The sequence below is a fragment of the Gracilinanus agilis genome, chromosome 5, assembly GCF_016433145.1.
Source record: "Gracilinanus agilis isolate LMUSP501 chromosome 5, AgileGrace, whole genome shotgun sequence".
Classification (NCBI taxonomy): domain Eukaryota; kingdom Metazoa; phylum Chordata; class Mammalia; order Didelphimorphia; family Didelphidae; genus Gracilinanus; species Gracilinanus agilis.
The window spans coordinates 81,337,413-81,565,237 of NC_058134.1; the positions used below are offsets into that span (position 1 = coordinate 81,337,413).

At 35.4% G+C, this 227,825-nt stretch overlaps 1 protein-coding gene across 1 annotated transcript; it reads left to right on the forward strand.

Moving 5' to 3' along the window:
* Positions 1-18,917: 18,917 nt before the first annotated feature.
* On the forward strand, positions 18,918-175,359 carry LOC123249840 (snRNA-activating protein complex subunit 5-like). The gene is given in 2 exon segments (XM_044678948.1): positions 18,918-19,110; positions 175,055-175,359. Coding segments are annotated over 2 exon segments (498 nt in total).
* The last annotated feature ends 52,466 nt before the right edge of the window (positions 175,360-227,825 follow it).

Sequence of the window (227,825 nt, forward strand, 5' to 3'; positions counted from 1 at the left end):
CTCTCTCTCTCTCTCTCTCTCTCTTCTCTTCTCTTCTCTTCTCTTCTCTCTCTCTCTGTCTCTCTGTCTCTGTCTGTCTGTCTGGCTCTCTGTCTCTGTCTGTCTGTCTGTCTGTCTGTCTGTCTGTCTGTCTGTCTGTCTCTCTCTCTCTCTCTCTCTCTCTCTCTCTCTCTCTCTCCCCCCTCTACCCACCCTGGTAGAATGGCTGTGACTGCTCAGTCTTTTTGAGGAGCAGGGATTCACCAAATATAAAACTTAGAAAATGAGGAACCACCTGGCCTTTCTATCTTCTCTGCCTGTACGACCTAATGCCTTGCTAGGTGTCTTTTGACTAAACCTCCCAACCTTTGGGCGTTGCCATTTCACCTGCTAACATACCCTAAAATCTTCTGGGTCCCCCTAAATTTTCAAAGACAAAAGGCAAGTGTAGTGTCTGCCTTGCCACTGAAGCCTTAGGAAATCAGGGCCATTCTATTTGCCTTGCACTTGACCCCACCTATATGGACCAGCTTTTTCCTATTAGAGATCCTTGAGAGCAGGAAATTTAGAAGTGTTTGGTACATAGTAAGTGTTAAATAAATGCTTTGATATTCAAACTTATCGCCAGAACATATCAGAGCTAAAATGTTTATAAGAAGAGCAAAATGATAAAACTATGGGAACATAACCTGTCATATTTGAACACATTTTTTTAGGATATGTAATTAGCCTGATTTCCTGATCACTAGTTAGATTTTTATAAATGAATGCATTCAAGGCAGCTAGGTAGCTCAGTGGAAAGAGAGCCAGACCAGGATATAGGAGGACCTGGGTTCAAATGTAATCTCAGACACTTCCTAGCTGTGGACAAGCCACTTAACTGATTCATTTGCTTTCTCTTATCACTCTTCTGCCTTGGAACCAATACTGAAGTATTGCTTCTAAGCAGAAGGTAAAGGTTAAAAAAATAAATGAATGGGTTCATATATGGCGGGTTATATCTGACCTAAATGTTCTGAATTTATTTCAGTCAATTCAACAAGTCTTTATTGAATACCTACTATGTGCCAGGCATTGTGCCAAGTGCTAGAGATACAAAGAAAGGAAAATCTGTTCCTGCTCTCAAGGAGCTCCCTGTAAATAAGGGAGACAACATGGAAGTGGCCATGAATAAATGAGTTGTTTGCAGGATAAACTGAAGATACTCCCAGAAGCAAGGAACTAAAATTCAGGAGGACTTAGGAAGACTTCTTTAGAAGGCAGGGCTTGAAGGAAGTCAGGATGATATAAGGGAAGAGAGAGGTCTAGAAAAGGGGATAGTTAATGAAATACCTAGGGGATAGAGTATCTTGTGTGAAGAAAAAAAATCATTGTCAGTGGATGGAAGGTAGAGTTCATTCAGGGAAGTAAGAAGAAGCATGAAAAAGTAGTGAGGGATAAGGTTATGAAAATATTTAAAAGCAAAACAGAAGATCTTATAGTTGATTCTAGAGATAAAAGGGAACTCCCAGAGTTCATAGAATGAAGGCAAGTGGGGTGACATGATTAGACCTACATTTTATGGAGATCCCTTTGACACAGGCAAGTGGAGAATGGATTGGAGTTGGAAGGGAAAGAGGCCAACCAGGAGACAGTTGGGATAGTCCAAGTATGAGATGATAAGAGTTTGACCTAGCATGGTGGCTTTGTCAGAGGAGAGAAAGGGGTATATACAAAATATGTTAAAGTTAAAAATGGCACAAAAACTCAAAGAGATGAGAGTACAGGAGAAAAAGTTATTATTCATATTGCTCAAAGCCAAAGAAAGTTTAATAAAGATGAAAATTGAGAAAAGGCCATCAGATCTGGCAATTAAGAAATCAGTGGTGACTTTGAAAAGAAGAATTTCAGTGGTATGATGATTCCAGAAACTAGACTGAAGATATTTAAGAAGAGAATGAGATTAAAAATGTGGGTGCACTTATTATAGATGGCCTTCTCAAGAAGTTTAGTCATTAAAGGAAAGAGATATGATGATAGGTAGTGGGGATGGATAAATCAAGTGAATCTAAGCGTGAAAAAGCAGATAGTAGAAGTAATTTAAGTGATATGTAAAGAGAATGAGGAGAGAAGGAGTCCTCAACTAATGACTTCCATCTTCTCCTCCTATGAAATAGGGGATGGAGATCTCATTTCAGAGGGTCAGGTGAGAGCAAGTCTTAGGAGGTTTAAGAACAGATGAAAATGACTGGAAATGCCTCCATGGTGAGTGGAAAAGTGATTCAAATGGGAAAATATAAAAGATTGCTTAGCCATAATAAGGACACAATTGAAACTCTGTAACATAAATTTGTAGTGAATCTAGTCAATTTAGTCTTTTGATTTTCACCAATTTCATTTAGTAGCATGTGAGGAGGAACAAAGGCAGCAGATGATGAGAATAACTGAAGACTGAGGCTTAGAAAGGCAAGGTCTTCAATAGCATTGGGGCAGAGGATGGAAAAAAGAGGACAATATGGAGTTGAACTGGTTCATTACAGTGTTAATATAGGGAAGAAAGGAGAGTATAGCCAATGGAAGAGTGGTGACCTGGGAGAATAGTAAAAGGTGAAGAGATTAGAGGTTACTGTCAGAAGAAAAAACAGAATCAGGCCATGCAAAGCCCCTGGAGAGGTAGAATGGCAATCTATTTAATATATATATATATATATTTTTTTTTTTTCCTCACCCATCACTTGTAGTAATAAATTTCCACACAAGTTTTCCTAAGTTATATGATTGAACTCATTTCCTTCTGTCCCTTCCCTTCCCCCTGCAGGTGCTGGCAGATGATTCAATCTGTGTTATAAATGTATTATCATGCATAACATATTTCCATAATGTTCATTTTTATGAGTAATATTAAAAACCAAAAGATATAAACCCAAATAAACAATTTAAAAATTATATGCTTTCATCTGCATTTTAACTCCAACAGTTCTTTCTTTGGAGTTGGATAGCATTCTTTGTCATAAGCCCTGTAGGGCCATCTTGGTTCATTGTATTGCTGATAACAGCTAAGTCTACCACAGCTGATCATTCCATAATATTGCTGTTACTGTGTACAATGTTTTTCTGGTTCTGCTTACTTCATTCTGCATCAGTCCATGTAGGTTTTTCCAATTCTTTCTGGAATCATCCTGTTCCTCATTCCTTACAGTATTTCATCATCATCATATACCACAATTTGTTCAGTTGCAATGGCAATCTATTATGACCAGAAAAAGGAATTTCAGAATTCATGGAAGCAGAAAATTCATGGGTGATTGGAAGATTAAGGGTATGATCACCTCTATCTATAGCCAATAAAATGATGATACCTTATCATTTAGAACTTTAAGGTTTGAAAAATGCTTTACAAATATTATCTGATTTCATTTCACAATAACCATAGGAGATAGGTGCTATTATAATCCACATTTTACAGATGAGAAAACCGAGGCTTTCTCAGGGTCATGCAGCAAGGAATTTTCTTTGGATAGATTTGCACTCTTGTCTTCCTGACTCTATATTCACTTCAGGCCATGGCAAATGATTAAGTTGAGGAATTGAGTGGTTCAAGAAGCATTAACATGTATGTTGAAATCCACTATTATGAAGACTGTAGTTGAAGAGGAAAGAAAGACCATGAGTTGGACACAATTCATTTGGGAAAAAGGAGAAAGTCCTGATGATCAGCAGACAATATCCAGCTAGGTGATAAGTATGGATTGAATTAATTTCAAAGGAGAGATTCCTGAGTGATAGTGGTAGGGGAAAAACTTGGAAGTGGCAATGGAGAGCTAGGAATATTCTAGTTCTCACACCTTAATCAGTGAATCAGGGAATATAAATAAAAGTGTAACCCATTCTAGAAAGGGAGACCAGGAAAAATTTGTCATTGGAAGGGTACCAAATCTCTGTGAGTGAATGAAGACAGAGGGAGAAAGACAGGAAAATATTTAAGATGAAAGCTATATTCCTAATCACTTCCCTGGAGGCAGATTGTGGGAAGGGAAACACTTGGGAAGTTGTATTAAAGTAGTCCCAGAACTGAAAAAAGACCTAGCAGGCCAACTAGTCCAAATTATATTTTTTGAACCAAGGATATTAAGTCAGCTGTCCAGACGTATATTTGCCCAGAGGTAGCAAATATTAGAAGTGATATTTAAATCCATGTTCTCTGTCTCTAGAGACTCCAAGTCCCTAAATTTTAGCTTGCTATGATACTGTAAAAACCTCATACTGTTATACACATTCCATGCCAGACTTCTAACCTTAAAATATTTGCTAGAATAAGAGTGATAGGAAGTTGGGTGCTCCATGTGAATTATTAAAACTATAGCTTAGAGGAGAAACATCCTATACATTTTATCTGTAGAGGATATCAAAGCTTTTATCATGCATTGGATTCTTTTAATGTAGACTTCTTTGGGGTAAAGGGAAGGATGGAGAAGGAAACTCTTAGATCTTGTAAAGATGTTGAGGAGATTAGTTTTACCTATCTTCCTTCCTCACTAGTAGAAGGAATAAATTTACTTTTTCTCTTACATGACTATAGAGGTTATTTTTGTTTTCCTCTACAGAATTGGAAGAGGAAATTGAGGCTGTATTCTTATTTACTGGAGATTAATTTCCCTATGAAAAAACTACTGAGCTAAGGGACTTATATAGATTAGTTAAAAAACAAATATATAGTTACATAAGGAACTTGTATAGATAGTTAAAGAACAAGTACAGATAGATTTAATGTGAACTTTTCAAGTCTAGATTGCAAGTATACCATAACCATTCTATGAAAATTTAAAGAATTAACCTAACATCTTGTATTAAAATAATATAACATGTAGGCATAAATATTTTATTTTATTTTTATTTTAAATCCCTTACCTTCCATTTTAGGATCAATATTATGTATTGGTTCTATGGCAGAAGAATAATGAGGGATAGGCAATGGGGGTTAAGTGACTTGTCCAGGGTCACACAGCTGGGGAATATCTGAGGCCAGATTTGAATCTAGGTACCTCCCATCTCTGAGCCTGACTCTCAGTTGACTGAGTCACCTAGCTGCCCCCAACATAATGTGGGCGGTTTGAGTCCATATAAAGGGCATAAATGACAACTCAATAAAGTTCATCTTATTGAATCTTGGTATGCGATTAAGGCTCCTTGTAGAAATACACAAATAACTTGAATATTTCTTTGACATTTTTTCCTCTTGTACCACACATATGCTATTGACCAATCTGTCTTGGGAGAAAAGATTACAGCTGAGTCCACACCTCAGACTCCTTCAGATTGTTTCTATTTTTGTGTAGTATTTATCCTTTGGCAATAAATCCTAGAGATGACTCACTGCACACATTACTAGTTGGCTGCTGTTCAGGTTTCTTAGTCTAAGTCTGCTGGTTTGGGAATGGAAATAATGCATTATTAACAAATGTGTCTTCATGTTTAACAATAGATAGATCTTTGGTTAACTAGAGAACCTATCAACGATAAACAAAAATGATACTTTAATCATGTTTTACATCACACAATTTCCCCCTGAAAGTTGAATCCGTGAAAGGAATATTCTGGACTTATTGAAAACAGGTTGCCTATGCATGCAAAATAAAATTGTCAATTGAAGCAATTAACTGGATAAGTTCATCCCTTTGCCACTTTCCTTCCCAAATGACTTTCTTTTAATTATCTCAAAACTTCAGAAAAAAGATATAGTTTTCATCTCTGGCTTTGCATAGAGAGTCAGTATGTAGTGGTGGGGAGGGGCATAGCACTCAGTCTGGGGGGGTGGAGGCACTCCATCTCTAAAAGGTTTGCCATTACTGTACTAGGATGACTGTACCTGGCTTGGCTTTGTTTTGCTTTGATATCTTCTGCTGTGTAATTTTATTGCCTCTTTGAGAGTGTGGGATCTGGTTATCTCTCACTTGACTATTTATTCTCAGTGATGCAGCTTTGTTTCTACTGCAGCATGACATAAACCTTAGTGAAAATTCTGAAAAATGACATTTGGCATAATCCCTCATTCACTATAAATTCTGAATATTTGATAAGAACAAAGCTAGATATTTCATTATTGCCCTGCTATATGAAAGTCACTCTATTATATATAATAGGAAAAAATAAACACAAGATAGGATTTCTTCTCATAAGGGGCTTCTATCCTTTTTGGGGATATAATGCTTACTGCACTTGTGAAATATCATCATAATTCTTTAAATGGTTGGGCAAAGCAGAAAGTAGTCAAGACATTAAATATTTCAAGGTTTTCATGAAAGGAACTGTTATTTTGGTGCTGGGATGGTCATGGAAATCTTTCACAGAGGGAGGATAATTTGTGCTGGAATTTAAGGGGTAGATTACCATTATATAAGCAAAAAAAAGAAGAAGGACAGGTATTCTAGATGCATGTGAAAACATCTCTCATGTAGTACAGAGAGGGGGGGACATAACAGTTTTGCAGGCTTTGGATGTCCCCCCTCTCTGTACTACACTCATGATATTCATATCTTGAGGGCTATCTCATCTTGGGAGAAGTTTTCTGGGATTCTATTTTCCCATGACCCCATGGGCTTGTGATATAGGTCAGTTGCTTTAAAAGGCAAAGACTGTATTTTTTTAAACCCTTAATTTCTGTGCATTGGCTCTTAGGTGGAAGAATGGTAAGGGTGGGCAATGGGGGTTAAGTGACTTGCCAAGGGTCACACAGCTGGGAAGTGTCTGAGGCCGGATTTGAACCTAGGACCTCCCATCTCTAAGCCTGGCTCTCAATCCACCAAGCTATCCAGCTGCCCCTAAAGGCAAAGGCTCTAAATGGAATATTTTTCTTTCTTGCCTACTCCCCCCTTAGTTGAAGATGCAATATTGAATTATCATTTTGCTTGAGATTTTGGGGTCCAGTCCAATGGTGTACTGGAAATTTGGCATGATACTAGTTATTTCCTTAATTCAAGGAAAGTTTGTATATAAGAGAAAAAAGGGCTATGACAGTTTGATAGACTTTCCTATCTCTGATTTTTCATTTTAAGATTAGATTAAACTATTTCTAAATCATTCTAACCTAAATGGTATTTAAATTAATACCATTTTTTTCACCTAAAATATATTCAGAATGGAAGAAGAAGTGTGATAGTCATGCTGTATTTTATTATTATCATGGATGAACTGGGTTCCTATGATTCTTATAGAAGGTACGATTATACCTGCAACTTGAAGGAAGGCAAGAGAGCTAGTAGGTAGCATTGAAGAGGGCAAGAATTTCAGGGCTTGGAAACAGTTAGTGAAAACTGTCAGAGTGGGAGATGAAGTGTCTTGTGTGAGGAATAGCAAGGAGGTCAGTGTTACTGAGTTGAAGGATACATGGGTGGGCAATAAGGTATCAAAAAGACTAATAAGGTAGAGGGTGCTGGGAGATAAAAATATTTTTAACACCAAGCAGGACTTTATATTTGATCCTGGACCTAATAGGGAGTCACCTGAGTTTGTTAAATACAGAGGTGACAGAGTCAGGCCTGTGCTCTAGGAAGACCATTTTACAAGGTAAATGGAAGAACTGGAGAAGGGAGACTTTAGTTAGAGAATTTAGGCAAAGGATTATTGTGGTAGTCCATGTTTGAGGTGTGGAGGGTCTGTACTAGACTGATGACAATGTCAGAGAAGAGAAGAGGGAAAAGATGAGAGATGTTATGCAGGTAGAAGTGATAGAACTTGGCAAGAGATTGGATATGGGGTTGAAAATGAGGAGTTGAGGACAGCTAAATATGGTTAAATATAAAATCACCAAAATCTTAAAATTACAAATCTGGGTAACTGATAGGATGTCCTTTTAGTTGTTCCATCCCAAGGTGCTCATAGTTTCCACATTACAGATCTGGTTAGTTTTACATATGTTTTCTCCAGAAACTTACTTTAAAGTAGATTTTAAAAGAGCAGATTATACTGTTATGCATATAGAGGTGAGAAGAAATTTTGAGACTGAATTCAGCTTTTTCATTTTATAGGCAAGGGAATAGGGACAGGTTAAATGACTTCCCCAGGGTTATCACAACAGTGAGCATCACAGCCCGGATTCAAACTGCATGTTCCTGACTCCTGAACCAATTCTTTTTTCAGTATATCATAATGTCTCAAAAATGGTAATCCTAACATCAGAACTTCTAATGTAAATGGGACAACAGTATAAGAAAAACACGAGAATCGGATTTCCTAGAATATTTCAAATCACACCCAACAGAGGACTGCTTCTTCTACCTTTCATAAAGCTGCCTCTGCTCAGCAATAAGCAGTTCTTCCTGTCTTCTGAATTTCCTGATTTTTGTTAAAGAGAAAGAGTCTTTTGTGTCTTCTAAACCATTAGCATGGGAAGGAATAAACTGGTACAGATATTCATGAATGAGAACCTCTTCAAGATACAGTTGGGAACATATACATTCTGAAAATTGTTGCCATGCTGCCTTCAAGTAGTTATCTATTCTTTATTATTATTTTTTCCTGCAGAATTCTTACAAATACCATTTTGTAGTCATTCCAATTTTGATTTGTCAATAAAAGTCCGATTTTTTAGAATCTAAGTTTAGGGCTATTCTGTTACTTAGGTCTGCATTGTCCCTTTCTTAAAATGTTCAACAGCTCTTCTTTTATGGACTTTTTCATTTCTCCTGTTTCCTTAACTGAGAAGAATAACTGATCTAATGCCTCTGAGGAGATTGTGAATTAGGTATCAAGAAAGAATATAAGCTCTCAGAGGACAACAAGTCACTCAATTTATTACTCAGAGGCACGCAAGCATGTTGCTCCTCAGCACCAGCTCCCTCATCCTCCCTTATTGATCATAACGGCATTATAGTTAGGGAAGTTTGCTACCATAGCATCATATAGTAGAAAAATGTTTTCTAAACTCAAAGTTTGATAACATTGTATTCCTTGCTTAAATGTAGCTGACAAAGTCAGCATGATGTAAATACATGTCATACATAAGACCAATCAGTGGTTAAATATGAAATCACTTCTATTAACTAGGGTTTGGCAAAAGGGCGATCCTTGCAGTGTCTTAGATAGAGACTTCATGAAATTTAATGGTCTGCCCCTATGTTTCAGGGACACTTTTACCTTGAGCACATTATTATATGTTCTACTTCTGTATTAGTTAGTGTTTCATTTAAAGCCTTCCCATCTCCCTCTATCAGTAGCATTTTAGGGGAGACCTGGAAAATGTTCGCCACTTTTTGTACACTTTCCTTTTCCCTGAATAGATCTGAGGAAAAATTCCTTCTTATGAATTATAACTTTTCTTTTGATCTTATCTTAGCTTGTTCAATTTTCACTTTCAAAGCTGTAACATGATGCCCTTTTCTCCATTTTCTGGTGTATTCTAGTATGTTTAAAGGTAATGTTACATTTACCATCAATTTTTATCTTTTCTTTTCATAGATCATAGTTTTGAAGTTGTAAGGACTCTTTGAATCCAATTCTCATTTCTTATAAATTAGGAAGCTGAAGCTCGTAGAGATTTAGATGATTTTCTCAAGGTCACATATAGTTAGTTAGTGACAGAGCTGGGATTAGAACTCAAATCTCCTACCTATTAGACCAGTGTGCTATTACATCATGAGATTTGGGATGGTTTGAACAAATAAACTTCCCTTTCTCCGATATTAAATGGTTTACATTCATCACAGCATTTCATAGTTGAAAAAAGAACCTTTTCAAAATAATTGAGCTATTTCATTTTACAGATGAGGAAATAGAGTAAGGAGGGAGACTAATCCAAGGCTCCCAAACTCATGCTTTCTATATACAGTTACTATGCATATTTCATTTTTATTCTCTCTGTGATTCACTTTAACTCCTCTTTACTCTCAGAGGTAATTCTGCCTCTATTTTGCTATAATTGTCTCCCAAGTATATGGATTTAAGCTGTTCCCTTTGTATAATCACTGTATTTTGTTAACTCCTCAGAAACTCTGATTAATCTCATCTTCTGACTCCACAGGCCAACATATTGTATTCTATAATGTAACAACCATTTAGTTGACATGTGGCTCTATGTTATGTGGTTCTACATTGAGGACCTTACTCACATTAGAAACCCTTATGATAATTATTTATATATATATTTTTTCTTATCACACAAATAATAAGTAATTTTCACTCAGAAGGAGGCAATATGGTACAAGGGAACAAGCACCGAGTATAGAATAAGAAGAAGAATCCTACCTACAATATCAACAATTTGTGAAATCTTGAGTAAATCTCTAATTATCCTTTGATTTCAATGTCTTCATTTGTAAAACAAGAACTAGATGGCATAGGATGTCCCTCCTAGCATCAAAGTATGGATCTTTTCTATATCCTGGCTTCCTCTGAAACTTTAATTTTCAAAGGGAATACTTACATAATTGATTAAAAGCATCGATGAAGTTCTAAAATTCATGGCATATGAATCATTGAGAAAAAGAAAAATCACACAGACTCATTTTTTAGCCTATTGGAGATTCCTGTCTGAAATTAAAAACCAAAACCAAACCACAAGCACTATAATAAAAAATTAATACTTAAATGATAACAGACAACTGAGAGAAGGTGAGGTGATTCAATGCTTATTTTGCTACTATTTTCCCTGCTGAGGTAAATGATCTTTGAAATGGAAATGGACTAAATGATTAATAGGGAGGTGGGACCCCAAGATAAGTGAGGAGATGGCAAGAAGGTATCTAACTGCCCTAATGTGGTTTAAATCATCAGACCAGGAAAAGCTTTATTTTATGGCATGAAATTACTGGTAGATGTAATTGTTGAGGCACTGTTAATGAACTTGAAAAATCTTACGGCCTCTTGAAACACTGCCTTGTCATGGCGGAGGGGCTTGTGTATCTCAATGAAACTGTGAACTATTCTGTGCTAGGCTATCCAAGGACAGGTCATAGTGGAGAGTTCTGAGAAAGGGTGAACCACTGGAGAAGGAAATGGCAAGCCAAACCAGGACCTTTGCCAAGAATACCTCATGGACAATATTAAAATGACCACAAGATGAGCCCCTCAGATTGGAAGGCATCCAATATACTACTGGGAAAGAGTGGAGAACAATTATAGATAGCTCCATTACTAATGAAGTGGCTGGGCTTAGCTGAAAGGAAGCTCAGCTGTAGATGTGTCTGGTGATGAAAGGAAAAGTCAGATACTATAAAAATCAATATTGGATAGGAGGTGATAGCTAGGTAGCTTAGTGAATAGAGAACTAGGCTTGGTGACAGGAAGTCCTGGGTTCAAATGTGGCTTCAGATACTTCCTAGCTTTGCGACCCTGAGAAAGATACTTAACCCTAGTTGCCTAGACCTTACCTCTCTCCTGCTTTGGGAGTGACACTTAGTATTGATTCTAAAATGGAAGGCAAAGGTTTTAAAATATTGCATAGGAATTTGGAATGTAAGAGTTATGAACCAAGATAAGCTAGCTATGGTCAAACAGGACGTGAAAAGATTAAACATTGACATCTTGGATATCAGTGAACTTAAATGGAAGGGAGAGGGTAAATTTAATTCAGGTGATCACTTAATACACTCCTGTTGGCAAGAATTTCGTTTAAAAAGTAGAGTAGTCCTCACTGTCAAGAAATGGATGAGAAAAGCCATACTGGAATAAAATCTGAATAACATTTTTATTTAAACCTTTACCTTCCATCTTAGAATCAATACTGTGTATTGGTTCTAAGGCAGAAGAGTGGTAAGGGCTTGGTCAAGTGACTTTCCCAGAGGCACACAGCTAGGAAGTGTCTGAGACCAGATTTGAATACCTAGGACCTCCTATCTCTAGGCATGGTTCTCAATCTACTGAGATACCCAACTGGTCCTGAATAATATCTCATCGAAGAAACTATTCAACATCACAGTGATACAAGCGTATGCTCCAATCCTCGATGCTGGAGAGGCCAAAATTGATCAGTTCTATAAAGACCTACAACATCTTCTAAAAATAATCACATCCTCCTTTTCCCCCAACCCTCAATATCACGTTTGTCACAGGGGAGTAGAATATCAAAGTAGGAAAATAAGATAAAATTGAAATAACAGGAAAATTTGACTTTGGAGTCTAAAATGAAACAGGACAGAGACTAATGGAGTTTTGTCAAGGAAAGTCTCTACTCATAGCAAACACTCTTTTTCAACAGTTGGAAAAGTGACTCTATAAAATGATATCACCACATGGTCAATATCAAAATCAGATTGATTATATACTTTGCAGCCAAAAGTAGAGAAGCTCTATATATTCAGTTAAAATAAGACTAGAAGCTGATTGTGGTTCAGATCATGTGCTTCTTATAGCAAAATTCAGTGCTAAAATGAAGAAAGAAGAGGATACCATCAGACTGTGTAGGTATGACCTAAATAGCATTTCTTATGAATATGAAGTGAAAGTGATGAATGAATTTAAAGGATTACATCTGTTAGAGTGCCTGAAGAACTATGGACAGAGGTTTGCAATATTGTACAGGAAGAAGTAACAAAAACATTCCAAAGAAAAAGAAGAGCAAGAAAGCCAGATGACTGTTTGATGATTATAAATAGTTAAGGAAAGAAGGAAAGCAAAATGTAAGAGATGAAAGAAAAGATATCCAAATGAATGCAGAATTCTAGAGAATAGCAAGGAGAGAGAAAAGATGTTTGTAAATGGTCAATGCAAAGAATTAGATGAAAATAATATACTTGGAAAGACAAGAGATCTCTTCAAGAAAATTAGAGATATCAAAGAAACAGTTCTACAAAAATGGACATCTTAAAAGACAAAAAATGGTAGGGACTTAATAGAAATAGAAGAAATTAAGAAGATGTGGTAAGAATATACAGAAAAACTATACAAGAAAGATCTTAATATCACTGATAACCATAATGGTGTGGTTACTAGAGTAACAACATCCTGGATCATAAAGTCAAGTGGACCTGAGGAAGCATCACTAACAATAAGGCTAGTGGAAATGACAGAATTTCAGCTAAGCTATTTAAAAACCTAAAAGATGATGCTGTTTAAGTACTACACTCAATATACCAGCAAATTTGGAAAGTTCAACAGTGGCTAATAGATTGGAAAGGATCAGTTTACCTCTTAATTATAAAGGAGAGCAATGTCAAAGAATGTACAAATTACCAACCAGTTGCACTTATTTCATGTGACAGCATGATAATGCTGAAGATTCTGCAAGTTAGGCTTCAGCAATATGTGAACTGAGAATTAGCAGAAGAGCAGCATGGTTTTCAGTTAGAATAACTAGAGACCAAGCTGTCAATGTTTGCTGGATTATAGATAAAGCAAGGGAGTTCAGAAAAAAACAACAGAACATCTATTGTTTCATTAACTATGCTAAAGCCTTTGACTTTGTGGATAACAACAAAATGTGCCAAATCCTAGAGATGATAGTACCTGATCATATTCTTGTCTCCGGAAGAACTTCTATGCTGGACAAGAAGCAACAGTTACAACTAAACATGAAGTATGACAAAGCTGCACATTGTTACCTTATTTATTTAACTAATATGGAGAGTATATCATGTAAAATGCCATTGTTGAAAATATCAACAATTTCACATATACAGACATTCCCACTCTGATAGCAAAATGTAAAGAATTAACAAACCTCTTGATGAGGGTGAAAGAGAAAGTATAAAAGCTTGCTTGAAGTTTAATATAAAAAAAACACCCGAAGATCCTGGCAACTGATCCCATCACTTCCTGGCATATATACAGAGAAGAAATGAAAGCAGTATCATATATTATATTCTTGGATTCAAAAATAACTGTAGACAGCAACCACAGCCATGAAATTAAAAGGTTCTCCTTGGAAGGAAAACTATGGTAAATTAGGACAGAATATTAAAAAGCAGACATCAGCTTGCTGAAAAAGAATCCACATAGTCAAAGCAATGATCTTTCCCAAGTGACTTGCCCAGGGTCACACACCTGGGAAGTGGCTGAGGCCGGGTTTGAGAAGGGATTGTCTTTTGCCTTTTTTTTTGTATTCTCAGTATTTAATATAGTGCCTGGCTAGTAGATGCTTAATAGATTGTCTTGGTGGCATAGGACCCTGTGTAAGTGTTTCAGGTCAAACAGAAAGCGGGAAAATTCCTTTTCTTCCTTGCATTCTTGTTAATACTGAGGAAAAGGTGACTTTGGGCATCAGAGACTCATGATAAGGAAAGACTCCTGAGAGAAATATTCCTCTTAGATTCTTCCCTAGATTTTGAGATGGACACAGATATACATCTTCTGGTTATACTCTGATACCAACAGACTATAATCTAGGACATCTACTTGTCTCCTAAACTATTCCTGGTCACCCCTTGTGTCTTCGGGACACAAAACATCACTTTAGCCCCAGTCAGATAACACCCCCACCTCTGCCCAACGTTATTCCATTCACATAGCCCTTGTTGTCAAATGGGTATATAAAGCTCAGAATCCATCCCCTCTAGGAGGCAGGGCTCCACTCATGCTGTCCTTCCTGCTAAATTCAACATGAATACCAAATTAATATATTTCTCTTTTTATTTCTCAGCTAAGTTATAGAGTCTTGCATTCTTGCAACCTCAAACTTGGGGTTCACCTCAAGTCCCCTCACAACATTGGGACAATGAAATACCCATTAATGAGCCAAAATATTTATCTGTAATTCCTGTAATGATCTTTTTAAAACAGTCACAATTCTGTATCCCAGAGTGTAGTTTGGGTAGGACAATTGCCATCGAGTGGTAAGAAATTCATATCATATGTGACTTTTACAAATTTATTACTTTCAAATGGAATAATCAGTGTACTTCTAAGAATTTTATTTTGAATTAATGACTGAAATTGGTACATCTTAAATTAATGAATGGGAGATAAAATTAAGATCCAGTTTCAAAATTTGCTCTAAAATAATGATATTTTTTTTCTTTTTTTTTCTTTTTTTTTAACATTTATTAATATTCATTTTTAACATGGTTACATGATTCATGCTCCACCTTTCCCCTTCAACCACCCCCCCTGCACCCCCCCCCACCCATGGCCGATGCGCATTTCCACTAGTTTTGTCATGTGTCCTTGATCAAGACCAATTTCCAAATTGTTGGTAGTTGCATTGGTGTGGTAGTTTCGAGTCCACACCCTCAATCATGTCCACCCCGACCCATGCGTTCAAGCAGTTGTTTTTCTTATATGTTTCCTCTCCTGCAGTCCTTCCTCTGAATGTGGGTAGCATCTTTACCATAAATCCCTCAGAATTGTCCTGGGTCATTGTATTGCTGCTGGTACAGAGGTCCATTACATTCAATTTTACCACAGTATATCAGTCTCTGTGTATAGAGTTCTTCTGGCTCTGCTCCTTTCGCTCTGCATCAGTTCCCGGAGGTCTCTCCAGTTCGCCTGGAATTCCTCCAGTTTATTATTCCTTTTAGCACAATAGTATTCCATCACCCGCATATACCACAGTTTGTTCAGCCATTCCCCAATTGAAGGATATCCCCTCCTTTTCCAATTTGTTGCCACCACAAAAAGCGCAGCTATGAATATTTTCGTACAAGTCTGTTTATCTATGATCTCTTTGGGGTACAAACCCAGCAATGGTATGGCTGGATCAAAGGGCAGGCATTCTTTTATAGCCCTTTGAGCATGATTCCAAATTGCCAGCCAGAATGGCTGGATCAGTTCACAGCTCCACCAGCAATGCATTAATGTCCCAATTTTGCCACATCCCCTCCAACATTCATTACTCTCCCCTTCTTTCATTTTAGCCAATCTGCTAGGTGTGAGGTGATACCTCAGAGTTGTTTTGATTTGCATTTCTCTAATTATTAGAGATTTGGAACACTTTCTCATGTGCTTATTGATACTTTTGATTTCTTTACCTGAAAATTGCCTATTCATGTCTCTTGCCCATTTAAAATAATGATATTTTTAATAGTTTACATTCATCAAAAGATTATAAAGTGAATATATGATGTTCCCATATGCTTTTCATAATATATAATCTATTTTGTATTTCTTTAAAGCATTTGAGTTTTCTTTCTCTCCTTAGTAGTTTTCAAAGTAACTTTGGGTCTGTCTTGCTATTGTGTAGGTTATCCCTTTATCCTTTCAATGAGATATCATTTTAATTTTCTTTCTTTTCCCTCAAAGGACTGGAAGTTAGTTTCTCTCTACCAGTTGAAATGTCCCTGAGTCCCTGTCTCTTTCTGATTGTACCATCTCCATTTCTATAGGCTTTGTATAATAAGGTAACCATAAATGGACCCAGTGTTCCAAATGAGATCTCGTACAGAGCAGGAATTATTTTCTCTGGCTAATTTGTGAGATCTCCATTTATGCTTGACTGGAAGGCATTTTGTCCTGTCTTTTCAAGATGCTCCTCAGTATTATACTAAAGCATCTGGAATTTTATCTTCCTCTCCCCACCTCCTTCAACACTTTAAAGAATATCATTTGCTATTGAGGAAAATGTATATGATTCTTTATATGAACATGGAAATATTCTCTTGTATACCAAATATACAGAAAGAGCACAAACACATTCTCTTTGGCCAGATATCTTCCTTTAAGAAATGGACCCTTTTAAAGACATTTCTTATTTTAAGGAAGCAAACCCCATGAAGATGCATTTAAATTAATGAGCCACCACGATATAAAAGAAAGAAGCCCGAACAAAAGGGTTTCGCAGCTGGAAATTTATGCCAGTAAATACCAATTCAGATCCCTAAACTACTGTCAATTGCTTCCTGGAGAACACTAGGCAGGCCATTTAAATGGACCTTGCACATGTACATGTGTAATTAATCCATTGTTCAACATTATTGAAATGCATCCTAGTGACTTTTTCTCTGGCAAACATTTCCATTGAGAGGGCAGGTGGGGGTGCTTTTTAGAATTTCTGGTCAGTTTCTATCACATAATTGCATTAGGATAATTTCATTTTGAGGGTGCTTGGAAAGTACAGAAGGATTCTGGAGCTAAATTTAATGCAGTGCTTCCAAAATGAAAAATTCAGATTTATTCTGATAGGAATGTATCAGTCTCTATTTCCTTAAAAAACAACTAATGAAAGCATTCAAAGGTAGGTTAAAAATCATAGATACAAAACAAAAAGGAAATAAATTGCTTTCCCTAAACGACCAATAAATGTCTTCTATTAGTTATACTGAAGGAATTCTCAAAATGAGATTTGCTTGTCACCATTTATACTTTTCGCAGTTTTTCTGAGCATCTTTTCTCATCTAGGAGAATGGCAGTGTACTGATGGTAGTCAATTTTATGTCCTGATTTGTATGCTCTATTGTATATCAGATTTTGGGCTTCAAAGACTGCAAGAATAATTCAAATACAAAGCAAAAATTATTTTAATTTCATGGAAACCTTCCTTCAACTTAACTATAATTCTCATTACTAACTTGAATGATCATTTATTCATTCTACAGACTTGGATTAAAGGTATTAACCTCATCCTTGAACTGGCTAAAGAGACACTTGTTTGTTTTAAGTATTAGCTTTAAGAAAGAAAAAAATATCAAAGTCTGATCTCTACAGTACAGTTTACAGTTTTTCTGATGGGGAAAGAAAAGCCCTCCATCTCTCCATGAACCTCTAACAAGGACATTGCATAGAATAGGGATTTTAAATTATTTTTTTTTTGTGTTATGGATCCTTTTGTCAGTCTCATGAAACCTATAGACCAGTTCTTAGAAGAATGTTTCAAATGCATAAAATAAAATCCATAGGATTATGAAAGAAATATTCAAATATAATTATTAACAACCTAAAAATATTTATAGATTCTACATTGGTTAAGAATACATGAACAGGGCAATATTAGGTCTCACTGTTTTTAGTCAATGGTGTAGGAGATTTAGGTTGGCTTCTTATCACATTTGACTCATCCCTGAGGTCTTTGCCCAATGAGACGATGAAGAATCCTCTAATTGGCTCTTGATCTGATGACTCAGGAGATGAACAAACAGACTCAATCTGCACTGTATTCCTTTCCAGCTACGAACTGTATAGGCTTCCCAAATTGGTCTCTATGTGACTATGGAGGCTAAAGCATGTTTCTCATCCTGGCAAACTTGAGCAGAGACTTAGGCTGCCCCATTTGTGTTTTCTTTCTTGAGCAGGCAACAGAGCTACAACTTTTATGTGAATGCACCCAGTCCTGTGGGTGACCTGATGAATAGCAAAGATCTAGAGATCTAAATGTTTGTGGTTGGTCATAGCCACCTGATTGTGGCAGCAGCAGAACTGCTTAATTTTCCAAGAACTTGGTTGAGTATTGAGTTCAGAGGAAGTTCAGCTTTGGAGTGGAGTGATAGGGCAGAGATGAGGTAGAAAGGGAAGTTCTTAATTAGCTTGCTGCTAACTGCTTCATCTTTTGACGAACCTTTAGTATTATCCCAGACATGTTGAAAGTAGCTTCTCTAGTGATTGCTGTTTGAAGTTGGCATTCTGTTCATGACTTCATGCCTGTATCTTGTTTGGCATTTTTTAGATATATAGGAGTAAATTACCTGCACAGTACCTGATTCATGTTGTGTCTTTGAATACCTCTCTTACTTCCATCTTTAAGGAGACTTAGAAAAACCCATTGCATATATTTCAAGGAACTTTTCTCTGAGCTGCCAGAGCTGGGGGGAATTATTGAGTCAGTGAACGTCAGAAAGAGAAGTGCTCCCTTTCACCAGAAACCAGACTCCTCAAAAGGGAATCTAATTGGTCTCCTACTTCTGGGAACAAAGATGGCAGAGAAAGGAGTGCTTGGAGCTTGCCAAACCCACCTCCAAACAATCACCCAAACCCCCAAACTCCTCAGAATGAATACTGGAGCCATAGAACCAACAGAAGATAACTGGAAGCAGTGCTCCAACATAGGACAGTATTGAAGGACAGCATGGAAGGTGTATCTTGCTTGGACGAGAAAGGACAATATGCTTCAGCATGCCAGGGCAGAGCTCAGGAGAGACCCAAAACAAGCAGGAGGGGAAGCAGCCCCGTTCAGTCCAATTTCAGCCAGGGAGACTAAAAACCAACTCAATACAGTGCAGGCAGCAGCTGAAGGAGCAAGACCCAGCAAATGGACTAAACAAGGTTGTGGAGTAACTAATAGACCTCAAATTGATGGTGAGTTAGGGGAATGTGCACCCCAAGCATGTGAAGATTTTGCCCAGTGGAATGGGTGGATGAGAATTATTTGTTCCAATAGCCAGGATGGCAGCTGTAATTGGAGCTATGGGATCCTTAGAAATCTGTCAGACGTGGAAGATGCCAAAGATCATGCATTGTATCCCAGGCTATCCACGGTCATCCTGAATTCTGTCTTGCTACTGGACTTAAATGACTGTGGAATAGAGAGTCAGGCTGAAGACTTTGTGCAACTCTGCCTCACCTAAATCTAATTCATGCACAAGACAAGACATCATCCTCTGGTGTTATTGGTCTTCTTTGAAATGAAGGACAAAGAATCCTCTAGTGTCAACCTTACTAGATTTCTTTGTCTGCTCAAGAGGCATATGCCAGTTCCAACTGGTATATTTTTTCTCTGGATTTATTTTTTTCTAGGCATGAATTTTAGGATTATTGTTTCTTTGTTTGAGATCCAATAACTTGATCTTTGAATTAAATTTTAGTGCTGATTTCTCAGAAATTTTCATAATTCAAAGAACTTTTAATTCTTTCCCTTTTTGACTTTCATTATATATGCAATGCTTATCACATCCAATCAGAGATCATTTTGATAGCTTACCTAGCAGCTGATGTTGATCCTTGCCTATTGATTGCAGTTTTGCTGAATTTTTTAAAGCCCTTACTGTATGTGATAAGGGATAGGCAATGGGGGTTAAATGACTATCTAGTGAGCCACCTTGCTGCCTTTAAAAATTATTTTTTAAAACCCTTACCTCCTGTCTTAGAATCAATACTATGTATTGGTTCTAAGGCAGAAGAGTGGTAAGGGATAGGTTATGGGAGTTAACTGATTTGCCCAGGATCACACAGCTAGGAAGTGTTTCAGGTCAGATTTGAACCGAGGACCTCCCACCTCTGGGCCTGACTCTCAATCTACTGAGCCACCCGCTGCACCCAACCTTTTTTTTTTTTGGCTGAAATTTTTTTAAGAAAACAGGATGGAATTGGGCTAAATGTTATATCTATATCTATATCAATAAAATATGCATGCATATGAACATATATACAGATATATTAATATATCTATATAGATATATACTAATCTTTACTCAGAATCAATACTAAATATTGGTTCCAAGGCTGAAGAGCTGTAAGGGTTAGACAACTGAGGTTAAATGACTTGCCCAGGGTCACACAAACAGTAAACCTGGCTCTCTAACTCCTGAGCCACGAAGTTGCTATTATATATTATTTTAGTATCATGTTCAGCCCTAAAATAGGTTATTCTCTTCCTGTTTGATGGAACTTTCATCTTGAACAGAATCTCATTCAAAGGTACTGTTTCAATATTTTTTCTCTTACACTTAAAGAAGCTCCTCAAAGGGATTAGTTGCCTACAAAATAAAGAGAACTTTAATTTACAATTTGGAAGTTCATGTGGTTTCTGCATGGTGTTATGGGTAAAAACCCTGGACTTGGAAGACCTCAATTCACTTCTCAACTTTGATTATTTACTCTCTGATTTTGTTATTTAACTTCCTTAGCCCCATTTTTTTCTCTGTATTATGATGGAGTTATATTAAGTCATCTCCTCTAAGCTTCCTTTTGGGTACAAAACTTCTGATCCTATTAGAAGATCAATGTTTTAGGGCCAAACCTTAGAGCATCCAGTTCAACCCTTTCTTTTTATAGAAAAATAAACATTTCTCTCCATAATTTATGCTGAACTTGCCTAGTGCCCTAGACCTTCATTAGCCCTAAAATTCACATAATGGGAAAAACCATAGATCCCAACTTTTTCTGATCGGATGGCTCCTCTAAGAACTTTCATTAAAGTGTGCCCAGAGTAGCTATGTCTCATTCTTCTCTAGTTTGCCCTCCTGACTGGCTTTCTGTGATATGATCTGTGTCCTCATTTTCCTCCCTCTTTTCAGACTTGAGGGCAGAGATCATCTTTCTATTTTTATTTGTCGTTTTAGCTCTCATAACTCTAAGCTTAGCACTTAAAAATGCTTGTTCACTAACTGAGGAAATTGAAGCCCAGAGAGTTTAAGTTAAACTGCTCAACATCACATATCCAAGAGTGGAGAACCAGGATTTGAAGCCATTTTCTCCATCTCCAAAGGCAGGAAATACATTGCTAGTTTGCATTTTTTGTATAAATATTTACTATCTGTATATAAAATCCTAAGGCTTCTAAATTTTATTTCCCATAGTGGTCAAGCCTACCAGCTTGTACATATCTATTAGAAAACCTGATGAAACTCCAGAGAATTGCTAACGCATGTTCTCATGAGCCATCATGATTCACCAAACTGAGATGCTTAATGTTGAAACTCTGATGGTGAGTTACATCAGAGACTGATAGCTAGGGACAATAAGTCTCTGTTTTTATAAGAGGGAGGAGAATTTCCATACTCTCCCCCTAAATTTTCTTCCTCCCATGAATTTTTTTTTAAATTCTTACCTTTTTTTGGTTTTACTTTCTGTCTTAGAACTGATACTGAGTATTGGTTCCAAGGCAGAGGGGTGGTAAGGGCTAGACAATGGGGATTAGGTGACTTGCCCAGGGTCACGAAGCTAGGAAGTATCTGAGGCTGAATTTGAACTCAGGACCTCCTGTCTCTAGGCCTGGCTTCTTCTCCACTGAACCACCTACGGTGTTTTTTAAGGAACTTTGAGATTTGATATTGTGCAATTCCCACACAGACACCACTGAATTGTTATTTGGGGATGGTGATTAGCCATTGATGAAGAGGATCTGAAATAAAGAGAATGAATCTAACTCAGTAACTGTTTATAATTGATTGGTGTGCTATGACAGTTGAAACAAATAACACCCACTAACCACTTTTGTTTTCTGCACCTGTGCAATTAGAAAAACGTTTAAATGTAGTCAGTACAAATTACTACAAGAATAGAGAAGCTCTAGTGGATCTGAAGTCTTTCCCCTGAAAGCCCTGTTTTTATTCAAGGTTGTGAGACAAAATATCCTGTAATACAACTTTTGGAAGGAGAAGAGGACTTGGGAGATAGGGCATGCTTAAGGGTTCAACTTCAGTTTCAACTAGTACAAAGAATCAATGTGTATACTTGGAGTCATGACACCAGCATATCAGTTGAAAAACAGAAAAAAATTCAGACAAACAAAACCATCCTATACAGCACTAATGAAACCAAATTGTTTGATTCTCCCCAATACTTAGTTGATTGGTTGATTTGATAGATGAGTTATTTTGCTGTTAGGTAGACAGAATCTTAGTTTTTAAATATAATATCATCAGCAAAAATTGTGGATTAGTATTTATTTTTAAATCTATTTCATATATAATTGACCAATTACATATTGAGACTTGCAGTAGAATATAAGCTCCTTGAAGGCATGGGATATTTTCATATTTGTCTTTGTAGCTTTAATACCTAGAACAGTGCTTGGTACTGCCTAAGTGCTCAATATTTACTTATTGATAGATTGATTAGTAGGTAGGATACCCATCACTAGCATTCTTACACCTAGAAGGACCCTCTTAACCATATTTACATTCATATGTGGATGAGATATGATGAAAAAGTTAATGTGGACAAATATTTTCTATAAATGTCTTCCATGATCTAAGTGTAGCTCCCTTCATAAACTTGTCCTCTTATAAGCAACCTGTGAGTTCTTTAAAAATTATTTTGGATTTTCAAACAACAAATATTTATTCTTTCTCTTTATCTCCCACCTGCTTCTAATTTAAAAGGAAAAAATGCATAGTTAGTTTTAAAAAAATGACTTCTTCCATGTTCAAAAATGTCTATCTTATTTTGCATCCTGGATCTTCTCTATGAGGAGGTGGGCAGCACAAATAATTATAAGTTCTCTTATGATTGGTTATTGCATTGATCAGGCATCTTAGGTCTTTCAAATGTTTGTCTTTACAGAGTTATGATTTGTTCTCCTGATCTTGCTTACATCTTTCTGCATCAGTTCATATAAATCTTCCCAGGTTTTTCTGAATCTATCCCTTCTGTCAATTTTTTAGCTCAAAATTTTATTTTATTATGTTCAAATATGTTCAAATTTCATTATGTTTAAATCACAAATTCCTCAGTCATTCCCAGATTGATAGACCACCCTTCTTTTCCAGTACTTTGTTTACTACAAAACAAAACAAAACTGCTATAAATATTTTTGTACACGGGGCTTCATTTTTTCTTTCTTTGTTCTTTGGGATACTGGCCTAGTTTCTTTCAAACTGTTACTTTCTGTCTTTGAATTAATACTAAGTATAGGTTCCAAAGTAGAAGAGTGATGATAAAGGCTAAAAAACTAGTGTTAAGTGACTTTCCCAGGGTCATTTTGCTAGTAATATTGACCTAATTTCACTAGTTCAAAGAGTACACTCAGTTTAATACTTTTGGAAGCATAGTTTTGAATTGCCTAGTAGAGGTATCACTGGGTATAAAGAGTAGGGACACCAGTAAATTTTGGGGCATAGTTCCAAATTGATATCAAGTATGGCAGAACCAACCCAGAACCAACAACCGATATTTGTAATTTTCCTTTTTGTCATTTTGCCAGACTGAGTTATGTTTTCTCATGTTTGGGGGCTATAGTAGATTTCACATTTCTCTAATGCTCTAAGAGTACAACCAAAGCCCCAGAAAGTAATAGAATTGTAAATTTAAAGCACCTAGAGAGGCCACCTGGTCCAGGCTCCTTGAGGCAGACAAATTTCTCAATGTTGAAGAAGTGGCAGGCCATTTCTCTTTAAAGGATAATCCTTACCAAATATTGCACTTGCTTGCACCTTGTTAGTCAGAGTTTGACTATTCTCATCTTAATAACATTAAGATGTAAAATACTTTTTAAATGATCTGTCAATTAACAGTGAAGGTTAATTCACAAGTGCTTCATGAGTCAAGGAGAAACGGAAAAGAAGTGAGGGCCAATCTGTTTCCACAATTTGTACATTTAAATCTTAAGAGCTGCCATGATTAAAGCTAATCTTCTGAGGAACTTTCATATTCAGAAAACCTCTTGAGATTCTGTAATTTTGACCTATGCTGCCATTGGGTTTTAATGATTCATAATTTCTCAGTGAACAAACAAATCAGCTAGGTCTTGATAATTAAAAGTTGGCAACTTTTCTCCTTTTTCTTCACAAATTGAAATGATTTGGTTTCAGGGAGGAGAAAGAATTTCATTTTATTTTGGGAGGCAGCCATGCCACTGCATTGATTAGCTGTCTTCAAATATATGAAAAGCTATCAGATTGAGGAGGCATTAGACTGGTTATTCTTTGCCCCAGAAAGGGGGAAAATGGGATATCAGTAGGTGAAAGTTACAAAACGGAGCGGCTTTAAATTTTATGGAAGAAAATCCATTTTCACAATTAGAACTGTCCAAAAGTGGAACGGCTGGCTTATAAGATGTCCATTTTCCCTCCACGCGAAGTCTTTGAAGTCTGGTTAGAAGACCAGTTGTCACATATGAGGTAGAGGGTAAAATTTTTAAGTTGGATGAATTGGCCAGTGAAAGTCTTTCTCTGTGCTCTTTTCTTGACTGACAGAAAACTAAACAGATGGCTCCTCATTGTCATGTTTTCTCCTAATTCCAAGTGTATGCTCTATTCCAATACAACGCTAGTGTGAGGTTTGGCAAGATTTTCAGAAACCAGCATTGATTCACAGCATTTCTTGTGCCTTCTCTGAAATCTCTTAAATTTGGAAATAAAAATAATGTTATTCATAATGTTTCCATAAGAGGGTGCTCAGGACACATTTAAAGATTGCCTCTAGAGCTTGTAGCTATCAGACTTTGATGAGGGGTTGTAGTGATGGGGGTGGGGGGCTGAAAAGGAGATATTTTTCCCTTGATATTCTTTACTTTGCCTCCCCACCATTATAATTATTGGCTGAGTTCTTTTCTAAGTAGTAGAATCCTTTTTCCCCCCCTTTTTCCTTAAACCTTTACCTTCTGTCTAGAATGATTATTAAGCATCAATTCCAAGACAGAAGAGTAGTAAAGACTAGGCAATCAGAGTTGAGTGACTTGCCCAGGGTCATACAGGATGTGTCTGAGTCCAGATTTGAATTCAGGACCTCCAGTCTCTAGGCCTGTCTCTCTATCCACAGAGCCACCTTGCTGCCTACTAATGCTGCCCTTTTCAAATATATTTTCTGTTTTTAAAACTTTTCTTCAGTTTGTATTTTGCCAACCCAGAAATAAAGACTATCTCTTGAATGCAGTATTTCCTTCATTTGTAATACCGTGGCAGAAATAACAGGTGCACAGTGAAGCAATTCAATGGTTCCTTAATCTCTGAAAGAGATACTTATATTAAGTAAAGGTGAGGAGGTAGGTGGACGAATTTTCAATCATACTTCTGACACTTTCTTGTCAGAGATATGGTCATTGAGAAATCCAAGAATGAATTAATGGCTTGCTGATTGGATTGCTGAGTTTCTCCATCAGCATATTATGTCCTCAGCATCCAAAAGGCTCCGTTATACCTCCTGACTTCTGTGTTGCTGAAATTTATTGTGTTAGGGTTTTTGGGGACTTTAAATTTTGTTCATACTAAGGTTCTTAATACTCAAAATGATTAAGATTTTTGTCCACTAGATTTGGATCTGTATTTTTTTTTGAGCCACAGGGTTGAATTATTTAGTGGGGAAGAGCAGGTGTCAGTCTTCTATGTCACACACCCTCAACATAGTCAACCCAACTGGAGTTTCTAGAAATAGCAGAGAAGGTTTGGAGTGCCCTGAAAGAAGGGGCCGGAGATAAATTACCCTCACTTGAGCAGGAAGGCTTGGTTTAAGAAATAATGGGAGAAATGACTACCCTCTATACATCACCTTGGAAAGTTTGGGGCTAAAACACAATGCCATACTCACAGCAAGTTTCCATGGGTGATATTTGTTCCTAGGGGAGAGACTCCTCTATATCACTAAAAGGCTAAAACACACACTTTTACATACAACTAGTTCCCATTAACCCATAATTATTCTTAGTGGAAAGAAATAGAAGAGGATTATCTTTGGTGTGGAAGAAGGAAAGGTGTCTTTCTTTCTCTGGCTGCTCCTCTAGGTCACTTTACTGTTGCCGATTCAGAGAGGGGGTCAGACTGCCAGCATGTGTGTGGCTAGGCTGATTCCAAGTAATTCAGGTTCCTGTAGGCTGATGGGAGCACGAGGTACATGAGAGCCACTCCTGGGGCTAGTGGGGGTGGTTAGACTGTTTGAATTCTGACTCTCAGAGTTTGGAGGGACTGCAGGAAGACCAGCTAGCCAGAGACAGATGTGGAAGAGGTTCTGTGATTCTGTACTGTTTTGCTAGAAAGCTTCTGGGTACTGTTCTCAGGTTTTGGCTCACTGAAGTTGGTTGTTGTAGTTGCTCTTGAGTTGTTTCTGTAGTGTGACTCTTTGTGACTCTATTTGGGGTTTCTTGGCAGAGATACTGGAGTGGTTTGCCCTTCCTTCTCCAGCTTGTTTTACAGATGAGGAAACTGAAACAAGCAGGTTTAAGTGACTTGTCCAGGATAACATAACTAGTAAGCATCTGAGACTGAATTTGAACTCAAATCTTCCTAATTCCAGGTCCAGATCTCTATTTACTGAGCCACCTATGAGCCCCTTTTTGAATTTGGGGATCTCAGGAAAAGCCATATGGAATAATAGATTCTTCTGAAGATTATTGTTATAGCAGATGTAGTGTCAAAAACCATTTAAGAACTGAATCATATCCATTGGTGATTTCAACAATATACCAAACTGGATTGAATTATCATCCCATCAGTATCATCCCAAAGAGATATATTCATTGCCTGTTTTGTCTGTTACTTTGCAGGTCCTCACCTCACGTCCATTTTTTATCTTGGCCATTTAGCCTGTTTCTATTAAAATGAAGATGAGGTTCAGGTTCTTGGGTTTTGGCTTCATATATTTTACGTGTCTCTGCAGTATGCATTGTGGGCTTCAACTCCCCAGCAGGACCATAGTGCAGGCAGATTGGCCACCCTCAAGGAGAGCCAGAGTCTTGGCTGCAGCTGGGTGCAGCTCGCTCAGTAGGACATTGAATGTTATATAGCCAAGAAATATCTGGATCTGTAATTTTATTGGTGAGGAGAACTCTTGGTAAGGAAACTCCCTTTACCAAAGTACTATTATAGATCAGCAACTGTCCTGCAACTTAATGTCTCAGCTGTTTGGTGGCACTAATAGGTCTGGAGACCTTGCCCAGAGTCATACAGCCAGTATTCTTCAGAGATGGGACTTGAACCCATCAGCCTACCCCAAAGACTTTGTTCATTATTTCAGGTTATCTTTTACAACATATAATAGGATACTTTAAAATATTAGATGGCACAGTAGATAGAGTACCAGACCTGGAGTCAAGAAGACCCGAGATCAAATTTGCCTTTAGATGCTCACTAGCAGCTATATGCCCCTGGGCAAGTCACGTAACTGTGTTTGCCTCACTCTCCTCATCTGTAAAACCTTAGCTGGAGAAGGAAGGACAAACCACTCCAGTAACTCTGCCAAGAAATAATCCAAATGGTTTGCAAAGAGTCAGACATAACTGAAACAACTAGACAACAATAGCCAAAATATCAGGTAGGAAGAGGGCAAGTTTGACTCTACTTAATTGTATGTTTAACTGCAAGAACTCTGACTGCTTTGTGTCCTCTGACTGTTAGAATTAAGCAGCCTTGACCTGTTTGAGAATTCTTATTACTTGCCCTTATAAATACAAGGTCTCGTTGTGTTCCCCTGGGAGTGAATTTAAGGTAAAGAGGAAACTGATGCTATTTGTCCTGCTCTCTTCCCCACCCCATTTAAAAATGGAAGACTCAGAAGAAATTTTCCTTTATTTTTTCTGCAGTTTTCTTTCTGTATATTCTGTTTAGTACCTCATCTGTAAATGTTGTTTGTCCTTCCCTTTGAGGATGACTTTGAGCTCTTTCACCATTTACAAACCAGAATTCCTCACCACGAGTGGTATATCTCCAATAGGTCATTCTAGTGACCTTTTAAATAGACAATAAAAAAAAAAAAGATTTCCTCATTTTTTTCTCTAGAGTCTATTTAACTACTTCTGGTCTATCGTCATCATGGTAGTACTACTGGTTGAGGTAGTTTTTCCATTGTATATGGAAGTATCTTAGATGCAACCACCTTGATCCAGTTTTAAAAAAAATTTAAGTGATGAATTATTGATTGTAACTGAAATATTTGGGCTCTTTGAGGGAGGAACATGCAAATATGGCTTCCTCTGACGGAATGAAAGTTTGAACTGTACTCAGCAAATATTTATTGAACACCTACCATGTTCATAGCACAGTATTATGTGCTGCATGGGATATGAAAGTAGCAGAAAGCATAATGTTGGTCCTCAAAAACCTTATTGTTCCATTTGTGAGAGAATAATTAACTATTAAAAAAGAATAACATGGAAACATAGATGATTAAGGGTAGAAATTGTGTGATAGAGACTTGAAAATGTTATAGGTATCTAGGGGTCAATGAAGAGATTAGCCAGTTTGGATTAGCCAGAAGGAAGGATTCCAGAGAAGGGAAGACTAGAACTACAGCTCAAAAAATAAGCAAAATTAAAGGATGCCACAATTCTAGGAGAAAGGGTTCAACATGAACATAGGCAAGATCTCTATGTTTATATAAAAAACAATAGGGGGCAGCGAGATGGCTCATTGGATTGAAAACAAGGTCCAGAGAAAGGAGATCCTGGGTTCAAATCTAACCTCTGACACTTCCCAGAAGTATGACTCTGGATAAGTCACTTAATCTCCATTGCCTCACCCTTTTCCCTCTTCTGCCTTGGAACCAATGCACAGTATTTATTCTAAGACAGAAAGTGAAGGTTTTTTAAAAAATCCCAAACAACAAACCAGGGTCCTGTTAACACACTATTTGAAAAGAATTTCCAAAAGGTCCTTAGTGGATCTTTTAATGTGGTTCTTAACCTCCTTATGGACTTGGAAGGAGCTGAATTTCCAAAGGAGAGGTCCTTTGTACTGTGTAATCTACCAGCTTTAATGTGGCATTTTTAAGATGTGCACTTTACCAGTCTGAAAAGAGTAAAAGATAACAAAGAAGAGTTGGACTGAAAAATGCTTATACCAAACAATGTGAAATTTGATAACTGTAATTCAGAGTAAAAAGAAAAGTTTTTTATATAGTAAGAGGCTAGATAAAGTATTGTGCCATCAATCAAAATAAAGCCAGTGAAACAAATGAATACACTGTCAGTCGGAAGAAATTTCAGCTCTTCCCTGAGCATAGGCAGAAGGCAGCAACCCAGAGGCTATTTTACTGTCTACAACCTACTGATATGTCCTTTTGGAGTTCCCTTAGAAAGATGCAAGTAGGTGTGATCTTGTACATATATCTTGCAGTTCATCTTGTTTTCTTTGAAATGTAACTCCTTTTCCTTAATGTACAACTGTCGCATTTTGAATGGCAAGAGGGAAGTCATCAAGTTTTTTGCTCAGTTAGACTCAGTTCAGTTGGACAAAAGACTGAGACTTCCCAAAGCATTTTCCATTACTTCCTTGAAACATTCTTTAGATAGTTATATAATAATTCCAAAGATATGTCATTTTGTTTACTTTTTTCCTTTAGATAATTTTCTCATGGTAGATTTATCAGAAGGTTCCTCTTTTTTTTTTACAATTTAATTTAATTCAAATCCCCCCTAATTATACGTAAAAACAGTTTTCAACATTTAAAAAATAATTTTGGTCTCGATTTTTCTTCCTCTCTTCCTTTTTCCCTATTGCCACCAAGATGCCAAGATGGTAAGCAATCTGACACTTTTCCATGCTAATCTTTTCCTGGAAGGAAATGAAACAAAAAAAATTAAGAAAGAAAGTGAAAAAAGTTTGCTTTGGTTTGGATTTAGATGCCATCAATTCTTTCTCTGTAAGCATATGGCACTTCGATTATTTATTATTTATTTATTCTATTAAACAAAAACAACAACAACCCTTTCCTTCTGCCTTAGAGTCAATACTATGTATTGGTTCCAAGACAGAAGATTGATAAGGACTAAATAATTGTAATTAAGTGGCTTGATCAGGGTCAAACAGCTAGGAAATGTCTGAGGCCTGATTTGAAACCAGACCTCCTGTCTCTAGGCCTGGTCCTACCCAATGACATTTTAAAACATGAATCTTTTGATATTTTGGATCATTGTATTGCTGAGATTATCTAATTTATTCAGTTGTTCATTGTACAGTACTGCTGTCCCTGTATACAGTGTCCTGGTTCTGCTTACTTCACTCTGCCTCAGTTCAAGGAAGTCTTTCCATGATTTTCTGTGTACCTCTTGCTCATCATTTATTACAGCACAATATTACTCAGCCTTTCTCCAATTGATGTGTATCTCTTCGCTTTCTAATTCTTTGCTCCACAAAAAAGAGCTTCTTTAATATTTGTGCACATATAGGTCCTTTCCCTTTTAATTTTTTATCTCTTTGGAATACAAACCTTGTAATGGTATCACTGATTTATAGGGTAGGTACTGTTTTATAGTCCTTTGGGCATAGGCCTAAATTGCTTTCCACAGTGGTAGAATCAGTTTACAACTTCCCCAATGTGCATTAATGTCTTGCTTTTCCCGCATCCCCTCCAAGTTTTGTCATTTTCCTTTTCTGTCATAATGGTCAATCTAATAGGTTTGAAGTGGTACCTCACCTCAGAGTTGTTTTAATTTGCATTTCTCTAATTAATAGTGATTAAGAGCATTTTTTACTTGACTACTGAGATCTTTAATTGCTTCAAGAACTGTCTGTTCCTATCCTTTGACCATTTATCACCTGGGGAATGATTTGCTTTCTTATACATTCAACTCATTACAATTACTTTATATTACTCTCCAACTTATTTCCCCTTCCCCACTCATTTATCCTTTTCTCTCTCCTTTCATTATGCCTATCCAACAATGTTTAGCTTCCAACTACCACATCCCCCATTTTTTCCTCTTTTATATCAGCCCCTCCCTTCTCTTTTCCCCTTCCCCTCCTACTTTCCTGTAGGCTAAGATAAATTTCTGTACCCAACTGATTGTGGATGTTCTACCCTCTTTGAACCAATTCTGATGAGAGTAAGTTTAAGTGCTGCCCTCCCCACCTCCCTCATTTCCCCTTCCACTGTAAAAGCTTTTTCATGCTTCTTTATGTGAATTAATTTATCCCATTCTATTTTTCCTCCTCCTTTCTCCCAATGCATTCCTCTTTTTCATGCCTTGATTTTATTTTTTACATATCGTCCCATTATATGCAACTCACACTCTTGCCCTCTATGAATACTCCTTCCAACTGCTCTAGTAATTATAAAGTTCTTGTGAGTTACAAGAATCATCTTTACATATAGATATGTAAACAGTTTAACTTTGTTGAATGCTTTTTGAGTTCTCTTTCCTCTTTACTTTTTTATGCCTCTTTTGAGTCTTGCACTTGAAAGTCAGATTTTCCATTCAATGCTAGTCCTTTCATCAAGAATGTTTGAAAGTTCTCTATTTCATTGGCTATTCATTTTTTTCCACTGAAGAATTATATTCAGTTTTGCTTTATAAGTGATTCTTGGTTGAAGTACCAGCTCCTTTGACCTGCAGTCCTTTGATGTAGAAGCTGCTAAATATTGTGTTGTAAGGACTGTGGCTCCACTATATTTGAATTGTTTCTTTTTGGCTGTTTGTAATATTTCATCCTTGACCGAGAAGTTTTGGAATTTGCCTGTGATATTCCTGGGAGCTGTATTTTGGGGATCTCTTTCAGGAAGTGATTGGTAGATACTTTCAATTTCTACTTTACCCTCTGATTCTAAAATGTCTGGGCAGTTTTCCTTGATAATTTCAAGAAAGATGATATCTAAACTCTTTTTCTGATGATGGCTTTTAGGTAGTCCAATCATTTTTAGATTGCTTCTTCTAGATTCATTTTCCAAAAGAATGATTTTTTTCGAATGAGACATTTCACATTTTCTTCAATCTTTTGAGTGAATTTTTGTACCTTAATTTCTATTGGGCCAATTCTACTTTGTAAAGAGTTGTTTTTTTTTCTCAGTGAATTTTTGTACTTCTTTTCCCATATGGCCAGTTCTGCCTTTTATTGACTTCTTTTATTCAGTGTATTTTTGTATCTCTTTCACTGATTGGCTTACTCCAATTTTTTAAGGTATTTTTGTCAGCATTTTTTTGTCTCCTTTTTCATATTTTCCTGTTATCACTTTTATTTTTTACCCCAAATTTTCTTCTCCCTCTCTTTTCTGATTTAAAAAAATCCTTTCTGAGCTCTTCAATTAAGTCTTTTTTGGCTTGAGACCAATTCATAATTTTTTGGGAGGCTTGGGATACATTAATGTTGACTTTGTTTTCTTCTGAGTTTTTGTTTTGGTCTCACCAAATTAACTTTTTCATGTTGAATTTTTTTCTTCTTGTTTGTTCATTTTCCAGCCTTTTTTTCCTTTTAACTTAAAAAAATGTTAAAGTTGGATTCTGTTCCTGTAGTGAAGGAGGCACTGTTCCAAGGTTCAGGTTCTTTGTGCAGCTGCCGTCAGAACTAGCTCTTGAGATCTGTAACTTTTCAGTTCTTCCAAGGTGGTTATGATGCGAGGAGATGTGTGTTTCTTTTTCAGTCTGTGCTCTAGTCTATAAATAACCTCAAGCACTCATTTCCCCATTGAAACAGTGTCCAGGGGCCTCTGCTCCCCTATGGCCACAATACTTGTGTGTGTGTGCTGGTACTCTCCCTCACCCTGAGCCCACATCCCCAGACTGTGACCTGGTTCTGAGTACCTGTACTCAGGGTCTTGTACCAGGAGCCAGCACAGGGATTCCTTAAATCTCTTTCTGACTAGTTGTCCAAATTCCCACCTCTCCCCCTGTACTATCTGTGGCTTAGAGATCAGGTAGTCTTTGCTGCTGATTTAGCTGCCCTTAAGGCCTTTTGTCACACTGGGGTCAGCCTTGCCTTTTTGCTTTGTACTCCTGCTACAAATAGATCTTTTGTGCCAGCTTTTAAGTTGTTTTTGGCTAAAAAATTATTTCATCCCAACTTTCTGTGAGTTATGCTGCTCTAGAATTCATCATGAGGCATAATATCATAGTCGTTTGGAAGGTAATTTGGTAGAGATTAGATGGATCTGTGTTCCTCCTTCAGAAGGTTACTTTTTATTGTTCCACTTGTTCTCATCCTCACTCTTTGCCTTATAAACTCTAATAGTGGTATATGAGAAAGTGTTTTCTCTAAGCCAGACAGAAAAAATATTTTATAGAATCACAAATTAAAAAAAATTGTCATAATAATCCACATCTTTTTAATAAAATTGATTGCATCAGGGACTGAGGAAGCCAAGATGATTTTGCTAGCATTTAGAAAACATCTGTGAAACGACCAGGGAATGAAAAGGTAAAATCTTCATGTCACTGTGGTACCTGAGGTAAAGTTTCTTACCCAGGAGTACAATGGTGGGATACCTCTATTTCATCCAGAAACTCTTTAACTGAAGGCTCCCAAGACATGTTCATTGGCAGGCATGCCTAGACTATGCAAGCTTTATATTACCACTATCTCTATGCCTAGATGCTCCAGTGTTCCCTACAGGGAGTACAGTAAAACTACTTCAGTCAGTAGTCTACCTTGCTGACCTATTGGGAAATGGGTCTTCTCTGAACATCTATTTCTGCGTTGTGCTATCTGACAATTATGATTTGCTTTTTAATCTTTTGATTGGACCTGAAGGCTTAGGGAATATAGTATTGCACCTTATTTATTTTGCTGTTTTACTTTAAGCACTTTAAATAGCTTCCTCAGGATAAGAAGAACTTTATTGACCAAACCTGCTAACAGGATAAGATCTCAGTGAAAATTCACAGCACAGTTGGTCTTCTCTTTTCCATTTCAACCATCCAAAAGTTTAAATATTTCTTATCATAGGAAGTTCAGGTCAGTTCATGGAAATATTGCTGCAGTCAAATAACTGCTTTGCAAGGGAAAATGCTAATTTTGTCGGGCTTTTGCTTGCAATGGTAATAGAGAAAAATATTTGGTACTTGTTCCTCTTCCTGGTTGAAGATACACATTCTATTGTACCTACTATATGCCCACTCCCCAAATATAGCCTTCCAGAGGAAAAAAATCTTGAGGTTTTTCCCTCAATGGATTCTTGCATTTGTTGTTTAAGGAGATAAAAGCAGGGTGTTTGAGTTACCATAAAAATAATATAATCTTTTGAATATGAACATGAAACTAGCTACCCACTGTCACTAGGGCTAATGCTTTCGAGTTCTCTTTGCAGTAGTGTTGGAGAGATTAGTGTTGTATATACTTTTATCTAGTCTTCCTAATAACCAGCATTGCATGGTTAATACCTGTGTCTAGTTTGGGTGTGTAGTCTGGGTATGGTGGAAAGGAACTGAGATCAGAGATCAAGTTGAGGACTTTGACTTCTCCAAGCTGAGGACTTACTAACCCATTGACTGTGCCAAAGTATAACTCGTAGTTTCCCCTGAGGGAAATTTCTAATGGATGGGAAATTTATCTTGTTTCCAATGGTAGAAGAGGGTGGTGGCAAAAGAGGCAGTGATATTCACTACTGATATGTGCTATGAAGGGCAGAAATGAACTTATTCTCCACTCCAGCCTCCCAGCCTCACTTTCATCACACCCAGTTCAGTTACTTCTTATTCTTATTTTATCACTGAAAAAAAGCATCATCTTCTCTCTTATCTGTCTGAATTGGATTTGCTGCTGAATTTCCTGCTAGCAATGCTATTCCTTCTTGCTTGTGAGTGGATGTGAGGGATCATAGGTTTAGAGGACATTGATAAACTGGAAATGTGCAGATGGGGGCACTTAAGATAGTAGAAGACCTAAAGATTATGTCACCTGAGGGCTGGCTGATGGAATTGAGTACGTTGTCCTGGAGAAGGGAAGATTTTGTTAGCTCCCTTGAAATATTTGAAGGTCTCACATTTTGGCTGGTTTTATTTGGCTCCAGAGAACAGAGTCAGGAGCAATAAGGAGAAAGAAGTTGTGGAGGCAAATGTAGGTTGGATATAAAGAAAAACTGCCCTTAAATGAGAGTGATCTAAAAGTGAAATGGCTTGAATCGGGAGGTGATTCTCATACCTTCTCCAATCAGGAATCTTTAAGCAGAGACTGGGGAATTACTTATTGAAGATGTTGTAGAAGTCAAGCATGAGTTAGACTAGATGACTTTTGAGACTCAATCTACTTCTAAGTTTCTTTGATTCTATAATTAGCGAAGAGCCATCACTTTCAAATAAAAAAACAACAGATGCATGTGGGGGGAGGCTATGTGGCTCAGTGGATTTAGAGACAGGAGGTCCTGGGTTCAAATCTGGCCTTAGACACTTCCTACTGTGCGCCCCTGGGCAAGTCACTTAACCCACATTGCCTATCCCTTACCATTCTTCTTCTGCCTTGGAACCAATATGGACTTTTTATTTTAAGATGGATGGTAAGAGTTTTTTTGTTTGTTTGCTTGTTTTCCCAGATGCTTCAAAAAAGATCTATAGGTTATGTAAATAACCCAGGCTAGAGATGATAAAGGTGACAATAGAAATATTTCACCAATCATAAGACTTAATAGAATTTAGTGATATGAGTAAGGGTTCCACTTTGTTGCAGGAGAGAAATGGCAACAGACATGATTTAATTCAATTCAATAAACATTCATTAAGTTCTTACTATATATGTCCCAGGAACTGTGTTAAGTGCAGGAGATATAAAAAAGAGATAAAAGACCATCCCTGCTTTCAAGAAGTTTACAATCTAATAGGAAAGAAAACCAGCAAACAAATAGAAAACAAGCTACACAGGACAAGTGGGGTATAATAGAGAGAAGGAAGGGATTCGAGACAGAGCCTTGTTTCAGCAATTCAAGAAAGAAGGATTTCTCTAGTCCTTTGGAAACCTATTGTGTGATTTCAGGGCTATCAGCACACACAAAAGCACACAGGCACATACACTCATTCCTATATGGCTCAGTGCTAGAGAGCTGGTCCCCAGGGAAGACAGACAAGTGCACCCCATTGTATGAGAACGGACTTCATGGATTCTACTGCAAGTGAGTGCTAGTGATGAATGACAGCTCCTGGGAGTTGAGGAGAACTGCAGTGGGATGATAGATGATGATGGGGAACACCTAACAGGAAGCAGCAGCAAGGAATATCTACTGAGACTGGCAAGCAAGAACTGTTGTTAGTAATTAGTCCCATGTAGACAGAGAAGCGATGCAAGAAACTTTGATTCACCCCAACTTCTCTTAACTCCAACTAACTCTAGGGTACCACCCAAATCCTTGGAGACTCAGTCTCTAGAGGAAGAATGTTCACTGGAGGCTGATAGAAGTCTTTCCTATTGTCTCATAGATGACCCCTTTCTGTTTATGTTGCTTTGCAAAAAAAAAAAAAAAAAAAAAAAAAAAAAAAAAAAAGATTGACCATGTTTGGAATGCTTTGAGCCTCTCTGCTTATAAACAGAGCTGGTGACAGGCTACACTAGAGTGAATGTCACTTAATGAAGTTCCTAGATTGTCTGAGTAAGGGCAATAAGCCAGAGAGGCTCCAAAACTCATGTTATCCCTCAGTGCCAGGATGGTATCTCTGACATAGCTAGAAGTGAAAAAAAGTACAATTTTTATAACATTTAGTACATATTATAATTCAAAGAAGACTTATAAAGTATTACTCAGTAGAAGCTGTTAGAAACACAATTATAATAAACAGAGAGGTTGATTTATAATGGGCATATCAATTATATAAAGCTCATGTTTTTTGTTTTTTCACCATGGGCAAAAATTGTAGCCGTGCTTAAAAATTCTTCCCTCTTAACTGCTGTAGACTTCCTCTCCAACATGTATTTACACTGTAGCTTTGCACTAAGAAGAAAGGTTTTGCTATAGCTAGATAAACTTCATCCTCAAATTCCTTTAAATTGCCAATAACTTCAAGTCAAGAGAGTATGAAGGGATGAGGTTTTGCCATATTTCCCCTTCCCGAATAAATAAGGTCACCAAGTTTAAGCAAGTGAGATAAGTCCCAGAAATGGAATATGATTGAATGTTCTTATAGTAATAAAAGCCAGAATATATGATTCCAAGTCTCATCTACAGTAGATATGAAGATAGGAGAAACTAGAAATTTTGGCTTTCCCAGAAGATCAGGTAATCTTGGCTGCATGGGTCCTTTCTTATACATCTTCTAGATGTCAGCATTCTGGGTACCAGAGTAATTTTCTTTCCAAACAACTTCATTATCATTGAAATATTAACATAGTTATTTTTTAAAAATATTTATTCACAAAACACATTACTTTCTCTTGAGAATTATGGTAAGCATAATGCAGTTATTAGTAATGGCTAATATTTGTTTCTTATATGGCATTTTGTTAGAGGTTAAAAGGAACCAACATAATGAAGGGTTTAGTTCAATTCAGTTGAGTTCAGTGTAATAATTGTGCAAATTTTTATGCTTCCCATACCACTGGTGATCAAAAGATAATAAAAGAACAAGATCCCTAACCTCAAGGAGTTCACATTCTAATAGAGTAGTCTTGGGGGATGATGGAGACATGATGTGTACACAGATAAATATAGGAGGTTTAATGCAATGAAAACAGAGGACAGATTAGTTTAAAGTGGTCTGTGAAATTTTGAGGATGGTGAGAACATTTTTATCCTGTAAATCAGTGAATAGCAAATAATTCAGTTTGTCTAAAGTACAATAGTGGGAGATAGCTTCTGGTCTCAGTGGAGAGAGCAATAGACGTGAAGTTGGGAGGTTCTGGGTTCAAATTTGTAGCTTTGTGACCCCAGGAGAGCCACCAATTTCCTTGCCACTCTTCTGTTTTAGCATTGATACCAAGATGGAAGGTAAGGTTGTTTTTTAAAATTTTTATAGAAAGATGTGAAATGTTATGAAATGTGGAACTGATGAGGCATTTTTGTCCTTACAGTAAGGATGGCTGTTATTAATACAGAGAGGCAGTGCTCAGCTCAGGAAGCTGCACTCTAGTTTAATGGCAAAGTAGAGTTCATGAAAGAGCGTCAGATGAAACAGGATTTTTAAGTTTTAGTTGATTTTTGAAAACTCTAAGTTGCAGAACAGATGACAACACACATTTAGAAGGAGAGAATTCCCTTTAATTAATGAAATCAATCACAGGTCCATTGTTATTACTCTTGTGTTTTGAGTTGTTTTTATTTTGCATTTTTTGAAGGTAGGTACCAGAAAGAAAGAATGTGAAAAGAAGATTAGGATCATAGAGTCAGAGATTTAATAATTATAATAGTAAGCATTTACGTAGCTCTTGAAAGCTGAGAAAGTACTTCACATAGATATTTTGTTTGATCCTCACAGTAGTTTTGCCATGTAGGTGGTATTGTTATTCTTATTTTACAGTTGGTGAAATTAAGACTACAGTTTAGCAATTTGTCCATGGTCACATAATAAATGACTAAGGCAAGTTTTGAACTCTTGTTTTCCTTACTCTTAAGACTAGCACTCTGTCTATCATGTCTTCACCAACATTTTGATTTTGATTAATCAGGTCTTATTAAGGATGAAAATTTTAACTTTCCTGGAATAACCAAGGTCTGGATTCTCCATTATCACATGCAAAAATAACTAGGACCAGTTTAAATCACTGAGTCCAAAGAAAAGATTCTCCATTATTTTCCCATCAAGTAACCAGGGCCAGAATTTTTAACTATATCCAGAAATGGCCAGATCAAGGATTTCCCTTCAATGTCCCAGTAATGACCAGCTCCTGGATAGCCCCAACACTATCTTCCAGACAAAATTTATTGCTAGGATTCTTCCATAACCAGGTTTAGGAATGACCAGTATCCCTATCACTATTCCTGAGAACTGGGGCAAGACTCCTCACAAATTCTCCCTTGGATTACCACATTTTGAATCTTTGTCCAAGGGAGCAAGCATTTAGGGTTAATATTTCATCATTTTATTACAGAATGAGCAAGGTCGGTATCCCCTTAAATATTATTGTCATAAGTAGTCAAGACTAGTATTTTCTATTATCCCAAAGTGATCAAAATTGAGAACCTTAGTTGTTTTAGTTTCCAGTTCATAACTCTTCTTCCCATAGTCAGATGGATATTTATCCCTGATTACCCCCATTTAGTTTCCAGAGGGCAATTCCTCATCTATATTTTAAATCTTATATGCATGCTAATCTTATGATAGTTGTAAGCTTTTGTGGAGTATGTATTTAAGGGTGGACAAAATGGTATTGATTTTTAATTTCCTTTACTTTTACTTACCTAAAGCTCTAAGGCTCCCAAAAGAAATGGGTCTCATTGTTCTGCAGAGCCAGATTTCCTTCCTCCCCAGAAAGTAGATTGAAAATTAATTCATGGGAAATATTTCGAGAAAATTCCCAGCAGGATCTTTATCCTGATTCTCCTTTTGGCTTACCTTACTGATTCTGTTTTTAGTGTTTCCACTTATCACACTCATTATCAAGGGCTAGCCCATGTGTATGTAGGGAGGGACTGCCATGGTCCTCCCCAGCATCTTCTTTATCTCAATCCTGCAAAGTTTTGGGTTCTAACAATAATCTCCACCACTGAAGTGGGTAAGTGGCAGAGAAGGAGAAGAGATTCAGGGAAAAGAGAATAAGCTTAGTTTGCCTGTGAGTACTATAGATAGTTGGGGCAGAAGTTCTGTGTATCTTTGGACTCAGAAGGAGAGCTGTATTATTCCCTAAAGCTTCTGGCTTAGGGAGATGTTTCAGGGGAGTCCAATCCAGAGCCAGTCTCTTCACAGAAAATAGTCTCAGCCTAGAGTCCAGGGAGAGAAATGGAAAAAATAGCCCTCAAATTACACAGGTCAACTGCCTAGGAATTATCTATTGTATAAAGTAAAGCTTTTCAGACTGTGTTTTTCTTCTTCTTTCCTCAGGATCCAGTACAAAATGGCTCTGGGGACAATGGCCTGCCCCACATAAGAACATTTATCTCTTGTTCTATTCCCAGGGCACATATTGTAGCATATATAGCTTGAAGTTTCCTAGTAAAAAGAAAATAGAGGAGTCCTGAAGTTCCAGGGAAGTCAGAGAAAGGAAGATGATGTAGACTGTTTGCCCTCACATAGTACCAAGACAAACCACCCCAAGTCTTCTGGGCTGTGCTGCTCTGTACTTTATTCAGTAGATCTTGGGGTTCTCTTTTCTAGGTCCATGAGGGTGTGATTATTGCTCCAATGTGGTAAGACCAGTGGAAGGAGAGGGCTTCCCTTATATTCAATCACTGTCATTTTGGCTGGATCCTTGCAGGCTACAGAATGACTCACTTTGAAAAACAATGTTGTTTACATTTTATTGTGCTTTAAAAATTCTTATTTTGTTAAATATTCCCCAACTACATTTTAATCTGGTTCAGGCTGTATTTGGAAGTGCAAAAGGTCCCATGTGGGATGTGTGTTTGATCCCTCTGTCCCAGGGCAGTGCTATTTGAAGTTAGCTCATGGGCCACTATTATCCAATAGAAGATTTTGGTGAACCATTCCCTTTATGCTGCTCATGGCTCCATTTCTTTCTTCCACCTTTGCTTCTTTCTAGCTTATATTTAATAAATGGACAAAAGGGACAAGATAATAGAACATTGGGAAATGGCAATACACACCATCACACTTCTTTCCTTGCTTGTCATTGAGAGGGCACCAAAGAAATGCTTGTTGAATGAATAAGGATGACTGCTTTTCCAAAGCCTTCCCTGCTTCCTGATCACATTCTTCTCCTTCATAGGTTAGTAAAGAGAATGAGCAACATGATTCTAATCTGTATGTTGTAACCATCATAAAAATGTGAAATACTGTTGGTAGAAATAATATCCTACAGTAAGTTGGGTTAGTACAGAAACTTAGCTATGCCTAATGAGTCAGATCTTTGGGATGTCCAGTTTAGTTTTCTGTGATGGGAAAGAGATAATAATTAAAAGGCAAAATAATGGATTTCAAATCCATTATTTCAAAATAGTGAAGATGGTGGTAGACATGGAATTAGATAAATCTGCATAAAAATGTTACCTTAGATACTTACTAGTCATGGGATCATGGGCAAATTAAAGGAATGTTTTCTACCTCAGTTTTTATATTGGACTTTATAGCCCTGAAGTTCTCTCTGAGGTCTACCTAGAGGTGTGAATCACATGTTGTTGTTCAGTAATTTTAAGCATGTCCAACTCTTCATGGCCCTATTTGAGGTTTTCTTGGTAAAGATACTGGAGTTGTTCATCCTTTCCTTCTCCAGCTTATTTTATGGTTGAGGGAATTGAGGCAAATGGGATTAAAATGCTTTTCCAGGGTCACATGGCTAACAAGTATTTGAGACCAAATTTGATCTCAGGTCTTCCTGGCTCTCGGCGCTCCATGCACTGTGCTACCTAACTCTCATGCGGTGACAGTTTTCATATTTTACAGCAGAGGATTTGAGGACTAAAAGGCAGAGGGGATATCTTCAGACAGGCAATATTGGCTATTAAGAACTATTTTCTAAGCCAGAGTACATTTGAAATGGACATTACTGTCAAGATCTTCATCTTTTATAACATGCTACTCAGTAGTTTAACTTTTAGCTTTATCAGTATTCATATAGATAGCATAGCATTCCCTTACTCTCAAACACTTCAATAGCTCCCTATTGTCTATAGGAAAAAAAATACAAATTTCCCACATTGGCATTTAATGCCTTCCACAGCCTGGATCTATGCCCCCTTTCTGACCTCAAGTTTCTCATGCATAAAATAAGGGAGCTATGCTCAATAATTTTAAATTTAGGCCATAATAGTAAATATTTCAAAGTTTCAAAAAACACTTGAACTTTTTGTAAGAAGAATGTCATGCAATAAGAAAAATGTAATTTTATTAAGATATACAGTGGCTTGTAAATTTTACATTGTCAGTTGAGTCATTTTTGCCTAGGATAGAATCTCATAAATTTGTCATTTCCCAGTAAATGTTGTTTCAGGATATGATTTGTGAATTGATGCAGAATGTATCAAAAGGCATCATAAATCAGAGAAAAAAATTTCAGTGACAAAGAGAAGTATTCAGAACACATTTAGGCTAGCTTATTCAGATGGTTATTTACATCAAAGATACTAGAATGCTGTGTCTCATCAACTTGCTCAATATAAGGGCTTTGTAGGACAAATGCTAGCAAGTGTACACAGTTGCTGTTTTCTGATTGTTCTGGGCCATTAACCAATGAATTTCTGTTGATGAGTGAAGTTAGAGCATGTATGCATTGATGCTTCTATTCTCAACCTGATAATGTTTTTGATATTATCTTACTTTATCAAGATATTTTGAAAAAAAAATCCCAACAGTCTTAAAAAGGAAAGAAAAAACAGGACTAATACTTATCTCATTCCTTGTCATTTGGGTGAATTTGAAAGAGAGTTGAGCTTTGAGTCAGAAAGATTTAGGTTCAAATCATACCTTTGACCCGTGCTGGCTCTACGACTATGGGCAATAGTCACAAACTGTCACATGGGACAGAATTATCTGCAATTCTAAATTACAGATGGTTTGCTGAAATTTTAGTGAAGGAATTCTTTCCATGAATAAAATCATAGTTCAACCCTCCAAAGCACAAATGCTATTTTAATTATATTTATTACAAGCACAAATGTTATTTTAATTATAGAATGTACTGATCGATGTTATTTTTTTATTATATTATAGTTAATGTAAATATTTTTTCTGAGGTTTTGAACACTTCAGTCTACATCAGTTTATATTTATCTTCCCAAGTTTCTCTGAAGTTATCTTCAGTATCAATTCTTATGGCACAGTGCAGTATTAATCTGCAAAATCCAGCAATACAGCAAAAATTCCATGATACAGAATTAGACATTTAAAAAAAAACCCATGATACAGTGAAGCCGTGATAAATGAACTGTGATATAGTGAGGGATGACTGTACATATAAAAGAATGACTTCTTTTTTAAATTTAAAAAAATAAAAAAATTTTAAGATAATTTTTTCCCAATTACATGTAATGATAATTTTGCACATACATTTTACAAAGTTATAAAATCCAAATTGTCTGCCTTCCTCCCTACATTTCCCCTTCTAGGAGATGATAAGGGATTTGATCTTGGTTATGGAGAAAGAGAGAAAGGAAGAAGTAAATGAGTTTGCAAACTGATGGGTTTGCAAAGAGAAACTGGTCACATGCACAGAACTTTTTAGACCCCATTCTAGAATGTGGAGACTTCTTAAAAGGTGACACACGTAGACAATTGAGATCCGTTGTTCCTGCCCTTCAGGAGGAACTGAGAGAGAACTTCCTGTGGGCTGATCTGTCTTTGCTTAAGAGAAGTTTACTGACCTGTCCTGGAGAGCTGGAAGTTCCTGTGTCCCAGCTAGCCAAAGATCCAGAGATCCTGTCCATCCCTGTCTCCAATTCCCATCTCCCTGTGTTCCTGTGAACTCCTGGTTCCTGAGAGTTTCCTGACTGCCGTGTGTGAGAGAGCAGCCGGTAGTACCCAGTGAAACCTGTCTGTGAGGGAAAGGCTTGCAGCCATCTTGGGCCTCTGCCTAAGAGGTTGAGTTCATCAAGAGTTCAAACCCTTTCTATTCTGATGAACTTTTAAATTGTCTATCATTAATTTGAGGACCAGTAGGTCAGGATAGATTAAATAGTGTGGGAATTTTAGATAGTGAGGATAGACTTAAGCAGCTTGAAGACTTTGAAAATGGTTCCTTGTGGAGCCTGTAGGAGTTGGGTGGAGAATCTAGATTTTTAAACTTAGGGACTCCTTATTACTGGTCCTCTTTCATTCCTCTTTTATTAGATATAAATAAAACATAATTTCTGTTTTTAGCAAGCTGTCAAATAATCAGATAGCATTTTTGGCCTATAAACTGACACTCAGGCCTACACAGACCTATAGAGTCTATTCTCTCAGTGATAAGTCTACAAACCTTTCCATCTATATTATCAACATATTTCATTATACACGTATGATCATGCAAAATATATTTCTATATTGTTCATTTTTGTAAGAGATTATTCTTATAAAACCAAAACCCCCAAATAAGAATACAAATTAATGTGAAAAATAGTATGCTTTGATCTGCAGACAGGAATGACTTCTTAATCATATATTTTGTTCTGTTGAGGAAACTAAGGAAAGAAAAGTTAAATAATTTGCTTAAGTTTGCATAGCTAATTAGTCTAGATATCAGGAAACCATAAAACTTCATCATATTCTTCTTACCTTATCTTTTCTGGGCAAGAACTCTAAGTAACATGTAATGTTGAAAACCATCCTTTACTAGAATTTTCTAGAAGGTCTGAAGACATAATTGAACATTCAGTACTTGGTGGAAATATTACATTAATTAATAAATAAAGAAACCGGAATATATTTGCTCAGTCTTATATGGAGCCAATGAATATTGAAAGCTGGATATCCTGATACAGTTTTAATTTAAAATAACAATAATAACCAGGGAATTCATGATAGACAAGGTACACATTTTTGCTCAAAGTCTGCTTAAAATGGGAAGAGTAGAGAGGCTGCAGGTATAGTAGATAGAAAGTAAATTTTAAGAGTCAGGAAAAAATGGATTCAGCCACTTCCTTTGACATATAACCAACTATGTGACTTAGAGAAAGTCACTTATCTTTTGAATAATTATGGATAACTCTCTAAGAATATAAGTTATAGAAATTTTTCAAGAATGGGATTGGAGGAACACAATTAAATGGCAATTTGTCTGAATAAGATCAGGATTTTAGCATATTGCAAGCTCAATGTGAATTAGCAGTTTGATTGGCAACCAAACACACATATCTACACATCCATACTCGCCTACACCCATCTAACCCTTATTCTGGTATTGGACTCTATTAACATAGGTTTCCAGGAATAAGTAGGCAATAGTCCTTTTGCATTCTGCCTTAGTTAGACCATACCAGGAGCATTGTATTCAGGTGTAGCTAGGGTCTGATTTAGGAAAACCTGAGTTCAAATACATCCTTAGACACTTGTTATTTATGTAGCTTTGGGAAATCACTTGATCTCTCTCTGCTTCAATTTCCTCATTTATAAAATGTAGATAGCAGTCATTGTGAGGATAAAATGTAAAGTGTCTAGCAGCACAGAGCTTAAGACATAACAGATATTAATACATGCTTATTCCTTTCCCCATTCTCTTTGGGATATTATTTTAATATGGACATTATTTTTTCACATATTTAATATATTTTACTTTTTCCAGTTATATATAATAGCAAATTTTAACATTCATTTTTCTAAAAACTGGAGTCTCCAATCCTCCCCCCTCTTCCTGAGACAATAAGCAATTTCATCTAGATTATACATGTAAAATCATGTAAAACATATTTCCATATTGGTTATGTTGTGGAGGAAGGCTCATATAAAGCAAAACAAAATAAAACATAACACACACACACAAAAGTGAAAAATAGTATGCTTCAATCTGAACTCAGATTTAATCAGTACTTTCTCTAGGTGTGGATAAAATTTTTTTTGTCACAATGCTTTTGGAATTGTCTTGGATCATTGTATTACTAAGACTAGGTAACCCACTTGTAGTTGATCATAGTACAATATCATTGTTACTGTGCACAATGTTCATGAGGTTCTGCTTATTTCCCTTTGCATCAGTTCACATAGGTCTTTTCAGATTTTTCTGAGAGTATCTAGTTCATCATTTCTCATATAAAAATAATATTCCATTACTTTTGTATACCACAACTTCTCCAGCCATTCCTGAACTGATGGATATCCATACATTTTTCGAATTCTTTTCCACCACTAAAAGACCTGCTATACGTATTTTTATACAAATACGTCATTTTTCCCTTAAATTTTTTTTTATATACAGACTTAGTTGTGTTATTGCTGGATGGAAGGGCATGTACAATTTATAGCCCTTTGAGAATAGTTCTAAAATCTCCTCCAGAATGGTTGGGTCAGTTCACAACTTCGCCAATAATGCATTAGTTTCCTGATTTTCCCACATTCCATTCAATATTTATCATTTTCCTTTTCTGTCATATTAGCCAATCTTATGTGTGTGAAGTGGTAGCTCATAGTTATTTTAATTTGCTTTTCTCTAATCAATAATGATTCAGAATATTTTTATGTAGAATAATTTCAGCTGTAGATAGCTTTAATTTATTCATAAGATGGTCATTAATACTCTGTAAAGTGTCTAGAGGTAAGCAACCAGGTTAGTAAGTACCCTGAGTCCATGTCATATGAAGATTGATTGAAAGAGCTAGCCATGATTAGCCAGGGAAAAAGAAGACTTAGGCAAGATACGATCACTATCTTCAAACATTTGAAGGACTGTTATTTATAAAAGGGATCAAACTTGTTCTATTTGTTTCAGAAAATAGAACCAAAAGTAAAAGGTGGAATCTGTATGCAAAGAGGCAAATTTAGGCTTAATATCTTAAAAAAAAACTTACAATGAAAGCTATTTGAAAGGAGAATGGGCTGCTTTGGAAGGTTCTCCATCATTGAAGGTCTTCATGTAGAAATGAGATGAATAGTTAAATGTATTATAAAAGGTGCACAAAGGAACAAGCTGGACTAGATTGCTGCTGATGTCCTCTTTAGCTCTCAATTCTGTTATATTTTTAAGTGACATATTGCTGATAAACATTTATTGAAGGAATTTCCACATACAGAGTTCCCCAAGCAGATAAAATCACATGTTCAAATTTAAAAAAAAAAAGTTAGAGTAAGGCGTTTTTTTTCTGTAAGGGAACTAGAATTCTTTAGGGGAAAAAAGACAAATCCGAATTTTTAATATATCTCAAATTTCATAGTCTTCAACTGAGAAAAAGCATCAACTTTTATAAGAAATAAAAATTATTTCTTATGCTGTTGTATGTGCTTACTGTAGCTCACTATTGGAATGGAAGTGCTCTCTCTTTGAATTTGTGTGTGTGTGTGTGTGTGTGTGTGTGTGTGTGTGTGTGTTCATTTGACATCATCAGATCTTCATATAAATAATATGAGCCTTACTAAAAGCTAAGCATCAGGCACTTCTGTGTTTCATATCTTCTTAAATTCAACCACATGACAGCCTTCTGCAGAGTCTTATCTCTCAAGTCAAAAAGAAAAGCAGGATCACAATGGCCAAGATGACTTTTTTCTTTTCCGGATGTGTGCTCAGAGTAGAGAAAGTTCAGACATCATTGAACTTCAAATAGAGGCTTTCAAAGGCTAAAGGAAAAAAGCAAAGCAAAAAAGGGAAACAAATATTGAGTTATTACAAAGACATTTTAAGCAAGGCATGTTTATTAAGCTTACTTTATTCTCTCTCACATAGTCAAAGGCATCTGATTAAACCATCTCTGGGAAAGTGACAAAGCTTTATTCTGCCTGTTCTATGTAGATAAACATATTTTTGGCAGATTTTTATCATTTTTCTAGGCTTTTCATGGACTTGGTATTCTTGTTATGTGAGGTAAATGTGCCAAAAAAAAGAATTGAGCTTGAGATATATTTATATGGTATCAAGGCAGTTACCAAGATGGAGTTCAAGTTGGTAGAGATTCCAATGGCATACATGGTAGAAAAGTTTCAGATCATTCAATCATTTAACAAGTATAGATTGAGGACCTTTAATACACAGTCAACTAATGAATGAACGCTGAAACTTTGATCTGTGCTGCTGTTATATGCAATTAACATGGGATTTGAAGGGCCATCTTCCTCTCTATACAAATGATCATTTAGTAGTATATCTTCACTGCTTCTGTTTGTCTTTATTTTTCTCATCATTAAACATTTATTAAGTGCTGAATGAGATTGCCAAAAATATTTTGTTCAATGAGAAATGACAAATGAAAAAATTTTTTAGAGACTCCTTAATACCTATCAGCTTAAGCATATGCTTTCTTATCCCAGGATTTAAGGCTTCCCACAGTGATGCCACTCTACCATTTCAGCTTTTTCTCATATTAATCCTCTTTCTCTCCTCAACATTTTAGTGAAACTAAACAATGGGACTCTTCTTCCTGTGGCCTTCAACTTCTTTCTTTCAACTATTCCCCATTAATGGAATATGCTTCCTTCTCTTTTATATAACATACATTCATTACTTCCTACCCTTTAAATTCCAAGTCAAACACCATTTTCTCTATGAAACCATACTGTGTCCTCCCACAAAACTTGGTACTTCCTCCTTATATCTCATATAATAATTGGTTTTGTCCCTCTCTGATGCATTTACATGCTACTTTTTATTATAATTGTGTAAATAAATAATATCTCAAATTTTACTTTCAGCTCCATGGAAGCAAAGACCATATCTTATTTAGATTATATTCCTTTTGCCGTTACTTCATTGATCTGCACATAATAAGAACCTAAGACATTTATACTGAATTCAATGTAATGATATTTATCATATGTTTTGACCTCAAAACCTTTCTCTAACATTCTAATGATAATACATTATTCTCACATAGATTTAGTCATATATCTTAGATTTAGTCATATATCTTCCTGGATGTTTAAACTAAAAAATAAATTTAAAAAATATTTAAATAATGAATTTCTTTTAAAAATGAAAATTCTTTGTTAACAAAACTTCCTTGTGTTACTGTTGTATTCATCATAAATTTTTCAATGATATCACACATTCATGTTTCAAGGGAAAAACACTATCAACAGAGTTACTGAAATATTTATTTCCACAATTCCTGGTGTATTCATGCTTGGGCTATGAAGCCTAGAGAACTGAAGAGAGGATAACTTCATTCACTCATCAGTCCAGATAGTTTAGTTTAGGAGTATATACATGTACAGCTTGTTCCTGAAGCTGATTGTTAAGTTTTTAGTATGAGCTTTTATTATTTCAAAAAATTGGCAAACAGTCCAAATCAGAGATTGATTTATTATTTTATTGATTTCTAGAATGAAGAAATTAATAGAAAATATGCTAAAAATGCAAATTAAACTTAAATCCACTCTCCTAGATGCTCTACCTCTCTCCCTCTTATTAGTCATGTAATCTGATATCTGCTTTCTTTCCCAGTTTTCTCTACAAAAAATGTTCCCCTCCTTCCTTAAATGTTTTTGATTTCTCATTGATTTTGATATGGTTTAACTCTACCTAATTTTAAAAGATAATAACTAATCAGATTATCTTTGTGACTGTTGTTTTAATCTGTAGTTCATTGTTTTATCTTTACCCCATTTTCCTAAATCCTGTAGTTATTTTTTTTAAACCCTTAATTTCTGTGTATTGGCTCCTTGGTGGAAGAGTGGTAAGGGTGGGCAATGGGGTCAAGTGACTTGTCCAAGGTCATACAGTTGGGAAGTGTCCTGTAGTTATTTTTTGAGCACCTAATTTTATTCTAGCTATCTGATAAGAACTATAGCTTTACAAGAGATTTATATGACCTCACTTAACTCATAAATTTGTTGGAGTGATGATTTATTCATTTAAAAAAGTAGAAAGCAATAGTAAATAAAGTTATTTAAAGTAATAACAAGATGAGGAAAGCAAAGTAGACAGAGGTCAAGTGGATTGACCAATGCAGACAGTAAGTGCCTGAGATCAGATTTGAACTTGTCTTCCTGACTCTAGGACCAGCACTCTGCTCATTGTACTAACTAGCTGACTCTACTATTAGTGGAAAGATCACTACAACTAGAAGTCAGAGGACATGTACTCCATCCCTGCCTCTGCTATTTAATAGGTTATGTGACTCTGAACAAGTCATTTTCTTGCATAGGCTTCAGTTTCCTCATCTATATAAAAAGATATTCAAAGTAAATATTCTTTAAGGTTCCTTCTAGTTATAAATTTTTAATTATGTGTGCTCCAAATGTGCTATTACACATCAAGCATCTCTCTCTCTTTCTCTCTCTCTCATAAAAGACTTACCAAAGTTACTATAGTTAAGTTATAATCACAGATTAAAATCTAATCTCTTGACTCCAAAAACAGTTTGTTTTTCCTTATAATACACTTTCACTATTACTATCCTCTCTATCTTTCCAATCTTACTCCTGTCACAAACTGGGAATGGGTGAGAATAGTCTAGTAGAATAAAGACATGTATTGGTCATGTGAAAAATGTATATATTTTATTAAGTTTATTTAATTAATTAATTAAGAATTTTTTTTCCCCATAGTTGAATGATTCATGTTCTTTCCCTGCCTTCCTACCACCCCCTTCCAGTAGCCAATGAGCAATTCCACTGAGTTTTACATGTATCATTGATAAAGACCTATTTCCATATTATTAATATTTGCACTAGGGTGATCATTTAGAGTCTATATCCTCAATCATATCCCCATCGAACCATGTGATCAAGCAATTGTTTTTTTTTTCTGTATTTCTACTCCCACAGTTCTTTCGCTGGATGTGGATAGTGTTCTTTCTCATAAGTCCTTCAGAATTGTCCTGAAACATTTCATTGCCGCTAGTAGAGAAGAAGTCCATTATATTTGATTGTGCCATAGAGTATCTGTCTCTGTGGATAATGTTCTCTGGTTCTGCTCCTTTCACTTTGCATCAATTCCTAGAAGTCATTCCAGTTCACATGGGATTCCTCCAGTTCTTTATCCCTTTTAGTACAATAGTATTCTATCACCAACAGATACCACAGTTTGTTCAGCCATTCCCCAACTGAAGGGCATCCCCTCACAAAAATGTTTATTTTAACCTGTAGAGGAGTACCTTTATCATCAGTCCTTTGAAGTCAGTTGGTTATTATATTGACTCAGGTTCTTAAATTGTTCAAAATTGGTTTTCTTTGTAATTTTGTTATTAAAGTAGAAATTATCCACCTGGTTTCCCTCACTTCATGTTGTATCAGTTCATAAAAATCTCTCAAATTTTCTCTGAATCTAATCTTACTGCTAAATAATACATATTGCATTTATTTATAATATGTTGTTCAGTCAAACCCTAATTGATGGGCATCTCCTTAGTTTTTAGTTCTTTGCTGCAACAAATTGTTGCCTTAGACATTTTCATACCTATAGGTATTTTCCTTTTTCATCTGTTGAAGGGTTGTGGTTGTTGGTTCTTTATTTTTGAAGAAGACCAATGACATCAATAATGTTGGAGTCAGCATATGGTGTATTTGGCTATGGCTGATCAAAGCAATATGACTTTGGAAGGAACTACTACATATCAGCACAAGTGACTTTTGTTTTGACTTCAGGGTGGGATTTTTGCCTGCCTTGGTAAGCAAGCCAGGGTTGAGTGAATCAGATGATTTTCAGGGGACCTTTTCTAGCCTCCTCCTTACACCAGAAGGTGGGCAGTAAGATCCCTAAAAAGGCTCTTATCAGATACCACTGGTATTGCTTAATCCTACTGCTGCTTTACAGTCCAGTGAGAAGCCAACCCAATGTCCTGAGCCACCTATGTATAGGATTTTGGCTATCGCTTTCAATGTAGTCACCTGTGGCTTCATCACTTACCTGTCACCATAGGACTTCAAAGTAGATGAAGTATTGGATAGGATATGTCTTGACTTGTATGTGAATTTTATTTAAGTGAGCACAAGTGAGGCACCAAGTAGTCACTTTGTTCCATGGTCATCAAATTCAAGTGGCAAGATGGAAGTCAATATGGCCTGGGATTCAGTGGATCATCTTGACATCTTCTATGTCTGACCAAGCCCTGAGAGCTCCACAGTGCCTATTTCAACTGCCTTCATAATTGGTGGGAAAAACATTCTTATCTGTTTATTCACCAGGACAAATCTTCATACACTTGGATAGGCATCCCCTTGACTCATGAAAGGATTTCTAGCACTTTGGTTTCAACCCATTTATCCTGGGATGTGGGCTCTGTGCATGCATAAGCTTCTTGGAGCCACAAGAGAGAGTTGGGTGAAAGGTAGGACATCATAGGTGGATGGACAGCCCTGAAAGGGCTCAACAAGCCCTCTTACAGAGGTAGTGGTTCTCTCCAAACATCCCATATACTTCTCTATTGGGGGTATATAATTTGTGTAGTAATATCACTTGGTCAAAAATATGAAGAGTTTAATAACTTTATTCATGTGGTTTAAGGTTCCTTTTTCAGAATGGCTGGAATAACTCCATTAACAGTACATTAGTATGCCTATCCTCTCACTTCACTCTAACAGCTGTGATTTTCCCTTTTTTAGTCATCTTTGCATTATGGTGGATATTTGATAGAACATCACAGTGACTTTAATTGTAAGATAATTTTTATATTGAATATTGATTGATTTTTCTTCAAACTCTTTCTTCAATATCTTATAGTAGGATTGTAGCATTGGATTGAATTGAACTCTCTTTAGTTATGTTGCTTTTTCTTAGAATCTTGTAGAAACTAGTAAACTTTAGAAATGAACAGGAGGAGTTAGGCAAAACCAGGGAGAAAATACAGTGGAGACAACGATTTCAAATGAAAGACAGTTTCCATTTTTAGATGTCATGGGATCTCACAAGTAGCTTTGTATGATGGGAAATTCAGATGGTACTTCTTTTGTTCACTATTTTTAGAAATGTTGCTGTCTTCCTCTACAGATTCAACATCAACAGAAATTTTCAAAAAAGTGAGTAGAGGGGGCAGCTGGGTAGCTCAGAGGAGTGAGAGTCAGGCCTAGAGACGGGAGGTCCTAGGTTCAAACCCGGCCTCAGCCACTTCCCAGCTGTGTGACCCTGGGCAAGTCACTTGACCCCATTGCCCACCCTTACCAATTTTCCACCTATGAGACAATACACTGAAGTACAAGGGTTTAAAAAAATTAAAAAAAAGTGAGTAGAAGTAACAGGGAGTTAAGTACAGTTTTCATTAGGTAGCATCATTCTTGTGAGAAAAAAAGAGAAATTCTTCGAAAAAATACAGAATTCACCTCAAATAAGAGGGGTCTGAATCTTCCCTAAGAGTTTTGTCTTTTGGCGAGTTTCGATATGATAAGCCCTGATCTATTCCCTCCAAATAAGGATCAAAGATTCCCCTCTCAGAATTCCATACCTGAAATGTCATCTCATCTCAATAGGTAAGGGGAAAACTTCAGTCAGTTGGTGAAAACACATTTGTTAAGTGGCACTGTATACAAAAGGAGAAAAAAAGATGTCTCCTGCCCTCAAGAGCTCACAATCTAACTTTCATGTGAAGAGAAAATTGTTTTATGATGTTCATAAAATAAGGTTGGAATTTGCAGTTGCAAAAATCCTAAATAGCATATGTTAGTACAATTTTAGGGATTATTCCTTATGAAAAGCATTTTAACATTTAGAGTTTTGCTGGCTCTTCCAAAAATCTGATCAAATCCTCTTGTCCCCAAGAGCAATTTGGGAAATAAGTTCTGCTAAAATTTCCACCAATTTTACAAAGTCACATTTCATTCTCTGCAACTGGAATGAAGGAGTGAAAGCCTTCACTATAAACAGCTTTGATTTTAGTGTGTGATGAAAACTACTTTTGATCTCTGCCCTGTGAACTACCCTGTGCTGGGGCTCAAAGTCTAGTCTCAGACTTGGATGGGGGATTTTGGTTTCACCCACGCTTGATCAGATAAGGCACACTGTGGACCGCCTTGCCTTGATGCTCCACTTTGAGCTTTGGTAAGGGCTAGCTAGAACTGGGCTCCTACAGCCAACACCTGGGAACTCTCTTCCCTGGGGATCTGAGGGCATAGCTCTAGGTTTACACTGACCCTTAGTACAGCATAACTGCCTCAAACTGGGATTCAGTAAGCTCTGCTTACATAGATCAGGCACACAGCACAGACTGCTTCGAACTGATATTCTCAACCTTACTGCAGAGTTGCTTGGAACTTTAAGGGGTGGGCACTGCTGTTGGCTTAGGGAGGATCTCAGGGTCTGAATGTTGGCTTGGGCCAGAACCTGGAACACAAGATGTGGGGTAAAGGGGCTTGTTGTTGGCTTGTACCTTATTCTTTGTTGTAGCCTCCTACTGCCTGCACTCACCTCTCACCACATTGAACCAGATGCTCTGTGTCTACCTTTCAAGTTGTTCTCTGCATGAAAGTTGCTTCACTCTATCTCTTTGTTGGTTCTTTCACTCCAGTATTTCTTTTGTGGCATTCTTTTAAGAAAAATAAGAGGATTCTCATGGCTGTTTGAAGCTTTCCCTTCTTCTATTCTACCTTCTTGTTTCAATCCAAATTTCCCTAATTTATGTAATACAAATTCATGTTTCTCTATACCAAGTTCATTGTTTATATCTCCATATATAACTAATCTGATAATACCTCTATCTGTGGTATTATGTGATTGAATTTCTAAAATTGGCATCCAATAAGAATCAAAGAATTTTAGACATGGAATAGGCTTTGGACATCATACTAGCTCATCATTTTATAGATGAAGCAATTGAAAGTGAGAAAAATTAAATCAGTATTACATAGATAATTTGAAGTAAAGCCAAGATTAGTTCCCAGGTCTCCAGACTCCTGGTTTAGTGCTTTTTCCATTATACTATATTTTCCTTTCTATTTCCAGGACTTAAGAAAGGGGTTCAGGTATACTTACTATAATACATTAAACATCAGGATTGTCATTAGTTGTCCTCTGAGGATATAAGGATGATCCTGATGATTAATCAAGGGAATGATACTTTAAATGATTTCATGATTTGCCTTCTACTGCTAAGAGGAGTAAACATTTTTTTTACTCCTCTGGCACAATGATGACATAATGATGTTATCTAATTTTTATTTTATGAGCAGAGCAGCATAGGAAAGTCTTGAATAAATTCTCTGTAGGGGATAGGCACTATGGAGTACAAATTTATGTGGTACTAGTGTCTGCTTTAGGTGGCTTGGAATAAGAAGGGAATTTTAGGAAAGGATAGTATATTCATGTCATAGTTGATTGACTGGCACTTAACCTGGCTATTCTGCCTGGGTAGGACTTAGTGGGAAAGTAGATCTAGTCATGAGAGTCTCAACATAGAGAATTCCCAATGTCTTGGATCAGAGCAAATTTAGAGGAATGCATATTCTCTTGTTTTCCTGCTTATAGGTGATGCTACATGTACCTATTCCTTTAAGCTTAGTTAAAAATATTTTATTGAGTTTTGTGTTTATAAATCTGATCTTAGCACTCAAAAAAACCTCAAAGACTCTATAGTCTAGCCCAGTGATGGGCAAACTACAGCCTGCTGGCCAGATATGATCCCCTGAAATGTTCGATCTGGCCGTGCGGCATTATTTCTAATCTGATGAATACGAGTAGGATACAATACAATGAAACTTTGAAAGAGTTGCCTTAGAAAAACTGACAGATGAGAATTTCCTTTTCTTTGGCTCCACTTTTAAAAAGTTTACCTATCACTGGTCTAATCTTTAACATATAATGCATTTGTCAAATGATTATTGAGTCTTTTCTTGAAGACATAATAAAGTAGATCCCACTACTTCCCAAGGTAGTCTAGTATACAGTTTAGTCATTTTAGTCATGTCTTCTTGAAACTATTCCTTTCTTTTGAAGCAATTTAGTATTGTGGAAAGATCTCTGTTGCTAGAATCTTGAGTTAAAGTTCCAGTTATGAGGCTTACTAGCTAGCTATATAATTCTAGGTAGGTCCTTTGAATTCTCTTGAGTTTCATTTCCTCATCCACATTATTTCCATTCTTTGTGAATATCCCACAATGGACCCCTCTTTTCTTTTCATTTTATACTCTCTTGTTTGGGGAATCTCATCAGTTACAGTGATTTAAACTGGTCATGTCTCTGTAGATGATTCCTAGATAAAATAGTCAGCTCTACTCATTCCCCTGAGCTCCAATCCTTCACCACTAATTGCCTTTTAGACATCACATATTAGATGAGTGCCACTGTCCTCCCATTCATCTTAGCTTCAGACCCTGATGCCATTTTAGACTTCTCATTTACATATACATAGCTAATCTAGTTTCTAATATTGTCATTTCTCTACCTTCACAGCGCCCCCCTCATAAACATCCACTTGACCACCACCCTAGTTCAGGTCCTCATCATCTCTTGCTTGGATGATTCTGATAATGTTCTAATTGTTTCAACTGCTTCAGGTCTCTCCTCACTGAAACCCATCTTCAATTCATCTGCCAAAGGAATTTTCTAAAAGTTCAGCTCTGACTATGTTACCTCTCTATTAATAATATCCAATGGTTCCCTATTATCTCAGGATCAAATATCAACTCCTCTGTTTAGCACTTAAAGCCCTTCACAACCTGGCCTCTTCCCATCTTTCCAGTTTTCTTTCTCTTTATTCTCCTTTATACTCTGTGATCTAACTTCACTGACCTACTTAAAATTCTTTCTCCCTATTTTACCTCTCCACGCATTTGTCCTAGCTGTTCTTCATCCCTGGAATGTTCTCCCTACAGATGCCTACCACCTGTCTTCCTTGGATTTCAAGGATCTCGAATCTAAGTTTCTGCAGGTACCCTACTCACTTCCATTCCACCTCAAGTCTTGGCTCCAATTACTTTCCATTTACACTATGTACAATTGTATGTATATGGTTATTTACATTTTGTTTCTTCTGCTAGAATGAGCTTCTTGAGCTCAAAGGTAGGAATGACTAGTGCCTTTGTCTCTCTAGTGCATAGCATAATACTGGCATGTAATGCCTAATAAAAGTTTGTTAGCTAACAAACTGACTTAAGAACAGAGATAATAACACCTTACTACTTAACTTTGGGGGGTTTGTCAGATAAACAAGGCACTATATACAAGTGACTTATTGCTACAAATGGTGGCTGGATTAAAACTGAGACACTAGTCAACCATGTCTCAGGGTAGAATTAAGAGACAGAAGAAAGAATGACATAATCCATTTACTGTTATAGCATGACCTGTGTTTTATTGCAGGGATACAAAGGAACTAGTGGGCATACTGAGAGTGCCTTCATTAGTGAGTACAACCATTTCGGGCTTCAGATTTGAGGCTCAACAGCAATGCTGTAGTATAGCTCCCAGGTTCCCAATTACTCAGGGCATGGTGGGCTCCATCAATATATAATTGGGAATTTGTGGTGGCAGTCAGGACCAATACCTTAAGTGCTGAATGACTGAGGGGCCCCCCTTTAGGGAAGAGATTTTTATATTCCTCAGAGACTAAGTGGAAAAGTACTGAAACAGCTTTCTGTACTTTTTTTAAAGATCCATTGAGACTAATTCCTACAGGTTGGAAGGAAATAACCAAGGTTTATGACTCTGGCTGGAGGCTTTAATCTCTATTTCAAGGTAAAATCTTTCCTCACTGACCTTGTGCAAGACATATATAAAGAGAAGAAGTAGGATTTGGGAGATGTTGGTTCCTGGGATAAAGAACTTTAAGGTTCTAGAAACTTAAGGAGAAAAGAAAAACTTAAGAAATGGTTGATTTATCTCTACTGAGGTGGAAGAAGGGGAAGGAGCCCAGGATGAATAGTGCATACCTCTCATACTAGTGGCTATGAAGTCAATGGGACAATCCTTTTGTCTTCCTCAGAATGCATATTGTTTTTTTTAATTGAGTCATTATGAAATACGAATTGGCTATCACTATTATTGCAAAGTATTTAAAAAGTTGATCATTGCCTGACATTGAGTCAGTGACAAAACCAAAACTAGAAAACATTGTCCAAGTCTCAAAATTCAATTATATGACCATTTAAATCATCTACATACATTCAGGAATACATACATATTAGTGCTCTTAAACATCCCCTAATTTGAAGTTTAGGTCTTCTGCAAGCAAGTGATTACTCCAGGTTCAAGGTACTATATTGTATCATTCCACTAAAACTAGTTCATGAGTAATATGATATAATATGATGTCATATTATATCATGTTATATAATATGATATAATAATAGTTCAATGAGTAATATGTTTATCTTTAATAACATGCCAGAAGATAGGATTAATTTAATGCAAAGGCTTTAATGAAATAGCAAGGCAACAAAAGTAACACCCCGTTCCCCCCGTATATCCAGGGTATACTTTTCCACAAATACACTTAGCATCAGTGGAAAGAGAGGATACATGCATGGACTCCATGGATGAGGCACATATATAGGAAACATGTGTGACTTGGTCCAGTGTGGAAGGCCACCTAATATTTCCTGGATACTTATGTCTTTCTATGATGCCAAAGAGTTGTTCTCACTGAAATTACTCCTTATTAATTTTTTCCCAAAATTGTTTCTATTTATCTTGGAATTGATATTGAGTATCATTTCCAAGGTAGAAGAGCAGTAAAGGCTAGGCAATTGGGGTTAACGGAATTGCTATTCATATAGCTAGGAAGTGTCTTAGATGATATTTGAACCCAGGACCTCCTGTCCCTAGGTCTGACTCTATCCACTGAGCCACCCAGTTCCCCATAACCCCATTAGTTTTTATAATTTCTGCAGAACACTGTTCAGTTGTGTGTGTGTGTAGTTGCTTTTGGCCTTTTTGTCTCTGTGAGATGCTTCTAGATTCCCACTGTCTCTACCACTGACTTGTTAAAATCTTGGGCACTTTTTTCCCTGAGTTCAGAGCCAGTGTTCCCACACCATTTAAGAATAAAGATTATAAGGTCTTCCTAAATATTTTAGAAAAAAGGCATAAATATTTGAAAACCAGGAATAAAACTTCCCCCTCCATTATTCTCTAATAGTTTTGGTTACTGGTGCTCATCTTATTTACCAGGAGTAGTAAGTAGTTTCTCAACCCCAGAGGCCAAGTTGTTTCAACATAAATCAGCAGCCTCCTAGTCAACTAACACATTTAAGATTAGTATTTTCTTTAGAACCCCCTTCTTCATGAGAGTTTTGCTTCCTCCACCCCCATTAAACTGTCATTTTCTTGAGAGCAAGGTCTGTTTTTTTTTTGTTTGTTTGTTTGTTGGCTTTTTCTCTCTTTGTATCCCCTGAGCCTGGCACAGTGCCTGGAATATAACAAAGCCCTCATAAATCCAACTGGTGCTTTAACTTTAAATCCAATGATCTTTTCATTATAACACACTGATTTTTTATTTTTTTTAAATAGCAAAACCAATCATGAATTTCATTTTATTTTATTTTATTTTTATTTTTATTTTTTAAATTTAAATTTTGAATATTTTCCCATAGTTACATATTTCATGTTCTTTCTTTAGCTGATGCACAATTCCATTGGGTTTTACATGTATCATTGATCAAGACCTAATTCCACATTATTGATAGTTGGACTAGAGTTATTATTTAATGTCTACATCCCCAATGATATCCCCATCAGCCCATGTGTTCAAGCAGTTGTTTTTCATCTGTGTTTCTCCTCCCACAGTTCTTCCTCTGAATGTGGTTAGTTTTCTTTCTCATAAGTCCCTCAGCCTTGCTCTGGATCCTTGCATTGTTGGTAGTAGAGAAGTTCGTTATGTTTGATTGTGCCACTGATTTTTTAAACCATTCCCTTCCAATCTTGTGATATTTCTTTTCATTATTGAGTTACCTGGCGAGAGATTTCTATTCTGATCATTTAATTATTACATTGTTTATTTTAGGAGGTAAAAGTGCTCTTCTTTATCATATACAACTATCTATCCACTTATCTACTCATCCATCCATCTACCTATCTCATTGTATAGCAGCTTTGACTAGAGAAGGCAGTACCCATAAGGTTGTTGTTCAGTCACATCCAACTCTTCATGATCCCATAGACCCCAGCATGTCAAACCCTTCTGTCCTCCACTATCTCTCCAAGTCTGTCCAAGTTCATGTTTATTGTTTCCTTGATATTATCTATCCATCTCCTTTTCTGCCTTCTCCTTTTCCTTTTACATTCAATCTTTCCCAACATGAGGGTCTTTTCTAGTGAGTCCTGTCTTCTCATTATTTGGCCATAGTTTCAGCTTCAGTTTTTGATCTTCCAATGCATAGTCTGAACTAATTTTTTTAAGTATTGACAGATTTGACCTCCTTTCTGGAGAAAGAACTCTCAAAAGTCTTCAGTACCACAATTCAAAAGAGTAGATTGTACAGCACTCAGCTTTCCTTATAGTCTAATTCTCACAGTCATACATCGCTCCTAGGAAAACCATACAGACTTTCACCAACAAGATTATCTTGTCTCTGCTTTTTAGTACATTGTCTAGATTTGCCATAGATTTCCTTTAAAAGAGCATATATCTTTTAATTTCATGGCTATAGTCACCATCTGCTATAATATAAAATCTGATATTTCTTCTTCTCTCTTTATTTGTCAGGAAGTGAGGGGAACAGTTACCAAGATCTTTGTTGTTGTTGTTGTTTGTTTGTTGTTGTTGTTGTTGTTGTGTGTGTGTTTTAATGTTAAGCTTCAAATCAGTTTTTACAATCTCCTCTTTCACCCTTATCAATATCAGAAGGTCAACCATTAGTATGAATTATTTGCAGATGTGGCAAGCCAGTTATTTAGAAAGAATATAAATAGTGGAGTTTGATTTTGGCTAAAGATAAAATTCAGGCAAAGAAGATACTCGCTTTTTGCTTCTTCCCAATGATCATACATATGTAAAGACTAGGCTGAAATATGTTTCTTTTTGATTAAAGGAGTGGAGAGTTATGTAGTTCTTTACCTGCACAATATGCTGCAGAAAAATTAAAAGGTCCTTCAAATTTTCTTAGAAAGGCTAGACAAGAAATAAAGTTGAACATTTCATGAATACAAAACCACTATGGAATCACTAAATAATGTGGCATTTGACAGTGTAATAATCAAGTTTTCATATGATAACTATATCTGTCAGCTAGTACAGATAGTTATATCTGTCTGCTAGTGTGTAAAGTGACACAAAGGTATTGCTGATTGGGTTTCTGGATCTTTACATTTTAGTGAGGCTACATTAACATTGCCAGAGTACAAATTCTAGACAAATACTAAGCAATAATAATTAGACCTGCAAACTCAGGGTTATTGTTTAATAATTAAAGAAACCTTTCCAGTAGAACAAGACAAAACTATTTAATACCCCCAAGCCTAAAAGTTGAAGTAATAAAAATTTATAAAATCTTTAAAGCATTAAAATTTTTTTACATATGATTTTTCTTCCTGACCTCCCATAATAGTTATTGCATAAGTCTCAAATATTACCCTTTATTGTTCTTAATCTGTTTATATAATTTCTTTCATCTTTCTCCATTTGATTATGATCTCTTGAGGGCAGAGAAAGTGTCTTTTACTTACAAGGAGAATCAAGGAGCACCTGATAGGCTTAACAGGTTTCTCAATCAACTAATGAGGTTAGAGGGACCTTTGTCTGAAGGGGATAGATAGACATATGCCCCCAATCCTTCCTGTAGCAATTTTGAGAACTCCTATGATTGGTTATAAGTGATGGGAATTGCCCCCAAGATTACTAATAACTCAAAGTAAAGGGAGACTATTATCAGAAGTTATCATTTTTTCAGTTGCATATAACTGATCTGAAATTTCGATTTGCTATTTTTCCCTATCTTTTTTCTAACCCTTGAACTTTCACACCAAAATTCAGTGAAATAGATATTCATTTTTTAGTGGAGGGAAGAGAGAATCTTCTTCTCCTTCACTCTAGTAGTAATGGGAATTTATATCAGAAGCTTATGGCAATGAGGAGGCATATGCCTTCATGTACTTTGAAAGGGGGCGTTCGGGATCATTGTTCTGGAATTCTTATCTCCTGTGAAGTAGAGGGATGAGGTATATTTGGATTTCCTTTGGCAGTATAATCTTAAAATCTAGACTTCTTGTCATAGAAGGGAGGTTTCCTGGGCAGCACTAATTTGGGTATTGCCTTGTGGGTAACCTCAAGTTTAAGAGTTTACCTGTTCATTTTCCAGTCCCCAGAGGAAGATTTCCATAACGGCATGCTTTTTTAGAGAAGGGAAGATATTTCTAAAAGAGAATTACTGTGAACCAAAAAAATTAGGACCACATAATGGAGATAGTGCAAGGAAACCTGAACCTAGTCCACCCTCATAGTTATTGCTATGCGTTGCTTGGACAGTGCTGTTTTTATGTGAAGGAAAGTGCTTCTTTAGAAATCCTAAATGTGGTTTACCTCCTTCTGGAGATTCGAATTGTTTCTATGAATGTTTTATTTTTCTGAATTGGCTTACAGATTCCTGTGGGTCCTCTTACATTCTCTGTGGGATAAAATAAAGATTATTCCAAACCCCAACTCTAATATCCAAATTATATATTGGATGTCTATGTGGAAGTTGGGGACCTGGTTACTCACATTTGGACAAAATCTAGACACTTCTTGTGTTCTCAATGAGAAAATTGGAGTAGAATATAAGGTTAGCATTAGGATAACAATAGATTTTTGATGGCTTAATATCTTTACATTCCCAGGGGTATTTGTATTTTAATAGAAAAATAAAATTTTCTCCTATTAAGAAATGAATTTTTAGTAGCGGAATTTGTTGCATTAGTGCGGACATTTTTGGACAGAAAATTTTCTTGACATGTTTTAAATCATATTCTACAGGGAGAAAGGGGATATAAGACAAGGTACATTTTGTTTGAGTGAAGGGTAAGAAGAATCAGCATCTGCATAGAGTCCTTTCTGGCACCTCTTAAGGCAGTGATGGGCAAACTTTTTTAAAGAGGGGCCAAAGGAAAGGAAATGCTCATCTGTCAGTCTGTTTCTAAGACAACTCTTTCGAAGTTTCATTGTATTATATCCTATTCATTGTATTAGTCAGATTAGGAACAATGTCCATGGCCAGATAGAACATTTCAGGGGGCCGCATCTGGCCCATGGGCCATAGTTTGCCCATCACTGTTTAAGGCACAGTAGAAAGAATACTGAGCTGACCCATGAGGCTTAAGTTCTGGACATGCCAAAATTACCTTGTCATACTGAGTAAGTTACTTCACTTCTCTTACTGTAAAGGGGCTCTGGGCAGTCTAGGGTTAGCAGGAAGGCACTGGGCCCAAGAGATCAGTAATTGGGTCAATTGGGAGAAGAGAAGACTTAAGATTAGACCTATCTTCCAGATTTGGAGGAAAATGTTGGTATTGCTTAGCCCCAGAAGGAAGAACTAGGAATAATTGGTGGAAATTTAGCCAGTGAGCCAAATTTACTTACTGTAGGAAACAGTTTTCTAACATTTAGCTTATTTCATTAGAATGTGCTGTTTCTGGGAGTAGTGGGAAGTCTTGGAGCAAAAATCGAATGATTATTTCCTGGGTACACTGTAGAGACCATCTTTACTCAGGCATGGATTAGCATAGATAGTTCCTTCTAATTCTTTGAGTCTATTAATCTGTGTTTTTTGGAAGGAACAGTGGAGGTTGATCCTACTTCACTTTTTTAGCTTCGGCAAGTTTTTTTGTTTTGTTTTTTGCCTTTTGCTCTTAGTATTTGGTCCTGAATCATGAGACAGGAGTAGCAAAGGGGAGGTTTAAATACTCATTGGGACAGAAGAGAGGATGATAAACTTTTAGACTAGAGGAAATAGTGGGGTTCCATAATACTAGACTGGATATAGAAAAGACTATTCCTAGCAAAAGTTGTCAAGACAAATATGCTCAAAGGAAGATTCAAGAGTAAAGGCAAGAAGACAAGAAGGCCATATTGCTGAATTCCAAAAGTTGAGTTCCAAGGGTTAATAGCTTCCCATTGTTTAATACATTATTTGTCCCAGGGTTATTTGAATCTTAGTGAGGACATCTTAAAAGTTAGAGGGCATACACTTAGCTGTCAGACTCATTGATTTCATTGTCTTCAACTTGGTTACAGAAGCTATTTATCTAGGCAGGAGTTCTTAATTATTTTTTGTGATGTAGACTCCATTGTGTAGAATAGAATAAGAGGGAATAGGCATTTGCACAGAGTTAAAAATGCAAGAACTTTGGAAAAACTGTTTGAAGGAGCAGTTTGCCACATGCATGGAAACCTTATTCCTGTTCTGGAATGTTTGGAACAGATAAGAGGAGACACTGAGATTCCAAGGGGGTCCTTTAATTTTTGGACACCTAGGAGAGCAGACCTTACTTCCTGTGGCCATCTTGGGATTGAGCTATGGGAGAAAGCTGAGGCTCCTGATTCACCTTGGAGATTCCCAAGTCTCAAGAAGTTTTTCCTGATCCTAAATCCTGATTCTGAGACCAGATTCTCATCTTTATCATCATTATCACCAATTCTGTGTGAGCTGCCAAGGACCCGATCTCTATCTTGCCTAACCGAGCCAGACCAATTCTAGCCAGCCTATCTGACTTTACTGGTCCTGTTTTATTTCAGTGGACCAGTTAGTGCAGGAAGTTAGCTAGAAGGGACTTAGGCAGACAGAGTAAATAGATTAGCCCAATTTATTGGGACTGAAGCTACCCTTGCAAGTCAGGAAGGCGGGGAGGAGCTAGAACCAATAAGAGTCAGGGATATTCGTCTCCCTGGTCCATAACACCATCCTGAGGTTTTCAAATAAATCAAGATTTTTTTTTACATCCTTCTGAGCAATCAGATTGTGTCATCAACTCAAAGAACTAAGACATAGCTTGAGGCTTCAGCCTGTGTCCACCTGACATCAAATACTATACTGGCCAAACTTTCAAACATACATCTAGAAACTCTTAACCTGTTCTCCCATTTACTTATTTCAGTTGGCAAGCAAGGTAAGGTAGGTAGTAGTCTTACTAGATTTTATTTACATTGTTTAAGTTATTTTGTTTTGCAACTGTTGTGTTGAGTTAAAACTTTGTAACAATTTTCTGTAACTCCCTTCCCTTCCCTTCCTTTCCTTTGTTCAGATCCCTAGAATAGGAAAGGTAAGTTAGGACATAGTTAAATAAGTGTAGCTGTTTGTTATTTTGGGGTTAGACTATAGAATAAATAGGTCTAAGGACTCAAGGTAAGTTATTGGTGTGGAGAAGACAAAACTAATTTTTTCCAAAATTTGAGTTTGGCTTTCCAAAAACAGGGGGAACGTAGAATAGAATAAGAAGGAATAGGCATTTATATATATATATATGTATATATATATATATATACACATAATATATATCAAAACCTTTGATCTCAGAATAATGTTTTTTTAAAATCATTACCTTCTATCTTAATATTGATATTAAATGTTAGTTCCAAGGCAGAAAATCAGTAAGGGCTAAGCAATGTGGGTTAAGTGATTTGTCCAGGGTCATACAGTGAAGTGTCTGTACCATCCAGTTGCCTCAAAGAAATAACTATAAGATGATTTAAGGAGGAAGAGAAAGGAAGGGGATCATGAAAAATTTCTCCTAATTAATGGCACCTGCATGATGTCTTTAAGGAAGCAAAATTACTCTAACAGACAGAGCTAAGGGAAGGAGTTTATTCTAGACATGTCAAGGCAGACAGGTGGGAAGAATAAGACCAGTAAATAGTTAGGATTTCCTCTCTCTAGTCTTGGCTCTCAGTTCACTAGAACCATCTAGCTGTCTCCAAGAGTAACGTTTTTATAATAAATAAAACAAAACTCAGAGGATTACAAAGGAAACCAATTATATTGAAATAGTCAATGAAATATTTTTTAAGAACTTCTGTCTGAAAAGTAGAATGTGTCACCACATTCTGTTCTGACACAAAGCATCATGGCATTTGATATGGACTTGCCTTATACTAAACCATGCTTTTAAGAGAAGAAAATGGCCACTGCCATGGCAAGATTAGAAAGATTAGAGAGATCCATGAGGGAAAGTTGTGAATGGCCAAATTGTAAAATGATGATCTTTGTTGCATCAAATTTCATTATTTTCCTTTTAAAATAGTGATGAAATAATGGATGACTTGTCTTTATATTCCTTTAGTTAAAGAAATTCATGTATAGTCATCTAAACAGCCGTCTCCTCCCCTACTTGCAATTCTACTATTCCTACTGTCAAAGGGCCAGATGAACAAATAAGGGCACAGAAAAAATTTGGTCTCTACAACAGCTCAACAGCATTCTTCACATAGCTGCCAGTATTGACTTTTTAAATCCCAGATCTGACTTTATTATTCCACCATCAAGAATTGCTTCATTTGCTTTTAAGTTAAAATGTGAACTCCTCAGCTATATAATGTTGCAATTTGGTTCTGGCCTGCTTTTCTGAGATTATTTCATGTTACACCACACTTCATGTATTTGACATTCCAGCAAATCTGGATATTCACTGGGCTCCTTTTTCCAACATGTATGTTTTGGCATAGGAAGTACCCATGTCTAGAATGAACACCTTTTCTTACTTTTGCTAGTTAGCCTAATTTTGTTTCCTTAAAGACACAAGGTGATGTCACTAGTTAGGGAAAATCTTTCACGATCTCTTTAGTTTCTCTCCCTCCTTGAGTTATCTTATAGTAATTTCTTTGAGGCAGCCAGGTGGCGGGGTGAATAGAACACTGAACCTAGTTAAGAAGACCTCAGACATTTATTAGCTCTGTGCCCCCAGGCAAGTCACTTAACTTCTTTGCCTCAATTTCTTTGGTATAAATGTAGATAATAATAGTTGTTGTGATATGAGATAGTATTCTTAAGTGCTCTGCAAACTTTAATGCTATTATTATTATTATTTACATTCTACCCCATCAGGAGAATATAAGCTCCTTAAGGACAGCCACATTTTTGTCTTTGTATCCCAACATTTGATATAGTGTCATGCATATAGAAGACATATTTAATAGATGTTGAACACTGATCATGAAAAATAAAAAGACTGAGACGCTGATGGCAATTATTAGATGTTTACAAACCAAATCTATCAATTATGTACAGGGAAAAAAAAAGGAAAAATGTGAGTACTAGAGGTACGCAGAGTAGAAGCATGGTATAAACACTTTTATAGATGGAAAACAACAGGAATAGATGGATCACCCTGATGTGCAGCAGTTAGTAACAAGGTGATGTGCTTTAATCAAAAGTGATGTGCCACCTGGGTAGTTAAACGACAGGGCTGCAGCAAAAGGTCCTGTAAGTAGGAGCTGTCACTTACTGAAGGAAATCTCAGCATGGAAGTGGTGGAGTAATTCTGTTTCACAAAGGTAGAGGTTTTTCATCTCAACAATGATGCCTGAATAAAAGGCCCAGAAATGGAGGATAAAAATTTCAGATTATTAGCACAAGTCCTAATGTACTAATCCATGCAATGTGTATAGGGAAACAAGAATTGGTACAAATTGTAAGGCATTGCTTCCTCTTGCCTATTGGGAGTGCTACAAAACAGGTATTTAGCCTTTTCTTTTCTGTTTATAGAAACAAAATATTAAAGTTAGGAGGAATTCTGAGGAAATCTAGTCCAGTCCCCTCTGGAATGCTATGATCCCTAGCATTGTGTCATGATAGATGAATGCTATTCGATATTACTTGATAATGAATTCAGCATCATCATAGATTCATTTCTTTCTTTATTGTCCTAGTTCCTTTATGTATTTTTGAATCTTGAGGCAAAAAAGAGACCTGGAGATATATGGCATGTTGCTAATAGGGTAATCTATGTGATTCAGTCTGTCATTAGAATATATAATTTATTATTATTACAATGTATAGCATTATGATAATTATACAAATGGAAAAATATCTTTTCATAGGTGCAGAGAATGATGTCCACAGATTTGTTTCTTTTGAATCTATCATAATTGTACATGTTTTCAAAATGTTTACCCCTCATAACATGGTTCTGTTGTTTTTAGAAATGAATACAAGCATGTCAAATATTTAAAAATATGTGAAAACAAATATAGTAGCATAGGATGCTGCCCTTTGAAGTAGAGGGGAGGTGCCATCACCTAACTTCCTCTTGATTTAGGATTTGAGGATGTTATAAAGAAAGGAAATTTAAAAGTACATGATGGGCAGAAGTAGGAGACTGGTGTAGGAGACATTGTAGATACTGGCAGTTCCAAGTGGAACTTTATAGATTGACTCTGAACTTAATTGACTCAGGAGAAAAATAGGAATTAAACTCAAGAGATCATCTGTTTCTGGAATGAATTCTTCATGGCTATTTTAAAAATCATTACTCATCAGTCTTCAACAACAAGGTAATGAGAGGCAGAAACAACCAACAAAATAGTCCAATGATAAAACTGTGGGCTCTGACACCAAGCCCAAGAGGCAGGTATAAACCTCAAACCTGGAGCTAGGTGTGAACCCAGGAGCTGTGAAAATTGCTTTGCAATAGATACGTTCCCCATTGATAACATATTTTTAAAGTGTATTTCAATGTACAACATTCAACAACCCTTTAAAATTTTACGGGGGGATTCAATCCATTTACATTCAAGGTTATACATGTTCCTCCCTCGGAAATGTTTGTATGGCCTTGTTTTTAACCAGGAAGCCTGGGTTTAATTCTCACCTCTGTCAAATATTAATTATGTGACCTGGACAAGTCATTTAACTTCTCAGTTCTCTAGGAAAATCTCTTAAGACTTTTAAGTTGAAGAAAAAAATGCTATCCTGTATTGGTAAAGGGAGTTTCCTATATCATTGAGAACATGGATTCAATCCTCATCTTCATCCTAATTCTTACATTTATATAGTGATTTCATTTTTGCCAAGTCCTTTTCATGTATGTTATCTCATTGGAGCTTACTTAAATATAGGTACTATGGGCATTGCCATCTTCATTTTCTTGATGAGAAAACTGGCATTCAGAGAGTTCAAGTAACTTTTCTATCATCACACAAGCAGGAAATCTCAGTGGTGAATATGGATCCAAGTTGTACTAACATCAGGTTCAGATTCTGTCTAAACCCTGTTTCCAATAATTGTTCACATAATGCTTTCATCTAGAAGGTAATTATTATTTTGAATCCTTTATTATAGTTCTTCCAGAAAGATAACATAATTCAAGAGATATATTTTCCTTGCATATTTGGGAAATGCATGGTTCATTTTAGAGTGGAATCAGCAGTTTTGTTTCTTATATGTATGGTATTAATAGTGAAAACAAAGTAATTCATGAAACACCTCATTGAGAATGCCTTGGGTGCATGATTAAGAAATGTAAAAATATAGGAGTTGATGGTCATTTTTTTTCTCTGTACTCCTTACACCTCGCATAGTGACTTATATAAAATAGGTACTTAATAAATGTTTGTTGAATGGAATTATGAAGTTACCTAATTATACAAAGTATTATAAAAGAAACAATGGCTGCAGTGTTTATTACTTATATTCCTGATAGAGAATAGTTGGACATAATTTCATAGCTATGTATCTTTTTAAATGGTGCCTTCGTTAGTGCTAAGAGGGAGGGGAGGGAGATAACTTGGGAACTTTAAAGTACAAGCAACATAAAAGAGAAAGAGCTGTTCCTAAAAATCTCAGATTAGCAGAGGGCAATAATTACCCCTATTATGATTTATGCCTCATTTGTACCTTCTCTTTTCCAACTACACTGACTTTAGCTTTGTCCAGGGAGCTTGACATCTGCCCACCTGCATCCAGATTGTCCCCCAATATCATCATCAGACAGTGTCTATAGTTAACACATATAAGTGGACTACCATTGTAGTGTATACCATGTCCACATTGTGTGGCTAAAGACTAATTTGATTATAATAAGTATATATGTATAAATTGTACTCCAGTGCCTGGGATCTGGTGATGAAATTAACTGCGTAGTCTTTCAAGACAGTATAGAAAACTTTGGATTCTCATTTGTATATCCCAAGAAAGCAAATGACTTGTCCAAAGTCACACAGGTAGTAAATGATAGGATCATTATTAGAACCAAGCTCTACTGACTTCAAATCCAGCAGTTTTTCTTTCATTATGTTGCTTCTCCAACAGAGAAAAGAATTTCTATCAGTTCTTCCTTTGATATGCTTTTTATTAAGAATATCTTTAGTTTCATATAGCAAACCAGGTTCACTTTAACTCTGAAACAGAAGGATAGCTTGAGAATTAAGAGAGGGGAATTGAATTTCTCCATAATTCTTACTTCTTCCTCCCACCAACCAAATGACTGAATAGGCAGGTGAAACACTTAAAAGAATATTAAAAAAAGTTCTCAGCTTGTGACTCGAACATCTGCTCCCATTGATTCCTGCAGCTAAATTATCAAGTTCTAACAATGGGGGTTAATAAAGGAAATGCAGACACTCTCTGAACTGAGTCAGTTTTGAATGGTGCCACTATAATATGGGATATCACAGAGAAGGTCCCAATCAGTCAGAACAGTGAAATCCATTGAGAAGTCATGATCAAGTAGCTATTAGGCCAAGCCTTATTGTCAGAGTTCCTCAATTTATGCAGCTTTTCTTCAGAGTCCTAAATCTTGAAGCTTCCAAATATCAAAAGGGTTCAATATCTCGCCGAAGAGGTATTTAAAGAAAATTGGCCCCCAAATTACTGCACTATTGTCATATGTTCTTATCCAGTTCATATAAAAGCTAAGTGGAAGCTATTTTTAAAGTCTTATATCCAGGGGGAGAGAGTAGAGAATAAGCCACAACTCTTCAAAGTTTTCTTATCAAAAGTGGGGATTTAACTGTTTTTTTTTTTTTTTTTTTTTTTTTTGGCAAGGTAATTGGAATGACTGGAGTTTGAATATAGTCGTTTGGTTTCTACATATAAAGTAAAATTTTTGTTATCCTGCAAACTGGGAAATTTGTATCATGAGTGCTATTAGCATTTTAAAAAATATGACTAATAGTGAATTCAGCGTGCTTTACATGGTTACCTTTTAATTGCTTTTCTTGCTAACCTGTTTAAGACTTAGTTAAAAAGCCTTTCTACTTGAAAACCCAGTCCTCAAAAATTAACACAAATTATCCTTAGCATCCAAGGCTTTTCCCAATCTTACCTTGCCTAAACTTTGCAACTATTTCTTACTCTTTAGGAAAAAAGGAATATTATACTGCATCCATTCAGTGTCTTCCCTCTCCCTCAGATATGAATTTTTTTCTTTTTTTCATTTTTCTTTTTTTACTGCTTTTGGTACTCTCCCCCTAGAATCCTTTCCCTGCCCACTGTTTTCTACTGATTGATACATTTAAAACCTTATCAGAAAATATTTGCTTTACCTCTAAAAAAGTCCCCCTTTGATCTTACTGTGGAGGTGGCCCTGCATTTTTTAAATTTTTTTAAAATTTTTAAAATTTTTAATTTTTTAAAACATTTATTAATATTCATTTTTAACATGGTTACATGATTCATGCTCCTACTTTCCCCTTCACCCCCCGCACTCCCCCCACCCATGGCCGATGCATATTTCCACTAGTTTTGTCATGTGTCCTTGATCAAGACCAATTTCCAAATTGTTGGTAGTTGCATTGGTGTGGTAGTTTCGAGTCCAAACCCTCGATCATGTCCACCCCGACCCATGCGTTCAAGCTGTTGTTTTTCTTATATGTTTCCTCCCCTGCAGTCCTTCCTCTGAATGTGGGCAGCATCTTTACCATAAATCCCTCAGAATTGTCCTGGGTCATTGCAGTGCTGCTGGTACAGGAGCCCATTACATTCAATTTTACCATAGTATATCAGTCTCTGTGTACAATGTTCTTCTGGCTCTGCTCCTTTCACTCTGCATCAGTTCCCGGAGGTCTCTCCAGTTCGCCTGGAACTCCTCCAGTTTATTATTCCTTTTAGCACAATAGTATTCCATCACCCGCATATACCACAATTTGTTCAGCCATTCCCCAATTGAAGGACATCCCCTCCTTTTCCAATTTGTTGCCACCACAAAAAGCGCAGCTATAAATATTTTCGTACAAGTCTGTTTATCTATGATCTCTTTGGGGTACAAACCCAATGGCCCTGCATTTTAAAAAACCCTTGCCTTCTGTCTTAGAATCAAAACTGGGTATTGGTTCTAAGGCAGAAGATTGGTAAGGGTAGGCAATGGGGATTAAGTGACTTGCTTAGGGTCACACAGCTGGGAAGTGTCTGAGGCTGGATTTGAACCCAGGATCTCCTGTCTCTGGGCCTGGTTCTCAATCCACTGAGCTACCCAGCTGCCCCTCTCTGCGTTCTTGAAGACTATATCAGCAGGTTTCCAATTCTAGTAGATCCTACCAAGTTGGAAAGGCTTTGAGAATGGGTCTAGTGATTGTACTTATATGGATTTCATCCAAGAATCAACCTTGCCTGGTTTATATTGGCTCAATATCAGGGTATCTTTGGGTGTTGATTTAATAACAAATCCAAAGGATTCTCACATGATTATTCTTATGAGAAAGACAGAGAAAGATAGACTAGATGACAGTATGTGTAGATGGATTCCTACCTGATGGAATGACCATATCCAAAAGTTATTGAATATACAATTGAAGGGAGATAGCTATGCCATAACAGTATGCTATAAAGGATTTGTTTTCAGTCTTGATGTTGCTCTTGAAGAGTTTGTGAAGAAAGCAATTGAGTTTAATTTTGAATACATTGAATTTAAGAAGTCTACTGGACATTATAACTAGAATTGGACTAAATGTCTGAAAGGCAGTTGGAGATCTAAAACTGGAGGTAGGGGACAGCTGGGTAGCTCAGTGGATTGAGAGTCAGGCCTAAAGACAGGAGGTCCTAGGTTCAAATCTGACCTCAGACACTTCCCAGATGTGTGACCCTGGGCAAGTCACTTGACCCCCATTGTCCACCCTTACCATTCTTCCACCTAGGAGCCAATACACAGAAGTTAAGGGTTAAAAAAAACAACAAAAAACTAGAGGTAAGGAGAGAGGTTATGACTAGATAAAGAGATCTGAGAATTATCTGAAGAGAAATAAATGAATCCATGGGAGTTGAAGGGCCCACTTAACTAATTAATATAGGCAAAGAGAAGATAGCCCAGAACAGAGCTTTGGGGGCTCCCTATGTTCAATGTGCCTTGTCTAAAGGAAAATTCAGCAAAGGAGTCATAGAAGGAGTGGTCATATGGATAAGAGGAGAGACAAGAGATAGAAGTGTCACAAAAACCTAGAGAAAAGAGTATCAAGGAGAAAAAGATTGATAAATAGTTACAGAGAGGCCATTAAAGATGATAATTGGAAAAAAGGAACATTAGATTATATAATTAAGAGATTATTAGCAACTTTGGAGAGTGAAAATTTTTGTCAAAGGATGAGGTCAAAAGCCAGATTACAGAAATATAAGAAAATAATGAGAGAAAAAAGGGAGGAAAAATATAGATTGTAGATGGTTTTGAAGGGATGTCCACCAATTGGCTGAACAAATTGAGGTATATGCTTGTGATGGACTATAGTGTCATAAGAAAAGACAGGGAAGATGATCACAAAATTTTCTGACAAGACTTATATGAAGTGATACAAAGTGAAGTGAGCAGAACCAGGAGATGATATGGAACCTTTAGAGTTAGGGAGTGAACTGACATGTTGAGACTTATGCTTTAGGAAGATCATTTTGAGCACTGGAGGATAGACTGTAATAGGGAAAGATTTGTTGCAGGATTAGAATAGATGATTTATAAGATATATTTCAAGTCCTTAGTACTACATATTTCAATGTCTTTGATGTGCTATAAACAAATGCTATTCCTATATATTCAGAAACTATTTGAAAGAAGCTATCTGATGAGGTAGAGTCAAGGTTGCTGTTGGGGAAGGAGGTGGGCTATAATAAAAGAGATTACAAAATTCCTTCAACTTTTACTATCCACTGTTGTATTCTAATGATAAAATTATCTCTATAATTATATACCAATTCCACCACTTCTTATCTCTATTTATAATTAAAAGATCACTGACCACATTACTCTTTTTTTTAGTCTCACATTTCAAATTTCAACTAGAAGAATTTAGATATTAATACCAAATGGAAATTTTGGTGGTTATTTGGTATCATGTGAATCTTTTAGCACTAGAATTATGAAACCTTCAAATAGTGGTCATTACCTGAATATTTTCTTCTGCCTCTTCTTCAAAACCTTGGGAAAGTTAAGCAACCTCTCCATGCCTCAGATCTCAGGTAACTCTCTAAGATACTAAGCTAGTGATTCCCAAAGTGGGCACCACCGCCCCCTGGTGGGTGCTGCAGTAATCAGGAGGGCAGTGATGGCCACAGGTACATTTATCTTTCCTATTAATTGCTATTAAAATAAAAAAAATTAATTTCCAGGGGGCTAAGTAATATTTTTTCTGGAAAGGGGGTGGTAGGCCAAACTAGCTTGGGAACCACTGTTCTAAGCCATAGATAAGGGTGCTGACCTCTATTGGTAGATGGAATTTCCTCACTTGGGAACTCCCCATACCAATGAAGTCATAAGTTTGGTGCAAGAAAAATAAAATCCTCTATGTCAGAATACTCAGTCAGCATATTATAATTCACAAGTGGATCTTGAGACATAACATGATAGACTCCCTGCCTTTTTGCTAACAACTGACTTTTATTCTCTTGACTTTTAAGGATTTCCAGAGGGAAGTAGACCACAGCTGGTATCTCCCTGTTTCATGGTCGATGACTTAATACTTTCTTCAGTCAGCTCTCTACCCTTAGCCCAAACCATACTCAATCTTGATATTCATGACTTACATTTTTAAAAGCTCAGTATTATCATTATTATTAAGAAACCCTTACCTTCCATCTTAGAACCAATATGGAATATTGATTCTAAAAGAGAAGAGTGATAAGGGCTGGCCAATGGGGATTAAGTGATTTGCCCAGTTTTACACAGCTGGGAAGCACCTCAGGCTAGATTTGAATCCAGGATCTCCATCTCCTGGGCTGGTTCTCTATCCACTGAGCCACCTAGATGCCCCTATTCATACTTTGAAGAAATTAAATTTAGATTTTCAGCAACAAGAGCTTAGAGACCCCTTGATGTGCATGTGTAATGGAGAGAAAGAGAAATACCCTCTAAACGAATTCCTGTGAGACAGCACAGTGTTCTCCCCATGATGAGTACTATTTTTTGACTGACTGTCAGAATGACTAATCATATCTCTTTGCTCTCCTCTCTACCTCATTTTCAAGTGACTTCTTTTTTCTGTAATTCATAAATCCTGGCTTTCATATGAGCCTTCTATATGATACTTTATCAAATGCCTGTTCAAAGCTTGAGCAGAAAATATAACCTGTGTCTTTGAGTTCCTTTTCTCAGCTATTTCTTTAGAAATGGAATCTATTTTTTAAAAAGGAGACATGCACTCATGGCAGTAATAGTAGATATACAATGTTTCATCCAAGGATCTCTAAGTATTTTTCCCAAAATATTAATACTTGTTCCAGGAAGTAAGACTAAGAGATATACATTTTTCTAGCTTTTTGTTTTACCTCTGTGCATTTGTGTATTTTGTCTATCTTCTTAGATGAATTGTGTGAACCAAAAAAGTTTGTTTTGAGTTGACTAATGATAAAATGGAAGCTCAATAGGTAAATGGAAAAGGAAAAATGGGCCTCTGGTCATTCCTATCACCACTCTTCATCCATTTCTCCTCTTGTGACCTGGACCTTGGAATCACTAACATGGCCACATACATTTTGTGGAGTGTATTCATGCTCATCAGGAATTAGAATTACTTTACTGTAGTATGAGGACATTCTGGAATAAGAATTCTGTATATATAATTAACAAGTATGGAGGTTAGATGTTGAATCCAGATGAACTCATTTTACAATGAATTATCATTTATTATTCTAATATTTTTGTGGGTGGCAGTGGTAGTGGTAAAGGTGATTAGACCTCTTCCTTGCAAGTTTTTTTTTCAATTCAGCTCAAGAAGTGTTTTTTTAGAAGTCTATTACCTTCATATGCTAGGCACTTTGTAAAATAAAAGGGCAGTAGAATATTGCTTGCACTAGAGAAAAATTCATGGAAGAAATTGATATATTTCAGTTTGCATTCAGACTCTGTTCCTTCTATGATGATGGATATCCTTTTTTTTTGTCATACATTTCTTGGAGTTGTCCTGGATTTTGTCTTGTTGATAATAGTTGTCATTCATAGTTGATCATCATACATTATTTTTGAAGCTGTGTACAATGTTCTCCTGGGTCTGCTCACTTCACTTTGTATCCCTGTATATAAGTCTTTCCAGACATTTTTGTGATCATCTTGTCTGTCATTTCTTATGTCACTATAGTATTTCATCACAAGTATATACCACAACTTGTTCAGCCATTCTGCAATTGATGGGCATCCCTTCAATTTTCAGTTCTTTGCACCCAAAAAAAGAGCTGCTATAAATATTTTTGTACAGGTAGATTATTCTTTTTCCCTATCTTTAATCTCTCGTCCTAGTAGTGCTATTGCTTGATCAAATGATATGTACAGTTTTATTGCACTTTGGGCATAGTTCCAGATTGTTCTCAAGAATGGTTGCATCAGTTCCTAGCCCCGCCAGCATGTATTAGTGTCTTGATTTTTCCACAATCCTTCCAGCATTTATCATTTTCCTTTTTTGTCATGCTATTCAGTCTGATGGGTATGAGACGATACCTCAGAATTCTTTTAATTTGTATTTCTCTAATTAATAGTGACTTGGAACAATTTTTTATGACTAATAATAGTTTTAATTTAAAAAATATTAATCTTGAACTTATGAATAAGTAAAGAAAGTGACGAGACTTACAGAGAGATAGTTTGCCATTGTAACTATCTTGCTAGTCTAATGGCCTTTTTTCAGACCTAATTTTCTGTACCTTTGGTATAGCATTCAACACAATCTCCTGATTGAAATTTCCTCTTTTTTTCTTTTCTTGAAAAAGGAAAGTTTTTGCATTCATTTAAAATCTTGGAGGATTCCCTAACCATTCCTACTCAATCCCATTGTCTTCTTTCTTTCTACCTGCAACATGTGGACATACTCCAAATTTCAGTTCTTGGCTTTTGTAAAAGATAATCTAATTAAGCAACTTTAGTTTATAGTCACTTTTTTATGTCTCTGTATAACTATGTATTCTCTGCTGTATTATTACTATATTTATTATATCATATATTATATACTATTTTATATTAATTACTAAATATTATATAATATATTGTATAGACTTATTAGTTGATATGTTGATATCAATACCAATATATTATAACATATTAATATTAATTATATTGTATAAATAATATATTATGTTATATATTAGTAATAGATTATTTCAATATTAGATACTACATATAGATATATTATTATATTAGATAACTAGTATTTTAGTGATGTTATAAGGAATAATTCCAATTATTGATTGATTGAATAATGGTATCTGAGAATCAATAATCAATAGCTTTATTAAGAGAAAATCTTTTGAAATGCCTTTGTAAATTTTTTTTGTCAGTGATGAATTGACTCACGCCTTTAGCATTTTGAAATATATTCAGACTCCTTAAGACTTAAGGCTTTGAAATTGAACAATTTTGGCCATTACTATATTGGGACTGGGAATTACATGATTTCCCCCTTCATAAGAAGATAAGGAAACAACCCAATGTTCTAGAAGAAAGAAATCTAAATGGGAACACTTTGGTTTTTCCCTTCTGAAAAAAAATATTCAGTTGACTACCCCTCACTATCTTTTGGGGGAAGTTTGTGCAATCTGACTCTTTTGCATAAAGTACATAAGCAAATCGGGGCAGGGTTGTAGATGAGCAATGGGCGACTCTTTGCCTGGATACTGTGATTATTAGTTGAACAATAAAGGTCAGTTTTTGACTCAGAAGATTGTTTCCCCAGTATTTTATTTCATTTTTAACACCTTGCCTTTCTCCCTATGCATTCAAAAACTGATAAAGGTATAATCTACACCTGTCTCATTTATGTGGATGGTTTCCAAATTTCTATTTCGACTTCTGACTTCTCAAGGCAATTCTAATCCTATGTTTTTGATGACTAATTGAATATTTCTACTTATAGGTCTTGATATCTCTATCCTGTACACATCTCATTAGCAGATGAGTTGGCCTTCTGCACTGATCATTACTTTTTCAAAGGCAACATGGTATACTGGAAAAATCATGGGAATCAGAATACTTAGATTCAGGTCCAGGCTTTGATATTCAGTAGTTATGTGACCTTAGACAAGTAACTCTCTGCCTTGAATCTCAGTTTCCTCATCTATAAAACAGGAGTACTCACAATTCCTACTTATAGTGCTCTTGTGAGGAAAAGGCACTTCTTTAGCCTAAAAGTGCTATAGAAATAGAAGCTAGTGGCAATCCTGTTAATACAGTCATTTTGGCTCATCATTCTGAATTTATCTTTGAGTCATTCCTTCATTGCCTACATTCAGATAGTTGGCTCTTGCTTTGAAATATCATTGATTTTTTAAATACATGTTTCAAAGGAAGACTTGATTATTTGAAAGTAGAAATGAAGCAATAACTCAAAGATGAATCCAAAATGATAAGCCCAACTCCCTGTGTTAATTTAAATATATTGCCTATAAATGAGGTCCTTTAGTCATGTATAATATTATTGAAGATCAAATACTTTGAGTTTCATGTTTAAAGAAAACTAGGTCTGTGATATCATTAATGTAGGGAACTCTGAAGGGAAACTTCCATTACTAATGTAGCTTAGAGTTTCAGTCTTTTTCTATGATTTCTGTATAGCAATTTGACACAATCTCCTGTTTGAAACTTCCTCCTTTTCTTGGAAAGAGGAAAGTTTCTTGCATCCAACTGAAATCTTGATGGATTCCCTAACCACTTCTCTGTTTCTTTGTCTGGATATCCATTATGTTTAACACATCTCAAACTGAACTTATCTTCCCCTCAACTAAGGCTTTCTCCAGAAACTTCCATTCTTTGAGGGCAGTCTGGGGCCCTGAGAGGTTAAGTGTTTTGCCTAGGGTCATACACCCAGTATCAGAGGCTTGATACTAATGCTTGAATCCAAGACTTCCTGAATCTGAGGCAGACTGTATTTATCGGGAGAAATTACCTCAGGAGCATCTAGGTAGCTCAGTGAATTGAGAGCCAAATCTAGAAACAGAAAATCCTGGATTCAAGCTTGAAGTCAGACACTTCCTAGCTGGATGACCTGGGAAAATCATTTAACCCCCATTGTCTATCCCTGACTATACTCTTCTGCCTTGAAATCAATACACAGTTTTGATTCTTAGAGGAAAGATAAGGTTTAAAGAAAAGAAAGATTACATATCATTAACAGAAATGTATAGTCTTTTAAATAATTATTTTTATGTTCATAGATATTCATGGTAATTCTTTGGGCTATTTTAGCTGTTTGCCTCATTTTCTCAGGGCAATCTATGCTAGGCAACACTTTTACTAAACTCATTTAGCCCAGCTACTTCAGCAAAAGTAACCCCCCAGGAATGTCAGGTTTCTTCATCAGCAATTTTGTTATTTCTTGTTAGAAAAAATTGCATGTTGCTAAATGAACTATCGCTAGTGTAATACTCCCATAATTTGAATCCACTACTCTTAGAACCACTAATATTGAGAAATGGAAAAAATAACAATAGAAACAACAGGTAATTATATAAATGAAAGGATGTTATAAGTAACTTAAAGGAATTGGGATTCTTGTTCCTGTTACTAAGGACAGTCAGAAGAGATAGATAATGTGATAGTAGGCTTCATTCGGAAAAAGAAAGTTGTAGGAAAGCATCATTATAGTTCTGTTCTCTGACATGGACAGACTGTCTCTACAGCATTCTGGAGAGTGTCCAGATGGAAGCAATCTGAATGCTGAAGGACCTCATAGTCAAGCCACTTGAGATTGCATCAAAGACCTTGGGACAATTACTCTGGAGAAAAGGAGATTTAAAGTAGACATGCTAGCTATCTTTGAATGTTGTCACTTGGAATTGGACTTAGACCTCTTCTGCTTGTCCCTAGGAGGCAAGAAAACAAGTGAGAGGTAAGAATTGCAGAGGAAGGTTTCAGTTTATCATCAAGGAGAAATCTTCCCAGTGCTTGCAACCACTTTGACCACTTTTGGCACATGATGCAGAGCAGATTCTTTCACAGGAATGAGTTGGAATAGATGGACTCTGAGATCATTTTAAATACCTAATGAGAATAATACATGCAGTTTAAATGTCGAATCATGCTTTACATACATTTTCTCATTTGAATTTCACAACAGCCCTGCAAGAAAAGTATTGATTTTTTTACTTCCTTTCTCTCTCCTCATATAGGAGTCAGAAGCCCTCAATGCCTTAGATTATGTTCTCTCCTTCAGGTGCAGTGAGCTGACTTTGAGTTAAAATATAGCTATAACACCTGTAATATAACACCCAAACCACTCTTTACTACTCCCCCTGGAGCCTTATAACCTCTCTATCTATTTGGAATATTCTGAGACTTAAATCTTGGAGCTTAACTAGGAAATGCTAGTTTTGCTTAGTGGACTAACAATTTATCTTTTTAATTGTGGATTTTTTGGATAATTTTAGATAGATTCATAGATAGGGTCACAAGTTGTTGTGGTCACAAATAAAATCATCTCCTGGTGGTTAAGTTTTATATTAGAAATTTCTCCAAATTTAGGTTTCTCAGGGAATAATGAGCCCATAGATGAAGTCCTTTCACTATAGAAAGGCCAGCCGGTAATTATATTCTGCTACTAGAGCTTTCAAGAATACAAGCTCTTCATACACTGATGAGGCATTGAAATAATACTTCATTGGAGGCAAATATATGGGAAAGGAAAGAATTTAAGACCAAGAAAGAGATAGAGAATAATTTTAAATATATTAAATTAAAAAGGTTTTGTAAAAACAAAACCGATACAAACAAAATTAGAAGGAAAGTAACAAATTGGGGGAAAATCTTTATTTTTTCCCTCTGACAAAGATCTAATTTCTCAAATTTATAAGGAGCTAAGTCAATTGCAAAATTGGGACACTGATGCCTTGCTGGTGGAGTTGTGAATTGATCCAACCATTCTGGAGGGCAATTTGGAACTATGCCCAAAGGGCTTTGAAAGAATGTCTGCCCTTTGATCCAGCCATGCCACTGATTGGTTTGTACTAAAAAGAGATAATAAGGAAAAATGCGTGTACAAAAATATTCATAGCCACATTCTTTGTGGTAGCAAAAAATTGGAAAATGAGGGGGTTTCCATCAATTGGGGAATTGCTGAACAAATTGTAGTATCTGATGGTGATAGAATACTTTTTAAAGTTCATTTATTTATTTATTTTAGAATATTTTTCCATAGTTACATGAACCATGTTCTTTCCCTCCCTCTCTCCCAGAGCCAACAAGCAATTCCACTGGATTTTACATGTGTCATTGATCAAGACCAATTTCTATATTATTAGCATTGGCACTAGGGTGATTATTTAGAGCAGTGATGGGCAAACTACGGCCTGTGGGCCAGATGTGGGGGAGGACCCTCTGAAATGTTCTATCCCCTTGCGGGACATTATTCCAAATCTGATGAATATAATGAGTAGGATACAATACAATGAAACTTTGAAAGAGTTGCCTTAGAAACAGACTGACAGAGGAGCATTTCCTTTCCTTTGGCCCCCTCTTTAAAAAGTTTGCCCATCACTGGTTTAGAGTCTACATCCCCAATTATATCCCATTGAACCATGTGATCAGCCAGTTGTTTTTCTTCTGTGTTTCTACTCCCACAGTTCTTTCTCTGGATGTGGATAGTTTTCTTTCTCATAAGTCCCTCAGAATTGTCCTGGATCATTGCATTGATATTAGTAGAGAAGTCTGTTTTGTTTGATTGTACCACAGTATATCAGTCTCTCTGTACAATGTTCTCCTGGTTCTGCTCCTTTCACTCTGCATCAATTCCTGGAGGTCTTTCCAGTTCACACGGAATTCCTCCAGTTTATTATTCCTTTGAGCACAATAGTATTACATCATCATCAGATACCACAATTTGTTCAGCCATTCCCCAATCTAAGGAAATTCCCTCGTTTTCCAATTTTTTACCACCACAAAGAAAGCGGCTATGAATATTTTTGTACATGTCTTTTCCCCTGTGATCTCTTTGGGGTACAAACCCAGCAGTGCTATGGCTGGATCAAAGGGCAGGCATTCTTTTAGCACTCTTTGGGCATAGTTCCAAATTGCCATCCAGAATGGTTGAATCAATTCACAACTGGTGATGTAATACTATTGTGCTGAAACAAACAATGAACTGGAGGAATTCCATGTGAACTGGAATGACCTCCAGGAATTGATGCAGAGTGAAAGGAGCAGAGCCAGAAGAACATTGTACACAGAGTCTGATACACTGTGGTACAATTGAGTGCAATGGACTTTTCTACCAGCTGCATGTAATGACCCAAGACAATCCAGAGAAGCTCATGAGAAAGAACATTATCCATATCCAGAGAAAGAACAGTGGGAGTAGAAATGCAGAAGAAAAACATAGGATTGATCACATGGTTTGATGAGGATATGATTGGGGATGTTGACTTTAAATGATCTCTCTATTGCAAATATTAATAATATGGAAATAGGTTTTGAACAATGCCACATGTATAACCCAGTAGAAATGCTCGTCAGCTCAGGAAGGGGTAAGGGAAGAGGAGAAAGAAAGAACATGAATCATGGAATCATGGAAAAATATTCTTTTTTTATTTTAAACATTTGTTAATATTCATTTTTAACCTGTTTATATACTTTATGCCCCTACTTTCCCCTTCACCCCCCACTCTCCCCCCACCCATGGCCGATGCACATTTCCACTGGTTGTAACATGTGTCCTTGTTCAGGGCCTATTTCCATATTGTTGGTAGTTGCAATGGTTGGTCATTTTGAGTCTACATCCCCAATCATTTCCGCCTCAGCCCCTGCATTCAAGCAATTGTTTATCTTCTATGTTTCCTCTCCTGCAGTTCTTCCTCTGAATGTGGGTAGCATCTTTACCATAAATCCCTCAGAGCTGTCTTGTGTCATTGCATTGTTGCTGGTACAGAAGTCCATTACATTCGCTTTTACCTTAATATATCAGTCTCTGTGTACAATGTTCTTCTGGCTCTGCTCCTTTCACTCTGCATTAATTCCTGGAGGTCGTTCCAGTTCACATGGAACTCCTCCAGTTTGTTATTCCTTTTAGCACAATAGTATTCCATCACCAGCATATACCACAGTTTGTTCAGCCATTCCCAATTGAAGGACATCCCCTCCTTTTCCAGTTCTTTGCCACTACAAAAAGCGCAGCTATAAATATTTTCGTACAAGTCTGTTTATGATCTCTTTGGGGTACAAACCCAACAATGGTATGGCTGGATCAAAGGGCAGGCATTCTTTTATAGCCCTTTGAGCATGATTCCAAATTGCCAGCCAGAATGGCCGGATCAGTTCACAGCTCCACCAGCAATGCATCAATGTCCCAATTTTGCCACATCCCCTCCAACATTCATTACTCTCCCCTTCTTTCATTTTAGCCAATCTGCTAGGTGTGAGGTGATACCTCAGAGTTGTTTTGATTTGCATTTCTCTAATTATTAGAGATTTAGAGCACTTTCTCATGTGCTTATTGATACTTTTGATTTCTTTACCTGAAAATTGCCTATTCATGTCTCTTGCCCATTTTTCAATTGGGGAATGGCTTGATTTTTTATACAATTGATTTAACTCTTTGTATATTTGAGTGATTAGACCCCTGTCAGAGTTTTTTGTTATAAAGATTTTTTCCCAATTTGTTGTTTCCCTTCTGATTTTGACTACATTGTTTTTGTTTGTACAAAAGCTTTTTAGTTTAATATAATCAAACCCATTTAATTTACATTTTGTAATTTTCTCTAACTTTTGCTTGGTTTTAAAATCTTTCCTTTCCCAGAGATCTGACAGGTATACTATTTTGTGTTCACTTAACTTATTTATAGTTTCCCTCTTTATATTCAGGTCATTCACCCATTCTGAATTTATCTTGGTGTAGGGTGTGAGATGTTGATCTAGACCTAATCTCTCCCATATTGTTTTCCAGATTTTCCAGCAGTTTTTGTCAAATAGTGGATTCATGTCCCAAAAGTTGGGCTCTTTGGGTTTATCATACACTGTCTTGCTGATGTCATTTACCCCAAGTCTATTCCATTGATCCTCCTCTCTGTCTCTTAGCCAGTACCATATTGTTTTGATGACTGCTGCTTTATAGTATAGTTTAATATCTGGTACTGCTAGGCTCCCTTCCTTCACATTTTTTTTCATTATTTCCCTTGATATTCTTGATCTTTTATTATTCCAAATGAAATTTGTTATAGTTTTTCCTAATTCAGTAAAGCAGTTTTTTGGTAATTTGATAGGTATGGCGCTAAATAGGTAAATTAATTTGGGTAGAATGTTCACTTTTATTATATTAGCTCGTCCTACCCATGAACAATTAATGGCTTTCCAATTGTTGAGATCCACTTTTATTTGTCTGGAAAGTGTTTTGTAGTTGTTTTCGTATAATTGATGTGTTTGTTTTGGTAGATAGATTCCCAAGTGTTTTATATTGTCTAGGGTGATTTTAAATGGTGTTTCTCTTTCTACCTCTTGCTGCTCTAATGTGTTGGAAATATATAGAAATGCTGATGATTTATGTGCATTTATTTTGTATCCTGCCACTTTGCCAAAGTTGTCGATTATTTCTACAAGCTTCTTAGTTGATTCTCTAGGATTTTTTAAGTATACCATCATATCATCTGCAAAGAGTGATAGCTTGGTCTCCTCATTGCCTATTTTAATACCTTCCATTTCTTTTTCTTCTCTAGTTTCTTCTGCTAGTGTTTCTAGAACAATGTTAAATAATAGAGGTGGTAATGGGCATCCTTGTTTCACTCCTGATCTTATTGGGAAGGCTTCTAATTTATCCCCATTGCATATAATGCTTGTTGATGGTTTTAGGTATATACTGTTTATTATTTTTAGGAAGGGTCCTTCTATTCCTATACTTTTCAATGTTTTCAATAGGAATGGATGCTGTATTTTGTCAAAGGCTTTTTCAGCATCTATTGAGATAATCATGTGATTTTTGTTTGTTAGACTGTTGATATGGTCAATTATGTGGATGGTTTTCCTAATGTTGAACCATCCTTGCATTCCTGGTACAAATCCCACCTGATCATGGTGGATGATCTTCTTAATTACTTGCTGGAGTCTCTTTGCTAATATTCTATTTAAGATTTTTGCATCTATGTTCATTAGGGAGATTGGTCTATAGTTTTCTTCTCTATTTTTGGTCTACCTGGCTTTGGGATCAGTACCATATTGTGTCATAAAAGGAATTTGGTAGGACTCCTTCTTTGCTTATCATATCAAATAATTTGTATAGTATTGGGATTAGTTGCTCTTTGAATGTCTGATAGAATTCACTTGTGAATCCATCAGGTCCTGGTGATTTTTTCTTAGGGAGTTCTTTGATGGCTTGTTCAATTTCTATTTCTGATATGGGATTATTTAAGTATTCTATTTCTTCTGCTGTTAATCGAGGTAATTTATATTTTTGTAAATATTCATCCATATCTCCTAAATTGTTATATTTGTTGCCATATAATTGGGCGAAATAGTTCTTAATGATTGCCTTAATTTCCCCTTCCTTAGAGGTGAGGTCTCCCTTTTCATCTTTAATACTGTCAATTTGGTTTTCTTCTTTCTTTTTTCTTATTAGATTGACCAGTACTTTGTCTATTTTATCTGTTTTTTCAAAATACCAGCATCTAGTCTTATTTATTAATTCAATAGTTCTTTTACTTTTGATTTTATTAATTTCTCCCTTAATTTTTAGTGTTTCTAATTTAGTTTTCATCTGGGGGTTTTTAATTTGCATGCTTTCTAATTTTTTGAGTTGCATACCCAATTCATTAATCTCTGCCCTCCTTAATTTGTTAATATATGCACTCAAGGATATAAATTTCCCCCTGAGTACTGCCTTGGCTGCATCCCACAGAGTTTGGTAGGATGTCTCATCATTGTCATTCTCTTCAATGAAATTGTTGATTGTTTCTATGATTTCTTCTTTGACAAATTGATTTTGGAGAATCATATTGTTTAATTTCCAATTGGTTTTTGATTTGCCTGTCCAGGTGCCCTTACTAATTATTATTTTTATTGCATTATGATATGAGAAGGTTACATTTATTATATCTGCTCTTTTGCATTTGTTTGCAATGATTCTATGCCCTATTACATGGTCAATCTTTGTGAATGTACCATGTGCTGCTGAAAAGAAGGTGTATTCCTTTTTGTCCCTATTTATTTTTCTCCACATATCAATTAAATCTAATTTTTCTAGGACTTCATTCATCTCTCTTACCTCTTTCTTATTTATTTTTCAGTTTGATTTATCTAGATCTGAAAGAGGAATATTTAGATCTCCCACTATTATGGTTTTACTATCTATTTCCTTCTTGAGCTCTGCCAGTTTCTCCTTTATGAATCTGGATACTATACCACTTGGTGCATATATATTGAGCAGTGTTATTTCCTCATTGTTTATACTGCCTTTAATCAGGATGTAATGACCTTCCCTGTCTTTTTTAATCATATCTATTTTTACTTTGGCTTTGTCAGAGATCATGATTGTCACTCCTGCCTTCTTTTTCTCATTTGAAGCTCAAAAGATTTTGCTCAAGCCCTTAACCTTAAACTTGTGTGTGTCTGCCCGCCTCATATGTGTTTTTTGTAGACAACATATGGTAGGATTTTGGTTTCTGATCCACTCTGCTATTTGCTTCCATTTTATGAGCGAGTTCATCCCATTCACATTCAGAGATACAATTATCAGTTGTGCATTCACTGACATTTTTGTATCCTCCCCTGGACCTACCCCTTCTTCTTACACTATTTTCTTTTAAACCAGTGGTTTGATTTGAGCTGGTATCCCTTATCCCCTCCCTTGAGTGATTTGCCTTTCTGCCCCCTCCCTTGTTATTCCCCTCTTTTTGTTTTTTAAATGCCTAATGAATTCTCTCCCCCTTCTTCTCCCCTCCCTTTTTTGACCTCCCCACTCCCCTGCTCCCTTTTGTTTATCCCTTCTGACTTTCTCAGTAGGGTTAGATAGAGTTTTTTATCCGAATGGATAATAAAGCTACTCTTCCCTCTCCAGGTTGATTACACTGAGAGTAAAGTTTGATTATTACCTCTTAATGCTCTCTTCCTCTCCTTCTTATAATAGTATTTATCCCCTCCCCTTCCCATGCCCTCTTTGTGTGTAATAGAATATCCTATTTTTCTTATTTACTCAGATTTTTTTTGGTGTCCCCTACTATTCCCCCCTCTTTCCCAACCCCATGTCATCTTAGACCATTTAGTATCCTGTTTTCTCCCTATGAATTATTCTTCTGGTTGCTATAATAGTGAATATTTTAATAGTGAGTAGAGTTCACTACAGAGAATTATACATAGCATTTCTCCACATAGTAATACACATAATTAGATCTTATTTAAGCCCTTAAAGAGTCAAGTTTAAAAAATTATGAGTTTTCTTTCTTTTCCCTCTGTTTCTTATTTACCTTTTAATGTTTCTCTTAATTTTTGTGGTTGGGTATCAAACTTTCCATTTAGTCCTGGTCTCTTTTGTGCAAAAACTTGGAAATCTTCAATTTTGTTGAATGCCCATACTTTCCCCTGGAAGTATATAGTCAGTTTCGATGGGTAGTTGATCCGTGGCTGAAGGCCCAGCTCTCTTGCCTTTCTGAATATCATGTTCCAAGCTTTGCGGTCTTTTAGTGTGGAGGCTGCCAGATCCTGTGTGATCCTGATTGGTGCTCCTTGATATTTGAGTTTTCTCTTTCTGGCTTCTTGTAAGATTTTTTCTTTTACTTGGAAGCTCTTGAATTTGGCTATTATATTCCTGGGCATTGTCTTATCTGGATCAAGTGTCAAGGGTGATCTATGGATCCTTTCAATGTCTACATTGCCCTCTTGTTGTAGAACTTCAGGGCAATTTTGCTGAATAATTTCTTTTAGTATGGAGTCCAAATTTCTATTAATTTCTCCCTTTTCAGGGAGACTAATCATTCTCAAATTGTCTCTTCTAGACTGGTTTTCTTGGTTTGTCAATTTCACATTGAGATATTTCATGTTTCCTTCTATTTTTTTCAGTCTTTTGATTTTGTTTTATTTGTTCTTGTTGTCTTGAGAGATCCTTATCTTCTAATTGTTCAATTCTAGTCTTTAAGGACTGGTTTTCCACTATAATCTTTTGGTTTTCGGCTATAATCTTTTGGTTTTTCTTTTCAATCTAGTCATTTCTGATCTTTAGTTGACTTGCCTCACTTTCCAATTGCGAAATTCTGCCTTTTAAACTGTCATTTTCTTGCCAGATCTCTTCCATCTTCTTAAACATCTCATTTTTGAACTCTTCAATAGCTTGTGACCAGCTTTCATTATTTTGGGAAGGTTTGGATTTTTGTTTGCCCTCCTCTGTTGTCTGGATTTTCTCTGCGTAGAAGTTGTTGAGTGTTCCAGAGTTTTTCATGATAATCTTTTTCTTCTGGGCTTCCCTATGGCTTGCCATTGTTAGCCCCGCTGTTTTCAGCTTTGTCTTCACACTCAGGGTCTGCCTGTGCTTTCTAAGCTCTGGAGGGCTCTGGTCTCCTTGTCCTTGGGGTCAAGCCTCCTGGTTGTCCCCAGTCTGCCCCTCTGCCTGAGGCTCCTTCAGCGGTCTGGGGGGGGGCCTGCTTCCACAGCTGCGCTCCCATCTGCACCAGGTCCTAGCTTGATGACCTAGCTTGAGCTGGAGATCTTTATTCGCATCAAGGGCACTGCCTTCACCTGCGCAGAAACTTGGGAAAGTCCCTGCGTTAGGGATCTTTGTCCGGCCCGGGGCAATATCTTCACCCAGGCAGACTCTCGGGAACATTCGTGCATGCCTCCCCCCTCCCCCCAGCCACTTGGGGTCTCACGTCTTGCAGCTCACAGGTACAAGCCCTGGGGCTGCTAGTGATTTACTGGTTGCCCCAATCCTGTTTTCACTCTTGTGTGTTGGCCTTAGCGCTGTGTGTGGTGTGTGTGAGGGTGTGGAGGGGCTTCTTCCTCTCGCATTTTAGTGAGAGCTGTTTCACCCCTTTATAGAGTAGAAATGCCCTGATTCTGTGTATCTTCAATGCTGCGCCCTGTTGTGGGGTTCCTTCATTCGTCTGGGTTCGTTTTTATGTCCCCTTGAGGAGACCTGTATGCTTCGGTTAGGGGAGATCCAGCAGCTGCTCCTTACTCTGCCGCCATCTTAACCGGAAGTCCCGGAAAACCACCGGAAAAATATTCTTCATAAATAAATTAATTAATAAAAAGTAGTGCCTCCTCTGATTGCTGTCTCCTCCAATGGAAACCTTTAAACAAAGCCTGAAAGGTCACTTTTTGGGTAGAGGGATTCTTGGTTCAGTATGTTTTGGAATAGTACTGAGATCCCTTCAAACTCTGAGATTCCATAATTTGTGGCTAATTGTCATTCATATAATTAAACCCAGGTCAAATTAACTTTACTATAAGTTTTATTTAGCTATAACACTCTACTTTATTCATATATGCGGACTCTTCAAAATTAGACATCCTTTCTCAGTGTCAAACAAACTTAGGAGATACAATGGTTACACCTGGAATCTTGTTGTTACCTTACTCTTAGTGCCTTGTTACCGTGGTGGTGGGTAGAGAGGTCCTCCACATCGACTTCCAAAGCATAAACAGGTATCACAATGACAAGATTTTGCAAACTTAGGTACAGTTGAAACAAATGATCATTCAACAAACATTCATTGTTGAGTTCTTTTTCAATCCCTACCTTTTATTTCATAGCTTGGCACATCTCTGTTGAGTAGTTTCTCTGTCCTCTAAGCTAGACTTTTTCTTTCCCTTAAGTATTTCTAGAACATTTCATCTAAATCTTATTTTGCATACAACATACCTCATTTTATTTTTACCTTGGTATGTTTTACATCACTGCTCCTGCTCAGCCTAAAGTAAAATAAACTCCTCGAGTGTAGGGACCATGTCATTTCCCTTAATTTTTGTATTCTCAGATGCTAGCATGGTACTTTGCATTATAAATGTATGTTTGGATGCCTGTTGAATGACCAACTGAATGAGTGCCTATTCTATGAGAAATGCTTGGCAGTGATATTTTTTAAAACTAAACTATATCCCTCTTTTCTTACAATTTATAGAAATTATGAGTTACCTAACCTCATTTCAATTTTAACTAATAATTTGATCCATATCAGGAAAAATCTGTAGCTAGAAGCCATTACATTGCTTCATCCAATATCTTATTGAGCTTTAGCATCATTTCAACTGGCACAATTCATTCTGATTTCCTTCTCCTGAAGCCCCCGGCTTCAACATCAATAGTGACTTCTCATTCTTCAGAGCACCAACAGGGATTAGACTTCCACTTACCATACAGAGTTTTCTTCCCATCAAAACCTGGTCATAATAGTTTTGTATTTCTACTTAAAAGCTCTTTGGATTGCAACTGGCTTCTTTATAAAAATCTCTGTGGAAAAAAATATGCTTCCAAATTAATGTCCCTGAATATAAGCAAATGCATAATGAGGATTTTAGATCTGGGATTCATTTTCCATTTGCTACTCTCTCACATCCTCGCTGGGCACAATCCTAAATTCTACCACAAAATATAATTTGTAGTATTCCACTCCTGAGACACAGAGGCTGAAATATTATAACAGAATCTGTCTTGTGAAACATTCCTTGCTGGCATTAGGGTAACAGGGTAGCATCTAGGGGGAGAGAATATTTAAAATGAGTCATCTTACACCATTTACATCAGTACCAGGGCTGAACGGAAACAGAATTCAGAGTAAGTTACCTCTGGGCTAACTCATAGATTTTCCATCTTGCCTTCTTTCTTTAAAACAGGGAGTGCTTTGAATTATGAGGGTGAGAAACTTGTGAGACTTTTGCACAAAGCAAATGAAGGGTACAGAAAAATAAATGTCAATCTGAAAAAAGCATCAGAAATGATGTTAAAAATACTAAAATTAAAAATAACTCCTTTCTTATATTTTGTCTTCTAAATGAACTATTTTACTCTAATTGTGTCCTACCCTCTCCATCCACGGTGGCTTGGTACACATCAACATGTCCACCTACTGATAATCTTTATCTCCTCAAAGATCAGCTTGGGTTGGTAACATCCATGGAAACTCACCTATTCTGCAATTCATCCTTGCACCACGAAAAAGAGAGGACTCTTCTCTTCCCAAATCCCTCCTGCCACTGTGTTGACTTCTTGTATGCCTAATGATTTCTAATTTGTTCTATAATTTTTGATATGACTCATTGTCCTCCTTCTCCCACTGCACCAGCTATATTATAAGCTCCGGAAGGGTAGGGATTGCTTTAGTTTTTTACCCTAAATACCTAGAATCTAGAATAGTGCCTTGTGCTGTGCTTAATAAATGTTCCTTGAAGTTAACTGGTAAAACAAAAGTGAATGTTTATGGTTGGCTAAAAATATTATTTTATCTTTGCCAAAGCCTTCCAATGAATAAGAAATTATCTAAAAGACTTCTTGGAAAATACAATGTCAGCACCAGAATTTGGACATGAAATTAGATTTATGCTCTCATTCTTCTTTTAGTCTCATATACATAGTTTCTTCCCACCTTCCATACATGTGTAAATTATCTCTTTATTCTGAAATGAAGCAAGTTACTGAAGTCAAGTTGTTTTTCTTCTTCAAAACATTCTTAAACTATACTCCTTAGATAAAGCATTATGAGAAAATTTAAGAAGGAACAAAATATGTTTGCAACTGATATATGATCACCTCATTCTCCCATAAGACTTTGAGCTCACAGGAATTGGGTTTAATACTGTGGGCCTTAATCCAAGATGAACATTTTTTTTCCTTTTGCTTGTTGCTTTTACTTGGAACATCCTTGAAGTCACTAATTATGCTCATGGTAGCTATTTCTTCATCTAAGGGCAGAGTTCTTAGCTCCAGGATAGGAGCTTAAGGTACTAAATCATGTTGGGCATAAAATAGCTTTGATTTCACCCCACAGAAAATTCAAATGACACAAAGTTTCAGAATAACCTATAAAATATAGGAAAGATAGATCATGTACGGTCCTTTGGTTGTCTCCTGGAAAGTACCTCTGACCTTGGGGTTGTATATCAAATATGTAATTTGATACAATTCACATTCAATTGAAGTCCCTCTCCCACAAAGTTCTTTTTTGACTTCTAGTGACACTCTCCTCAGAAGATAAATAAAATTGGTGTTTATTTTCCCTTTTGTCAGACCTACTAACTCATTGGTGCTTGACTCTTCAAGTAGGAAAAAGGAAAATGTAGGTTGTCTTTTCCCTTATACTGTAGAGTGATGGAACAACTGAATTAAAATCCAGTCTCAGATACTTCCTGTGTGACCTTAAGTGAATCTGAAAAAAAGCCTCCAACTGACTCAGTTTCCTCAACTATAAAATGTAGATAATAATAGTGCCTAATTCACAGGGTTTTTATGAGGATCAAATGAAATTATTCCTGTAAAGCAGTTGTTTAATAAAACCTTGTATCCTTGCCATCTTCAAAGAGCCATGTTACATCAGGGAATTTTCATCTCTCTCCTTCTAAAAGATCTAGCTCCTAAACCCTGAGAACTTAGAATCTCTCAGCTTCATGAAGGTACTTCCAATGTTAGGACTTCGAGCTTAGGCTAAGTGTGCACCTACACATCTGCTTCTGCTGGAAACCTCTCAGGATCCCCAACTGTTAGCATGTGTTATTATAGTAGAGCTGCTTTTCTGGTGTGTTCTCTGAAGCTACATAAAAACATGTCTCCCACTGTCGTGTTCCTTAAGTCACAATCAAATGTTCCTCTCTCCCCCTATCCTGACTTGTTGCTATTTTTCTGGAAGAAAAGGAAAAGAGGCTTACCTGCTTACTTTTATATACAACCAATAGGCATGGCTATTTCTCTGTGTCTTCCATTATAAGATAGCCTTAGAGTCTGTCTCTCTATTGCCTTTGAGTGATGGCCCCTGTTTTACCATCTCCACAGCTTGGGGAACTCCACAAATTGATCAATAACTCCTCTGATAATCCCCCTTAACACTTTTAAGTGAAGTGAATAAAGGGAAGGTTACTAGAGAAGATGAATCCTGAATTAGTCCTCAAAGGAAGGATTTCACCAGGGAGAGAGCATAGAAGGAGCATGTTGGAGGGGAAAATACATGAGCAAACATATGAAAAATGGGAGACTCCAAGTTAACATCAGGGAATTGTCTAACTGGTTTACAAAAAAGAGATAAAATGAAAATACTTTTTTTTGGCCTCAGTTATCTTTTATATCAGGTAATGTTCATTAGCAGACAAGAAAGTTGATGAGAAAGATGGTGTTGTGATCTAATTTGAAGGAGGAGTTGTTACTCTAGAGCTCAATATAGGGAATTGTTGCCAAGGACAGACATTTTTAAAAAAGTAACCCATGGCTCCAAAATATGGAAAAGTCAAGGGCATGAAGGTAGGGATTCTAGTGAAGTTTTTATTTAATTTAATTTGTTATGTGTGTTCAAAATCATAATCTTTTTGAAATGTACATTTGTGAGAACATTTCAGATGCATGTTATAGAACATGGGTGTTCTTGAAAAGTAATTCTGTAATCAAATTGCTATAAATTCAACATATTCTAATGAGGAAGTTCAAGAAATTTCTCAGATGAAGACATTCTGTTGGGAATCCATTTGCAGCGGGACATATCACTTCTAAATTTTTGTATAATACTAGAACGTTTACTTATCTACTGATTTTGACTATGCAAACTTCACTTAGATACTGTGAGGTCTACTAGTCCAAGGGAAATAAAATCATGCCAGAGATGGGATTGATTCAAAATGAAATGTTTGACTTATCACATAATAGATAACCAGAGAATCTCCTCTCAGATGGACTGGAAATGATATTTATAAGTGAACCAGTTCCTATAATAACTGTAATTTTAGCATACTAAAAAGGATGAGCATTTTCTAAATACCTTTAGTGAGTTCTTAAGACATTTCTACTTAGCATCAAAGGAACATTTAGGCAGTGAGGGAGGGTGTGAGGATTGGTGTTTGCTCAGGAACCCATTTTTAGCTTGGTCATATTTTATTACAAAAACCTTGTTTTGATTTTGCTTTGCTTCCTGGTTAGCTATTTGTCAGGTTTTGGCCTGACCAACAATATGGTATCTTTGGAAAGGTTTGGCTTTTGAAGCTACAGTTTCAAAAAAGGGTGAGGGTAGTTATGTAAAACCCCACTAATTTGAATACCTTTAGAGAAAGGTCAGTTCAACTAGAATAAGTAGAAAAATCTTCTATTCTATTTGTTATATTTGTTAAAAAATAAATCTATAATATTGTTACTTCTAGAAGGATTCCAAATTTGGATCTTGAATTTTGAATGTGTAGTACTCTAGAATATCTGTAATTATCAAAGTATGTAGAAGAAAGGGCGTAAACCAGCATTTATTATGTGCCAGCCACTAAGTCCTGAGGTTAAAAATATAAGAAAAAAGTAATAGAGTCTTTGGCCTCAAGGAGATAACATTAGGTCATTGAAGACAGGCTGTCTTGGGCCCTTCCACAAAAATGGAGCCTCCAGGAGGCTCCCATGAGCGATGGCTTACCTGTGAGAGAAGAGGGGAAGACCTTGCAGAAGAATATCCCAGGGTTATTAAGCTGCCACTAGAAAATAGGCTGTTTCAGAGCAGAGACCATAGACATTGAGGTAAGTTTCACTAAGAACCAGCAGTGGAGTTCTTCATGGCTTTAAAGTCCAGAAAATTAGGGACAAGACTGAAAGGAGAATATCGTAAAATTCAAATGAGTGTTATAACATTTAAAAACTTCTCCATACAAAAATATCATTTTAAAGCCCCATCTATATTTTTAGCCTCCTTCTACAATGAAGGTTCCATCTACCATCAGGGAGTAGCAAGTCCTCTCTACTTTTGTCTTAGAGAGTTTCTTGGAGCACTAAGAAGTTATCCATGGTTACACAGCTAGTAGAACAGGTAAGACTCAAATCCATCTTCCTGACTCTAAGGCTGGCCCTATATTTTCTATGCCAGACTTGCTCTCAATTTAATTTTAATTAACTTTAAAATATATTTATACATATATTTTATCATGGGATATATATATATATATATAAAGGATTGAGGAGTAAGGTGTCAGTGGAAAGTGATCTGTACCTCCTCAATTTTTGTCAAAATCAATCATTGTCTGGATCTTTCCTGTGCCCTTGCTACATACATCCTGCCTTGTATCATATTTATTTACATACATGTTTTATTTCCTCCTAATAGATATTAAACTTGTGGAGCTCCAGGACAGAGTATGGTTTTCTATTTTTATGTGTTTGGTCAAAGGTCTTTTGTAATTGGTGAGTACCTAACAAATACTTGATGAATTAGAAAAAATGAAACAAAAAAGGCATTCCTAAATGAAACAAACAATAAAGTAGAAGTCAGTACGAGCCAGATTAGCCAGGGAGAAAAAAATAGTCAACCTGTGGACAAGTGAACACATACTTTAGGAAAACAGCCCTGGACAAGGTGATTTTTCAGCGTTTTTCCAGAAATTTGAATTTATATTTCTATGAATATTATTTATATTTCTATGAATAGAAAAGAATCTTTAATTGTTGGAATGGGGCTGGTTGTTTAGATCCCTCTAATTTTCTTTAAAATGTCTATCCCAAGTATTTAATTTTTTCTCTTGGAGATTATTTTTTATAATTAATTTATTGAGCCTCTTATTCAATTTTTTTCTTAAAACCAATAATTTCTGTCTTAGATTCAATACTCTGTGTTATTTCCAAGATAGCATATTGGTAAGAGCTGGACAAAGGGGATTAAATGTCTTGTCCAGGGTAACACAGCTAGGAAGGCTGAGGGCAAATTTGAACCTAGGACTTCCCTTTTTTAGGCCTGGTAATCTATCTACTAAGCCACCTAACTGTCCTGTTCAATTTGTTTTTAAAGGTCAACTTCCCAGAATTTCTTGTCATAATGTTTATGAATTCCAAATCACCAGGGGGTGCATTAATGAGATTTTATCATACATTAAGCCATCTAAGTATATATGTGCTATCAATTTGTTTTATTGAGAAATATCCAAAGAGCCCTGAAATGTTCGTTTATCTGGAAACACAAATTCATAACAAGTCCTGATTTGGTTTTAAACAGTCTATTTTGAGCATTTGTATTCTTAGTGGTGTTAAATAATGCACAAGAATCTAAAAGGTGGTTTATGAAAACTAGGTGGCTTTAGAAAGAATAATATTCTCCAAGGAGCACCCTAATCTGAGATTTGTGATATTAGACATGACTTAGACTATATTTTTAATAAAGATGCATTGGTATATAAGAACATAATCAACATAAAAGAATATGATATATGGATCTTACTTGAAAAGATCTCCCTAGGACAGGTACATTCAAAGATCTCAAATCTCCATTGAAATGGCCAAGGCAACTCCTCTGTGAATAGACAGCAATACCAGGCACAGTAGCACATCTTTGACATGTCAGGTAAATGTTCTTATGCAGTGAATGAAATCTCTTGGGAAGGTCATAAATCCTATGCAACAAATTATACACTAACAGGTTCTTAGGGGAATTCATATAAATCCTCACAACCGCTTAGCGGGTAATCTCCAGATCAGATTCCCATTTTTCTTAAGAGCAAAATAATATATAGCTTCTTATACTCTCTGCCAGTGAAATGCTATATATCAAAGATATGAATTTAGTCGAAATATTGATCTTGAGCCAAAGTGAAACTAAGGGAAAGTTTAATACATTCCATGATAAAGGAAGGGAAGTGTATATAAAATGAATGTGTCTCAAGAACTGAAGCAAACTGGGTTGGAAAGAATCAAGAAGTCCAGAACCTTAAAGTCTTCTCCTTGATGTCTTGGGATTAAGAGAGAACAATGAAGTCAAGTTGAGACTTCATGAAGTCTCAACTGTAATGAACAAGTGTCCTTATTATTAAAGGGCACAAAGTACATTGTGAAGGAGGGAAATCTCTTACTGCTATGTGAATCACTGCAAATGAGAAATTCATTACACTGTTAGTGCAACAATTCAGGAGAAATGGAGCTCCAATCACTGTCAGTTGACAGATATTGCTGTTGTGGTGAAACAATTTGGTGGAATGTTGAAGGTCATGTTTAGAAAATATCTGTACAAAGTGAAGTGAGGAACTGAATGATCATCTAATATATTTTAAACCTCCATGGATAATTTAGAGGAGACTCTTCTTCAATACTAGAACTTTGGGGGCATAGAAGGGATTCTTTGCTGTATAGAGACCATGTTTACTTGAGCTACGTTGTGGGGTTGTCTTAGCCATTCTAATGAAAATTTGAGATCTTTGATTTGACATGTCCCAGAAATAGCTTTCAAGGTATGAATAACATGTTCCTTGCCCATTCAATATCCTTCCATCTATTAATGCATCTTTATGACATACATAGTCTAAGTCATGGTTATTATCATTGCCTCAATGGTTCAAAGGCATATCAGGGATAAATGATAATGAAGATGCTACTCAAGATAACAAGTAGCTTCACCTTGTCAATTTAGGTTTATTCATCTATCTATAATTAGACTACATCTTCAGAAGAGATAAATGTGACCAAATAAAGGATTTGTATTACATATGATGGCTATACCCACTTTTTTACCTATCAGTGCTTGGGCAATCAATTCCCCATTTCATTTCTTTCTTCATCTCTCCCTTCTTTGTTCCCTTCCTCCCTATTTCCTCCCTTTATTCATTCCTTGTCTTTGAAAAAATTTACTTTAAAAATTTAGCATTTAATAACCACCCTCCCCCCAATTTCTTTATACATGGAAGAATAGGAAAAATCTAATTATTTATCGCCCATTGCACAACTTTCACATTTTTTCTTAAAATTAAATGATAAATTTGCCATGTTACTTTCAAAACCATCTTGCTTGTTTGTCATTCTTTCTTAACTTATTCTTCTTTTTTTGATGTAATTTTTTTCCCTTTGGCAACATTACTGCCACCTGCCCCAACCCCAACTTACCCTCCAGTTTAAAAAAATAAGAAAAGCAAAAACCCTTGTGACAAATACATATATATATATACACACATAAACATATGTGCTACACATACATATATATATTCAAGCAAGAACAATTCACATATTATCAATGTTTGAAAATGTTCATTGTGCCCATTATGTATTTGAGTTTTATCATCTTTTTTTAGGAGGGAGATATCTTGTTTCATCAAAAGAATTATTATTTTTTAAACCTTATCTTCTATCTTAGAATCAATACTATTTATTGGTTTCATGGCAGAAGAGCAAGTAAGGGCTAGGCAATGGGGATTAAGTGACTTGCCAGGGTCACACAGCCAGGAAGTGTCTGAGATGAGATTTGAACCTATTTCCCATCTCAAGGCCTGGCTCTCTATGCATTGAGCCACCTAGCTGCCTCCGTCACAAGTACCATTGAGATGGGTTGGATCACTGAATTGATCAGCTTTCTTAAATTTTACAAAATTATTTTTCTTAAAAAGTTGTGGTTATTGAATAAATTAATCCCACTTCACTCTTCATGAGTTCATGCAAATCTCCCCTTTTTCCTTCAAAGAGACTCTTTTATCTTTTCTTATGGAATAATAATATTGCCTAACATTCATCTTTCACAACTTTTGGGCATCCTTTTAGAATCCTTCTTCTTATTCTTTCTTTACTTCTCTAGAATTTTGTTTGTCCCTAGATAGGAACAGGTTAACTCATTCACACTATGCTTTAATGACTGCTAGGATTTATTTCTTCCAGAGGTATTTATATATTATCAGAGATCAAAGATATCTCCACATTGAACTTTCCATGGAATTTACCGAACTTACCTTATACCTTAGTAATCATGCTATATCCTTTCTTTTGGAATAGATTTCATAGATCAAGCATAAAATTTTAGAGCTGGAAAGTCTAACTTCTTAATTGTACATTTGGGAAAACTTAATTGAGAGTGGTTAAAAGTGAAATATACATATGTATATATTTTATGTATACATGTATATATCTGTGTTCATAAACATGTATACATAAATCAATACATATATATACATTCCACACAAGCATATTTTCTCTTCTGGTGTTTACAAGCAAATAGCCCTAGATATTAGTCATTTTAGATGGATACATATTTGATAGTTAATAGGTAGTGTAGAAACTGGCAGATGAAGTGGGAAGAAATAGTTAATCAAATGGGTAAAATAATTAAGCAGAAAGGGCTGAATCGAATAAAGCAAGGTTTAATAGTAAGAAATAACAACAACAAACCCTCAAACTCCAACTTGTAAAAGTATGGGACAGAGGAGACATGGTTACAGAACAATGAAAATGAAAACTGATTAACAAACAAACAGATGTTTTCTTAGAGAACAAACTCAATATGAGTTAGGATAATGTGTAGGGGTAGGCTGGAGACAACTTGAACCAACTCACAAGGGCAGGTTGTTCATTTTCAGTTTGAGCATTTTGATAGTTGCTATCACTCAGGGCTTGATTTATTATTTTGTTGACTGTTTACACTTGAGAAAGTGAGGAAGAATATCTTAATAATGAAGATGAAACATAAACATATGTCCTACATAACCCCCCACACCCAGAGAGCTGATTGGAAAATGTTTCTCAGCACAGCCCCTTGGTAATGTGGCAGTCAGCAAGCTACTAATCTTGTATATAGATGGAGATAATAGGCTTATGGAGTTCCACCCTAGTAAAGTTTGGCCTCCTGTACTGTGTCTACTTCTTAGTGACACATTTTAAGAGGTACGTTGATAAAATGCTGCGGTCATCATATAAGGACAGTTTGTAGATATTAGCAATATTTAATGTGGCAAAGTTATTATTACCATCTTCATGTATCCTATAAGAGGGTTTACATTAGTTTTCTCCTCAGGGAACAACTAGGGTCAATGGATTCACTTTGCAAGGGAATAATATTTTGGATTCTTATAAAGGAAAATTTCATAATCAGCAGAGCTGCCTCTAACTGAAATGATTTGCTTTTGGGAGTCCTGAGTTTTTCATCATTGGAGGTCTTCAAGTGGTTGGATAAATACTTGTTGAATTGTTATAGATATAATTTATGTTCTGTATAAGTTTGGACTAGATGACCTCTGAGGGCCCTTCTAGCTCTGCAATTCTAAGACTTCATGACTATTGGAGCTCTTCTTTTTATTTTTATCATTTACAGCATACTCAGTGACATTGAAATCGCATGTTTTTTAGCTGGCACAGCTGAATGGGACTTATCAGACACTAGCAGCCAAATTCTTGGGTAAACCAAAGTAGCTGTTCTGAAGAGGGTATTACTTATTTATTTGGGGGATTTATAAAAATGTGGCCATCACACAGAGCCTCTGGGTGCATGAATAATGTAAAAGTACAAAGCATTAAGAAACAGAAACAAACACAAGCCAGACTTGTAGTTCCATTTCTCTCAACAGACAGAAACCACTTTTTTGACCAATACATTGAATTACAAAGAGGAACTGCTAAAAATGCAAATCTGAATTTGATAGGAGCTAAAAGATTTAGTCATCCAACAGATGCATTGCTGCCTTCTCACTAAGTATGATGATATAGATTAGTATTTAGGGAATGCAGTCTACTATTTGAAAAGATGACAAAATAATTATCTCAAGGTAAATGTAATATCTTGGCAGATTTTTAGCTTTTGATGACGCCATGGGAAGATTATCCATATCTTTAAATTCCAGTGATTTCTGAATTTTAACCAAGGGAAGATGTCCAAGGGATAGGAGAGAAAACTCAACCAATTATATGACCTTGTAAATGTGATCTTATAAATGGAAGTGATGGAGTTGCCATTTAATGGTTCCAATGAGGAAATATGTTGAAATTAGAGATTAATGTGTCAGGGTTCCAAGCCTAGGTGCAGCAACACTATGAGAATTTAAACAGAAGAGGACATTGTTGATTGAGACTGGCTGGGGGCAGTTCAGAAGGCAGAATGTTTCATTTCCCTCAGAATGCTCTTAACACTCAGCAGAGATAAATTTTGTGCCAACCTGTGTAATACATATGAATATATTTTAAATGTTCCTCTATTTTTAACTCAGTTGTTTTGTTTCAAAGTACTTACTTTTCTTCCTCAAGGAGTCATGCTTTTGTTGGTTGGATATTCCTCTAGAACTTGAGAGGCTGTGGATGTGGAATTAAGACCTGAATTCAAATCCCAGCTCTGCCATTTCAATCCTGCCTGACCTTCATCTTTTGGAGGTATAATGTCCTCATCTCAAAGTGACTGTTTGCTATATGCCCTATTCAATTCTTTTCATCTTTAAATCTCAATCATGGATCATGATTTCATGATCCAGAGGTGATGAGTAAAAAAAAAATTCAACATCCTGTGAATGACAAAGTGATGTATCCCTTGAAATTCAGCCAGAGCATTTCTTAGACAATAATATACAGTTTGCTTTATGGCTCATGCTTGATGTTTTTCTATCTTGTTAGGAGGTATCACACATTATGCTCTTTTGGAAATTAATGGAGACTGTTCTAAATTCAAGTCAATAGTCAGTTGTTTATTTTGTTTAAAACCCTTACCTTCTGTCTTAGTTTTAATTTGAAGACAGAATTGATACAAGGATTGGGTAAATGGGGATCAGTGACTTGTCCAGGTTCAGCTTCAAAAGGCTAGGAAGTGTCAAAGGCTAGATTTGAACTCATGTCCTTCTAACTCTAGATCTGGACTCTATTCATTTTGCTACCTAGCTGTCCCTCAACAAACATTTGTTAAATGCCTCCTGTATACAAGATACTATTCCAGGCACTAGACATATGAAAACAAAAGGAAATAAGCACACCCTTATTGGAGTTTGTGTTCTACTTGGGAGATAACAATGTGATTTAATAAGCCTTTATAACACTAAGTTTTGTGAAGAGCATTATAAATAGCATCTCATAAGTTAATATAAAGTAACTTAATGAGGAGGCAGAATGCTTAAGAAATAGGAGGAATAATGAAAGGATTTTTTTCTAAAGTAGCATTTGGGCTGATTCTTGAAGGAAGTTGGGAATTTTAAAGGGAGAAATTGAGATGAGAATATATTACAATCCTAGAACACAAGTGATGCAAAAACACAGAGGCAAAAGAAGCAGACTTGACTGGAGCTTAGATTGTGCAAATAGGAGAAATAAGAAATGTCTTGAATGGTAGATGAAAGGACTTGAGGACTACATGGCAGGCAGGCTAAGGAGTTTCTATCTTATCTTAGATACAAAAAATAGTCTCTAAAAGTTTTTGGGAGAAAGAGGAGATGGAGAAAAAGATCAGATTTGTATATGGAATATTAATTTCATATCTGTGTAGAGAATGGATTCAAAAGAATAGAGAGAGGGGTAATAGGGAGACCAATTAGAAAAGTGAGAGGTGATGAAGACATTCACTAAGGGAAAGAAGATGCATGTGAGACATAATGCTGAAGCACAATCAACTAGACTTGTCAAATGACAAATAGTGATTTTTAAGAAGGAAGATCAAAGAGTAGTTCGAAAGTTATGGACTTGGTTGACAGGAAGGATTGTCATTCCCTTGACAGAAATAAGGAAATTAGGAAGATATTAAATGAGAAAGGAGGATGATTTTAATATTCGACATGTTGAGCTTAAGATGTCAAAGAAACATTCAGATGAAGATATTCAGCAGGCTGATGGTGATATGAAAGTAGAATTGAAAGAGATTACGGCTATATATGTTTATTTTGGATTTATATAAACCCAGCTGATAATTGAATCCAGGGTAAATACTAATAATACCAAAAGAGACAATCTGTAATGAGAAAAGACTAAAACCCAGGGCAAAGCATTGGGGTACATCAATGCCAAGTGGAAGGGATATGGATTAATTAGAAAAAGGAAATTGAGGAGGAATAGAAATGTGGGTGAAAAAACCAGAAGAGAGCTTTCCTATGGGGAACCAAGAGATGGGGGAGGTGGGTATCCTAGAAGAGACAATGAATAACACCTTCAGAAGCTGCAAAGAGATGAGGTTGTATTGGATTTGAGAAGTGACCACTTGCTTTTTCTGTTAAGAAATAATTTATAATCTTGAAGAAGGTAGTGAATGTCAAAGGGTTGAGAAATGAGTAGAAAATAAGAAAGTGTATCTTTTTTTTAGGATTTTGCTTTTTGAAAGGAATAAGAGAGATAGGATAATAGTTTGAAAAGTGGTGGAAGGGCCAAGTGTTTTTAAAATGAAGGCAAATTTAGGAATATTTGGTAGATAAAGAGAAATGGAAGATTATCAAGTGAAAAGGGATGATTAAAGGGGACAATTCCTGGAAGAGATGAGAAGTAATAGGCTATAAAGCACAAGAAGAAGGTTTGTCCTTAGTGAAGAGAAGGAACACTTCTTTTTCAAAGATTAAAGAAAGGGGAGAAAATGTATGATTTCATGGAATTATTTTGATGTATAAAATAGGGAACAAAATAAAGCACTTAAGGTGGGTTGCCTCTATTTTTCAGTAAAGTAGAAGAAAAGGTTATCTTCTGAAAAGTAGGAGAAAGATATTATCAAGGGAGCTTGATTAAAAAAATAGGTTTCAAAAACCTTCTTCAAAGGGTATGACAGAGAGTCAGTATGGAAAAGAATAAAAGATTACTTTTTTTTAGCAATGAGGACCCAATTGAGATCAAATAGCATAAATTTATATTTGACTTGACATAGTTTTGTGTCTTACTCCATTAGTGTCCCACAATATTTAAGTAGACCCCTTAACTTCTGTGTATTGACTTATAGGTGGAAGAGTGGTAAGGGTAGGCAATGGGGGTCAAGAGACTTGCCCAGGGTCACACAGCTGGGAAGTGTCTGAGGCTGGATTTGAATCTAGGACCTCCTTTCTCTAGGCCTGACTCTCAATCCACTGAGCTACTCAGCTGCCCTCTTTAAGTAGAGACAGAGACAGCAAATGGTGATAATAATTTACAGTTTGAGTTTTTGGATCATTGAGTTTTTGTATCTTCTTTCCCAATTTTCTTGGTTTTCTTGCATTTTTTTTAAAATTTTCCCTCAACTTCTTTGGTGTGTGAAGATAAGGGAGAGAGGGAGATTATCTGGAAATTTTAATTTAACAAAAACTTTTTAAAAATTAAAAATCTGTGATGATAAAATAAAGAATAAACTTATGAGGGATCAGGCAAGAGGTAAGAAATGGAAAGATAGAATATTCTGATGAGAAGAATTTTAAAGTTCATTATCATTAAGGTAGGTGGGTTATGAGTCTTGGTGAGACCCATAATGTATAATCATACTTTGTATGGCTGAAGTGGAATAAATATGTAGTTCATGGAAGTTGAGGTGACAGTGAGTGGAATGAAAGTGAATTGTAGGTCATGGGATTTAAGTTTTAACTGGGATTCCAACATGTTTGAGGTTATATCAGTTTGTTTGATGAAATTTTCAGGTATAAGATCAGTGTTATGGATAGAGAGAAAGGTTGCAAATTAAATACTGAAATTCTTGAGAAAAGTGTAAGATCTGAAAGCTGATGATCTATGAGAAGGACTGAGACTGAATAACATAAATGTAGTAAACCTCAAAAGATGAGAGATTGCTGAGTGATGGTGACAATGGGATGATGTGAAAGTGGCAGTGGGAATGAAGCAGGGATAGGTATATACCTCTTTTATGTACTTTCACATATGAGGACATAAGAAAAAATAACTATCCTTTCTTAAAACCTAAGCTGGTTGGGGATGATACCATGTTATATCCTAAATGGAGAAAAGTTAGTAGGATAGAGGAAAAATACTAGAGGACACCATCAAGCCAAATACTTGGACTTTGAAGTAAAAAAAATAGAGTTGTGATCAACCAAGAGAAGGGAATAGAGTAGGGATGCCCTCACCCATCCCTGGTGTCACAAACTTTAAACACCAACAGGTTATATAAGCTATGATTATGGCTATTAGCCAGTGGATTTTTACTCAATGTGGTAAGAACTGCAAGTCCCTTATTGATTTTCTTTTAGTTCTCCTGCTGGGTGTTTATTATATTGAAAACTGACTGTATATTGGGGTTGGTCGGCTCTAGCATCCCAATGAAATTGAAACTACTAACAGAGTGAAAAGATTGATGTTAGATATCCTTCACAACAGGAGGTCTTTCTAAGGGAAAAAACAAAAAACAAAAACAGAAACATGATTTAAAAAAAACAGAGAAAAATGAATCCTTGGCTATCTCTTCCATTGATAGATGGTCTCTTGTGTTGGTTTCATAGCTGATGAAGACTCAAAAGAAGTGTTTTAAAGAACATTAAATCCTGTTTAATAAGGACTGGAGGAATCAGTAAAGGCTATATAATCCCCCTTACTTATAATACCTTTTTTCTTCTATCCCTTTATAAGGTCCCTTTCCCTCAAGGTGTAGTTCAGATCCAAACCTCCTCTATGAAATTTTTCTAGATCACCCCAACCATGATGACATTCTTCTCTTCTGATTGTCCACAGAAGTAATTGTCTTCATTACTTACTTGGAACTTAGCATCTCCTACCTTCCTGTAAAAAAACTCACAAAATGTTTATTTTATATATATTTATTTTTATCACCCCTGCTAGAATATACACTTATTGAGAGGAATTGTTTCATTTTCTCCTACCATGGTATTTGGTAGCAGAAAAGGAATAAGCATTTATATAGTGCCTATTGTGTATTAGGCACTGTGCTAAGTGCTTAAACAAACAAATATTATCTAATTTATGACTCACAACAACCCTGGTAGTTGGGTACTGTTTTTATCCTCATTTTACAGGTGAGGAAACTGAGACAAATTGAGTCAGTGACTTCCCAGGATTACACATTTAGTAAGTATCTGAGGCTGAATTTGAACATATCCTCTTTAGCCCTTCCCTTTATAGCACCAGCCATCTCTGACATATAGTAGAACATATTAAATTAAAGTAAGTACATATTAAATACTTTTTGATTCATTGATAAGTATATATTGCCTTGCAATACTATTTATTTTCTTATGTATATCTTGTCTTTCTCACTATATTAGATAGCTAGATTCCTTAGAGGATAAAGTGTTTAGCCTTGCGTCTAGAAGAAATGAGTTCAGATCCAGACTTTAACAAGTATTTTCTTAATTAACCAGGACAAGTAATTTAATCTTGAACTGCCTCAATTTCTTCAACTGCAAAATTGGGATAACTGCAGTGGCCTCACAGGGATCAAAGATTATAATTATAAAATGCTTAGCGTTTTAGCTGGCACATTTGGCATTGACTTAATGCTTCTTCCTTTCCCCTCTTCCTTGCATTGTATTGATTGAGGGGCAAAAGGCAGAAATGACAAGTGTTATGTCTCTCTGCATCCGTGGCTCCAAACACAGTGCCTTGTTCAAAGCAGTCACTCAATTAATATTTGTTTCTAATGCTGTTAATAATGGAAACATTTAAAAAATACAGATATGGAGGAAAAAAGCAAAGTTAACTGTGGATGAACCTTGCTTCATAACAATGATATATAGTTCTAAAAATATCATAGTTAAAATTCATTGAAAATGTAACCAGGATAGTGCAATAATGGCTTTTGCCCCAAAGTGAGAAATTAATATAGTCCAATAGCATTTTCAAAGGATAGACATTTTCTTATTTTTTAAAATCTTTAACTTCCATCTTAGTATTTATACAAAGTATTATACTAAGGAAGAAGAGGAGTAAGGGCTAAATGATTGGGGATATCACTTGCCCAGAGTCACACAACTAGGAAGTATCTGAAGACAGATTTGGACCCAGGACTTCCCATCTCCACACCTTCCTCTCTATCCATGGAGCTACCTAGCTGCCTTGACACATTTCTCTTGATTAGTCCCATCCTTGGTAGCAGAACTGGCAGCCTTATATCCTTCCAGAGCATATTTCTTCCCAGCCAAAGTCCTATTCACAGAGGCATTCTTTCTTTTCCTTCAGAACCACAGAAACTTCTGGGTTTACTTTCTTGTCCTGTAGTCATGTTCCCCATTTTACCTCTCCCTATCAGTTGTGGCAGCACAACACTTCCATGGTTTCTTGGTGGTAGGTGTCTCCTCCCCAGGGCATAATTCAAGAAAACTCTGCAATCCTCCCTTATTCCATTTGCAAGAATTCCTAGAGGTAGCTCTGATTTATCAAATCCCTTATATCAGTTGTTGAATTAGACCTGTCTCAGTGATCCACCGATGGATTAAAATAGGATATAGCTTATGGTCCTTCTGAAATGTAAACCAAAGTAAAGATAGTTTTGAAACTCCACACAGGCAGCAGCAGCTAAAAAGCCTGTAATGAAGGTATCACTTGAACAAGCCAATAGTTTTTGTCTTTACTGTGATAATCACTCCCATAATTTCACTTAGAATTTTAAAAGAAATAACTGAAAAGAATTTTCCAGGTAAATTTTTGATTTACCTCCTTCTTAATTATTATACTATTTACTAGGATTAACCCCAAACCGTTTATCTATGTATAGCAAAATTCATACTCAAACTGGTAAAACCAATAGTTTCTTTTCTCAGGGGAATGAATTATTAGGACTAGAAACCCCACAACAATGAATATGGGGCCTTTAATTCAAGGTGAAAATCTTTGGCTAAAACAACATCATATTATATAACAGTGTGTTTCAGAGTAACATGTAGCTCTGCTTAGCACATGGACATCTGGATGATTGATTGCAATATTTAGTAACTATTACTATGGATGAGTCAAACATCATAATCTCCCTTCTGAACTCCTTCCTGTGGCATTTTTGTCTTTATCATTTATTTGGCAATTAATCATGTACTATCTTGTAGTATCTTCTGTATTGAGCTGTTTATTTCTCATATTGTTTTTAACTTTTCTTATGTTTTATTTTGTTACCCCAACTAGTCTGTAATCTCCATGAAGTCCTCTGGGATTGTTTCTTCTATTTCTTTGTACGACTCTTTATTGTCCAGTGCCCAGTACCATTCAAGTAGACAGCTATGAATAAGCATTTGTTTATAGATCAATAATTGGTCATCTATCATTGCTTCAACTAGGTATAAGATGGATAGATTATAGAAACAGCAAGGAATATGAAATAGGTTAAACTTGTCTCTGTGGAGAGGGAAGATAAAGTAGATTACAAGTTGAGAATTTGGTTTATCCTAAGCTGACCCAATCAGTTTTATTCTTTGAATGATACTGCTTATTTTCATTTAAGAGAGTCAACTGTAGTCTTTGACCATAGTTTTCAACATGTCATCCAAAAAGTTTTGTTCCTTGCATTGGCCCAATCTCTTATTTATTCCTAGAAGAAAAAATGACAGGAAGAAACAGAAGAGAAAAAATGGCACAAACTATGGTATCATGCAGTTTGTGAGGTTATTAAACAATTTAATTTGATGGTTCTATTTTGATTTCTTAATGATTGAATCTTCATTACCTAACTGGCCTCTTTTTTCTTTTTTTGTGGATTACTAGTAATCCATAATTAGGTCACCAATAAAACCCAGCATTTCCTAATCAATTACTATGATTCATGTCTGATTTTTCAAAGCAGGTAGAGCACTCACTTATGTACGGGATGGGGCGGGAGAAGAAAACAGTAGCAAAAAAGCATAAATCTGATATCAAAATTACATGTTTTAGTTCAAAGGCAGCTCATTCTTTCTGAGTGAAGAAAAACATCCAATTCTAGAAATTAAAATAAGAACTTTTGATTCAAATGAGAATTGGTGTTGTCTCAAGGTTTAATCAAGGCATTTAAATTATGTTACTGGAGTTGTCATTGAGTTTGGAAATTTCTTTTTGACATCTACATGTATTTTAATGTTTTCAAGATTTTTTGCTACATTTAGAATGGCATAACTGATTATTCTCTAAAAATGTGCTTTTTATACCAACATTTTATGTTTTACTTTATGAAGCAAGTAAAACTCGAGGTCATTGCTTTGAACACATTTTAAGTTAAGAAAACCATAATCTTTAGAGTATAACCAGAACAAGATGAGGGAAAGGAGGATAGGGCTCATTGAAGAGAGACCAGAGTTCAAATTTCTATACTTATTGGCCATCTGATCTTTACTCAGTTATCAGAACTTGGTTTAAAATCCACTATGCTTCAGGCCCTGTGCTAAGCTTTGCAAATCATTCAGTCTCCAAGAAATCATGGAAATATTGTCCTGCCACAATTTAAAGGGAAAAGTGAACAGGGAACATGACTACAGGAAAAAAAGTGGACCCAGAAGTTTTAAAAAGTGGACCCAGAAGTTTCTCTGGTCCTGAAGGAAAAGGAAGAATGCCAATGTGAATAGGACTTAGCCTGGGAGGAAATATGCTCCAGGTTGAGACAAGATTGTCAATTCTTCTAACACGGATGGAACCAAGCAAGGTTTCCTTAACTGTAAAAGAGAATAACAGTTGTCGTTATTTCAAGGATTATCATAAGATTAAATGAGACAGTGTTTGCACATGACTTTGCAAAATTTAAACCTTGAATGATGGAGATTTCATGTAAAATCTCACCTTGAACAGTTACTAGAAGTGTCATCCTGAGCAGGCCACTTAATCTTTATGTTCATTATATAACTTCCTCAGACTTGGTGAAAGCCAGTGTGATATAGTGTAAAGAATATTTATTTGGAGTAAAATAACCTTAGTTCAAACCTAGCTCTTCCTTTTATCTTCACTGGCTCTGTTTTCTAATCTGTAAAATGAGGTGGTTGAATTAACTGATCTCTGAGTTCCCTTCCAACTCAAAATCTATGATTTCTTGGTCTACTACTCTGTGGGCAAATTATGATCTGTGCAGATGTAGAGAATTCCTACATTGGAAGCCCTCAGATTCTTATAGAATTTCAAAATCACAAATCCTTAGGCTATTCACATCTTGGCATTTTATAGTCAATTAACCACTGATCACATTGAATTAATTAGATTGTCATATTGGAAGTGAAAGAGAAACCTGATTTTTGCAACTGAATTTAATGCCACTAGATATGATGTTTCTTTTTATTTAAGGTTTACAAGATGAAGAAACTTCTACTGATATTGAAACAGAAAATGATGTTTTCCCTCTGAATGAAATGAATGAACAAGAGAAAGAAATCACATTAAATTAATTGTCACATTAAAGAGCCTGGAATGAATTATATTTATGATGGCATCAATCATGATATGGTTGACCAAAGAGATATACTTCTGAAAGGCTGGGTCTAGGACTATTATGAATAGTTACACACTTATGTTGGTATGTCAAAGACTACTCATCTCAACAGCTTTGGGAACTCTCTACTGCCACAGATCAAGATTATGACTGGCATATAATTTATACTTTTAGAGAATTGCCTAAACTCAGATTGATTATGTGAGTTGTCAATAGTCACCAAAAAGATGTGAACCCAGGTACAGGACTTCCAACTCACTATGACACACTTTTTCTCATTATGTGACTGTTCTTTTCAGACATGGACAGTTTTGTTCTTGGAAGAGGAATATAAAAAATAACAGTTGAGAAAGAAGTATTGATACAAGTAGTCCCACAGATGATCATAGAATTTGAGAATTAGAAGGGAAATCAATAATCATCTGGTCTAATATTTACACTAAAGTTATCCCATTATACCATATCTACAGGTGATCATCTAGTACTGCTGAAAAATCCATTGTCGCATAGATAACTCATTCTACTTCTAGATATTTATAATTATCAGAAAGCTTTTCCTCAGAGCAACCCTAAATTATCCTCTTTGCAAATTTTATTCATTGCTTCTGGTTTGGCTTCTGATGTCTCCTTCTTTAACAATACAGTCCTTTATATGTTTAAAGTTTCCCCCATGTTTCCACTGATTCCCCCCGAAATCTACTTTTATTCAGATTATAAATGCCTGATTCCTTCAACTTACACTAGAATATCTTTGACTAGATGACATTTATCATTTTAGATGTCCTCCTCTGGACAAAATGAAGAGATAGAGACTACATAAAAATTATCTGATTTAAGCCTTTTGAAGGGTAGGATGCAAAAAGAAGTGATTAATGGGTTGATAATTAACCTAAAAGAAGGCCTCAAGTTTCCAAGGCATCTCTACTTTACCTTATTCTCTTCAAAATTCTTATCTTTGATTTGGATAGAGGCCCGAATTCCCTGCTTTTCAAAATTATAGGTGACACAAATATGGAAAGAATAATAAACATACTAGAAGGAAGAATCAAGCCTCAAAAGGATCCTGATAAGCTAAATTAATGAGCTAAATATATTTTGATGAGTGACATTTAATGGGGATAAATGTGAAGACATACATTTGAGTTAGAAAAAATCAAATATACAAGTCTAGGATATTGAGGAAGAATTAGAAAATAGTTCATGTGAAGATGACCTTGGTATTTTAATGGTTTGCAAACTCAGTATGAATAAGTAGTTGGATAATAAAAAATCCCTACAGAACAACTGTAATTCAGCCTTAGATTGTTGAGTGGCATAGTGTCCAGAATAAGGGAAGTAATTTCCTCCACTACATTTAAGAATTGGTCCAATTCCATTCTGATCCAATCCCATTTGAATTTATATACTATTTTGGATAACATTTGGAGGCATTTGGAACATATCCAAAAAAGGACCACTAGAATATGAAAGAATTGGAAACCCTGATCAATCAGGATCAGTTGAAGTATAAATGGAGTGCTGTTTGATTGAGTCAATCAAGCTCCATCCTATAGAAGGAACTTTCAATGCTTATTATAAAGAAGAGAAGGTTCAAGAGAGACATGACAGCAGTCTCAAAATGTATGAAGGTTTCTCATGATCAAACTTGTACTACTTTGACCATATTGACCTGAATTCAGGAGCAAGGAAGGCACCTATAGAGAAACAAATTTAGTTTTGGTGGAAGGAATTCTTTTTGAAAGGAAGCATTTCTCAAGTGGAATTTGCCTGCTTTGGAAGATAGTGGGTACACCTGAAATTTGCCTATAGGGTTAATGATAGGGGAATTATTGTCTGGGTTCAATTAGCTAGTCTCTGAGTTTCCTTTCAAGTATAATATTCTGGGATACCATGATACTTCTAAGGTAAGGCCCATTTTTTTGAGTTGACTTCACTATTCAGCATACATTTTTTTCTTGGGAGAATGTTCTCCAAATAGACTTAGAGGCATTTATATGGTGCTCTACAATTTCCAGAGCACTATCTTAGACTCACTTTTCAGTGGCTATGACAGAGGCAGTGTGTAGGGCTGACCTCACTAATAAGCAAATGTGGATTTTTTTGCTTTGCTCTATTGCATGACCTTGTCATGATAGGTAGGAACATTGGTAGCAGTTAATTATTATAATAATTATACTCATTATCATGATGAATATAATAATAACTAGAGTTTATATTTATTTAAACATTTTAAGTATACAAACTGCCTTACATACATTATTTCATTTGAGCCTCATAACAACCTCTAAAGTAGATAATACAGGTATTGCTGTCTCCACTTCAGGAGGAAATTGAAGATCAGTTAAATGAAGTGATTCAAGGTCACATTTCTTAATCCATAGCCCACCCTCCTACTACCTGCTTTAAGAAGGAAACAATAATAGAATATTATTAATAATAATAGCTTATAAAAGTCATATCATAAAATAATTAAAGGAAAAAAGAGGTAGTACCTTTCACAACTATAGCTAGGGAAGAATTCTTAACCAAAAAAAGGTAATCATAGAAGGATAAAAAATAGGCTACATTTTTGTGTAAAAAATTAAAAAACTTTCATATGAATAAAATTAATGTAGATAGAATAAGAAGAATAACTCTTTGGAAAAGAAAAACATGAATGAAACATAAAAAACAGTTTGATATCCAAGATATATAACACAGATATGTAGCTAAGCATTATTTTTATAATAGCTAAATAATCAAAGAATGGGAACAATTTTCATAACAATTTTAAAGTATATTTGACCTTTAAAAACACATTTCAAAACACTAATAGGAAAAAATACAAATTAAAACAAAACTATTTCTCCTTACATCTGAAAATTAGCAACAATGGAAAAAGTAGGAATAGTCAATGTTAAAGGGTTCAAGTGGGTCTGAATTCCCCATTAGTTTGGTTTTGAATTGGTCTATTTATTTTTTTATATTGGTTGGAATTATAGAAGAAAAGCTACTCAGCTATTCTTTGGGTCAAAAAAATGATCCTGTGATTGAGTATATACCTGTAGGAGGGAGGGAATTTGCAGAATGCTTTATAGAGAGATAAGGTGAATTTGCTTTTAGCTGAAATAATCATTTCTGAACCTGGCCGGCAGAACTCCTTATATATAACACTTGATCATCAAGGAGTGACTGCTGCTTAATACTAGTTAACGAAATTACTTAAAGGAAAAAGGTATAGATTGCATCCTTAAGGAATCTCTAAGTAAAATAGGTTATCTTAACTGATTCATTGAAGACTTCAACTATATCAAGTTAGTGATACAAGAAGATTCCTTTAACTATTTTGCAAGGTATTTCTAGGGGCTTCCCTTTCCCACATTGCTGGAAATATAAATCTCTCAGCTTTGGTAAAAGTTATTTTTGCAACATTTTGATTCATTTTGTCCGGGTGACTTCGTGAATGAAACCTAGTTCCTATGGAGGAAATATGTTCCAAGGAGGATAAAAATAAACTAAAACCAGAAACAAGGTTTTTATTCATATCAAAATATCTATAGCAACCTTCTTTGAGGTAGCAGAAACTGGAAACACAGTGGGTATCCATCAATTAATTGAGTGAGGGTTGAAAAATATACGAATATAATGAATTATTATTCAATAAAAAACGAAGAATGAAAATAGAAAAATACGAAGATATGTATGAACTCATAAAGAACTTACTATGAAAAATCAAAAGAGCAACTTTTTATATAAAACACATTGTCATTCTGCTTCTGATCTTAGAATTGGACAACCGTAAAGGTCATTTAACCCTGGCTTCTTATTTTAGTAAAGAGGAAAACTAGGCCTAGGGAGGTTTAGTAAGTAGTCCATAATCAGACATTATATGACTAATTTATGACAGAGCTGACACTGGAACCCAAGTTCCTTGATTAAGTTGGAACAAAATAACTTCAGTATAGAAGACAGGAAAGTAAGACAGATACAAGAAGATTTATGTTTACCAGCAGTGGGAAAAATAAATGAACAAAGTTATGGAAAGTAATATAATAGCATAGAAAAAATGTAGAATACATATTTACTGATTTGATTCAATAGAAATATATAATTTAAGGTGGGATGAAGAGGGAACAACTATCTGAAAGTAGATTGTTTTAAGTAATATTGGTTTAAGCAAGAGTATGGGGAAGGGTTTTGGTGAGGGATTTAATAACAGGTTTTATAGATTCATTGTGATGATGGTAGACAGTGTCAGGAAGAATCAAGTGATAGAGTGTTCACCTAGCTCCTGCCAAAGGATAAGAGAAATATGCTATTGTAGGTAATGTCTCGACAGTGATATGTGAAAAGTGCTGCAACCCTAGACATGATCTGATACTGTTTATGGCATTTTAAATGGCTATGTGGGAAAGGATATGATGGACATGAGGTTGAAGCTACTCAGGGAGACAAGCTGAAATCTATTGTGAAGTGAATGTATATCACCACACTAGTTAAGTATGATAGTTTGGAGGACTGAGAGAAAATCATTTTTCCCCTACATTTCAAGTGTGATAATGAAAGGAGAAAGGCAAAGCATGCAATTTTCACTAGCTAAAAAGATATGTATAAATGATCAGAAAAGGAAAAATTAAGGTCTTTGTGTTAACAGTAGTCATAATACCTTGGAGGTGAAAAAATCTTTCCCATATGTAATCATCTACCTTTCTATGGAGTCATGAAGGAATTTTCAGACTGAATATAATAAAAAATAATAATTGTAATGTAATTGGAACTTGGGTTCCTAAATTCTGGACTACATTGGTTATCAATCATTCGGTTGAATCAGTAATAGAGCATTTATTTAGCCCTAATTATGTCACTTACCTAGTCTCTGACAAAAATGGAAGAGTTCCTGATCTCAAGGAACTTAAATTAGATTTGGAAAATGGAATAGACACATATAAGAAATTTAAAATATTCACAAAGTAAATATAAGATACTTTTAGAGAATGGAAGAGGGGGGTTATAAAAGGTTTCATATAGAAGGTGGTGTGTAAACTGATTTTTAAAGGAAGCTAAAAATTCTTAGAGGAGCAAATGAAGAGGGAATGTGTTTCTGGTATTAGGTACAGCCTATACAAAGACTTGGACATAGATGGGAGATGGGATATTGAGGATGAAGAACATTAGATAGACAAGGAGGCTGGAGCTAATTTATTTTTAAAGTGCCAGATAGAGAAATCTATGTACTTTTCTAGAGGCATTAAGGAGGTATTAGGAACTGTGAGTAATCTGGGGGCTTGAGCAAGAGAGTGCTTTGTACACAAAGAGAGTCACTTTGGCACCTGGAAGAAAGTTAGAGACAGTAACAGACTTTAGGCGGGAAAACACATTTGGATTTTGTAGTAGTCTAGGCAAGAAGTAATGAGGGTCTGAGTTATTGTTGTAGTTAGTATCCATTGATTAGTAAATGTTAATAACTTAAACTAATACAGCAGATAATTCCATTGGTTCCATAATGGATAAAGTGGCAAAGTTGGAATCAGAAAGACTTGGATTTGAATACTAATTTGCAAACTTATAAGTTGTATCACCCAGTGTTAATCATATAAGTTCTGCGAGAACTACTTTCCTTATCTGTAAAATGGGGATAATACCACCTGTCTGACAGTAATAAGGATCAGATGAGATAATGTATGTAAAATGCTTTGCAATTATTATGTACTATATAATTTTGTACTCTATTTGTAAAATTATATGTATATAAATGTATACCATATAAACTATTATAAATTATAACTATACCATTATGTACTATGTAGATTTTATTTTCCTAATTTAATATAGCAAAGATTCAGTTATCTCACATCTAGTTTCTGAGCCTACAGGTGGTTTGCCTTAAGCTGAGTTTCAGTAGGCAGAACTAGCATGAAGTCACCATAAAAAGATGGTGCTTCACCTAAAATTGTTAGAAGCAAATTTTCTTTGTGGACACTGTGTGGAATTTCCTTTGCTTTGGAAATATTTCTCTTGATGTTAGGTCATATTTTCCAACCTCTGTCCCTGGATTTATTATCTTTATGGGTTTCTTCCTTTGTCTGAAATCACTCATCAGGAGCGTCAGAATGGATCATTGTGTATGAACAATATCATTTCTCCTTTTCATTAATTAACTTATTAATTATCTGTCAGTCTTCAGCATACATCATTGAAGTACTTTTAGTAGGCAAACATGATATCTGATTTTCTACAATGGTCAAATATAAGAATTAAGGGTTGGGAGTTTTACACTAAGCAAAATATGGGTCATAACTTTCTCTAATATTAGTTATGACTCCTTGAGATATAGGAGAAATATTTAGACCCTCAGACTGGAATAGATCTAGTTTGGAGTTGACTTTGGGTCTTGTGATAGATTTGCTAAAATAAAAGTTGAGTGTATGGAATCATATGAAATGTGTTGAAGATCAACATTAATTGCATTAATTGTTGTGGACCATATCACCTATAAATCTATATTTGCATCCTACCTTACATAGCCACATCTATATGATAATAAATATGCCCATCATGATAACTATGTCTTTAAGAAAGAGAATAAATTATGTTGAAAGTTGGTGTAATTTAGTACAGGAAGAGTTGGACTGGGTGTTTGTTCACACCCTAACATTTCAACTTCCCTGTTTGATACTTCTCATATGGAGAAGTTATTGATTGAGTCTCTCTGAGCTATAAAAACTGTCTAAAATTATATCTTGAGTGGGAAAAGTTCCCACATCTAAGAAATCAGACATCCCAGATGTGTGTCAATTCAACAGTTCAAAGAATAGGCAAATGCTTTAGTAGGTACTCTGTGTCAAAGCATGTTAAATTCTCATTTTATTTTAAAGAAAACTCTTGAATGTAAAAGTGCCCAGTCCTTAGATATCCAGAATATCTACCTGTTCAGTATTGCCTGTACTCAGAATTTGCCAGATGGCTATGGTTTGATTATACCAGTAATTAAGCTATTTAATTATCCTTATTAAAAGATCTGATAAGTTTTAAAAGGGTATTAAGTACAACCCAGAAATTTGCCTCAGAGACAAAATAGCAAATATAGGCTCAGTTTATCACTTTGCCAGGTTGTGTAAACATACTTCAAATGTGCTAAGTGTACCTAATGAAAATAGAAGCTGGGAGTTAAATAAACAAACTTTCCAGTTGAGATAAGAAGTGTCAACAAGATACCAAAAAGCCATTTCTCTGGGAAAATACAGACCCTAACACATCTGAGGAAACAGTTAATAGATGTGAAAACCTTATTCTTATAAGAGATATTCATTGAGGCAATTTCAACTGAGGAAATTGTGTGCAATGTGAACGATTAACAGTCAAAATTTTTTAAATTAAATTCTATTTTTTCAATTGTCAAGCATTTCTTTTTCTGTCTGTCGCCTTTCCCAACATCCCCTAATAGGAAAAACAAAGCCCTTTGTAACAAATGACCATAGTCAAGTGAAACAAACCCATATTGATCATGTTGAAACACTTTAATTTCATTCTGCATATTAGTCTATTAACTCTATAAATGGCTATTTCCAAAGGTACAATAAAAAAGCAACTATGAAGAGCTTACTATAAACCAACCATTATGCAAATGGTTGAATTGTAATGCCTGTAAGCTTGCCTTCACATCCTATATTATTATTATACAAAATTATATTTTATTTACTGAATCAAATTCTTTAGAATTACTAAAAATGGGAATAGATATATCTTATATTCTATAAACTTCTTTTAACCTTATGACCATGATAAAATTTTTTAAAATACTGGATAAAATTACTTCTCATATTTTCAGCAAAGTTTTCATCAATATACTCAAGCCTTTCTTTTTTAAAAAAATTATTTATTTTTAAAATTCCTTTTTAAGATTTTGAGTAAAAAATTCAAAAGACAACAAAAAAGTTTGAATTCAAAATTATTTCTCCCTCTTGGCCCTCCCATATTCATTAATAAGGCAAATAATATTATAATCGGCATTGCGGTAAAGTCATACAAAATATATTTGCATATTAGCCATGTTATAAAACATATATCAAGAAAAATAAAGTGGAAAAACATGCTTCAATTTCCACAATTATCTGTTCTGTTTTTTTAGATGAATAGTATTTTTTTATTATGAGCCCTTTGGAATTGTCTTGGATCATTATATTAATCAGAATAGCTAAGTCTTTCCTGGTTGATTATCATTACAATTATGCTGTTACTGCGTACAGTGTTGTATTCTGCCTACTTTACTTTGTATTTGTTCACACATCTTCCTAGGTTTTTCTGAAACCATCCCACTCATCATTTCTTAGAGCATAATAGCATTCTATCACAATCATATACAACAACTTGTTCAGACATTCTAAAAACGATGGTTATCCCTTCAATTTATAATTCTTTGCTAAAATAAAAAGAGCTACCACAAATATTTTTGTAAATGCATGTCCTTTTCCCTTTTCATTGATCTTTGTGATATAGATGTAGTGGTATTTCTGGGTCAAGGAATATGCAATTTTATAGCCCTTTGGGCATTGTTTCATATAATTCTCAAGAATGATTGAATCATTCCACAACTCCACGAACAGTGCATTAATGTCCCTATTTTTCTGCATATCCTCCAGCCAAAATTTATCATTTTTCTTGTCTGTTATGTTAGCCAATTTGATGGGTATAAGGTGGTATCTCAGAGTTGTTTTAATTTGCATTTCTCTAATCAATACTGCTTTAGAGTATTTTTTTAAATGTGACTATTGGTCATTTCTTTTTACCATTTAACAACTGGATAATAACTTTTACTTTTATGCATTTTCTCTTTTTTCTTGTTTTCTTTCTAACTTTGGCTGCGTGGTTTTGTTTGAATAAAATCTTTTTAACTTCAGATAAGTAAAGGTTTCCATTTTACTTTCTGTAATCCTTTCTATCTCTTGTTTTTTCACAAGTTCTTCCTTTATCCATAGATATCAAAGGTACATTTTCCCATGATTCCAAAATTTACTTATGATATCTTATGATTCTTTTTTTGTCTAAATCATTTTGATCTTCTCTTGATATAAATCTGAGATGTTGGTCTATATCTAGTTTCTGCCAAACTGCTTTCCAAATTTCCCAGGAATTTTTGTCAGATGATGAGTTCTTGCTCCATAGTTTGGATACTTGAGTTTCTCAAACACTAGATTACTATGGTCATGGACTATTGTGTACCTAATTTATTCTACTCCTCTATTTCTTAGCCAGTACTAGATTTTTTTCATGACTGCCACTTTGCAATATGAGTTCAAATCTGACCTCAAACACTTATGTACTATGTGACCCTAGGCAAGTCACCTAACCCTCTATTCTTCAGTTCTTCATCTGTGGAATGATCTAGAGAAGGAAATGGCAAACTGCATCAATATCTTTGCCAAGAAAACCCCAAATAGGTTTGTAAAGAGTCAGACATGAGTGAAATGACTAAAGAACAATAACTGTGAAATTTGGTACTTTTAGGCTTCCCTCTTTCACATTTTTTTCCATCAATTCCCTTGATACATACTTCACCCCTTATTTTTCCAGATGAATGTTATTATTTTTTTCTAGTTCTACAAAAAGTTTCTTTGATCATTCAATTGTTATGGCACTGAATAAATAAATTAAGTTATGTAGATTTGTCATTTATATTTTATTGGCTTGCCTTACCCATGAACAATGGATATTTTTCCATTTGTTTAGAGCTGTCTTTTTTTGTGTGAAAAATGTTTTGTAATTTTGTTCTTATAGTCTCTGGATTTATTTTGGTAGTTAGACTCTTAAGTATTTCATATTGTCTATAGTTATTTTAAATGGAATTTATCTTTCCATCCCTTCCTGATGGTCTTTGTTGGTAATATGTAGAATGTGGATGATTTATGTGAGTTTATTTTCTTTCCCGCAATTTTGCTTAAGTTGTTAGTTATTCCAACTAGTCTTTTAGTTGATCCTCTTAGGTTTTCTAAGCATGACATTATATAATTAGCAAAGAGTAATGCTTTTGTTCCCCCATTGCCTATTTATACTCCTTCAATTTCTTTTTATTATTACTATATTTAGCATTTCTATTGAGTAATGCTTATTGGTTAAAATGGACATCCTTGTTTTATGACTGGTCTTATTGTGAAGACTTCTAGTTTTTCCTCATTACAGATAATATTTTGTCTTGTCTTTAAATAGATACTATTTATCATTTTGAGAAAAGCTCAATTCATTTTTGTTTTCTAATATTTTAAATTGGAATGGATGTTGCCAAAAGACTTTTTCAGCATCTATTGAAAAAAAATCATATGATTTTTGTTCTTGTTTTTATTGATAAGGTCAATTATGCTTGTGTTTTCTCTTAATATTGAACCAATCCTGAATTCCCACTATAAATCCCTCGGTCACAGTGTATGATCTTTATAATATATTAGTAGAATTTCCTTGATAGCATTTTATTTAAAATTTTTGCATTGATATTCATTAGGGAGATTGACCTTTAGGTTTTGCTCTGCCTGGTTTAGGTATCAAAAACATATTTGTGTCAAAGGAGGAAATTAGTAGAATTCTTTCTTTGCTTATTTTTTTCAAATACTTTACATAGTATTGGAATTGTTCCTTAAATCTATGTTAGAATTCACTTGTAAATTCATCTGCTTCTAGATTTTTTTCTGAAGATGCTCATCTGTGTCTCGTTCAATTAAATTTTCTAAAATAAACTTATTTAAGTATTCTATATTCTCTGCTGTTAAATTGGAAGTTAATATTTTTATTAATGGTCATCCATTTCACCTAGAAAGTCAATTATGATGACATATAAATGAAATAAAATAATTCCTAATAATTGGTTTAATTTTATCTTCACAGGTGGTACATTTAACATTTTCATTTTTGATACTCGCAATTTGCTTTTCTGTTTCATTTAGAAAATAAAATTAGCCAATGGTTTATCAATTTTATTTTACTTTTTAAAATAAAACAACTCGGTTTTAATGATTAGTTCAATGAGTTTTTTTACCTTCAATTTTATTGATCTTTCAATTGATTTCCATATTGGTGTTTAATTAGGGATTTTTAATTTATCCTTTATAAGATTTTTAGTTGCACCCACAAATCTTTGGTCTTTCCTTTCTCTCTTTTTGAGATTTACTTAGAACTTATATAAATTTTATTGAGATTTGTTTAGAGCTTATATAAATTTCCTCTAAATGCTACTTTGACTACATTCCACAAATTTTGGTATATTGTCTCATTGTTATCATTATCTTGAATGTCACCACTAATTTAATCTTAATCATCAATACATGCTAAGGCCCTTTGTGTAAGTTGAAAATTGTGCAGAAGAACCTTATTGTTCTTTCTAAATTTTTAAATTTTTAAATATTTCTCCCCTCCCCATTCCCAGAACTGATAAGCAATTCCACTGGGTTGTACAAATGTTATCACTTGATACCTGTTTCTGTATTATTAATTTTTGCCATAAAGCAATCTTTTAAAACCCCAAATCATATACCCATATCATAAGTGATATCATATGTTCTTCTTTTGCATTTCTACTCACATAGTTCTTTCTCTCAATGTGGTTAGCATTTTTTTTTTCATAAGTCCTTCAGGAGTGTCCTGGTTTTAAGAACCCTATTGTTGATCAATATTTCTTATATGAACATACCTCGGCATTTTATAACTTTTATTAGGCTTATTAGAGCTACCAGCATCACTATTCTTGTACTTTGAGGTAATTATTAATTATTAATTATTGAAGCAATCATTGAGTATTTGAGACAATTACTAATAACTGTTACTGGAAAAAAGAGAAGCACTGCTCTGACAAGACAGGAGTTGTTACAAATGAGAGATCAGGACAAATACTGTAGGAGTTATTATTTGGCACACAACAATGTAATGACACACTAATGCTGCTCAGAGTGTGATTAGGTATACAGCTCTCAGATTTTATACTGCCTGGGAAAATAACATAGATTATTGTGAAATTATATTTTTTATTTTATGCATTTTTATAACTTAATTTTAATTGTAGGCACAAATACCTGAATTCTTGTGTGTTGAGCTCACATAAAATGAGATCCTACTTTATTGATAATTTCTATGATATATCCTTTGATTTACTCATCTTTTTAATATTTGACTAGTTTCCTATTAATTTTTAACTTATGCTTCAATGGTCCTTTTTTGCACGTATTTTTAATTACATTATGACACGAAAGAGTGCATTTAATATTTCTGCATCTCTTCATCTGTTTTTGAGGTCTTATGCCCTAATACTTGGTCAGTTTTTGTAAAGGTGCCATGTAGGATATCAGTATTCCTGAAACATTGGTTTCCCAAATTTAACAATGTAAGAAAAAAAGTAGAAATACAACAACTTCCACAATATCATATATTTGAAACATGAAACAAATATTATTATTAATAAGATGACATAAATTTGGTAGAATTCATTTCCAAATTTTCTTATATAGAAAATTATTCATTTAATCACTTTTGGCATTCTAATGCCAAATTCAATTAACATTCAAGAACAACATGTGAAAATTGTATTTACTAATATTTGTATAGAACTTACCATGTGCTAGGTAATGCTATTTTTGACCTTTACAACAATCCTTGGAGATGAATGTTATTATTATCCATTTTACAGATAGGAATGGGTAGCTAGATGGTACAGAAGAATTCCAGCCCTGGAGTCAGGAAGTCTAGTTATATGTTCAAATCTGGTTTCAGACTCTTATTGTGTGACCCTGAACAAGTCACTTAGTCTCGTTTGTCTCATGTTCCTAATATGTGAAATAAGCTGCAGAAGGAAATGGCAAATGGGTCCAGTATCTTTGCCAAAAAAACCCTAAAAGCAGTCATGAAAAACTAGACATGACAATGACAACAGATTAAGAAACTGAGATAAATAGAGAAGTAACTTGCTTAAAGTCATCCACCTTACTAGCTGTATCTGAGACCAGATCTAAACATAAGTTTTCCTAATCCACACATTTCCCTTAGCATCTTGCCTTAATGCCAAACAGCAAATGTATTTTGCATCAAGTTCTTATTTACCACAATTATCTTAATAAGAAAATATGTCTCAATGTAAATGAGATCACAGTATAATTTAGTTTAAGAACAACTTCAAACAAATCAAGTATGAATTTTTAATCACTAATGGTAATATAAAAAAATCTCTGTTTTTCCAGGGGCCATTAGCTGCCATCACCTCAAATTTTAGGACCTACTGTTTTCAGTTACGACATGTTAAAAAAATCATGGTGGCACTCTCACCTTTCCATAACCTTTGTATGTGTGTGTGTGTGTGTGTGTGTGTGTGTGTGTGTTCCTTTAAAATCACATAATATCTCAGCTAGGTGGCACAGGGGATAGAGCATCAGGCCTGAAATCAGGAAGACCTGGGTTCAAATCTGAATTTGGACACTTTCTGCTTTGTACCTCTGGATAGGTCACTTGCTGCTCATCAGTTAAAAAATAACCATGAACCAAATCAATTCCTTTGTGTTCTTAGCCTAGCCCCATCCACAAATATTTTGAGGATAGATAAAGTTCAGGAGACAATTTCACTTTTCCTAGGCTTTTTATTTTTAACCTCAGAAAGCCCTGAAGGGATGGGAAAAGAGGCTCCTCAAGGCAATCTCACATTCCCATTCTTCCTCCTTTGGAGCTCCTGATATTTAAAAGATTTGGGAACTGGGATATATCCTAGTAATGGTCCTTAAAGGACAGATGTTTTGTATGTTATACCCAAATAATTTAAAGTTGCAAATTTACTTCTGTGTTTCCATTCCATTAATGTTATACCTTGATAGAATACTGTGTCATAAACTGCTAACAGTTGTTTCTCTCAAAGTTCAATCTTTATCTCAACTGAATCAACCCTCCTCAGATTTCTTTCCTCACTCCAAGCCCTTTACTTTCAGACCCTCCATTCACGTGTTCAATGTAATCAGACCCCAGTTTTTCTTAGCTTCCTATTCATTCTCCTCTTATCCTTACTTAAACTTTCTCTTTTCCTTTTCCTTTTCTATTCCTCCAGTGGAAGTTGATTAAAGTATACCACCTTTGAAAGTATCCTTTTATTTTACACACTGGTTCTCTATTTCTCTTTACCTTCACTATTTTCTTCAGGATAGCTCATCTTATTTCTCAATCATCTTCTAGTTTAATATTTTTCTAAAGTACTATTATATAGATTTCCTTATACAATACTAACTTTTACTTCTGGAGTTGAGTAGTCTATTTAAAGTTAGATGAATCAGCTACTACTTTATATAAACAATTAATTTTTGTTGAATCATTTCAAACTAGTTTCAGTTATGCTTATTCTCTAGTATTTATAAGCAACTTTTACTAGAATGATTCTCTACTGCCCTCCAGGAAGGGGAGAAAGATTTTCTTACTTAATTTTAATCCTAGATGCAGACCTACAAAATATATAGTAAGAGGTTTTAGCAGTTTTAAAAAATGTCTAAACATTAAATTGGAAATTTATAGTAAAGATATACTTCAGCTAGGAGCATAAGGATGATCTCAGCCCTGAGAAGCTATAGGAACCTCAAAGGTAACAGTTGCAGCTAGTGACTAGGGAGTTTTTGCTTTTTGTTTTTTTTCAGATGAGGAGGAGGCAAAGGAGGATGCCCCCACTTCATTAATCTAGGAAATGTGTACATTTGCTAAATGACCAGATCATTTACCACTTTAGAGAAATTTTGAAACATAGACAAAAACAAACACCATTGGATAGGTTTCTTGTGAAGCTTATATCTGGTGAATCTCAAAGAGGGTTCAGTGATGATAAAGGGCTGAAAAGAGAAAGAGAAAGAACTCCAGAAGGGTAACTTTCCTCAGATATCATGGAAGAGGTCTTCTAACTTCTAGCCAACAATATTTCTTCTACCCACCATCCCCTTAGACCATGATCTCCTCTCAATAAAAGTAAAGTTTAAATTATTTTATTTAATCTAATTATGCCTATGTATTATTAATGTTTATTTAGTAAAATACATTTTCATTAATGAATATAATGCCCTGCAAAGGCTGGGATTTCTGGGTGTCTGGAATGGGTTAATTCAATTTACATTACTCCTAATGGGAAAAATTCATTTGGTAGACAGCCTTTTTGGTATTCAACCTGCCTTCTGGAACAAATTAATGGCAAGTATCAAGGTACCAGTGTAATTTTAATTTGGGGATGCTTTTTGGGAGGTGATGGTTGGATTTTTTTCAATATTTAGTTTACTCTTTGGTTCTAGTATGTCAAGGAAGTTTTGGTTTATAATTTCTTGAAAATGTTATTTAGATTCTTTGAACATGGTTTTCAATAGTCAATAATTCTTCAATTATCTCTCTTTGATTTATTTTCCAGGCCAATTTTCTCCCTGATATTTCAAAATTTTCTTCCATTTTTTTGTTATTTAGACTTTGTTTTATAGCTTCTTAATGTTTCATGGAGTAATTAGCTTTCATTTGACTAATTCATTTAAAAAATTATTTTCTTAAGTGAGCTTCTATACCTTTTTTTTCATTTGAACAATTGTTTTTTAAAAAAATATTTTAACAACAAATCCTGTGTTTTGTTCTTTGCAGATAAAAAAATATAAAAATACAACCATTCCAAGTCTATGTAATAGTCCCACTATCCTACCCTTCAATTAATTTAAAATTATTGAATGAAAGAAATGATCAGTGAGCTATTTATTTTTAACTCCTGAATTTTATCTAATGATAAAGTTTTTTGTCTGAAAAAGGAAGAAAGTAGAAAATATCACTTCATTTAAAGTTTATGGTAATGTGTGCTACTTTATTTTTTAAATTTACATTTATTTATTTGTTACATTAAAATGCCTCATTGATTCCCTCCCCTCCCCCATTAGAGAAGGCATTATTTGACAAAAAATATACTTGTATATAAAACTACATCTTATTTTTTTCTATTTATCAGTTCTGTCTCTAGAAGTGGACATAAACAAGTCAATCTTCAAACAATATTTTTCTTATTGTATCCTATGTTCTCTTGCTTTTGCTTGTTTCAATTGTCATAATTTCATGTAGGTCTTTCCATGTATTCCAAAATTAGCTTGATCATAATTTTTTTTATAGAAAAGTATATTTAATCAGAATCATATGCCACAACTTGTTCAGGTACTCTCCAATTGATCGCCATCTTTTCAGTTTCCAGTTCTTTCACAACACAAAGAGGACTACTCTAAATATTTTAGAATATATATATTCTTTGCCTTTTTCCCTGATTATCTTTGGAAATAAACTTAATCATGTTATTTCGGGGTCAAAAGATATGCAAAGATTATAACTATGAACATAATTCCAGATTGCCCTTCAAAATGATTGGATTAGTTCACTAGAATGTATTGGTGTCCCAATCTTGTCCTTATCATTTCCAACATTTGGAGTTTTGCCCTTGAATGATTTTAGCTAATCTGATAAGTGTGAGATGATATCTCATAGTTGTTTTGATTTGTATTTCTTTAATCAATAATGACTTAGAGTACTTTATCTTATAATTATATATAACTTTTGATTTATTTATCCAAAAACTACCTGTTCCGATCTTTTGACTACCAATTGGTGAATAGCTTATAGTATTACATATTTGACAAAGTTATCAATTTATTTTATCTTTATCTTTATCTTTATCTGAGATATTCATCTGAGAAATTATAAAAATTATATAATATATTATGTATTATATAAATTATAAAATTTTTCCTTATTTATTATTCTCCTAATCTTGGATACATTAGTTTTATTTATATAAAACCCTTTAATTTTATGTATTCATAATTATCCATTTTACATCTCTTATACTATCTCTTGTTTATTCATAAATTTATCTGTCATTCATATATTTGATATGTTATGTTTGCTTATTATTCTTACTTTATGACTATATCATATATCCATTTTGATCTTAACGTGGTAAAAGGTGTAAGATATTGGTTTACATCTAGTTTCTGTCAGACTTATTTATTGCTTTCCCAACAATTTTTTATAAAATAGTGAATTTTTATTGCAAAAACTTATATTTTTACTTTTGTCAAACACAAGATTACTACAATCATTTATTGTTGTTTATTGTATATCTATTTTGTTCAACTGATCAACCTTTCAATTTCTTAGTCAATCTCAAATGGTTTTGATAATTGCTGTTTTATAATAAAGTTCATATTATGATCCTGCTAGGCCTCCTTATTTTTCATTTCTTTTCATTAATTCCTTGGATATTATTGACCTTTTGTTTTTCCACATACAATTTCTCATTATTTTTTCTAGTTCAATATTTTTTTGGTAATTTAATTGGGATGGCAATGAGTTATTTTCATCAATTTTTAAAATCTCCTTTGTCTACCATTTCACCAATTCTCTTTCTGAAGATTTTCCCCCCAGTATGTTTGTGCTTCTTTTACCAAACCACTAATTAAAAATATCACTCTCATTTTCTTTTCAAATTTTTCCCTCTGACACTCTTATTTGACTTTTCAAATTATTTTTTCATTTTTTTTCAGGAATTCTTATTGGACTCAAGTCCTCTTCACATTTTTTCTTTGAAGTTTTGTTTTGGTATCATTTTATTCCTCTGAATTTATGCTTTGGTCTTCCCTCTAACCATGTTAGATTTTTATAATCAGATTCCTTTCTTCTCATTCTTGTTCTTATTCTTGTTCTTCCTCTTCCTCTTCTTCCTCTTCTTCTTTCTCCTTCTTTCTTCTTTTGTCTTGTTCTTGTTCTTCTTGTTGTTGTTGTCTTTCTCATTCTCTTTCTTCTTCTGTTTGGTCATTTTTCTAGCCTATTTTTCGACTTTGAACTTTGGGATAGATACACTGTCCTAAACTTTAGGCTTTTTGTGCTTCTGTTCCCCAAACTAATTCTAGGGGGTTAGAAGTTTTCCATACATCCAAGGTAGTTTGATCTTGGGACTGATATGGTTACTGCTTTCCTGGTCTTCACTCTGGTCCTTATCTGGTAGGGTAACTGATTCTTTATAGCCAAAAGGGATAATGTTATTCTGGGCTCATTCTCCATCATAACCACAAGTGATATTGATCATCAAGGCTTTTAGTCTCTTTTTAGTAGAGACACTCTTCTCCACCCTTGAACCATCTGACTTGGAAGTGAATATAGGCAATGGAGATGCCAAGTAGCACACAGTTCTGTGCCCAATGATAGCACAAGTTGCCCTGCAATCTCTTTCTAACCAGTTGCCAGATACTCTTATTGTCTGTGGATTGAATGCTTCTAAAACTGCTACTCCTGCTATTACTAAAAACGATTCTGAAGTTCATTTAAAAATTGTATTCTTCAAGCACTGATTCTTCTGAATGTATTAGCAAAGTTTAGGGAAATCCTAATTTATTGAGTTTCATTGCTCATTTTTAATATAATTCACATTCCATAAAGGGGATTGATTGAGGTTTAGAGGTGACTTTCAGAATAGCCCTGAGTCATAGAAGGTTTGCATATCTTAATTGAAACTTTATGTAAGCACTTCTACTCAAGAACTCTAATTTAGAAATTTTATAAATACTTTTACTTATAATACTTTATTCCACCCATAATTTTAATAACGCTTTGCTATGTCAAAGATGGTAATGAAGGCAAAAACCACCTTTTAGAGAGATTCTTCCAGTTGAGGTAAAAGATATTTATAGGTGGAAATATCAATAAAACTTTTATTTGGTTGGCATCATTACTGATATTTTCTGAGAAGACTCTATTGTATAAAAGAGAAGTTTTGTTAAAGTCCTACATACCTAGAGATGATCCTACAAGCAACTATAACCAATTAAAAAATATTCCAGAGCAACGAGAAAAAGACAAGGAAAAGGAAAGTAACCAATGTTCTTTCCAGTCACAATGCTTCAAGACCAAAAGAAGAGATAGAAAAACAAGGAACATAGATGGAAATTAATGAAGGTAGATGAAAGGAAGAAAGGTAGACAACTAAAACACAGCTGTAGCTCTTCAAACAGTCACAGTGCCTGGGGTGTTATTGATAGACCCTCTGGCATTTAATAGGTAGCCAAAGGAATCATTGTTTTACTTTTATAGAATCTAGATCAACCAATTTTGGAATATACACTCACATGTAAATACACACATATGTAAAAACATACACATATATTGTATCACTGAATAAAAATGTAACCAATAATACTTAAGTATGTGAGATTTATTATTTCTTTGTGAAGGAAAAATGCCCAAGTGCATCATTTTGCTGTAAATCTTAAAGATAGCAAGAACCGATTATTTTATCTTAGAAAAATCTGACAGAGTGCTTTTCTACAGTAAAGATGCTGTGAAAATTTCATTACAACATTAATAGATCTGTACCATTCACATCTATTTGTTTACTTCCTTTCTAGTTTCATCAATGAATTTTCTCAATATGATTATGAATTTAGAATGCATTACATTAAGCTCTCCTCCCCCCAGCTGCTTTTTGCTGCATTGTAAGTCAATAATATTTTGTATTCTTCCACCATATAGTTGGAAAATTAGTCTATATTAGAAACTGGTGCTGCTCTTGGCTACCATGCTTTCTAATGGTCAAGGAATCCATTATTTTCTGTCAGAGATTTTTTTTACTCTTTTTCCTCCTATGATGTGATGGGTCCTTTATATTGGTTAAACATCTCAAAGAAATTGATGTATTATGAAGATAAAAATCTTTAATTTTTTGAATTTCTTATGTTTTTGGTGTAAATATCTTGTTTAAACTACAACTATTTTTATGGCTGACTGGTTATGCTCTTTTGAGTACTGCAGTGTGATAGCAAATATTGTTTTAATATTTCTTGTTGACTTTGGAACACAATGAAATAATAAATGAAAAAGTATTAATTAATAGCTAACCTTATTCCTTACACAATACTAAGCACAGTATACAGATATAAAAGATGGATAGATAGCCTCTGTAAGGAGATTGCAATCTAATAGAAAATAATACATATAGGGAAGTTGGTACTACAATAGGATACTTAGCTAGAGTAAATTATAACCAAAGATCTGAGTCCAGTTGACTCTAATGGGATCTCAATAATCAGAATAGGACATACCCAGTTTTAGAAAAATAACATAGTGGCTTGGTACTATTTATGGAAGACAGATATAGAGAAACATGGTCAAGAAACTTAGGAGAACTAGAATTCTGCCAACAGAATGTCCTTCTTCAAGGAGAATATGCAATGTCTTCCACTTAGTTGCAGCTTTTCTGCCTTTTGGTTTCATTGATAGGAAGTATGTTTGTGTAGATGTGTTTCATATCCTCAAATGCTATATTAGCTGAACTCATATTTGAAATGAAGTAAGTAAATGTACAATTTTCAAACCACTGTTTGGTATTTTAGGTTTTCTGCATAATTAAATTGAGAAATTTGATTTTTTATTAAAGAAAGAATGTAAATAAGCATATTTGTTCATGAATTGGCTAAATTTGGAAACTGGTTGTACTTCCCCTCTATGTATTTAGATTTACTGTGAGACCCCAAATTAGATCCCAAGAAAATGAATGAAAAATGGCAGCCTCATATTATAATATAGCTTCTGCCAGGCATTTTGGGAAGAGTTTGCCATATTTACATTTTAATTTTCAGCACTTATCTTCCCTCTTCTTACAAGTCATTAGAAGTTGAAATATTTATTCTGCCTTTAGACTGATACTTCTCAGTCTTCATAAACAGAGTTTTCTCTGTATGCACTGGACTAAAACTGACTCAACAACTTTCTATTCAAACTCTAGTTTTGAGTCTAGTTTCAGTCTAATGATCATGACACCCTCTGTCTTTTTCTCCCAGTCTATTTATATCTAACATCTCTGCCTGTCCCTAATATCTGGAATTCCAAGTTAACACTCCCCTACCCCACTATATCCCCCAAATGCCCATTTTTCCAACCCAGCTCATACAAAATTTTTTTCTTTTAATTATGGCAAGCTAAGAATCAGAGACGGGATGTAGTGGTTCATCACCAGTTCATCACCAGATTGACCCAGAGGGTGGTGTTTTTGTTTATGTCTCCTGTTTCTCTTTCTTTTCATATATGTCTACATGAATTGTCATGCAGCCAAGTTAAAATTACATGGCATATACATGCAATGGTAAAAGCAGCAAAATGTTCTTTGGTTCTTTGTGATCCCATCCCTCGCCTGCAGTGTTGGCACTCAAGTAGGAGGAAGGGAAACACTGAAAGAGGACTCTCCCTGACAGTAACATTGTTCGTACTTTTTATTTCATTATTCTTAAATTGCTCCCTCAAAAAGAGGTGAAATGGGATTGGATTGACATGAATCAGGAAAGGCAGGGGGAGAGAGGGACTGCTAACCTGGAATGCTAGATAAGAGTGACAGGGGTGGCACGAGAAAAGGAAAGCTATTATTGTTTAGCATCAATTATCTCAGGAAATCTCAGACAGTACAGAAGGCAACCCTCTGATATGCCTCAGTTAAGGCAACAGAAGGGAAACTACAGACCATTTATCTTTTCCAGTGTAGTGAAGGCAACAGTTAACATAATAAAGTTATTCATCTTTGTCATCATAGTCCAGATTAAATAGCCATATGAACACTGAAACAGCACTTTTGTGATTAGACTGATGGGTATTTATAGTCCTTAATGAGACATAATACAGTCATTTGTGCAAAGCAGGAGCATATTGTCTGCCCAAATTGTCATGTGGCCAAGTTAGAATTACATGCAATATAGATCACATTGTAATACTTTGTAACTTTTCTTGCTATAGCAGGAATTAAATATCTTCCGGAATTCTAATGTTTTCATTCATAAATTTTGCCATTTCATTTTGTGATCTTGGAAAAAAACCTTCAATTATTTTTTAAAATGCTTTTTTCTGTCTTTTGAAACCTAAAAGGATTGATCATACAGACTTCATTATAACTGAGGTCTCCATTCCCTCTGGATGTGTCAGTTCAAGAAGCAACTTTTTATTTATTGACATATAAAGAGAATTACCAAGTACAGCTAACATTAAAAAACAAACAAACTTTAAATGGCTGAACAAATTGTAGTATATGATGGTGATGGAATACAATTGAGCTCAAAGGAATAATAAACTGGAGGAGTTCCATGTGAACTGGAGAGACCTCCAGGAATTGATGCAGAGCGAAAGGAGCAGAACCAGGAGAACATTGTACACAGAGACTGATATATTATGGCACAATTGAATGTAATAGACTTTTCTACTAGAAACATTGCAATGATCCAGGACAATCCAGAGGAACTTATGAGAAAGAACATTATCCACATACAGAGAAAGAACTGTGGGAGCAGAAACACAGAAGAAAAACATGATTGATCACATGGTTCGATGGGGACATGATTGGGGATTTGGACTTTAAAAGATCACTCTATTGCAAATATGAATAACATGGAAATAGATTTTGAATAATGACACATATATAACCCAGTAAAATTGCTCATCAGTTCCAGGAAGGGGGGAGAAAATAAGGGAGAGGAAAATCATGAATCAAATATCCAAGGAAAAATATTCTGAATAAATTAATTAATTATAAACTCATTAAATATTTATTGGGGACCTATTTTGTGCTAAGTATTAATTCATAGTGCTTTAGATCAGCTCAACCTTCAATTTTCAAAATAGTTCAGTTGTTCTAACACCAGTATTGAATATCACTTGAAAATAGAATTCAATAAAATAATATTACTATATCTTTTAGCTTGTGTCTATTATTTTGTTATTATTAATTCAAATTGGGTTTAATATTTTAATTCAAATAGGCTCAGCTTTGTGCCAGGAACATTCTTCATTTCTATGTGCATATATTTGACTTTGTGGGACAGTGGGAAGACTCTCAAACTTGGTATTGTTGAATCTGAGTTCACATCTCTGCTCTCTCACTTACTACATGAATTACCTTGGAAACATCATTTAACTTTCCTGGGCCTCATTTTCATCATCTTTTAAAACATGAAAAATCAGGAAATATGTCCTTTAAGATGTTTTCCAACTCTAGTTTTTATCATCTATTAATAGATGAAACTAACCAGATGAATTATATGCTGAAGCTGAAAAAATTTTTTTAAATAAAAGACTGGCCACTGTGGGCTCTAGTACACTTTGAATTCATTGAAAATGGAAGAATAAAAATTATTAAACTTGTAGAAATATTTCAATCATTTGACTTTTTATGATATAAGATTATCATATATATTATATAAAATAATATAAATTGTTTTTATGATATAATTTTTATTTAAAAGTGTGACCAAAAGTGTACCTAACATTCTTTTGGTAATCCCACATCCTCATTGCAGATATTTCTTGTGAATTATCAATAGGCACAAAGGTCTGAGAGATTCACAGAATAAAATCATCCACTTATTCTTCTGCTGAATATTTCTCTTGATAAAGCTCAATAGTAACATTTAGCCAAGAATTGCTCATTGATTTAGGTTGAAAAATTCTGATGAAATTGTCTTTTATGATGATGTCATTATTAGGTGGTGAATTTCATAGTCTATAAATGAGTTCTTTCATTATACAAACTGTCTTAAACCACAGATAACATGAACATTCATCAGCTCCTTCCCTTAAGTAACAGGCAGTATTCTTTAGCAACCATTTTTTTTTGAGGTAAGAGTGCATCATTGTTGATCAATTACATTTTTTTACTCTGAGTGGGGTGGTATAGCTTTGTTTTAGCATTTTTTCTTCTCCTTTAAACCCCACTGTTACAATTACTCTCAATTCTTGACTAATTGGTTTTTGGCAATTTCACGAGGAATTCAATGTGAGAGCTTTGCCAAACACACAGTTGTGTAAGCACATCAGAGACAAATTAAACCAACTGCCACTTTGTAGTGAGAGTGCTTCAAAAGCTGCACTTTATGACTTGAACTTGAACTGCCTGCTTAATGGGCTGTGATAGCCCTGCTATTTGCTCTACAATAAAATACATTAAAAAAAGAAAGAAAAAGAAATCTTGATGTTAAAAATTATCCGTGAAACTAAATAAATCTTAAAAACAAAAATGGTCAAATGGAAAATTTAAAAATAAAGAAAAATATTTATTTTTTATTTCTATTTAGATTAGAGATGACCAATTACTTTAATATAATAGTTGTGAATATTAATTTTAGATTCCATACTCTAATGTTATTTTAACTGCTCTACATCTGTAAAGCCAGTTATGCTACCAGATCTTCATGGGTCAACTTGGTTAAAAAGAATCATGGAATAGCACTGATTCCCAAAAAACATCTGTAGGTGCCAACTGACTTTTTTTGTGAGCTCTGTGAACATTCTCTTTTGTTTTCCATTTCTGTCTTTTATTCATTAGGTTTATTACTTCTATGCTACGGACTTTACCTGACATTGATTTTTCAAGAAGGGACTTTTCTTTCCCAGATTCAAAATTTTGGAGTCATTCTTGACTCTTCCTTTTCTTTACTCAAACCTTACAATCTAATCAATTTTTAAGACTTGTCAATTACATCTATCCAACATCTTTTACTTTTCACCTTTTTTATTCTCAAAATTACCACCAAGGTTTATTTCCTCTTCATCTTTCTTTTGGGCATCTGCAATAAGTTCCTATATCATCTCTATATATTGATTTTCTCCTTTCTTCTATTTATCTTCTTTCTGAAGTTCCAAGTATGATTGTCTTATCTCTCTATAAACACACACACACACACACACACACACACACACACACACACACACACACACACACACACAAACAACAAAACCTAAATAAACCCTTATAATTCTGGGATTAAATACAGACTTCTCAGCTTGCCACTTAAAAATCTTCCTACTTCAGATCAAATTCTGTCTCTTTCACTGTACCTTCTTTTTCTGAATATGAGCTCTCCTTTCTCTGAATATTATACTTGCTTTTGCTTTAGTTTTATCTTTTATGGTACTAATCTTATTCTTCTGTGTACTTATCTTTTTATTAGAATGTATGCAGTTTGAGACCTTTAGTTTGGCATATCTGTCTGCCGAACTACTTAGCACTGAATATGTATTTATATATTTTAAATAGATATTTTAATTTATATTTATTACATATATTTACATACAATATGTATATACACATATATATTTAAGCCCTCTCTCTGTGTCTTAATATCAATTCTAAGACAAAAGAAAGGCAAGGGCTAGCCAATCAAGGTTAAGAGACTTGCCCAGGAAGGATCACAGAAGTAGGAAGCATTTGAGCCCAGATTTGAACCGAGATCTTCCTGAATCCAAGGAAGTACACTCTGTGCACTGTGCTATCTAGCTACCTTAATATCTTCTTGAATATACACATATTGATGGCTTACACCAGTGATTCCAAAAGTGGGCACTACCGCCCCTGGTGGGTGCTGCAGCGATCCAGGGGAGGCGGTGATGGCCACAGGTGCATTTGGGGGCAGTGAATAACTGTAAGGAGGTGGTGATAGTATAAAAGTAATTAAGCTAAGTAATATTTTTTCTGGAAAGGGGGTTGTAGGCCAAAAAAGTTTGGGAACCATTAGCTTACACCATGCCTATTTCCCAGTATACTCTATCCAGAGTCCTCCTCATAATAAAGAAAAAAGTTAAGAATAACATCTACATATCAATCCTGTTTGACAGTGCATGTACTTTCCTTAGCTCTAATCCCTTGAGGACCTCTCTATCAGAAAAAGAGAAGTGTGTTTTAGTATCATTCTCTGGGGCAAAGATAAATCCTGTGACTATTTTGCTCATAATAGATATTTAGTAATTATTGAATGAATCAGTGTTACCTGTCAGAAACAGTGTCAAGCTTATAGGTAGTGCCATGTTATGTCATCTTTGTGTTTTTTTAGCATAAAGTTAGAGAAATAGGAGTCATCTAGCACCATGATTTAAGATTCAAAGGATCTTTCTTGAAAGAAACCATATTATTCTAGCTCTTTTATTTACAGTTTGATAAACTTTCTTGCCATGTTGAAGTTGAGTTCACCTTTTAAGAAAATTAATGTATTTAAAAATATTTGATATTTTCCTAATTACATATAAAAACAATTAACATTCATTTAAACTTTTTTGAGTTCCAAATTCTCTTCTTTCCTCTTTTCCTTCCTGTTCTCCTCCCTCCCTGAAGTGGCCAGCATTCTGATATAGATTTTACATGTATAATCATGTAAAACATTTTCCCCTAATAGTCATTTTGTGAAAGAGATCTTGGATAAAATAATAAAGGAAGTGAAACATACTATATTTTAGTCTATCTTCAATCTCCATCAGTTCTTTCTCTGGAGGCAGATGGCATTTTTCCTTTCTTAATATGCTCATCTTTTGTCTTCGAATTGATATTAAGTATTGGTTCTAAGGCAGAAGAGAGGTAAGGACTAGGCAATTGGAATCAAGCTTCTTGCCTAGGATCATACAGCTAGGAAATGCCTGAGGTCATATTTGAACCCAGGACCTCCTGTCTCTAGGCCTGGAACCCTATCTCCTGAAGCACCTGTCCCAACAGATGCTATTTTTCATTTTGAGTCTTTCAGATTATCTTAGGTTACCACATGATTGAGAATAGCTAGGTCACGCACACCATTCATTATACAACAATGATATTATTGTGTACAATATTCTGGTTCTTTTTTCCCTTCATAGAAGTCTTTCCAGATAAAAAATGTATTTTTTAAATCAAGAAAACTTTACACTGTCTTTATACATTTACCAGTAGAATTCTCACCTCCCCATCTTCTCCAACAGACATCAAACCCTCAGTTGTGATGAAGGAAAACAGTTATCCTGACTAATAGATAAAACAATTTAAGGACAGAGCATCCTAAATGATGTTTCATGGTAGCCTCATATTGTCTGTAACATGAAGATGATTTCTTTGAGAAAGTGACCCCAGTTATTGGATTTCCTTAATCTAATTGAAGTCTCAGGTCCATTCTGAATATTATTTGTACTAGGAAGCTGGAGACAACAGAAAACATCCATGCTTGCTGTTTTCCCACCATGTAAATTATTCTATTCCTGTTTATTGCTCATGTGACCTCTATATTTAAAAAAAAGGTAAGAGAAAGAGGTACTATAAGACTTGATCTAGGAATAACATCGTGTCAAAAGGGAGGTGACTGGATTCTTATGAGGTCAAATGAGATATTGTATAGGAATTGCTTTGCAAGCTATCTTTATGTCAAATTGCAATATTTATACAAACTATTACTGTTATAAAATCAGTGATTCTAAGGAAAACTGACTGGATGCGACTACATCTGTTAATGAAATATTTAGAAATATAGAGGGGAATGTTTAGAAGCTTTGGAAGATCTTCGTGAATGCTCCACTGTTGAACTCTTAAATATCTTGGTAGACTCTTTATGTGCTTTTGTGGCCAAAAATAAAATAAAATTTTGTAAATTATAAATATTTAAAAATAAATATATAATAAATGAACATGAAATAAAAAATAAATAATTTGGTTCAGATGATGAATGCCTTGGAGATGGACCAATACTTGGAGAAGAGATGCACAGTTTTTCAGTGGTTTCATACTAAAAGTAGTTTGAATAGGACCTGATAGAGGTCCCAATCTGTTGAGATTTCGGAATAAGACATAAGTGGGAGCATTAGCAGTGGTTACATATGAACATCCTAACTTTATATGCATTTCTGAAGAGAAAAAGTTACTAAAATGGCTCTCAAATTCACAAGATTTTATTTGCAGAATTTTACAGAAGCTACTAAGTATGAAATCCCATACATGGACAAAAATTATTATGAGGCTTTGAAAATGTCTTCTTTGCAATGATCTTTTCCTAAAGAACAGAGAACCATCACTAATATTGTCTAAGAAGAGTTGAAAAGGTTTAGGGAGACCACAATCTAAAAAATTTTATCTTTTCCTAGGAATTTTTATTCAAAAAGTTTCTATAGTTATCCTTCCTTTTAAAAAAATCAGTAAAAAAGTATTAACATACTGAGACATATCATTTGCCTTTTCTGTGATAAAGGATTCCATTGAAGTTATAAAATAACCTGCAGAGAATTTATCAGAGGTTTTCCCCCCCAGAGAGTATTGAGCTCTGAGGAACTTCCAATATAACTGACTTTAGGTGTAGGCTGAATAGAACATTTAAAAATAAATAAATGTAACCCCTAGAATCAAGATAAGGTTGATATCATAGAGTAAGCTATATCAGCATGACTTTTTCAATTTCTGAATTCTCATTTTATTGAGAATCAGGTTTTTAATTGATTGAAGTCTGGACAAAAGGAAAAGAAGAAAAATAGAGTAGGAAACATACACTGTCTGGGAAGTATTAGCATTCTGAAGGCACTGAGAAAGTTTTGGTTGGTTACTAACTAATAAAATTTCTCAACTATATTCCCAAGTATATCTATATATCTATACATAATATATACATATATATGTGATATTTGCCAAATTATTAGAGTAAGAAGAGTTGGCATAAAATATTCCCCTCAAAGTCTGGGGTACATCATTCAACAAATATATACAAGTACATGGGAAATTAGGCTGTAAAGTTAGAAAGCATATGTGGTGAAAAGGTAAAATCACAATCCTTAGTTATTGGAAATACTTTTATGGGTCCTTAGTTGGCTTTAATTTCTGGTTCAGTCACACTTCTGGAAAGTTGTTTCCTCCCTCAAGTGGTTATCTTTATGTACTCCTCTATAATAATGCTTGTGTTTGTCTTTAAGTATGTCCTCTGGATGCTTTGTCTGATTCTGGGCTAGTCTCCAATAGCATGGTTTATTGGTTGATAACTATAGGGAGATGAGAGGGAGAGAGGGAAGTAAAGGGAGAAGGAAAGAAAGGGGGAGAGAAGAAAAAGAGGAGAAAAATATTTCTCCCTCGAACCAAGAAAGCTAATGATTTGGCAAGAAACATCTGAACTAGAGCTCTTCTACCATCAGATTGGTTTACAACTTGACAGTGTTACTGAGTTCCTTGAGGCTATTATCTTCCAATCAAATTGCAGGCTACTTTCCCAGAGGATGGCTGACTATTTTGAATCTCAGGGTTACAGAGGTCTTTCTGAGGTTTTGGATTAAAAAAGATATTCTTTTGTGATTCTTCATTCCTGTCTTTGCTAGCAATGCCAGTTAACCAGGCTTCATTTAGGTTCTAGAAGAGATGGTATGAAATATCTTACTAAAGGACTAATCCTAGCTCTCCCCCAATATGCATACACACACACACACACACACACACACACACACACACACACATATTCCAGGGGAATAGTGGGGCTTAAACTTAGTGTACAATGATAATGATGCAACTATATAGAAAACATTTAAGGCAAAGCAGGAGACTCACAATGGTGGTTATAAAGTCCTTTCTAGGAATTCTGCGAAGATGGCGATGTAGAAGCAGCAAGACTCCAGACCTCCATAAAGGCCTTCACCACCAATCAAGGACAAAGGGCTCCAAAGGAACAGAAAACCAAATCTGACAACATAACAGAGCTGGGGGATCCTCCAGGTGAACCGAACTTAAAAGGTACATGGGAAAAAAGAGAAAAAAGCCTGAATTCTTGGAATTCTCCGGTGGGAGGGGAAAGAAAGGAGGAAGATCCCATATCCCCTCCTCCACCTAATGTGCTGAGTCTCCAGCAGCTCCTGGAATGTCTGCATGGGCTGAGATACTAGTCCAAGGGAGTGCCTCGCTGGCACAGCTGTGCCAAATTCAAGGCACTGATCACAGACAGCAGGGAGGCTGCTGGGGGAGAAACCCAGAGCGGATGAATATACCTTCCATCTTGTGCTACCCCCCTTTCTCTCGAGGTTTTGACCTCAGGACACTCCAAGCTGTGCAGATCAACTATACCAGGGCTTAATCCTTTCAATGCAGCAGACAAGAAGTCTTCAGAGGGCAGGAAAGCTCCAACAACCCTCCCCCACAGACTACAGTGAAAGATGTTGAATTCACTTCTTTAGCTTTTACCACCAGTTGGGGAAAATCTGGCCTCAGGTCCCACTAACCAAATTAATCAACAAAACAGAGAAGAAGCCCTCCGAGGGCAGAATAGCCCAAACCCACAGATAAAAAAAATGATCAGAGGATCAAGACTACAGCCAATTACAGGGGAGAAAGAAGGAAAAAAATGAGTAAACAACTGAAAAAGAAAAAAGAAACCACAATCAACAGCTTCTATCCAGAAACTGAACAAAAAACAAATGGATCAGAACAGGGGTTGGCAACATATGGCTCTCGAGCCATATCTGGCTCTTTTGAGGGCCAGATATGGCTCTTTCTGCAGGAGCCATAAAGTCAATTTTTTTTTCAGGTGCTGTTACAGGAGTGCGCACTGTGAGCACTGTATGGCTCTCATGAAATTACATTTTTAAAAATGTGGAGTTTATGGCTCTCACAGCCAAAAAGGTTGCTGACCCCTGTACTAGAAGAAGATAAAGGAACACCAAGAAAAAAACATAGAAACTTCAGTGAAATGGGCACAGGCTTTGGAAGAACTTAAAATTCAATTAACTCAAGAACTCAAAATTTAAATAACTCAGGAATTCAGAAAACAATAAACAGAGGCTGAAGACAATTGGGAAAAGTAAATACATGATCTAAAACAAGAAAATAATGTCTTAAAAGCCCAAATTGACTAGTTGAAAAATGAAGCAAAGAAGGTGAAAGATGATCTACAAAGAAAATCAGAGCAGAAGGAGAAGGATGAGGAAAAAGCCAAGGATGAAATTCAGCCTTTAAAAATTAGAATTCGACAACTAGAAGCAAATGACTTCACAAGGCAGCAAGAATATATAAAACAAAATTTAAAAAAAGGAAAAATTTTGTGGAAAATATGAAACACCTCATTGATACAACCACAGATCTGAAAGACAGATATTGAAGAGACAATTTAAGAATTATTGATCTGCTGGAACATCATGATAAAAGAAAAAGTTTAGACATCATCCTACAGGAAATTATATAAGAGAACTGTCCTGACATTCTCGAACAAAGGGAAAAATGGAAATTGAAAGAATCCACTGATCACCTCCTGCATTTAATCCACAACTGACAACTTCCAGGAATATTATAGCCAAATTAAAAAACTACCAGACCAAGTAAAAATATTACAAGCTGCTTAAAAGAAGTTATTCAGATACCAGCATCTGTCTGCATCATCATTGAAGGACAGGAAGGCATGGAATATAATATTCTGGAAAGCACGAGAGCTAGGTCTACAACCAAGAATTAACTTTCCAGAAAAACTGACTATATTCTTACAGGGGAGAGTATGGCCTTTCAACACAATTGAAGACTTCCAAGCATTCATAAAGAAAAAAAGCAGACCTAAACAGGGAGTTTGCTGCTCAATCACAGAACTCAAGAGAATCACCATAAGGTAATTAAGAGAGTAGGGAAAAAACAAAAAACAAAAAAAACCCTTCTTTAAGGGACCAAAAAAGTTCAATTGACTTATAGCCCTATAATAAAAGAAGATATTGGTAACTCTTAAAAATTGTTATTATCAACAGAGTAGATAGACGAAGTATACTTAGAGGGAACAGGGGCAAACTGTATAAGATGAAATGTCAAAATATATGTATGTATATATTGTTGTTCATAAATAGGAGTCAGATTGGTGATAAGACAGGGCTGCTAAGCTTCACTTGGACCTGATAGGCTCTGTTGGCTGAGTCTGTCAAGCTGGCTCTGAATCCACAGATAATAGATGGATCTGAGTTAGTGAGTGATGTGTTTGCTTAGATGGTTACCTCAAAGTGCTGTTAACTCCAGGTCTTATGAAGCTCAGCTTAGCTGAGCCTCTGCCTTTACAACAGGATCCAAGCTAAGAGTCTAATGGGAGTTGTATATGTGTTTAAGAACTCCTCTAGCCCCTGGCTTGGGGTTGGATTTGATGGTAAAAGGTTGGTTTGGGCTGATATAGATGTGCCCTATGGACAAATGCTATTCTGATTGAGGTTTAAATAAATCCCTTCCCTAGTTAGCTGTAGATGATTCACCAATTAAGAAAGGAACACCAATCCTCTTTGGAATGAACTACAAAAGGATCTAAAGGGTTAGGAAAAAGGAAGTAAGGATAGAAATTTGGGGAATGCTAAGCTAAATCCAAATGAATAAAGGTGATATAAATCAAATGGATGATGAATTTGGAAGTAGGCTGGAGCTTTCTTCTCCCTCTCTCAAACCATGGCTTGACCCAGCCATGGCACAAGCCAAAGGATAAGGAGAGTTAGTGATGTTCTCCTTGTTGGCTATGGTGTTGTCTCTCTCAGCTCTATTTGTAGTAGGTAAATAATTTCCTATGGCACTCAAGTATGGATGCTGGATTATGAGTCTATAGCCTATCCTCCTTCCAATTCACCCTCTTCCCAAGATTCTCAAAAATGAGACCAAGTGTGCTGTTATCCCAGGGTATTTATAGGGGTGGTTCCAACTGTCTCCTGGCCTGGCTCATGCCACCTGGGCACATTCCAAAGTCTTTAACTAATGTTACTGTCACTCAAGATATCCTCCATCTTGTCCCAGAAGTTCCCTATTACATATATACATACATACATACATACATACATACATATATATATATGTGTCTGTGTAACTAGAGGTAAAAAGGAGATAATATTAAAAGAAATGGGAAAACATACAAAATGGAGTAAATTTATATTTCATAAAGAAGCACATGGGGCAAACAGGGGAAAAGACCAATACAATGGAAGAGTAAAGAGGTTGGATAAAGGAAATACTTAATTCTTAAGTGCATTGAAATTAACTTAAAGAGGGAAAAACAATCAGATCCATTGGGGCAGAAAATTGATTTATGCCCTATAGAAAAGTAGAAGGGTAACAAATGGACTGGTGGGGAGGAAAACAATACTAGGGAGGGAGAGGGAGAGGGGGCATAGCTTTAAAGAACAATAAGAGGGGAATAAGAAGGGGGGGAAGAAAGGGAAGTACAATAAGGAAGGGGATTAGGGGAACCAATTAAAAGCAAAACACTGATATAGAAGGAAATAGTGAAAGAAGAAAGGGCATGACAACAAGAGGGAAGCAAAATTTCTGGGAATACATAGTTGATAATTATAACTATGAATGTTAATGGGATGAACTCACCCATAAAATGGAAGCAAATAGTAGAGTGCATTAGAAACCCAAATCCTACCTTATGTTGTCTACAAGAAACACACATGAGACAGGTAAACATACATAGAGTAAAAATGAAAGACTGGAGCAAGATCTATTGGGCTTCAACTGAGAAAAAGAAGGCAGGAGTTACAATCATGGTTTATGACAAAGCCAAAGTCAAAATAGATCTGGTTAAAAGAGATAGGGAAGGTAATTATATCCTGATAAAAGGCAGTATAGACAATGAAGATATAGCAGTACTCAACATGTATGCACCAAATAGTATAGCATCTAAATTTCTAAAGAGAACCTGGCAGTGGTCAAGGAGGAAATAGATAATAAAACTATACGAGTAGGAGACCTGAACCTTCCCCTATAAGATCTAGATAAATCAAACCAAAAAATAAATAAGAGATAAGAGAGGTAAATGAAATCTTAGAAAAATTAGGGTTAGTAGATATATGGAGAAAAATAAATAGGGACAAAAAGGAATACACCTTCTTTTCAGCAGCACATGGAACATTCACAAAGATTGACCATGTACTAGGGCATAGAAACACGGCAAAGAAATGCAAAAACACAGAAATAATAAATGCAACCTTATCAGATCACAATGCAATAAAAATAGTTATTAGTAAGAATCATGGAGAGGCAAAACAAAAACTAATTGGAAATTAAATAATATGATTCTCCAAAATAAATTAGTGAAATAACAAATCATTTAAACAATAATTTCACTGAAGAGAATCACAATGATGAGACTTCTTACCAAAACCTATGGGATACAGCCAAAGTAGTTCTAAGGGGGAAAATTATATAACTGAGTGAATATATTCACAAATTAGGGAGGGCAGAGATTAATGAATTGGGCATGCAACTTAAAAAAACTAGAAAGTGAAAAAATTAAAAATCCTCAAATGAAAACTAAATTAGAAATACTAAAAATCAAGGGAGAAATTAATAAAATCAAAAGTAAAAGAACTATTGAATTAATAAATAAGACTAGAAGCTGGTATTTTGAAAAAACAGATAAAATAGACAAAGTATTGGTCAATCTAATTTTAAAAAGGAAAGAAGAAAACCAATTAACAGTATCAAAGATGAAAAGGGAGACCTCACTTCTAATGAAGAGGAAATTAAGGCAATCATTAAAAATTATTTTGCCCAATTATATGGCAATAAATATAGCAGTCTAGGTGATATGGATGAATATTTACAAAAATATAAATTGCCTCGATTAACAGCAGAAGAAATACAATACTTAAATAACCCATAATCAGAAAAAGCCATCAAAGAACTCCCCAAGAAAAAATTGCCATGGCCTGATGGATTCACAAGTGAATTCTATCAAACATTCAAAGAACAACCAATCCCAATACTATATAAATTATTTGATATAATAAGCAAAGAAGGAGTCCTAACAAATTATTTTTATGACACAAATATGGTACTGATTCCAAAGCCAGGTAGATCAAAAACAGAAAGAAAATTACAGACCAATCTACTTAATGAACATAGATGCAAAAATCTTAAATAGAATAATAGCAAAAAGACTCCAGCAAGTGATCAAAAGGGTTGACCATCATGATCAGGTAGGATTTATACCAGGAATGCAAGGATGGTTCAACATTAGGAAAACCATCCCCATAATTGACCATATCAACAAGCTAACAAGCAAAAATCACATTATTATCTCAATAGATGCTGAAAAAGTCTTTGACAAAATACAGCACCCATTCCTATTGAAAACACTAGAAAGTATAGGAATACAAGGACCTTTCCTAAAAATAATTAGCAGTACATATCTAAAACCATAAACAAACATCATCTACAATGGGGATAAATTAGAAGCCTTCCCAATAAGATCAGGAGTGAAACAAGGATGCCCATTACCACCTCTATTATTTAACATTGTTCTAGAAACACTAGCAGTAGCAACTAGAGAAGAAAAAGAAATGGAAGTTATTAAAATAGGCAATGAGGAGACCAAGCTATCACTCTTTGCAAATAATGTGATGGTATACTTAAAAAAATCCTAGAGAATCAACTAAAAGGCTAGTGGAAATAATCAATGAATTTAGGAAAGTGACAGGATGCAAAGTAAATGCACATAAATCATCAGCATTTCTATATATTTTCAACATATCTCAACAGCAAGAGTTAGAAAGAGAAACACCCTTTAAAATCATCTTGGACAATATAAAATTCTTACGAATCTAACTATGAAAACAAACACAGGAATTATATGTACAGAACTACAAAAAACTTTCCAAACAATTAGAAAAACATTAACTGCTCATGGGTAGGATGAGCTACCATAATAAAAATGACCATTCTAGGGGGCAGCTGGGTAGCTCAGTGGCTTGAGAACCAGGCCTAGAGATGGGAGGTCCTAGGTTCAAATCTGGCCTCAGACACTTCCCAGCTGTGTGACCCTGGGTAAGTCACTTGACCCCCATTGCCTACCCTTACCACTCTTCTGCCTTGGAGTCAATACACAGTATTGTCTCTAAGATGGAAGGTAAGGGTTTTTTTTTAAAAAGACCATTCTGTCCAAATTAATTTACTTATTTAGTGCCATACCCATCAAACTACCAAGAAACTTTTTTAATGAATTAGAAAAAAATTTTTACAAAGTTCATTAGGACGAACAAAAGATCAAGAATATCAAGGGAAATAATGAAAAAAATGTGAAGGAAGGTGGCCTAGCAGTACCAGATATCTAGCTGTACTATAAAGCAGTGGTCATCAAAACAATATGGTACTGGCTAAGAAGGGTGGATCAGTCGAATAGATTGGGGGTAAGTGACGTCAGCAAGACAGTATATGATAAACCCAAAGGACCCAACTTTTGGGACAAACATCCACTATTTGAAAAAAACTGCTGTGGAAACTGGAAAACAGTATGGGAGAGATTAGGTTTAGATCAACATCTTATACCCTACGCCAAGATAAATTCAGAATGGGTGAATGACTTGAATATAAAGAAGAAAACTATAAGTAAATTAGGTGAACACAGAATAGTATACTTGTCAGATCTCTGTGAAAGGAAAGATTTTAAAACCAAGCAAGAGTTAGAAAAAAATTACAAGATGTAAAATAAATAATTTCAATTGCATTAAATTAAAAAAGTTTTTGTACAAACAAAAACAATGCAACCAAAATCAGAAGGGAAACAAACTGGGAAAAATCTTTATAATAAAAAACTCTGACAGGGGTCTAATTACTCAAATATACAAGGAGCTAAATCAATTGTATAAAAAATCAAGCCATTCCCCAATGGATAAATGGGCAAAGGACATGAATAGGCAATTTTCAGATAAAGAAATCAAAACTATCAATAAGCACATGAGAAAGTGTTATAAATATCTAATAGAGAAATGCAAATCAAAACAATTCTGAGGTACCACCTCACACCTAGCCAATTGTCTAAAATGACAGCAGGGGAGAATAATGAATGTTGGAGAGGATGTGGCAAAATTGGGACATTAATGCATGGCTGGTGGATTTGCGAACTGATCCAACCATTCTGGATGGCAATTTGGAATTATGCCGAAAGAGGAATAAAAGAATGCCTGCCCTTTGATCCAGCCATACCATTGCTGGGGTTGTACCCCAAAGAGATCTTAGGGAAAAAGACTTGTACAAAAATATTTATAGCTGTGCTCTTTGTGTTGGCAAAAACCTGGAAAATGAGGGTATGCCCTTCAGTTGAGGAATGGCTGAAAAAATTGTGGCATATTCTGGTGGTGGAATACTATTGTGCTCTAAGGAATAATGAACTGGAGGAATTCCATGTAAATTGGAATGACCTTCAGGAACTGATTCAGAGTGAAAGGAGCAGAACCAGGAGAACATTGAACACAGAGACTGATACACTGTGGTAAAATCGAAAGTAATGAACTTCTGTACTAGCAGCAATGCAATGATCCAGGACATTTCTGAGGGATTTTTGGAAAAGAATGCTGCCCTCATTCAGAGGAAGAACTACAGGCATGTAAACACAGAAGAAAAACAACTGCTTGACCACATGGGTTGATGAGGATATGATTGGGAATGTAGACTCAAAACGACCACACCAATGCAAATATCAATAATATGGAAATAGGTCTTGATCAATGACATATGTTAAAACTAGTGGAATTGCGCATTGGCTATGGGGGGCGATTGGGGTAGGTGAAGGGGAAAGTAAGAAAATGAATCATGTAACCATGGAAAATTTTTCTAAAAAATAAAAAAAGTCCTTCCTAGAATCCCACACATCCTCAAGCTGTTTCCTATTTGGTTGAGGTGGCTATCTTTCTGTATCCAACTATGTGTTTGTCCATATTTGTATTCTGTTTGTTTTCTAGTGACATTGTAATTTGTTGACCCACTTCTTCAACATGGCCAGTTGGAGAGAACAACTCACTTCCTCTCAAGAGGAAGAGAAGGGGGAAGAGAAAGAAAATGAGAAGGAAGAGAAAGAGAAGAGAAAAGGAGAGAGGGGGGATGGAGTGAATGAGAGAGAGAGAGAGAGAGAGAGAGAGAGAGAGAGAGAGAGAGAGAGAGAGAGCTATAGAATAACAGTGTTTAGAAGAAGAATGGCACTTAGAGATAATAAATCAGTGTCCTCATTTCACAGATGAAGAAACTGAGGCCCCCAAAGGTTAACTGATTTGCCAAAGTTAATAGTAAATAGTAGAACGATAATTGAAAATGAGATTGAATGAAGTATAATACTTTGTTTACAATCAGCAGTAGGAATAATGTGTTAAATATATTTAAGATATTTTAAAAATATGGCAAACATTTTAATGTAAAACTGGAGATATCTGCACACCTTAACGTGCTATATAAACGCAATAATAATTACATTATTTCAGAAGTCTCTCTGAACTCTAAAATTCATTACATGCAAGTTTGATCAGCCCTCTACCCCATATCTGTTTTCTTTATTTTTCTACCTCACTACTAGATTTATTGGGTGTTTGCCAGACAAAAGTGTCCCCTACAGCCAATAAAACCTTAGAACAGCAACTTTGATGATACCAAAGTGTTTCTCAGAATTGTTTTCTTGGTAGCTGAGATGACATGAAGTACTTGTCCTTATTGCCAGTGCTTGAAATCAGAGAATGAAAGGAAGTGGTTATGGTTTATCTTCAAGTATAGCAGGATGGATTTGAATTACCTGAAAAAGCTTATATGATGGTTTTTACCACCTCACTTCAAGCACTGACTGAGAATCCTTATATTCAAACTTCTTTGGATAATTTGATCTTAATTTGTATGACAAGAATTAGATATAACTGAACCCATCCATCTCTTCAGTATGCCAGGGTTCCCCTACACTAGCATGCCCATCATGTAGACCTATAATCACCATGGGTTGCATCCTTATGATAGTTCTCAGGACTCAGGCACATTCTTGTGTGTGTGTGTGTGTGTGTGTGTGTGTGTGTGTGTGTGTGTGTGTGTGTGTGTTCCAGTGTCTAAATTGCCTATGTTATTTAGGCCCAGTCTTTTGCAGAAATATTTCAATGAAATATTTTAACACCCTTTTCTTTCTTTACCTGAAAAACTGAAATATTTTAGGGTTAGATGAGAAATTTAGCTCATTGGTCTTCAGTATCCAGATGGCTGGAATAGAAACTAACTTATTTGCTCATTTGGGAGACTGAACATTATAAAGAAACAATTATTCACCCAAAGACACACTTCTGTGAACATTTACTTTTTTAAAAATTCAGCAAATAAATGTCATGTTTCTTTTCCCAAAGACTCTATTTCTTGAAATGTTTTCATTTTCATAATTAATATGGGTGTGTCATTCATTGAGATGACCTTATTGCAAACTACTCATTCCAGTGAGAAATTATTAGTACTCACAAAAAGGAAGCTTATTTATAAACCTTTCAGCTTGTGATTGGCTTAACTCACCATTCTTCTTACCATGAACTAAATCCCTATTATGCTAGACTTCCTGCTGAAGATTCTTTCCTTCCTTCCTAACACTTATTTTTCTAAATTAGCAGATGTCATGTTTCTTCCAAAGTTTTTTGCTCTTAAACCACTTTAATTTGCATAATAAATATGTAATTAATTTAATCTCAAGGTAAAATTCTCAATCTGAAGTAAAATGCTTAGGGTTCAAGAGAAGACAACTTATTTGTAACACTCTTTTCTTCTGGTCTGCTTATCTCACCATTCTTTTTACCATGAACTAAAATCCCTTGTGCAGAGAGATGGTGTTTTGCTTGTTTGTTTGTTTTTGCATGCCAAATACTTAGGGGAGTGCCTGGTTCATAATAAATAAGGTATCTAAATGGTATGGTGAACAGAGCTCTGGACCTAAAGTCAGGAATACCTGAGCTCTTGAGAAAACCTGAAAGAACTTTAGAAATCTTGCTCTAGATACTTACTTGCTCTATAACCCTGGGTAAGTCACTTATCCTGGATCTTCCTCAATCTCTTAATCTGAAAAAAGGGGATAATTCTAGTATCTAACTTCCAGGCTTGTTGTGAGAATAAAATGAGATATTTGAAAAGTGCTTTGTAAACCTTAAAGTGCTATATGAGTACTAGATTTATTATTAACTATAACATTTTAATGGTCTATTGATTTTGAAAAAGGAAAGATATTAGAGCTTAAATTCATTTATTGATGATGTTTTCATTTTCTGGGGCACCTAACTAGCATAATAGAATGGAAGGATGATCTGATTTCAAATTCAGCCTTTGACACCTACTAGCCATAGGAACCTGGTCAAGTCACTCAAGCCCTGTTTACCTCATTTCTTTCATGTATAAAATGAGGACACTGGTGGCATCTAATTCCCAGGGTTATTGAGTATCAGTTGAAACAATAATTGTCAACCACTTAGCACAATTCTTGGCACATAGTAAACACTATGCAAATGTTACTTATTATTATTATTATTATTTTCTAGAGAAGACAACTGTACATATAAGAGGTAATGAGTATTTTGTTCACGATCCCCTAATAATAGCAACAAATACTTATATAGTGTGATGCAGTTTGCAAAGTCCTCTGCATATATTATCTCATCTGATTCTCACAACAGCCCTGTGAGTCAGATGATATTAACTATCATCTCAAAAAAGCTGTGAAAAAGGGGTAAACATATAGAATGTCAGAATTGAAATGATCATCATCACTTTTATAGAAAGCAGCCTTCTGATATGACCCTCATTCATTATTAAGATTCAAGGTAGTTTACTGAATTGTATAAGATTGATGTTATTAAACTGTATTCTAATTGAGAATCTTGTTAAAAGAATGAAACAATATAGATTTTTGATTCATAAAAATGATTACTCTCTTGCCAGTGTCATCAGCTAGTTATAGTTCAGAATAAATGTGTTGATTAAGTTAAAAATGCATAAATAGGAAATAAAATATGTAAATTTCCTTTGTTTCCCTTAAGTTAGACTTTTTTCTTTTGAAAAGAAGAAAACATCCTTCACAGAAATGTATGAGTTGACATTATAGTCTAATCACAGTTTATCATGTAAATGCATATTTACAGTATTTTTAAAATATGGATTATGTAAGTAATTTTAGGGACATACAAAACCATGGATTATTTACCAGCTAGAAAATTATGTATTTAGAAACATTTTGAAATGCTCATTCTTCAACTGATGGGCCATAACTACTCATTCATAGTTGGTATAGTTGATCACTCTAGTGTGTGCTGTATTTAGACAGGATATACAAGGAAAGTTCTAACATAGAGCAATTATGGGTGCAGCTTAGCAGCCAATTTCCAAAGTTAAACAGAACCATTGTTTCACATTTTGTTCTCAGCTCCCTTTGAAATAATCAGCTCTATTCTGGGCAACAATTTTAGGGTCTGGGTTTTTGTTTTTTCTTTATAACATGAAAATTTCCTTTCTAGTTTTTTTTCCAATTGCCTCAAAAATTTGAGAAGGAATTCTGCAGCTGTATCCTATATAACCAAAGTCCAGGCTCAAAATTCTTTAAGTGGAGAGAAATTTGACTGTATTGTCTAAACCCTATAAATCAAGTGTTCTTTATATTTGTGATGGACAGTATTGTGAAGTCTATGGTTCTCTTTTCAGACTAATGTTTTTAATTTGTAAAATAAAATACATATGATTACAAAGGGAACAAATTATATAAAAATACATTAATCAAAATATTGGAAAAAAGTTCATATGGATCCCAAGTGAAAAACTTTTGCTAAAGATATTCATAGATATGCAGCATATTTCCTTAGGATATAAACCCAGGAAATTTTATATTTAATTTTTATGGGTGAATATTTTTAAAATATTCAAATGTCAAAGATATTTTATTCACCAAGAAAAATAAAGCTGAAAAGAACATTTAAAAAGTAATAATTGAATTTTAGTTAAAAAGTAGAGTGATTGTAAAGTACTTACTATTTTAATCAAACCCTTCCCCATACTTACAACATAACATTTTGGGATCTTATTTTCTTGGTTAAAATAAATCCCTTTGTCAAAAATTACCTAGAAATAATGGGGTTTAAGGTCTGGTTGCTTGAGGCACACCCTTCTAAATTTTAAAATTTTAACTTTTTTTTAGCTTCCATGTTTATACCAATGATAGGGCCACTTGGAACAGGCTGAATGAGAGAAAACCAGCCAACCCAAAGAATCAAAGGGAAAGGGATATGTAATTGATTTTCCCCTGACTCAGCTATAGCCTAGAAGCTTCAGGAAGAACTTAGTTGGGTTGGGGGGAGGGAAGATTTCTGAGAATTGGAAGGAGAATGACAGCCATTCCACTTTATGTCAACAAGAACTGGCTTTTGTCAAGAAAGCACACTACTAGAAAAGGAGGGACAGCCCTGTTTTGTAGAGTGATAGATCATAGTGTTCTTTCCCAGATGATCCTCCCATACCACACCTTCATTCTCACAGTGAATAGGAAAAAAGGTGGGAAGAAGAGCAAAGAAGACAACAGTCATCACTGCACAAAGACTATCCAACCCAATGGACTCCAGATATGGCACATCCGAGTATGTTTGGGTGAACCCCAAATTAATGCTTTTATATATACTACAGCTATCTCACACACATACAAACATATGCATACAGTAACTGGAAGTTCGATTCAGTTGAATACAGTTGATATGTATATAGTAGTTATTCAGAGCTAAGGTATTATGAACTGACACTACTAGAGGGTTCAGACACTAATTGTTTTACCATCTGCCCATTCTCTTTCTTATCTCTCTTGCATTCCCCAAAATGCTGGATGGGTAGTAGTAGAAATTTGTGATGGTTGATGTATTAAATGACAATGACAAATGATACACATAGTGATGTGTACATTTTTACATGTATTTCTATTTTCATTTATATTTCGAGTAGCCAAAAAAAAGCCATGTGTATAAGTATGCTAAGAACTTTTAAATGAAAGTAGAATTAATTTATTTAATAATTCTTTATTAATTATAGAAATTTCAGAATTCTATCCTGAATATTCTGGGAGGAAGAAAAGACAAATGTAATTCTTGCCTTCCAGAAACCCAAGAGTTTGATTGAGAAAACAAGAAATATATATGTGAAATCCTTAAGTAACAGCAGAAGGGAGGATATGATTAAACGATAATGAGAGTGATAGAGATGAGTTCTGAGAAGAGAAAGATTAACAAACTGGCACTGAGAAGTACAAAGGACGAGGAAATGGTATAAGGCATCTGGCTGATGTGAGATAAGGAGGAGGCTAAAAAAGGGAGCTCTTGATCAATGACTTTTTTATTTTCAGTGAAATATGAGGCAAGGGTTTCAACTCAAAGGAGAGGAGGGGAAGCCATAGGAGATTTGAGGAGGCATGGAAAGATTTGGAAAAGTCAATGTAATAAATGAGATAGTTAATTGATTGAGGAGGTGTGAAAGGATTTCCTTTTTACAGTGAGTGCCCAGTTGAAATCATGTAACATAACTTTATAAGGGACCTACTCATCAGTGTCATGATTTACTCAGGTTCCATTCAAGAGTGTGAAAAGCTGGACAAAGATAGTGGAAAGTAGATGCAAGGTTGGAGCTTGAAAGAGCAGAATTAGTGACAGGAAAAGAAAGGATCGAACTTGCAGCTATAGTGTAGGGATGAACTGGTTCCCCAAGGAGTAAATAGAGAAGGGAGGAGCTTGTCTCTTCTACAGGGATGATGGCTTGGGAAAAAGATAGAGGAGTGAAGTGATTAGAGGTAACAGTAATGATAAAGAACAGGATTAGTAATTATAAGACATAGGAGAAGATGGAATGATTAAAAGAACACTTTAATAGAAAATTCACAAGGACATTTATACCTGGAACTAGGAATTTTATATATAAAAAGAAGATAGCAAAATCCATGTTCTAAGATCTCCTAAAGAAGACAATCTGCTATTACAGAAGGATTCAAAATTCAAAGTGTTTTGTTAAGTTAAACAATATTTTTTTCTGGCAATAAAATTTAGTCTCCCCACAGACGATACATTCTGTTTCTCAAGAAGTTATATCGGCATCATCATTATGCTATATGAGATATCAGATGCCGAGACAGGATCATCAAGATCTTGGATCACAGCCAGTCCATCTGCATCCAAGTTAGGCTGGCTGCTGCTAAATTCTGTTGAACTGGACTGGTACTTCAGATGAATAACAAGTAGCATTTTCTAAAAATTAGAAAATATCTCCTTTGCTGCATCCAGAAGAGAAATGGAAAGAAAATGGAAACCCTATACTATCTCTGTATAATTATAGAATGCTTTTTCATTTCTGGTCTGGTCTGGACTTAAAAAAATAATTTAATTCAAAATCTCCCCCAATTACTGTCCTTTAAGAAAGATAAAATATAGCCAGAGAAAGAACTGAAATGGTGACAAGGACAATTCAATGAAGAATTTCGTAAGATAAAAATAATGATTATCTTAATATTAAAAAAACAAAACCCTTACCTTCTGTTTTAGAATCAATGCTGTGTATTATTTCAAAGGCAGATTAGTTAAAGGCAAGGCAATGAGGGATGACTGACTTGCTCAAGGTCACATAGCTTGGAAGTAGTTGAATCTATATTTGAATTCAGGCCCTCTTCCACCTCTAGGCTCCTAATTCACTGAGCCACATACTTTCCTCCATATTCCTCTAAGATTTGTAAAGCTCTTAATGCATATTATTTAATTTGAACATCACTACTCTGTTTTTCTGCTTTCACAATGAGAAAACCAAGATCTTTAGCAGTTAACAACTATCCCCTAAACACATAAGCAGGAAATGATAAAGCAGGAGGTGAACCCAGGTCTTACTGAAACCAAGTCTAGCACCCCATCTCTTATATCACAGTATAACTTTAGAAGATGTGTCTACTGGTAATGGGAAGAGCCACACTCAGGAGATCATCAAAATGTTGATGTTAGGAGCAGATGTATCCTATAAAAATATTATCTTCTGTTATGTAATCAAAATGTGTGCCTACATTTAAAGCAAACAAACAAACAAATGCTCTAGTAGATTGTTAATTTTTTTTTGTAAAGGAATAGCTGAAGCTGGTGGCTAGTCTTATGACATGGTGGGGATGGGTGTTGATTGGGACATATAACTTCTAGAAATCCATTCAGAATTCTCAATCTTGATATATTTTCATGACTCTGAGATCTTCCTTCTCTCATCAATTCTCCTCCATTGCTCCAGCTCAAGACCAGATCACATGTTTCTTCCCACTGCTCTCAATTCAGAGTATTTCATGATTCCATATTCATGGGTCTTGCTATTTAGACTTTTCTGTTTGTTCCCTCTGAGTCTCTATATTAATCTGGATAGCAATAGTTATTTCACTTCATGAGTAGAATCTACCCAGGACATTCCAGCCTAAAATGTTATCTTGACTTGTGACCTATATATAAGACACATAAAGTAACTCTTTAGTTGTCATTTGCACACACACACACACACACACACACAAATATACTTACACTAGAATTTGCTTATTTTTCATCTCAATAAATAATTGTGGATTTTTTCAGGCTCTTCTTACTAAGAAGTTCATACTGAAGTTGGAGAAGGTATAGTCTACATCAAACTAGTATCTTCCAGAATAATATTTTGCAGTTTTATGGCGTTTAAACTGTCTTAGATTTGCCTAGACTTTTAATGCCTGAGGCAAATAATCTTAGACAATTAAAAATAACTTTCAAATTGTATCATCATATATGAAATATGCCAGGCCTTATTGCCCTTTGGATATAGCATATGAAAAATAATAGGATAGCATAACAAAAATAATAATAATGATAATGATAATAAGAGAAAATTTCAAGGTTGATTTGTTAGTCATTCATGTCAATAGAATCAAGAATATGAAAATAACCTCACTGTTGCCTCTAATAAAATAGAATGAAAATGTTAATTAAAATAGAAAATATTAAATTCTTAAGCTATAATATGAAATACTACTTCAGTCAAATGGAGACAATGTAATTGAAGACCAGGAGAGCATAGAACCCTACAAAATCCACTTAATTAGACTAAAAAAGCTTGAAAGCTGGTGGATTTTATATTTGGTCCTAGAGGAGAGCCATTGTTTAATAGAGTAGTAGTATGGTCTCTTTTAGGAAGATTAATTTGACAGCTGAGTAAAAGATGGATTTGGAATGAGGAAAAGAATTGAGGCAGGGGAACCAACCAGAAGGAAATAGCACAAGTAAAATGTGATGAGGGCCTACACCAGGATGGTGTCAGTGTCAGAGGAAAGAAGGGGATATATTGAAAGTTGTGATGAAGTTTGAAACAAGAAGACTTGACAAGTGATTGTATATGGGAGATGAGATAGAGAGAGAAGAGTAAAGGATTACACCTAAGTTTCAAAGCCTGGGTGACAGGAAGGATGAAAGTACCCTTATTAGTAATAGAGATATTAGGAAGGAAGGACAGCTGAGTTTGGGGCATATCAAATTTAAAATATCTAAAAGACATCCAGTTTGAGATCTTTGAAAGCTAGTTGGAGGTGTGAGAACAGAGAAGTAGATCTGAAAGTTATCTGTATGGAAATCATAATTAAAACTTTAAGAACTGATAAGTCAATTAAGTGAAAAAATATAAAAGAGAATAAAAGGTGATCTAAAACAAAATCTTGGGAAACTCCTACTGTTTTCAAACTTGATATGAATGAAAATCCATTAAAGAAATCAGAGAAAGTATAGTCAAAATAAATAGGAGAAGCAAAAGAAAGGGATGTCTTGAAAACCTAAAGAGAAAAGAATACCAAGATGAAGAAGATGAGTAACAGAGAGGGCAAGAAATATGAGGTGTGAGAAAAATCCATTAAGGTTGAAAACTAAGAAATCATCAATGACTAGTGAGGGCAGTTTCTGTTGAATGACAAGGTCAGAATCCAGACTGCAAAGAATTAAGAAGAAATCATTTTAAAAACAAACAAACAAAATGACAAAAAAAGAAACTTGCTAGTCTTAGCTACTCTAGTGTAATTCTTTCAGCCCAGCAAATTTAATTATACACCCCCTGCCTTATTTATGTCCAGAATAGTTATTAGAGCCATGCAAACCACTCTAGATGGACAATGCTTCTTAACATTTTTCTAAGTTGAAGAGTTGTCCATGTCTTCAGTTCATGCTGAACATTAGCTTGTGGACAAACCCCTTTTGTAGACACATGGAAATGCTGATTGTGTGACCCTGGGTGAATCATCTTACTCCTCAGTGTCCCAGGCTTGTAAGATGCACAGCAATAGCTCCTGTGTTGTTGGTAAAGACACTTTCTTCTGTGGGAATTCCTTTTACCAGTGAAATTACAGGACTGATCCAACTCCCAACCCAGCATATATACATTTCACATTTGAACATATGTACACAATTAGCAGAGTCATCCAAATATTTACATGCTAAAAATTCTTTTAGAGACACATACTTTATTAGATTTTTATTTTGTCTTAGAGAGTATATTGATGCCAACAACAAAACATAAATGTGGCTATTTTGATTATGGATTGAATTAAATAGAAATAAAAAATCTTAAGTCTGGAAGAATGGGAAGAAGGATGGAACAATTGAGAATTTGTTTCCTAGTAGAATTGCTCAAAACATATTAGATGTTAAATTGGAAAAATTGTTTTTAAATCTTGGAATCAGTTCTGTAATGATATTGGACAGTCATTGAATTTCTTATACATTGTTGGACAAGGCATTTAACATGTTTAGATTTTGTTTCAACAAATGCACATTCAAAGAGTCACTTTGTTTTAAAACTTGTGATCTAAAATGGGATTTTGTTTTTTAAAAGAAAGAAAGTAGTCTGAATATCCCTGAACCATCACTTAGAAACAGTGATACTGTATAAATCTTCAGAGTTCTTGTGACAACTTGAGCAATTATCCTGAAGGCCTTGCTCCTTCCCTTCTTTTATGACTACGTCTGCACCCTGACAAGAAACAGTACTAAGGAACAAACTCGGAGCACTTTCATGTACTGTGGTTATTGCTGCTTATATAAAAACCCTTTTATGGTAGTATCCTTCACTCATTTTATTTTTTACTTATAGGTAGTAGGAGTTATATTTCTGGGAACTTGGAAAACAAAATGGCTGTTATAGGCAAGTAGCCAATAACCATTTAGAGGCAGATTCTAAATTGAAACTCCAACTCATGGAGGTAGGGAGTAGATTTGCTTTTGGTTTACATCTGCACCTTCCATTAACATTAATGGAAGTTAAGTGTGCACATCCAAGGCTGAAGAGAACACCAAAGGGGAATTGCCTAACTACTAACTAGGGAGTTGGAGAATAGGGAAAATTTTCTGCATGGGGTATAAAGGATTTCAGCCATGAAACTCCCATTTGCATTAATGAGACTATGGCATAGTAGCCAAAAAAGAAAGCATTTATGGCCATCAAGGGTATGCTTTGAAGTATAAGAAAGTCATCTACCAAGGGGCACAAATAATGAACAATTCTTGCTCATATTCTAAAACCCTACCTCTTATTAAGGACATATATTTTAGAGGAAATTATTTTCCATGTAAACTGATGATTTGTTATAGAAACATGTGCAATATATTCCTTTCTTCCTCCTTTTCTATGGTCCACGTCTATAAAAATGTCTGAGAGTCTTGGAGGGAAAAAGGAGAAGAATTAAAGGGTAATCTTCATGTTATCTATATATTTGGGGGGGGGGGGTAAATGCAAGTGTCTAGCCAGATTGAAATTGGAAACATATTCATCAGCACAATTGAGAAGCATACACAGAAAACTGGTGGTAGTAACTTGGAAGTGATGCCAAAATCTAAAGTTATTTGTATTTTTTAATTGGGTAAATTGTAAAAGATTTAAGTAAAATGGTGCAGGAAAATGAAATTAGTTTCCAAAGAGAAGAAACACTGTAGATTAGGGTATAGCAGAATAGGAAAAGTGGTTCAATGTAAGTAACTAGAATCTGTTAGAACCCAAATAGAAAATCATAGGAAGAAAGAAAAGGTCTAATGGCTTCAATAACTGACTTTAAAAAGTGTTTTTTTCCATTCTACTCCAGATTTCAGGTTAAAAGATCTTTTGACCTTGGCAATCCTACCTCACAATGTCTTGCCACACACAGACCAAACAAAATGATATCTTCCAAGGAGTGATACTCAACTGGTCATTCTGATATACAAGAAAGTATCCTATTGTTTGTTAGATTCCAAACATAATTCTTTGCATTACCTAAATGTGATTAGCTAACTTGGCTTCTAGGATTAAAGCACAGATACTTTGATCGAAAGAAAAACAGGAACTGATTGATGTAATTTGAGTTTAGTCTTAGAAGTAAGTTCAGATAACCTATCAGCACAATTTGGAACTCTTAGTTTAACAATTTGATTTTGTTATTTAAAAGCATTTAAGCATTTAAGATTTTAAAAGAAACATTATTTGAATTTCTTATATTTTCTAGACTATGTATTTTTATGTTAAAATTCCCTAGTATTTTGAGAGGAATAAATAAGAGTAGGTATCAAAATACTGATTGAGTGATAATCAGTGAAATCATATCTAGGATTTAATGAAAGTTCTTCAAAATATAAATTTAATATTTTATACTTTTTTATTATTTCATTAATAACTTATGAAAGCTTTTGTTTTTAACTGCTGGCATCCAAAGAGTTGTTCTTTTAAAAAAACTAACAACTACATAATTGGTTTACTTTGCAATCCCACGTATTTTATATTATGCATTTAAAGGCATTATTCTGAGAAGTGGGCCTTAAGCTTCAACAGATTGCCAAAGGAATCCATGATAAAGAAATGTTAAGAATCTCTGCTTTATTGCTATTTTATTCCTTTCCAATGAAATATGTAGCAAATAGATTGGTTAATATGTATGCTATTTTGGTAAGGTCTTCTACAGTCACAATATCTACTTTTAAATCTCAGCTTTGACACAATACACTATGTGATTCTGAGGAAATTGCTTTATCTGCCTGATCTTCAGTTTCCTTCTCATTAAAATATGAATTAAAATTATATATTATCTAACTTAAAGATATTATTAATAAAGTTATCTTGTAAACATTAAATATGGCTTATTATTATGGCCAAATAAATATAAACATAGAAATGTCATATATTATCATATAGAGGTAAAATGTACATATGTATATACTCACAAATAGATATGTGAATGATGAGATCTTCCAAGATATGGGAATATCACGCCACTGCAGTAGACACATTCTTAGGGAAGAAAAAAAGAAACTTCTAAGGTCCAGACACTGCCCCAGTCACATTTTTAGTGTTTATTTATTCTGATTTGGAGACTATAGCCCCAATGCAAAGACTGAATTATTCTCTTCAATTCCAGTTTTCACCTTACATCTTATATGTCTGTTCAACCTCTTTCTTAACAGTATCTGCCTATATGTCAATTAATTATCTTTTAAAATTTTAAAAATTTTATTTCATTAAATATTTCTCAGACATGTAAAAAATATTTGATTTATTAAAAAAACCTTTGAGTACCAAATTCTCTCCCTTCCTCCTCTTCTACCCTTTTTTGAGTAAGCAAAACACATTTTTATCAGTTATACATATCAAATAATAAAAATAAATTTCCATATTACTCACATTATGAAATAAAATAAAAACAAAATTAAACAGTAAAAATAAAGTGAAAAAATATACTTCCCTCTCTATTCAGTGTCCTTTAATACTTTCTATGGAAGCAGATAGCATCTTTTATCATGAATCCTTTGGAATTGTCTTTGATCATTGTTGAAATGAGAGTAGTTAAGTCTTTCACATTTGATCATCCTTTCAATATTACTGTTAGTGAGTATGATGTTCTACTAGTTCAACTCAGTTTACTTCGCATAAGTTTACATGTCTTACCAGGTTTTTCTGAAACCATCCTGCTCTATCTTTCTTATAGCACAATATTTTTCTGTTAAACCATATGCCACAATTTGTTCAGCCAACTTCCAATTAATGGTGATTCCCTTAATTTCTAATTCTTTGCCACAAGAAAAAGGATTACTATAAATATTTTTGTATAAATAGGTCCATTTAATTTTTTTTGCCTCTTTGGGATATAAGACATAGTAATGGTATTGCTGATTCAACAGATATGCACAATTTTATAGCCCTTTGGGAAGAGTTCCAAATTGTTTTCCAGAATGGTTGAATTGGTTGGACTAAATTCAAAGAGGAAAGTTGAGGTCTTCCATGAATAGTTTTTCTATTTCCTCTCACAACTCATTTAACTTTTTCTTTTAAGAATATGGATACTATACTCTTTGGTACATATATGTTTAGTATTGATATTGCATCATTGTTTCTAATACCTTTTATCAAGATGTAGTTTCCTTCCTCTTTTAATTAGATCTATTTTTACTTTTGGTTTGTCTAAGATCATGACATTTAGCACTACTTTTTTTTTTTTTAAACATTTTTTGATTAATATTCTCTACCTCCCTTCCTTCTTCTCTTTCCTGAGTAAGTAAATAGTCTGATATAGATGACACCAATATTTTAATCCAATACATAATTTCATATTCTTTATGTTACTACAGAAGATATACATACATCAAATGCACAAAAAAAAGAAAACTCATGAAAGAAATAAGGTTTAATCCTTTACGGTTGTTCCCTAGGCTTCCTTACTTCATTTTTTTTATTAATGACCTTGATGTTCTTTTGTTCTTCCAGATGATTTTTATTTTTATTTTTTTATTTTTTCTAGTTCTAGGAAATAATTTTTGGGTAGTTTGATTGGTATGGCATTCAATAGGTAAATTATTTTAGGTAGGATTGTCATTTTTATTATATTTGCTCAACCTATCCATAACTAATTAATATATTTCCATTTAGTTAGGTCTAAATTTACTTATGTGAAAACTGTTCATATAGATGCTTGGTTTTGTGTAATTAGAATTTTGTACCCCAGGACTCCATTTCCCAGAATCTCACTTTCATCCTCACATTACATCTTAATGTTTTAGAGATAGTTTCTGTAACCCCGCCCCTTCTCTCTCTTCTCCCGCTAACATGGTTGGGAAAAACTTCTCTTTACTCAAACTTTACTTTTGACTTCTTATTTTCTCTACTTCAAATTATTATTAATAAAATCTTATAAAATATAATATTTGGATTTATTGGATATTAATTTTAATCTTACAGTTTGTTTCAGTAGACACACCTCCAGATATTCTAGATTGTGTACACTTTTTATTTTATTTTTTCCAATTGTATGTGGAAATAATTTTTGACAATTGTTTTCTGACATTTTGTTTTTCAGATCCTGTCTCTCCCTCCATCTTTCCCTCCCCAAGGTAGAAAATAGTCTGATATAGATTATATTACTCCTTTCATGCAATACATATTTCTATATCCCCATCTTGGGATGGAAGACACATACCACATATATAATAAAAAACTCATGGAAGAAATAAAATGAAAGATGATGTGCTTTGATCTGTAATATGATTCCAACCTTTCTCTATGGATAAGTTGGGTTTTTTAATATATAATGAGCACCTTGCAATTACATTACAACCTTGTTTTGCTGATAAGAGTTTGATCCTAAATTGTAGATAATCTTTTAATATTTCTATTGCTGTATACATTGTTCTCCTGCTTCTGCTCACTTCACTTGCCTTCAGTTCATATAAGTCTTTCCAAGGTTTCCTGAACTCATTCTGTTCATCATTTCATATGGCACAATAGTATTTGATTACAAACATATACCATGATGTGTTCATCCATTCCCCAATTGATGGACACTTCCTCAGTTCCCAATTCTTTGCCACTATGAAAAGAGCTGTTAAAATATAGTTTTTCCTCATAGTTTATTAAAGTATGATGCCTAGGCTTTTTCTTTGTTCATGACATTCAAGTAATTCATGATTCTTAAATTATCTCTCCTCAATCTATGTTTGTAGGTCAGATATCTTTCCTGTGAGATATTTCACATTACCTTCTATTTTTAAAATTCTTTTGACTTTGTTTTGTTATTTCTTGATAATTTATTAGGTCATTAGTTTCCAATTGTCCAGTTCTTACTTGTAAGGAATTATTTTCTTCCTTTTCAATACTTTTCTTTCTCTTTGGCCAGTTGTGCTTTTTAATGAGTTATTTTTATTAATTAATTTTGTACCTCAGTTTTTTCATTTGGCTAGTTCTATGTTTAAAGCTCTGTTTTTCTTCAAGATTTCTTTGTTCCTCTTTTACCAAGCTGTTAATTTGCCTAATAATTCCCTCCCTCCATCCCTTCCTTTTCCTTCCCTCCCTCTCTCCCTCTCTCTCTCTCTCTCTCTCTCTCTCTCTCTCTCTCTCTCTCTCTCATTTTCCCATTCTATTTCTTAATTTGGTACTTTATGTTAATGTTGGGTTCACTTCACTGAACACAAAGGGGCACTGTCTCAAACTTCATCTTTTTTTTGCACTGCAGAGATAGTTCTAGGAGTTTCGAAGTTTTTAGAGCTTTCAAGATTGTGTAATCTTGGAGGAAGTGTGGTCATTTCTCTCCTAGTCTGTACTGTGATATTTAATCTGATATCTTGATACCTTGTCTCTTCAAATTTCTATCAGTACTGCTCCTCAGGGTCTCTAATCCATCCGGACTGGAAGTATTCCTCAGGGCTTTCACTCCTTGTTTGAAAGTGATCCTTTTTGCACTTGAACTACGACTGAGAAATAAGTATAGACAGAAGTGGGTATAGTTATCCATCAATTGTCCCTGAAGGCATCTATTCCCTCTTTATTCAAAATACTTTTCCTTACCTTTGAATTATGAGTCACAAGTGGGTATGGGCAATGGGGGTTTCCAAAAAATATGATCCTGTAGCCAATATTATCACAAGGTTCCCCTATAGTCTTTTTCTGACAAGTTTCCAGATCCCTTTGCTGTTTCTAGCTTGGGAGCTCCAGAACCTTATGATGCTTCTGTTACTATCACCTAGCCCCACCAATGGTGTTTCATCTGTGTGGGCTCTTGGCCAGCCCCCAATCCCATGTCACATCTCTTTCTGAAATCCTAAATAGACTTGGCCTGGAAGGATATCTCATTTTGGACTTTTCTTGACTCTGCCATACTAGAATTTTATTTGAGACATCAACAATTTTTGGAAGAGAATGTTGGAAAGGATCACTTTCTCTACTCTACCATCTTAGCTTCATTTTTCAATTAACTATCTTATGGGTGAATCCTGCTCAACTGATAATTTTCATGAAACATTCCTATTCCTTGATGACTTCTAACCTATTATTTTAACTTTCTGTGATTATATTCTAATATCTTCCAGAATAGAAACACAAACTATTAGATAGCAAGAAAAATAGAGAATTATATGACTTGGATTTGGTGTCCAAATAATAATAAGACCAGGATTCTTATTTGAGGACAATAAAGATAATATATAAACAATCTGATACTCTATTAGGTTAGCTATTTGAATTTCAGATGAAAACAACTCTAAGCATATCATTGGCTTCAATCTAAGGATGACATAGGTAAGAAGGCCTTCTTCAATTCCACCCCTAATTCTGGAAATTATGATTTAATAATAAAAATTTATAGAAGCTAAAGACTTGTAGACTAATTAGAAGCCTCAAGCATATACATCATGAATATTTTTTAAAGATTTGGAAGACACAGAATTCTATATCGCAAATTACACATGTAAATATTATAGAATTGATTATACTTTTATAGGCATGAAATATTTCATTACTGATTTCACATTCATTTTCAAATTAGCTATGCAAAAGAGATTGAGTTAAAAATGAGAAAATATATATCATGAAATTAAAACAACTCTATCCTGAACTATTTAAACAAGTTAATTACATTAAAAATGAGAAACAGATAGAGGAACCAAAATAGGCACTGATTATGACAATTTTGTAAGAAATTTAATCCATATAAATCAATTGTCTCAAAGAGGAAAGCAAGAGGACCTAAAATTGTTTCATTTGTTAAATATTTTATTTCCTTGACAGGTAGAGGAAGGTGTAAGCCAAAGACATCACTTCAGAATATAATGTAAACTTATTTGTAAAATCATGTGGATTAATATAGTAGAACACTTCGGGAGATACTGAGGCAAATCAAGGCATGTTGGGAGCTAAGATGGTGAAGTAAGGGATGCTCAGCTCTCATAAACTCTCCAAACATGGAAAAATAGAAAATATACTACCTGAAAATAGAGGAAAGCAGAAGGGATCACTTCACTCAGATGAGAAGGGAGAGTATCCCAGGGAGTACTATATTAGGGGTAACCCATGGAATGTAGTCCAGCCCTCCTACTGCCCAATGACTTGAGACATGGAAATGGAATACTGGAGCAGCCCAAAGCCAGCCCAACACCAGCCCACATGGCTTGAGGTACAGAAAAGGCATAGTTTGGGAATAGCCCAACATGAAATGGTCTGAGGCAACAAAATGGCAGCATGCAGGAGGAGTCCAGTGCAAGACTGTGGAAATTTCACCTCATTAATTCTATTGGTACTAAAATACTGATTTTACTTGACCTCAATATCACTAAAACAATCCTATACATTATTTATGTAGTTACTAAAATTATTATTAGATAGCAAAACACCATCTAAAACATTTGGGAATCTATAAAGTTTCATGATCTGTTAATAAATGCCATTGTCTTTGAGTGCAGTTTGCTGTATGTAAAAATCAGATAAAATTTCCTTTTCCCTTGTTCCCTCTAATTTCCAATATCTTCTTTTTAAAGCTAAACTCTTCTTGTAGAGGACAAGGCATTATTAAAGTTATATTGAATTATATGTGGTTATAACCTTGAAGAAAATTCTCCTACAACAATTATAGGACTGTGAGACAAATGTAGGGGATAGGTATCCTGCTCATTAGTAGTAAATCTTTTATGCAGTCAACTCTTCTTAAGTAATGGACAGAATAAAAGGCATATATAATTATTTAAAAAGTTAATATGCAGCAAATTTTGCTTTTGAAATCAATACTTACACAGATAATCACATAAAAGGATCCAAATACTTATGCACTAAAATTTTCCCCTCTCCATTTTCCATCTTCTCCTCCTCCTGCTGAGTCCTTATTGGTGAAATGATTAATGTTTTCATTAAGTTAATTTAAAAACATTAAGTTAATGTTTTTAAACAACCTGAAACTGACAGTTCTATCTTTATCAGGATTTTTATTTGGAGGGAGAAGGAAAGGACATGAACCATGAATATAAAAAGTTACATGAAGAAAATGCCAAAATACAACTAAGGAATAAAAGGCTTGAAAATAAAAACTGAGGAAAAGTTAAAGTTATTGGCATTGTTTAATTTGGAAAAGTTAAGATTAAGGATCAATTTGATTACTACCTTCAAATATAATTTATAAGATATGTAGACCAGCTGTTTTTTTCATCCACACAGATGATGAAAGTTTTGCAAATGATCTAGCATCCTTTTTTTATTTTTTCATTCATGTCAAAACATTTTGACATTTAAAAATTCAGATTTTCTCCTGCCTTAGCCTCTCCCTGAGGTGGTGAATAGTTTGATAAAGGTTATACCCATACTTTCATGTAATACATATTTCCATATCATTCATATCATTATAGAAGACACATATCACACATAAAATAGAAATCTCACAAAGAAAATATGATGGAAGATGCCATATTTTGATTTGAACTCAGATTCCAATAGTTCCTTCTTCGGCTGCATCCCTTGTATTTATCTTGGAGACTTGCTTTGCTGATAATTATTTGCTCCATGACAGTTGATCATTGTATAATATTTCTGTTATTGGTATACCCTGTTCTCCTAGTTCTGCTCACTTCACATTGCATCATTTCACATAAGTCTTAACATATTTTTCTTAACATATTATTCTGTTCATTTATTCCTTATGGCATGATAGTATTCCATCACAACCATATACCACAACTTTTCATTCATTACCCAAGTAATGGACAACCCTTCAGTTTCCAATTCTTTACCACTACAAAAAGAGTTGCTAAAAATATTTTCTTACAAGTAGATCTTTTCCTCTTATCTCTGATGTCTTTGGGGAAAAGACTCAGTAGTAATTTTACTGGATTAAAGGGTATACATTGTTTTGTGGATTTTAAAAACTATTTCCATAATTGCTTTCCAGAATGGTTGTATCAATTCACTGTTCCAGTCTTAGTGTATTAGTGTCCCAGTTTCCCCATATCATCTTCAACACTTATTTTCCTTTTTGGTCATGTTAGCCAATCTGATAAGTGCGATGTGGTATCTCAGAGTTGTTTTAAGTTACATTTTCCTAATCAATATGAATTTGGAGTAATTTTTCAAATGACTATGGGTAGTTTTAATTTCTTTCTCTGAGAATTGCCTGTTCATATTCTTTGACCATTTTTTTTGAGAAATGTTTTGTGATCTTATAAATTTGTCTTAGTTCTCTATAGAACTATCATTATTAAAGCATACCACAAAATTCTCTCCCTCTCACCTCCAATATCTCATTCTTAAATTTTTAATGATAAGGTAATCTAATGATATTATAGTTTAGATACTGGGGAGAGAACTTAAATTTCCAGCTACATCAAATTAATATTTTCATTGGAAGTTTTCCCATGTGATAATTTGCCCTTGTGCAGAGGGAATTTCATCCCCTTCCCCCTCCTGGATTGCCAACCTGGTCCATCCCATTATCTACATGATAAAAGGGTTTGGGTGGAGCCCACCTGGGTCTTTTCAGCTCAGTAGTTCCAGGAGCAAGCAAGGAGGATGGACAGAGAATCCAGCAAGGCTGAGCTACATGTGGTCAGACAGACTTAAAATGAGAAACTTTAAATTTATGCTTATCTATCTTTTCTATTTCAAGTTATTATTAATAAACTTTATAGAAAATAAGAACATGTTAGATATTAATTTTAAAAGCAACACCCTCTTTTAAAAAGTAAATGACTGATGCTACACCAATTGGTTAACCAGCACACAGGGGAAATACATCACAATATTTTGGCTTTTGGAGTAAGAGGTAACTTATTAATATTCAGCTAAGGTAAATAGAACCCTGTAGTTCTTATCCTTTCTCTTGCCTCTTTTTAGAAATAAAAAGCAAAAGAATGTAATATTTAGGAAAAAAAAGTTGAGAGACCCCGTTCATAAGTTTAAAAAGGACCATTCCTACAATGAGATGTGAGAGTATCATATACACACAGACATACATGTATATGTGCTGAAGTGGGTAAATAAACACAAATACACACACAGGGGTTCTTCTGGGGAGAAAGGGATGAAGGAAGAATGAAGGGTGTAGATGTATTACAATCTTAACCAAATACAAAAGGGATGTGACAATGAGAGTGAATGACATTTGGGATCCAACTACCTCTTAGATTAAAACATCCAGGGATATCTTACTTCTACAGGGAAAAACACAGTAGGAATAAAAAACACCTTTTCAATAGGTAACTTTAGATTAAAAGAGTTGGGAGAGGTCACACTACTTTAAAACACTATGGGATCAATTCAGGGTTAAAGGATAAAGATCTGGGAAATCCCTACACTACACTATGCAGTCTGCTAGGACACAAGGGACTAATGTGATCTCACATAGATGGTCTTGATCAGTAGCTCAAAATGTTTCAATCCAAATATATTCCAAGAGTACAGGTTCCAGCCAAATTAATCCCAAAGAGTAAACCAAGGAGCTTTAATCAGCTTGGGATGTCCACCAACCCAAGTCTGATTCTCCAGCTCAACTTGAATTTCCCCACAGGCAGGTGTTTCTTCTAGGAGGCAAATCCACTCTCTCTGGAGACAGTATTCAGCATCCAATTGCTCTCTTAGCCATAAACAGAGTCTCTCAGGAAATCCCTTCCTTCCTTGCCATCATTCCATCCTTGGAACCTTCAGGTCTTATCTGACAGCCTGATGCTAATTTCACTAAATATCTATATTCTTCCTCATAACAGTGCACACATACCTACATCCTGGTCATCTGATATGCACCTCTGAAGTGGCTCAAGTAAGACAATTCTCATAATGAACTAATAGTTTTCTAGGTCCAGCTAACCCCAAAGTTCAACCTTCTGATAAATTGAAGCTAATCAAGAACAAAAAGGCTTAAATTGGTGTATTTAAATTCCGGTGACAAGCATCAGAAAAATTCAGTCCTTCATTCTCTCTCTTGTCATTCTACTCCTCCGAATCCCTCCCCTCATCTCATCCCTCACACTATTGGGGTTTGTGTGTGAGTTGTTGAGAAGAGAATTGGAGCTGAAGTATTTTACTCCTTAGGGACTTCATGCTTTACCACCCATGCATATGGAGTTGCTAATGACAGAGGGGTTAGCCATCAGGGAATGCAATTCTGTGTAGACATTTTCCCCAAAATGGATTATTTCAGCCTCGTTGGTCACAGATTCTGTAGTTTTCCAGTGATTCATCTTACTATTAATAATGTCAGAGAATTTTAGGCCCTTGAATTAAATAATGATAAATAGGAGCCACTGAGTGCGCTAGGCTGAGGCAGTGCTGTTTATTTCAGTGTGAAACACTGTCAGGCCTGATAAATCGGATCCCTGAAATAGTTTATAAAGTACTGAATTGATGTGGTGGTTGGTGAGGGAGAGAATTAATGTTACGAAATAAGCCTGCAACCCAGATTTGATGAAAGCTGAGGAAAGCCTTTTATATAAATTCGGTGTCTGTGGAGGAAATGACTGCAATGAGAGGTGAAAGATCTACACAGGGAAATAATGTGCTTCTCTAATCTCGGTGGGCTCCAGGTCAGTGAGAGAAGAGCTCAGCTAAGGCTGGCGGCACAGGAGCTCTGGCTGCCGAGGTGCGTTAGAGCTCGGTAGATTGAAGGGCTGCTTGTTGGCTGCTCATTTGTAAGAGAAAACACTAAGGACGTGGGGCGCAGAAGAAAAATGGAAACCTGTTTAAAGATGTACTAGAGGCTTTCAAGTTCTACATGGCAGTGTGCACGGGGCCACTACGAAGGTGGGAAATTCTTGAGGCCAAATGAAGCTTCCTAATAGATGCCTCTCATCTCTCCCGTTGATCAATTCCCATTTCTTCAGCCACTGAACATCAGTACATGTTTCCACCAATACAAAGAAAACCTGCTTTGCAGGTAAGGGTAGCTTACCTGTACTTGAACTAATGTTATGAGCTATTCTCTCATCAAATATTTTAAAGAGGAAAAAAATAAGTTTGCATTTCTGAAAAAAATTACTTTTTTATCTTTTATTTTTAACACTGTCCAGTTTTCTCTTTCCATTCATCCTCTTGCCCTAGTCAGAGAGCCATTGATTATAACAAATAATTAGAAAAAAAAGGTAAAAAATCAGCAAAACTGATTAATATCTTGAAAAAACTGTTATATAAAATGCACCACATTTGTAGACACCCTACCTCCACTTTGGGAGTGTCTTCTCATTTGTCTTCATTGTGGTTAAGTTTGTTCTTTGCTATTTGATTCATTTTCAATAGTTTTTTTTTTTTTAGTCATTTTCTTTCCTTTTATGTTGTGGTTATTAGCTCTATTGTTTTCTTAGTTCTGCTTTCTTAATTTAGAATGAGTTCATCTAAGGGCTTCTTAGTATTCTTCATATTTGTTGTTTTTTTTTAATGGCACAATAATGTCCCATTACATCCATGTGCTACAATTTATTTAGATGTTACTCAATAAAAATGGACATATTTTGTTTCCAGTACTTTGTCACAACAAAAATTGCTGCTATAAATATTTTAAGGTTTGTGGATTTTAACTTCATGTTAATGACCTTGGAATGTATACCTCATAGCATGATATATTGGCCAAAGATTTCAGACTCTTTAGCTACTTTAATTATATATTTAGGTCTTTCTTTCCAAATTAATGATACTAATTCATAGCTCTACCGACAATGTATTAGTATTTTTTATCTTTTCACAATGTTTCCAATATCAACAATTGCTATCTTCTGTCATTTTTGCCTATTTATTGGGTATGAGGTAAAACCTGAGGCTTTTTTTTTTCTTTTAGTGATTTGGGAATTGTATCTTATGAATGCAAATAATTGATGTTTTTCAAGAACTGCATAACATTTAAAAAATGCAACTACCTTATTTTTGTCAGTGTTGGTATTCCCATTGTGGGAATTCTCTCTTTCCAAATAAAGAGAATCATGTTCCTCCTCAATTCTACAGTTCCCCCTTATAGTTAGGGTTTATGGAGCTATCTGAGATACGTGGAAGATGAGTGATTTCTAGTCAAGCTGATAAATATAAGAAGTGAAATTTGAATCCAGATATTCTTGATGTCTCTCCGTAGCTATCTGTATATACAAATATTCTTTGAAAAGGAACATTAAGAATTTTTCATGAAATCTGACCTCTTTGATGTCAGACTATATGAATTACTTATAGAATAACTAAAAAAAACTTGAATGTTCTACAAGTAATGTTAATGGTTATATGTAGTTTCATTATTTTTATTTATTTAATATTAACTATTTTACTTTCCCAATTACATGTAATAACAATTTCTAACATACACTGCTGAGATTAGTTGAGTTTTTCACAGGTGATCATCCTACAATATTTTTGTTCCTGTGTACAATGTTCTCCTGGTTCTGATTATTTCATTCTGTATTTCATGTAGGTCTTTCAGGTTTTTTTTTTCCGGAAATAATCCTGCTTATCATTTCTTATATCATAGCAATATTCCATCATCAGCATATACCACTATTTTTTCAGTCATTCCCAGTTGACTGACAGCTCATAAATTTCCAATTCTTTGCCACCATAATAAAGCTGTTACAAATATAAATGTTTATAATATAAATGTTATAAATATAAATATAAATACAAAACATTTTTTGTACAAGTAGTTTTTCTCCTTATTTTTGTTTTATTTCTCTGGGATATGGACCTAGCAGTGTCATTACAGTATTAAAGGGTATGCATACTTTTATAGCCCTTTGGGCACCATTCCAAATTGCCCTCGAGAATGGTTGAATCAGTTCACAACTCCACTAACAATGCATTAGTGTCCCAATTTTGCCACATCTCCTCCATCATTTATCATTTCCCTTTACTGTCATATTGATAGATGTGAGATGGTATTTAGAGTTTTTTAAATTTGCATTTCTCTAATCAAGAGTGGTTTATATTTAATCTCAACAGGATGAAGTGGATGACCTTGGCATCTTCCATGTCTGTCCAAACTAATCTCTTCAACCACCTTTATGGCCATTTGAACAAATCAATTTCATTCATCCATTCCACTGGGAGAAATCTTTACATGCTGGGATAGACATCTCTCTAAAATAGGGTTGAAGCCTGTCGGTTATTCTCTACTTGATTTTGGTCCACCTACCCAGATAGTTGTACCTGGGTAAAATTGTTGTATGTGCTACAGCCACTTGGAGCCACAGTTGAGAACTGAATAATGAAGAAGGGTGAGCAGCCCTGAGAAAACTTGGCAAGCCCTCACACCAGAGGTGCTTGTCTTCCCTGAATACTCCATATACCTCCTTATTTGTTATTATCATATGTTATTGTATATTACTTATTCATAGAATAATTTTTCTTCATCCTTACTCATCTTAAATATATACATACACTCGCATACATATATGTATACTATATATCCTTCAAATGGTTCAAAACAAAAACAATCACACTTTATTCTTATATATATTATATATATATATTACATTCTTATATATATATATATATTTTATATATATATTTTAAAACAAATAAAAAACCTTGGTTAAGGAATAAATTGGCACCTATGGAAATGATCAATTATCAATTATTAGTGTGAATTTTAAAAAATTGGGTTGGACCAATGATAGTGTAGGAAAATATGGATCATCAGTTTTTGAAAGTCTAGTCCTTAGAAGCTTTATACTAGTAATTAGTTTGGTCATTCAATCAGTATTATTGAGTGTATTGCTCTAGACCAATGATTCCCAAAGTGGGTGCTACCACCCCCTGGTGGGTGCTTTAGCGATCCAGGGAGGCGGTGATAGCCACAGGTGCATTTATCTTTCTTATTAATTGCTATTAAAATTTTTTAAAATTAATTTCCAGGGGGCTAAGTAATATTTTTCTGGAAAGGGGGCAGTAGGCCAAAAAAATTTGGGAACCACTGGTCTAGGCAAAAGGGGTGAAGACAAAGGATAAAGAAGACATGGTTTTTGGCCTTAAGGAGTATACATGGAGAAATTTAATTTATTTATTAAGCCCAATATGTACCAAGCACCAAGTACTTTATCAATTTTATTTGATCCTTGTAAAAGTCCTGTAAGGTAGGTTCTATTATTTTTGCTGTTTTGCCATTGAGGAAACTGAGGTAGGCAGAATTTGATTAACTTGTCCAGGATCACATAGCTAATAAGCATTTATTATGGCTGGATCTGAACTCAGGTCTTCCTGACTCCTGGTCCAGAGCTCTGTCCACTCTGCCATCTAAAATGTAACCATATACTCAATAATGAGAAAGTATACTGCAGGGTACATTTGGTATATTAGAAAGAGTATAGGTCTTAGAAAGATTAGGGCAACTGGGTAGCTCAGTGGATTGAGAATCAGGCCTAGAGACGGGAGGTCCTAGGTTCAAATCCAGCCTCAGACACTTCCAGGCTGTGGGACCCTGGGCAAGTCACTTGACCCCCCCCCATTGCCCACCCTTACCACTCTTCCACCTATGAGCCAATACACAGAAGTTAAGGGGAAAGAAAGAAAGAAAGAAAGAAAGAAAGAAAGAAAGAAAGAAAGAAAGAAAGAAAGGTTACAGAAATTAGAAAACTCAAGTTAGAATCTCTATTTTTCCTCTTACTAGTTGCATAATCAAGGGCTAGTCATTTAATGAAACCGAGCCTGTTAAATCACTAATAAAGTGAGATATTGGTAAGTCACATTTTAATAGGGCTTTAAAATTATAGAATGCTTTTATCACACAAAGTCTGGGTAGTGCAAATAGGATTATTCCCTTTTTTACTTAGGAGGGAAGCTGAACTCAAGAGAACTTATATGAAGTTGTCGGTGGTACCAGTAGCAAACCCCATCTTCTAATATTATTTTAGGAAAGTTTTTTGTAATCCTTAATGTGGTCATGAATGAATTCCTTTTAATAAAATGAGGGGTCTGGATCTCTCAGGTATTTTTTTAGCTCTAAAATTTCATGGCACTATAATTTTATTTAGTTAAGAAGCATCATCTAAATTGTCAGGCTTCTTGGGAAAGGTAACACTAACATATGTAGGGATATGCAGGGGCTGTCAATTTAGTAATCAGGGAGAGGCAGTCTATTGGAAGCATTCTTTTATCTTAAGAAGATAGCAGGATATTTCGAGAGTTATACTAACTTGAAATAAGTTGCTTAAGTACAAAACAATGTCATCCCCAGAGAATTATCAACTGCAATTTCTTCTTTCTCCAGAGGGCATAGATAGCCTATCAAACCAGATTGCAAGAGTGAACATAGGTAGCCTTGATGGGAAGCTGCAGGATGCTATCCTGGGGGCTTCATGTAATGGGTTTTGACAGTGCCCCAGTTAAATGTCCTCAAAACCTGTGGAATTGTTTATATATGCACACTGACAAGAAAACAAACATGAAGCTAGCGTGCATTTTCCATCCTCTTGTGGTCTGAGATAGTGAAGGCTAAGTCCCGTGTCCCCTGTTCCTTATTGTAAAGTAACCACAGCTGTGTGTCATTGACCCAGACCTCTCTACAATTGCTTTTTCTGACTTTTTTCATTTTTCATTACTAGCCTACCACTTTCCAACTTGCCCTTTCACCCCAAACAAACAAAAATTAAAAATACACATAAGAGGAAGAGTCCTGATTTAATGTTGGCTTTTTATGTGGTCAGGGAAAGAAGGGAGAGAATTCAAGACTCGATATTCTTTGAAAAATGTTGGAAACTCTTTTTACATGTAATTGGGGAAAAAATTAAATTAAATTAAAATAAATAAATATTTTATAGACTATAGGGCCTTTCTTTTGATCATTGACCTCTTTGAAGTATATGCCCAGCAGTAGGATCTCTGGATTAAAGGATAAGGAATTTTTTTATGACTTTTTTAGTATAATTCTAAACATTGCAATTAATTACACTGATGTCTTTTTGCAAACTCAGATCATGAGAGCTGAAAGATAAAATAACCAAATGCCCTATAAAATTGTATTCTTCCTATATTCTAAAATATTCGTAGCAGCTCTCTTTGTGGTGGCAAAGAGCTGGACATTGAAGAGATACCCAACAATTGAGGAATGACTCAACAATTTGTGGCTTGTGATTGTGATGGAATAATAATGTGTAAAAGAAGACAAATAGGTTAATTTTTTTAATGCATGGAAATACCTACATGAAGTTATGAAACAAAGATATGAGGTGTTGCTATCATCAGTCGGCATCCCCATGGTGCCACCTGACAGAGGGAGGCTCATTGAGGGGGACTTCCAGGCAAGATCTTGAGGCTCCTGCAGGAGCTCCACAAGGAGGAGGAAATGCTGCTGTGGGTGAAGGTGGCTCTGTAGGACCAGCTTAATTGACTCAAGGTTGAAGAACTGGCGCTTCAGTCAATTATTAGCTCCAGAGAGGGGGATGGAATGACCCATTCTTCTCCTTTAATGGAGGAACCAGAAAATATCTTGATGCAGGTAGACAATGAATCTTCCATCCATCAAACTGAATTACAGCTAAGCACAAGAAACCATGCTCAAGAAGAAGAAGAGGAGCAGGAAGAAGAGGAAGAATCAGATTCCTAAACGAGAAAGGGAAAAGAATCAGGATTAGTTATTTATCTAAGTTATCCTTAAGATTCAGGAACTTCCTCTGTTCAATCTCAGTACAATCATTATGGCCTGTTCATGAAGAACTCTCAGAAAATGCACTATTAAAAAGACCCCATAGCTCAGGGAAGCTTTAGAATGTTGAGTTCAAACAAAAACTGATGATAGGTAGGCTATTCCAGAAGCTATGTTTTACCAGGGAAAAAGAGGTCAAGTTCATACAAGTTAATCAAATTAGATACATATACATACTAGAAATAAAACTTCATGTGAATTCTGTTGAAATGTTCATCTATGTACAACCAAGATTGTTTAAATATGAGGTAGCCTTTCACGATTTTCTAATGCATATTGACAATTAAAGACATGCTATTAAACTTCCTTATGTACAAAGCAAGGCTGTATTCTAGGTTCTAGAATCTAGTAAAGGCTAAAAAGAGATGGGACTTAATGGGATTCAGCTCCTCATGACACAGCACAAAATATGCTGCTTGGTGTGGTTGTGACTATATCTTACTCTATCACATTGTGGTAAAATGTGTTCAGAATAAATCTGAGATAGAAAAGCTGTCTAATGAATACCAAAGGAGAAAAAAGCCAGACCGAGTTTTTGTGAAAGTAGAGTACATATAATAATGATAGAATTGAATCATTTAAAACTCATTTTTGTATTAAGGAAATGTGCCATATTTAAAAAAAATGTCTTGGGAAATACTTGAGTGGATTTGTTTTTACAATAAAGAGAAAATGGCTAAAAAAAGAGTGAAACAGAACCAAGAGAACATTAAATATAGCAAAAGAAATATTGTTTGAGGAATGATTTGTATATGTCTACCTCCAGAGAAAGAACAAATAATTAGAAATAAGCAAGACACAGTTTTATATAAACCTTTATCTTTTGGTCAAATGATGCCTTCTTTAATGGAGGAAAGGAAGTAGTTACCTGGGTATTTTAATGTAACGAATTAATTAATGAATTAGAAATTTAAAGATGGTATTCTCGTTACTTTTAGACACACAATATTAAAGATTTTATTAGTTTCTCTGAGAAAAAAATACATAACACATCTATTTAATGTTTTTTGCTTTCATTAAGTGAGAATGTCAAGTTTCACATAATTAAATTCCTTACATGCTTTCTCACTGGTCAATAGACATCAACTTTACATTTAGATAACTAATACCTAAGAATATAGAAAATCAACTTTTCTGCTACTATGACCAAAGTGGAAAAGAACCACAAAGAACAAAAGGCTTCTTGGTTTAAATGGTTGCAATAGCCAAAGAAGCTATCTTCAAGTACTCAACCTTTCTGGCAATGAGAGCTTCTAATTCAGCTAGACCTTGTTGTCTCCTAAGTTTGAGTATACCCTGCCACCAAATAACTTTCCATGTTAAGTTTCTTTTATTGTTGTTTGTTCATTTTTCCTGCCTTTTTTCTTTTCTTTTAATTAAAAAAAGCTCTTAATGTTGGACTTTGTAACTGGTGAAGGGAGAACTGTTCTAAGCTTCAGATTCTTTGTGCAATTAACTTCAAATCTAGTTCTGGGAATCTATGTGCTTTTAGTTCTTCCAAGATAGTATAATATAAGGAGAAGTTTATATAGTACTCTCTGAGTCTGTGTTCTGGTCTGTGAGTAGCCGGAGCATGTTCCTCCTCACCCTGGGCTGCAACCTGGTTCTGAGAATGGGCAATGTGACAAGAGTTTTTCACACAGAGCCAGCAAAGGGACCCCTGTAATCTCCTTCTGAGCAGTGCCCAAGAGTTCCAGAAGCCTTGGCTGTTGCTTCAACTACATCCAAAGCTTGTTGCTTCAACAGGTCTTGCCCCTGCATGTTGCTCTCAACTTCCACCCTTGTATGTATACTAGATTCCTCCTGCCAACTTTCTAAGTTGTTTTGGGATGAAAAATTACTTCACCTGGTCTTTTTGTGGCTTATGCAACTCCAGAATTCATTTTGAGGCATTATATCATTGCTTTTTGGTTGATGATTTGGTGCACTGTACTTTCTCCTCCATCTTGACTCTGACCCTCTGCAAAATATTTATGACAGCATTATTATATTATAGCAGAGAACTAGAAGCAAAGTAGATGACCATTGGTTGTGGAATGATTAAACAACATGAATATAATATGATTATTAAGCCTTTGTAAGAAGTAATGAATATTATCAATGCAGAGAAGCTTGGAAAGACATCTAATTGTGGTGAGAAAAAACTAAATATGTGTACTGCCTACAACAATGTAAGTGGAAAAAACAAAATTAATATAGCTGGACATCTTTTAATTCTTATGACTAAGCTTGGCCCAGAAGAGAGGGCACCTATTTTTTCCAGAGACAGGAGAGGATGCAATACCAAAATATGGTGTTGGATATAATTATTCTTCATTAATTATGATTTTTTCTTTTCTCTTTTATTATTCTTTATTATAATGGATGACTGTTTGGAGGAGGGGGAGAACTATGTTGATAAATGTAGGAAATGTAAAAACAAAATATATCAATGCATTTCTTAATTGTACTTTATGTGGCAACATCTGTTGCAGAGGAGAAAGAGATTGAGACATTATATATGAATAATTCTGTAATGAATGCCACACAAAATCAATATATATTTTGATATTCAAGTAATTTCCAACCTAAAGTGGGCCTAGGAGAGGATGGATTAAAAATATCTGCAGTAACATGGTTCAGGAAGGAGTAAAGAATTGAAAAGGCCCGAGTTTGTAGATTTGCACTGAAATCTCACACTGCTGCATCATAGGATTTTTCTCTGAAATAAGAACTGAGGGTCACTGAATATGGCAACAATGGCACAAGAAATACTTTTTTACTACCAAGGACTAAGTCAGGTTGTGCCACCACACTTTCAGATAGTTTCTTACAGAAGTAAAATGGTACTAAAGAAAAGGAAAATGGGAAGAGTAACTTAACTAAGCCAAATATACAATGAAGACATTTATTGCTGAAGATGACACAGTTTTGAAGGTTTTAAGGGATTTATTCTCAGAGTGTTTGAAGAAAAGGAAGAAACCTAAGATACTGAAGAAATTTCAGACTTTATTATTATACATATAGAGAACATTAAGAATTAGCCCATATTCCTTCTTTCCAAGTATAACTTTGTTATGAGAATAATCCATACATACAATGAAAATATCCTTGATGAAAGTTTTGGAAGGGAACAGTCAAAATTTTGCAAAGAATCTTTGACAGATACATGCACAGATATATGTTTCTGTATGTTAAAAAATTGATTGAGACAATAAGATCCACTGTTTTGTGTTTTTTCACTTTTTAAAAATTATTGGTAGAGCAAAATGTTATCTTATATCTCCTCTCTAATAAGATGTTTCCCATGAACATGATAACATTTTATAAAATTCCCTGAAAATATGAGATTTTTTTATTCCATAACACTCTAGTGACTGTTATGAAATGTGAAATGAATTGTCACTTAGAATATGTCCAGAATGGAGTCTGAGTTAAAGAGGAATTCACTTTAAGTGATAAGGGCAGTAAGTTCTCTAGATGATCTTAATGGGGATGATAGAATTGATAGTAAAATTCATAAAACATTGCAGAGATCTCAGAATGAGAACTGTAATCTCTTACAGGATTTTGCCCTGAATATACAGAAGAAAAAATTACTTTCTCGGGAAACAAACAAATAAACCAAGTAGATGAAGCTTGCTTAAAGATGGCTTACACTCTGATTATTATATGCAGTTGGATGGATCACTAATAGATTTCATCCAAATCTTAGACAGAAGCCAAACAGCCCATGAGCTAGCCCCAAAATTCAAGAGGTTAGGAACAGGCTGGACCATCTCTGAAAAGTTACAAAGCTTTGGGTGACTGAATATAATAAGCTTGTACCAGAAACCAGAACTGCTCTTTTAAATACCACTATACTTCTGGTTATTTTATATACCCACAAGTTGTGAAATGCCAGAGTCTCTGAAGAATTGAAGGTGAGAATCCCTTAAAGGACACTATAGAGGCAATTGATGGCTGCTAGTTTTCTGCTCACATAATACAAATCATTGCAAAGGAGAAGCAGCATAAGAGATATTATTAAAGAAATATATACTTGTTTTTCTCTCCTTCTGTCCTTTCTTCCCTCCCTCCCCCTTCTGTCTGTCTATCTGCATCTGTTCCTCTGCCTGTCTCTCTGTCTGTCTCTGTCTCTGTCTGTCTGTCTATCTGTCTGGCTCTCTCATTGTTTTTTGAGTCATTACAGTTGTGTCTGACTCTTTGTGATCTCATTTTCATTTTGGGGTGTTTTCTTTGCAAAATTACTACAGTGGTTTGTCATTTCTTTTTCCAGCTCACTTTACAGAAAAAGGAACTGAGGCAAATAAGGTTAAGTGACTTGCCCAGGTCACACAACTAGTAAGTGTCTGAGACCAGATTAGAACTTTGAAAAATGAGTCTTCAGGCCTAGCACTGTATCCACTTCACCAATTAGCTGACCCATCTATTTAAAGATCTGGCAAATTAGTGGTTTCCTATTCGGCCAAATGTTAATTGAACCAGAAATGGAGATGCAAGCAATGGTTACTGCATCAATCCAAGAGCCAAAATCTAGGGAGAAAAACTAGAGTAATGGGAATAATCTCAAGCAAGATTTCACATATTACAGCTGGTAGATAAATATAGAAGTTAGACTAAAGGAAGAATAACAATGAGTCAAAGATGTTGGGAAAATGGAGGAAAGCCAAATCTGCCTGGGGGTACATCTTATAGGACTAAGAAAAAAAGTTTGCTATGCTCAGATTTCCTGGTCAATATAAGCCAGTTTTTCATGTTCAAAAATGAATTTACCCTTTCTCTAGTAATAAAAAATAGAAGAAAATTCCTAAACAAAAGACTGATGCTATCAAGTTAAAAGATGATTTTTCTTACCTATGTGTTTCATTTAGGAGTGGAGTACATGGAAATGCCTTCCATTTTATTTTATAGTCAGCGCAGATTCCCTTGATCTCTGAAGGGGAAAGGGTCTGATTACAATTGCCATCTTTAAGTATGAAGAATGGAATAGGCTAGATTGAACAGTCTTCTGCCTGTTCTGATTGCTCTTCTCAGGGCTGCCTAACCTGAAAAGAATTTTACATATGCAATTCAGAGTGCTATAGCTAGTTACCAGGAAGCATACACCTCACATTTTAGGACTTTAAGAGCTTTTGGATCAGAATTCTTCTTTTTGTGCCAGGAGTATTCTTGATGCCTCTAATTTGGAAGTGATCTTACATAATTGTGGTCCAACAAGATAAATTAAGAATGAATTGAGGGAACAAATAGAGGGTTGTTAAATGTAGTGCACATGTGGAATAAGGGCAACAAACCAGTAGAAAGCTCAAAGACTGATTTATTTGATCAATCCACCTGAGCTTATATAAAAGTTGAACCGTTAATGATATTATATAGAAAAAGATTGGATGCATGTGATATTTTCTTTAAGAGGTAAGTGGAAATGTGTCCATTCAATTCAACAAGTAGAATGCTTATGGTGTGCCCATTATTGGTGTAGAACTCAGAAAGATACAATTAAAATACATTGCATATTTAGCATGAAGTTTAGGGGCAAAGAAAGTCAGATGGTGCCTCATGCTAGACATGAGCATCATGAACTCCGCCTCTGCCCACTAGTAGGACCATATATTAAAGTTGTTTTTTTTTTCCACTGCCTTCAGGTGCCTTGGTTTGACCAGCTCATATTTTTCAACAGTTACTATTGCTGTAGTCATCAAGATAAGATATACTGAGGACCTGAATTAATGTGGTAGTTATATCAGTGGGGAGAAGGGATCAAGATAAAGATAAGCTGTTGAGGTAGAAATGGCAAGATTTTGCAAATGACTATATATTCAGAAAGAGGATGGGTGAAAATTCAAAGAATTTATGAACTGGGAGAATAAAAGCCTAGACACACCCTAAAATAAAGAAGTTTGGAAAGGAAGGGAGTTTTGGAGGAAATATAAGGAAATATATTAAGAAATTTAAAGAAAATATACTCTTGTGATGATATCCAGGACTCAGTGTGGTTGGTAGATTCATAATTGACAGAGACGGGAGAGAGATGCTCCTTTAACCCTAACACAAAGGGTTAATAGAAAGGTGGTAACCAAAATAAGCAAAGAATTATGAAGGAAACACTTAGTTTCCCTGTATACATTCAAGTTACATAGCCCAGGTAAACTACATCTTTGAAAGAATTGGCAGATGATGTTTGCTGAACCATTTGTGAGTATATTTGAGAGAATGAGACAAGAGAGCTACTACAGAAATACTGGAGGACAAATCTCCTGAGTTTTTTAAATTGTATATGTTGGGGGAAATGAATTCAATCTGCAAACTATGGGCAGCTGGATGGTGACATGGTAAGAACCCAAAGGAAACTCACATTCTTGTGGGAGAAGACAGGATGAATAGAAGTAGAATAAATGGGAGGTCATCTAAAAAGAAAAGATACAACAGATTTGGGGATTGGGAAAGACATCTCGAGAAGTGGCTTTTCTGCTGAGTCTAAAAGGACATTAATAAACCTGGACTGGTAGAAAGAGGAATAATGGTAATCTGAGAAAGTAAAATTGGTATATGGGTGGTGTTTGAGATTTGAGCTAGAGATTCAATTTTGCTTCAGGAGTGAAGGATGAGGGTGGTTACTATACAGGTTCCTTTCCGTTTCTGAGACTATCATGAGCTTGCCCTAGCATCAGTATAAATATCTGTAAACCAGCTATGGAACTGACCTGTTTTTCCAAGCATACTCTTTAAGGACAGTAAAAAAAAATATTGATCTGGCTGGAGTGGAAGGGTTATGTTTAGTAATGAGAGATAAGGTTAGAAAGGTAAAATGTTCATTTGGCTGAGGGACTTTTCTGCTCAAGTGAGAAATTTAAACTTGACAAGATAAGATAGACTGTAAGATCTTGAGTAGGGGATGGATGAGAACAGCATTTGAAAATGTTTATTTTACTTACTGAAATAAGGCAAAAAAGAGATTAAAGCCTCTGAAATTCCTGAAGGATGCTACAATAGTACTTTTCTTGTTCAGTCATTTCAGTTGTCTGACTCTTCATGACCCCATTAGGGATTTTCTTGGCAAAGATATTGGAATGGTTTGCCATTTCATTCTCCAGCTCATTTTAAAGAAGAAGAAACTGGGGCAAACAGGGTAAAGTTTCTTGCCCCAGTTACACAGCAAGTAAGTGTCTGAAGCCAGGTTTGAACTCAGAAAGACAAGTTTTCCTGCCCCTAAGCCTTGCACTTTATCCACTGTGCCATACAGTTGCTCAAATTATTGGGCCATTGTTGTTGTACAGGTATTTTTCAATCATGTCTGACTCATTGGAACTCCATTTCGAGTTTTCTTGGCAAAGATACTGGAGTGGTTTAACATTTCCTTCTCTAGCTCATTTTATAGATGAAGAAATTGAGACAGATAGAATTAAATGACTTGTTCAAGGCCACACAGCTAGTTAAGTGTCTGAGGTCAGATTTTAACTTTGGAAGAGGAGAATTCCTGACTTCAGTCCTGGCACTCTATCTACCACACTATCTACCTGCCATAAATGTACCATAATCTAAATACAATAGATAAATATAATAGTACTATAATCTAAATATAATTAATATAATATTCAGGGCCTGAATAGGAGTGGCGTTTGCTGAAATGAAACAATCAAAATGGAAAACTATTGTGTAAAGGAATTAGCAGAATTTCTTGTCTTATTGGAAAAGGGGAATACATGAGAGAAAAAAACTCAAATGATCCAGAAATCACTGACTAAGAGAATATAGGAATCTCCACTAACATATTTGATAAATGGTTAAATTTAGGTTGTCTGAAGAATTGTGGTACCAATGATTGTTGTGATGAGGTTAGGAAAGCCATAGTATTGGGAGAACTAGGTATGGAAGAAAAGTGGTGATTAAGTTTGATTTTTAAGCAGATTATTACTGGTCAAAGTAGGGTACACAAAGATGTCAGTGATTTTTTGACCGTTTACTAAATGCCAAAAAAAGAGAACCACAAACTATTTATATAATTCCTCTGTGAGCTGTCTGAAAAAGATTTTTGTTTAGAATTCATGTAGAATTCCACCATCTGGCTACTCTTGCCAGGTTTTGAATAGTGCAAGTCAAATTTTGTTTAGATAGATCAAACTTTAAAAGAATTTAGAGAATGATAAATCAGAACATAGTGTTCCTTATCCAGGACAGATCTTTTTCCTCTTATAAAAAAGGAAAGCAGACAATGGCTATTTAGGCAAGAGGGGAAGGAGGGTTACTTGTAAGTAATGGCATTTTTTAATGCCTACAAATCTTGACTAAATCCCTTCAATTTTCACAAATCCTGTGACTTTTGCCAAAAGCAATTTACTTTTGGAAAAAATCCAATTCCTTCCTATATATAAAAAGCCTACAGTATATTTAAAGGTTTATAATCACTTCTCTATGAGTGAAAGGCAGTTCCTGTGAATTAAGGTATAACAAGGTAGTTTCGATGTGGTGCATGTACTGGAACAGAAATTAAGTACCTTCTTTTCTCTGTGCAGTTGGAGACTTGCAGATGTGATGTCCAAATTGGCAAAATACAGACTAACCAGGCAGGCTGTGACAGAAAGTGTCTCCAACCTCCCTGCCGCTTTAGTTCTACTAATATCCCTAAAGTTCTTGCTTAAGGATTAGGAAGAGATAAAAGTACACTAGCATGCATGACATTCAAATAGATTGGTAGGGTTGGACTATAGGGAATATGTGAAATTTCTCTGAAAAAAAATCAGGTTAATTAGTATTATTTTTGTCTCATGCCGAAAAGAGTGAGTGTGTATGAGTGTGCACATGTGTGTTACATGACACAAAAGGGAGTTTTTTAAAAAATAGCATCATATAATGCAGAAAAATATTTTATATGCATAGGTGTTCAAAGACTTGGGCTCTGTTAACACTATTTGGTTTTCATTGGTAGACCAATAGGGAAGTTTGAAAAAGCAGAGTCTTCCCACTATTCAGTCAGTGTCTGACAGCTTCATCCTGCTTGCTTTTCATCTGCAGGATCCTTCTGAGATCACCACTGAATTGCCTAATTGCTAAAGCTTCTGACTTGCTCCTCCATTCCCTTGAGTTTCACTCAGTGCTTACCTTCTTTCTCATCAAAATACCATGATTTAGAGTTGATAATGACTCTGATCTACCTAGTCTTCAATACCTGTTCATCAGTATCTCTTTTTCCTAATTTGCAAAACCTCAGTGGTCTACAAATGCTAACTATACAAGCTAGTTATTGTTATTATTTGACTATTCAATTTACTGATCCCTGAGATTGAAAGATTTGGGGAATTCTAAGAGCCAAAGGAAAAATGGAATGACAAGGCAGAGGTGATAGGGGGAAAAGGATGAGCTTCCTCACTGATATATTTAAAAAAATATGTGAAGATGAAAAATCCTCCTCTATGTTTGTATATATGAAGAAACTCAATGAAATAATTCAATTAATCTTGGCAAATACTTTTTAAAGTACTCATCACATGCAGAGATGGTGCTAGGCGCTAGGGGAGACAAAAAGGTAAAAATATGTGTTCTTTCAATCACAGATCTTAAAATCTAGGGAAGGAGGATGACGGATACAAACAAATGTAGAAGAACATGATTAACTGGTAAAAGGACAAAATGAGTGCTCTGACATCCAGGGAAAGTATTAGTACTAGACCTCCTCACAATTTTGATACTGGTTTTATTATATTCTTTTATAATCTTATTGTTACTGTGATTTGCCTGTAAATTCAGAAGAAACCAAATCACTTCAACCTTCACAAAAATTCCAGGGGACCCAAGAAATATGATTTGATCAACCATCAATCAATCACCAAGCATTTATTAAGTGTCTACTATGTGCCAGTTACTACAATAGATGCTAGTGGATATAAGTAAAATAAAACAAACCTTGCCAATTTACAAGGGCTTATGGGTAAACAATAATAAGGAGACAACTTAAATATACAAAAATATATGTAAAGAAAATAAATATAAAGCTGTCAGTCAATAAACTTTTAAATGCTTACTGTATATATCAATCACTTGGTTAAGCATTAGTGAAAAGTAAAGGAAGATTATTATTCCTGACTTCCAGTAGCTCACAATCTAATGAGAAAAAGGCCATTAGCAATGGAAAGGATTGGGAAAGTTTTATGTAGAAAGTAGTACTTGAGCTATTTCTTAAAGGAAAGGGATTGTGTGAGGCAGAGGTGAAGAAGGAGTCTATTCTAGGAATTGGGGAACAGCCAGTAGAAAAGTATGGAGATAGAAATGGAGTGTCATGTGTGTAGATCAGAGAGAAGGGCAGTTTGCCTGGATCAAAAAGTGAAGGGAAGCAATATCCAGGGAGCCAGGAAAGATGGGTTGGGGCAGGCTAGTGAAGAGCTTTTAAAGCTCCATAGATAACTAAGTTTGATTTGAGAATAGGTGTTCTTAACTTAGGATCCATGAACTTGCATTACAATTTTTTAAAAAAATATATTTCAAGATTTTTTTCATTTGTAATCCTTTGTATTTTAATTTGTAAGTTAAAAACATTATATTCAGAAAAGGTGCCCCTTGATGTCACCAGATTGCCATAGGAATTTATGCTACAAAAAAGGTCAAGAAATTACAGGAAGTGATAACCTTAAGTCCCTATTTTGGACTGTTTTCACTAATCGGTTTCACATCTGTTGGTTTTCTGGAACCTTCTGTGGTTGTCAGGACATTGCTCTCCAGTAATTTAAACCACGTCGATCTTCTTTTCTGTGGAACTGACGTTTTATATAGATAATTTATATTCCCTTTCCCCAGAACACCTGCTCTGAGTTTCTCTCCAAAAATCTCATTCCCTTTCAGGTTGAGTTTCGATATAATTGTTATAGGGACCATCATAATTTGAGAATGTTTGTCCTTACCCATTGTTATTAAAAGGAAAAGATGAATCTGTTCCTTGGAAGCCCAGTTATATCCTTCTCTGAACTATTAGCCCAGGAGGTAACACTGAAAAGAAGTACATAATCTCTCCCTAGGTAAGAGTCCTATTAATGCTGAGGCTGCCTCTGGGAGAAAAGTGGAAACAGCAAGAGCCAAGAACACTTAGGAGTCAAGTTTGTCAAGGAGAAACACCCACAAGGAACCAATCACAAGGAAATGAGAAAAATGAAAGTTTGTATAACTGGCAACTATCCCTGTCTGTTTAAGCTTGCATGGAGCCATCTCATCGTGTTGATTTGAATAACAAATTATAAGGCTGATTTAAATAGCTTAGTCCAGCAAACCACTTTTTTTTTTAAAAGTCACTTTTTCAGAAATGTTAAGATGAATATGATATAAAAATCAATACATTTCAGCCAGAAAGATTCTAATATTTGGCACATCCCTCCTTGCCTTCTTTTCCCCTGGCTGTCCAGATTCTATCCTCATAATCCTCAAATCCTCAGCTTATTCCCATCACCATAGAAACACCTGCTGGTATGATCAGTTTTGATCAGTAACATGCTATCCCTCTGCCGGTTTCTGCCAGCCAAGCTGTTCACCACTTCAGCCTGCATTTCTACAGAGCAAAGGAAGGAAATGGGCAGAATGCAAAACAAGGCTTTTTCTGCAGTTTCTCATCTGATTTCTTCATTAGAGAAATTGGCCAGTTCACCCCTGGTGCCTGTTTCATGGCTGTTTTATCAAGAAGCTAAACGTGGTGGCTTTGGATTTTGAAATAGCTCATATTTTATATTATATATTTAATTATGGGGGAGGGGACCTTCCATCAGTCTATGCTCCCTTAATCTCCTCTATCTTTAAAGCTCCCATTGACTTCAGAGTTCTCTCAGCACGCTGAAGAGGTACACCCTGCAAGGCAAAGAAAATGTATTCCTTTACGAGGTTTTGCTTTAAATGGTCGTTTTAAGCCTTGAACCAACTTCTTAAATGTCAAGCTTCTTTGCCTTTTACCTAAGACCCACATTCAGTTTTTAATGTAGTGCAAGATTGTGTGGGGAAAAACATACTGCAAATCTGATATATATATATATATACATATATATTTAAAAATTTTAAAACAAAAACGTTTTAAAAACATTTAAAAAATTAAAGACAAAAGAAGACCCAGAAGTATTTGGCTGCAATTACCACATTTGAGAGGGCTAAGGCTAACAGATTCTTTAAATCATCTTAACAATCAATGGTAATCACTTTACAAGATTGATTTGAGTGTAGTAATCAGAGCTGCTTTCCAAGACATTTAAAAAACCAGATCATTTTGTTCTAGTGAATATCTGTTGATTCTCCAGATGACAAAATTTAGAAATGGAAGGGACCCCTGACATCATCTAGTCCAGCATCTTATTTTACAGTTGGAGAAACTGAGGCCCAGGGATGTTAAGTGATTTTCCTAAGGAGTAAAGTCAGAATTTTAAACACTGGTCCTGTGATTCCAAGTTCTTCCCTCTCTGTCATATTCTATGTAGGTTGTTGCCTATACCATTATTATCAGTGGAATATTGCAACTATGTTGATGGATATATACTGAGATGAAATATTTATAGATTGATTTTTTCTTAAAATGATCATTGACTGAGGGCAGCTGGGTAGCCCCAATGGATTGAGAGCCAGGCATGGAGCCTAGTCCTCAGACACTTCCTACCTGTGTGACCCTGAGCAAGTCACTTAACTACTATTGTGTAGCCCTTGCTTCTCTTCTGCTTTGGAACCAAAACACAGTATTGATTCTAAGATGGAAGGTAAGGGTTTAAAAAAATGTTCATAGATTTAGTATCAGTCTTCAACTCCTGAAAATCATTTGAATCTTTGAGCCAATTTTAACCACATTGACCTCAAAATTTGCATGCATGAGTGGTGTTTGAAAAAGAGATCAAAAAAGAAAATGACCAGTAAATTTAACTTTTCTCTTAAGGGTGGGGGAAGAACAGAAATGATTAACCTGCGAGCTATAAGTCCCATAAAGTATTTTCTCTGATGTTATAAAAAAACTAGTTTATCTCAGACTAAAGTGTTATTTGCTGAGGCTTATGAAGGTATTATACTATAAAAGGGAATTAAAGACCTAAAGAAACTTCAATTGATCAATGAATCAAAAAGTTTTTTTATTTTTAATTTATTTTAATTTATTATTAGCAATGCAATGATCCAGGACAGCTGTAAGAGATTCATGATGAGAAAGGCTACCAAACACCACACAAAGAATTTTCTTCACTTTATTTTCTTCATAAGTTTTTTTTATGCTTTGCATGATAACACATGTATAAGCCACATTATATTACCTGCCTTCTTGGGCAGAGGAGAGAGGAGGGAAGGAGAGAGAGAGATAATGAACATGGACTGCAAAATATGAAAAAAATTATTAAAATTGAATCTACATGTAATTTGGAAAACATTTAAAAATGAACAATTTAAAAAAGCATTTACTAAGTACTTCCTACCAGGTAGTACTATAATAATCCCTGACAATATAAGGAAAGGTTAAAAGTCTATGCCCTCACCTCTTTTTGTGTTGGCAAAAAATTGGAAATTGAGGGAGTACCCATAAATTGAGGAATAACTGAACAAGTTGTGATATATGATTGTTATGGAATACAATTGTACTATAAGAAATGACAAGCAGCATACTCTCAGAAAAATCTAGGAAGTCTTATATGAATAGATATAAAATGAAGTGAACAGAAGAAAAACACTGAATAGTGTAACAGCAATAATATAGGATGATCAACTGTGAATGTTGTAGCTACTCTGATCAAGAAAGTGATCCAAGACAATCTAAAAGACCCAGGAGGAAAATGCTATCTACTTCTAGAGAGAAAACTGATAAACATTGAGTGCAGATCGAAACATATGTAATTTTTTTCTTTATTTTTCATGTGTGTGTTTGCTTTAGTAAAATGGCTAATCTAGGAAAAAAAAATGTCTGTGACCTTAAGGAGCTCCAGTCCTCATAGAGAAAACAGTATATAAATAGCCAGACACATTAAAGACATATACAGAGTAAAATCTGTATTTTTATTATTTATACAACTTCCTAGGTTCTAATGTTATTAGCTGAAATTTAGGTAGTGCTTTAAAGTTTACAAAGTATTTTACAGATATTACCAATTTGATCCTCATAGTGATCCCATGGGGAAAATTCTAGATGTCTTAACACCATTTTGCAGTGGAGAAAACTGAGATTGAGTGGGTAAATGATTACTTTCTTCACCTAGTGATTAGGCACATAATTGCCATCTGTGAAAGGCATGGTGTAAACCCAGGTCTCTTTAAATCTAGCACTCTTGCCATTATATGATGTTGCTTGAAGTTAGGTACACACCTTGTTTGGAAGGTGCTAATTAAAGAGTTATTATTAATTGGTTAATGTGAATTTTTTTGGAGGGGGTGTAAAAAGGGGTAGCATCTTGGGAGCAATTTGATGTGTTTCAATCATATTGACAATTTAATTCTGGCCATCTAGTTGGATTAAGAATTCAGTTATTTAAACTAGTAAGTAAGTGGCCAGAAATTCTGGCTCAACTGTACCATTGTGTCCACCAATTTTCCTTTGGTGATTGTATCTTCTAGATTAGGAGTTCAGATCATTCTTTGACAGGAATATTTGACAGTGGAGATTTAGATATTAATGCTTCTACATGTAATTAAGCATCATGGATCATAAGGTTAAATAGCATTTAGTAAGGATAGTGGCAAGAGAGAAAGAAGCTCACTTTAATATTATAAAGTGGCACAGTATATGTAATGCTGAATTAGATTCTGGAAGGTCAGGTTTCAAATCTTACCTCAGATACTAACTTAAATGTATCTGAGGCTTGTCACTTAAATCTTTGCTTCAAATTCCTCATCTTTCCTAGTCACACTTCCTAGCTGTGTGACTCTGGGCAAGTCACTTAACTCCCATTGCCCAGACCTTTTCACTTTTCTGCCTTAAAACAATATCCAGTATTGATTCTAAGACAGAAGGTAAGGGTTTTTTTAAATTCTCATCTGTAAAATGGTGATAATAAAAGCACTTACATCCCGGGGCTGTTGTGAGAACAAAATGAAATCATATTTTTAAGCACTTTGCAAACCTTAAAGCATTATATAAATGCCATTATTATTATTTTGTTGTTGTTGTTGCTGTTGTTATTATAAGTGAATCAACATAATAAAAAGATCCCTCTGATGCTTTCAGTACTAAATTCTCTTGAATTTCAGGCTACAAAAGACAATTTTAATAGTCTGAGTCTGAAATATTCCTCTGAAATGAGAAAACAAGTGCATTTCTCTTTAAGTCAACATATTTTTTTTAAGGATAATGGGTTTCATTAGCAATTGTTAGTATGCTAGTCTGTGTTGGACCCTTGGTCTTTTACACAATTCTATTCCATATGGAGAATGCTATATTTAGGCTTCTGGGTTTTGTTTTTTGGTTGTTATCACAAAATTGATTCAAATAGACAATACCCTAAATGCATAGTCTGAAAATAGAAGATTGTAAATCAAGGATGATACCAGAACCATACCTAATTGCAAAGATTGTCAAGTAGAGTGATTTATAGGACAAGGGTTAGAACTTGTCTTTTAAAATTAATATCTTCACAAATTATCTTGATGAGTCTGATAATAGCTTCATAAGGAAAACTGTCAATGATCCTAAGCTTTAGGGTAATGCACATTTTCCATCTGACTGTGGCCCTATGTGTGGCGGAAGAGTGTCGTATAAGGGTACTTACAGAGGACTATTTCCTCCTTGACAATTTATTCTTCAGGCTTTCTACTTGAGCTCAGTGTCTGATGCTTCCAGATATACGGATGCTGCTTCCCAGGAACTAGAGGATGTATATGGCTGTGTCAAAAAAAGCCCCAACTTTTCATATCGTAAATAAATGTTATTATTAAGCTACATGTGCATGTCTTGGTACACATGAATGACTAAAACGACAAAGGACAACTTTTTAAAAGCACTTTTTAAATCGTGCTTGATACTTTGGTGTCAGTTATCTACTCAGATAATACAGATCATGGTCCTCCCACGCCACATCAGCCTGCAAGGTTCTAATTCATCTTTTCTAATAGCCCGATCACGGAGTATTTGCTATACATGCTGGAGAACTATTTTGTCTTCTTAATGTCTCAGAATACTATTTCACAGAACCTGAGAGTAGAAATTAAAGTATTTCATGTTTTCATCAACTGGATTTCATTCTCAATATTTTAATGCTTCACTTCCTCTTGCAGTCATATGTGTTCTTGATAATGTCTCTTATACAATTACTATACAATGTATACATATACAATGTATACAATACATACAATAATATACAATTACACATTATACAAATTGGGTAAATCTTTTTGATAGCATGATGCAGTTGACTTACAATCACAATATATCTTTCTTTCCATTGTCCTTTGGGATTGCAAAGCTCCTCACATGTATGAACTCATCTAATTCTTCAACACCATTCTGTGGTCCTAAAAGCTAGTGGTGTTACATTCAAATAGAAAAAGGGGCCACTAAGCCATAGATTACATAGTGACTGATAAAGCCACATATTAACATTATCTATATTTGACTGTATGTTTAATTATTTTGTCAAATATTTCCCAATTATATTTTTATCTGGTTTGGGACATGGTCAGTAGTATTCACGTGGCTACTGGACATGAATTTGATCCCTTTACTTGTAAGTCATCATAACTCATTTTGTAGCTAAGGAAAAAAGGTAAAGGAGATGATAAGACAACTGGTAAGGAGATGACCAGTAGAGACCCTTTTAGCTGAAAATCCAGATCCTGTGGCTTTTCTGTGGTCACTCTGCTAGTAAATGTCAAAGATGGGATTTAAATGCAATGCTCTTTGAAATACCAAATACTGCCTCTAAGTTTAGGGCAGTTAGGTGGTGCAGTGGATAGAGCACTGGGATTAGAATCAGAAGACTCATCTTCCTGAGTTCAAATCAAGCCTCAGACTGTTATTACCTGTGTAATTCTAGGCAAGTCACTCAATTCTTGTTTGCCTCAGTTTCCTCATCTGTCAAATAATCTAGAGAAGGAAGTGACAAACTACTACAGTATCTTTGCCAAGAGAACCCCAAATGGGGTCAACAATGGGTACATCAACATATCTAAGTAGGGCAGGACACTACTTATGTGCTATAATTTAAGAGGTTCTAATATCTTTCACATCCAACTGCCCTAATTCCTGAAAAATTATAGCAACAGAATCACTACTAGGGGTAAAAAAGATGGCTATTATGATGAGAGCAAGAAGAGTGTTTACACATTAAAACACTTTTGTCACTGCACTATCATTGATCCTAAACAATTCATTCATATTATCTGAAGTACTAGGACACAGTACAGGTAAGTATTCCTAGGGGAAAAAATAAAAGGTCAAAAAAGGTCTCAAGAATGAAGAGATTTTAGAAGAAGATAGGTCGAGAATAGACTCCTGCAGGAGGTCCTGGAAAATCAGCAATCAGCATGAAGTTTCTTGAGAACTAGGGAAGGTGGGGAGTCCCCAAAGGAAAGAGAGAAGTTTACTAAAAAGAGGGGTGGAGGAAGTTTCCCAAAGGTTAGGATTATTCAAACTATCTATTGTGGCTGTGTCTTCCAAAGGGTATAATTATGATCACTTCCAATTTCACAGTAACTGCTGCTTCTTCAGTTTAGCCTCTGTGGAAAGCCCGAAAACTTTCCCTAAGGGCTTTGATATTTCACCTGTGGACAAATGAGTTTGACCAGTCTTGTTCTGGGTCCCACCTGGAATATTATATTATATGATACAATATGACACAATGCAGTGCAATATGATTACTATTAAAGCATCCACTATGGGTTTTGACTATTTTAGGCATTAGGAGAAGTAAAAAAAGTTGAGATAAGACATGTACTCTGCCCTTGAAAAGTTTATAGTGTTAAAGAGAAAAAAAACATACAAATAACTACAATACAGAATTTTTAGTGATAAATACATTAGAGTTAGGAAAGAGATACTTTGGGTGCTGGTGTGGGGAAGTCCAATACCAGCTCAAGGAATTAGAAAAAAAAGTTCCTTGAGGAGGAAGCATTTGAGTTGGCCTTTAATGACTGGATCAGAATTCCATAAACCAAGAGAGAGGAAGGAAATTCCAGGTATAGGGGATGGTCTGGGCAAACATACAAAAGAACACAAGAACTTTGATTTGTTTAGTTTTACTTGAACTGGTGTGTGTGTGTGTGTGTGTGTGTGTGTGTGTGTTTGTGTGCATGTGAGTGCATAGAATGAGGTGAGAGCACAAAAAATCCAAGTTATAGCCTTGGCCTTTAAATAACAGGTCAAGGAGTTTGTATTTTATGTGAGTGGCAATAGGGTGGGACACTGAGAGATGGAAAAGGACGATAGTACCATCAATATAAAAGATGACTTTTCTCCTCAATAAGTGCAAAAAGGGTCGACATCCTCTTGGTTCCCTATGGGAAGATTAGTGCTTGAGGGAAATCTTTGAAGCCTCCCTAGAGATCCTCGAGGGAAATAAGCCCACGGTTTAGACCTGCCATGAGTTAAGACACATTTCATTCATGATGGGGAAGCAGGGAGAACAGAGGCTACATATGTAACTATGCCAATTCTGCACCTTTTGTAAAATAAATTTGGAGTAACAAGACAACTCTGTGGCTGGTCCCTGCTGCTGATCCATGAACCCAGCTCCTTGGCTATTGCAGTTTATTGAATAAGCAACCTTGTTAACATCCCTTTCTTTAATGGGAATTGATGGACACTTTTCCATGCGATTTCCTGGAGATCCGATCACTTCCCTAATGATTATTCCCTATCATGCCTACTCGGTTAAATAGGTGTTAAATGAAAAGGCTGCTGCTTGAGGCTAAAGCTACAAACTGAATTTCAAATATCTAATAAGATACTGAAAATTACCTTAAGCTTTCAAGTGTCACATACTGTAAAAATACAAATTAGACTAGAAACGCAGCCCAACCATAATTAACACTGTGATGTGTTCAAATAATCAAACCATCCTCTGAGGAGTCTATTGAAGGAGATTATTACGAGTGCTAGTTCCCTAATCATTATGTGACAACTATTTTTATGTCATTGATCTAGTCTGCCTTGTCTATTTTGTCAGTGTTGCTCAGTATCTTTTAAAAAGGTGATATTTCCCCACACACAGAGACAGCTCTTCCTACAGCTGCAATTGATGTCAACCTTTGCTCACAGTTATCATCTGCACACAGCCAGGCTTCATTTTAAATCAGAGGAGCGGGGAAAAATAAAACTGGATGGCTTTCAGTTCCAATCACGTCTTGTTTTACCTTGCTCTAGCCAATAAGTTATCAGGAAATAATGGATTTTTATCTGTGAAAGTGAAAGAGCAGGTTTAAGATTTTTAAATTTAAAAATGTTCTCCTCCTGCATTTTATGTGGGAAGTAGAAGATTTCTTTGATGGGAGAAGGAAAGTTGCATTTTATTCTAATGTGAGAGTTTTCTTTCAGGAAGAAAAATCTAGGGCCTTTTTTACTCGAAACGAAAATAAAATACTTTCTCTCAATAGCGTATTTATGGTGAAAGATCAGGATAGATTCCAAAATGTGCTGTTTTAAGGAGAATGGAACATCATCATCTCCTTTTTTTCCATGTGTAAGCACTTGACGTTTACACGGGACACAATCCACAAGAGCTTGAGGGCCAAACCTCCATGATTTGTGTGTCTCTTCTGGACAGGAGAGAAGAATTTGGTTTTCCTCTCCAGGCTTATAAGCTGTGGTTTAGGGAAATTCAGAAGGAATAACAATGCAATGCCTCACAGTCACAAGAGTTCACAGTATATACAGGTGAATCTTGTTTAGTCAAAATTACAGTTTTAAGATAAGAACTCACACAGTATAAGAAAGAGAATAGGTGGACCTAAATCCTTCTATCCATTTTCGTGGACATTTTTTTAAAATGTCAGTCAATAAGCATTAGTTAAGGGTTTACCATGTACCAGGCCCTCATCCCTTACTGCATGGCCACACTTTTATAATAAACCTCTAACTCAGCAGCTAGATGCAAGTGGATAGAAACTTGGATTTGGAGACAGAAAGACTTGTCTCAGAAATTTGTGAACTGTGTGACCCTGTTACAGCTATTTAAACTCTATCTGCCTCAATTTCCTCATCTGTAAAACAAGTATGATTATAATTGAGAGGTTTAAATAAGATAAAACAGTTCCTGGCACACAAGTAGACGTATATAAATGCTTATTCCCCTTCCCTTTGCATTTCATCCTGTGTATAGTTGTCTTATTAATGTTTCCAAAGCCCATCTCTGATCATGTCCCTCCCTGGCACAAAAAAACATTTTTCAATAGCTCTCCATTAAACTTTAAATAAAGTTTACATCCTGTAACCTGATTTTTAAAGAATTATAAGAATGACCAGATCTCAAAGTTTTGACCAGAAACTTTAGACACTATCTAGTCCAACCTGCTTGTACTTACCTAGGGATTTCATGCTCTACCCCCCCCCCCCTTATTGAGCTCAAGTCTCCCTATCTCACCTGGGCTAGGAGCACAACAGCCACTCACATATATGACTCCAGTACTGATTAACAAAGAACTTCAAATTGCCTCATTTTCTGATCTGGGCTGGTTCATGTTTTCTTGGGCAGTTTGGTGGCCCCCTGCATCATGAGGCTTGTAATATTGGTGCTGAACTTAATTCAAGATGCCCAATAAGTTTCAGTCCTATTGCAACTCAATTCCCAGACTCAAAAGATCCACCAGCCTCAACTTCCCCAGTAGCAGGGATTACAGGTACTACTATACCATGCTTTCTCTTCCTTTCTCTTTCTTTTTCCTTCCTTCCTTCCTTCCTTCCTTCCTTCCTTCCTTCCTTCCTTCCTTCCTTCCTTCCTTCCTTCCTTCCTCATTTTATCTTACAATCAACAATATGTATTGATTCCAAGGCAGAAGAATAGTAAGGGCTAGGCAATAAGGGATTAAATGACTTGCCCAGGATCACACAGCTAGGAAGGGTCTGAGGCCAAATCTGAACCCAAGACCTCTCATTTCCAGGTGTGGCTCTTAATCCACACAGGCACCTAGCTGTCCCCAAGCTAAATTTATTATCAGGGCAATGAAAAAAATCCTTCTCCTGACAATTTACCAGAATCATCTGCTGATATTTCCAATAAACCCAATGCCTGTAGAATCTGGATTCTCCTGAACAACACATTTTTCTCATATTACCAGGATTTTTCCCCCCTGAAATACTTAGATAACAGAAAAGATCATTGGATTTAAAGGCATGGGTTTTTGTATCCCTAAGGCTTAATAAGATGTCTAGCATATATCATATTCTTAATTAGTGCTTATTTATTGATTGATTGAAGATGATCAAATAGTCCACAAAATGAGATCCCTGAGAAAACCACAAGATCATAGAATCACAGACTAATAGAAACAAGGGTCCTCAGAGGCCAGAGACCCATCTCAGGGTGAAGCTGAGAGAGGTTAAGTGATAATTAACCAGGGTCTGTCATGTACCTAGTAAATGAATGAGACAAGATTTGAACTTAGGCCACCTTGACTTCAAGTCTATCCTCTCTAAGGGGAATTTGAGAGCTTTTCTTCTATTTGGATGTAACTTCCTTTTTCTCCCCCCCCCCCACACACTGGTTTTATTTATAGCGAGAAAGTCAACGTTGATATGATTCAGTCCCTTTTATATGTTTACTCACTGGCTGATCTTACGTTTAGATTTTCAACAACCAAAGTAAAATTTATAGATATTTTAAAATGCATATCACCTTTTTACTATCTTTTCACAGTCATGGCAGAATTGGAAGGGAATAGCACTGGCCTCATTTTTTATTTGTCTTTGTTTTCTGGACTACCATGACTAAGGAATGCCTCGCCAAGAGGGCAGGTACCTGCTAGAGATGTCACAGTTTACTTAGGGTGGTTTTTTGGAAAGTACATTGAGTCTGATCCCATACTCAAAGCCTATATTGAGATCTGCAGAACAATTGAGACCTTCAGCGTCACCTCTGTGACTATGGCATATCTAGTAGAACTTTTTGGAGACTGAAAGTACTTCACCCTTTTATTTGATGTGCTTGGGACAAAACCAAAGGAGAACAGACAACTTAATTAAGAATATCCAAGGAAGAAGGAGAGATAGCAAAGAATAAGTACTAGGACAAACCAATGGGAATGGCACCTTATATTGGGATCAGGGCAGTCCTAAATCAGAATAGTCCTCTGATCTTGCTATTAAACCTAGACTAAGACTTCTGATAATGAGAATGTTAAGGATCAGAAAGAGGGAATAATTAGGGATTTTACCAGGGAACTTTAGTGACAATGCTCTTTAGGAAACATCTGAAAATGAGAATTCACAGTGGCTTAGATTTCTAGGTCTAGGCTTCCTGGTAGGGAGTTATCAATCTGTTTCAAAACTTGAAGTTTCTATCCTGGGTTAGAGAATCCAGAATTAGGGGGCTTAAGAGAAGGCATAGGACAGAAATAAGGAAGCACCAGGTAGGAAGAAGCATAGCTAATGAATAGAAGAGTCTGTTGAATCAAAAAAGAGTAGGCTACAAAAAGTTTTTTTGTCATTGTTGTTTGTTTGTTTTTATTTTCTCGCTAGATTGGAAGATTCATGAGGGCAGGGACACGGCTAATCTAAATGAAATTATTTCCTTTAGCACATTGCTCTCTGAATATGGTAGACTGAATAAATGGTTGTGAATGAATAAGTTAATGAACTGAACATTTAAAACATTGCTACTACTACATTTCTAGAGCTCAATTCTTCCCAGGGAATCTCTTTCCCTTCTGAGATGGTCTTCAGAATATGATGGAATTTGGGGTCTTCCCTTGAATTGTACTTTTTATTATTATAGCTTTTATCCACTTGAGCACCTTAATCATCTCAACAGCTGAAGTGGTTAGAGGGTCAAGCAGCAAGGCTCTCTTCCAATTCTAAATTTCCATGATCTATATTTGTGGCCTCATTTGTGCTCCATAAATTGGTCAATCTTTAGACAGTTCCAAAGCAACAGGAATCTCCTTGGTTGTTGATATACATTCCATTGTTTGCTCGTGTAAGACCACTGGATCAAGAAGTAGATTCTAGTCCTGGTTCTGTCACTACAGTGCTATATAACCCTGGCTAGGTCATCACCTTCTAAATGCTCTCAATTTCTCCATCCATGAACCATGAAAATTAAATTACCTCATATTCTAGGGTATCATAGAGTTGAGTGCTACAGGAGGCCTTCTTATCCAACCAAGTCCTCTTTGCTTTAAAATTCCATTATTATTTCCTCTGTTGGGTAATATCTAACTCCTTTTTTTGGTAATAATCCAGTTCTCATATTTTGATATATAGAAATAGAGAGGTGGAAAATTGATTTGAACTAGATTCAAATGTAAAAATTCTGACAGTCAGGTTGACCTTAGGTTGCTTCTTTTGCTTAGTAAATAGTCTCAAATACTTTGAATTTGAGTAGGAAGTAAGGAATTCCAGAGGGTGAAATAACATTGTTCTACATTAAAAACTTTTGGTAGTTTCCTCTTCCCCAACTACTAGGGTTGGGACTGTCCTACTGGTCCTCTAACACAAAGTAACAAACAGATTAAATATTATTTTTTCCTTCCCCAATACCCTTGATTAACTAATGTAAATACCTCATGAACAAACAAACAAATAAATTTCTATCAGTCAGTGCCTCTTCTGAAATTGATAGTATTAGTGAGATGCCTTCAGACATACTGAAAGATTTCTACTTTTTTAGGGTCACAGAAGAAAAGAGTCAGAATCTGAACTGGAAATCAGATTTTTCCAATTCCAAAAGCAGCTCGTTCATGCTACTATGCCTCGTATTAATAATATATTTCCACTTTTTCCTACAGCAGGATAATATAGTGATCCTTTTTTCACTGTAGTATTTTCAAACTAATTTTCCTTTCCTTAGATGACTGATTCCAAAGAGATTTCTCTATTATCTTCTCACTCTACTTGTTTCTGCTTGTAATTCTTCCCACTATTTGAGCCACATACTATTAGAATTCATCAGTTCATAAATATATAATATGATTTTTAAAAATTGTTCAAATGAAAATGATTTTTAAAATTATTTACACAAAGACTTCTATCAGCTTGAACAAAAGCATTCCTCAGTCTATTACAATGTAATGCAACAAGACAAAAATTTCACCCTGTCCCCTAGAATTCAGTCCTATAATGCAAGTGGCTCCTCAAGATATCAATGTATCATTTAATTCCTTTGTCTCCCCCCAACCTCTTTCCCAATAATACTTAGGATCATTTGCATGAAGTGGCAAGCACTCTGTACATACTCATTTTTGATACATATTAATTTTAATACCATACTGATGCTATGAAACAATAGTAGGAACTGGGCAATAAGAAAGCTAGATTCAAGAGTAATAACTGAGTTAGTCTTTAGACTTCCATTCTTGAAGATATGTTGTTTCATGATTCTACCAGAATTCATTCTCTATTTCTTTTGACTATTTCTCTGGCTATCAGTGATATCACACATTTTGGAACAGCATCCCATGAGTTTCTCATTTACCCCATAAGTCTATAATACTATTACAACCCAGGATGGTTATTTTTCTTGCTGTGACAACCATGGAAATTGACTCTTTCATCACATTTCAATATCAGTTCTCTGCAGTGTGCAGATGCTATCTGTAAAGCTCTTTTAACAAGGCAAATCTGAAGATAGCTGCCAGCAAATTCTATTAGTGACCATCTGGGGATTCTCTAAAAAACTGGAGGTAATACAAAAATCAATAGTTAATAACTGCAATATTTTGATCATAAGGGTGTTATGCAACTGACCCTGCTCTCTAGGGGTGATGAATATTATGGAATTAATAAATCTATTAATTTCCACTTACATAGTGCTTTGTTCATAACCCCTCAAGATATGTAAGGTATTATTAACTCCATTCAAAAGTGAGGAAACTGACTTTCTGGGTGTTTGAGAATTAGCATATAGTCAGGAAGAGAATAAAAACAGCACAGCTCACCAAAGCCATGGATACAGGTTAGCTTCTGAAATCCAAAAGAGATAAAGTAATAATAACTTACATTTGTAGAGTACTTTTACATGGCAAAAGTGCTTTATAAATTTCATCTCATTTTATCTTCTCAACAATAGGTGCTATTGCTATTCCAATCTTATAGATGAAAAAACTGAGGAAAACAGAGATTAAGTGACCCACCTGGGATTACATACTAAGTAAATGTCAAAATTTGAACTCAGGTCTTCCTCCTACCAGGATTAGCACTTTATCCCCTGAACTATCTCATTTCCCCCATATGAAAAATTTTATATGCATGTACAGTAGTCAACTTTTAGGATTAATAATTGTAAAAGATAGCACATTATAAAATTATAATTAATTTAAAAGATTTAACAAAATTGAGTGACAGATTCATACCAAAATATTAGAGGAAATTAGCATGACAGAATTTATTCCCAAAGCTGATATGATGACTTTGAGATAGATATCAAGAAAGACAATACCCTTATCAATGCCACTATCAATTATCCATTTTCAATAAATGGAATACTTGCCTTATATCTCCATAAAATGAAAATGATATGACAGATAAAAATGACATAGAAGAAATATAAATCATGATTTCCAAACAAATCTGATTTTCCTTCATCAGCATTTCTATAACAAGAACTGTTTATATATTCATTTTGAAATTAATCTTGTATTATTTTGTTCTTTTGTTGTTGTTTAGAACCATTATTTTAATCTTCTATTAATATTTAACTATAAATATTTCATCTTAAGGCTAAGGTCAATTAGATTTATCCCACAATTGATGAACAGGTAATAGAATTTTTGTCCACAACAATTCCAGAAGCAATTCTAAGCACTAAAGGGCTTGTGGTTTGCATTGGTGCATGCAGTATCCATACTAAAGGAATCACAGATTTCTTTCAAGTTAATTTAATTCCACATACATTTATCAAACATCTCACATCAATATGCACTGGGCACTGAGCTAGAGAGGTCTAGAGCTACAAAGGAAAAAAACAGACATGATGATCCCTACCCTCCATGATCTCTTATTTTTAAAGAAGAATACAACTTGTATATAAATAAGTGGTATAAGATAGCTACAAAATAAAGGTATGACTATTGAACTTTCAAATAATAATAACAATAATATCTAGCATTTATATGTGCTTTGAGCTTTGAAAAGCATTTTACAAATATCCCATCCCAAACTCATAATAACTCTTGGAGATTGGGGCTATTATTATTCCCATTTTATAGATAAGGAAAAGCCTGACTTTAGAATTGAACTGGAGACGTCTTGATCCTAGGTGCAGTGCCCTCTCACCACTGAACCACTTAGTTGCCTCATAAGTGTTTATGAATTGCCTCCCCCAACAGGGGAGGGGATTATAGGCAGGGATATTGTCTCATATTCCTTTGTTTTTCCACAATTACAAGCAAAGTGCCTTGAACACAGAAAGGAAGTGCTCAGTAGTTATTTACTGGACCCATGATGCCTAGGCTCAAGAAAAGAAAGTGAAGAGTACCGTTTGAGAGTATGTCACTCTGTCCCTTATTCCCAGAATGATTCCTCCTGCCCCTGCCTCCTTGTACTCCTTAGTAAATAGAATATGTGAGGGAAGCTTCCAATTATGGGACTGCAATCATTTGCTCTTGTTTCCACTTTCTGCTAATCAGAGCATTTTGACCCTCTAGATTTGGAGAGAGAAGTAAAAGGGTTTGATCTTGAGATAATACTTTTAAGTGTTTTAAATACAGGTGAGGAAGAATTTGTATTATTTCTCTCAGATTCTTACTGCTCAGGTGCTGAATGAACAAGGAGACTGTTGGATGATTGAAACGACAGCCATTGTCTCTGTGACACCACTTTAAAACTCTCAGTCTGGGAAAAAGAGGAGGGAGAGAAACAGAAAAGTAGACAAAAAAGAGTAAGGAAGAGAAAAGAAAAGGAAAGAGGACAGAAATAGTGAGACACAGAAAAATGGAGAGTCGAAGACAAGAGAGTGAGTATGCAGAGAATACAGAAAGAGAAAGGAGAGCAGCAAAGAGAGAGAAAAACAAAGGAGAGAAAAGCAAGAGAATTATAGACAGAGACAGAAAAAACAGATCTACAGAGGAAGGAGAAAAAGAGACAAAGTTGGAAACAGAAGAGAAAGTGAAAAACAGAGAGGAAAGAAAGAAATAGAGGAGAGAGACAAGACACAGGAAAGAGATAGAAATAATCAGTTAATAAGAGACACACAGAGAAACAAAGTTGGAGACAGAAGAGAAAAAAGAAGCAGACAGAGGAGGCAGAAAGAAATAGAGTCAGAAAAATGAGAGACAAAGAGAGAGAGAGAGGAAAGGGAGACTGAAAGAAATAGAAAGACAAAGAAAACAGGGAAAGGGAAATAGAAAGAAAGAAGCAGAGAGACATAAAGGGAGAAGAGAGGAAAGAAAGGGAGACAGAGAGAAAGAATCAGAAAGAAAAAAAGTGAGATGAAAAAGAAATGTCTATGTTAATAAATGGAAAATTACAATGCAAACTGAGGATAGACATAAGGACTGAGGAAAAAATGTTCAGTGAGAGTTTGCAGTTTTTAAAAAAATTCTCATCATTCCTTTGTTACACAATAAGAATTGCTTAAGTTTGAACCCTGAGAGTTGTTATATAATGAGAAGGAGAAGGAATGTTTAGAAAGCTTATTATTGGCTATCAGAGTATACATATCCTTTTTCTTTCTTTTTCTTTGTTTCTGTTTCTTTCCTTCCTTCCTTCCTTCCTTCCTTTCTTCCTTCCTTCCTTCCTTCCTTCCTTCCTTCCTTCCTTCCTTCCTTTTTGGTGCTGGATGACTTGGGGCTCTTTGAGGCTAGGGGAACCAGGACACTGGCCAGTGAGACTCATTACTTATATTCTGAGACACCAGTCTAGTGTTATAAAAGCCATCAGAGGCAGCATTCCTTTCCATTCAGAGCATTGAGAAGTAGCATCATGCTTTTCAAGGATTAGAGTACCTTTTTACTCTAGACACAAGTAACTCATTTTCACATTAAAACAGGTTCTGAGCAAAACTAACAAGTGAGATTACTCATTTTCTTTCAAATGAAATTTCTTCCAAAAGTTAAGACTTGATGCATCATTAATTTGGAACTTTAAAAAATAAATTCTGGATTTCAGTGTAGAAAAAGTTTCTTAACTGCACATCTTCTTCCACATCTGGTTCTAAGGGAAGGTGAGTCAGCTTTTATAGTCAAAGATGCTTTGGATGCTCAAAAGCAGCTATCCCCTTCACACCTATCCTTCTTTAGTTAGAGTTCTCAACTCCATTATGTTTCTAAGTTTTTTAAGTCATAAAATTAGTTCAAATCTAGCATCAGACACTTACTGGCTATGTAAACTCATGCAAGTCATATAACTCTCTTTGCCTCAGTTCTTTCATCTGTCAAATGACCTGGAAAAGGAAATAGCAAATGACTTCAGTATGTTTGCCAAGAAAACCATAAATGGAGTCATGTAGAGTTGGACATGACTGAAAGTGGCATAAAAATAACAACATCCAGAAAGACCACTTAAGTATCATGATTAATAGCATTCTAAACTTGGATGTTAGGATGGGTTCAGTTCAAATTCTGTCTCAGACATTAGCGGCATGATCTTGGGCAAGTTGTTTAACCTTGTCCTGACCCAATTTCCTCATCTATAAAATGGGGATAATAATAGCACCTAACCATTTGTTTGTTGTGAGACTCAAATCCAGTAAGACACATAAAGTACTTTGCGAACATGAAAGTGCTGTACAAATGCTAGTTATTATTATTATTATTATTATTAAGCATCTCCTTCAATGGTGAGTATAAATGAAACATGGTCCCTAACTTCAAAAAGCTTACAATTTAGTAGGGGAAATAAAGCTTTCATGAAAAAACAAAATAAAGTGACATAAGTTTATAAAAGAAATATTAGCAAAAATACTATGAGAGTTCGAGAGATGAGAAAGGCAGAGTTGGGAGAGGAGAGAGATAGAGAAAGACATCCAGAGGGACAGAGAGAAAGAGATGGAAAGTCAGAGACAAATCAAGAAGCAAACAGATCATAGGCATGGTCCCATGACCAACTCATGGGATTAGTAAAAGAATGAAGGAGACATTCACTTTTGAAATTATTATTTTTTAAGATCCATGGAGAATGGGGTGGGAAATAACATTCCAGACCTGTAGGGAACAACATGATCAAGGATAAAAATACTAGACACAAAGATACAAACAACAAGCTTATGATGTGGTGAATATGTTGGCATAAAGCAAGTTAAGGGGGAGTAAACTGGAAAGATAAACTCAGGTTGTGAAAGGCTTGGAATACTACCTGGCCTAACCACCCACCCCCAAATAATTTAGGCAGTAGCTATCAAGCCATAGAAAGTAATGCTATGGAATCAAGAAGGATCAGAAAATCATTGATTTAGATTCAGAAGATATCTTAGGGCTTATCTCTAGTTTAGTGTTGCCATTATATTTTTGAAGCAACAAAGGACTTAAGGATTTAAGTGACCTTTCCTTGGTCATACAGCTAGTAAGGGTGAGTCAGGATTCAAACCTTGATTCTATTACATCATATCCCAGCTCTCTTTCCACTATAACCTCATTTACAAATAAATAAATAAGCCCTATTGTGCTGCACAACAGATAGATACATTCACATTGCAAATGACACAAATGGGTAGAACTCTAATTATATGGTTTTCTTTTCATCTTAATTCTAGTATGTTTGCTGGCTTTATCATCCAGGAGTAGATAGAAGATAAAGCAGAAAAGAAAGGTGAAAAACAATTTATTCTATTATTTGCTAGAAGCTTTCATTTAATGGGGAGGGCATTGTAATTAAAGAACAAAATTAGGAGTTAGGGTTTATCTGTGGAATTTAGTTTTCATTGTCATCCTTGCTTCCCTCTTACTCAGAAATTGTCTTTCTGAGTAAACCTTATTTAAACAATGGTTATCCTTCTTAAAAAAAAAGTATAGATGACTGATTAGTATGATAACTAAGAAATCAGGGGAATGGTGGTGAAGCCTGCTTTCCACCTCTCACCAGAAAGGTGATGGGTTACAGGTATGGAGTGAGGCATACCTTTGTAGACATGACTAATGTCACTCTTTTACTTAGATTGGGACGGACCATGAGATGTCATTGGTGTAGGGAACTTCCTCCTGAGAAACTTCTATGAGTCCATCTTCTCTGCAATTTATAATCCTGGAGAATTGCCTAGAGCACTAAGAGACTAAGGGACTTTCTAGGTCCAGATCCATTTATGGCAAAGGAGGGATTCAAATGCAGGTGTTCTTCATTTAAGGCCAGATCATTTTATTTATTTGTTCAATACAAGAGTTGTGTTGTTATGGTGAGTCAATGAGAGCTGATATTGATGAAAGAAAAGACAAATCAAATATTTTATAAAAGTACACATGGATGTTTTTTAATAAACATAGTAATATTTTAAATAGGCAAAAGATGCTTTCTTTTTTAAAAAGGGAGGAATCCTAAGAAACAAAGAACTCTTTTGAAATTCAAATGATCACCCTCCAATTTTATTTTATTTTATTTTTTGGTAAGCTCATTTCAAAAAAAAGATCCTCATTACATATGAAACAACCATTCCATTGGGGACTCTCTCTAAAAATTAGCATTTATATCTTAACTACAGCAAAATTACTATGAGTGCATGAATCTGGGCAGATGTGCTTAAGAGCAGGGGAAATTATGGTCCTGAATGGGTCATTTGTGAATTTTTTTCACATTATTACTTTCTTCCTCAAATTTTTCTTTTCTTTATATACCGGTCCTAAATTGCTTTGTGCATTTATTGACTTAGGTTCCTTCTATTCCTGTATATTAAAGTTGTCAACTACTTCAGCCTTTCCAATTCACCCCCTCCCCAAATTTTACCATTACTAAATCTCAACTGGGGGAAAAAAGGACAAAAATCTTGAAAGAATTGGTTAAACTGACAAATATCTCCTTACCTGCTGCCCCCTAACTTAGTATACCATCATACAGTGATTACTATCCCTATTGTGCTCAAAGATATTTGCCTTTAGTAACATGATACAACCTGTATTTAAGCAGTGACAGTCATGTTTTAGCCCAACTAATGAATTTCACTTTATTTTTTACCCAACTTCCTTAAAAGTCATAGGAGAAACCTGGAGACACCTTTGTAATAACTCTGCTTTGTTAATAATGGATTTGGTTCAAAACAAAAATGGGCATGGTAATGGGTCTGACCTCTTCTATTCTCCCTGCCAGGGAGCCCGATGTTGTGGCATCAGGATTCATTTGTTACTCTCGTTCACCTCACCGCAAAAGGTAATTACAGTTAAAATTAAACTCTATGGACTGTGTCCTGAAGACTCCTAACTACAATGCGAAGGAGAGGCGGATTCCTGTGTACTCACCTCTTGTTTAGAAGATTCATGTTTATCTAATGTGAAGTCAATATTATTGTCCTGGAAGGAGTGAGGGTATTGCTAACAATCCATCAGGGAGCCCTTCTTTATAGCACCGGGGCCATGCTCTAGTGCCTCAGAAACCACTTAACAGCTCCAAGATTCTGATCTCCCTTCACACACCAACTTGCAGCCTATCATTTATCTCATCTTAAAATGCTGAAGAGTAAAATATTTCAGAGCATTTTAATGACAGGTAGAGTAGATACAGTGATGCACAGTGACAGTAGGGACAAAAAGTAGGACTGAAAAAAAGCAAAAGGGACCCCATTTTAGTTGCTCCTCTCCTGCTATAGCATGCAATTGCATCCCTCAGTTAGGAGGGTGGTGTAAGAGGATGCATGGGCTGCATAAAGTCAAATGAATCAGAAAAAAAGTCTTTATAACAAAAGTGCTTTTGGTGACTTTCAACTGATTTGTGTTGGTAATCAAGATCTGTGTGTGGTTTATTTTTGATGACTCTAGGTTCTCTTTTCTTTAATATTTACCCACCCACATGCCCAATTCCCCTCACTATCCTCATCAAGACTACTTCTCAGGAAAGGTCTGTCATTACACCACAGTATGAATTAAACTCATGTATCCTTTAGCTTAGAAAGGTGTTTACCTCCTGAAATTTCTTTTTAAATGTAGAACAACTCTTGTGCTTCCTGCTCCAGAGATCTCAAGTGAGCAGATAGGAAAGGATTAATTTGGGGAAGGGACCCTTATTGCTTCTGAACTCAAATTCTGTCGGCAGCTACTCCTCTAACAACTTATGAAGCCAGCTCTAATTATAACTAAATAACCCACTGAAACTTGACAAAGTATAATAATATAGAAGCAAGATTGCCAAAATGGTACAATTTGGGGAATGGATTATCTCATTATGGTACTATTACAAGTACTTTCGGATATTGACCAGCCATTTAAAAACTAGGCAGTAGTCACCCTTTACGATTTCCAATACACATTTTATTTTTTAAAAAGTTAAGCCCAAGATCTTTCTTCAGCCACAATAAAAATAAAGTAATAGCATTAAAAGTTAGCTTTTTTCTTAGAAATATGACTGAACAGTTCCATTCCCAGAGAATTGGTTTGAATCTTAAAATAAATCTAAAACTTTCATATGGGTAACAATTTCATCCTCTTTGTCCATCAAGCCCCTGACTAACACTGGGGCTGTGTAGTTAAATCAAGTTCATTATTCCCAATCATTCCCTCTCTTTGGTTTTCATTCCCTTGCTTTGGTTTTCCTTGGATTTTGCTAATGGAGCAATAAAATATTTGAAAGATAGGAACAAGCAAAGGAATCTAAGTGATTAGAATAGTCAGAACTTTGTCATTCTTCAATCCTGGATAAGTGAACAAGATATTGCCTATAAAACAAACACTTTTTCCTATTTCCCTCATCCTCATCCCACATCCTTCTTGAAATTTGCAGTGTAAAATCAGTTTAGTATGAAAAATCTCATATAATGCTGAGTGGTCCAAATATAAGCCTCTTCTAAATGTTTTGCTCCTAAAATAAGATATCTTTACCACAACACAAATTTTCAAAAGTACTCACAGTATGAAAACAATATTTACTGTGAAGAGTTTAAGGTTAAATAATCAAATAATGAGTAAGTGCTTACTATGTGCCAATCATAGAGACATAGGATACAAAGAAAGACAAAAGGTAACAAAATTTTAAAAAGAGCAAAACAAACAGTCTTTGCTCTCAAAGTGCTCCTGCTGTACTGAGGGAGACAACAGGCAAATAATTATGTAAAAATGGACTATTTACAAATTAAACTGGGAAAAATAACAAACAGAAAGCACTCAGATTAAGAGAGACCAGGAACAGCTCTTTGTGGAAAGTGGGACTTGAGCTGAGACTTGAAGGAAGCCAGAGAAGTTTGGGAGTGGTGATCAAAAGAGAGAGTTCCAGATATGAAATACAACCAGTCAAAATGCTCAGAGCAAGATGCTTTGCAAGGAATAACAAGGAAAGTAGGCTCCCTGGATCAAAGAGGATGGATGGGATGTAAGTGATAAGAAAACTGGAAAGATAAGAACGAACCAAGTTATGGAGGGCTTTAAAGGTCAAACAGAGTATTTTATATTTGATCCTAAAGTCAATAGGGAACCCCTAGGGTTGATTGAATAGGGAGGCATTTTTCTTCCAATTTATTTTACAGATGAGGAAATTGAGGCAAACAGGTTAAGTGACTTATCCAGGGTCACACTAGAGAATCACACTAGCCAGTAAGTATCTGAAGCTGGATTAGAATTCAGGTCTTCCTGATTTGATGTTCAGTGCTTTAGGTAGAGACAACCTAACGGAATACTGCAATAGTTTATGTTTAAGTTGGTGGCAGTGTCAGAGGAGATGAAAGTACATATATGAAAGATATTATGAATATAGATAGGACAGAACATGACAACATATTGTGTATGACGGGTAGGAAGAGAAAGAGAATAGTCAAGGATAACACCTAGGTAGCAAGCTTGGATAACTGGGAAGATTATATTAATCTTTAATATTAATTAATATTAAATTTATTATTTATATCATATTTATATATAATAAATTTATTATAAAATAAAATAAATTTAATGTTAATTAATAATAAAATAATCTTTAACATTAAGAGGGAGGTAGAGAAGTTTATTATTATTATTAGAAAAAGGAGATTAGGTGAAAAGATGAATTCACTTTGTGATATATTGATTTTAATACATCTGAGATATCTAATTCTAGATTTCCTAAAGACTATTTCAAATCTGAGGGAAGAGATCATAAGAGAATTTATGGATGAATAGATCTGAAAATAATTTTGTAGAGATGATAGATACATCCATGTGAACTGAAAAGATTGTTATGTAAAATAGCATATAGGAAGAAGAGAAGAGTGACTAGGAGATAGCCTTGAGGAACATTTATATTTAGGAGGTCTTATGAGATGGACGACAATCCAGCAAAGGAGTTTGAAAAATAGAGATAGGTAAGAGCTGATTCAGGAAAGAACATCATCACAAAAACCAAGAGAGAAGAGACCACGAAGGAGAAGAGAATTATGTACAGTGCCAAAGGCTGCCAGGAGATAGCAGTGTGTAGGAGTGTGGGTGTCTGGACATGGGCAAAACAACTGCTGTGAAGTTTTAGGTGAAGAGAGAGAATATCTAGAGCACAATAGAATGGATTCTTGGGGAAGTCAGGAAGCCCTCCCAGGCTAGTGCAGGTAAGGTAAGTGCTATGGAGTTGTAGCTATCCTGAGAAACTGCCTGGTAATCAATGCAATAGCTTGCTTATAGAGATCCCAAACAGAAGGGATGAAATGGGATAGTGGGGAGACTGGGTAGTCCGTTAGCTGGAACCAAGAAGAAGTACCTTGTAGTCTGCTACAACTATAACTGTTGCAGCTTTGAGCACAAAACAGGTTCCAGTGGTACCTTGATACATGAGTTTATTTTGTTTCATGGCCAAGCTCGTAACTCAATTTGCTTGTGTGTCCATTTGAATTTCCCCATTTAAATGAATGGAAATGCAATTAATCCGTTCTGGTCCCCCCAAAAAAACACACACATTTTTTTGTTTCATGTATATGCTTTTAAATAAAAAAATGTACTTTATAAATAACAATTACATATATTTATAGATAATAGGAAAGAATGTGAAGAAGTAAACTTGCTCATGAAATATTATTTACCTTCAAGGTCAGACAAAGATGCTGTTGGAGAAAGTTTTCATTTGGGGCACTATCATTTAACATAACTTACCCTCTACACAAGTATTGCTACCTTTAAGTGCAAAATTGACTTTACACATAACTTATGATATGTAATTTTATTGCTAAACTTTATTGCTATTTTAAACTTTACTTAATTATCATGATTTTCTTCATTGAATTTTGGCTGTTTTGCCACACTTTCCTCTATTTCACTTAGAGGAAGTTTCAATAAAAACCTTTCCACAGAAGTTTGTTTCTTCCTGCCTTTAAGAACGTTTCAATAATGTGTGAAACAAGTGTCAATACACAAGTCCAACACACTTTTTCTGGGTATGTCTTTCCAATAAACTGTTTAATTTTTCCCCAAATCCTCAACATTTCCTTAATCTCGATTGTACTAATTACCTCATCCACCTCTCACACCTTCCCACTAATTTCCTGCAAAACCTGTGTATTCTGCTGCTGTTGTAACTCCTTCAATTCCTCCATCATCAGGACCTATGGTTGAAAGTTAAGAAATTTGCCCAAAAAACTGGTAATAAAGAAACAAAAGAAGAAAGCCAAAGCAATTCAATACAGATGCTCACACAGCCAGACAAACACTGAGACAGCCTCATGTAACTTGTGAAACCAAACATTCGGCAGGCTATCTAGTGGAGGGTGGCCGAAGCTCTTGACTCAAACATCTGCTCATGACTTAAAGCAAAAATTCCAATTGTGACTGCTTGTATCTCAAGTTGCTCGTGACTTAAGGAGCTCATGTATCAAGGCGCCACTGTATTTGGGAAACCAACACCCTTGAAACAACGTAGAAAACCCCTCTTACCTTATGCCTACCCCCCAGACCAAACCCCTTAGTACAGATAGAGGAAGCTAGAGGCAGGGCAGATAAAAGCCACATGGATTTAGAGTGAAATTATAGACAATCAGGCTTGTCATATATAAGTTAAATTTAGAGGATAAGAGCAACCAGTCCATATTTAGATAAGCATGGCAATTATTCCATTATTTATTCCAGTGAATATATCATAGAAGACTACTTGCTTATTTTGCCTACCTGTAAACAAGGATACTATCTTTTTTTTAATAGCATGGCAAAACACAAGGACCTTTATCAATGATCAGTAAATGCTCAATTATTGATTAATTTCAGATGGTCATTTATTGAAGAAGGGCAGCATGGATCAGGCCCTTCATTCTTTTTGATCTGTTGGCAGGCAGAACTGGAGCAAAAGCTCTATTTGTGTAGTTGTCAACTAGGGAAGAGAATCCAATCTACTCTAGAAGGGGTGAGAAAAGAGGTCAATTAAGAACAGAAAATTGTGGAAGAAGGGGGACAATGCAAGGAAGACTGAAGGAACTCATAGATAGGGATTCTTCAAGGAGAGGAAAAAAGATCTTAAGCACACTTACAAGCAAAAATAGCCTGAAGAGTTCCTGTGTAAATTTGATTCACTTCTTTTTAGTGGTCTCTGCACCTGTTCTGGGAAATATTACTGAATGAATAAAAAGGATGATTCCAGTCAATTTCCTGGTCATCTCTCCCACTTGCCTATCTGTAAAAGTTTGCATTAATCATACATGCATGGCACTTTCTGTTTAATCACTTGACAATTATCTGGTTTATATCTTCTGTTTTCATCTACTAAACAAGATTTGCCTCATCAGATCTTAAAATTGCATTTGACATGGTAACGAATATTTGAATTATTTGTTCCCTACAAATGCAATTATTTACCATGTAATTTTCAGGAAGATACTGCTTCCAGAATTTGCCACCTAATTATCAGACTTGCCACAGCCCCTCCCCCACCACCGAAAGCAGCCAGGGAGGGTGTTCCTGTCAGGGGGAAAGATAATAAGCTTCAGTGTGATTTACTGTACAAAGTGCTGGGCACAGAATGGGCTCCTTCTGAGCTGTCACTGTGCCACGATCTTCTTTGGGAGCATTCAGGGAAATCATTTAATTTCTCATTGTGTCAGTTTCTTCATCCAGAACATGAAGGTAACAAGAGGAAAGGAACTTTGTGGAAAATTAGTAATAAGGGAAAAAAAGGATTATTTAAGGGAAAATATGCAGATAAGTTTTAGGAGGAAAATGAGCAGGGGGAAAATAGGATTTTCATGGGGGCAGATGGGGGTGAGGAATGCTTTAGAGTCTTTTTAGAGGATGAAAGAAGGCTAGCTGGATAAGGGCATGGATTTTTCAGGGCAGTGAGAAGGAGAGCCACATGGGGAATAAAGAGAAAGAAAGAAGGGTTTTCAAACCTTGGGATTTGTTGCCTGATTAAAGGTGGGTTATGGATGGAAGGTATCCCTGGAGAGTAATAGCAATTGCATTCAAGGAAGGACTACTCAGTGAGTAGAAACAGAGGTTTCAGGGTTGAACCAATGAGGGAATGAGTTTATATTATAATATACAGAAAACTGCAGTCAGAGTCTTTGAAATAAACAACTCTAGCTCCTGTCATCCTATCTGTCAGAGTCTATTGTGTCAGAGACAAACATTCTTTTGAAAGTCAAGGCTTTTCTCTTACTTAACTCTAAGCTTAGAAGGGAAGTGGATTCAGTTTTTCCTTTCATTACATGGCAATTCTTTAAGTAGGTCTTTGCATATTTGATTTGGAATTTGCATTCTCAGCAGAGGAACAGACAGTTAATATCCAGCATTCCATGAGAAATGATTATATCCTTATAAAATAGGTCAGACTGAAACTTAACTTAAGACTCTGAAAGACTGACATCATTGTCATACTCATCACCTTTCCCTCCACACCAGCTCCCAGATTCTCCTTTTATGTTTCTATGAATGACATCTAGGCTTTCAAATCTTGGAATCCATTTTAATTCCTTACTTTCTGAAACCCACCACCCCTACCAGCACTTCTTTAGTCTAGTCAATGGCCAAGTTTTGTTGACTCTATTTTATTTCTCTCACTTGTTTTTTCCTATCCAGATCTTAGATCAGCTCCTTCAACTACGGCATACTAATATATAGCATTCTAAGGCTATGTAGGGCCACTACTTCTAGTTCCTTCCTTCTCTATTTTCCACCACTACCTCCATTCTGTCTTATACACCATTGCCAAATTATCCTCCACCAAGTTAATTTCTAATCATTTGAATCCTAGAGGGAAAATAAAAACTTTAAAAAGAATTTCCTAGTACTTATCAAATTAATTTCTAGCTGTTGTAAACTTGTTCAGTGCTTACCATTTTCCTGACACTGCTTTCCCCATTCTATTTGTCAATAATAACTCTTTATTTCTAAATCCAAGGACATATTTTTCTGTCCTTTTACTTTGCAGCATTTGGAGTTAGGAACAACCTCTTCCTTTCTCCATAGCCTGCTTTGCCCCTTGTCTTCATTACTACATTCTAATAATTATCTGGCTTCCTCTTTTATCATTTTTTTGGAATCCTTTTTGTTTTTTTTTTGCTTCATATGAGTGTCATCCAAAATTTCATCTTTGACCTTTATTGATTCTCTCCAGACTCTATTTCTGATACCTTCTATTCTGGCGGCTTCAATATTCTCTTCTGTGCAAAAGATCTTCAACTTCTCCGAGCTCCAGGTCCATATTTCCAAATGTGCCAGATACCCTCCTGTCAATGTCCCATATACATTGCAAACTTATTTGAACTCTTCATCTTCTCACTAAAACTTTTTTCTCCTCCAAATTGTGCTCTCTCTCTCTCCCCCCTCTCTCAATCCTCATCCTCCCACAACCAACATGCATCTTTATTTTTTTTTAGTAATTTTGTACTCTCACTTTTTCTTACTGTCCACATCCAAATAGTTGCTAAGTTCTATGCTATTCTTTGAAATGTGTCATATCAAGCCATTCCCACTGCACCCACCATAGTTTATACTCTCTTATCCATTTGCCTATATTATTGTGTTCGTTTTCCATATAACGTTCTGTCTCCAGTCTATACCCTCCATGCATCACTTAAATTCCATTTCAAGAAGCATTTATTAAGTACCTAATATGTGCTAGGCATAAATCCTAGGAATACAAATGATGATAAAAAAAGACAGTCCCACTCTTCAAAGAGGGAGCAAGGAAACACACAAAAGGAAGTTGAAAAAGAGGAGGGTAGATGGGGCAGGACCATGACCATCAGAATGCATGACATTCCATGGAGTAGAAACTAGACAGAACTACCGATGGAAAATGGAAGGTGTTACCTGGAAAGTTGTGAAAGTTCAAAACCATCGATCTAGGAAGATTTGGGGAAGAGTTTGCCTGAATATTCTTTCTAAGGCATAGTGTAATCAACTTATCAAAAAACTTTCAATGTCTTCCCATTATCTGGAACTGGTGTCAGGGACTGAGCTCCATTTAAAGTTTGCTTTTGAAACTATACCTGGGTCTCAGAAACCATTCCCTTAAACTTGAGTTTCTTTCCCTATAAAATGGGGATGCTAACCTGCCTAACCTTGCCCCTAAAAGGTTATTAGGGGAATGAAATGAGGCCTAACAATTATTTTGCCAAGCTTCAAGTACAACAGAAATACAAGATAATTGTGTCTTTTACTCCATATAATTACCTTTATACTTCAATTCTTATGATTTATTTTTAAACCCTTACTCTGTGTAGTAACTATTCTAAGATAGAAGGGTAAGGGCTAGGTGAATGGAGTTAAATGACTTGCCCAGGGTCACACAGTTAGGAAATATCTGAGGCTAAATTTGAACCTCAGTCCTCCTGACTCCAGGCCTGACACTTTATCCACTGAGTCAATTAGTTGCCCCCATCATTGTATTTCAGACAAACTGAATCATTTGCTATTCCCCAAAATGACCCTCACTTTTCCATATCCTTACCTTTGATGACACTTTTCTCTTTCCCAGGAATATTCTCCAAATTTCCATTTTTGAAATTTCACCAATCCTTCATATTTTGAGTTAAATATCACTTTTTTTCCCTAAAGCTTTCCCTGATGCCACAAAATGGATTTTTATTTTTTCTTCCTTCTTAATTTAGTTGTTAACTTCAATGCTCTATTTATTAATTTCTATAACACTTAGGTTATACTTCTTGTATGGCACTTAATCAAGATCTGTATTTTTTTTACTATGGTTAGTTTGATGCTTGTGACCCATTACCTTCCTTCTCCCTCCCTCATTTCAATTAGATGATAAATTCCTTAAGTTCACAGATATTCATTCTTATATTTTCCTTAAATTCCTGACACTGTATTTTGAAGGTAGTTGCTTTTCAATAAATATTTGTTTACTCACTGAATGAATGAAGATTATTTTGTGTTTCTAGATTCATACTCATGAGGGATACAGGAAAATAAATCTCTGCCAGCTTGTGCTGTTTTGAATTTGTTTTGCACTTTGTTAAAATCAGTTCCTTCTATCCCTGTGACAAATATTCTTCTAACCTCATTGGTGTTGATATTAATCCATAAAAGACTCATCTAATATCACTAATAGCTGACATTTATAGAGAGTTTCAATGTTTTCAAGTGCTTCATATATATACAACCTCATAATATCTTCAAATCAACCCTCAGAACTAGGCATTAAAGCTTTTATTATCCCTATTTTACAGATTTAGAAACTGAGGTACAGTGTGTTTAAGTGATTTATCCAAGACTGCACAAATTATAAATGTCGAAGGCACTAATTGAACCAAATTTTTTCTTGCTTCTAAATCTGATGGTTTTTCCAGGATAACACAGTTGTCATGAACCAGAAATTTTCTTTTTGCAGTAAGTATGCTTCATGGGACTAATTTGGGGTTTAGTATCAAAAAGAGGTGACCAGTAAGGACCATTGTTTGTTACTTCTTAGCCCCATCCTATGTCTCATTGCTCTGTTTACCAAATAAACCTCATCAAGACCATGCTTCTTTCTTGTGCACACTCATTTCTATTGTTTAGAAATACTTGGTTCTGGGGAGAAAGAGGAAGAAGAATTTAAATGAAAGAAATGATTCTACATTATTCTACCAGGTAGATTAAGGATATGTAAAAGGCCAATATTTTCAAGGATCGAGAAAAGAAATTATCTTAAAGAGCAGATGAAAAACAAACTATTGCTTTATATTTTCCCTTTTAAAGGCACATTCACTTTTCTCTGACCAACAGTAACTGTTGCACATCCCTGATTTTTAACAATGTCACTTTCAGGAAGGCAAGGTCTTCAAACACATAATGTTTGGTCAGCAAACACATAAAGCTGCAAGATAGCATATAATGCAAACTCTTTTCAAATTGGGTTCGGGAATTAGAGTGACAGAAGGAATGAATTCCAGATTTGAAGAGCAAACATTTAATGTGGTGTGTTCAGCGTTGGCCGATTTGATTAGATTAAATGCCATATTTTCATGCACGATGTAAATATTGAACTACAGCTCTATTCTGTTGATTAAAGTTGTTTGCTTGGCTGCAGTGATTAAATAAGGGTTAATAAATATAACCTCTGTTTAATCTGCTAGAACCAAATTTTTCTTTCATCCTCCCCTATAAGAAAAAGTCATGGCCAAAGCTATCACAATGAATCAAGAACAGTGTCTTGGGAATAAATCTGGAACTGAATTAGCATTGGACTAAAATCAGTTGATAGTCCAACCAAATGCATTTTTTTTTCTTTATCACTAACTCACTCGGTGGAAAGATTTGGCATTTGAGAACTTTAAGTTTGAATCTTTGCTCTGAGGCTTCCTTAGTCCCTGAGCAGCTTTGGGAAAGTCAGGGAACTGCTCTGTGCCTTATTTTCTCATCTATAAGATTAGAGTGGTCAGGATGATCTCTAAGGTCCTACCCAATACCAGCAATCTATAAGTCTCTTTTACATATTTGTCAAGTAGTAGAAAATGGAAAATGGCGAGAGAGATTTATGCCCTGCCAGAGGCCCACAGCAATAATGCCTCAAATGCTTGGTGGGCAACAAAACAACTATTTTATCATCAAGAACTGGCTCTCCTTGAGATCATGAGACTAAAGAAGCAAGTCACTGGATGCTAGGTGATTGGCAGTCTGTCCTGACAAATGAAGGATTCCACATGGGTACTTGCATTGATTTAAATGGGTTCAGGATGATTCCATAAAGCTAGCTAAAGATGATGCTATTAATTGGCTGGAGGCAGCTAGGTGATGAAGTGTTTAGAATGCCAGAGCTGGTCAGGAAGATTCATCTTCCCATGTTCAAATCTGGCCTCAGACTCTTATACCTATGTGACTCTGGGGAGGCTGCTTAATCCTGTTTGCCTCAGTTTCCTCATCTATAAAAGGAGCTGGAGAAGGAAATGGTAAACCACTTTAGTATCTCTGCAAAGAAAACAGCAAATGAGGTAAAAAAATTGGACATGACTGAAATGAATGAACAAAAGAAATTAAGTAGCTTTTTTTTTTTACCATTAATCACCTGTACCAACACATGGGATTATTTCAGTGGGTCACTTATTGCTTCTCAGTAATAAGAACAGGTACTCCCCTTGCCATGGGAGCAAAATTGTCCAGGTCAATATCTTTGGAGGCATCACATCTAGTTAAAATTGAAATAAAGTTTCTGTAGCAGCATCTCTTTTCTGTAATAGGAATAGGCATGTAGTTTGAAGGAACATCGATATCTAAGAGGAAAAAATTCTATTCTTGACCATGTTACCATTAAAATTTTATCAAGATTTATAACTGTATTCTTTATGATATCATACTAAGAATATAATTTGGTTTAAAGAAGATAATAATGAAGGAAGCAAAAAGAATTTAATAAGAACTTACTACATACCAAATAACGTGCTTTTATGGGGATACTTTTTTTTTAAAGTAAGACAGTCCCTGATCTCGAGGAGCTAACATGTCAATAAAGGGAGACAACATGAATAGGAGGTTTCATGAAGGATGGAAAGGATTGATCTTGCTTGAGGTATAGCAGGAAGGCACAACCTAGAGATCTTGGTAAAAGCCATATCATATGATAGTAGAAATTGTTAACCTCCTTGAGAATTCAGTGTCCTGTTTTCTCTCCTAAGAATGATTCTTGAAACAAATGCTCTCTTGAGGTCACTCAAAGGTTGTTCACTTTTGGAATGTAAATTCTTAAAATTCAGTCCTTCCAGCATTAGTGATGGAAAAACTGAAAAATTTGGGAGTTTGGCTTGGTTTGAATATTCTCTCTGACATTAGTCATATTATTGTTTGGAATTAACAGTAGATTAAAACTCCTCATTAATGTCAAAAGGAGCATTTGAGAGTGTGTGTGTGTGTGTGTGTGTGTGTGTGTGTGTGTGTGTGTGTGTGTGTGTGTAGAGTGTAGAGAGAGAGGCAGAGACAGAGAGACAGAGAAACAGCCAGAGAGACAGAGACAAAGACACAAAGACAGAGAGAGAAAGAGAGAGACAGAGGCAGAGACAGAGACAGACAGAGAGACACAGAGAGAGACAGACAGAGAGACAGAGAAACAGCCAGACAGACAGAAACACAGAGAGAAACACAGAGAGAGAGAGAGAAGAGAAAGAGAGACAGATAGAGAGTTTCAATAGAACCCCTAAAGATTGAGGCACAATATTATCTTTTCATTTCCAAGTTCTGTTACTGCCAGGAATGTTTTCTCATCTTGTTTATCTACCAGAAATAAACAAGGCTAATATATAATCCTGATCCTTGTTCCTACCTGAATAATTTTAATGCAGCTTACTGTTATTCATATGTCTTCATTTTTCTTTAAACCCTTATTTTCTGTCTCAATAACAATTCTAACAGAGAAGGGCAAAGGTTAGGCAAACAGAGTTAAGTGACTTGCTCAGGGTCACAGTGATAGGAAGTGTTTGAGAACACATTTGAATTCAGGGCCTCCTATCTCCTAGCCTGGTGCTCTATCCACTGTGCAACCTACAAGCCCTTCATATTTTCTTTTAAAAACCTTTGCTTTCTATCTTGGAATCAATATTTTGCATTGGTTCCAAGGCAGAAGAGTCATAAGGGCTAGGCAATGAGTGTTAATTGACTTGCCCAGGTCACACGATTTTATAAGCATTGAAAGGTAACATGTTATGGTAGCCAACATGGAACCTGGAGTGAGGAAGACTTGGAATTGAGTCCCATCTCCAAAACTTACTAACTCTGTGATATCAGACGAGTCATTTAAATTTTCTAAGCCTGTAAAATGGATATAATAATAGTACCTACTTTACAAGGCTGTGAGGTGCAAAGTGCTATATAAATGTGAAATATTATTACTTTCTTCAAAGTCCCCTTTTTATATACCTCATTCATCATAGAGAGGAAAATCATAATAATAGGGAAAAGCTCTGATGTTAGAATCATAGGACCATAGTCTTAACCTATCTCTGATAATTACTACATATGTGACTTTGGGCCAGTAACTAACATTCTTGGGCTTCAGTTTCCTCATTTGTAAAATGAAGGAGTTGAACCCCGTGGCGTCTAGGGGCCTTTTCCACTCAATATACTATGTTGTTATTCTATCAGCGTTTTTATCTGGTAGACATAAGAATTAGGCGACTTGGGGCATGATTATGCAAAGCTAAATATTAGAAAGATAGATGGATGCTGCACCTCTGTTTATTAGTTTTCTCCTCAGGGCCAAATGTAACGGACCATATCCACTCTTTCTCCTCCAACAAAAGAATCTGTCTCATTAGAGACTGAACATAAACAGTTCTGTTTCTATGCAATAATGGCTTTTGACTCAGTTGAATGAAATGTCTCCAGGTACCAGAATAGCATACATGGGAAAGTTTTAAGGAAAAATAACAGCATTGTTGTCTTGAGTGTTGAATCTTAGTTTCTAAATAGATGTTCTGGTAAGGGGCTGGACTTTAGTATTCTTAATACAGTGTTAACCCTCCAAAAGTGTTTTTTAAGCTTTCTAATAAGGTAGGTCTCTCCCTCTATGCAACCCCACAAAAATAAAAGTTTCTTAATATCACAGGACCCCAAGGAACTTCTAAGACTGCAAATGTATTGTTTGTCCTTCATTTTTGAAGGAGACAAATGACGTTATGAATGTGTGATGTCTTGACTTGTGCATGAATGTGATTTAAGTGGGGCAAAGTTGCGCAGAGTTGTCAGCCCTGCTTTCTCTCCCAGAGTCATCAGTATTAAGTGGCAAGACAGAAGTCAAAATGACTGGGGAATGGATCAGGATGTGATGGATGACCTTCATGTCTTCTATGTCTGAACAAGCTCCGAGTCCTCCATAGCTCCTACTTCAGCCCCTTCCGTAGCCATTGCAACAAGATGTTTCTCCTCTGCCCATTCCATTGGGGGGAGGGATTTCATGTGCTTGGGAAGACAAATTATAGAGGAGTTCTAGATCTCACATTGGGAGGGGGAGTTGTTATGCCATAAGTTCTCTGCATGAGTGAGCATGAAAATCACCTGAAAATTTCCAGCTTGGACAAGAAGTGGGGAAATAGAGGAAGCTCATAGTGGTTGGGAGTGGGGGAAGGAAGTATCTTGTTGGACACTTTGGCTACTTTGCTGAGCAGAAGGATGCCCCTGATCCTGGCCAGCTCTAGAATTGTACAGGACAGAGAAGGTGCTATTGAGCAAGCCTGGTGAGAAACAGAAAGGAGGGAATCTACGGCCCAATACTGAGTATGGATCAAGGAAAACAAGGGATGAGGCTACTGTTAGGAAGTATATGAAACCCTTTGCCCCTTCTAGGAGTAAGGAAGCAGAGATCCCTTGCTGCCACCCTCAAGCCACTACTGCTGCAGGGGAGGTAGCTCACCCTATAATGAACTGTTAGTTCTCTTTAATTTATCTCCAGTCTCCCATGCCCCAGTTATGGTTTATCTAGAACATTGCTTTTCCTCTGCACTCCAAGAGAGAGTTCCAGGCACTAAGGGATGACAGACAGTTTGAGGAGATGTATTTGGGCAAAGGTCTTGCCCAGTCCTCCCTAAATTATCTGTCTTATTCTGCCTGTTGCAAAGGCCATTTGCAACTCTCAGGATAAAGACTGATGCCTAATGGAATAATTATATTTCATCCCAAAGTGTCAGGATGATTTCAGGCCAGCTCACTTCATTTCCAAGAATTAGTCTTCTTACTGGTATGACTGTGTTATTGTTGCCTATCAGAAGAGAATTTCCATAGAGATGAAAAAAAGGAAAACTCATCACAGATTGCTACTTGATTCATTGCCTCACCTTACAGTGATCCTGCCAGGACTGGGCACCCTGTGGGGTCTCAATAAATATTAATTGAATTGGATTGAATTTATGCTTCACTCATTTTATAAATAGGTTAAGTAAAGATGAACAACTTTCCAGAAATACCAACAGGCTAATTTAAAGGCTGTCTGTGTAACCCTTTAAGATTTCATTTTATTAATATTCTTCATTGTGATGGAGATACTGGAAAGAATAAAGAGCTGGGGGGCAACTAAGTGTTTCAGTGGATTGAGAGACAGGCTTAGAGATGGGAGGACCTGGGTTCAAATGTGGCCTCAGATACTTCCTAGCTGGTTAACCCTGGAAAAGTCACTTCACCTCCATTGCCATGCCCTTCCCACTCTTCTTCCTTGGAACCAATACATAGTACTGATTCTAAGATGGAAGATAAGGGTTTAAAAAAATTAAAATAAAAGACGAGATCTCGGGAACCCTGGGTTCTATTCCCAGCCCTCCCACTGGCTAGCTTTGTGACCTTAGTCAAGTCCTTTAAAATCTTCGTGTCATAGTTTCCTCATCTATAAAATGAAATGGTAAGGTTAGATGATTGCTTGAAGTCCTTTAAAGGTGTAATATTCTTTGAAAATCTATGATTATGACAAAACCTGCTCTTTCTCTCTTTGTTACCTTTTGCTTCTTTTTTTTCACAAACAACCGTGAAAATTTACCTTATATTTTCCCATTAGTAGCAAATAATTGCAGAGGTTTCTTTAAAGACTTAAAAGACTCCCCTCCTTATTGCCTTGTTAATTTCTGGCAGAGAAACAAGATGAAAACAGATTCCTGGCAGTAACAGAATTGGAAATGAGAAGATAATGTTGTGCCCTAGTCTGCTAAATACTCTTAAAGATGGGAATTCCTTTTGAAAATGTGTAATTCTTGGCACCTTTGTTTTCTTTACTCAATTTTTATTTTAGTGTGGTGACAAGGAAAGGAAACAGTGAAATAAATGGAAGGCTAAAGAATATTATTGTTTAACATCTTTCCCCAAAACTACACTTCTCAGTTCTTTCTCTCCTTTCACCTATAATCATTTTCAAGTAAGTCTTTGATTTTAAAACCAGCAATCTCTCCTCAAGACTTCTCTATTAATTGTAACTTACCTATAGTCTATTAAATTAGTTTCCTGAAGTGGGCAAGTGAAAGTGAATTCTTGCTAGATACCTTGGTGTCTAATGTAGTTCCTCAAATACAGTTAGCATGCAAAAAATTCAATGACGGTATTGACCCAGTAGATGGCTTATTTATAGGGTTTTGGCTTGATTTGTCTGAATCAGTGTTTTTGGTGAGTGTTTGTAAACTCTCTCCAATGTGAATCAGTAATTCATTTAGAACCCAAAGTCTTAAAGAGCTGTAAAGGGCTGAGAGAAGTGCCTTGGCAGAGTGCTACAGCTAAAGTCAGAAGCAGACTAGAACCTAGTCTTCCTTCCAAAATCTTGAGACTGACACAAAATGAGCTAAAGAAGGAAATGGGAAATCATTCCAGTATCTGTCCCAAGAAAATTCTAAATGGGGTCACAAAGCATCAGATACAACTGAAAATGACTGAGCAACAGTAACAATAATCCATAAAATGAATAATAGCCTATAAAATAAAAATACCAATGTCTGAAAATAAGGCACTTGAAATTATCCTGACACTTTGAGATAAATTATAATCATCCCATTAGACTTTAATCTGGATCATGAGAGGTTTCTGTTTAGTTATCTCAAAGACTTGTTTGAAATGTTCTCAATCTTGTTCTAGATTTATGCTAAGGAAAGAATTTAGGGAATACTGAATACTAAGGAGATCCTCTGGAAATCTTGCCTTGGTGGAAAGTTGATCCATTTAGTTTTTTCTTAGGCTTTTTCTTAATTTAGGCTTTTCCTGGTGGCAGGCCACTGTAAGAAATGTTCTAGTTCTCTCCAAATAACAACAAGACCGTGGAATGAAGTTAAAAGGTCACTTGATTTTTTTTTCATAAATTAATGTTTGAAATCAAAGGAAAAGTCTGGGTCCAAATGAGAGATCTCTTTGTGGCTGTTAAGAGCACCTCTCAGGTGGTGATAGGAGAAAAGAAGCATCTGAGCTCTCTTTGGAGGAAAACATGGAATACCCAATGGCATTTTCTTTTTAAGCTGATTCTTCCTGTTTTCCATGAAGAAGAAACCTTAAAAAAAGAAAAGAAAGACATGAAGTAAGTTATTTTTTGAGAAGGATGTAAATTAGACACAACTTATCTTTATGAGGAAAAACTCTTTCTGCCAATGGAGATCAACAATTTGTCTGTCACTTAGAGTCTTTAGAGTTTCCTGGGACACTGGAAGTCTGAAAACACTTTCCCAGGACATAAATCCCATGCTAATTAGAGGGGGATTTAAAGCTAGGTCTTCCTGACTTCAAGACTGTCTTTTTGAGGTAGCAAGGTGGTACAGTATCTGGAGTCAGGAAGATCTGAATTCAAATCTAAATTCAGACATTTCTTAGACGTGTAATCTTGGGCAAACCACTTAAACTCCATTTGCCTCGATTCCCTTATCTGTAAATGTGGATAATAACAGAACCTCTCTTGCAGAGTAGTTGTAAGGATTAAATGAGATAATGTTTGTGAAATATTTTCCACTGTGCCTGGCATGTAATAAATGGTTATTCCATTTCCCTTTTCCCTTTTGTCTGCTATGATATATTATTTCTCAAGGACAAATAAGGTGCAAAACAAAAAATGAAGAAAAAAAACTCAAAGAGAAAATAGTAAGCAGAGGCATCGCAGTGGACAGTGTCTACCTTGGAGTCAGAATATCTGGGTACAAGTACTGCCACTGTGTTTGAATATAGTAGGTCACTTCTTTTCTTAGTAATGCGAGCAGCAGTTCTTGGACCATTGTGGCTCTCCATGGGTGGAGAGAATTCATCAACAAAGGAGTTCTTAATGCTAATGAAATCCCAAGACTGGAGGTCTCCCCCTACCAACAAAGATAATTTTTGAGAAAAAAAGAAAGACTCGTAAATGATCCTGGTCTGATTAAAAGATGCCTAAGTTTGTAGAGAATAATGAAACTCTCCAGAGCCAGATGACAATCATGTATTTAATGTCTTTTATATCCAGGCACTAGGCTAGGCACCAGGGACACAAACACAACAAATGAGAACATCTCTTCTTTACTACGGGAAAAAAGTTAGATTTCTTTCTGGACTGAAATTTCCTTAGTGGTAGCAGCCTGAATATGCCAGAAAGAGAACTCAAGAAGCAAAGGCATAGAAAGTTAATTCTTACCTTCTCCCATTTCCACTTAGTCTAGAAGCCTTGGGCAGATTCTTGCATTTAATACATGGGAATGGAAAGCTGATAAATACAAATCAATCAAAGCAGAGGTCAGGCAGTAGGCTGTCCCCAAATCCTGCCAGTTTTAGTAAACAACTCAACCACCAGGTTGCCATTTCTACTGACAAGAATAATTGTTGGTTTAAGGCATTCTGACTTGATTGGACCAGTGAGCACAGGGTATCCTTAGATCAGTTGGGGAACTTGTTCTCTGGTGTGGCATACATGATTTGTGACATTTACATTTGTGAATGTAAACCCAGTTAGTTGCATTATTAATAGTAATAATAAAGACAAATCTCCATATAGATATGAATATTTTGGGGTGTCAGCAGACTAGACACATACAATTAGTGATTTTTAAAAATGCATTCTTCTTTGATATGGACATTAACCTGAGTTTAGCTTCAAAGTATCCATAATGCATAAGTAAGTGCAATAACTAAAGAGGAGAATAAAACAATGAATAAAGAGAGATTGCCCTTCTGTGGATTGAAGGCAACATTTATTTTTGGTCAGGAATAAAGAAGGTCTGGAGTGCTTAAACCTCTGCCTTAGGAAGTTTATTAAAATTCTAAATGGACTGGTGGCATCTTACACAATTTGAAATAACCATTTTGTGGATAATCAACAAGTAACTGCTCATTAGCTTACTTTTTGGTAAGAGATCTGACTTAAGAGATACATATACTCACAAATTAGGAAGAAGTTATAATCTTGTTGGGAGGCAATCTAAAGGGAATTGTGGGAACAACAGAGAAAATGTCTGTTCAGCATATGCTAGCTGTCAGAAAAGCAAACAAGGTGTAAAAGTCTCTCTTTTCTTAATACCGCTGGCCTCAAGAAAGTAGCATAGTAATGACAGTGTGTAAATCAATGATGTATTCTCACCTTGAATGTAGCATTCAGTGTGGCATTCTCATCTTTAAAAGAAACAAGAAGAATAATAGCAAATGATGCCCAAAGAGCAGATGACCAAATAATGATATGAAGTTTAGGACCAAGATTGTAAATGGCGCTTCATGGAGAACAGTCTAGAATTATAGATGGGGAAGAATAGACATGAAAAAAAAAGACTTACGATATATCGGTGCATCCTTCAGGAATTGGCTTATTTTCACTCGGCTACAGCCTTACATTGCCTTCAGTTTTATGTTTTTTATACTTCGCAGGCCACCAAAAATTATAAATTAGTTGAAAGCAGGGACCATATTAGCATTGCTTTAGTAGTTTCCATAGTGCCATGCAATGTCTTGGGCACTTAGAAAGGGCTTAATATTGACTTTCTGAATGAACTTTGTATATAGATCCACAAACGTATTAAATTCTTTTATCTGATTTCAGACAGGAATATGCTATGGTCGAGGAGCTGCATTGTCCTATCCCAGATTCCTTTCCAACTGGAATCAGTCTAGTGGGATATGATATTACTGGAACAGCTAAATAAGAAGCCTCTTTATTCAAGGCAAGCTGCTTTTTTTGCAGGTACTTGGAAAAGACCCGAGAAACTGGCTGCATTATTATTCTGTTCTCATGGGGGTCATTTTCCCTATTATTGTAAGGGCATATCATGTCTCCCATGCCCTTATATGGCAGGCTCCATATTTTGTGCATTGGAAGAGTATATAGCTCTGAATGATTGCAGTGTGACAAAGACCAGCTGTGTACTCTTATTTGCCCTAATCGATAAGTAATTCAAAACCAAATACAGTATAAGGGGAAACAAGGTGAATATTGATAATCTATTACATGTGACAGCTGCTTTTGGGTGAGGAATGCTAAAAGGCACATACTGCAATGAATTCATTCACCCCAGTTCCTTTCTCTGCTCTCTTCTTTTTCAGAGAACAGCCGGCGATCATGGGATCAAGTCAGTTTTTTATTCAACTTGAAGTAGGGGCAGGTCTGGTGGTTGGCGTTGTCTATTGTTTGGCCACCAGATGGCACTCTAGCTACCTGTGAGTACCGGACTCCGCTCCCCACTGTTTGTGGTCCTTCCAGGGGTTACCAGTGGCTGGGTGGATTCCGTTTTAATACAGTCTAATGATATGATCCAGAATATAATCCAAATGATCAAAAAAACGCAGAATTTCTTTCTTCATCTCAGTCACCTCATTTCCCAGATACACCAGAGGCACCCCTTCCTCCATCAGGGCTCCTCCAAACTTCAAACGCATTGATTGGATGTAGCGAGTCATGTTTCTTCACCACGTGATTTTTATTGACTCAATCAGCATGAAAACCCCCAAACAAGCAGTAAGCAAAAGTTTTCCAAGGAACTGCAACATTAGGCAATTTGGTTTGGTGCACTTTTTCTTCTACTTCCAAGTAAAATTTAAATTGCCAAGAATTCTGGATAACAGACCCTCCTTCTACCAAGGATTTGTTTTTCTAGGGCTAGAGAGCTCTCTGGGGGGCCCTAAGAAGGCTAGTCTCTGGTATGGCGTCCCCCAGTCAGTATAGGTAGGAGGTTACCTCTCACTCAGGTGTTCTTAACTCGAAGTCTGGCACCTATACGCTACTTCACACTCACACATTCTGTCTCTGTCTCTGTCTCTTTCTGTCTCTACATCTGAGTCTCTGTCAGTCCCTGTCTGTCTCTGTCTGTTCTGTCTGTCTCTCCCTCTCTCCCTCCTCCTCCCTCCTCCTCCCTCCCTCCCTCCGTCTCTCTCTCTCTCTCTCTCTCTCTCTCTCTCTCTCTCTCTCTCTCTCTCTCTCTCTCTCT